The following is a 288,358-nucleotide window of genomic DNA, read 5'->3' as shown; positions in this document are numbered from 1 at the left end:
CTGTATAAGCATCTTGAGTAGACGTCAAGATATTTTCGTGTCCAACCAGCCAGTTAACAGGATAAAAAGCCATAATCTTGTGAAAATGTAACAATTGTGAGGAGGCGTCTATCAGTCCAGTGCAGGAAGATTGTCCTTCCTACTGGAGAATGGCCAACGAGGGAGCTTCCTTGTCCTTCAGTGTAGAGCAAGGGGACTCCAAACTTTATCAACAAGGGGCCAGTTTACTGTCCCTCAGACTTTGGGGGGGCTGGACTGTGGCCACTGGGAGTAGTAAAGGTCCCAACATCAGTAGTGTTGCTCACGAATATTCGCATTGCGAATATTCGACTCGAATATAGCATATTCGAGAAATCGCGCTATATTTCGAATTTCGCGGTGAATATTCGCAATTCCGAATATTCGCATTTTTTCAATTTGATTTTTAAAACAGATCACATCCTATCGACGTCTAAAAGCATTGCTGGTATGATTAGAGACCCTGGGCCGAGTAGCTAAGCTGAGGCGATCCTTTTATGTTGCCAAATTGAAAAAAAAAAAATTGCGATTTTTCGCTATTGCGAATGCGAAAATTATTGCGAATTTTCGATAACTGTGGTAGGAGAACTCTGATTGTCTCTGATGCAAAAGGGGGGGGGCTTTGTGTATGTGTATGTTATGAATATTTGTATGTTTGATATTATTTTTTTTTGTAAGAAGGAAAAAATTGCGCATACCTTAAAAAAAGGGGAGAATACAGCAGCAACTCAAAAATGTTATACAACATAAATTAATACAAGCCAGAAAATGGAGTCGCTCTACAAGAATAAAAAATATGTCTAGTGACAAGACATGTGGGCAAATTATAAAATAAGCAAGCGCAAATAACTTGTGAAATACACAGTGAAAAAAATATATAAAGAAATATAGTCCCAATAATAGAAAAATAATCTTTCATAAAAATGTCTTTGATATGTGAAGTGAAAAAAAGTCCAAAGCATGCAGCATGAACGTGTTCAATCTTCAAGGTGTTTGATTGACAAACGGCTGTGACAGATGGATAGAGTAAAGAATCACCACCAATGCAAAACACTTTTTATTTTCTATTGTAAAATATCAAGAATATTCTGAGCCAATCAGAGTGCTCCTTCCGCATTTCCCGAATATTCGCAATTATTTTGTATTGTAAAATATCAAGAATATTCTGAGCCAATCAGAGTGCTCCTTCCGCATTTGCCGAATATTCGCAATTATTTTGTATTGTAAAATATCAAGAATATTCTGAGCCAATCAGAGTGCTCCTTCCGCATTTGCCGAATATTCGCAATTATTTTGTATTGTAAAATATCAAGAATATTCTGAGCCAATCAGAGTGCTCCTTCTGCATTTGCCGAATATTCGCAATTATTTTGTATTGTAAAATATCACGAATATTCTGAGCCAATCAGAGCGCTCCTACAGCATTTGTCGAAATTGCGCAATAAATATCGCATTCGCATGTTGCGATATTTCGATAAAATATCACGAATATTCTGAGCCAATCAGAGCGCTCCTCCAGCATTTCTCGAAATTGCGCAATAAATATCGCATTCGCATGTTGCGATATTTCGATAAAATATCACGAATATTCTGAGCCAATCAGAGTGCTCCTACCGCAGTTATCAAAAAATCGCAATTATTTTCGCATTCGCAATAGCGAAAAATCGCAATCATTTAATTTCGATAAAATATCACGAATATTCGAATTTAGCGAATATATCTCGAATATTCGAATATATATTCGAGATATATCGCAAAATCGAATATGGCATATTCTGCTCAACACTAAACATCAGTTGAAAAAAAAAAATGCCTCATCGTTGGTGTCAGTAGGCCCAATCGTTGGTGTCCATGGGAGGAATTGTGCCCAATCGTTGGTGTCCATCGGAGGAATTGTGCCCAATCGTTGGTGTCCATCGGAGGAATTGTGCCCAATCGTTGGTGTCCATCGGAGGAATTGTGCCCAATCGTTGGTGTCCATGGGAGGAATTTTGCCTCATCATTGGTGTCAGTTGGGGGAATTGTGCCCTATCGTTGGTGGACCGTGGAAGGACTTGTGCCTCATCGTTGGTGTCAGTAGGCCCAATTGTTGGTGTCCATGGGAGGAATTGTGCCCAATCGTTGGTGTCAGCTGGGAGAATTGGGGGAATTGTGCCCCCAATCCCCCAATCATCGTTGGTGTCAGTTAGGGGAATTGTGCCCAATCGTTGGTGTCCATGGGAGGAATTTTGCCTCATCATCGGTGTCAGTTGGGGGAATTGTGCCCTATCGTTGGTGGACCGTGGAAGGACTTGTGCCTCATCGTTGGCGTCAGTAGGCCCAATTGAGAAGAAGCAATAACGGCTGCAAATGCAATAAAAAAAAAAAACGAAATGTGGCAAAAAAAAAAAATCGGCGAATCGGCAACGTTCTCCAGCTGCCCGTTTGGCCCGCCTCTCCCCATCCCCCGCCCCTTCCATCTTATTGTTTGGTATCTTTTTGGGAGCCGTGTATTTGTGATGTCTTATTTATTGGAAATGTTTACATGTGTTTGTAGTATTCATTTTTTTTGGGGGGGGGGGCGTAAATTTCGGATCGTCTTTTTTTTTTTATTGATTCGCATTAAAGGAACCAATTTCCTTCTTGATTCTTGAGGCGTCGGTTGTTTTCGATGTCTCGGCGCTAATAACGTGATTTTAGAGATCGAGGTTTCACCCGCGTTTTCTTTCTAAGGAGAATATTTTATTTCCCATGGTCCCCCAAACTTGGTATTTCTGTGTTTTATTTTTATTTTTAAAGGTTATCTCCACTATTTTCTAACTTTCAAAACTGCAATCTCTCCCAACCCCCCCAAAAAAGGAGCTTTGGGTCAGTCCCAACCCCCCCCCCACCCAAATATCAAGGTTTGATAGAGTTTTGACCCCATTGGGTCGCCATTAACAGTTAATGTCACCAACACATGTGTGGCAACGCGTTTCATTGACTGTTGGAAAAGTACACAAATCCCCCAACACGCAAAGGTCGTCTGAACCGAGCGTAAATCTGGTCAGAATTCTGGAACTTTCGGGTTTGAAAAAAAATGTCCTCAGTACATTCAAAGAAACGCCAACAGAATCTTAAGGAGGGTACAGTGGAACCTCGGATTGCGAGTAACGCGGTTAACGAGCGTTTCGCAATACGAGCGTTGTATTTTAAAAAAAGAAATCGTGACTCAGTTTGCGTGTGTTGTCTCTAAAAACGAGCACGATTCAGGCCAAAGCGATGTGCAGTACCGCTTTTGGCCTGAGGTGGGGGGGCAGAGCCGAACGTCGCCAACCACAGTGATCGGCGCCATTCGGAAATGCACTGAAGGGCCCGAGGACAGCGCGGCTGAACTCGGCAAATCTCGTGTGTAGGAAGTCCTTTCCGAGGTTTGCCGAGGTCAGCCGAGGTGTCCTCGGGGCCTTTCCGGACGTTTTTAAGGCTCTCCGGCACCGTTCGCAGCTGATTGGCGCCGTTCGGAAATGCACGGAAAGGCCCGAGGACAGCGCGGCTCGGGAAAGGAAGTCTTTCCAAGGTTTGCTGAGGTCAGCCGAAGAGTCCTCGGGCCTTTTCGGCCGTTTCTGAGGCTCTCCAGTGCCCCCCCCTGCCTCTGGCCGTATGCGGTATTGCATCTCATTGAAGTCAATTACTTTAGTTTCCATTGACTTCAATGGGGAAACTCGCTTTGATATGAGAGTGCTTTGGATTACGAGCATTCTCCTGGAACGGATTATCCTCGTAATCCGAGGTTCCGCTGTACTTGAATAGAATTTCCCAATCAAAAACCACATTCACTGATCGAAATTAATTTGTTTGGTTCCCTCAAGTTTTCTCATCACTCTGGTCAGAAATGTTGAACAGACTCCATTAACGATTAGAAAATTGAACGAGCATTTTCCAAAAACAAAAAAAAATTCTGGTCTATGGCCAGTGTTGGTTGTGTTTTTCGGGTGGCCATCTTGGATAATATCTTCCATGAATATTTCCTCAAGGTTTACTTAGCAAACCTACGCAGGAGAAGTCATTTGAGGTTTTAATAAATAACGATGCGCAAATCAATGATGGGTGAGGGTTGTAATGCCAACCGTCCCAGAAATTGCTTTGATATGTTGCCAACTCTGAAATGGGAACACCCAACTTCCAGACAACTAGAACAGCCTCAGATAGCTCAACTGTGAGTCATGTTGGTGTCACCCATAATTAAACATTCTAATCAGGCTGAGCACTTCACTTGGAATGGTACTGTTGTCTGCCTTGGTGGTGGATGAGTTGAGTAAAGAGGGTGAGTCGGGAAGCGATTGAGATGGGGGGGGGGTCATTTGCAAAGTTATCCAATAGTGGACGTATCCTTTAAATTTGCATATTGAACATTTGTCCTTCTGACTGCAGTAAATCTTTCTGAACGGTGGACTCGGAAATCTCAGGTGCCTCATTTTTTAGACTGAAAGTCAAAGTATCAAATAAATTATTATTATTTTTTTTTAATGGTTCCATTGACCATATTTAACACTTGTCCATTTGGACAGACAGACAACTTACGGCTTTCTAGACCCTGTGGAAGATTCAGTCTGTCCCACCCATGCATACAAGGTAAACCCACCCCTGACCACAAAACCCCACCCCTTTTCCCTCCTTTTCCCTAAGCTTCAGTCACACCCATGCATACAAGGTAAACCCACCCCTGACCACAAAACCCCACCCCTTTCCCCTTCTTTTCCCTAAGCTTCAGTCTCAGTCCCACCCATGCATGCAAGGTAGACCCACCCCTGACCACAAAACCCCACCCCTTTTCCCTCCTTTTCCCTATGGCATTGTCACTTTGGATAGACAGACAACTTAAGGCTTTCTAGCCAGAGTGGAAGCTTCAGTCTCAGTCCCACCCATGCATGCTAGGTAGACCCACCCTTGACCACAAAACCCCACCCCTTTCCCCTCCTTTTCCCTATGGCATTGTCACTTTGGACAGACAGCTAACTTAAGGCTTTCTAGCCAGTGTGGAAGATTCAGTCTCGGTCCCACCCATGCATACTAGGTAGACCCACCCCTGACCACTTAAACCTCACCCTTCTCCCTCCTTTTCCCTATGGCATTGTCACTTTGGACAGACAGATTACGTAAGGCTTTCTAGCCACTGTGGGAGCTTCAGTCTGTCCCACCCATGCAAACCAGGTAAGCCCACCCTTGACCACCAAACCCTACCCCTTTTCCCTAATTTCCCCTCCTTTTCCCTATGGCATGGTCACTTTGGACAGACAACGTAATGCTTTCTAGCCCCTGTGGAAGCTTCAGTCTCAGTCACACCCATGCATACTAGGTAACCCCCCACCCCTGACCACCAAACCACACCCCCTTTTCCCTATGGCATTGTCACTTTGGACAGACAGATTACGTAAGGCTTTCTAGCCACTGTGGGAGCTTCAGTCTGTCCCACCCATGCAAACCAGGTAAGCCCACCCTTGACCACCAAACCCTACCCCTTTTCCCTAATTTCCCCTCCTTTTCCCTATGGCATGGTCACTTTGGACAGACAACGTAATGCTTTCTAGCCCCTGTGGATGCTTCAGTCTCAGTCACACCCATGCATACTAGGTAACCCCACCCCTGACCACCAAACCACACCCCCTTTTCCCTATGGCATTGTCACTTTGGACAGACAGATAACTTAAGGCTTTCTAGCCACTGTGGGAGCTTCAGTCTGTCCCACCCATGCATACCAGGTAAGCCCACCCCTGACCATTAAACCCCACCCCTTTCCCCTCCTTTTCCCTATAGGGATGTGGAACAACTAGTCCTTACTACACCTCCATGGTAAAAGGAAATACAATACAGAAGAGCACAGAACTAGACCAAAACACACTAAAACCTTCATTGGAAGAACCAAGTGCAGCGTCTACCTCCCCTCCCCCGCTCAACAGCAATTGTTTTGCTGCTTAAGTGCGCTTTTAAGATTTTGCTGGCAAACTCTCCCGCATTACTCAGTTGTGGGCAGGAATAATTCATTGGGTTGTGGATACTTTTTGTTTCATTTTATTGTATAAAACCTGCCACATTGGTCGATTGGGGCGCAACGTACCTACTGCAGGTCAGTGTGCGCACAGCGGTGCGCAGGGCGGTCACCATGAAGTCCCCGCGCACTCTCTCGGGTTTCTGTATGTACATTTTTCTATCTACAGAGTTCAAGTAAAAATGAACCCCCCATTGTTCACCTTTTGGGAACACATTAATGGGGGGGAGGGTACAAGAGGTGATTGTCGGGTCATTTTGCGCCCCCCCTGACTGGAATAGGGCGGAGACAAAGGGGGGGGGCGTGGCACCAAAAGCCAATTCACAACCTGTTGTATCTTTAAATCAATGGACTGTGTGGGTAATTCACTGCTTTGGTCTTAGCAAATGTTTTTTTTTTCTCTTTTATTTATCTGATGTTTAGAAATAAAAACTGTTGTATTTTGGAAAATAAAGTCTCTGTTGTGTTTTTTTTTTTTTTCATATTTTTACATTTTTATTATTTATAAACCAAATCCGGGTGGCATATAGTGTGCTAAAGCTCCATGGGGTGTTTTAAAAATAACACAATATGTGTCCTGGGAAACGGCATGGAAAAATCGGATGTTATTGGCTATTTTTTTGTATTTCTCCAGGTCGAATATTGCTCATTCCTACAGAATAGAGAAAAATCAGGAAAATACCACATTATGGCCACTAGATGGAGCTGATGATCATATGAAATAAATACTTGTTTACTGTGATCATTGGCTCCATCTAGTGGCCATAATCCAGTATATATCTGATATTAAAAGTAAAACTGTTGTATTCTGGAAAATAAAGTCTCGCTGTTTTTTTTTATTTTTTATCACATTGCCGATGCGTACAGTTCTATTCAGCACAGCAGCATTGCGATGGTTCATGTTGTAGGTCGCTGCATGCATGCTGTGGTGTGAACTGACCCCATTGGAAGGCGGGGCATTTGCTCTTCCTCTGCGATTGGACTGTGCAGGATATGAACTTCTCTTAGGTTCTGTTTACACTTTATTAGGTCCCCCTTGCTAGTAGCGGGTTGGACCCCCTTTATTATGTCCTCCTTGCTAGTAGTGGGTTGGACCCCTTTATTAGGTGCACCTTGCTAGTAGTGGGTTGGACCCCCTTTATTAGGTCCCCCTTGCTAGTAGCGGGTTGGTCCCCCTTTATTAGGTCCCCCTTGATAGTAGCGGGTTGGACCCCCTTTATTAGGTCCCCCTTGCTAGTAGAGGGTTGGACCCCCTTTATTAGGTCCCCCTTACTAGTAGTGGGTTGGACCCCCTTTATTAGGTCCTCCTTGCTAGTAGTGGGTTGGACCCCCTTTATTAGGTCCCCCTTGCTAGTAGAGGGTTGGACCCCCTTTATTAGGTCCCCCTTGCTAGTAGCGGGTTGGACCCCCCTTTATTAGGTCCCCCTTGCTAGTAGCGGGTTGGACCCCCTTTATTAGGTCCCCCTTGCTAGTAGCGGGTTGGACCCCCTTTATTAGGTCCCCCTTGCTAGTAGCGGGTTGGACCCCCTTTATTAGGTCCTCCTTGCTAGTAGTGGGTTGGACCCCCTTTATTAGGTCCTCCTTGCTAGTAGTGGGTTGGACCCCCTTTATTAGGTCCCCCTTGCTAGTAGAGGACCCCCTTTGTTAGGCCCCCTTGCTAGTAGAGGGTTGGACCCCCTTTATTAGGTCCCCCTTGCTAGTAGCGGGTTGGACCCCCTTTATTAGGTCCTCCTTGCTAGTAGTGGGTTGGACCCCCTTTATTAGGTCCCCCTTGCTAGTAGAGGACCCCCTTTATTAGGCCCCCCTTGCTAGTAGTGGGTTGGACCCCTTTATTAGGTCCCCCTTGCTAATAGCAGGTTGGACCCCCGTTATTAGGTCCCCCTTGCTAGTAGTGGGTTGGACCCCCTTTATTAGGTCCACCTTGCTAGTACCGGGTTGGACCCCTTTATTAGGTCCCCCTTGCTAGTAGCGGGTTGGACCCCCTTTATTAGGCCCCCCTTGCTAGTACCGGGTTGGACCCCCTTTATTAGGTCCCCCTTGCTAGTAGCGGGTTGGACCCCTTTGGCCATTGGCTCTAATAGGCACCCACAATGTGAATAGCGGGCGCAGCGCTGTGCGTTCGCTGATTGCTCAGCTGTGCGTTTGATGTGCACAGTGGCTGCGCTTTGATGGGCACAATGGCTGTGTTTTATGGGCATAGTGGCTGCGTTTTGATGGGCACAGTGGCTGCGCTTTGATGGGCACAATGGCTGTGTTTTATGGGCATAGTGGCTGCGTTTTGATGGGCACAGTGGCTGCGTATGATGGGCACAGTGGCTGCGTTTTGATGGGCACAGTGGCAGCGTTTGATGGGCACAGTGGCAGCGCTTGATGTTTCTTTTTTTCAGAATTTTTCAGTTTGTTTGTGCCCCCCAAAAATCTTGAGATCGATGCTCTTCCCCTAATCAATGTTCCCACTACAGACTTCTGAGGGAGCCGCACATCATTTACCATGGGGGGGGGGGGGCCGGGGGTCTCGCTCACCCCCCCCCCGGTGGGGTATACGGAGGGGTGTGGTGACGTGGTGACGCGCTCCCGGGCAGGATTTGTATTGCAGACTCACAGATGAGGCAACAGTTGGACTACAGTGAACTCCCTCACCCCGGAGGATGGGCCCCGGGGGGGGGGGGGTTTCTCCAAAATGACAACACAGGATGTCGGTAAGACCGACCTTCCAGGAAAGGGAGCCGGCGGGCGAGCCGGGGGGGGGGGGGGCACATGAATAGACGAGGGAACAATAATAAAGGTGTGACTCATTGTGATTGTACAATCATCGCTGACAGATGAGGATCAGAGGCGACATGCAGCTAGTCGCCTCTGGAGAACTACAAGTGCCAGGAGACCGAGTCACACCGGGAGGATTGAGGATAAAGCTGCTTATTGGTTAATAATAATATGAGAGTTTTTACCCTTCCTCTGGATCAACTGTGGATGTAGAAATGTAAAAAATAAATAAATCCAATAATAATTCATGTAATAAATAAATTATAATAAATACAATAAAAAAATTTTTTTTGGGTTGAACTAGAAGATGAATTTTCGTTACAATGTAACTATAAAAAAACAAATCAGAGCCCCGCCCCCCCAGAGATAATAAAGATACATTGGGCCATATTCTTGTACATATCCGGCGGCGTAACGTATGTCCTTTACGTTACTCCGCCGCAAGTTTAACGGGCAAGTGCCTGATTCCCAAACCACTTACCTGTAAACTTGCGGCGGCGTCGCGTAAAGTCCACCGGCGCAAGCCCTTCTAATTCAAATGATCCTGGAAGGGGGCGTGGATCATTTAAATTAGGCGCGCTCCCGCGCCGATCGTACTGCGCATGCTCCGTCGGGTAAATTACCCGACGTGCATTGCGCTAAATGACGTCTCACGGACGTCATTTGTTTTGACGGTAACGTAAATGGCGCCCGGCGCCATTCACGGACGACTTACGCAAACGACGTTACATTTTCGAATTTCGACGCGGGAACGACGGCCATACTTAACATTGAGTACGCCACCTAGGGGGCATGTTTATCTTTACGCCGCGTATCGCTTACGGAAACGACGTAAAATCACTACGACGGGCAAGCGTACGTTCGTGAATCGGCGTGACTAGTCATTTGCATATTCTACGCTGACCGCAAAGGAAACGCCACCTAGCGGCCAGCGTAGATATTGCACCCTAAGATACAACGGCGCTGGCCTTCGTATCTTAGGCATGTTTAAGTGTATCTCAGTTTGAGAATACACTTAAACATAGGACGGGCTTAGATTCGGACTTACGTTGGCGGATCTGCTGATACGCCGGCGTAATTCTACGAGAATATGGCCCATTGTACTTACAAACGTATCAGAACATGAAAACGTCTCAATTCACCTTTTTCGACTTTTTTGCGTCACGATTACATAAAACCCGCAGAACCTTCTGTCGTTTCCCGAAAGCAGGAACCCGGGAGAATAAAATAGTGGCGGTTCTAACTTTTTATGCCACTTGATATTAGTGCAAACAGTTTATGAAATTTTTCAGTAAAAAATACAACTAAAGTTCATTTTTGGGGCACACAAAACACAACATATTACCCAGTATTCTGGCAAATTATAAAAGATGAGGATGCACCGAGCAAATAGATACCCAACAAGCCAAACCTGCTTGGTATGTTCCATAGGTGACACCCACCCCACGAAAGTCAGCATCTACACATACTGGAGCTGCTGACATTTAATATAAGGACACTTATCTGTCCTCACTCCCTGACCCTTAGACAGCATCTCCCCACCAACAATGTATCCTGTCCTCACTCTCTGACCCTCATGCGGCATCACCCCACCAACAATGTATCCTGTCCTCACTCTCTGACCCTTAGACAGCATCTCCCCACCAACAATGTATCCTGTCCTCACTCTCTGACCCTCATGCGGCATCTCCCCACCAACAATGTATCCTGTCCTCACTCTCTGACCCTCATGCGGCATCTCCCCACTAACAATGTATCCTGTCCTCACTCTCTGACCCTTAGACAGCATCTCCCCACCAACAATGTATCCTGTCCTCACTCTCTGACCCTCATGTGGCATCTCCCACACCAACAATGTATCCTGTCCTCACTCTCTGACCCTCACTTGGCATCTCCCCACCAATAATGTATCCTGTCCTTACTCTCTGACCCTCAGGTGGCATCTCCCACACCAAGAATGTATCCTGTCCTCACTCTCTGACCCTCATGCAGCATCTCCCCACCAACAATGTATCCTGTCCTCACTCTCTGACCCTCAGGTGGCATCTCCCCACCAACAATGTATCCTGTCCTCACTCTCTGACCCTCACGCGGCATCTCCCCACCAACAATGTATCCTGTCCTCACTCTCTGACCCTCATGCAGCATCTCCCCACCAACAATGTATCCTGTCCTCACTCTCTGACCCTCATGCAGCATCTCCCCACCAACAATGTATCCTGTCCTCACTCTCAGACCCTCATGCAGCATCTCCCCACCAACAATGTATCCTGTCCTCACTCTCTGACCCTCAGGCAGCATCTCCCCACCAACAATGTATCCTGTCCTCACTCTCTGACCCTTATGCGGCATCTCCCCACCAACAATGTATCCTGTCCTCACTCTCTGACCCTTAGACAGCATCTCCCCACCAACAATGTATCCTGTCCTCACTCTCTGACCCTTAGACAGCATCTCCCCACCAACAATGTATCCTGTCCTCACTCTCTGACCCTCAGGCAGCATCTCCCCACCAACAATGTATCCTGTCCTCACTCTCTGACCCTCATGCAGCATCTTCCCACCAACAATGTATCCTGTCCTCACTCTCTGACCCTCATGCGGCATCTCCCCACCAACAATGTATCCTGTCCTCACTCTCTGACCCTCAAGCGGCATCTCCCCACCAACAATGTATCCTGTCCTCACTCTCTGACCCTCACGTGGCATCTCCCCACCAACAATGTATCCTGTCCTCACTCTCTGACCCTCACGTGGCATCTTCCCACCAACAATGTATCCTGTCCTCACTCTCTGACCCTCATGCAGCATCTCCCCCACCAACAATGTATCCTGTCCTCAATCTCTGACCCTCATGCGGCATCTCCCCACCAACAATGTATCCTGTCCTCACTCTCTGACCCTCAAGCGGCATCTCCCCACCAACAATGTATTCTTTCCTCACTCTCTGACCCATATGTGGCATCTCCCCACCAACAATGTATCCTGTCCTCACTCTCTGATCCTCATGCAGCATCTTCCCACCAACAATGTATCCTGTCCTCACTCTCTGACCCTCATGCAGCATCTCCCCCACCAACAATGTATCCTGTCCTCAATCTCTGACCCTCATGTGGCATCTCCCCACCAACAATGTATCCTGTCCTCACTCTCTGACCCTCATGCGGCATCTCCCCCACCAACAATGTATCCTGTCCTCACTCTCTGACCCTCATGCGACATCTCCCCACCAACAATGTATCCTGTCCTCACTCTCTGACCCTCACGTGGCATCTCCCCCACCAACAATGTATCCTGTCCTCACTCTCTGACCCTCACGTGGCATCTCCCCCACCAACAATGTATCCTGTCCTCACTCTCTGACCCTCACGCGGCATCTCCCCCACCAACAATGTATCCTGTCCTCACTCTCTGACCCTCAGGCAGCATCTCCCAACCAACAATGTATCCTGTCCTCACTCTCTGACCCTCATGCAGAATCTCCCCACCAACAATGTATCCTGTCCTCACTCTCTGACCCTCAGGCAGCATCTCCCCCACCAACAATGTATCCTGTCCTCACTCTCTGACCCTCACGTGGCATCTCCCCCACCAACAATGTATCCTGTCCTCACTCTTTGACCCTCACGTGGCATCTCCCCCACCAACAATGTATCCTGTCCTCACTCTCTGACCCTCATGCTGCATCTCCCGACCAACAATGTATCCTGTCCTCACTCTCTGACCCTCATGTGGCATCTCCCCACCAACAATGTATCCTGTCCTCACTCTCTGACCCTCATGCAGCATCTCCCCACCAACAATGTCTCCTGTCCTCACTCTCTGACCCTTGTGCGGCATCTCCCCACCAACAATGTATCCTGTCCTCGCTCTCTGACCCTCATGCTGCATCTCCCCCTCCAACAATGTCTCCTGTCCTCACTCTCTGACCCTTGTGCGGCATCTCCCCATCAACAATGTATCCTGTCCTCACTCTCTGACCCTCACGTGGCATCTCCCCCACCAACAATGTATCCTGTCCTCACTCTCTGACCCTCACGTGGCATCTCCCCCACCAACAATGTATCCTGTCCTCACTCTCTGACCCTCACGCGGCATCTCCCCCACCAACAATGTATCCTGTCCTCACTCTCTGACCCTCATGCAGAATCTCCCCACCAACAATGTATCCTGTCCTCACTCTCTGACCCTCAGGCAGCATCTCCCCCACCAACAATGTATCCTGTCCTCACTCTCTGACCCTCACGTGGCATCTCCCCCACCAACAATGTATCCTGTCCTCACTCTTTGACCCTCACGTGGCATCTCCCCCACCAACAATGTATCCTGTCCTCACTCTCTGACCCTCATGCTGCATCTCCCGACCAACAATGTATCCTGTCCTCACTCTCTGACCCTCATGTGGCATCTCCCCACCAACAATGTATCCTGTCCTCACTCTCTGACCCTCATGCAGCATCTCCCCACCAACAATGTCTCCTGTCCTCACTCTCTGACCCTTGTGCGGCATCTCCCCACCAACAATGTATCCTGTCCTCGCTCTCTGACCCTCAGGCAGCATCTCCCCACCAACAATGTATCATGTCCTCACTCTCTGACCCTCAGGCAGCATCTCCCAACCAACAATGTATCCTGTCCTCACTCTCTGACCCTCACGTGGCATATCCCACACCAACAATGTCTCCTGTCCTCACTCTCTGACCCTCATGCTGCATCTCCCCACCAATAATGTATCCTGTCCTCACTCTCTGACCCTCATGCGGCATCTCCCCACCAACAATGTATCCTGTCCTCACTCTCTGACCCTCATGCAGCATCTTCCCACCAATAATGTATCCTCTCCTCACTCTCTGACCTTCAGGCAGCATCTCCCCACCAACAATGTATCCTGTCCTCACTCTCTGACCCTCAGGTGGCATCTCCCCCACCAACAATGTATCCTGTCCTCACTCTCTGACCCTCAGGTGGCATCTCCCCACCAACAATGTATCCTGTCCTCGCTCTCTGACCCTCATGCTGCATCTCCCCCTCCAACAATGTATCCTGTCCTCACTCTCTGACCCTCACGTGGCAATAAAAAATAAAAGAACAGAATAGAAAATAATAGATTGGAATAGAATAGAAATACCGCGTGACATAACGATCGCCATTTTATTTTCTAGGGTCTCGGATAAAATATATAGAAAATATTTGGGGGTTTTAAGGAATTTTCGAGCAAAAAAATCCGGATTTAAACTTCTTTCTTGCTGGTGACAGAACTTTGTAGCGAGCATGCGCAGCCAGCGATGTCCTCTGCTGCCCTCTACTGCCCTCTGCTGTCCTCTGCTGCCCTCTGCTGTCCTGTGTGTGTATACTGTCCTCTGCTGTCCTGTGTGTGTATACTGCCCTCTGCTGCCCTCTGCTGTCCTGTGTGTGTATACTGCCCTCTGCTGCCCTCTGCTGCCCTCTGCTGCCCGCTGCTGTCCTGTGTGTGTATATACTGCCCTCTGCTGCCCTCTGCTGTCCTGTGTGTGTATATACTGCCCTCTGCTGCCCTCTGCTGTCCTGTGTGTGTATACTGCCCTCTGCTGCCCTCTGCTGTCCTGTGTGTGTATACTGCCCTCTGCTGCCCTCTGCTGTCCTGTGTGTGTATACTGCCCTCTGCTGCCCTCTGCTGCCCTCTGCTGCCCGCTGCTGTCCTGTGTGTGTATACTGCCCTCTGCTGCCCTGTGTGTGTATACTGTCCTCTGCCGTCCTGTGTGTGTATACTGCCCTCTGCTGTCCTGTGTGTGTATACTGCCCTCTGCTGCCCTCTGCTGTCCTGTGTGTGTATACTGCCCTCTGCTGCCCTCTGCTGCCCTCTGCTGCCCGCTGCTGTCCTGTGTGTGTATACTGCCCTCTGCTGCCCTGTGTGTGTATACTGCCCTCTGCTGCCCTGTGTGTGTATACTGCCCTCTGCTGTCCTGTGTGTGTATACTGCCCTCTGCTGTCCTGTGTGTGTATACTGCCCTCTGCTGTCCTGTGTGTGTATACTGTCCTCTGCTGTCCTGTGTGTGTATACCGCCCTCTGCTGTCCTGTGTGTGTATACTGCCCTCTGCTGTCCTGTGTGTGTATACTGCCCTCTGCTGTCCTGTGTGTGTATACTGCCCTCTGCTGTCCTGTGTGTGTATACTGTCCTCTGCTGCCCTCTGCTGTCCTGTGTGTGTATACTGTCCTCTGCTGTCCTGTGTGTGTATACTGCCCTCTGCTGCCCTGTGTGTGTATACTGCCCTCTGCTGTCCTGTGTGTGTATACTGCCCTCTGCTGCCCTCTGCTGCCCGCTGCTGTCCTGTGTGTGTATACCGCCCTCTGCTGTCCTGTGTGTGTATACTGCCCTCTGCTGTCCTGTGTGTGTATACTGCCCTCTGCTGTCCTGTGTGTGTATACTGCCCTCTGCTGTCCTGTGTGTGTATACTGTCCTCTGCTGCCCTCTGCTGTCCTGTGTGTGTATACTGTCCTCTGCTGTCCTGTGTGTGTATACTGCCCTCTGCTGCCCTGTGTGTGTATACTGCCCTCTGCTGCCCTCTGCTGCCCGCTGCTGTCCTGTGTGTGTATACTGTCCTCTGCTGTCCTGTGTGTGTATACTGTCCTCTGCTGTCCTGTGTGTGTATACTGTCCTCTGCTGCCCTCTGCTGTCCTGTGTGTGTATACTGTCCTCTGCCGTCCTGTGTGTGTATACTGCCCTCTGCTGTCCTGTGTGTGTATACTGCCCTCTGCTGCCCTCTGCTGTCCTGTGTGTGTACTGCCCTCTGCTGTCCTGTGTGTGTATACTGCCCTCTGCTGCCCTCTGCTGTCCTGTGTGTGTATACTGCCCTCTGCTGTCCTGTGTGTGTATACTGCCCTCTGCTGTCCTCTGCTGTCCTGTGTGTGTATACTGCCCTCTGCTGCCCTCTGCTGTCCTGTGTGTGTATACTGCCCTCTGCTGCCCTCTGCTGTCCTGTGTGTATACTGCCCTCTGCTGTCCTGTGTGTGTATACTGCCCTCTGCTGTCCTGTGTGTGTATACTGCCCTCTGCTGTCCTGTGTGTATACTGCCCTCTGCTGTCCTGTGTGTGTATACTGCCCTCTGCTGCCCTGTGTGTGTATACTGCCCTCTGCTGCCCTCTGCTGTCCTGTGTGTGTATACTGCCCTCTGCTGTCCTGTGTGTGTATACTGCCCTCTGCTGTCCTGTGTGTGTATACTGCCCTCTGCTGTCCTGTGTGTGTATACTGCCCTCTGCTGCCCTCTGCTGTCCTGTGTGTGTATACTGCCCTCTGCTGTCCTGTGTGTGTATACTGCCCTCTGCTGTCCTGTGTGTGTATACTGCCCTCTGCTGTCCTGTGTGTGTATACTGTCCTCTGCTGCCCTCTGCTGTCCTGTGTGTGTATACTGCCCTCTGCTGCCCTCTGCTGTCCTGTGTGTATACTGCCCTCTGCTGTCCTGTGTGTGTACTGCCCTCTGCTGTCCTGTGTGTGTATACTGCCCTCTGCTGTCCTGTGTGTGTATACTGCCCTCTGCTGCCCTGTGTGTGTATACTGCCCTCTGCTGTCCTGTGTGTGTATACTGCCCTCTGCTGTCCTGTGTGTGTACTGCCCTCTGCTGTCCTGTGTGTGTATACTGCCCTCTGCTGCCCTGTGTGTGTACTGCCCTCTGCTGTCCTGTGTGTGTATACTGCCCTCTGCTGTCCTCTGCTGTCCTGTGTGTGTATACTGCCCTCTGCTGCCCTGTGTGTGTATACTGCCCTCTGCTGTCCTGTGTGTGTATACTGCCCTCTGCTGTCCTGTGTGTGTACTGCCCTCTGCTGTCCTGTGTGTGTATACTGCCCTCTGCTGCCCTGTGTGTGTATACTGCCCTCTGCTGTCCTGTGTGTGTATACTGCCCTCTGCTGTCCTGTGTGTGTACTGCCCTCTGCTGTCCTGTGTGTGTATACTGCCCTCTGCTGTCCTGTGTGTGTATACTGCCCTCTGCTGTCCTGTGTGTGTATACTGCCCTCTGCTGTCCTGTGTGTGTATACTGCCCTCTGCTGTCCTGTGTGTGTATACTGCCCTCTGCTGCCCTCTGCTGTCCTGTGTGTGTATACTGCCCTCTGCTGTCCTGTGTGTGTATACTGCCCTCTGCTGCCCTGTGTGTGTACTGCCCTCTGCTGTCCTGTGTGTGTATACTGCCCTCTGCTGTCCTGTGTGTGTATACTGTCCTCTGCTGTCCTGTGTGTGTATACTGTCCTCTGCTGTCCTGTGTGTGTATACTGCCCTCTGCTGCCCTGTGTGTGTACTGCCCTCTGCTGTCCTGTGTGTGTATACTGCCCTCTGCCGTCCTGTGTGTGTATACTGTCCTCTGCTGTCCTGTGTGTGTATACTGTCCTCTGCTGCCCTGTGTGTGTACTGCCCTCTGCTGTCCTGTGTGTGTATACTGCCCTCTGCTGTCCTGTGTGTGTATACTGTCCTCTGCTGTCCTGTGTGTGTATACTGTCCTCTGCTGTCCTGTGTGTGTATACTGCCCTCTGCTGCCCTGTGTGTGTACTGCCCTCTGCTGTCCTGTGTGTGTATACTGCCCTCTGCCGTCCTGTGTGTGTATACTGTCCTCTGCTGTCCTGTGTGTGTATACTGTCCTCTGCTGTCCTGTGTGTGTATACTGCCCTCTGCTGCCCTGTGTGTGTACTGCCCTCTGCTGTCCTGTGTGTGTATACTGCCCTCTGCCGTCCTGTGTGTGTATACTGTCCTCTGCTGTCCTGTGTGTGTATACTGCCCTCTGCTGTCCTGTGTGTGTATACTGCCCTCTGCTGTCCTGTGTGTGTATACTGCCCTCTGCTGTCCTGTGTGTGTATACTGCCCTCTGCTGTCCTGTGTGTGTATACTGCCCTCTGCTGTCCTGTGTGTGTATACTGCCCTCTGCTGTCCTGTGTGTGTATACTGCCCTCTGCTGTCCTGTGTGTGTATACTGCCCTCTGCTGTCCTGTGTGTGTACTGCCCTCTGCTGTCCTGTGTGTGTATACTGCCCTCTGCTGCCCTCTGCTGTCCTGTGTGTGTATACTGCCCTCTGCTGTCCTGTGTGTGTATACTGCCCTCTGCTGTCCTGTGTGTGTATACCGCCCTCTGCTGTCCTGTGTGTGTATACTGTCCTCTGCTGTCCTGTGTGTGTATACTGCCCTCTGCTGTCCTGTGTGTGTATACTGCCCTCTGCTGTCCTGTGTGTGTATACTGCCCTCTGCTGTCCTGTGTGTGTATACTGCCCTCTGCTGTCCTGTGTGTGTATACCGCCCTCTGCTGTCCTGTGTGTGTATACTGCCCTCTGCTGTCCTGTGTGTGTATACTGTCCTCTGCTGTCCTGTGCGTGTATACTGTCCTCTGCTGTCCTGTGCGTGTATTCTGCCCTCTGCTGTCCTGTGTGTGTATACTGCCCTCTGCTGTCCTGTGTGTGTATACTGCCCTCTGCTGTCCTGTGTGTGTATACTGCCCTCTGCTGTCCTGTGTGTGTATACTGCCCTCTGCTGTCCTGTGTGTGTATACTGCCCTCTGCTGCCCTGTGTGTATACTGTCCTCTGCTGTCCTGTGCGTGTATACTGTCCTCTGCTGTCCTGTGTGTGTATACTGCCCTCTGCTGTCCTGTGTGTGTATACTGCCCTCTGCTGTCCTGTGTGTGTATACTGCCCTCTGCTGCCCTGTGTGTATACTGTCCTCTGCTGTCCTGTGTGTGTATACTGCCCTCTGCTGTCCTGTGTGTGTATACTGTCCTCTGCTGTCCTGTGTGTGTATACTGTCCTCTGCTGTCCTGTGTGTGTATACTGTCCTCTGCTGTCCTGTGTGTGTATACTGCCCTCTGCTGTCCTGTGTGTGTATACTGCCCTCTGCTGTCCTGTGTGTGTATACTGTCCTCTGCTGTCCTGTGTGTGTATACTGCCCTCTGCTGTCCTGTGTGTGTATACTGTCCTCTGCTGTCCTGTGTGTGTATACTGTCCTCTGCTGTCCTGTGTGTGTATACTGTCCTCTGCTGTCCTGTGTGTGTATACTGCCCTCTGCTGTCCTGTGTGTGTATACTGCCCTCTGCTGTCCTGTGTGTGTATACTGCCCTCTGCTGTCCTCTGCTGCCCTCTGCTGTCCATTTGGGGAAATGATATCATTATTGGAATTTCTTTTGATACAAAACGAAGAACAGATAATAGAAAAGTAATAATTCTCCTCCCCATAGCAGAGAAGATCCGCCCCTCAGAGCCTCAGCCAATAGGAATCCGGATCCCCTCCGTTTTCTGCCAATTCTGTCACCATTAGTGAGTATTTTATAACCTGGAGCCCCGTCATCAATAGGCTCTTCATTGCTGGTTGGTGTACAAGAGACACTAAGTCTGACCTCCGGCTCCTCCCCTTCAGTCTTCCACAGGTCTACCGGCTCCTCCCCTTCAGTCTTCCACAGGTCTACCGGCTCCTCCCCTTCAGTCTTACACAGGTCTACCGGCTCCTCCCCTTCAGTATTGCACAGGTGTACCGGCTCCTCCCCTTCAGCCTTGCACAGGTGTACCGGCTCCTCCCCTTCAGCCTTGCACAGGTGTACCGGCTCCTCCCCTTTCAGTCTTGCACAGGTGTACCGGCTCCTCCCCTTCAGCCTTGCACAGGTGTACCGGCTCCTCCCCTTTCAGTCTTGCACAGGTGTACCGGCTCCTCCCCTTCAGTCTTGCACAGGTGTACCGGCTCCTCCCCTCCAGTCTTGCACAGGTGTGCTGGCTCCTCCCCTCCAGTCTTGCACAGGCGTACCGGCTCCTCCCCTTCAGTCTTCCACAGGTCTACCGGCTCCTCCCCTTCAGTCTTGCACAGGTCTACCGGCTCCTCCCCTTCAGTCTTGCACAGGTGTACCGGATCCTCCCCTTCAGTCTTGCACAGGTGTACCGGCTCCTCCCCTCCAGTCTTGCACAGGTGTACCGGCTCCTCCCCTTCAGTCTTGCACAGGCGTACCGGCTCCTCCCCTTCAGTCTTCCACAGGTCTACCGGCTCCTCCCCTTCAGTCTTGCACAGGTGTACCGGCTCCTCCCCTTCAGTCTTGCACAGGTGTACCGGCTCCTCCCAGCAGTACTAAGGCTGGGGATGGGACTTTATCAGGAAGCTATGTACAGCCCCCTGCCGGCTCCTCCCACCAGCCATGGTCTGCCTAGAGAAGCACAGAGACCCAGTGATGATGTCACAACGAGGGGTAAGAAGATATGACATGAAAAATGGGAAGAAATAACAGTAATATGTTGATATGGGGGAGGGGCAGGGGGGGGGTTTGATGGGTAACATATTTTGGGTTTAAAAAAAATAAAATTTAAAGTAAAGGGATATAATAAAAAATAAAGAAGTAGAATATAAAATAAAATAAAAGAATAGAACAGAAAATAATAGAATAGAGCAAAACAGAACAGAATACTAAATAGAAGAATGGAAACGTTTGAAAATAAAGTAAAGGGATAGAATAAAAAATAAAGAAGTGGAGTTCCGTCGGAGATCCGGTGACGTCACGGAAACCGGCGGGGTCCATCTGAGGGGCTCCTTTGCTGTGCCTTCATCTCTGCATGCCGACGGGCTGATGTTAACCATCGGGAATTATGGGGCGAATTGAGAAGCAGGGGGGGGGGTGGGCCCGAATTGGGGGGGGGGGGGGGTTGCCCTGGGGACCTCTGGGCCCCTTACAAAAAAAAAAAGAAATAAAAAAATATATGTATTAAAAAATATATATATAAAAAAAAAGAAAAAAAAAATATATGTATTAAAAAATATATATAAAAAAAAAGAAATAAAAAAAAATTATAAAAAAAAATTAAAACATTTAAAAATTTTTAAAAAAATATTGTATATATATAAAAAAAAAAGGGTGTTGCCATCCGGGGCCCTGGGGACCTCCGGGCCCTTAAGGGCTCTTTCACACGTCCGTTCAGTTTTTCAGACCAATTTTTTTTTTCATCAGTTGATCCGTTTTTCCATCAGTTTTTCGTCAGTTTTTTTTTTTTTTGGGGCTTTTTATATAGAAAAACGGATGTTAGCGGAACGGATGATAAACGGATCATCCGTTAACGGACGTCCAAAAAACGGACGAAGGGAACGGACGTGTGAAAGAGCCCTAAATAAAAACAATTTTTTATTTTTATTCTTTTATATAAAAAAATTAAAAAGGGGTGTTGCCATGCGGGGCCCTGGGGACCTCCGGGCCCCTTACAAAAAAAGAGGGGGGTTGCCATCCGGGCCCTTGGGGACCTCGGGGCCCCTTACAGGTGTACTGCCTGTACCCCCCCTGATGGCGGCCCTGATGTTAACCCCTCCTCATCTGGATTCAGCAGTGGTATCGTTGTACACATTTTTATACCAGTATCACACTTGGCTACATGTTTTTATGACGCTTTTGGTACCGTTTGGTATTACTCGCACCATTTTTACAGTTTATGTAGCTACATCGATTTTATCTCCAGCGCAATATTTATTTGGTTACCTACTTGAAGACTATAAAAGTTTTAATGCTCTTCCCATCGAGCGCGGCCTTTGTGTGTTTTTTGTATCCTGCTCTCCATTTTTCCAGTGGTCGGGAATCGGCCTGCAAGGAGATCAGATAGAAGTAGTTGGACCTGTCTGTGCCTTATAATTAATCGAAATTTGTAGATTAAAAAAACAATCGAACTCTGATAACGGCTCTGATAGGCTTTCCGAGTACAGCCCTCGGGTCCCCGGAAGCTTATTCAGGGAACGTACAGGGGGGTGCGTTCCTTGGATAAGACTGACGGCCGTCTCAGCCAATCAGGTTGGCCGGTTCTGGCTACCGGTAACCTGATTGGCTTGAGCGTCATCGAGGGAGGGAGAAGACATCGAGGGTCGAGGACGTGGATGGCTGACTCCAGTAAAGGTAAGTGCCGGGGAGGGCATTTTACAGGGCACAGCGACATCAATGGGCACAGTGGGGACAATTGGCACAGCGGCATGAATGGGCACAGTGGCGGCAATTAAAGGGCACAGTGGTGACAATTGATGGCACAGTGGTGACAATTGGCACAGCGGCATGAATGGGCACAGTGGCGGCAATTAAAGGGCACAGTGGTGACAATTGATGGCACAGTGGTGACAATTGGCACAGCGGCATGAATGGGCACAGTGGCGGCAATTAAAGGGCACAGTGGTGACAATGGGCACAGTGGGGACAATTGGCACAGCGGCATGAATGGGCACAGTGGCGACAATTAAAGGGCACAGTGGTGACAATGGGCACAGTGGGGACAATTGGCACAGCGGCATGAATGGGCACAGTGGCGACAATTAAAGGGCACAGTGGTGACAATGGGCACAGTGGGGACAATTGGCACAGCGGCATGAATGGGCACAGTGGCCACAATTAAAGGGCACAGTGGTGACAATGGGCACAGCGGCATGAATGGGCACAGTGGCGACAATTAAAGGGCACAGTGGCGACAATTGATGGCACAGTGGCTGCGTTTGAAGGGCACAGTGAGGCTGCAAGTTTTTTTTTCGTTTGCGCCCCCCCCCCAAATATTTTGAGCACCAGCCGCCACCGGATGTGAGGGGAGGTCTTATTGACCCCGCCTCTCTCCATAAAGAGGACCTGTCACACACCATTCCTATTACAGGGGATGTTTACATTCCTTGTAATAGGAATAAAAGTGATCAATTTTTTTTTTCAAAAAAGTGTAAAAATAAGAAACAATTAGGTAAAAAAAAAAAAAAAAATAAGAACATTTTAAAACGCCCCTGTCCCCAGTAGCTCACGCTCAGAAGTGAACACGCACGTAAGTCCCGCCCACATGTGTAAATGCCGTTCAAACCACTCTCGTAGAAGTTTGGGAAGGAGGGCCCGCTGGTCTGCTATGAGAGAAAATAGTAAAAAGGAGAAGTATAGGAAGCGCAGGAGGAAAACTGAAAATGGAGGAGAAGACGACTCCCCCGATCCCAGTGGGAGGAAACCCACATAAATAAAGGCGGAGCATGCACCCTCCATGCAGACAGTGTTCCCGGGGAGAACTGAATCCAGGACTCCAATCCTCTTCCATTATCTCTTTTCTATAACAAGTGTTTCTTGTTGGATGTCAGTTGGGTTGCAGTTCCTGATTTCAGCCTGTAGATGGTGCTGTGTGACCACGAAGATCTCTCTATCAGGACACATTGCGAAACGCATTGGACACAATCATCTGATAACATTTCATCTTCTCATGTTAACCACAAGGTGGCGACTCGGTATCTGTGTTTTGCAAATTCAGAATTCCGCAATGCAAGGAAAGAAAAGATTGCTAGTTCTGCGGATGAGTTATTTGTCTCTTTTCTCTCATCATCGGGGCAGACAGAAGTTTCGGAGTCCCTTAATCAGCTTTAAACCTGAGCCCCCCCCCCACCCCCAGGCCTGACCACCAATATTCCCCTGTCCCACTGGCCGTCCCAATGAATCCGCCCCCTGGCCATCCCACAAAGGCCCATCCCATGTCCGCCTCCTCCTCCAGTCCCATCTCCTCCCACCACATGAGGGGGTGGGATGGGAGAGGGAAGTGGGACAGGTAAAGGGAAACCAGACAGGATGGGGAAATGGAACAGGAGGGGGGCAGTGGGACAGGTAGGGGGCAGCCAGACAGGAGGGGGAAGTGGGACAGGAGGGAAAAGTGGGACAGGAGGGAGCAGCCAGCCAGGAGGGGGAAGTGGGACAGGTGGGGGGCAGCTAGACAGGTAGAGGCAACTGGACAGGAGGGGGCAGCAAGACAGGAGGGGGAAGTGGGACAGGAGGGGGAAGTGGGACAGGTGGGGGGCTGCTAGTCAGGTAGGGGCAGTGGGACAGGAGGGGGGAGAGGGGCAGCCAGACAGGTAGGGGCACCAGGAGAGGAGGGGGAAGCAGGACAGGAAGGGGCAGTGGGACAGGAGGGGGCAGCAGGACAGGAGGGGGCAGTGGGACAGGAGGGGGAAGTGGGGCAGGAGAGGGGCAGCCGGAGAGGAGGCGGCAGCAGGACAGGAGGGGGCAGTGGGACAGGAGGGGGCAGTGGGACAGGTGGGGGACAGCTAGACAGGTAGGGGCAGCTGGACAGGAGGGGGCAGCGGGACAGGAGGGGGAAGTGGGACAGGAGGGGGAAGTGTGGCAGGAGAGGGCAGTGGGACAGGAGGGGGAAGTGGGGCAGGAGAGGGGCAGCCATACAGGTAGGGGCAGCCGGAGAGGAGGGGGCAGCAGGACAGGAGGGGGCAGTGGGACAGGAGGGGGCAGTGGGACAGGAGGGGGAAGTGGGGCAGGAGAGGGGCAGCTAGACAGGTAGGGGCAGCCAGACAGGAGGGGGCAGTGGGACAGGAGGGGGAAGTGGGGCAGGAGAGGGGCAGCTAGACAGGTAGGGGCTGCCGGAGAGGAGGGGGCAGCAGGAAGTGGCACAGGAGAGGCATATAGGACAGTAGGGGGATATGGGACAGAAGCGGGTCAATATGACAGGAGGTGGGCAGAGGGACAGGAGGGGGAGTGTCACAGGAGAAAAGCAGCGGGACAGGAGAGGGGCAGCAGGACATCAAGGTCTTGATAAAAATGCAATATTGATTTATATGCTGATATCTAATATGTGTTTTGTTTTCTGTATTGATTGTTGTTTTTAAATGTTTGTTAAATAAATCATTATACTTTTTACTTGAGGTGCGCTCCTTAAAATTCCCAAGGGAATTTCAGAAGGGAGGAGGCTTCCAAACAGCCCACTGGCCTCCTCCCTTCTGTCCAAGCAATAAAACACTCTGGTTCCCCATCCAGCCATCAGTCAGTTCCAATCCTCACCCAATCCCCATCTAATCCCCAATCAATCCCCACCCAATCCTCAGCCAATCATCACCCAATCCCCACCCAATCTCCACCCAATCCCCACCCAATACCCATCCAATCCCCACCCAATCCCCATCCAATCCCCAATCAATCCCCACCCAATCTCCACCCAATACCCATCCAATCCCCACCCAATACCCATCCAATCCCCACCCAATCCCCACCCAATCCTCAGCCAATCATCACCCAATCCAGGCCTGGAATGAAGCCATTTCTAGTTCCAGGATCGGACGGCTATGGTGTACGTCTAAAGCCCCGTACGCACGGTCGGACTTTTTGCCAACAAACTTCAAAATCTGCAAGTTTTCACATTTGTCCGACCGTGTGTACGGTCCATCGGACCAACTTTTTCGGGTTTCATCGGACAAAAAGTTCGGTCTGCAAACAGACAAACTTTATGTCAAACAAAAGTCCGATGGCGCCCAGTCCGACCGTGTGTGCAGCAAGCCATCGGACTTTTGTACAAAGTACAAACGCGCATGCTCAGAAGCAAAGACCAGCCGGAAGCGCTCTGTCTGGTAGAACTAGCGTTCGTATTTGAAAGAGCACATTCGTGACGCGGCGAGCTCTGAAATCAAGAAAAGCAGCGCACATTCCCTCCTTCTTTATAATGTGATAATAATAAGAGCTGCTCTGCTGGTGATTCTGACGGAGAAAAACAAACGTCTTTACTTTGGATTCGTGTATTTTGGTTTTTAACAAATTTCTATTTATTTTTTTGTGGGTCAAGTTCTCACAACGCCATCGCGCAACATGTCTGCTCGACGAACGGACGCTCAGAAACGAACAAAATCGCACGAAACTGAAAATCGCGAATGCACGCAGACGAAACCTCTACTAACATCCCGATTAGGAGGAGGAGCCCAAAGGGTGACGCCAGAGAATTGAACTTCCCCTTTTTTTCCCGAGTGTCACCAGCGCCCCCCCCCACACCTCTGGCCAAATGCGGTACTGCACACCAAATTAGCACAAGTTCTGCTCGTTTTGTGAGACAGAGGCCCAGATTCAAGGAAGCTATTGCGCCTGCGTAACCATAGTTCAGAGAACTCGTTACGCCGACTGCAGCCTAAAATCTGTGTGGCATAAGGCTCTTATGCCACGCAGATTTTAGGCTGCATTATTGCGTTGACCGCTAGGGGGCGCTCCCATTGTGGTCAGCGTATAGTATGCAAATTGCATACTTACGCCGATTCACAATGTTGCGCGCCCCCTGCGTACGCAAGTTACGTCGGTTGCGTACGGCATCTTTAGCGTAAGGCTGCCCATGCTAAAAGCAGGGGCAGCCAATGCTAAAGGATACCCGGCGTTCCCGCGTCACGACGTTCGAATTTTACGTTGCTTGCGTAAGTGAATCGTGAATGGCGCTGGACGCCATTCACGTTCACTTTGAAGCAAATGACGTCCTTGCGACGTCATTTGCCGCAATGCACGTCGGGAAAGTTTCCCCGACGGAGCATGCGCTGTATGCTCGGCGCGGGAGCGCGCCTAATTTAAATGATTCCCGCCCCCGGCGGGATCATTTACATTACGCGCGCTTACGCCGGGCAATTTGGACGGCGCGCCCTCGCAATTTACGGAGCTACTGCTCCGTGAATCGAGGGCAGCGCAAAATATTTGCGTGAGCGCAGGGCAAAATCGTTGCCCTGTGCCTCCGCAAATAAAGCGCAAGTCCTACCTGAATCCGGGCCAGAGTCAGGATAAAAAAAGAAAAGAAAAGTTACTCGTCTTTCAAAATGCTCATTAACCGCGTTCCTCGTAAACCGAGGTCTCACTGCACTTCGTTTACAGTCCCACTTTTTTTGCTTTTAGTCCATATAATAGGGATGGACGCGGAGGACTACGTCATTGCCTCATATAAAGTCCCATAAACTCCCCTCCCCCCCGGTCGTCTGTTATTACCTTGTTTACACCCTGGTGGGGGGTCAATGTTTAAAGATTTTATCAGCGGATTTATCCCGACAGAAACCTCAACGTTCCTCCGCCATCGATATCAGCGATCGGGAAGGGATAAGGGATTGATAAGGAGGTCAGGTGACGGGATCATCTCTTGCAACATTGTTCAGCAATATCTCTCATGTGATCTGATGATGACTAAGCGGATCTTCCAGTAAATCAATGATATTCCAAACATTCCGGGCCATATTCTCAGAGAAGTTACGATGGAGTATCTCAGGATACTCCATCGTATCTCCCTTTTTTGGCCCGTGTATCTATGCTCCTGATTCTTAGAATCATTTTCGCATAGATACACTTAAGATCCGCCATCTGTAAGTCACTTACACTGGCGGATCTTAAATGTAATGCCGCCGGCCGCCGCTAGATGGCATTTACGTGAAGGAGTCATTTGCGTATGCAAATGATCCTTCTACGCCGATTCCCGAACGAGTTTGCGTCGCGTAACCGTCGCTAACGTCGTTTGCGTAAGCGGAAACTTACTCCTGCTATATGAGGGGTAAGTTTCCGCCAGTCCCACGTACGCCATGTTACGGATGGCGTCGGGTCCGCGTCGTGTTTTTTCGTCGGGTACGTCGTTTCCGTAAGTCGTTCTTGAATACGACTTTACGTCAATGACGCACACGTCGGCGCCATTGACGTTTTCCGCCGAGAACTGGAGCATGCGCACTGGGCTTTTTGAAGCCCGGCGCATGCGCAGTTCATTAGAATCGGGGCCGCGCTTAATTTGAATAGAAGACGCCCCCTTGGAGATCCGCCAGGCTACGCCGGGGCATTTACACTCCGCCGTCCCAACTTACGGAGCAAGTGTTTGGGGAATACAACACCTGCTCCAGTAAGTTGGGACAGCGGAGTGTAAGTGCCTTAAGCGCAGCCCGCGGATTTTTAGAGAGAATATGGGCCTCCATTTCATTGCTTGAACCCGGGGGGGGGGGGGGGGGGGGGGGGGGGGGGGGGGAACCGCTGCTCCACACTGTGAACACACCAGAAGGGATGGAGCCAGACAGCGGGAATGTTGAGGAAAACCTCCCGCTAGAGGCCACAGGACAATATCACTTCTCCCGGAGATCATCTTAGAAATAGAACTCTGATACAATCTCATAAAAGCGACAACCAAACTTCTCTCTATGGCTCTTCCATGTCTCGGCTAAACAGGTCTGTACCTGGAACACACAGTTCTTCTTTTATGATCTCTTTCCCTTCACCAATCAATCTAGAAGCAGCGGCGGTCCGTCCATAGAGGGCGCTGGAGCGCCGCCCCCTCTGGCTCTCGCCCGCCACTGAGTCTAATAACATACATTCATTGCATTGCACGAATCTGTTATTATCGCCGCTGCCGCTGTTCTATTCAGATGGTCGGCGCTCATGTCCGGACATCTGAATAACGGCAGCTGGTTGGCTGATCCGAGTACAGCCCTCGGGTCCCGGAAGCTTATACAAGGAACGCACTAGGGAATGCGCTCCTTGGATACGACTGACAGGCGTCTCAGCCAATCAGGTTGGCCGATTCTGGCTACCGGTAACCTGATTGGCTGAGACGCCTGTCAGTCATCGAGGGCGGAAGAAGACATCGAGGGACGTGGATGGCTGACTCCAGTAAAGGTAAGAGCCGGGCGGGGGGGGAGGGGCACTTTACAGGGCGCAGCGGTGACATCAATGGGCACTGTGGCGACAATAGGCACAGTGGGGACAATGGGCACAGTGGTGACAATTAAAGGGCACAGTGGTGACAATTGATGGCACAGTGGCTGTGTTTGATGGCATGGCACAGTGGTGACAATTGATGGCACAGTGGCTGTGTTTGATGGCATGGCCCTGTGGCTGCAGTGCAAGTGCAATTAAAGGGCAAAGTGACATGCACAGTGGCAACAATGGGCACAGTGGCGACAATTAAAGGGCATAGTGGTGACAATTGGCACAGTGGCAACAATTGACACAGTGGCGACAATTGATGGCACAGTGGCTGCGTTTGATGGCATGGCACAGTGGTGCGAATTGATGGCACAGTGGCCGCTTTAGATGGCATGGCACAGTGGTGACAATTGATAGCACAGTGGCTGCGTTTGATGGCATGGCACAGTGGCTGCGTTTAATAGCATGGCACAGTGGTGCGAATTGATGGCAAAGTGGCTGCGTTTGATGGCATGGCACAGTGGTGACAATTGATGGCACAGTGGCTGCGTTTGATGACATGGCACAGTGGTGCGAATTGATGGCCCAGTAGCTGCGTTTGATGGCATGGCACAGTGGTGATAATTGATGGCACAGTGGCTGCATTTGATGGCATGGAACAGTGGTGACAATTGATGGCACAGTGGCTGCGTTTGATGGCATGGCACAGTGGTGACAATTGATGGCACAGTGGCTGCGTTTGATGGCATGGCACAGTGGTGCGAATTGATGGCACAGTGGCTGCATTTGATGGGCACAGTGAGGCTGCAATTTTTTTTTTCCGTTTGCGCCCCCCCAAAAATGTTGAGCACCAGCCGCCACTGTCTAGAAGATACAATGGAGAACATTTTGCTGGGGATCTGAGAGCAGGGGTGAACTGACAACCCATGGGGCCCCCGGCCGGGCAATAGAAGATTATGGGGCCCCTGAGAGTCATTATCACCACATCCCTTGTATATACATAGTCAATCAAGATGCAAGAAGTTGGAATTTTTGGGGTGCGAAAACACAACAACAATATTTATAAAAGATATCAAAATGTTATTTAAGAAACATTAAAATCATATCCAATCTAACCATACAATACATAAACAGATGATTGAGTCTCTACATGTTTCGCCACACCGATGGCTTTTTCAGGGGAACTTATTATCAGGCACTGTACATATGGTCACCGTATGTTCAATCAATTTATAAAAAATCATCATTTGGTGAAACCATAGAGAGAGGTAGATAATTGCCCCCTAATTGCTTTGGCACAGATCAAGGAGAGGAGGAGAGAGGAAAGCGCTCTGACACTTTGGCGCCCGCCCAGGATTGGCCCTGCGCACGGCGCCACTGTTGTCCATGGTGCCCTGTGCGGCCACACTGCTCGCACACCCCAAAGGCCGGCCCTGGCAGCAGAGAGGGCAACTCCATACGCCATGGGGGGCTACTCCCTATTAGTGGCCATGGGGGGGGGGGGCAACTCTATAGTAATGGCCATTGGAGGTGGGTGGCAACTCACATTTCCATTAATATGGTGTCGCTGCCCTCCTCCAATGACCATTAATTAAATATGGACTTGTCCCCCCCATGACAATTAATATGGAATTGCCCTCCCAATGGGCATTAATATGGAGTTGCTGCCCTCCTCCAATGGCCATTACTATGGAGTTGCCCCCCCCCCCCCCATGGCCACTGATAGTAAGTATCACCCCTAATGTGAGAAAGAAAAAGTGCAGCGCTAAATATTGAGTGAAGGAATTCAAACAATACGGTAGGTAGTACAATTCGGTGAAACAATTCAATTAGAATTGGACCCAGAAGACACTCACCAGATGATATGGTGAAAAAAAAAAATATATATATATAACTGAAACAATGTAATAGTGTGGAAAGCCACTAGGAGGTGGTGTTCCTGTAGGAAATGTGTGCAACACACTAGAGTGGGTGATGTGACACCTGTAGGTGATAACAAATGGGGTGAACCAATCACAAAGTCCAAGCAAAAAATGTATATATATAGCATTCCGATATCGGACCGATATGTACAGTCTTTGAGAGATGGAATTGGTCGGAAATTCTTATGAAGGAAAAACAAAACGGCCCACTCAAAAAGAACTGATGTAAGATTGTCCTCTCTGGTATGCCGATCAGACGATCAGTGTGGATGGTGAAAACCTCAGCAAACGATTCACAGTGATATCCAAAAAGATAAATAAATGGATACTCTTACCAGAATATGTGGACATACACGTCAGCGACGGTATGTCGATCAGGCATGCACGAACTCCTAGGAAAAGGTGGTGTTGATGGGAAACGTTCCAATATGTCAAACTTTAATCCCCGGGAGTCGGTAGAATCCGAGCGGCAGAAAAACAAATCTTGCAGGAGAAGTTCACAAGCATAAATATGCAGTGAGCGAAGCCGTCACGGAATCATGTAAAGAAAAAAGTGACTCACATGGTGCGGTAAATCCTTAAAAAAGCCTTTTATTTAGGCATGGAAGGCAAGCAAATAAAACAGAAAACTGGATACAAAACATATAAAAAATGTTGGTAGATAAAAAATAGTACAAGCCGGATCAAGGGCAAGTACAAGTGATCACGTATTTAAAGATGGCGTCTTGAGCAGGTAGCGTATGGGCTATGTACCCGACATGTTTCGAGCAAAAGAGCTCTTCAACTGGGGCATATGCTACCTGCTCAAGACGCCATCTTTAAATACGTGATCACTTGTACTTGCCCTTGATCCGGCTTGTACTATTTTTTATCTACCAACATTTTTTATATGTTTTGTATCCAGTTTTCTGTTTTATTTGCTTGCCTTCCATGCCTAAATAAAAGGCTTTTTTAAGGATTTACCGCACCATGTGAGTCACTTTTTTCTTTACATGATTCCGTGACGGCTTCGCTCACTGCATATTTATGCTTGTGAACTTCTCCTGCAAGATTTGTTTTTCTGCCGCTCGGATTCTACCGACTCCCGGGGATTAAAGTTTGACATATTGGAACGTTTCCCATCAACACCACCTTTTCCTAGGAGTTCGTGCATGCCTGATCGACATACCGTCGCTGACGTGTATGTCCACATATTCTGGTAAGAGTATCCATTTATTTATCTTTTTGGATATCACTGTGAATCGTTGCTGAGGTTTTCACCATCCACACTGATCGTCTGATCGGCATACCAGAGAGGACAATCTTACATCAGTTCTTTTTGAGTGGGCCGTTTTGTTTTTCCTTCATAAGAATTTCCGACCAATTCCATCTCTCAAAGACTGTACATATCGGTCCGATATCGGAATGCTATATATATACATTTTTTGCTTGGACTTTGTGATTGGTTCACCCCATTTGTTATCACCTACAGGTGTCACATCACCCACTCTAGTGTGTTGCACACATTTCCTACAGGAACACCACCTCCTAGTGGCTTTCCACACTATTACATTGTTTCAGTTATATATATATATATTTTTTTTTCACCATATCATCTGGTGAGTGTCTTCTGGGTCCAATTCTAATTGAATTGTTTCACCGAATTGTACTACCTACCGTATTGTTTGAATTCCTTCACTCAATATTTAGCGCTGCACTTTTTCTTTCTCACCTTCTGTACACAACATTGTTTTTTGTTGGTGCTGGCCGCTACAGGTTTCACATTATTTATGTTTAGCGCAATTTTTCCACCAATTTTAATTATCACCCCTAATGGCCTATGGAGTTGCCCTCTTTGCTGCTATACCATCCTCCACTCCTCTTGGAAGGTTTCCACAAGATATTGGGGGGGTGCCGGGATTTCCCACAAGGCCACCAAGGCCAGGCCTCGGGGTGGCAGGGCACAGAGGGGCGGCAGCGGCATGGAGTCCCCCGACAGCCGGAACATACAATTAAGAGCGGTAAGCTGCTTTCTAGCAGGACTAAATGTAGTGTGTGGGGAATCCGCTCGCTCGTTAACAAGTGATGGTGGCGATGTCGCTGAAATCACTTGTAAAATGTGTGCTGCTGTCCGTCCTCCCCCCCCCCCCACATACCTCTCTCTCCGTTCTCCCCCTAGCCGCCGAGTCTGTCTCCCGTCCCTCCCCCTGATGTACACAGTGAGAGGGGAGAGGTGTGCTCTTCCCATCTCAGCTGTGACAGGAGTTCTAGCACAGTGCTAGGACTCCTGTTTTGGAGGTGACATGGTCAATAAAGAGAACCCGTCACCTCCAATTGCTATCACACAGGGAATTGTTTTCTCCTGTGTGATAGCAATAAAGTTAGGTGAAAAAAAATAAGAAATGATTAAATTAATAGAATTAAAAAGTAATTAAAAAGTAAAGAATAAGAAAAATAATAATAAAAAAAAGAAAAGTATACAAAAAAAAGAAAACGACAAGCTACAAATAAATAAATAAAAAAAAAAAGTAATAAAAAAGTAAAAAAAATAAAACAAAATATTTGAACTAACCGTCCGCCCCTGCCATCCGGTTACCATTCTCAGTTGATTTGGGGGCGGGGGGTGGTTTGGTTGGCAGGGAGGGGGTGCATTGCGGAACCTGGCCTTGGGGCGGCAGGGAGAGAAAATCCGGCCCTGGGGGTGCCTGTGGGAATTGGTGGCCATTTATGAGGTCAGGTACTGATGTTGGATGACAGTCATCATTCAAATTCCAATTCATCCCAAAGGTGTTCAGTGAGGATGAGGTCGGGGCAGTGCTGGGAGAAGGTCATCCAGCGCCCGGGGCAAAGATGGCAAAGTGCTGCAGCACCACGTGGTTTGGTGTGTGTGTGAAAATGTGTGTGGGTAGCGGATGTGTGGGGGTGCCTTTAACTTTCAATGGCAGCACTGCTGTGCATCTACTGAAGGACAGTGTGCTTCTGTGTTTGTCAGGAAAACCGCAATTTTGTGCATGATCCTGACCAGGGCCGCCATCAGGAATTATGGGGCCCCTTACACAGCGTCAGGCATGGGCCCTCCTGGAGCAGAGAACCGGGGGGGGGGGGGGGGTGCCGCCTGAAATTGAGAAGCGGGGGGGCTGTCGCGAATTGAGAAGTGGGGGGGCCCTTTACAAAAAAAAGAAGGAATAAAGAAAAATATATATAAAAAAAGGGGGGTAGCCATCAATGGTAGCTGGGACCTCTGGGCCCTTTAATAAAAAGAAAAAAAGGAAAAAAAAAAATGATATATTTTTTTTAAAAAGGGGGGTTGCCATCTGGGGCCCTGGGGACCTCTGGGCCCTTTAATAAAAAATAAAAAAAAGAAACCTCTGGGCCCTTTGATAAAAAATAAATAAAAAAATATATATAAAATAAATAAATAAAAAAATATATAAAAAATATATTTTTTTTTGCAAAAAAAAGGGGGGGTTGTCACCTGGGGATCTCCGGACCCCCCCGAAAAAAATTGGCCCTTTAATAAAAATAAAATAAAAATATATTAAAAAAATATATTTTTTTTATAAAAAATAAATAAAAAAAGGGGGGGGGGGTTGCCATCCGGACCCCTAAAAAAAAAAAAAAATTGAAAATAAAATAAAAATATATTAAAAAATATATACCGTATTTATTGGAGTATAGCGCGCTCCCGCATATAGCGCGCACCCCTAAAGTTGCCCCGACATTCCTGTGAAAAAAAGATTTTTGTACTTACAGTTTGGTGTCTTGCACGGCGTCCATCGGCGGCCTCGTCGGGTCCGGCGTCCGTCTGTGGCTTCGGGTGTCCTCTTTGTTGGGTCCGGCGTCCTTCTGCGGCGTCCTCCTCGCTCGTTTCCCGCATTCCCGCGCCGAGTTTGAATACTGCGCCGGCATATACCGAGCGCAGTACAATCGCGTATAGTCGGCAATGCTCGCGCTGACGTCCTGGATGTACAGGACGTGAGCGCGAGTGTAGCCGAGACTGCCCGACTATACACGAGTGTACTGCGCTCAGTATATGTCGGCGCAGTATTCAAACTCAGCGCGGGAAAGCGGGTATCGGCGTATATCGCGCACCCACGATTTTGCCCTGATTTTCAGGGCAAAATAGTGCGCGGTATACGCCGATAAATACGGTATATATTTTTTTATAAAAAATTAATTAAAAAAGGGGGGTTGCCATCTGGGGCCCTGTGGGCCTCCTGGGCCCCTTACAGGTGTACTGCCTGTGCCCCCCTGATGGCGGCCCTGATCCTGACATGCAAGCGCGTGAACCTAGCGCAGCCTGGAGCGGGCATTTAATCAATAGAGGGCACTGTTAGACAGAACACCGGACCAGTGAAAGTAACAGGGAAGAAGGAAGGTGAGGGCGGGAGTGCGGCGGCTTGCTGGAGGAGAGAGTGATTATTAGCAGAAGTAATCAGCAGAGATAAGGCCGAGATCGATGAGCGGAGGAGTCCGGTAATTAGTAGATATGCGGTGAATACACAATCACTCCTGTCAGTGGGGCAGGAGCAGCGACCGAAGCTTCCAGTGCGACCCCTCCCCTCAGATTAAGACGCCGCCCATGGCAGTTGTCCCCCCTTCTGCCCAATCGTTTGTACTGGCCCTAGGTCAGGGGCTCTGTCCAGGACCAGGGCTGCTGATAAGCCAGTACAACTGGTCCTGTTGTACCGAGCCCGGCCAGCAGGGGGGCCCGGGTAATCTAGGATAAAAGAATGCAGAAATATAATAATAATACAAATAAATTCACCAACAAGCAATCACAACACCCAGCCACCCCGCGCCCACTCCGCTCCGACTTATCAGCGTTATTTTAAAACGTACTGGTTCCCTCTCTGTGTTTTGTGTGTGGGTGGGACTATTTCTTGTATTTCGAGGCAGGGTCTGGGGAGTGGCCAGGGGGTGTGGCCAGGGGTGGTGCTGAAGAAGGGGCCAGGCGTGGGGCTGAAGGGGGCCCCCGTGATCTCTATTAGCGCCTCTGTGCAGGACAGCGAAGTTCCTTCACACCAAACTGGTCACACCATGTCTTTATGGAGTTGGCTCCACTTTGCATCGACAACATCCTCCACTCTTCTGGGAAGACTTTCCACAGGATTCTGGAGGGTGTCTATGAGAATTAGAGCTCATTTGTGAGGTCAGGTACTGATGTTGGATGAGAAGACCTGGCTTGCTCTGTGCAGGATACTCAGGTTCCTTCACACCAAACTGGTCACACCGTGTCTTTATGGAGGTGGCTTTGTACACGGGGGGGGGGGGGGGGGGGGGGGGGGGCACAGTCATGGTGGAACAGAAAAGGGTCTTCACCAAACTGTTACCACAAGGCTGGAAGAGCCCAATTGTCTATAAAAAAGAGTCTCCAAGGCCTAGGCCAACCAAGGAAACCATTGTAGGACTCGTTCACATATCTCTGAAGGTTCTCAGGACACTTGAGTACCATGGCCCTGATTCAGGTAGAATTGCGCATTATTTACGGAGGCGCAGGGCAACGTTTTTGCCCTGCGCCCCCGCAAATTTGCTCCGCTGCCTTTGATTCACGGAGCAGAAGAGAGCGCGATTTAAATGATCCCGTAGGGGGCGGGAATCATTTAAATTAGGCGCGTTCCCGCGCCGATCGTAGAGAGCGCATGCTCAGTCGGGAAACTTTCCCGACGTGCATTGCGGCAAATGACGTCGCAAGGACGTAATTTGCTTCAAAGTGAACGTGAATGGCGTCCAGCGCCATTCACGATTCACTTACGCAAACTACGTAAAATTCAAATTTCGCGACGCGGGAACGACGGGTATACGTAACATGGGCTGCCCCTGCTAATAGCAGGGGCAGCCTTGCGCGAAAACCGCCGTACGTAAACGACGTAAATTGCGTACGCAGGGCTCGCGCAACGTTGTGAATCGGTGTTAGTATGCAATTTGCATACTATACGCTGAGCACAACGGGAACGCCACCTAGCGGCCAATGCAAGAATGCAGCCTAAGATATGCGGGCATAAGAGCCTTATGCCGCGCAGATCTTAGGCTGCAGTCGGCGTAACGAGGTTCCTGAATCAGGAGCATTCGTTACGCCGGGGCAAGTCAGCAATTGCGCTGTGTAACCTATGGTTACGCAGGCGCAATTGCTTCTTGAATCTACCCCCATGTCTTTATGGAGTTGGCTCCACTTTGGGAATACTTTCCACAGGATTCTGGAGGGTGTCTATGAGAATTAGAGCTCATTTGTGAGGTCAGGTACTGATGTTGGATGTGAAAACCTGGCGTGCTCTGTAGAGGACACGCAAGTTCCTCCACATCAAACTGGTCACATTATGTCTTTATGGAGCTGGCTTTGTACACGGGGGGGGGCAGGGTGGTGGTGGAACAGAAAAGGGTCTTCACCAAACCACAAGGTTGGAAGAGCCCAATTGTCTATAAAAAGAGTCCCCTAGGCCAATGAAGGCCCCATAAAGGCATTGTAGGACTCGTTCATTCACATATCTCTGAAGGTTCTCAGGACGCTCAAGTTTCTCCACACCAAACTGGTCACACCGTGTCTTTATGGAGCTGGCTTTGTACATGGGGGGGGGGGGGGGGGCACAGTCATGGGGAACAGAAAGGGTCTTCACCAAACTGTTACCACAAGGTTGGAAGGGCACAACTGTCTACAATGTCTTTGTATGATGGAGGATCACCCGGACCCCTCACTGGAGACACCTGATCTCTATAATGTGGAGGGGGAGGGGGACCACATACCTTTGGTCATATGGCGGACATACTGTAGGTATTATGAGTTCAGTTCATGTTTGTAACCCACATAGATTAACCCTTTAATGTGTTTATCAGTTTTGCAAGCGCAGCAGCCTTGGGATCAGTCATTCGTATTGATAAGGAACATTCCTGTTATATAATAACTGAATGTATAGATAAAAGTCTCAGATGTTCCCTCTGATCCGCCGCCAGTGATACTGTACAATACACTGTATGTGATGAGTCGGCGCGATCCCCTTCATATGCTGATTCATCAATCTCTCCATTGGAGGAAATGTATTTATAAATAATATTGCATGAAAACCGGGCGCCATACATTATACCATTTACTTTACTAAAAGCAAATAATATGAGGTCAAATCTGAACACTTCCAATCTGTATGCAATCGGGCCGGCCCTTCTACTCAGGGCCGCCATCAGGGGGGTACAGGCAGTACACCTGTAAGGGGTCCAGAGGTTCCCAGGGGCCCGGAAGGCCCACAGGGCCCCAGGTGGCAACCCCCCTTTTTTTATTTATTTTTTATATATATATTTTTATATTTATTTATTTATTTTATTTATTTTGTATATATATGTATATGTATATATATATATATATATATATATATATATATATATATATATATATATATATATATATATATATATATATATCTTTATATATATATATATATATATTACTATTATTATTATTAAAGGGCCCAGAGGTCTTCAGGGCCCCCGGATGGCAACCCCCTTTTTTTTAAAAGAAAATTAAAACAGTTTTTATATTATTTTATTTCTTTTTATTTCATATATATATATATATATATATATATATATATATATATATATATATATATATATATATATATATATATATATATATATATATATGGGCTCAGAGGTCCTCAGGGCCCCATGTGGCAAACCCCCTTTTTTATTTTTTTATAAATGTTTATTTTTTTATTTTTGTTTATATATATATTATTATTAAAGGGCCCAGAGGTCCCCAGGGCCCTGGATGGCAACCCCCCTTTTTTTATTTACTTTTTATTTTTTTAATAAATGTTTATTTTTTATCTTTTCGAAATATTATTTTTATTTATTTTTTATTAAAGGGCCCAGAGGTTTCTTTTTTTTTTTTTATTAAAGGGCCCAGAGGTTCCGGATGGCAACCCCCCTTTTTTTGTAATTTCTTTTTATAAAAAGAAATAATAATTTGTGTATATATATATATACCACCCCCTGCTTCTCAATTTCAGGCGGCAGCACCCCCCCCCCCCCGTTCTCTGTTTCAGGAGGGCCCATGCCTGAAGCTGTGTAAGGGGCCCCATAATACCTGATGGCGGACCTGCTTCTACTACACAGGCGAAGGTAAATGTAAAGGAGATTGAACAAGAAATTGTATAATGTGTGGCCGGCTTAAAGGATGGAGGTGTTTCTGTTTGCCAAAGCAGTCTATAGACGTCCTCGGCTCCTCCGGCCACTGGGGGGGGGCGCGTTACTGCAGTGCTGATGCGCGTGCCTGGTGGTCGCGATGTCCTCCAGGCACCCGCGATTGGCCGTTGCACAGACAAGGACGTGGATCTGTGTGTGTAATGATGGGGTGTAAACACACAGATCCACGTCCTGTCAGGGAGAGAGGAGACTGATGCTGTGTCCCTTGTACATAGGGACACCGATCGGTCACCTCCCCTAGTCAGTCCCCTTCCCCCACAGTTAGAAATACTATGCAGGGCACACATTTAACCCCTTTCCTCGCCCCCTAGTGCTAACCCCTTCCCTGCCAGTCACATTTATACAGTAATCAGTGCATATTTATAGAACTGTTCGCTGTATAAATGTGAATGGTCCCAAAAATGTGTCAAAAGTGTCCGATGTGTCCGCCACAATGTCGCAGTCCCAATAAAAATCGCAGATCGCCTCTGTAACGGAATGGCCCGTGATACCCAGAGACTTTTGAAGGATGTGGGGTACTCCTGTGCCAGCGTCACTAATGACTCTTGGGTCTAGGGTCATCCTGTGTCCGATAGGGGGCATAGGATGACTGAGAAATGATATCTCGGAATACATGAGATGGGACAGTAATGATAATTCATGTATTGCAGGATATCTTGGAATATTACAAGTATTTAATTCTGACTCCAACAGGTCAATAGCAGAGTGACTCATTCATGTGGGGACACACAGACTGTTGAGGTGTTAATTGAGTCTGGCTCCTAAGCAGGGGAGGGAAGGCAGCCTTAGGCCTTGGGGGGCAAGTCCAGTCAAGTGGCCCATAGAGCGTGGAAAAGTGATGGATCGAGGAAAACAGTCTAAAATTTTTCATGATCACAAGAGTCCGCACAGAGGCCCCCCTTACATCAGAGTCCACACAGAGGCCCCCCTTACATCACAGTCCGCACAGAGGCCCCCCTTACATCAGAGTCCGCACAGATGCCCCCCTTACATCAGAGTCCGCACAGAGGCCCCCCCTTACATCAGAGTCCGCACAGAGGCCCCCCCTTACATCAGAGTCCGCACAGAGGCCCCCCTTACATCAGAGTCCGCACAGAGGCCCCCCTTACATCAGAGTCCGCACAGAGGCCCCCCTTACATCAGGAGTCCGCACAGAGGCCCCCCTTACATCAGAGTCCGCACAGAGGCCCCCCTTACATCAGAGTCCGCACAGAGGCCCCCCTTACATCAGAGTTCACACAGAGGCCCCCCTTACATCAGAGGTCCGCACAGAGGCCCCCTTACATCAGAGTCCGCACAGAGGCCCCCCTTACATCAGAGTCCGCACAGAGGCCCCCCTTACATCAGAGTCCGCACAGAGGCCCCCCCCTTACACCAGAGTCCGCACAGAGGCTCCCCTTACATCAGAGTACTCGTGTCTGTGCAGAGAGAGAAGGGGATGTCAGCGCTGGTGTGCGCTGAGGCTGAGCTATGTGTGAGACAAGACATAGCTCAGCTCTGCAGCCATCTACCTCGGAGCTGACACAGGCACGGCTGCACAGTGGGAGGTGAGCAGCAGCCAGCCATGACCTGTGTTAACAGAGCTCCAGCAGGCATATTCCTGCTCTGCAAAAACAGCATTTGGTAGTGGCGGCCGGTGGCTGTGCATAGTGTCACCAACCCGGGGGGAGATTTCCACCCTGCCCCCCCTGCCAGCCCTCCCCTGCTCCTAAGATATTTCATTGTGCTGTGCTAACTAGCCCTGTATTGTGTGAAAGTTCTATTGATGCTAATATGTGTTGTGAGTTAACACACTCTAAAAGTCATGTCTGCCATGTCAGCTATAGTAATTGATTCATGTAGATTCGGTGCCAGGATATCTGTCTGGGATGTGGATTGAGGGGGACTTGTTAAGCACCCATTGTGTGATGTTTTGGGTGGAGTGTTTCATTGTCCCTGTGATTACTGCAGCATGATTTTCTAACTGTATAAAAAGCTGAGAGTTCACCATTAAGCATTCATTTGTTTTGGAACCAGAAACAGAGCTGTGTGTCTCGTTAATGGGGAATGGGAATGGGTCCTGTCTGCTGGATTGTTGGAGTGTCGGATAAGCTGTCTTGGGTTGGTGGAATGAAATAACGTAAACGGTCTTAACCCTGAGTGTTACAGCCTCTCTTACTAGTAAAAAAAAAGTCATAAAAAAAATAATAAAAAAAAAATCATAATTCCTGTCCCCTATTTTGTAGGCGTTATAACTTTTGCGCAAAACCAGTCGCTTATTGCGTTTTTTTTTTTTTTAACCAAAATATGTAGAAGAATACGTATCGGACTAAACTGAGAAAAAAAAATGTTTTTTTTGAAAAAACAAATTGGGATATTTATTATAGCAAAAAGTAAAAAATATTGGCCCGGATTCACGTAGCACTTACGCCGACGTATCTTGAGATACGCCGCATAAGTGCACATATGCGCTGTCGTATCTATGTGCCTGACTCTGAAAGCAAGATACGCCTGAAAATAGGCTTCATCCAACCGACGTAAGTTTCCTACGCCGTCATATCCTGGGCGCATATTTACGCTGGCCGCAAGGGGCGCTCCCATTGATTACGATTCGAATATGCAAATGAGTGAGAGACGCGATTCACGAACGTACTTTGCGCCCGGCGCGTTAATATACGCGGTTTACGTAAGTCGTACGCCCCGACGTAAAGTTTTTCCCCATCTATGAGGCGCAACTCATACAAAGGTATGGACCAGGGAACAGCCGTCGTATTTTACGTCGTTTACGTAGTAGTACGTGATTAGGGCTGGGCGTAGTTACGTTCAAGTCGTAGGCAGTGATTCGACGTAACTTAGGCAGTTGTTTCGACGTGATTCTGAGCATGCGCACTGGGATGCGTCCACGGGACGGCGCATGCGCCGTACATTAATCGTATCTTTATGACGCTCAGTCCACCATTTACATGGGGTCACGCCTCATTAGCATGGCTCACGCCCACTGCCACTTATGACGAGTTACGCCGAGGGAACCCAGTGTAGATTAGGGAGCAAGTGCTTTGTGAATACTGTGCTCGACGCTCTGCGCTACGTCGGCGTAGCGTATATTCAATACGCTACGCCGGGATAACTATGCGCCAAGGTATGTGAATCCGGGCCATTGTGTTTTTTTTTTTTTAATTGACGCTCTTTTTGGTTTATAGCGCAAAAAATAAAAACCGCAGAGGTGATCAAATATCACCAAAAGAAAGCTCTATTTGTGGGAAAAAAAAGGACGCCAATTTTGTTTGAGAGCCACGTCGCACGACCGCGCAATTGTCAGTTAAAGCGACGCAGTGCCGAATCGCAAAAAGTGCTCTGTGGTCAGGAAGGGGGGGGGGGGGGAATTCTTCCGGGGCTGAAGTGGTTAATATAAATGCTTCTTGATTAGGATATTGATGGGAACATTCGGTTTTTTGATGAAAAAATATACATACTGATTTATATTAGTATTTGATTTAGATCAGGGGTCTCAAAGTACCGGCCTGCGGGCCATTTTGCGGCCCGCGGACCGGTTTTAAATGGCCCGCAGGCAGGGCGGGGTGGCGCGGAAGTGTAGATCGAGGTGCATGAAGAGTAGCGCAGGAAGCGTCTGTCATGTGCCCTTATGTGCTCTCATGTGCCCTGATGTGCTTTCATTGTGCCCTGATTGCCCTTGATGTGCTCTCATGTGCCCTGATTGTGCCCTTATGTGCTCTCATGTGCCCTGATGTGCTTTCACGTGCCCTGATTGTGCTCTCATGTGCCCTGATGTGCTCTCATGTGCCCTGATGTGCTCTCATGTGCCCTGATGTGCCCTCATGTGCCCTGATGTGCTCTCATGTGCCCTGATGTGCTCCCATGTGCCCTGATGTGCTCTCATGTGCCCTGATTGTGCCCTCATGTGCTCTCATGTGCCCTGGTGTGCCCTGATGTGCTCTCATGTGCCCTGATTGTGCCCTGATGTGCCCCATGTACCCTCATGTGCCCTATGTACCCTCATGTGCCTCATGTACCCTGATGTGCTGGGCTCTGTACATCAGGGTACCCTGTGCCCTGTACCCTGATGTGCCATGTGCCCTGTCCTGATGTGCTGTGCCCCATGTGCTCTCATGTGCCCCATGTTCCCTGATTGTGCCCTGATGTGCCCCATGTGCCCTGATTGTGCCCTGGTGTGCTTGTATGTGCCCCATGTGCCCTGATATGCCCCATGTGCTCTGATTGTGCCCTGATGTGGCCCATGTACCATGACGTGCCATGGGGCACATGAGAGCACATCAGGGCACAACCAGGGAACATGGGGCACACCAGGGAACATGGGGCACATGAGAGCACATCAGGGCACATGGGGCACAGCACATCAGGACATGGCACATCAGGGTACAGGACATGGCACATCAGGGCACATCACATCAGGACAGGGCACATGGCACATCAGGGTACAGGGCACATGAAACAGCACATCAGGGTACAACGCCCAGCACATCAGGGTACATGGGGTACCCTGATGTGCTGGGCTTTGTACCCTGATGTGCTGTTTCATGTGCCCTGTACCCTGATGTGCCATGTGCCCTGTCCTGATGTGCTGTGCCCTGATGTGCCATGTCCTGTACCCTGATGTGCCATGTGCCCTGTCCTGATGTGCTGTGCCCTGATGTGCTCTCATGTGCCCCATGTGCCCTGGTGTGCTCGTATGTGCTCCATGTGCCCTGATATGCCCCATGTGCCCTGATGTGCTCTGATTGTGCCCCATGTACCCTGATGTGGCCCATATACCCTGATGTGCCATGTGCCCCATGTACCCTGATGTGCCCCATGTACCCTGATGTGCTGGGCTTTGTACCCTGATGTGCTGTTTCATATGCCCTGTACCCTGATGTGCCATGTGCCCTGTCCTGATGTGATGTGCCCTGATGTGCCATGTCCTGATATGCCCTGCCCTAATGTGCCGTGCACCCTGATGTGGCCTGTTGTGCTGTACCCCTATGTGCTGTGCTCTTATGTGCCCTGTACCCTGATGTGCTGGGCTTTGTACCCTGATGTGCTGGGCTTTGTACCCTGATGTGCGCTGTGCACTCATGTGCTGTACCCTGATGGTGAGTGGTCAGTGTGCAGTGTAGTGGTCAGGGTTAATAATGCGTTCGCTGACAACCAACGGCGGATCCAGGGGGGGGGCAACAGGAAATTGCCCCCCCCCCCCCGAGACAATCATGTCACATTGGCTCTCATCACCAGGGATGGACTGGCCCAGCTCGGGAGGCTGCCTGTCCTGAGGCTGCTTTGAGCTGTAGCTGACTGCAGCGCTCTCCCCTCTCTCCTGCGTGTACAAATTTTGCCCCTGTACAAATCATTAGTAAGACCTCATCTGGAATATGCAGTTCAGTTTTGGGCACCAGTTCTCAAAAAGGACATCGGAGAACTGGGAGAAAGTGCAGGAGAGGGCAACCAAATTGATAAGAGGCATGGAGGAGCTCAGCTATGAGGAAAGATTAGAGGAACTAGATTTATTCACTCTTGAGAAGAGGAGAATACGGGGGGATATGATCAACATGTACAAATATATAAGAGGTCCATACAGTGACTTGGTGTTGAGTTATTCACTTTACGGTCAACACTGAGGACAAGGGGGCCACTCTTTACATCTAGAGGAAAAGAGATTTCACCTCCAAATACGGAAAGGTTTTCTTCACAGTAAGAGCTGTGAAAATGTGAACAGACTCCCTCCAGAGGTGGTTCTGGCCAGCTCAGTAGATTGCTTTAAGAAAGGCCTGGATACTTTCCTAAATGTACAGAATATAACTTGAGTATTAAGATTTGTAGGTAAAGTTGATCCGGGGTAAAATCCGATTGCCTCTCGGGGATCAGGAAGGAATTTTTTCCCCTGCTGTAGCAAATTGGATCATGCTCTGCTGGGGTTTTTTGCCTTCCTCTGGATCAACTGTGGGTATGGAGTTGGGTGTATAGGATTTTACTGTGTTTTTTATTTTTGTTTTTTTTATTTTTTGTGGTTGAACTGGATGGACTTGTGTCTTTTTTCAACCTGACTAACTATGTAACTATGTAACTATGTAACTATGTGTATGACACCAGGCATCTCTCGCTGTGTGTGAGAGCTGGGTCTGTGTTCGGCTGTGCTGCCTGTGCTAGACCTGCTCGTGTGATAGTAGATGGAGATGGAACACTGAATCAGTGTTTTGTCTATCACACAAGCCCGTCTAGGGGGGGACCTTGCTAGAGCACACTGCCCTGGCCAAACACAGACCTACAGCTCCTGTTTGTTTCCATGACACACGTCAGGAGAGGAGATACCTGCTGTGTGTGATCGAGGCAATGCCATGGTGAGTGCCATGCACAGTGAGGCTTCATTCATATACAAAAGTGGGGCTGCATTAATATACAAAATGGGGCTGCATTCATATACAAAATGGGGCTGCATTCATATACAAAAGTGGGGCTGCATTTATATACAAAAGTGGGGCTGCATTTATATACAAAAGTGGGGCTGCATTTATATACAAAAGTGGGGCTGCATTTATATACAAAAGTGGGGCTGCATTAATATACAAAAGTGGGACTGCATTCATAGACAAAAGTGGGGCTGCATTAATATACAAAATGGGGCTGCATTCATATACAAAATGGGGCTGCATTCATATACAAAAGTGGGGCTGCATTTATATACAAAAGTGGGGCTGCATTTATATACAAAAGTGGGGCTGCATTTATATACAAAAGTGGGGCTGCATTAATATACAAAAGTGGGACTGCATTCATAGACAAAAGTGGGACTGCATTAATATACAAAAGTGGGGCTGCATTCATATACAAAGTGGGGCTGCATTCATATACAAAGTGGGGCTGCATTCATAAACAAAGTGGGGCTGCATTCATAGAAAAAAAGTGGGACTGCATTCATAGAAAAAAGTGGGGCTGCATTTATAAACAAAAGTGGGGCTGCATTTATAAACAAAAGTGGGGTTGCATTTATATACAAAAGTGGGGCTGCATTCATATACAAAAGTGGGACTGCATTAATATACAAAAGTGGGACTGAATTCATATACAAAAGTGGGACTGCATTCATATACAAAAGTGGGACTGCATTCATATACAAAAGTGGGACTGCATTCATATACAAAAGTGGGACTGCATTCATATACAAAAGTGGGACCGCATTCATATACAAAAGTGGGGCTGTATTTATATATACAGTGGGGCTGCATTTATTTACAAAAGTGGGACTGAATTTATATACAAAAGTGGGACTGCATTTATATACAAAAGTGGGGCTGTATTTATATATACAGTGGGGCTGCATTTATTTACAAAAGTGGGACTGAATTTATATACAAAAGTGGGACTGCATTTATATACAAAAGTGGGACTGCATTTATATACAAAAGTGGGGGCTGCATTAATATACAAAAGTGGGGCTGCATTAATATACAAAAGTGGGGCTGCATGTATATACAAAAGTGGGGCTGCATTTATATACAAAAGTGGGACTGAATTTATATACAAAAGTGGGGCTGCATTAATATACAAAAGTGGGACTGAATTTATATACAAAAGTGGGACTGCATTTATATACAAAAGTGGGGCTGCATTCATATACAAAAGTTGGACTGAATTTATATACAAAAGTGGGGCTGCGTTCATATATACAGTGGGGCTGCATTCATATGTACAGTGAGGTTGCAATGATGGGCACTGATGAGGCTGCATTGATCTCTTGTACCATGTCTTCAGTCTCTGACCATCTCTTGTACCATGTCTCCAGTCCCTGACAATCGTCTACAAACTATGGGATAGATTTATGGCATTTATATTTAAATATTTTTTACTAGTAATGGCGGCGATCATTGATTTTTTTAGCGGTACTGCAACATTGCAGCGGACACACCGGACACCTAATTGAGTTCTGTAAGCAACACCTTATTTTCTGGCAGTGCCCCTCCCGAGACTAGACTCTGGATCCGCCCTTGGCTGACACCAGTACTGTTTTTGAAGTTTGAAAGTTTGCATGCGGCCCCCCATGGGATATGGAAACTTGTCTTGTGGCCCTCAGGTAATTTGAGTTTGAGACCCCTGATTTAGATGTTATATTGTACGGGTTAAATGATTATTATTTCAGCTTATAGCTCACAAGCCCACTCCTTGGGAGTTTTAGAGAGTGATAACCCCCAACCTTGTGAATGATGATGAGCCAACCAGACAATTAATAATAATAATAATAATAATAATAATAATAATAATAATAAAAAATAAAAGAATTAAAACAATATATAAAAAAAAAAGTTTTTTTTTAATAAAAAAGGGGGGTTGTCATCCAGGGCCCTGGGGATCTCCGGGCCCCTGGGGACCTCCGGACCCCTAAAAAAAAAAAAAATTGGCCCTTTAATAAAAAAAAAAAAAAAAATATATTAAAAAAAATATATATATATTTTTTATAAAAAATAAATAAAAAAAGGGGGGTTGCCATCTGGGGCCCCGTGGGCCTCCGGGCCCCTGGGAACCTCCGGACCCCTAAAAAAATTAAATAAAAAAAGGGGGTTGCCATCCGGGCCCCTGGGGACCTCCGGGCCCCCTACAGGTGTATTGCCTGTATCCCCCTGATGGCGGCCCTGTCTGCCGGATGGAAAGAGATACATGTGAAATGAAATCCTCTATCATATGGAGATTATTTTCAAATTCTTTTTTTATTTTTTATTAATTTTTTTTATTAGTTGGAACCAAAAAAGTAAAACAAGAAGATGAAAAGACAATTTTCCCCGTCTTGCAGCTTTAAGACTCCAAACATATTCCTGATGTGTTTATCGGGCAGCTTTGCTCTAATGTAAACCCGGGAGCGATCGATGTTTCAATGTATCGCTTTTATTACTCCGAGATGTTTACTGTATTTTATGACTTCATATTATATAATTACAGTTTACATCTCAAAGGTGGCCGATAAGACGGTTTATAGGTCCGTGTTTTCTCAGGGAGATAAACAGAAGCTTCATAAAATTAACCCCCCCCCCCCCTCCCCCCCTGAACTGTCCGTTTTTGAGTCAATTTATATATATTTTTAGATTTTAAAAAGTTTTAAGATCAATTTTTTGTTTGTTTGTGTAGCGCCCCCTTTCTTTCAGTATGGGCACTGAGCTGAAGTTTGTGGGGGATGGGAGAGATCATTTTTGCTCCCGTTCACAATTTGTTAAATTTTGGGGCGCTGTCATTCCTGAACTGTCCTGTGGGTCAGTCTGCGCTCCGGGGGTGTTGTTTCCACCCCTGGGTGACAGGTGGCGCTAGAGGGGGTTCTGGCAGAGCCGCTTTTCCCCGGCAGCCAATTAGAGGAGTTTTCCCTCGCGGAGCATGCTGGGGGAGGAGTATATCTGTGGCGTTTTCTGAGTCTTTTGCGGGTTCCGTGTGCGGCACCCACCTTTAGGGTGTGCGCATCCAACGGACCCCAGCGATGGCCTACCAGGCCGGGGTCGCATTCTACGCAGAGTTCCGTGTTCCTGAGAGGGGCCCCAGTGACTTACTGGGTTCCCAGTTCTATTGAAAGGATCCCAGGCTGGGTGCCGTTCGACTGGGGGGCCTGCTTGAGGAGAACCCGGAGGCATGTCTGACAGAGCTTGAAAGAACCAATCGGGGATCTGGTGACCGGAATGCTGACAGGTACACTTTGCTGTCATCCGGTGACCTCTACTAAAACCTACTGGGAGGATTCGCTCCATACTCTCTAACTGCACCCCTAGACAACACCAAGATCAATCCCAACAACAAATCAGCGGCTCCTGAGGGGGTAGCGCTACATTTACATAACGTCTTCAAATTAACATTTATTGGACAGCGCCTATTCCCCCCACTGACACCAATGATGGGACACTATTCCCCCCACTGACACCAATGAAGGGACACTATTCCTCCCACTGATACCAATGATGGGACACTATTCCTCCCACTGATACCAATGATGGGACACTATTCCTCCCACTGACACCAATGATGGGACACTATTCCTCCCACTGATACCAATGATGGGACACTATTCCCCCCACTGACACCAATGATGGGACACTATTCTTCCCACTGACACCAATGAAGGGACACTATTCCTCCCACTGACACCAATGATGGGACACTATTCCTCCCACTGACACCAATGATGGGACACTATTCCTCTCACTGATACCAATGATGGGACACTATTCCTCCCACTGACACCAATGATGGGACACTATTCCTCCCACTGACACCAATGATGGGACACTATTCCCCCCACTGACACCAATGATGGGACACTATTCCTCCCACTGACACCAATGATGGGACACTATTCCTCCCACTGACACCAATGATGGGACACTATTCCCCCCACTGACACCAATGATGGGACACTATTCCTCCCACTGACACCAATGATGGGACACTATTCCCCCCACTGATACCAATGATGGGACACTATTCCTCCCACCGACACCAATGATGGGACACTATTCCTCTCACTGATACCAGTGATGGGACACTATTCCTCCCACTGACACCAATGATAGGACACTATTCCTCCCACTGACACCAATGATGGGACACTATTCCTCCCACTGACACCAATGATGGGACACTATTCCTCCCACTGACACCAATGATGGGACACCATTTCCCCCCACTGACACCAATGATGGGACACTATTCCTCCCACTGACACCAATGATGGGACACTATTCCCCCCACTGATACCAATGATGGGACACTATTCCTCCCACCGACACCAATGATGGGACACTATTCCTCTCACTGATACCAATGATGGGACACTATTCCTCCCACTGACACCAATGATGGGGCACTATTCCTCCCACTGACACCAATGATAGGACACTATTCCTCCCACTGACACCAATGATGGGACACTATTCCTCCCACTGATACCAATGATGGGACACTATTCCCCCCACTGACACCAATGATGGGACACTATTCCTCCCACTGACACCAATGATGGGACACTATTCCTCCCACTGACACCAATGATGGGACACTATTCCTCCCACTGATACCAATGATGGGACACTATTCCTCCCACTGACACCAATGATAAGACACTATTCCTCCCACTGACACCAATGATAAGACACTATTCCTCCCACTGACACCAATGATAAGACACTATTCCTCCCACTGACACTGATAATGTATAACCTGTGGATTTATAAGTGTGTGTGTATATTCTGATCTTGAGTTCTGTTTTTTTTTTTTAAAGCTAAAGTCCGCCTAATAATCATGCAAATAGAAACCTATTTTCTATGCAATCCACAGAGGAAAAAAACAAACATTTAATTGTGTCAGTTTTAAAATAACGAATGTTACTGCAAAAAGTATACATTTTTTCAACAATAATAATAAAAGTCTACATTTGTTTTAATAATTTTATTAATAATAATAATAATAATAATAATAATAATAATAATAATAATAATAAAAGTCTACATTTGTTTTATTAATAATAATAATAATTATTATTATTATTATTATTATTATTATTATTATCATTATTATTATTATTATTATTATTATTATTATTATTATAAAAGTCTACAATTGTTTTATTAATTATAATAATAATAATAATAATAATGATAATAATAATAATTATAATAATAAAAGTAAACATTTGTTTTATTAAAAATAATAATAATAATAAAAGTATACATTTGTTTTATTAATAATAATAATAATAATAATAATAATAATAATAATAATAGAAGTATACATTGTGTTCAATAATAATAATAATAATAATAATAATAATAATAATAATAATAAAAGTATACATTTGTTTTAATAATAATAATCATAAAAGTATACATTTTGTTCAATAATAATAATAATAATAATAATAATAATAATAATAATAATAATAATATTAAAAGTATATTTTATTCTGTAATTTGTCCCATTTATGATAACAGTAACATTTATTTTCTATTACAAAGCATGGCAAAGCTATTTATATTTTTTTTATTTTATTTATAATTTTATAAAAAAAAAAGAAATGTGTCACAAAAAAAAAAAATAACTAAATAAAATAAAAAAAATCTAAGTATTACAGGTAATAAATAAAAATAAAAATAAATAAGCAGCAAAATACCAGGAAGGATGTCTGATGAGGGTTACATGGCAAAACTATTTATAATTAAAATTAAATATATATTTTTTTAAATTATTAGGTTAATTAGAAACGCATTTATTGTATTTTTCTTTTTTTGTAACTTGCCGTTAGTGCATTACCTGAGAGCATGTGCAGATCGAAGGTCACTGCTATGAATGAACAATATAAAAATAAAAACGTTGTGAGCGTCAATTTAAACCGGAGCCTAAGAGCCGATTTACACAGCAGATATGATTTGCTAATATTTGCAGCCGGGAAATTGGATCGTAAAAAGAAAAGCGCGTGCAACTGAAATATTTCCACGTTTTTTAAATTGTACGTCCAACCGCACAAAAAAGCCAAACTTGATTGACTGCTTTTCAGAGGTCACTAGTTCTTTCTTTTTTTTTATTATTATGTTTAACCACTTCAGCCCCGGAAGATTTACCCCCTTAACCACTTGCTTACTGGGCACATAAACCCCCTTCGTTCCCAGGCGAAATTTCAGCTTCCAGCACTGCGTCGCTTTAACTGACAATTGCGCGGTCGTGCGACGTGGCTCCCAAACAAAATTGACGTCCTTTTTTCCCCACAAATAGAGCTTTCTTTTGGTGGTATTTGATCACCTCTGCGGTTTTTATTTTTTGCGCTATAAACAAAAAAAGAGCGACAATTTTAAAAATATATATATATTTTTTACTTGTTGCTATAATAAATATCCCAATTTTTTTTTTAAAAAAATATTTTTTTTCTCAGTTAAGGCCGAAACGTATTTTGACGTATTTTTGTAAAAAAAATAAAAAAAATAATCGCAATAAGCGACTGGTTTGCGCAAAAGTTATAGCGCCTACAAAATGGGGAACAGAATTATGATTTTTTTTCATTATTTTTTTTTTACTAGTAATGGCGGCGATCTGCGATTTTTATTGGGACTGCGATATTGCGGCGGACATATCGGACACTTTTGACACAAATTTGGCGCCATTCACATTTATATAGCGATCAGTGCTATAAAAATGCACTAATTACTGTATAAATGTGACTGGCAGGGAAGGGGATAACACTAGGGGTGAGGAAGGGGTTAAATGTGTATCCTGGGAGTGATTCTAACTGTGGGGGGAGGGGGGTGACTGGGGGAGGTGACCGATCTGTGACCCTATGTACAAGAGACACAGATCGGTCTCCCTCTCCTCTGATAGGACGTGGAGCTCTGTGTTTACACCCCATCATCACACACACAGAGCTCCACGTCCTGCTGTTTTACCGACGATCGCGTGTACCCGGCGGACATCGCGGCCGCCAGGTACCAGCATCGGCTCTTCTGCGATGCGCCGGGACAGTGTTTACCCGCTGCGTGCCCCCCAGAGGCGCGCGCGGGTAATGCACTTTAAATGATGTCCAAAGACGTCCACTTGGCACCTGAGAGCCGCACTGTTGACGTCTTTTGTCAATAGCGCGGATCTCAAGTAGTTAATGACCTGGCCAGTTTTTGCAAAATCGGCATTGCGTCGCTTGAACTGACAATTGCGCGGTCGTGCGACGTGGCTCCCAAACAAAATCGGCGTCCTTTTTCCCCCACAAAAAGAGATTTCTTTTGGTGGTATTTGATCACCTCTGCGGTTTTTATTTTTTGCGCTATAAACAGAAATAGAGCGACAATTTTGAAAAAAAATATATATATATTTTTTACTTTTTGCTATAATAAATATCCCCCAATTAAAAATAAAAATATATTTATTTTTTTCCTCCATTTAGGCCGATACGTATTCTTCTACAGATTTTTGGTTAATAAAAAAATTGCAACAATCGTTTATTGTAGACATGCGCACAACAAAAAATGTCGCTTCATTTAGTCTCGTTTCCGTAGATTCGTCATTTCGTAAGACGCGAGTTCTCCTATTCGGACCCGTTCGTATTTTCAGGAACAGTTTTATTTTCGTTGATACTGAATAATTCGGAATTCCGTCTAATTTATTTTCTTCGATTCAAAATTCGTAATTTTTGTTTCTTCGTTACACTGCGCGTAATTTCAGGAATTGTTACTTTTGTGAGATTGCCTTTTCCGTTGATTCTTAACATTGTTTTGTTTTCGTTGATTGGTGTCTACTACCGCGCTTCGAATGGATTTGTACTTTCGTAAATACCGTATTTATCTGCGTATACCGCGAGCCGGCGTCTAACGCGCACCCCAAACTTATAAGGGAAGTTTAAGGAAAAAAAAAAACTTACATTTTTCGGTGTCCATCTGCTGTCTTGCCAGATTTCCTGTGTCCTGTGGGCGGAGCCGAGCGTTGCTGAGCCTAGCCGAGTGAGCAGTACACTCGGCTCGGTCTATGTCGGCTTCTCTCGGCTTCTCTCGTGGTCCTGCGGGCGGAGCCGAGCCTAGCCGAGTGCGCAGTACACTCGGCTCGGTTAGGTCTATGTCGGCTACTCTTGCGGTCCTGCAGGCGGAGCCGAGCGTTGCCGAGCCTAGCCGAGTGAGCAGTACACTCGGCTCGGTCTATGTCGGCTTCTCTCGCGGTCCTGCGGGCGGAGCCGAGCGTGGCCGTGCCTAGCCGAGTGCGCAGTACACTCGGCTCGGCTTGGTCATTGTCGGCTTCTCTCGCGGTCCTGCGGGCGGAGCGTGGCAGAGCCTAGCCGAGTGCGCAGTACACTCGGCTCGGTCTATGTCGGCTTCTCTCGGCTTCTCTCGCGGTCCTGTGGGTGGAGCCGAGCGTGGCCGAGCCTAGCCGAGTGTGCAGTACACTCGGCTCGGTCTATGTCGTCTTCTCTCAGCTTCTCTCGCGGTCCTGCGGGCGGAGCCGAGCGTGGCCGTGCCTAGCCGAGTTTGCGCAGTACACTCGGCTCAGCTCGGTCTATGCCGGATTCTCTCGGCTTCTCTCGCAGTCCTGCAGGCGGAGCCGAGCGTGGCCAAGCCTAGCCGAGTGCGCAGTACACTCGGCTCGGCTTGGTCTATGTCGGCTTCTCTCGTGGTCCTGCGGGCAGAGCCGAGCCGAGCCTAGCCGAGTGCGCAGTACACTCGGCTCGGCATGGTCTATGTCGGCTACTCTTGCGGTCCTGCGGGCGGAGCCGAGCGTGGCCGAGCCTAGCGCGCAGTACACTCGACTCGGTCTATGTCGGCTTCTCTCGCGGTCCTGCGAGCGGAGCCGAGCGTGGCCGAGTGCGCAGTACTCTCGGCTGGGCTCGGTCTATGATGGCTTCTCTCGCGGTCCTGCGGGTGGAGCCGAGCGTGGCCGAGCCTAGCCGAGTGCGCAGTACACTCGGCTCGGTCTATGTCGGCTACTCTTGCGGTCCTGCGGGTGGAGCCAAGCATGGCCGAGCCTAGCCGAGTGCGCAGTACACTCGGCTCGGCTCGGTCTATATCGGCTTCTCTCCAATTCTCTTGCGATCCTGCGGGCGGAGCCGAGCGTGGCCGTGCCTAGCCGAGTTTGCGCAGTACACTCGGCTCAGCTCGGTCTATGCCGGATTCTCTCGGCTTCTCTCGCAGTCCTGCAGGCGGAGCCGAGCGTGGCCAAGCCTAGCCGAGTGCGCAGTACACTCGGCTCGGCTTGGTCTATGTCGGCTTCTCTCGTGGTCCTGCGGGCAGAGCCGAGCCGAGCCTAGCCGAGTGCGCAGTACACTCGGCTCGGTCTATGTCGGCTACTCTTGCGGTCCTGCGGGCGGAGCCGAGCGTGGCCGAGCCTAGCGCGCAGTACACTCGGCTCGGTCTATGTCGGCTACTCTTGCGGTCCTGTGGGTGGAGCCAAGCATGGCCGAGCCTAGCCGAGTGCGCAGTACACTCGGCTCGGTCTATATCGGCTTCTCTCCAATTCTCTTGCGATCCTGCGGGCGGAGCCGAGCGTGGCCGAGCCTAGCCGAGTGGGCAGTACACTCGGCTCGGCTCGGTCATTGTCGGCGGCGCTCAGAGACAGCAGTGATCGGCGTATAACGCGCACCCGCGATTTTCCCCTGATTTTAAGGTGGAAAAAGTGCGCATTATACGCCGATAAATACGGTACATTGCGGTCATTCGTAATGTATTTTAGTTTAGTTTTCAACCCGCGGCAATTGCCTCCGCCCCTGTACGCCATTTTGAGAGGGTGTATCTTGCTTCAGGCTAGGTTCACACTGCTGCGAATTCAAAATCGCAGCGATTTTTGCCAGCGATAATCGTGGCCGCGATTTCAGGGAATGCCGGTCTATGGAGCTGAATTCGCATCACACACGGATCAAACTCGCACAGGGCCCTTTTTTCCCGCCGCTTAGATTCGCACCTCACTGATGTGAACGCCACTAATGGAAAACAATGTCATTTTAATGACTTGCGAATTTGAGAAATCGCGACGGCTCAAATTCGCAATAGAATTTCGCGGCAGTGTGAACCGGGCCTAATTTCTAATAAGTCCTGTACTTACTCCCAGTCCACCCCCTAAGGCGCGGTTCACACTGCTGCGTATCCTTTTGCGAATTTGAGCCGTTGCGATTTCTCAAATTCGCAAGTCATTAAAATGACATTGTTTTCCATGAGTGCCGTTCACATCAGTGAGGTGCGAATCTAAGCGGCGGGAAAAAAGGGCCCTGTGCGAGTTTGATCCGTGTGTGACGCCACTTCAGCTCCATAGACTGGCATTCCCTGAAATCGCAGAAAAATTGCGGCCGCGGTGCATGTTGCTCTTTAGCGTTTTTGTAGTGCTTGCTGCGTTTTTCGACATGCGTTTTTACCGCGAATTTACCGCGATTAGTTTTTTTTTTATACGTTTTTTTTTTTTTTTAGCTGGCAATTTTTATTTTTTTACATTTCCTTTAACAACCAGCTATAAACAGGTTACAAAAAAAAAAAACGCAAATCGCGGCAAAATCGCGGTACTTGCATTTTGGATGCAGGTCCCTGAAATTATATTACCTGCAAAATGCTGCTTTTTGCTGATAAAAAGTCCCCGCCCCTTTCCAAAAACACAGAGGCCCAAAAATGCGTTGATGTGAACGTGTTCCATAGGAACCCATGTTAAAAAATTGCACCAAAAAACGCATGCGTGTGAATCGAGCCGCAGTCACGGGACCTGAGTCTCCTCCTCAACTGAATCTAAAAAGATTCAGGAATGCGTTGTGACTCAGACACAAAAGAGATAAGCTGATTGGCTAAGATATTAACCACTTAAGACCCGGACCTTTAGGCAGCTAAAGGACCCGGCCAGTTTCTGCGATTCGGTACTGCGTTGTTTTAACTGACAATTGCGCAGTTGTGCGGAGTGGCTCCCAAACAAAATTGGCGTCCTTTTTTCCCCACAAATAGAGATTTCTTTTGGTGGTATTTGATCACCTCTGCGGTTTTTATTTTTTGCGCTATAAACAAAAATAGAGCGACAATTTTGAAAAAAAAACAATATTTTTTACTTTTTGCTATAATAAATATCCCCTAAAAAAATATATATATATATAAAAAAAATCATTTTCCTCAGTTTAGGCCGATACGTATTCTTCTACCTATTTCTGGTAAAAAAAAAAATCGCAATAAGCGTTTATCGATTGGTTTGCGCAAAATTTATAGCGTTTATAAAATAGGGGATAATTTTATTGCATTTTTATAAAAAAATATTTTTTTATTACTAATGGCGGCGATCAGCGATTTTTTTCGTGACTGCGACATTATGGCGGACACTTCGGACAATTTTGACACATTTTTGGGACCATTGTCATTTATACAGCGAAAAAAATGCATTAAAAATGCACTGATTACTGTGAAAATGACAATTGCAGTTTAGGAGTTAACCACAAGGGGGCGCTGAAGGGGTTAAGTGTGACCTCATCTGTGTTTCTAACTGTAGGGGGGTGTGGTCGTAGGTGTGACGTCATTGATTGGAATCCTCTTTAAGTGCCCAGCCGTGGGTCGCGGGTCCTCTTAGAGGACGTACCTTTCTGCCGACGTAAATGTGCAGGAGGCGGTCCTTAAGTGGTTAAGTAAGATTCCTCACTCACTACGCTGCCCATTGGAAAGAACGATTCGAGAACGCGAAGAAACAAAATTACGAACACGCAAATGAAAATACGAACACACAAAGTATTGAAAATCCGACATGCGAATCATTCGTTTCGTTTTTCGTTCTTTTACTGTTTCGGTGTTTCGTATTTTCGCATGTTCGTCATTTTTCGTATTTTGGTCCTTTCAGCTATTCGGAGGTTCGAATTGATCCGAATGTACGAATGCTAAAAAATTCGTACGAAAATACATTCGTTACGAACCGAATCGCACAGGTGTAGTTTATTGATCGGTTTGCGCAAAAGTTATCGCGTCTACAAAACAGGGGATAGATTTATGGCATTTTTATTTATATATATTTTTTTCACTAGTAATGGCGGCGATCTGATTTTTATCATGACTGCGACCAGTGGCGGTTCGTCTATAGAGGGCGCTGGAGCGCCGCCCCCTCTGGCTTTCGCCCGCCACTGAGTCTAATAACATAGATTCATGCATTGCATTAATGTATGTTATTATTGCCGCTGGTCTATTCAGGTGGCCGGATGTTGAGCGCACACCCCACCTGAATAACGGCAGCTGGTTGGCTGTGCCGAGGTGCCTATCAGAGCCAGCGGCTTTCCGAGTACAGCCCTCGTCTCCCAGATGCTTATCCTCGGGACGTACGGGGGGTGCGTCCCTTGGATAAGACTGACGGCCGTCTCAGCCAATCAGGTTCACCGGTTCTGGTTATCGGTAACCTGATTGGCTGAAGCGTCACCAAGGCGGGAGAAGACAACGAGGAACGTGGAAGGAGTAAGGTAAGTGCATTTTACAGGGCACAGCGTCAACAATGGGCACAGAGGCGACAAAGGGCACAGTGGCATCAAAGGGCACAGTGGCATCTAAGGGTGCAGTGGTATCGTTGGGCACAGTGGTGACAAAGGGCACAGTGGCAACAATTAAAGGGCACAGTGGTGACAATTGGCACAGTGGCGACAATTGGCACAGTGGCAACAATTGATGGCACAGTGACTGCGTTTGATGGCATGGCACAGTGGTGCGAATTGATGGCACAGTGGCTGCGTTTGATGGCATGGCACAGTGGTGACAATTGATGGCACAGTGGCTGTGTTTAATGGCATGGCACAGTGGCTGCGTTTGATGGCATGGCACAGTGGTGCGAATTGATGGCACAGTGGCTGCGTTTGATGGCATGGCACAGTGGTGCGAATTGATGGCACAGTGGCTGCGTTTGATGGCATGGCACAGTGGCTGCGTTTGATGGCATGGCACAGTGGTGCGAATTGATGGCACAGTGGCTGCGTTTGATGGCATGGCACAGTGGTGACAATTGATGGCACAGTGGCTGCGTTTGATGGCATGGCACAGTGGTGCGAATTGATGGCACAGTGGCTGCATTTGATGGGTACAGTGAGGCTGCAATTTTTTTCTTTTTTTTCGTTTGCGCCCCCCCAAAAATGTTGAGCACCAGCCGCCCCTGACTGCGACATTATGGCGGACGCATCGGACACGTTTGGCACCATTTTGGGACCATTGTCATTTATACAGCGCTATAAAAATAATGTAAATTATAAATATGGCCTCCGCACTCACCAACTCTCATCCAATAGAGCGCTGGGTGTCATTTCTGTCTGCTGCCTTCTTCCTCTGCTATCTGCGTGAGTCGCTTCTGAGTTTTCCTGACACCAAGAGATAAAAAGGTGTCAGAGGACGGAGCTCCAGGTGATGGACGGCCTCAGCTCTGCTCCCGTTTGCTGTGTAAAGGGGAGGGAACGGGGGTGTCCCTTCCCTCCAATCAGCTCTCACTAAGCTCTGTAGAGTGTAACATCAGCTCCCTGCCCCCTGCTTTTTGAAAACTCAGACAAGCTGTATAAATTCTGGACTTCGAGGAGAGATGGTTGCAGATAAAGAGGTACAACTTATGTAGGAGGTTTTGTTTCATCTCTGTGTATCACCTGAGGGCCGGTCACTGCACTGGGGATATGGAGGGATTACAACCACTTTAAGACAAAGGAACAGAAGCTGGAATTTTATTCCTGGGTTGATTGGAAACCAGTGGATGGAGTCATACAATGAACTGGGGGGGGATTTACTAATGGCAAATAGACTTTGCACCAGTGGTGGCAGGTGGTATATTCCCAACCGCCCCCCTCCCCCCCTTGTCGGTCGATGGGGTCACAGGCGTCCCCCCCTTGTCGGTCGATGGGGTCACAGGCGTCCCCCTTGTCGGTCGATGGGGTCACAGGCGTCCCCCCCTTGTCGGTCGATGGGGTCACAGGCGTCCCCCCCTTGTCGGTCGATGGGGTCACAGGCATCCCCCTTGTCGGTCGATGGGGTCACAGGCGTCCCCCTTGTCGGTCGATGGGGTCACAGGCGTCCCCCCCTTGTCGGTCGATGGGGTCACAGGCGTCCCCCCCTTGTCGGTCGATGGGGTCACAGGCATCCCCCTTGTCGGTCGATGGGGTCACAGGCATCCCCCTTGTCGGTCGATGGGGTCACAGGCGTCCCCCCCTTGTCGGTCGATGGGGTCACAGGCATCCCCCCCTTGTCGGTCGATGGGGTCACAGGCATCCCCCTTGTCGGTCGATGGGGTCACAGGCGTCCCCCCCTTGTCGGTCGATGGGGTCACAGGCGTCCCCCCCTTGTCGGTCGATGGGGTCACAGGCGTCCCCCCTTGTCGGTCGATGGGGTCACGGGCATCCCCCCCTTGTTCGTCTGATGGGGTCACAGGCGTCCCTCCCTTGTCGGTCGATGGGGTCACAGGCGTCCCCCTCTTGTCGGTCGATGGGGTCACAGGCGTCCCCCCTTGTCAGTCGATGGGGTCACGGGCATCCCCCCCTTGTTCGTCTGATGGGGTCACAGGCGTCTCCCCCTTGTCGGTCGATGGGGTCACGGGCATCCCCCCCTTGTTCGTCTGATGGGGTCACAGGCGTCCCCCCTTGTCGGTCGATGGGGTCACGGGCATCCCCCCCTTGTTCGTCTGATGGGGTCACAGGCGTCCCCCCCTTGTCGGTCGATGGGGTCACAGGTTTTCTCCCGGTCAGTTGATGGGGTCACGGGCATCCCCCCCTTGTCGGTTGATGGGGGTCACAGGCACCCCCCGTTTGTTCGGTCAGTCGGTCAGCAGCCCCGCTCATACCCCATCTAGGTCGCAGGCAGCGCTTTCTGCGGGCGGCCAATAGGATCAGTTCTCCGCTTGGCATATTGGGTGACGTGACGCAGGAACCGCATCCTGATTGGCTGGGAGGAGAATCAGAAATCGGGAAGACAATTAGAGCCTCCGACTCTAATCACCTGCTTCTAAAAAAGAAAAAGACCCCATTGGAATCCATGCGTCCGGCATGTAGATTAGGGGGGCGGCCCTCCCTGCGCCCCTTATGGGCGGCCGCCCCTCTAGTTACTCCAGAGCTTAGTAAATGAGTTCACTTTACAGAGAATACCCAATCAATGCAAGGGAAATGTAAACAAAATAAAAAATCTAAATTTGTTTTTTCCTGCACATGATTGGATGATGGAAGTCAGCAGAGCTTCCCCTCATTTGCAAAGCTCTGCTGACTTCCATCATCCAATCATGTGCAAGCAAACATGTCAGTCTATTCCCCCCCAACGTGTCTTTATCTCAGTGGTAAAGTACAAACGAAGCGCTGATATCATTTTTACTGACATTTGCTGTTGAATTACATTTGTTGCGATCCGCGTGTTTCCCCCCCGAATGTAGAGAGCGCCTCCCCCAGTGCGTTTCGTCCTAAGACGCAGTGACAGTCCGCCCAGAGGGGGCCGTCACGTCAGATAAGGTTTTACAAGGGTGACACTGAAATGTTTATTGAACCTCCAGCCTGGGACGGCGCTCTCAAAGGTGAAAATGATAACGCGGTTTATGGTCGCCGGGGATATAAAAGAGCCGAGCAGGGAGATACCAAGCGTCTTCTCCGGCAATAGACAGCGACTTCTTCCCGGAGGAACCAACTATGGGGGGGCAATATAGACAGACCCTCCGCCTGCTGACTCTGCTGACTCTACATCTGGCCAGAGGTAAGTCCGAGACCAGTCAGGAACTTTATCATTGGGGACTTCAGCATCCCATTCAGTCCTCTGCACACCGGTATGTAGGTCCTCGGCCCCCACGGTATATTGGTAATCAGCACCCCGGTATGTTTGTCCTCGGCACCCCGGTATGTTGGTCCTCGGCACCCCGGTATGTAGGTCCTCGGCACCCCGGTATGTAGGTCCTCTGCACCCCGGTATATTGTCCTCGGCACCCCAGTATGTTGGTCCTCTGCACCCCGGTATATTGGTCCTCTGCACCCCGGTATGTAGGTCCTCGGCCCCCACGGTATATTGGTAATCAGCACCCCGGTATGTAGGTCCTCGGCACCCCAGTATATTGTCCTCGGCACCCCAGTATATTGTCCTCGGCACCCCGGTATATTGTCCTCGGCACCCCGGTATGTTGGTCCTCTGCACCCCGGTATATTGTCCTCTGCACCCCGGTATGTTGGTCCTCTGCACCCTGGTATGTAGGTCCTCGATACCCCGGTATGTTGGTCCTCGGCATCCCGGTATATTGGTAATCAGCACCCCGGTATGTTGGTCCTCTGCACCCCGGTATAATGGTCCTCAGCACCCCGGTATGTTGGTCCTCGGCACCCCGGTATATTGGTCCTCTGCACCCCGGTATGTTGGTCCTCAGCACCCCAGTATGTTGGTCCTCGGTACCCCGGTATGTTGGTCCTCGGCATCCCGGTATATTGGTAATCAGCACCCCGGTATGTTGGTCCTCTGCACCCTGGTATATTGGTCCTCAGCACCCCAGTATGTTAGTCCTCAGCACCCTGGTATGTTGGTCCTCCGTACCCCGGTATGTTGGTCCTCAGCATCCCGGTATATTGGTAATCAGCACCCCGGTATGTTGGTCCTCGATACCGCGGGATGTTGGTCCTCGGCATCCCGGTATGTTGGTCCTCGGCACCCCGGTATGTAGGTCCTCGGCACCCCGGTATATTGGTCCTCAGCACCCCGGTATGTTGGTCCTCGGCATCCCGGTATGTAGGTCCTCAGCACCCCGGTATGTTAGTCCTCAGCACCCCGGTATGTTGGTCCTCGGCATCAAGGTATATTGGTAATCAGCACCCCGGTATGTTGGTCCTCTGCACCCCGGTATGTTAGTCCTCAGCACCCCAGTATGTTGGTCCTCGGCATCCCGGTATATTGGTCCTCGGCATCCCGGTATATTGGTCCTCTGCACCCCGGTATGTTGTCCTCGGCACCCCGGAATGTTGGTCTTCGGCACCCGCGATGTTGGTCCTCAGCACCCCGGTATGTTGTCCTTGGCACCCCGGTATGTTGGTCTTCGGAACCCGCGATGTTGGTCCTCGGCATCCCGGTATATTGGTCCTCAGCACCCCGGTATGTTGTCCTTGGCACCCCGGTATGTTGGTCTTCGGCACCCCGGTATGTTGGTCCTCTGCACCCAGGTATGTTGGTCCTCTGCACCCCGGTATATTGTCCTCGGCACCCCGGTATGTTGGTCCTCTGCACCCCGGTATATTGTCCTCGGCACCCCGGTATGTTAGTCCTCAGCTCCCCGGTATATTGTCCTCTGCACCCCGGTATGTTGGTCCTCAGCACCCCGGTATGTTGGTCCTCTGCACCCCGGTATATTGTCCTCGGTACCCCGGTATGTTAGTCCTCAGCACCCCGGTATGTTGGTCCTCGATACCCCGGTATGTTGGTCCTCGGCATCCCGGTATATTGGTAATCAGCACCCCGGTATGTTGGTCCTCTGCACCCCGGTATATTGTCCTCGGCACCCCGGTATGTTGGTCCTCTGCACCACGGTATGTTGTCCTCGGCACCCCAGTATATTGTCCTCGGCATCCCGGTATGTTGGTCCTCGGCATCCCGGTATAATGGTCCTCAGCACCCCGGTATGTTGGTCCTCAGCACCCCAGTATGTTGGTCCTCGGTACCCCGGTATGTTGGTCCTCGGCATCCCGGTATATTGGTCCTCAGCACCCCGGTATGTTGGTCCTCGGCATCCCGGTATATTGGTAATCAGCACCCCGGTATGTTGGTCCTCAGCACCCCGGTATGTTGGTCCTCGATACCGTGGGATGTTGGTCCTCGGCATCCCGGTATGTTGGTCCTCGGCATCCCGGTATATTGGTAATCAGCACCCCGGTATGTTGGTCCTCAGCACCCCGGTATGTTAGTCCTCAGCACCCCGGTATGTTGGTCCTCGGTACCCCGGTATGTTGGTTCACGGCATCCCGGTATATTGGTCCTCAGCACCCCGGTATGTTGGTCCTCGGCATCCCGGTATGTAGGTCCTCAGCACCCCGGTATGTAGGTCCTCAGCACCCCGGTATGTTGGTCCTCAGCACCCCGGTATGTTGGTCCTCGGCATCCCGGTATATTGGTAATCAGCACCCCGGTATGTTAGTCCTCAGCACCCCGGTATATTGATAATCAGCACCCCGGTATGTTGGTCCTCGGCATCCCGGTATGTAGGTCCTCAGCACCCCGGTATGTAGGTCCTCAGCACCCCGGTATGTTGGTCCTCAGCACCCCGGTATGTTGGTCCTCGGCATCCCGGTATATTGGTAATCAGCACCCCGGTATGTTAGTCCTCAGCACCCCGGTATGTTGGTCCTCGGCATCACGGTATATTAGTAATCAGCACCCCGGTATGTTGGTCCTCTGCACCCTGGGATATTGGTCCTCAGCACCCCGGTATGTTAGTCCTCAGCACCCCAGTATGTTGGTCCTCGGCATCTCGGTATATTGGTCCTCTGCACCCCGGTATGTTGTCCTCGGCACCCCGGAATGTTGGTCTTCGGCACCCGCGATGTTGGTCCTCGGCACCCCGGTATATTGGTCCTCAGCACCCCGGTATGTTGTCCTTGGCACCCCGGTATGTTGGTCTTCGGCACCCGCGATGTTGGTCCTCGGCATCCCGGTATATTGGTCCTCAGCACCCCGCTATGTTGGTCCTCGGCACCCCGGTATGTTGTCCTCGGCCCTCCCGGTATGTTGGTCCTCGGCACCCCGCTATGTTGGTCCTCGGCACCCCGGTATATTGTCCTCGGCACCCCGCTATGTTGGTCCTCGGCACCCCGGTATATTGTCCTCGACACCCCGCTATGTTGGTCCTCGGCACCCCGGTATGTTGTCCTCGGCACCCCGGTATATTGGTCCTCGGCACCCCGGTATGTTAGTCCTCAGCACCCCGGTATGTTAGTCCTCAGCACCCCGGTATATTGGTCCTCGGCACCCGCTATGTTAGTCCTCAGCACCCCGGTATATTGGTCCTCGGCACCCGCTATGTTGGTCCTCAGCACCCCGGTATGTTGGGTATGTTGATTGTTTATAAACATTGATCAGAGAGGAGATAGAGAAATACAAAGTAACAGTGGGGTAGATTCAGGTAGGGGCGCGCACTGCTACAGCGGCGCAGCGTACCGTTTTTACGCTACGCCTCCGTAAATTACTGGAGCTACGCTTCATTCACGAAGCATTTACTCCGTAATTTGCGGCGGCGTTTCGTAAAAGTGGGCGGCGTAAGCGCGCGTAATTTAAATGATCCAGTAGGGGGCGTGGATCATTTAAATTAGGAGCGTTCCCGCGCCGAACGTACTGCGCATGCTCCGTCGGGAAAATTTCCCGACGTGCATTGCGGTAAATGACGTCGCAAGGACGTCATTTGCTTCGATGTGAACGTAAATGGCGTCCAGCGCCATTCACGATCCACTTACGCAAACGACGTAAATTTCAAAAATCGCGACGCGGGAACAACGTCTATACTTACCATTGGCTGCGCCTCCTAATAGCAGGAGCAGCCTTACGACGAAAGCGACGAACGCAAACGACGTAAAACACGACCGCCGGGCGCGCGTACGTTTGTGAATCGGCGTGAGTATGCAATTTGCATACTCTACGCTGACCACTACGGGAACGCCACCTAGCGGCCAGCGTCAGAATGCAGCCTAAGATACGACGGCGTAAGAGACTTATGCCAGTCGTATCTTAGGCTACAGTCGGCGTATCTTGCTTTCTGAATACAGAAAGTTGATACGCCGGCGCTACTTAGCAATTACGCTGCGTATCTATGGATACGCAGGCGTAATTGCTTGCTGAATCTACCCCATTGTTTATAAACATTGTACAGATGGGACATTTGTCATTTACAGTGTATGCTCAGATTGCCTTCTTTTTAGTGCATTTGTATATCACAAAGATATTGATAAGAGAGAACAATTCCAGAGACGGGTAATAAAAATGGTGAAAGGTTTGGGGAGAGAGACTTCAGGAACGTAATATATATCCCTACGGGATCATTTAAATTACGCATGCTTACGCCGGCCCCTTTTACGAGCAGTTACGGAGCAAATGCTTTGTGAATGAAGCGTAGCTCCAGTAATTTACGGAGGCGTATCGTAAAAACGGTACGCTGCGCCGCCGTAGCAGTGCGCGCCCCTACCTGAATCTACCCCAGTGTGGAGAAAAGAAGGGAAAGGAGAGAGATGATTGAAACGTTTCAATACATGAGGGGGGGGGGTGAATAAGGGGGACGTACTAAACTGCAAACAGTTAATTTAGCAACTGCTTCTTGCAACATTGTATCAGGCGCTGCAGGAAAGAATAAGATATTTTGAGAAACAACAGAGGGCTAGATTCAGGTAGGACTTACGCCGAAATAAGGATGCACCCATCTACCTGAATCTACCCCAGAGTCATTACCATATATATGTGTATACAGTGCACTGCCATCTAGTGAGAGTTCTCAGTATTGCAGCCAATAATCCCATCACCCCAATATGCAGTTAAGTAAAAGAAAAGAAGTTTGGGACTTTGAATGAGATGCGATTTGATGCAAACACTAGTAAAGTAATAAATGTGTAATAACCAGGCTCAAACTTACCACCCAAACAGCAAGCCACCTTCAACTGTCTAACTGTATGTTAAAAACAGAGGATTGGTTGCACGCATTTGCAAATGCATGGATAAGCTACTGGCCTCTTCACGGCTCTCTGCGTTTCTGTAGTCAAATCGCATCAAATCGCATCTCATTCAAAGTCCCAAACTTCTTTTCTTGTTCCAATTTCGGGGATGGAGGCATGTGCTGGTGTGGCAGTCTACATGCCTCATTCAAAGTCCCCAACCATTTCTATGCAATATGCAGTTTAGTACGTCCCGTGAATGAGGTTCAGGAGGGAAGTTTTTTTCATTATGAAACCAAAATGAAGAAGAACACGAGGAGGACCGGACCTCCAACTAACTGGAGGGAAGTTCAAAACAAATCTTAGAAAGTATTATTTTTCTGAAAGGGTGGCTGATGATTGGAATAAACTTCCAGCCGAGGTAGTGAGACAGTCAACAGTAAATGGCTTCAAACAAGCTCGGGACAAACACCGATCTATAGTCAGACACAGTGGTGGCTGGTGCTCAAAATTTATGGGGGGGTGCAAACAAACTGAAATGTTCTGGGAAAAAAACATCAATTGGCGTCACTGTGCCCATCAATTTCAGCCTCTGTGCCCATCAAATGCAGCCACTGTGCCCATAAAAAGAAGCCACTGTGCCCATCAAATGCAGCCACTGTGCCCATCAAATGCAGCCACTGTACTCATCAAATGTAGCCACTGTGTCCATCAAATGCTGCCACTGTACCCATAAAAAGAAGCCACTGTGCCCATCAATTGCAGCCACTGTGTCCATCAAATGTAGCCACCGTGCCCATCAATTGCAGCCACTGTGCCCATCAAATGTAGCCACTGTGCCCATCAAATGCAGCCACTTTGCCCATCAAATGCAGCCACTGTGCCCATCAATTGCAGCCACTGTGCCCATCAATTGCAGCCACTGTGCCCATCAAATGTAGCCACTGTGTCCATCAAATGCTGCCACTGTACCCATAAAAGGAAGCCACTGTGCCCATCAATTGCAGCCACTGTGTCCATCAAATGTAGCCACCGTGCCCATCAATTGCAGCCACTGTGCCCATCAAATGTAGCCACTGTGCCCATCAAATGCAGCCACTGTGCCCATCAAATGCAGCCACTGTGCCCATCAATTGCAGCCACTGTGCCCATCAATTGCAGCCACCGTGCCCATCAATTGCAGCCACTGTGCCCATCAAATGTAGCCACTGTGCCCATCAAATGCAGCCACTGTGCCCATCAATTGCAGCCACTGTGCCCATCAAATGCTGCCACTGTGTCAACAATTGCAGCCACCGTGCCCATAAAATGTAGCCACCGTGCCCATCAATTGCAGCCACTGTGCCCATCAAATGTAGCCACTGTGCCCATCAAATGCAGCCACTTTGCCCATCAAATGCAGCCACTGTGCCCATCAATTGCAGCCACTGTGCCCATCAATTGCAGCCACTGTGCCCATCAAATGTAGCCACTGTGTCCATCAAATGCTGCCACTGTACCCATAAAAGGAAGCCACTGTGCCCATCAATTGCAGCCACTGTGTCCATCAAATGTAGCCACCGTGCCCATCAATTGCAGCCACTGTGCCCATCAAATGTAGCCACTGTGCCCATCAAATGCAGCCACTGTGCCCATCAAATGCAGCCACTGTGCCCATCAATTGCAGCCACTGTGCCCATCAATTGCAGCCACCGTGCCCATCAATTGCAGCCACTGTGCCCATCAAATGTAGCCACTGTGCCCATCAAATGCAGCCACTGTGCCCATCAAATGCAGCCACTGTGCCCATCAATTGCAGCCACTGTGCCCATCAAATGCTGCCACTGTGTCAACAATTGCAGCCACCGTGCCCATAAAATGCAGCCACTGTGCCCATCAATTGCAACCTCTGTGCCCATCAAACACAGCCACTGTGCCCATTGACTTCAATGGGGTTCTAAAGTTCACGCGAACGTTCGGTCCTTTTCGAAGGTTCTGATGCAAACCGAACCGGGGGCGGGGGGATGTTCGGCTCATCCCTACTCTCTAATAACCCCCCACATTCCTCCTGGATGGGAGTCCCTTTCTACTAGAGGTAGGGAAGGGAGTTCCTGTATTTCTAGATAGGGGACCCCTCTTGTCACTCCCTGCATTCGTCCTGGATGGGGGTCCCCTCTTATCACCTCCTGCATTCATCCTGGATGGGGGTCCCCTCTTATCACCTCCTGCATTCGTCCTGGATGGGGGTCCCCTCTTATCACCTCCTGTATTCGTCCTGGATGGGGGTCCCCTCTTATCACCCCCTGCATTCATCCTGGATGGGGGTCCCCTCTTATCACCTCCTGTATTCGTCCTGGATGGCGGTCCCCTCTTATCACCTCCTGTATTCATCCTGGATGGGGGTCCCCTCTTATCACCCCCTGCATTCGTCCTGGATGGGGGACCCCTCTTGTCACCCCCTGCATTCATCCTGGATGGGGGTCCCCTCTTATCACCCCCTGCATTCGTCCTGGATGGGGGTCCCCTCTTATCACCTCCTGCATTCATCCTGGATGGGGGTCCCCTCTTGTCACCTCCTGCATTCATCCTGGATGGGGGTCCCCTCTTGTCACCTCCTGCATTCATCCTGGATGGGGGGTCCCCTCTTATCACCTCCTGCATTCATCCTGGATGGGGGTCCCCTCTTATCACCTCCTGCATTCATCCTGGATGGGGGTCCCCTCTTGTCACCTCCTGCATTCATCCTGGATGGGGGTCCCCTCTTGTCACCTCCTGCATTCATCCTGGATGGGGGTCCCCTCTTATCACCTCCTGCATTCATCCTGGATGGGGGTCCCCTCTTATCACCTCCTGCATTCGTCCTGGATGGGGGTCCCCTCTTATCACCTCCTGCATTCGTCCTGGATGGGGGTCCCCTCTTATCACCTCCTGCATTCGTCCTGGATGGGGGTCCCCTCTTATCACCTCCTGCATTCATCCTGGATGGGGGTCCCCTCTTATCACCCCCTGCATTCATCCTGGATGGGGGTCCCCTCTTATCACCTCTTGCATTCGTCCTGGATGGGGGTCCCCTCTTATCACCTCCTGCATTCGTCCTGGATGGGGGTCCCCTCTTATCACCTCCTGCATTCATCCTGGATGGGGGTCCCCTCTTGTCACCTCCTGCATTCATCCTGGATGGGGGTCCCCTCTTGTCACCTCCTGCATTCATCCTGGATGGGGGTCCCCTCTTGTCACCTCCTGCATTCATCCTGGATGGGGGTCCCCTCTTATCACCTCCTGCATTCGTCCTGGATGGGGGTCCCCTCTTATCACCTCCTGTATTCGTCCTGGATGGGGGTCCCCTCTTATCACCCCCTGCATTCATCCTGGATGGGGGTCCCCTCTTATCACCTCCTGTATTCGTCCTGGATGGCGGTCCCCTCTTATCACCTCCTGTATTCATCCTGGATGGGGGTCCCCTCTTATCACCCCCTGCATTCGTCCTGGATGGGGGACCCCTCTTGTCACCCCCTGCATTCATCCTGGATGGGGGTCCCCTCTTATCACCCCCTGCATTCGTCCTGGATGGGGGTCCCCTCTTATCACCTCCTGCATTCATCCTGGATGGGGGTCCCCTCTTGTCACCTCCTGCATTCATCCTGGATGGGGGTCCCCTCTTGTCACCTCCTGCATTCGTCCTGGATGGGGGTCCCCTCTTGTCACCTCCTGCATTCGTCCTGATTGGGGGTCCCCTCTTATCACCTCCTGCATTCGTCCTGGATGGGGGTCCCCTCTTATCACCTCCTGCATTCGTCCTGGATGGGGGTCCCCTCTTATCACCTCCTGCATTCATCCTGGATGGGGGTCCCCTCTTATCACCTCCTGCATTCGTCCTGGATGGGGGTCCCCTCTTATCACCTCCTGCATTCATCCTGGATGGGGGTCCCCTCTTATCACCTCCTGCATTCGTCCTGGATGGGGGTCCCCTCTTATCACCTCCTGCATTCGTCCTGGATGGGGGTCCCCTCTTATCACCTCCTGCATTCGTCCTGGATGGGGGTCCCCTCTTATCACCTCCTGCATTCATCCTGGATGGGGGTCCCCTCTTATCACCCCCTGCATTCATCCTGGATGGGGGTCCCCTCTTATCACCTCTTGCATTCGTCCTGGATGGGGGTCCCCTCTTATCACCTCCTGCATTCGTCCTGGATGGGGGTCCCCTCTTATCACCTCCTGCATTCATCCTGGATGGGGGTCCCCTCTTGTCACCTCCTGCATTCATCCTGGATGGGGGTCCCCTCTTGTCACCTCCTGCATTCATCCTGGATGGGGGTCCCCTCTTGTCACCTCCTGCATTCGTCCTGGATGGGGGTCCCCTCTTATCACCTCCTGCATTCGTCCTGGATGGGGGTCCCCTCTTATCACCTCCTGCATTCGTCCTGGATGGGGGTCCCCTCTTATCACCTCCTGCATTCATCCTGGATGGGGGTCCCCTCTTATCACCTCCTGCATTCGTCCTGGATGGGGGTCCCCTCTTGTCACCTCCTGCATTCATCCTGGATGGGGGTCCCCTCTTGTCACCTCCTGCATTCATCCTGGATGGGGGTCCCTTTCTGCTGGAGGTGGGGAGGGGGGTTCCTGTATTCCTAGATGGGGGTCCCCTCTAACTACCCCCTGCACTCCTCCTGCATGGGGTCCCTTTCTACTACAGTAGAGGAGGGGGGTTCCTGTATTCCTGGATGGGGGTCCCCTCTAACCACCCCCTGCACTCCTCCTGGATGGGGTCCCTTTCTACTAGAGTTGGGAAGGGGTTCCTAAACTCCTAAATGCGGGTCCCCTCTAACCACCCTCCACACTTCTACTGGATGGGGGTCCCTTTCTATGTGGGGAACCAGATGACCTCGTCCCACCCCTGGTTTTGGGGATCACAAGGTGTGCCGATCTTTTTCTCTTCATCATGTGATCTTTGTTGCACAGCCTCCTTCCTTTGTGTGTACATGGCGGGGCTTCAGTATGATGTCAAGTCAGCGTTGGGGGTCAGTGATGGGGTCAGCCATGGGGGTCAGCGATGGGGTCAGCGATGGGAGTCAGCGATGGGAGTCAGCGATGGGAGTCAGCGATGGGAGTCAGCGATGGGAGTCAGCGTTGGGGGTCAGCCATGGGGTCAGCGTTGGGTGTCAGCGATGGAAGTCAGCGTTGGGTGTCAGTGATGGAAGTCAGCGTTTGGTGTCAGCGATGGGGGTCAGCGTTGGGTGTCAGTGATGGGGGTCAGCCATGGGGGTCAGTGATGGGGGTCAGCGTTGGGTGTCAGTGATGGGGGTCAGCGTTGGGTGTCAGTGATGGGGTCAGCGATGGGGGTCAGCGTTGGGTGTCACCGATGGGGGTCAATGATGGGGGTCAGCGTTGGGGGTCAGTGATGGAAGTCAGCGTTGGGTGTCAGTGATGGGGGTCAGCGTTGGGTGTCAGTGATGGGGTCAGCGATGGGGGTCAGTGATGGGGGTCAGCGATGGGGGTCAGCGATGGGTGTCAGTGATGGGGGTCAGCATTGGGTGTCAGTGATGGGGGTCAGTGATGAGGGTCAGTGATGGAAGTCAGCGTTGGGTGTCAGTGATGGGGGTCAGTGATGGGGGTCAGTGATGGGGGTCAGTGATGAGGGTCAGTGATGGAAGTCAGCGTTGGGTGTCAGCGTTGGGTGTCAGTGATGGGGTCAGCGATGGGGGTCAGTGATGAGGGTCAGCGATGGAAGTCAGCGTTGGGTGTCAGCCATGGGGGTCAGTGATGGGGTCAGCGATGGGGGTCAGTGATGGGTCAGCGATGGGGGTCAGTGATGGGGTCAGCGATGGGGGTCAGTGATGGGGTCAGCGATGGAAGTCAGCGTTGGGTGTCAGCCATGGGGGTCAGTGATGGGGTCAGCGATGGAAGTCAGCGTTGGGTGTCAGCCATGGGGGTCAGTGATGGGGTCAGCGATGGGGGTCAGTGATGGGTCAGCGATGGGGGTCAGTGATGGGGTCAGCGATGGGGGTCAGTGATGGGGTCAGCGATGGGGGTCTTGTATTGGACCCGTGACAGGTCCCCTTTAACTGCTCTGAGGACACGGGGGGTGTATGTACCGGCGGGCCCCGTAGCGCACACGCTCTCAGTTTGCTTCCCCATCATTAGCGATGAACATCACAGAATTTATTTCGGCAAATATTTTATGTCACTGCGGGGCGACCGCCAACAAAGGACCATTAATGTGACATTTGCCGCAATTAACCTCGGGGACTCCCGACTAAAAATCTATAAATATCTCTTCTGGGGCCGAAAACATACATTTCAGGCTTTTAAAAAAAAAAAAAAGTGCTTAAAACTCTAAAAAACTTTCTTTCTTTCTTTCAACACTCATCCTCACCTCTTAATAGATCAATCATTTACAATGAAAGGGGATGCCATCCGGGGTCCTGGGGCCCCCTGGGCCCCTTAGAGGTCAGGGGGGGGGCTTTGGGTGCTGACAAAAAAAATATTAACAAATAAAATAACAAAAATTAACAAAATAAATAAATAAAATAGAAAAAAATATATAAAAAAAGGGGGATGTCACCCGGGCCCCTTAGAGGTCGGGGGGGTTTGGGTGCTAATGAAAAAAAAAATTAAATTTAAAAAGGAAAAACTAAAAAAAAGGGGGGGGGGGGACCGGGCCCCTTACAGGTGTACTGCCTGTACCCCCCTGATGGCGGCCTTGTAGCTATCACTACGTCCCGATCCCACCCTGTTGTGTGACTATAGTGAATGCATTTTCCCTATTTGCACACTAAAGTTCCTCCCCGCCAATCAGGAGGCAGGTTGTGAGAACTGTTTCCCGATTGGCCTAAACTCCTATTGGATGCATAGTGCTTAGGTGGAAGAGGAACAGTACGCTGTAGAAGATGGAGGAGCTAACACCGGAGACGCCACTCCCCACACCTCTGGGCCGCTTCCAGCACCTATGGCCGCCGCTCCCAGCACCTCTGGGCCGCTCCCAGCACCTATGGCCGCCACTCTGCGCACCTCTGGGCCGCTCCCAGCACCTATGGCCGCCGCTCCCAGCACCTATGGCCGCCACTCTGCGCACCTCTGGGCCGCTCCCAGCACCTATGGCCGCCACTCTGCGCACCTCTGGGCCGCTCCCAGCACCTATGGCCGCCGCTCCCCGCACCTCTGGGCCGCTCCCAGCACCTATGGCCGCCGCTCCCAGCACCTCTGGGCCGTGCCCCGCACCTATGGCCGCCGCTCCCAGCACCTCTGGGCAGCTCCCCGCACCTCTGGGCCGCTCCCAGCACCTATGGGCCACTCCTAGCACCTATGGCCGCAACTCCCTGCCGCTCTCCACACCTCCGTGAGAAGGAGGAGAGGAGGTCACAGCCCTGCAGTGTTAATTTTGGCAGCAAATTTAGATTTAGTCTTAGTCTTAGGATTAAAGTGGCATTTTAGTTTTAGTCCAATTTTAGTCTTCTGCAATTGTTTTAGTTTTATATTTCATTTTAGAATATAAATTTCTCTTGCCAATACATACCCCTGAAGAAGGAGGGACGTGTACTCCGAAACGCGTTGGGTGCAAGAGTACCGCATAGTATTATATGTACAAATGGTGATAATGTTACAGATGCATTCCGCATGCTATGTGTTTAATTCTTTTATACAAAATATTTAATAAACAAATATTTTATTGGAATACTTTTATACTCTTCACGTGCCTTAACCCCTTCCATACCGGGGGGCACTTACGCACCTTCCTGCCCAGGCCAATTTTCATCTTTCAGCACTGTCACAATTTGAATGACAATTGCGCGGTCGTGCTACACTGTACCCAAATGAAATTTTTATCATTTTCTCCCCACAAATAGAGATTTCTTTTGGTGGTATTTGATCACCTCTGCGATTTTTATTTTTTGCGCAACAACTAGAAAAAGACTGAAATTTTTGAAAAAAATTAAGTTTTTATATTTTTCTGTTATTTTTTTTGTAAATAAGTAAGTTTTCTTCTTCAATTTTGGGCACCGACGAGGTGGCCCTGATGGGCACCGATGAGATGGCACTGATGGGCACCGATAAGCACTCATAGGCGGGACTGATGGGCACTAATAGGCGGCACTGGGCACTCTTTGGTGGCACTGATGGGCACTCATGGGTGGCACTTATGGGTGGCACTGATGGGTACTTATGGGTGGCACAGATGGGCATTGATAGGTGGGCACTGGACATAGATGGGCACTAAGAGGTGGCACTGATGGACGCTGGGTGGCACTGATGGACACTGAGGGGTGGCACTGATGGCATTGCTGGGCGGCATTCCAGCCAGTGCCCATTTGTGGGCACTGATTGGCATCGATTGTGTTCATTCTTTTTTTATTGGTGTTTTTTTTTTCTTGCTCTATTGAGCACTGGGGGCACTCCCTGGTGGTCCAGTGTTGGAATCCGAGGGGGGGCTGCTCTGATAAATAATCAGCACGAACCCTCCCTGTCAGGAGAGCCGCCGATCGGCTCTCCTCTACTCGTGTCTGTCAGACACGAGTGAGGAAGAGCCATCAACAGCTCTTCCTGTTTACATCGTGATCAGCCGTCATTGGACACGGCTAATCACGTGGTAAAGAGCCTCCGCCGGAGGCTCTTTACCGAGATCGGAGATGCAGGGTGTCAGACTGACACCCCGAATCACCGATCGCCGCGCTGCGCGCCCCCACGGGCGCGCGCCGGCATGAAATCAATAGACGTCCAGTCAGGATAACAGAACCACTTCCCGGACGTCACTTGTCCATTGCCCGGGCGGGAAGTGGTTAAAAGTCCACCACAAGGGGTTTTTGTTCGCTATCGTTGTTTTAGTTTTAGTCGTCTTGAGTCGACAATCTTCAGGACATTTTTGTCGACTAAAAATGCGCGCCCGCAATGCCGCGTTTTAAAGGGGACGTACCTGTTCGCCCGTATGCCCAGCCGTGCCATGGTGCCGACGTGCAGCAGTCGGCAAGCGGTTAATCAAAATTTACAGAGGTCTGACACACCCCTCACAGCGGGAGCTCTCCAATCAGCCGGGAGAGGGGGCGTGATCTTCGCTGATTGCAGAGCTATAGGTCTGACTCAGTGTGTTGGACCTATGCAGAGAGACCGCTGCTTCTCCCACAGGAAGCAAGTGTTCCTTTGCTGCAGCGTGCAGGCGGGGGGACAGGCTTTTCTACTCAGGATGTCGCATCTTTCTAAAGGAAATGTATCTACTTGATTTATTAACCACTTGCCGACCGCCGCACGACGATATACACATCGGCAGAACGGCACGGCTGGGCATAGCAACGTATGGGTACGTTCCCTTTAGGACGCGGCATTGTGGGCATGTGCACCAGCCGCAAGCTCCGTGAGTGTCCCGCAGATTTGATGTGCTCTGGTGTCTCGCGATCGTCTCACGGAGAGGAAGAAGGGAGGAAATGCTGATGTAAACAAGGCATCTCCCCGTTCTGCCTAGTGACAGGACACTGATCATCTGCTCCCTGTGATCGAGAGCAGCGATCACTGTCGTGTCACTTGTAGCCACGCCCCCACACAGTTAGAATCACTTCCTAGCACACACTTAACCCCTTCCTCGCCTCCTAGGTGTTAACCCCTTCCCTGCCAGTGTTATTTACACAGTAATCAGCGCATTTTTATAGCTGTATAAATGACAGTTTCCCAAAATAGCGTCAAAAGTGTCCGATGTGTCCGCCATAATGTCGCAGTCATGATAAAAATCGCAGATCGCCGCCATTACTAGTAAAAAAAAAATTATTAATAAAAAATGCCATAAAACTATCCCCTATTTTGTAGATGCTGTGGCCCAGATTCACAAAGCACTTACGCCGACGTATAACAAGACACGCCGACGTAAGTGCAAATGTGCGCCGTCGTATCTCTGCGCCTGACCCACAAACTAAGATGCGCCTAAAACCAGGCTTCACCCCGCCGACGTAACTTGCTTACGCCGGCGTAGGGTGGGCGCACATTTAGGCTGGACGCATGGTGGCGCTCCCATTGATTAGCCATTCAAATATGCAAATGAGTGAAATACGGCGATTCACGAACATACGTGCGCCCGACGCAGTGCGCGTAAGTTGTACGTCCGGCGTAAAGTTATTCCCCATAAAGGAGGTGTAACTCAGCAGCAGACATGCACAGGTCTGCACCAGGGAACACAAGCCGGCGTATTGTGCGTTGGACGTGTGTCTGGCTGGGCGTAGGTTACGTTCACGCCGTACGCAGTGATCCGGCGTAGTTTAGGCAGTTTTTCCGACGTGGTTGTAAAAATGCGCAGGGGGATGCGTCCACGTCACGGCGCATGCGCAGTTCGTGATACGTATCTGTCTGGCGCTCGGCCCAACATTTGCATGGGGTCACGCCTCATTTGCATGGGTCACGCCCACTTCCACCTTACGCCGGCGTACGCCCTCGAATCCCATGCCACGCTGGCGCAGCGTTGGGAGCACTGGCTTGCTGAATTCCATGCTTGCCTCTCTGCGCTGCGTTGGCGTAGCGTACAGTGGTTATTCTACTGCGGCGTAATTTCCGCCCACACTCTGTGAATCTGGGCAAAGAACTTTTGCGCAAACCGATCACTAAACGCTTATTGCGTTTTTTTTTTTTTTTACCAAAAATATGTAGAAGAATACGTATCGGCCTTTTTTTTACATATATATTTTTGGGGATATTTATTATAGAAAAATGTAAAAAATATTGATTTTTTTCCACAATTGTCGCACTTTTTTTGTTTATAGCGGGAAAATAAAAAAACGCAGAGGTGATCAAATACCACCAAAAGAAATCTCTATTTGTTGGGAAAAAAAGGACATCAATTTTATTTGGGAGGCGCGTCGCACGACCGCGCAATTGTCAGTTAAAGCGACGCAGTGCCGGATCACAAAAAGTGGCCCTGGTCATTGGGCAGCCAAATGGTCCGGGGCTGAAGTGGTTGAAGTAAAAGTTCAGTATGGCTTTAATGACGCCCATCTACACTTTGTTCATTTGCGTTTTCATTCCTTCCCTTTTCTGATTGTAGGGAGCCCTGCTGGGACGGAAAACAACGGAGAAAAACTGAGCAGTGACCCGGTAATTATTCATTTATAATATTGTAACATTTCTGTTTATTAAAAAATCTTACAAACATACAATGTAACAAAAAACATATTTACATCATATATACAGAATAAATAAAAAGATATATTCATTCCGAGTCTTTCCGAGGTTTGCCAAGATCAGCCAAACTGTCCTCGGGCCTTTCTGGCTGTTTCCGAGGCTCTCTGGCGCCCCCCCACTGCCCCTGGCCACATGCGGTATTGCATGCCATTGAAGTCAATGCGGAATGAATTATTTTCGTTTCCATTGACTTCAATGAGGAGACTTGCTTTGATATGCGAGTGTTTTGGATTACAAGCATTCTCCCGGGGCGGATTATCCTCGTCATCCGAGGTCCCACTGTATTTGATTCCCTTCTGATTTTGTACGTTTGCCCACTGACAAAGAAACGATCGGTCTCTATAATTTTATTGGTCGGTTTATTATAACAGGGGGAGAATAACAACAAAAATATCCAGAAAAAAAACATTTTGAAAAAAAGTTATAAATAGATTTTTGCATTTTAATGAGTGAAATAAGTATGTGCACCCCTCACAGAACATGACTTGTGATTGGTGGAGAAACCCTTGTTGGCGATCACAGAGGTCAGACGTTTCTTGGAGTTGGCCTCCAGGTTCTCAAACATCTCAGGAGGGATTTTGTCCTCTTTGCAGATCCTCTCCAAGTCATTAAAGGGTCGCTAAAGGAATTTTTTTTTTTAGCTAAACAGCTTCCTTTACCTTACTGCAGTCCTGGTTTCATGTCCTCATTGTTCGTTTTTGCTTTGATGTTGCTGTAATTCCTCTCTGTTCTGGACACTTCCTGGTTGTCTGTTTCCTGATCACCACAGTACTGGGAGATTTCTCACTGTGGTCACTAATCAAGGAGGTGTGATTACTGTGTGTCAACACCAATCCAGTTTCGTTTTGCAAAACCATCACTGCCCTCTATTGGCTCTTTGTCTCTGTACATCAGAGAACCAGGAAACAACAGCAAAAACAAAACTAAACTGCAGGCACATTATATGATTGTTTTTTTTATCTATTTGCAATAATTTTTAAAAGGAATCAGTTAACTATTATGTCTCTATACCCTGTAAACAGTCATTTCAGCAAAAATTTTTTTTTCCTTTAGTGACCCTTTACTGTTTCCAGGCTGTTTGGTAACTCGAACCTTCAGCTCCCTCCACATATTTTCTATGGGATTAAGGTCTGGAGACTGGCTAGGCCACTCCAGGACCTTCATGTGCTTCTTCTTGAGCCCCTCCTTTGTTGCCTTGGCAATATCCCCACCTATTTGGGGACCAAAGAATTCAAGTGGGGGGAGAATGTAGCCATAAAGTACACAGGTTCTGAGGTTGATTAAGGTGGAGATAAAACGCACTTGGTGCCTCATCTGCATTAAATCCTCAGAACCTGTGTACTTCATGGCTACATTCTCCCCCCACTTGAATTCTTTGGTCCCCAAAGAGGTGGAGATATTGAACTAACCAAACATTAATGAAGATAACAAAGTGTTTGGGTTTAAAGGAATGAGATGGCAAATCTAAGACCGAGGGAGAGTTACCGTTATTTTGTGTTTCTTCCATTTGTGAATAATCCCCCCAACTGTTGTCTCCTCCCACCAAGCTGCTTGACGAGGGTCTTGTAGCCCATTCCAGCCTTGTGTAGATCTCCAATCTAATCCCCGACATCCTAGGACAGATCTTTGGTCTTGGCCATGGGGGAGAGATTGGAATCTGATTGATTGCTTCTGTGGACAGGTGTCTTTTATACAGGTAACAAGCTGAGATTAGGAGAGTGCTCCCTTTAAGAAGAGTGCTCCTAATCTCAGCTCGTTACGTTACCTGTATAGAAGACACCTGGGAGCCAGAAATCCAGCCCGGAAACCTTAATTCTTCCCTCAGCCAGGGCATTGAAGATGGGTCGTTGATGGGTTTCTCCACCAACTACTAAGGGGATCAAATACTTATTTTACTCATTAAAATGCAAATCAATTTATAACTTTTTTTTTTAAATGTGTTTTCCTGGATATTTTTATTGTTATTTTTTTTTCTCTCACTGCTATAATAAATCGACCAATAAAATTGCAGACCGATCGTTTCTTTGTCACAAAATCAGCCGCCGATCGAATACTTTTTCTCCTCGCTGAAGGAGACGTATTCCTAAGATGACTTTCCGATGGCCCTTTTTTTTTTTTCGAAGTCCGGATCCACTCTCAGTCAATGAAAGTGAATATTGATCAGCGGGGTGGGTGAGCGGGGGAAGGGTACAAAGGCTGACGCGTTTCTTTTGTAGTTCATTAAACTCTTGTTATCTTCCGCAGAGATATCTGTTCCCGTGTAATACGAACATTCGATCCGGAGCGCAGCCAACGTCAGGTGAGTGACTCTCCTCTCCCCCTCCTCCATTCACGGATACATTGAGCCAGATCCACATAGAAATGGATAGGCGCAGCGTATCAGAGATACACTACGCCGCCGTATCTTACCTGGCTTTAAGTCGAATCCAGGAAGATTTTTGCTCCGTAAGTTACGGCGGCGTAGTGTATTTCTGGCGGCGGAATTTAAATCGGCGGGGAGGGGGCGTGATTCATTTAAATGAAGCGCGTCCCCGCGCCGATTGAACTGCGCATGCTCCGTTTCGAAATTTCCCGCCGTGCTTTGCGCGAAATGACGTCGCAACGACGTAATTTTTTGAACTTAGACGTGAGTTACGTCCATCTCTATTCACGGACGACTTATGCAAAAAAAAAAAAAAAAAATTCAAATTTCGAAGCGGGAACGACGGCCATACTTAACATGGCAAGTCTATCTATACGCCGCAAAATAGCAGCTTTAACTATACGCCGGAAAAAGCCGACTAGAGACGACGTAAGAGAATGCGACGGGCACGCGTACGTTCGTGGATCGTCGGAAAAAGCTTATTTGCATACCTGACGCGGAAAACGACGCAAACTCCACCCAGCAGACGCCGAAATATTGCATCTACGATCCGAAGACGTACACCTGTCGGATCGAACCCAGAAGCCGTCGTATCTTGGTTTGAGGATTCAAACTAAAGATACGACGCGGGAAATTTCAAAGTACGCCGGCGTATCAGTAGATATCAGTAGACACACCGGCGTACTCGCTCTCTGGATCTGGCCCGTTGTATCCAGACACTCACAAGAACTTTTTCAAAGGATTCTTTTTTTTTTTTCTTTTATGAAACTTTTATGTGTTTAACCCCTTCCATACCGAGCCAATTCTGGCACTTCTCTCCTACATTTGTTTTTGCTAGAAAATTACTCAGAACCCCCAAATATTACATTTTTTTTTTTTTAGCAGACACCCTAGGGAATAAAATGACGGTGATTGCAGCTTTTAGGGTTATTAAGCTTTTAGCTAATTAACAAAACAGTAAAGTTTGCCCAATTTTTTTGTATAATGTGAAAGATGATGTTACGCCGAGTAAATAGATACCAAACATGTCATGCTTTAAAGTTGCGCACACTCATGGAATGGCGCCAAACTTCGGTACTTAAAAATCTCCATAGGCGACGCTTTAATTTGTTTTTACAGGTTACGGGCCAGATCCACGTAGATCGTGTAATTTTAAATGGGCGTAGCTAATCGTAGTAACGCTACGCCACCGCAACTTTGAGAGGCAAGTGCTGTATTCACACAGCACTTGCCTCTAAAGTTACGGCGGCGTAGCGTAAATCTGCCGGCGTAAGCGTGCCTAAATCAAATGAGGAACAGGGGGGGGCGTGTTTTATATAAACTAAGCATGACCCTGTGTAAATGACGCTTTTTTCGTACGGCGCATGCGCGCACATGCTCAGTATCACGTCGAATTTTCAAATTAAATTACGCCCGCTCAATGCCTAGACGACGTGACCGTAATTTACGCAAAGCCCTATTCGCGAACGTTTTACGCAAACAACGGAAAATTTGACGCTGGCCCGACGTCGATACCTAACATTGTGTACACCTCATAGAGGCAGGGGTAGCGTTACGCCGAAAAAAGCCTTACGTAAACGACGTAAAAAAATGCGCCGGGTGGTCGTACGTTTGAGAATTGGCGTATCTAGCTAATTTGCATACTCTACGCGGAAATCAACGGAAGCGCCACCTAGCAGCCAGCGTAAATATGCACCTAGGATCCGACGGCGTACTAAGACGTACGTCAGTCGGATCTAGCCCACATTCAGTCGTATCTTTGTTTTGTGGATACAAAACAAAGATACGCCGGAGCAACCTAGAAGTTACGTGGCGTATCAATAGATACGCCGGGGTAAGTTCTTTGTGGATCTGGCCCTACCAGTTTAGAGTTGCAGAGGAGGTCTAAGGATAGAACTGTTCCTCGCGCTCTAACGCACGTGGCGATACCTCACATGTATGTGTGGTTTGAACGGCGTTTACGTATGTGGGCGGGACTTACATGTGTGTTCGCTTCTGAGCGCGAGCTATCCAGGACTTTTTACACTTTCTTTTACATTTAATTTTTTTTGATCACTTTTATTCCTATTACAAGGAATGTAAACATCCCTTGTATTAGGAATCACTGTGACAGGTCCTCTTTATGGAGAGAGGCGGGGTCAATAAAACCTCCCCCTCCCCCCACATCTCTCCTCCCGGCCCACACACGATGGGGCCCACACACGATCGGTTCGTCCGATGGATCGTGTGTACAGGGCATTCGATTTTATGAGAATTCACCAAAATTCATGCGTTTCATTTATCTGTAAAATCTTCCTTATTGTAGACATTCAAAAGCCCAGAGACTGCCGCTGGGTGCCGCCATCTTGGATGTAATATCCAACAGATTCAGAGCTGTCACTCAAATGACACTCTACAGCCGGGGTATTGAGGTCCAGTCACTAACATTTTCTTCCAGGAGAAAAAAGATTGTATCCGTGTATGTCTATCAAAAAATGTACAATTTCCATAGCATTTCAACAAATATCAGGTGTCCCCATAGAGCAGGTATCCCCATCAGAGTGACCTCATAAGAGAGCAGGTGTCCCCATAAGAGAGCAGGTGTCCCCATAAGAGAGCCGGTGTCCCCATAAGAGAGCCGGTGTCCCCATAAGAGAGCCGGTGTCCCCATAAGAAAGCAGGTGTCCCCAAAAGAAAGCAGGTGTCCCCATAAGAAAGCAGGTGTCCCCATAAGAAAGCAGGTGTCCCCATCAGAAAGCAGGTGTCCCCATAAGAAAGCAGGTGTCCCCATAAGAGATCAGGTGTCCCCTTAAGAAAGCAGGTGTCCCCTTAAGAAAGCAGGTGTCCCCATAAGAAAGCAGGTGTCCCCATAAGAGAGCAGGTGTCCCCATCAGAGTGCCCCCATAGAGCAGGTATCCCCATCAGAGTGACCTCATAAGAGAGCAGGTGTCCCCATAAGAAAGCCGGTGTCCCCATAAGAGAGCAGGTATCCCCATAAGAGAGCAGGTGTCCCCATAAGAAAGCAGGTGTCCCCAAAAGAAAGCAGGTGTCCCCATAAGAAAGCAGGTGTCCCCATCAGAAAGCAGGTGTCCCCATAAGAAAGCAGGTGTCCCCATAAGAGATCAGGTGTCCCCTTAAGAAAGCAGGTGTCCCCATAGGAGAGCAGGTGTCCCCTTAAGAAAGCAGGTGTCCCCATAAGAAAGCAGGTGTCCCCATAAGAGAGCAGGTGTCCCCATCAGAGTGCCCCCATAGAGCAGGTATCCCCATCAGAGTGACCTCATAAGAGAGCAGGTGTCCCCATAAGAAAGCCGGTGTCCCCATAAGAGAGCAGGTATCCCCATAAGAGAGCAGGTGTCCCCATAAGAAAGCAGGTGTCCCCAAAAGAAAGCAGGTGTCCCCATAAGAAAGCCGGTGTCCCCATAAGAGAGCAGGTATCCCCATAAGAGAGCAGGTGTCCCCATAAGAAAGCAGGTGTCCCCAAAAGAAAGCAGGTGTCCCCATCAGAAAGCAGGTGTCCCCATAGGAGAGCAGGTGTCCCCATAAGAAAGCAGGTGTCTTCATAAGAAAGCAGGTGTCCCCATCAGAAAGCAGGTGTCTCCTTAAGAAAGCAGGTGTCCCCTTAAGAAAGCAGGTGTCTCCTTAAGAAAGCAGGTGTCCCCATCAGAAAGCAGGTGTCCCCTTAAGAAAGCAGGTGTCTCCTTAAGAAAGCAGGTGTCCCCATCAGAAAGCAGGTGTCCCCATAAGAAAGCAGGTGTCCCCATCAGAGAGCAGGTGTCCCCATCAGAGAGCAGGTGTCTCCATCAGAGAGCAGGTATCCCCATCAGAGTGACCTCATAAGAGAGCAGGTGTCCCCATCAGAGAGCAGGTGTCTCCATCAGAGAGCAGGTGTCCCCATCAGAGAGCAGGTGTCCCCATCAGAGAGCAGGTGTCCCCATCAGAGAGCAGGTGTCTCCATCAGAGAGCAGGTGTCCCCATCAGAGAGCAGGTGTCCCCATCAGAGAGCAGGTGTCCCCATCAGAGAGCAGGTGTCCCCATCAGAGAGCAGGTGACCCCATCAGAGAGCAGGTGTCCCCATCAGAGAGCAGGTGACCCCATCAGAGAGCAGGTGTCCCCATCAGAGAGCAGGTGTCCCCATAAGAAAGCAGGTGTCCCCATCAGCGTGCCCTTCCTCAAATTTCAGTTGTGAACCCTCACAGTGCCCCTGTAAATTGGTAGCGTCCATCTAAGTCAGGAATCGGTCCCTCTGGGGAGGGGCTTGAAGAAGAAGCGTTCTGCAGGGGGGAGGAGCTGGGCGGAGAAACTCGCTGAGGAGCGCGCACAAGTGACATAATTGGTTGCTATGATGTTTTGACGCCAGTGGGTCCTAGCAACCAATGACGGTAGCGGTAGGCAGGGATCAGCGTCGCCTGGAGTAACGATAACCTGTGTTCTTCTTTTCTTTCTCTTCCAGTCCATTCTCTGAGTCCTTCCAACATTAAAGTCGTCTCTACCCTCCGAAGCTTAAATATTGTAAGTACCTAGAGGAGGGGCTTATTGTGAGGACAACGGGGGGGGGGGGGCTTCCTTAGGGGACCAACAAGGGGACACCAGAGGGAGATATTTGTCATTGACTATGACATCATGTGTGTGACGTATCGCTCCTTTATTTACAATCTTGTACCAGAGGCGTTGCTACGGGGGTGCGGGGGGTGCGGTCCGCACCGGGTGACACCCGCTAGAGGGGTGACACCATCCCGTTTTTTTTTTGTTTGTTTGTTTGTTTTTGTTTTTTTAGCTGACATGCCCAGCCTGCCCTGTGCACTGTGCAATCCCAGCCTGCCCTGTACCACCCCAGCCTGCTCTGTGCCACCCCAGCCTGCCCTGTATCACCCCAGCCTGCCCTGTATCACCCCAGCCTGCCATGTACCACCCTAAACAGCCCTATACCACCCCAGCCTGCCCTGTACCACCCCCAACAGCCCTATACCACCCCAGCCTGCCCTGTACCCCCCAAACAGCCCTGTACCACCCCAGCCTGCCCTGTACCACCCCAGCCTGCCCTGTACCACCCCTGCCTTCCCTGTACCACCCCAAACTTTCCCATGCCACCCCAACTTGCCCTGTGCCACCCTAACTTACCCTATACCACCCCAATCTGCCCTATGCCACCCTAACTTGCCCTATACCACCCCAACCTGCCCAATGCCACCCTAACTTGCCCTGTACCACCCCAACCTTTCCCATGCCATCCCAACTTGCCCTATGCCACCCTAACTTGCACTATACCACCCCAACCTGCCCTGTACCACCCTAACTTGCCCTATACCACCCCAAACTACCCTATATCACCCCAACATGCCCTATACCACCTTAACCTGTCCTATACCACCCCACTACACCAACCTGCCACTATACCACCCTAACCTGCCACTATACTGCCCTATACTATCATTTACAGGGGCTGGTTTGGGGTGCGCCCTGTGCCCGTGCGCTGCCTGCTTGGTGCTGGGCAGCCTAGACAGAGGGGGGGTGACACCATGTTTTACCGCACCGGGTGACACCAACCCTAGTGACGCCACTGCTTGTATCTTTGTGTTCCACAGAAGTCGGGTGACGGCCTTAACAAGAGCAAGTATGCGAGGTAAGCTGGGGGGGCGGAGTCCTATGACACGCGTGATCCTATCATATGATTGGTGTCAGATTCGGAGGAATTGTGGGGGGGTGATCGGAATGAATGGGTTCCTTATCGGTGCTTTCTTCTATTATTATCACCAGGTTGGAAGAGACCCTCCTACGAGCCAGCCAGCTCACCGAGTCATGTGAGTAGAGTTCTGCTGCGTTGCTTCGTATCTCAGGCCGCTAGAGGAAAGTAGCCCCTCCCCCCCATGCTATGTCTCCCTGACGATTGCAGAACTCGTGCTATGGGGTGTGTCAGACCTCTGCAGAGAGGACGCTGCTTCCTCATTTCGAAGCTAGGAACCGACCCCCTTCCCCTGCAGCTGCTCAATGCCTGCAGGAGGAAGAGGAGGAGAAGCGGATATTCAGGGGCTGTGGGGGGGGGATTGGCTGCCGCGAATTGAGAAGCGGAGGGGGGGGGGGGCCTTTACAAAAAAAAAGGAGAAATAAAGGAAAATATATATAAAAAAAGGGGGTAGCAATCCGGGGCTCTGGGGACCTCTGGACCCTTTAATAAAAAAAAAAATATATATATATATATATATATATATATATATATATATATAAAAATAAAATAAACATTAATAAAAAAAGGGGGGGGGGTTTGCCACATGGGGCCCTGGGGGCCTCTGAGCCCTTTAATAAAATATATACATATATATATGTAAAAAAATAAATAAAAAATAAATAAAATAATATAAAAAAAATTAAAACATTATATAAAAAAAGGGGGGTTGCCATCCGGGGCCCTGGGGATCTCCGGGCCTGAAATTGAGAAGCGCGCGGGGGGGGGGGGGGGGGGCCTGCCGTGAATTGAGAAGCGGGGGGGGCCTTTACAAAAAAAAAAAGGAGAAATAAAGAATAATATATATATAAAAAGGGGGTAGCAATCCGGGGCCCTGGGGGCCTCTGAGCCCTTTAATAAAATATATATATATGTAACAAAAAATAAAAAATAAATAAAGAAATAAAATAATATAAAAAAAAAAAAAAAATGTTATAAAAAAAAGGGGTGTTTTCATCCGGGGCCCTGGGGATCTCCGGGCCCCTGGGGACCCCCGTACCCCTAAAAAAAAATTGGCCCTTTAATAAAAAATAAAATTAAAATATATTAGAATTTTTTTATTTTTTTTAATAAAAAATAAATAAAAAAAGGGGGGGGGGTTGTCATTCAGGGCCTTGGGGACCTACAGACCAAAAAAAAAAAAAAAAAAAAAAAGTCCCTTTAATAAAAAATAAAATAAAAATATATTTAAAAAATAGTTGCCATCTGGGGCCCTGTGGGCCTCCGGACCCCTTACAGGTGTACTGCCTGTACCCCCCTGATGGCGGCCCTGCCACCACCCCTCCTATCCAAGTGTTCAGGGGGCCACACAGGAGCATGGTGCTGGCTTGCAATTGCAACCCCTGCGACCCTTACAGGGACGCCCCCCGGTGAGATCTCCTAATGTTGATCTTGGTGACATAGGCGTGCGCACAGGGTGTGCCAGGTGTGCCCAGGCACACCCTAATCACCCCCTGCAGTGAAGATTCCCCCTGCTGCCCGGTGCCCCCTCCAACAGTATGTCTGGCTTCCCTCCTCTCCCATAGGCTACTGCAGTGGGCACACACACACATGATATTTCAGGATGAGTGGGGGAAGGGGTAATGTCATTTACCGGTCCCTTCCCTTTCCGAATGAACACAGTGAGAGATCGGTACGGTGTTTTTGAGCTTTCAGGTGCACACCCTAATGCTACAGGCTGCGCACACCTATGCTCGGTGAAATATCATTTGCCAGGATCGGCTTCTTTCCTTTTTATCAACTATAAAATGACTCAATGTAAAAGTTAGTACACCCCGGAGGAACCTCAATGTGTAAGCATCTGGCCAATGGCGGCATTTATTGTATGAAAATGTTCATTGTGTTCCTCTTTGGCAGACGTCGGACAAAAATTGTATAACTCGGTCTCCAACGTGTCGCCGGTGTCACAGAAGTGAGTATTCAGACAGGAACGCGCGTTCTTAGAGCGCATCGATCTGCCGGATCTCGTAAACCTTCTAAAAACGTCTTTGTGTTTGTGGGTTGCAGGAACCTGGTGGACGAGGCCAAGGACTTGGTGCAAACTCTCAGGCAGGAGCCGGTAAGTGTGATGGGCGGGGCGATTTTGGATTAGCTTATCTTGTTAATTTATTGAAAAAATTTAAAATTGTTGCATGTTTGATACGGCGACCAACCCGCAAACAGAACTTTGTCCGCCGTCAATGCTTCCTGTCCAGAACCACTCACTGGCACCAAAGGCTGGCCGGTACCGTGCCTCCAAAATGGACCGTTTAACATGGGAGTCTATGGGGAAACACGGTCAGCTTGAGACGCGATATCTCCACGGCCATCGGTCCGCTGGACCCCAAACATGGCTTGCTCGGTTCAGGACATATGGGGCTACAGTGTGGCGAAGAAAGTAAGTCGCATGATGCGCCCCAAGTTTGAAGTCGGTAGCACGTTCCGTTCAAAAGTTATAGCCCAAAAACCGATGGGGTCTACCAAAACTGATTTATGCCACATCCAGGCTGAAGTCCCAAAACACCCAACTTTGGACGGCCAGTTCTCCCGAACCGTAACTGGTAGCGACTTATTTTTCGATATCGGTTTTTGGGCTATAACTTTCGAACGGAACGTGCTATCGACTTCAAACTTGGGGAGCATCTTCCTGAATAGTGTTGCTCACGAATATTCGTATTGCGAATATTCGGCTCGAATATGGCATATTCGAGTATTCGCGAATATCTCGAATTTCGCGGTCAATATTCGCTATTCCGAATATTCGGATTTTTTCAATTTTATTTTTAGAACAGATCACATCCTAGAGATCTCCATCGACGTCTAAAAGCATTGCTGGTATGATTAGAGACACTGGGCCGAGTAGCTGAAGCGATCATTTTATATTGCCGAAAAATCGCAATGCGATTATTCGGCAATAGGAATATTGCGCGAATATTTTATCTGCCCTTCTTTTGCATCAGAGCCAATCAGAGTGCTCCTACCGCAGTTGTCGAAATTCCGCAATAAATATCGCATTCGTATTTTGCGAAATTTCGATAAAATATCAGGAATATTCGATTTCATAATGAGCCAATCAGAGTGCTCCTACCGCAGTTGTCGAAATTCCGCAATAAATATCGCATTCGTATTTTGCGAAATTTCGATAAAATATCAGGAATATTCGATTTCATAATGAGCCAATCAGAGGGCTCCTACCGCAGTTGTCGAAATTCCGCAATCAATTTCGCATTCGCATTTTGCGAAATTTCGATAAAATATCACAAATATTCTGAGCCAATCAGAGTGCTCCTACCGCAGTTGTCGAAATTTCGCAATTATTTTCGCATTCGCAATAGCGAAATTTCGCAAACATTTCATTTCGATAAAATATCACGAATATTCGAATTTAGCGAATATATCTCGAATATTCGGCTATATATTCGTGATATATCGCGAAATCGAATATGGCGTATTCTGCTCAACACTATTCCTGAATAGCAACCGGAGCGTATCGAGAATTTGGAGTTTCTGGGACCTTTTACCGGGAAGTTACCGGTCACGCTAGGTACACTCCGGCCTTTGGTGCTAGGACCTCCAAACTACCCACATTTGAAGGGGAGACTCTCGGCTACATGTCTACCAAAGGTGGGGTCACTGTTACCAGCACCGTCCAAGACTCTTTAGCCCCCCCCCCAATCACCACACAACACCAGTCTTGGAGCACATCAGGAAAAGGCTCTTTATTTGAGATCTCACACAAATATATACACAAGGGGCCAGATTCACGTAGAGATACTCCGGTGTATTATCTCCTGATATCTCCTGATCCCCCATCGTATCTCTGACTTACACTGGTCCTATCTATGCGCCTGGTTCATAGAATCAGATACGCATAGATAGGGCTAAGATGTGACAGTGTTACACTGTGTTACACTGTCGGATCTATTTTTAAATTTAAAAATGGCGCCGGGGGCGTTCCCGCTGATTTATGATAAATAATATGTAAATCAGCGAGATACGCAAATTTACGAACGTACGCGGACCCGACGCAGTCTTCTTACGACGTTTCCGTAGCGGCGTACCCGTCGTATACTTACCCTTTCTTTTATCAGGCGCAGCCAATGTTAAGTATAGCCGGCGTTCCCGCGTCGAATTTGAATTTTTTAACGTCGTTTGAGTAAGTCGTTCTCGAATACGGACGGACGTCGTTTACGTAAGCGTCAAAACCACTGACGTCCTAGCGACGTCAGTGGGAGCAATGCACGCCGGGAAATTTCGCGGACGGCGCCTGCGCATTTAAATCGGCGCGGGAACGCGCCTGATTTAAATATGACACTCCCCCTAGCCGCGGAATTTGAATTCCGACGGGGGATTTAGGATCCGCCGCCGCAAGTTTGGAGGTAAGTGGTTTGTGAATTAGCCACTTGCCTCTTAAACTTGCGGGAGCGGATCTTAATTCACGTAGATCGAGCGGATCTATAGATCCGCTGAGCTACGTGAATCTGGCCCAAGGAGGACAATACAAACTGTAACCAGAAACCTAATTAACATGAGCTAATTATCTAATCCTTACACAGCCTAGGTGACTCAGGCCCTGTACACACGATCAGTCCATCCGATGAAAACGGACTGAAGTCTGATGGTCTGATGGTCTGATGATCTGATGTGCCTACACACCTTGGCCCGGATTCAGATACATTGGAGTATCTCTCGGCAGGCGTAACGTAGCTCAGATACGTTACGCCGCCGTAAATTAGGGCGCAAATTCCGTATTCAGAAAGAACTTGCGCCCTAAGTTACGGCGGCGTAACGTATGTGGTCCGGCGTATGCCCGCCTAATTCAAATGTGGATGATGTGGGCGTGTTCAGGGGCGGACTGACAGTTCATGGGGCCCCCGGGCAAAAGGAGATCATGGGGCCCCCTGTGTCTCCGCCCATGTGTCCCCACCCACATTCATTCTTCTCACTGATCACCAATGTAAGGGACATTCTTCTCACTGATCACCAATGTAAGGAACATTCTTCTCACTGATCACCAATGTAAGGGACATTCTTCCCACTGATCACCAATGTAAGGAACATTCTTCTCACTGATCACCAATGTAAGGGACATTCTTCTCACTGATCACCAATGTAAGGAACATTCTTCTCACTGATCACCAATGTAAGGACATTCTTCTCACTGATCACCAATGTAAGGACATTCTTCTCACTGATCACCAATGTAAGGAACATTCTTCTCACTGATCACCAATGTAAGGACATTCTTCTCACTGATCACCAATGTAAGGACATTCTTCTCACTGATCACCAATGTAAGGGACATTCTTCTCACTGATCACCAATGTAAGGGACATTCTTCCCACTGACCTCCAATGTAAGGAACATTCTTCCCACTGATCACCAATGTAAGGGACATTCTTCTCACTGATCACCAATGTAAGGGACATTCTTCCCACTGATCACCAATGTAAGGGACATTCTTCCCACCGATCACCAATGTAAGGGACATTCTTCTCACCGATCACCAATGTAAGGGACATTCTTCTCACTGATCACCAATGTAAGGGACATTCTTCCCACTGATCACCAATGTAAGGGACATTCTTCCCACTGATCACCAATGTAAGGGACATTCTTCCCACTGATCACCAATGTAAGGGACATTCTTCTCACCGATCACCAATGTAAGGAACATTCTTCTCACTGATCACCAATGTAAGGAACATTCTTTTCACTGATCACCAATGTAAGGGACATTCTTCTCACTGATCACCAATGTAAGGGGCATTCTTCCCACTGATCACCAATGTAAGGGACATTCTTCCCACTGATCACCAATGTAAGGGACATTCTTCCCACTGATCACCAATGTAAGGGACATTCTTCCCACTGATCACCAATGTAAGGGACATTCTTCCCACTGATCACCAATGTAAGGGACATTCTTCCCACTGATCACCAATGTAAGGGACATTCTTCTCACCGATCACCAATGTAAGGGACATTCTTCTCACTGATCACCAATGTAAGGGACATTCTTCCCACTGATCACCAATGTAAGGAACATTCTTCCCACTGATCACCAATGTAAGGGACATTCTTCTCACTGATCACCAATGTAAGGGACATTCTTCCCACTGATCACCAATGTAAGGGACATTCTTCTCACTGATCACCAATGTAAGGGACATTCTTCTCACTGATCACCAATGTAAGGAACATTCTTCCCACTGATCACCAATGTAAGGGACATTCTTCTCACTGATCACCAATGTAAGGGACATTCTTCCCACTGATCACCAATGTAAGGGACATTCTTCCCACTGATCACCAATGTAAGGGACATTCTTCTCACCGATCACCAATGTAAGGAACATTCTTCCCACTGATCACCAATGTAAGGAACATTCTTCCCAATTTTGTTTATTAAAAGTCTTGCAAACAAAAAGCATAAAATCACTATAAGATATACATAAATATACACATATTTACATAAAGGAAAATAAATATAGCAAATCTGCTCTCAAACAAAAGACTTTACAGCAAAGCAAAAATCATGTAATCACCAGGAAAATAAATCTTAATACAACTCACACCACTACACCAGACAAACCTGCAAGGTCAAGAAACAAACCCGCACCCATTATGCATGCAGCCCTTCTAAGAAACGTCCAACACCACACATCCACCTATTTCTACCTCAATTACCCGCCGGCACGTTACCATATCGGTTTCAAAAAGTACCGCAACTCCGCTGCAGGGCTCAGCCGCAAGAGACCAAAAGGAGGGACCGCATCTCCACTCCCTTTTTGCCAGATGGACATCGGCCAAAGTATGGAGCCAGGTCTCTTGCAAAAATAAAATCTCAGCATCAAACTCGCTGAGCAAAAATAAGGCCATATCACGAGCTCTTGCAGATTTAATGCTGGCGACATTAATGGTCGCCACCTTTATCGGAGGGGGAACTGCCATCAGGATGATTGGGGTAGTCGTTTCTTGACCTTCACCACACTCTCATCACCAGAAACCGCTCTCTTCAAACTACGTGACTCCCCCTCATCCATAGATGAAAAAGAGGAAGACAAAGACATCTTGTCACCCGACAACACAGAAAAGGTGTTACCAAGGGGAACCCCACTTGGATCCGACTCTGAGGAAGAGACGACCGGTTTTCTTGTCTTTCTCTTCATTTTTTTCTTCCTTCTAATCTTCTCCCACCCCTCCTCATCCGAATCCCCATCAACGGAATGTGAGACATGGGGTATGGACACCCTTCCATCAGCCCCACCCCCATCCAGCACCCCCACATTCCCCTGACCACGTTTGCGCTGCCGAGGGACAGGGACTGGAGGCTGAGTGGGAAGATCCGCTAAACCTGCCCCCCCAGCAGCCTCCGCCAGTCTGGAGGATCTACGAATAGATGGATTAGGGACAAGAGGGACAGATTTAGGGACCACATCTCTAGGGGGAACAGAAACAGATGTCACAGACACAGAAGGGACAGACTCAGGGACCACATCACTAAGGGGAACAGAAACAGATGTCACAGACACAGGAGGGACAGACTCAGGGACCACATCACTAGGGGGAACAGAAACAGATGTCACAGACACAGGAGGGACAACAAGAGTTTCAGTGGCCTCATCCTCCTTATCCAGCCTCTGCAGCTCAGCCTCCAACCCTGGCAGGTTATGTAATGCCTCCGGGCATTGACTGTACGGGTGACCAAGTTTTTGGCACAAATTGCACCGAATGTCAGTACAGTCTTTAGCCAAATGGCCAAGCTCCTGGCACAAAGAACATTTCTTGCGGGTGCAGGTGGAGGCAAAATGGCCCTTGTCACCACATTTATTGCACACCTTAGGCTGACCCTGGTAAAAAATGGTCAGCCTGTCCCTCCCCAGAAAGGCTGAACAGGGCAGATGTTGAACAACATTTCCCTGCACCCCCAATTTTAGTGACACTGTCCAGGCCCCTGTCCATATCCCATGCTGATCAAGGACCTTCCGCAGTGGAGCGAGGACTTCACCATAGCGGCGTAACCATACTAACAAATCAGCCTCTGGGATGGATTCGTTACGCACGAGGATCGTCACTGATTTTATTAGAGGCTGCCTGGAAACCACCTTTGGCATCCAACCATTCCACTGCGGAAGGTCCCTGCGCCCCCTAAAACGTTCCCAAAATAAATCCAGACCCTCAGGCTTTACAAAGGACAAATCAAATTCCCAACTCCCAACGGGACAAATCAAAGCAAAAATGTCTGCGACTTTGAACCCCATTTCCAGGATCAACTCTGCCACCCTCCCCCTTACTGGTGGGGTCCCCTCCCCCTCCCACTTCAACTGGACCACATTTCTCCGCTTATACCCACCAACCATCCCCCCACTAAAACCCCCCAAATTGTGACCACCAACATTTGCACCATTCCCCCCACTCTCCTTGGTGCGACTCCCCAAAACCGACGCGTAACTCCCAGCAGATAAACCATTGGTTTGTTTTGAACCATCTGACACATTTGCAGCAGATATCGATTGCACAGATTTGGTCTGAACAATCGGTGAGTCTTTCCTCTGCTGAGCAGGGGGAGGAATGTCATTTTTATTTTTCCCAGCAGTATTAACCCCTTCACCACCCACCACATCCATTGTTTTATCATTACTGTCATTCTTAGTACTTGCTGGAATATTCACAGTTCCTGCAGTCTTCCTAGCAGTGTCAGTTCCCACTGCTGTGCTTGTAGAAGCTTCAGCTGGTCGGTTCTCTTCTGTCAGGACAGGGTTGTCATCAGGGGATAGTGCAGGCTGGTCTGATACTGCAGCAGGTGAAACCTCCATTGCTTCTTCCACTGCACATGGTGCAATATGCTGATCCCCTCCCCCACCACAGGGAGGCTCAGGTGAGGCAATCTCATTGCTGGTAACAGGCATACCTTGTACAGAGGAACTACAGGTCCCAGCAGAAACTCCAGGCAGCACTCTGCACAAGGCCTTCCCTTTCTGCTCCTCAGTCAGGACACCGTCCACCACAGCAGGTTGGGCAGACATGTTGGAAGACAGTGAGGTGTGCTGACATTTCTCCACCTGTACTGGCTTGGCTTCAGGGACTTCTGTATTAGCAGGCTTGTTTGCTCTCAGGGGTGACTCCATCTCCTGGATACATTTCAGGGTGCCATGCTCACTCTCAACCCCCTGGCTGGTTGCCATCGGCGATTCCAAGCCCTGACATGGAGGAAGAGGTGCAGAGGCAGATGGACCCGCGTCATCCATTATCTGAGGCTCTCGCTGGTCCCTGGAACTTGCTGTCTGGCTGGCAAATCTCCTCTCATTATCAAACTTTTCTCCACTTTTATCTTTCAGCTTTTCCAATAATAAAGATTGTTCCTTTACCTTTTCCTCCAATTCCTGCAACTCAGGCTTCATGGCCAAACGATTTTTACTCCAGGCCTGGAAATACTTGATTTTAAAAGATTTGTGTTCAGCCTTCAAAACTTTAAGTTTTTCTTCAGCTCTTCCAATCGCCCTAAAACGATCAATGCTCTTCTGACTGAAGACATTTGCATCCACAGCAGGGCCTGGATCTACAGACAGATCCTCCACCTCCTCCTCACTAGGCCCCGTATCATCAGGGGGATCCGTCCCGGGGCCTCCCCCAGGATCAGGCATTATTCCTGGGCCAAGCTAGCAGGCAAGGCCCAGGCTTGAAAAAGGTTGGATCTCTCAGAGAGCTCCTTGGGTGTGTCCTCCTCCTTCTTCCCACTGATCACCAATGTAAGGGACATTCTTCTCACTGATCACCAATGTAAGGGACATTCTTCTCACTGATCACCAATGTAAGGGACATTCTTCCCACTGATCACCAATGTAAGGAACATTCTTCCCACTGATCACCAATGTAAGGAACATTCTTCCCACTGATCACCAATGTAAGGGACATTCTTCCCACTGATCACCAATGTAAGGGACATTCTTCTCACTGATCACCAATGTAAGGGACATTCTTCTCACTGATCACCAATGTAAGGGACATTCTTCCCACTGATCACCAATGTAAGGAACATTCTTCCCACTGATCACCAATGTAAGGGACATTCTTCCCACTGATCACCAATGTAAGGAACATTCTTCTCACCGATCACCAATGTAAGGAACATTCTTCTCACCGATCACCAATGTAAGGAACATTCTTCCCACTGATCACCAATGTAAGGACATTCTTCTCACTGATCACCAATGTAAGGGACATTCTTCCCCCTGATCACCAATGTAAGGGACATTCTTCTCACCGATCACCAATGTAAGGGACATTCTTCCCACTGATCACCAATGTAAGGGACATTCTTCTCACTGATCACCAATGTAAGGAACTAGGGGTGTAACGGATCGTCACCGATCCGTGATCCGAACGGGCCACCCCGTTCGGATCGGCACACCCCGCGATCCGCGGAGCGCTCCGGAGCCTAGGCCTAGGAAAGTCCCCGGCTTCGGCCTAGCTCCGGAGCGGCGGCCAGTCTGCTTGCCAGAGCCCAGCGTGACACGCCTCCCCGGGGAGGCGTGTCACGCTGTGCACTGGGCTCTAGCAAGCTCAATGGGAATGTTAGCAGTGAAGCACTGGTGTGAGAGGAGGGGGGGGAAAGGGGGAAAAAAGAGCACAATAGCAATTCACAGGGGGGTGGATTAAAGAGGAAGCAGGTGAGGCTGTTTGGGACTTAAAGTACAATCTTGATGTTTTTACAGCAATATATATATATATATATATATATAATATATATATATATATATATATATATATATATATATATATATATATTGCTGTAAAAACATCAAGATTGTACTTTAAGTCCCAAACAGCCTCACCTGCTTCCTCTTTAATCCACCCCCCTGTGAATTGCTATTGTGCTCTTTTTTCGGATCAGCAAAAAAAAAAAAAAAGGTTCCTTTTTTTAATTGGTCCAAAAAAAAATATATTTTATTATATATATATATATATATATATATATATATATATATATATATATATATATATATATATATATATATATATATATATATATATATATATAATTTTTTTTTTTTTTTTTTTTTTTTGGACCAATGAAAAAACTGACCCTTTTTTTTTTTTTTTTGCTGATCCGAAAATGATCCGATCCGTGACTCCTGATCCGAGGATCGATCCGATCCGTGAGTTTTTTGATCCGTTGCACCCCTATAAGGAACATTCTTCCCACTGATCACCAATGTAAGGGACATTCTTCCCACTGATCACCAATGTAAGGGACATTCTTCTCACTGATCACCAATGTAAGGAACATTCTTCTCACTGATCACCAATGTAAGGAGCATTCTTCCCACTGATCACCAATGTAAGGAACATTCTTCCCACTGATCACCAATGTAAGGAACATTCTTCTCACTGATCACCAATGTAAGGAACATTCTTCCCACTGATCACCAATGTAAGGAACATTCTTCCCACTGATCACCAATGTAAGGAACATTCTTCTCACCGATCACCAATGTAAGGAACATTCTTCTCACCGATCACCAATGTAAGGAACATTCTTCCCACTGATCACCAATGTAAGGAACATTCTTCTCACCGATCACCAATGTAAGGAACATTCTTCCCACTGATCACCAATGTAAGGAACATTCTTCTCACCGATCACCAATGTAAGGAACATTCTTCTCACCGATCACCAATGTAAGGAACATTCTTCCCACTGATCAGCAATGTAAGGGACATTCTTCCCACTGATCACCAATGTAAGGGACATTCTTCTCACTGACCACCAATGTAAGGGACATTCTTCTCACTGATCACCAATGTAAGGGACATTCTTCCCACTGATCACCAATGTAAGGAACATTCTTCCCACTGATCACCAATGTAAGGAACATTCTTCTCACCGATCACCAATGTAAGGAACATTCTTCTCACCGATCACCAATGTAAGGAACATTCTTCCCACTGATCACCAATGTAAGGGACATTCTTCCCCCTGATCACCAATGTAAGGGACATTCTTCTCACCGATCACCAATGTAAGGAACATTCTTCTCACTGATCACCAATGTAAGGAGCATTCTTCTCACTGATCACCAATGTAAGGGACATTCTTCCCACTGATCACCAATGTAAGGGACATTCTTCTCACTGATCACCAATGTAAGGGACATTCTTCCCACTGATCACCAATGTAAGGGACATTCTTCTCACTGATCACCAATGTAAGGAGCATTCTTTCCACTGATCACCAATGTAAGGAACATTCTTCCCACTGATCACCAATGTAAGGAACATTCTTCTCACTGATCACCAATGTAAGGGACATTCTTCTCACTGATCACCAATGTAAGGGACATTCTTCTCACTGATCACCAATGTAAGGAACATTCTTCCCACTGATCACCAATGTAAGGAACATTCTTCTCACTGATCACCAATGTAAGGGACATTCTTCTCACTGATCACCAATGTAAGGGACATTCTTCCCACTGATCACCAATGTAAGGAACATTCTTCCCACTGATCACCAATGTAAGGAACATTCTTCTCACTGATCACCAATGTAAGGAACATTCTTCTCACTGATCACCAATGTAAGGGACATTCTTCTCACTGATCACCAATGTAAGGGACATTCTTCTCACTGATCACCAATGTAAGGAACATTCTTCTCACTGATCACCAATGTAAGGGACATTCTTCCCACTGATCACCAATGTAAGTGTAGCGCTTACCCCCGAAGGAGCGGCTAATTGTTTTGGGCCTGCACTCTGCTTTATTACCCCCCCAGTATTCTGGGTCTCACTCCCCTGGTCACAGCTGTGGTGCAAACTGACACAATAGTTTATGAGCGACAAAGGAACCGTTTAGACACAAGTTAAACTTAAATAATCATTGACTTTACTAAAACAGTTGTTGTAATACACAATCGGAACATAAGTGGTGCACATTCAGTATTGCGAAAGGCTGTGCGCAACAATTTCTTTACACCCCCCCTACGGCCGCAGGTATTTTGGTGTCTCCAAGTGGGACTAGCGCGCAGGCCTTACTTCAAGCTGCGCGCCTTCCCACTTCCAGTACACAACCACACAGTATGCGCCACGCAACACCCAACAGAATAAAACACAACCATAACGGGTAATCCCTCAGTAACTTCCCTATGACAGTATCTGTCTAACAGTAACAGCGCTGCAAGGCCTTGCCAATAAAATGTAGTAGTATTAGTCCTTGATCTTCTTTCTTCGCTAGCAATGTGAACTCAATTTGTAATCCACAGGTATTTTAATAGTAGTTTGATGCAAACAGGGACTGCGGATTAAACGTGGAGGGTGACTGCGCACTCTTTCCTGGTTAATACACAATATTCAATGGCCGGCCATCAAGCAGTTGATTAAGGCTTTCAGGTCCTGGCACATGTGGCTTAGGGAAACACACTGGCAGCGTGGAACTAACGGTCCCAGCAGCACTCCCCGGCAGTCTAAGTGTGTGTGTGTGTAAACAGTACAAAGCTTTGGGCCCGAGCCCTCTCACCACACGAGGCCCAGATGACTGGATGCTCTCACCACACACGGCCTCCACCTGGTCTCTGCACTCGTCTGGTTGTCCAGTTCCCACTTTCAGAGACGATCGGGAACCCTCCAACACTTGCCTGGATACCGATGGCTTGCTTCCGCACGAGGTAGGCCAGAACTCCACCAAACACACTGTGAAAGGATTCCTCCAGGATGTGGGTCCCGAGGCCGAGAGAGCTAAAAATGGCCACACAAGGTCTTTTATATCTTCCCAGCATGCCTTGCAGCCCTGAGTGTTTCTGGGTAATTATTCATATCCCTTCTGGATGTTCTGAAAAAAACAAACCTTGAACACGCCGTTCCATTTCTTCGCCAGTAGATGGCATCAGACGCTTATTTACATTATAAGACTATCAATTCTACCACTTCAGATCTGAGCATTCTTAATAGCAAAAATTGCCCCCGCTACATACTCCCCCCACTTTGAATCTTTGGTCCCCAAAGACATTTTTAACTCTACTGCACATTTTTGCCTCTATGCGGCTGCTCAATACAGACAGAGGAGCCTCCCACCACTTTTCATAAGATGGGAGGCTGTTCTGTGCACTCTCAGGTGACACCGCAGTGTCTGGTACAGATGTGTCCAGGGGTGAGTTGGGGTTCTCTCCTTCTAGGTTTACAGTAAGGAGACCAGGCATATCAGGAATTCTTTTGGGGGCAAGCCAGGCCTGTTCAGAACATTCGCCCAGAATATCATAAGTCAGTTTCTTAGGCGCATGAACTTCCCTCTTGACTCTTTGTCTTTTAGGAGTAGGCGCTGTCTCTTCTTCTGCCTCACACTCTTGCACCTCAGTGTCAGCGGGTGAGTGATCCTCAGAATGCCCACTTTGCGGCACAAATTCCGGGGCCTCAGGTCTCAAAGTCACAGTGTCTGTCTCCTGCTCATGAGGTAAGCAATTAGTATCAGTTTCCGGCATCTCAGGCGACCACAACCAGCTTATCTCCATCCCATCCTCTTTCTCACTACCTTCTGTGGCCAGGGATCCTGACTGAGACCTAGTTACAGGTCGAGGCTCAGCCATAGGCGATAGTTCCCGTCGTGGAGTTTTCCTGACTGCTTCTGTTAAGGGCAGAAGGTGATTCCGATGCCATACCTTCAGTGGTCCAGTACTCCCTTCTGGTCTGATTTCGTATACCGGTAATCCCGGGAGGCGCCTGCATATGATGAATGGCTGTGACTTCCAGCGATCAGCCAACTTGTGTTTTCCTGGTACACCCAGATTTCTCAATAGCACTCGGTCTCCAGGTTGCAGGTCTTGGATCCGCACTCTGAGGTCAAAGTTCCTCTTATTCCTGCGTCCCCTCGCATCTGAGGTGGCCCGAACTTTCTCATATGCGGCCTTCAAACTCTTCCGTAATCTGCCCACATATCCTCGATGAGAGGCCTCCGAAGTGTGGTCTAAAGAAGTACCAAACGCCAGATCCACCGGCAAACGAGCTTCCCGACCAAACATTAGGCGATAGGGTGAATATCCTGTGGCATCACTCACGGTGCTGTTATAAGCATGTACCATGGCTGCAATGTGTTTACTCCACTGTTGTTTCTGCTCCGAGGCCAGTGTTCCTAACATGTTGAGGAGAGTTCTATTGAATCTTTCGGGTTGTGGATCCCCTTGTGGGTGATAGGGGGTAGTCCTAGATTTTTTTATATCCAGCAAGTCCAGTAGCTGCCTAATGAGGGTGCTCTCAAAATCCCTTCCTTGATCTGAATGGATCCGCTGAGGCAGGCCGTAATGGATGAAGAATTTCTCCACCAAGATCTTTGCCACAGTAGGCGCTTGTTGATCCCTGGCTGGAAAGGCCTGAGCATATCTGGTGAAATGGTCCGTGACTACCAAAATATTTCCTTGCCCACTGAGATCGGATTCCACACACAAGAAGTCTATACATACTAGATCCATGGGTCCGTGGCTTTCCATATGGCCCATTGGGGCGGCTCTCTGAGGTAAAGACTTCCTTTGTATGCACCTGAGACAAGAGCGACAGTAATTCTCCACTTCAGATCGCATGTATGGCCAGTAAAACCTGTCTCTCACTAATTGAAGGGTCCTTTCCGATCCCAAGTGGCCATGGTGGTCATGCAGAGCAATCAGAACTCTTTCCCTATGTTTCTCCGGCAGGAACAACTGCCACTTCTCCTCCAGATCTTCAGAGGGGGCCCTCCTGTACACCACTCCTTGTTTCAGCTGTAACCGACTCCACTCCTTGCATAACAGGCGAGCTTCCTTCTTGGCGCTCTGTAGGAGTAGATCAGAATGTTGAGTCTCCAAGGCCTCCGACACAAGGCTACAGAGGGGATCTTCTTGCTGATCTCTTCGGAGGTCCTTCCTGGACAGTTTAGGCAAACCCTCATCCACCACTTGAGTGACATTACAGTAGCCCCTAGGCACTCCCACAGCGGACACTCCTACCTCCTCAGCCCTGGCTCCACCCTTCGCTGGTTGTTCTGCTCCTTCACAAAGAGCCCTCACACCTTCAGGGGTAAGTTGGGTCCAACCTTCCGGCGAGTTCCAATCGTAGTGGGGCCTTCTGGATAATGCATCAGCGTCCCGATTTCCGACCCCTGGACGGTATTTTAGACTGAAGGTGAATCCAGAGAGTGCAGCCAGCCACCTATGCCCTGTAGCATCTAATTTTGCTGTGGTGAGTAGGTAGGTGAGAGGATTGTTATCTGTCTTGATCACAAATTCTGCGCCATATAGGTAGTCTCTCAGTTTGTCCACTACTGCCCACTTCAAAGCCAGGAACTCAAGTTTGTGAGTTGGGTAATTCCTTTCAGCGGGTGTCAAACTTCGGCTCACATAGGCAATGGGTCGTAGGTGCCCGTCATACTCCTGGTAGAGTACTCCACCCAGTCCATCTCGACTGGCGTCCACATGCAGTTCATAAGGCCTGGCAGGGTCTGCGTAGGCCAAAACGGGGGCAGTAGTGAGGCTCCGCTTCAACTGTACAAAGGCCTCTTCACACTGAGTGGTCCATTGGTCTTCAATCGACTCTTTCTTCTTCCTGGGACCCTCCTTAGGCTTCCCAGGTCCATCAGGGTCCGACCCAGCCCCCTCTTGGTTCTTTAATAGTTCAGTGAGTGGGTGAGCTATCTTGGCGAACCCTTCAACAAATCTGCGATAGTAGGAGCAGAATCCCAGAAAAGACCTGAGTTCAGTCACATTTGTTGGCCGGGGCCATGAGGTGACAGCATCCAGCTTCTGCGGGTCCGTGGCCACTCCTTCCGCGGACACTATGTGACCCAGATAACTCACTGATGACTGGTAAAATTTGCACTTTTCCATCGAAAGCTTCAGGCCCTCTTCATGGAGTCTACTCAAGACTTTCTCCAGGCGCTCTTCGTGCTCTTCCAGTGTTCTGCCGAACACTATCACATCATCCAGGTATACCAGCACTTCAATTAAATTCATATCACCTACAGTCTTCTCCATCAACCTCTGGAAGGTGGCCGGGGCCCCCGACAAGCCTTGTGGCATGCGGTTAAATTCAAAAAACCCCACCGGGGTAATGAAAGCTGTCTTCTCCCTATCTTCAGGGTGCATGGGAATCTGGTAGTACCCACTCTTCAGGTCCAGCACACTGAACCACTTCGCCCCCGACAAGCTCTGTAAGGCATCTTCTATTCTGGGGGTGGTGTATTGGTCGGGAATGGTCCTCCGATTCAGTGTCCTGTAGTCAATGCACAGCCGTAACGACCCATTCTTCTTTCTCACTACCACTATCGGGGAGGCATAGGGGCTCCGAGACTCCCGGATGATGCCTGTTCTCTTCAGCTCAGCCAGTTGCTCTCGCAAATCTTCCAGGTCTCCCAGTGGAATCCGCCTGACCCTTTCCCGGAAAGGTTTGTCCTCTTCCAGCCGGATCTTGTGTTCAGCACTTTTGGCCAGCCCCACATCGAACTCGTTTTTTGAGAAAGCCATCCTCCATTTTAGTAGCTGGGTCTTTGCTCTCTCCATCCATTCGGGTGACAGGGGGGTGTTTTTTGGGAAGAATTCTCCCAGAGGGATCTCCTCTCCTTGTTCTTTCAGCATTTCATACGGAGGAACTGGGGTTGCTGGCTGCACTTCCCCTAACAACACTCTAGCCGGCATCTTCACTGGGGATGTTGTGGTGTTCCGGACGCTGACGGAGACTTTCCCTCTTTTTCTCTTCAGTAATTTAGTTGGTAGCAATTCGGGGACTATCTCCAACTCGTTGTTCCCCTGTTTCCTGTCCGTCTCAAGGACGATGAAAGGTCCTGGTTGTTCCCAAGTGAGCTTGACAGAAGCTCGCAGGCAGACCACCTCACCAGGCTGTATCACCTTTTCTCGTCTATCCAAACGCCAGACTCTTCCCACTCCTTCGGCTGGGGCCCTCTGCTCATGCAGTAAGTTCTGATACACCTGGGTCAGTATGGGGTGTATTTTTATGGCTGAAGTGTCCTGCTTCTGCATAAGTGGTGTCAAGAGTCTCCGGACTAGGTTGGTGTTGGTCCCAATAATGATGGAACTCTTGTCCGCCCCTGGTGGGCGGGGGCATACTACTGCCAGAGCATCGAAGACTTCAGCCTCCCCGGCCACGCTTGGGTCGAAGGTGAGCTTAATAGGCAGGAAACCGTCATATGGGAAATTCTGAGTTCCTAGACCCCATATCTCCAGTTCCTCCAGCTTCTGGAGAGGCAGGTGCCTGAGGTGCTTCTCATAGAAGTCCCTGTAAAGGAGAGTTACTTGAGCTCCAGTATCCAGCAGGGCTTTGGTATAGATTCCTTCCACTTGGATAGGGACAATGGGAGAGGGCCCCACTAATTCAGGGGGGAATCCACGTGGGGTGGCAAGGTTAGTCTGTTTGGTGGTTCGTACCTTTACACCCTTCTTCCGGGGGTGTTTTTCCAACTTCGACCCCCGGGGGTCACTAGGGACCGGGACGGCGTATGGTTGTTTGGAGTTTACTATTGTGACCGGGCGCCCAGCTGACTCCTTCACTGGGGCCCTCTGGAGTTTTCCGCCGGCTTCTGGGCCCTTGCTTCTGTCTTCGGCGGGCTTGGACACACTTGGCGGTAATGTCCCACTCCTCCACAGTTGAAACAGGTCTTTGACCTCACCGGTCTCTCAATTTGAGTGACTGCGGGGTCCGGTGGGGCCTTCTGCCTCTGTGGGCCCTCTGGCCTAGCGGTCAACAAAGTCATCATCTCCAGTATTTCCTTCTGCACTTGAAATAGCTTTCCTAGTTCAGAACGGGGCATATCATCAGCGGTTGCTGTCAAAACACTAGTCTCCGGGGAGCTCTGTGAGACATCAGCGTTATGCCATCTGATCCTTGCGGTGATACTGGACTGAGCTTTCCCTTGCTTCTTCTCTCCCTCTGTTTCCATCCGGGCCGCCTCATTGGTCTCTTCAATGAGCACCTCATCTGAGGTGGAAGGATCATCCAGGTACTGTCGCAACTGGAATTTAACATAGTCACTCCTCAGTCCTGTAGCCACAGACCTCAAGAACTTCTTCTGGATTACTTCTGGCCCAAGATGTCCATCCGAGTCTTCTTCTCGGGAGGCGGACAACAAGCGATCCTTCAGAGCGATGGCCCTGAACAGGAAATTCTGCGGGGTCTCCTGGGTGTCTTGTGCCATATTTATTAGTTGATAATACAATTCCGCAGCATCTTCCTCCTTATAGTAACTTTTTAATATCCTCCTGAGCTGTGTCAGAGTTAACCCATTCTTCATCTCCAACATCCTTCTGATGCTCAGATCCGGGCTAATGGCGTTGACTACGGCCTCTGTGATCTCAGATTCATGATAGCCCTTCTGAAGTCCCAGCTCCACCTGATGTAAGAGATTTGTATAGGACAGGCTTCCCCCTTGGTCTTTTTCCCCTATCCGTCCTTCGATTTTAAAATCCTTCCGGATCGTCACTTCAGGTAGGCGATTTTTGGTACGTCTCGAGGGAACTGAGGCAGACCTCGAGCTTAGCTTACTGTTATTTGAATCTTTGCACGAGACACTTAGCTCTTCAATGTGTCCTGCGATCACACCAGAGGCCTCCTTGAACCTTTCCTGTATGGTGCGGCACTGCCGTTTCAGGTCAGATAGCTGCTGCTCTGACTGAGAACCTCCCCTGTACTTTCCATATACAGGTTTTACCTTCCCTTGAGGGGGTCTTGAACTGGTATGGGCTGGGGTTGTTTTCTGATCAAATCCCAGCGCCGTTGGCTTTACAAGGCTAGAGTTGGCAGTGCTCTGACCAGACCCTTCTGGATGTGTCAGGTATAACTTGGTTCCTCCAGCTAGCTGTACACTCGGACCCCTGAAGTTCTCCGGAACTTCCGTCCTCCACTCCAATAGGGCATAGGTGTGGGAGGTTTCACAGTCTGGTCTGATGGCGATCACCCAGGCCTTTCTATTTGGGGACAGTGCCTTCACAACCTTTTTGATCTGCTCACTATCCCAGGTTTCTCCCGGGAGGGCGATGACTACGCTCGCTTCGGAACGGGCGCCTTCAGTTCCACACCACCGAGCCACTGTAATAGGATCCATGCTGATACCAGGGATGGGTTTTATTTGCAGAGGTACAGGATCCCGGACGAGCCCCCACGTGTAGCGCTTACCCCCGAAGGAGCGGCTAATTGTTTTGGGCCTGCACTCTGCTTTATTACCCCCCCAGTATTCTGGGTCTCACTCCCCTGGTCACAGCTGTGGTGCAAACTGACACAATAGTTTATGAGCGACAAAGGAACCGTTTAGACACAAGTTAAACTTAAATAATCATTGACTTTACTAAAACAGTTGTTGTAATACACAATCGGAACATAAGTGGTGCACATTCAGTATTGCGAAAGGCTGTGCGCAACAATTTCTTTACACCCCCCCTACGGCCGCAGGTATTTTGGTGTCTCCAAGTGGGACTAGCGCGCAGGCCTTACTTCAAGCTGCGCGCCTTCCCACTTCCAGTACACAACCACACAGTATGCGCCACGCAACACCCAACAGAATAAAACACAACCATAACGGGTAATCCCTCAGTAACTTCCCTATGACAGTATCTGTCTAACAGTAACAGCGCTGCAAGGCCTTGCCAATAAAATGTAGTAGTATTAGTCCTTGATCTTCTTTCTTCGCTAGCAATGTGAACTCAATTTGTAATCCACAGGTATTTTAATAGTAGTTTGATGCAAACAGGGACTGCGGATTAAACGTGGAGGGTGACTGCGCACTCTTTCCTGGTTAATACACAATATTCAATGGCCGGCCATCAAGCAGTTGATTAAGGCTTTCAGGTCCTGGCACATGTGGCTTAGGGAAACACACTGGCAGCGTGGAACTAACGGTCCCAGCAGCACTCCCCGGCAGTCTAAGTGTGTGTGTGTGTAAACAGTACAAAGCTTTGGGCCCGAGCCCTCTCACCACACGAGGCCCAGATGACTGGATGCTCTCACCACACACGGCCTCCACCTGGTCTCTGCACTCGTCTGGTTGTCCAGTTCCCACTTTCAGAGACGATCGGGAACCCTCCAACACTTGCCTGGATACCGATGGCTTGCTTCCGCACGAGGTAGGCCAGAACTCCACCAAACACACTGTGAAAGGATTCCTCCAGGATGTGGGTCCCGAGGCCGAGAGAGCTAAAAATGGCCACACAAGGTCTTTTATATCTTCCCAGCATGCCTTGCAGCCCTGAGTGTTTCTGGGTAATTATTCATATCCCTTCTGGATGTTCTGAAAAAAACAAACCTTGAACACGCCGTTCCATTTCTTCGCCAGTAGATGGCATCAGACGCTTATTTACATTATAAGACTATCAATTCTACCACTTCAGATCTGAGCATTCTTAATAGCAAAAATTGCCCCCGCTACATAAGGAATATATATAGGGAATAACACTCACTTAGGCTGGATTCACACCTATGGCATTTTTAGTGCTTTTTGCATTTTGCAGATTTGCACTACAGAACGTGTTCCATAGGAAACCATGTTAAATGGATTGTTGTGCAAATCTGCAAAATGCACAAAAAATGCCATAGGTGTGAATCAGCTTTAGTCCAGGTTCGCACTGACAGCGGGAATGAAATTGTGCGAGACAGTTCAGCTAAACTCGCATGATTTCATACCCGCATATCAGTGCGAATTTGGCGGGTGATTTCAGAGACATCTGTGAGGGTTGCTGCACAGATGTCTATGGAAATTGCACCAAGAAGTCGCCAAAAGTTGTACAGAAACTACTTTTGGGAATCGGCGCCACAAATGGGGCATCGCACCGATTTGGTTAGTGCCATTGCCATGCGATTTGACATGTCAAATCGCATGGTAAATTGCTTCAATGTGAACCAGGTCTAAGTGCTATTCCCTATATATAACACTGATATCTACACACTGAGTGGCATTCAGTGTACCAGATATCAGTGTGCAGGGGCGGATTGACCAGTCAGTCGGTAACTGCCCGAGGGCACCGTGGTGGCAGGGCCCGGGCCGGCTCAGTCCGCCACTGGAGGTGCCCGCAACAGTGGCAGCTTATCATACACAATAAAAAAAAACTGAGTCTGTACCCCCGAGAAAGCAGTGCCTTGAACCATTAAATCCCATTAGCTAGGTTGATGTGGCTGTTGTATATGAGGGGGTCGGGAGGTATGAGCTGGCCGGTGTCCTGACGATATGGTTCCTCTATCTGATAGTTTCCGACCTCAACTGTGCATGCTCAGTCAGAGTCTACGGAAATCTCCGAGGCTGAATAGCTGTTTGTCCGCTGTAAATGGAGCATGCGCAATGCGCTCGCTCCCGACCCGATGCTTGGGGCTGGTTATACACGGCTCCTCCACTCGATGGCCAGTGCTTTTGTCAAAGGGGTGGATGTCATATTGAGAATATCAACAAACTGGGGGCGTGTGTAACCAGCACCAAGCATTGGGTCGGGAGCGAGCGCAGTGTTCATTGCATATGCTCTGTTTACAGCTAACAAACAGCTCTTCGGGCTTGGAGATTTTGGTAGCCTCCGACTGCGCAAGTGCAGCGCCTGCGCAGTCGAGGTCGGAACCTATCCGATAGGGGAACTATCTCAACAAGACACTGGGATGGATGGCTCAACATGTGCACTAGTGAATAGCCCCTGACATGACCTGCTACCTGGTAAATAAGCACAGACACAGCACAGGACAAGAAGGTAAAGAAACAATCAGCATAGGCATGGCTCTTATAACACAGATTAGACACTGTCACTGCAATCACAGGGCTTTCATTATTTATCACACTGACCTGCTAATCTGCACACAACACAAGGCAGGTCATTGTGAATGCCATTCGTTCCTGTGTCTGTGCAATTCAGTGTGCTCTGCCTCTCCAGTCCAGCAGCAGCAGCTCCTTCACATGCAGTCCTCCGAGGCAGTGACTTATGGCCCCGCCCCCTCAGCTGAAGCACAGGGGAGAGAGGTGGCCGGAGCGCCTGTCACTGTACATCCCCACACGCACGGCTCACGGCTCTGATGAGCCATCCATCCTGGGAAGCTCATAACTCCCGAGCGAGCCTCTTATACAAGGCATCTCGGGGGTACAGAGTACAGACTCCGTTTTTTTAATTGTGTAGAAGCTGACGCTGCTGCGGGCACCTCCAGGGACGGACTGAGCCAGCCCGGGCCCCCCCCCACCACGGGGCCCTCGGGCAATGACCGAATGACCGAATGGTCAGTCCGCCCCTGGGCGTGTTTTATCTAAATTAATTGTGACCCCACGTATTTGACGTTTTTTACTAACGGCGCATGCGCCGTTCGTGAACGAATCCCAGTGCGCATGCTCAAAATTACTCCGCAAATCGTCAATGCTTTAGACGTGAACGTAACTTACGTACAGCCCTATTCGAGAACGACTTACGCAAACGACGTAAAATTTTCACAATTCGACGCGGGAACGACGTCCATACTTAACATAGGATACCCCTCATATAGCAGGAGTAACTTTACGCCGGAAAAAGCCAAACGCAAACGACGTAAAAAAATGCGCCGGGCGGACGTACGTTTCTGAATCGGCGTATCTACCTAATTTGCATATTCCTCGCGTAAATCGACGGAAGCGCCACCTAGCGGCCAGCATAAATATGCAACTAAGATACGACGGTGTAAGAGACTTACGCCGGTCGGATCTTAGGGAAATCTATGCGTAACTGATTCTATGAATCAGGCGCATAGATACGACGCCGCAACTCAGAGATACGACGGCGTAACTGCTATCTGAATCCGGGCCAAGGTTTTCTGTGTTTCTATCTATGATAATATTGATTGTGTCTTCTGAGCTAAAAGACGGCAAGTCTGGCCTAAAAGGTCATGCCTCTGAGGCCCTGTACACACGATCAGTCCAAACTGATGAAAACGGACTGAAGTTCAGTTTCATCAGTCCAAACCTACCGTGTGTATGCCCCATCGGACTTTTGTCCTTCAGACCAAAGTTTTAGAACTTGCTTTTAAATCGGACTGATGGACGGCCGACCGATCGGTCCAAACTGATGGTTAGTACGCAAAAGCATCGGTTCCAAACCCGCGCATGCTCAGAATCAAGTCGACTTGACACCGGCGCCCAGACACAGTGGACATAAGGGGCCAGATTCAGGTAGAATCGCCTATCTTTAGGCGGACATAGCGTATCTCAGATACACTACGCCGCCGTAAGTTTGAGCAGCAAGTTGTGTATTCACATAGAACTTGCGCTTAAACTTACGGCATCGCAGTGTAACTGGGCCGCCGTAAGCCCGCCTAATTCAAAATAGGCTGGTTGGGGGCGTGTACTATGTAAAATAGTAGTGACCCCACGTTTTTAACGTTTTTAAAGAACGGCGCATGCGCCGTCCGTGGACATATCCCAGTGCGCATGCTCCAAATGACGTCGGCAAATCGTCATGCTTTCGACGTGAACGTAAATTACGTCCAGCCCTATTCGCGAACGACTTACGCAAACGACGTAAAAAATTCACATTTCGTCACGGGAACAACGGCCATACTTAACATTGGCTGCGCCTCATAGACCCAGGGGTAACTTTACGCCGGAAAAAGCCTAACGTAAACGACGTAAAAAATGCGCCGGGCGGACGTACGTTTGTGAATCGGCGTATCTACCTAATTTGCATTTTCCTCGCTGAAATCGACGGAAGCGCCACCTAGCGGCCAGCGTAAATATGCAGCCTAAGATACGACGGTGTAAGAGACTTACGCCGGTCGGATCTTAGGGAAATCTATGCGTAACTGATTCTAAGAATCAGGCGCATAGATACGACGGCGCACAATCGGACTTACGACGGTTGGAAGCCGAAGATTTAAAAATAATAAAAATTTTCTTGAAATTACATGTTATAAGAGAATTCAGTCAGAGGGCCAGATTCTCGTATATACTGGCGCAAAACTATGCGGGCGTAACGTTACTCGTTTACGCTACGCGGCCTCAAGTTTTACGGGCAAAAGCTTGATTCACAAAGCACTTGCCTGTAAAGTTGCGGTGGCGTAGCGTAAATCCTCCGGCGCAAGCCCGCCTAATTCAAATGATCCAGGTAGGGGGCGTTGATCATTTAAATTAGGCGCGTTCCCGTGCCGATCGTACTGCGCATGCGCTGTCCCTAAAATTTCCCGACGTGCATTGCGCTAAATGACGTCGCAAGGACGTCATTGGTTTCGACGTTAACGTAAATGGCGTCCAGCGCCATTCACGGACGACTTACGCAAACGGCGTACATTTTTAAATTTCGATGCGGGAACAACGGCCATACTTAACATTGGTTGCCCCTCATATAGCAGGGGCAACTTTACGCGTCGCAAATGCTACGGAAACGTCGTAAAATCACTGCTACGACCGCGCGTACGTTCGGGAATCTCGCGTAAATAGCTAATTTGCATAGACGACGGGGAAAACGACGAGGCGACACCTAGCGGCGGGAAAAAAAAATTGCATCTAAGATCTGACAGCGTAAGAGCCTTACGCCTGTCAGATCTAATGGATATCTATGCGTAACTGATTCTAAGAATCAGGCGCATAGATACGACGGGCCAGATTAGGACTTACGACGGCGTACATTGCGTTGCGCCGTCGTAAGCCTTTTGAGAATCTGGCCCATTGAGTTTACATCTAATATAAACTTTCCACAGTTCCTAAAAGGTAAAACGTTGGATTGTGATGGGTACACGAGGAGGCTGACGCCCCACTGGGAGCCAAAAGTGATCGGCGCGGCTCGGCGCGGCTCGGCGCGGCTCAACCTTCTGTAAAGCTTTGTGGAAAAAGAAGTCTAAAATAAAAAAAGTAACCGTCTCTCCTGCTCCTAGGTCGTGTCTTTTGCGGACGATTGGAAGATGGTCCTGATCTTTGTGACAGCGGAAGATCCGTGTAACTTCTGTGTTCAGGTAAAGATAGAATAAGATATTATAAGAAGAGCCTTATAATGTCTGCTCCCCTACATAGATACCCTGTTTCCCCGAAAATAAGCCCTACCCCGAAAATAAGACCTAGCGTTATTTTTGGGGATGGCTGCAATATAAGCCCTACCCCGAAAATAAACCCTAGTTAGTCGTAAAAACGTAATCTGTTTTGTAAAAAGATTATATAATGTGCAGCGTGTCTCCTTTTTGTAACTTTGTTTTGGAAAATACCTTACTTACAGTGCCGCTGGGCGCTCACGTGACCGGCCGGAGATCTTCTCCTCTCCAGCGTCAGTGGTCCCTTCCTCTGCAGTGCTTAGAGTGGAGAAGAGCTACGGCGGGTCACTGTGCTGGCTATCATGCTTTAAAGGATCAAGATATATATTTTTTCTTTTTGGGGTTACAACCACTCTAAGATCGTCATGATGACATGACTGTATTTGAATAAATGTAGATTATTGTACATACCGTAAAGAAATAAGACATCCCCTGAAAATAAGCCCTAGTGTGATTTTTGTAGCCAAAATTAATATAAGACCCAGTCTTATTTTCGGGGAAACACGGTAGAAGTAGGTGGACCACAAGTGAGATGTCCGTCTGCAGTACTCTTCATGACCACCAGGAGGCATCTGGTTCCCAACTACCATAGAGAACACGGCTTGCTGTAGGAGGTCACGGTCATAAAGGAGTCAAGGGGCACTCACAGGGCTGCTGTTAGAAATCATGGGGCCCTGTACAGCCTACCTGGCAGGGCCCCCCTCAAATATATATATATAAAAATGTTCACAATAAATATACTAAAATCATTCTTAGCGGACACATAGATAACAGAGAAGCGGCGTGAATTAGCCCTTTTTTTTATATAGTTTTCAAAATTTTTGAACAAAAACATTTTGGCCCGGATTCAGGTACGACTTGCGCATTATTTGCGGAGGCACAGGGCAACGATTTTGCCCCGCGCCCCCGCAAATAATTTGCGCTGCCCTCGATTCACGGAGCAGTAGCTCCGTGAATTGCGAGGGCGCGCCGCCAAAATTGCCCGGCGTAAGCGCGCGCAATGTAAATGATCCCGCCGGGGGCGGGAATCATTTAAATTAGGCGCGCTCCCGCGCCGAGCGTACACGTCGGGAAACTTTCTCGACGTGCATTGCGGCAAATGACGTCGCAAGGACGTCATTTGCTTCAAAGTGAACGTGAATGGCGTCCAGCGCCATTCACGATTCACTTACGCAAACGACGTAAAATTTGAATGTCGCGACGCGGGAACGCCGGGTATCCTATAGCATTGGCTGCGCCTGCTATTAGGATGTGTAACCTTGCGCGAAACCCGACGTACGCAAACTACGTAATTTGCGTACGCAGGGCTCGCGCAACGTTGTGAATCGGTGTTAGTATGCAATTTGCATACTATACGCTGACCACAATGGGAGCGCCCCCTAGCGGTCATCGCCTTATGCCACGCAGATTTTAGGCTGCAGTCGGCGTAACGAGTTCTCTGAATCAGGAGAACTCGTTACGCCGGCGCAAGTCAGCAATTGCGCTGCGTAACTATGGTTACGCAGGCGCAATTGCTACCTGAATCTGGGCCTTTATATATTTTTTTTAAATACGTTTATTTTATTTTACAATTTTTACAAATTATTTTTATACAATTTTCTATTTTTTTTTTTACAATGGATTAAAACAATACAGGTTTTTTTTTTTTTTTTTTAACAGAACAAGGAAGCCAACAGTTGTGTCTGTGTCTCTCCCTGCAACAGCTAAAAGTCAGCGGGAGGGTTTTCAGCTGCTGCCGAGAGCCACACAGGGCATCCTGTAATTGCCCCTCCTTCCCTCTGGTGTTTGGGCCCCCCTGTGTCCCCGGGCCCCCTACAGGAGGACTGGTGGTCCCCCCCCCTATCAGCGGCCCTGGGCACTCAGGTCTTGTTGTAGGATAAGAACTGTTTGCTCATTCCAGAAAAAAAAAAAACACGTGCCACTTAAAGCACAGCTTCAGGCAAAACATGGGTTCTTTAACCACTTTAGCCCCCGGACCATTATGCAGCTTAAAGACCGGGGACCCTTTTTTGCGATTCGGCACCGCGTCGCTTTAACTGACAATTGCGCGGTCGTGAGACGTGGCTCCCAAACAAAATTGGCGTCCTTTTTTTCCCCACAAATAGAGATTTCTTTTGGTGGTATTTGATCACCTCTGCGGTTTTTATTTTTTGCGCTATAAACAAAAATAGAGCGACAATTTTGAAAAAAAATCAATATTTTTTACTTTTTGCTATAATAAATATCCCCCAAAAACATATAAAAAAACTTTTTTTTTCCTCAGTTTAGGCCGATACGTATTCTTCTACCTATTTTTGGTAAAAAAAAAAAACGCAATAAGCGTTTATCGGTTTGCGCAAAATTTATAGCATCTACCAAATAGGGGATAGTTTTATGGCATTTTTATTAATATTTTTTTTTTACTACTAATGGCGGCGATCAGCGATTTTTATCGTGACTGCGACATTACGGCGGACACTTCGGACACTTTTGACACCATTTTGGGACCATTGTCATTTATACAGCGACCGGTGCTATAAAAATGCACTGATTACTGTGTAAATGTCACTGGCAGTAAAGGGGTTAACCAGGAGGGGGCGCTGTAGGGGTTAAGTGTGCCCTATTGTGTGATTCTTACTGTGGGTGGGGGGCGTGGCTTGAGTGCTATAAAAATGCACTGATTACTGTGTAAATGTCACTGGCAGTGAAGGGGGTTAACCAGGAGGGGGCGCTGTAGGGGTTAAGTGTGACCTATTGTGGGATTCTTACTGTGGGGGGGAGGTGGCGTGGCTTGGCGTGTGACGTCACTGAGCGTCGTTCCCTATGACAGGCTCACTAGGAAGCACGGGGAGAGGTTTGTTTACACTCCCCTCTCCCCGTTCTTTATCTCTGTGACCCGATCGAAGGACACCGGCGGCGATCGGGTCCGCTGTTCCCGCGGGGACGGTCACAGGAAAGAGGACACGCCAGCGGCGCGCTCCCGACCCACGGCTGGGATCTTAAAGGGGACGTATATGTACGCCCGTGTGCCATTTTGTTGACATGTATCGTCGTGCGGCGGTCCTCAATCGGTTAATGTAGAGGGCAGCTTTGGCTGCATTACTCACCTTCAATACAAAGTTGACCCCGTAGTTCCTCTTCCTCACCACTGGATGTCCTCGGGCTCCTCAGGAAGGCTCAGGGATGACTATGAGTGCGGGGCGTCATCTCCTCACCCTCAGAAACATGGCACCCCCCGCAGTTCCAGTTCACGCAGAGAGCAACCATGATGTCGTGACGTCTTCCTTGCTCTCTGCATCATCCCGGACTATCCACCATAGGCCTGCGCACAGGGTGTGCTGGGTGTGCCTGGGCACACCCTAATCGCCCCGTGTGCATTAGCATTATCCAGGGGTGGCACCAGGTGGGTGGTTGGGGTGCCAGTGTAAATGCCCCCATTATGTTAAAGGCTAGGTTCAACCATAGGAACACATTATATAATTAGGAGCCTCCTCCCTGTGACAGCAGGGGGCGCTCATGTGCGTTTGAGCTTTGGGGTGCACACACTAATGCAATAGGCTCAGGGGCGGATCCAGAGTCCAGTCTCGGGAGGGGCACTACCAGAAAATATGTTTTTTGGGGGCAATTTATCGGGGAAATGGCTGGTGTTGGCGCTTCAATGATCACGGCGCCATAGTTGTTATGGTGTCAGGATAATTGAAGTACATTGTTTCTATTATTACTTTGTAAAATAAAATGAAATGGTTCAACTCACCATGATGTAGAATCAGTGGGAGCCCCGAGTGTGTCGCCTGCCACGCGTTGCGGAATGTCACGTGCTAAGGTGGTGTTTTGCTTGTCAGAGTCAGGCAGCAGAGAGATGATGTCATCTCTCTGCTGCCTGCACAGTGACTGCGGTGATGCAAAGCGGGCGCGGGCGGTGAGGGATGATGTCATCTCTCTGCTCCCCCGGGCTTGTTCATTGGCCAGCCCCCTGCACGCCCACAGAGCCGACCAGCTGACCGCCCACTCTCTGACTCTCACTCGCTGCAGAGCCGCCCGCTCAGACTCTCCGGCGCCCGCGAATTTCCGCAACTAAAACAAATTTCTCGGGGGTGGCAATTGCCCTGTTGCCCCCCCCCCCCTGGATCTGCCCCTGAATAGGCTGAGCACACCTATGTATCCACCATTGGGAGAGGACCAAAGAGCAAGAAGAGGGTTGATTTACTGGAGAGTGCAAAATCGTGACCAACCAGAAAAAAAAATAGGAATAGTGTCCCATCATTGGTGTCAGTGGGAGGAATAGTGTCCCATCATTGGTGTCAGTGGGGGGAATAGTGTCCCATCATTGGTGTCAGTGGGAGGAATAGTGTCCCATCATTGGTGTCAGTGGGAGGAATAGTGTCCCATCATTGGTGTCAGTGGGAGGAATAGTGCCCCATCATTGGTGTCACTGGGAGGAATAGTGTCCCATCATTGGTGTCAGTGGGAGGAATAGTGTCCCATCATTGGTGTCAGTGGGAGGAATAGTGTCCCATCATTGGTGTCAGTGGGGGGAATAGTGTCCCATCATTGGTGTCAGTGGGAGGAATAGTGTCCCATCATTGGTGTCAGTGGGGGGAATAGTGTCCCATCATTGGTGTCAGTGGGAGGAATAGTGTCCCATCATTGGTGTCAGTGGGGGGAATAGTGTCCCATCATTGGTGTCAGTGGGAGGAATAGTGTCCCATCATTGGTGTCAGTGGGAGGAATAGTGTCCCATCATTGGTGTCAGTGGGAGGAATAGTGCCCCATCATTGGTGTCAGTGGGAGGAATAGTGTCCCATCATTGGTGTCAGTGGGGGGAATAGTGTCCCATCATTGGTGTCAGTGGGAGGAATAGTGTCCCATCATTGGTGTCAGTGGGAGGAATAGTGTCCCATCATTGGTGTCAGTGGGAGGAATAGTGTCCCATCATTGGTGTCAGTGGGAGGAATAGTGTCCCCATCACTGGAGTCAGTGGGGGGAATAGTGTCCCATCATTGGTGTCAGTGGGAGGAATAGTGTCCCATCATTGGTGTCAGTGGGAGGAATAGTGTCCCATCATTGGTGTCAGTGGGAGGAATAGTGTCCCATCATTGGTGTCAGTGGGAGGAATAGTGTCCCCATCACTGGAGTCAGTGGGGGGAATAGTGTCCCATCATTGGTGTCAGTGGGAGGAATAGTGTCCCATCATTGGTGTCAGTGGGGGGAATAGTGTCCCATCATTGGTGTCAGTGGGAGGAATAGTGTCCCATCATTGGTGTCAGTGGGAGGAATAGTGTCCCATCATTGGTGTCAGTGGGAGGAATAGTGCCCCATCATTGGTGTCAGTGGGAGGAATAGTGTCCCATCATTGGTGTCAGTGGGGGGAATAGTGTCCCATCATTGGTGTCAGTGGGAGGAATAGTGTCCCATCATTGGTGTCAGTGGGAGGAATAGTGTCCCATCATTGGTGTCAGTGGGAGGAATAGTGTCCCATCATTGGTGTCAGTGGGAGGAATAGTGTCCCATCATTGGTGTCAGTGGGAGGAATAGTGTCCCATCATTGGTGTCAGTGGGGGGAATAGTGTCCCATCATTGGTGTCAGTGGGGGGAATAGTGTCCCATCATTGGTGTCAGGTTATATTCGATGTGTTTTTATCATAAAGAAATAAATGAAAGCCCTCGTATTTGGCGTGATTCCCGGTCGGGTGATTCAGCGCGGAGCGTCCTGCCAGCAGATGGGGTTTTGTTCCCATTAAAGCGGTAATTGTCGGGAGATAAGGTAAGGCGGCCCGAGGTCAGAGATCGGCAGATACCGATCGATCTATTGATATGTCCCAAGGACAGGCGGATCCCATCGCCGTGTAATCACCGGGCCGGCAGGAATTATCTCGGTGATAAGAGATGTGGAAATAATGAGACTGGAATTGGAGATTTCCAGGGAAGGATCGGCGCTCGTTGTTTCTTCATTCCGATCGCAGTCACTCCTTCCGATCCCCTCAGTCAGACTCAGTGGCGGGCGAGAGCCAGAGGGGGCGGCGCTCCAGCGCCCTCTATGGTCAGAGTGCCGAAGTCCCAGAGAGACCCGGAAATGTTCTGGAAGCCCCACCATGAGATCTCCTCCTATAAGAAGAGCCGATATTGTGTCATTGTAACATTTCAGAGATCGCAGGGATCCCCCCGACAATGCCCTCATCTCCAGAAAGATGACACCATCTTTGTTCAGCCATCATCCAGGGCGTAGGGGTGGGCACCCCCGAAGCTTCAACACACGTCACACCTTTCTCTGCAGCCTCAGGGAATGAATGGGAAGTGCTCTGTGCTGAGCGGCATCCTTCTCATTCACAAACTGAAGCATAGTAAACACAGTGGGTCGGATTCAGAGAGAATTTACGCCGGCGTATCCATAGATACGCCGCGTAAATTCAAATCTGCGCCGGCGTATCTACTTTCTGTATTCAGAAAGCTAGATACGCCGACATTAGCCTAAGATACGACTGGCGTAATTCTATTACGCCGTCGTATCTTAGGGTGCATTCTCACGCTGGCCGCTAGGTGGCGCCCCCGTCGTTTTCGGCGGAGAGTATGCAAATTACCTAGATACGCCGATTCACAAACGTACGTGCGCCCGGCGTTTGTTTTTTACGTCGTTTGCGTAAGGCTTTTTCGGCGTAACGTTGCTCCTGCTTCTATGAGGCGCACTCAATGTTAAATATGGACGTCGTTCCGGCTTCGATTTTTGAATTTTTTACGTTGTTTGCGTAAGTCGTTCGCGAATAGGGCTGGACGTAATTTACGTTCACGTCGAAACTAATACGTCGTTGCGGCGTACTTGAGAGCAATGCACACTGGGAGGGCGCATGTGCCGTTCGTAAAAAACATCAATCACGTCATCACACATTAGCATAAAACACGCCCCCTTCCACATTTGAATTACGCGGCCTTACGCCGGCCCCATTTACGCTACGCCGCCGCAACTTACGGAGCAAGTGCTTTGGGAATACTGCACTTGCTTCTGTAAGTTGCGTCGGCGTAGCATAAATACAATACGCTGCGCCGCCGTAACTAGGCGCGCAGCTACGTGAATTTACCCCAGAGAGTGACATCTTTAGAAGAGGCTTCCTTCTGGAGACCAATTTGATGCAGTGTGCGGCTTTTGGTCTGAGCACTGACAGGCTGACCCCTCCCCCCACCCCTTTCACCCTCTGAAGCAATGCTGGCAGCACTCATACGTCTATTTCCCAAAGACAACCTCTGGATATGACGCTGAGCACGTGACCTCAACCTCTTTGGGGGACCATGGCGAGGCGGGGGAGGGGAACCCGTCCTGTTATACCGCTGGATGGTCTTGGCCACCTCAGTTTCGGGGTCTTGCCAATCTTCTTATAGCCTAGACCAGTGATGGTGAACCTCGGCACCCCAGATGTTTGGGAACTACATTTGCCATGATGCTCAGCTACACTGAAGAGTGCCTGAGCATGCTGGGAAATGTAGTTCCAAAACATCCGGGGTGCCGAGGTTCTCCATCACCGGCCTAGGCCATCTTTATGTAGAGACACAATTCTTTATATCAGATCCTCAGAGAGTTCTTTGCCATGAGGGGCCATGTTGTCCTTCCAGTGACCAGTATGAGAGAGTGAGAGCGATAACACCAAATTTATCACACCTGCTCCCCATTCACACCTGAGACCTTGTAACACTAACGAGTCACATGACACTGGGGGAGGGGAAAAATGGCTAATTGGGCCCCAATTTGGAGATTTTCACTTAGTTGACCAGTTTCCGCGGACATGTTCGGTCGTCTGAACGTCCGACCGGACAATTTTCCGGCGGATCGGACAGGTTTCCAGCGGACAGATGTTTCTTAGCATGCTACGAAACATGTCCGCTGGAAGCCTGTCCGTCGGACATGTTCAGTCGTCTGTACAGACTCACCGGACATGTCCGCTCGGCCGAAAGCCCTCGCATGCGTGGAAGCATTGACCTTCCAGGGCCGCGCACGTCGCGGCGACGGCGCGGCCACGTCACCGCGTATCGTGTCCGCGCGGTTTTCTGTCTGATGGTGTGTACAACCATCAGACAGAAATCTCCGAGCGGACATGTCCGCTGAAAACAGTCCGTCCGTGTGTACGAAGCCTTAGGGGTGTCCTGACTTTTGTTGCCAGCGGTTTAGACATGAATGGCTGTGTGTTGAGTTATTTGTTATACAAGCTGTACACTTCTCCCCCCCCTGTACACTCACTACACAACATTGGAGATACAAAGTGTCATTTCTTCAGTGTTGTACACATGAAAAGATACAAGAAATGTGACTGAGGGGTGTACTTACTTTTGTGAGGCGCTGTATATAGAAGTGGTAGAACGAATGATTCAATATATGAATATATATCTATTCCGGGTTGAATAAAATAAAATCTATTTGGTTGCTGAATGTCGAGTTCGTTGAACCCGGGAAAGAAAAAAAGCCGGATGGAGAATTTGCATTAAGAAACTTTACAAGAGATCAGTTGGGTGGAGCTTATCAATTCTGGCGCAAATTCTGATTTTCCGGTTCAGGTTTTAATCAAAGAAAGTTCCTTTTGGCAACCGTCCCAAATAATATTCCATAATCATTGTAATTATTACTCAGCGTGATTTCCGCCTAAACCTGAATTATACTCTTTTCTTGTAGGTGTCCAATGTATTCTAATGCAACGTAGCATGTGTGTCGTGTATTATTATTATTATTATTTTATTATTATTTTTATTATTTTATTATTTTTATTACTATTATTATTATTATTATTTTATTACAATTTTTTTTTTACTATTATTATTATTATTATTATTATTATTTTATTACAATTTTTTTTTACTATTATTATTATTATTTTATTACTATTATTATTTTATTACTATTATTATTATTATTTTTTTTGTTATTATTATTTTATTACTATTATTATTTTACTATTATTATTATTATTATTATTATTATTATTATTATTATTATTATTATTTTTATTACTATTATTGTTATTATTATTTTTATTATTTTATTACTATTATTATTATTATTATTATTATTATTATTATTATTATTATTATTATTATTTTATTATTATTATTTTTATTATTTTGCTATTATTCCTATTATTTTTATTACTATTATTATTATTATTTTATTATTTTACTATTATTATTATTATTATTATTATTATTATTATTATTATTTTATTACTATTATTGTTATTATTATTTTTATTATTTTATTACTATTATTATTATTATTATTATTATTATTATTATTAATATTATTATTTTATTATTATTATTTTTATTATTTTATTATTATTCCTATTATTTTTATTACTATTATTATTATTATTATTATTATTTTATTATTTTACTATTATTATTTTTATTACTATTATTATTATTATTATTATTATTATTATTATTTATTACTATTATTATTTAATTTCCTTTGGGATTAAATAAGTGTTTTGAATCTGAATAATAATAATAATAATAATAATAATAATAATAATAATAAAGGCGCACATACAGGAAGTTACTTTCACCCGCTGGAATGTAATTAATACAAAAAGAGGGTTCAGTGGCCTTTATTGATCAGGATTATTGTTTTATAATAAGTGTCTGTATTATGTGTCTACAATCATTGTTTTATGTAAAGCGCTGCGCAAACTGTTAGCGCGATAGAAATCCTGTATAATAATAATAATAATAATAATAATATTTTTACTTTTCTGATTTGAACAGGAAGACCACACAGAACACAAAATGAAGGAACTGAGCCAGGCGCTGGACTACCTGCAGCAAGAGGTAAGTGAGGGTCGCACATTAACCTCTTCCCGCTGCAGCCTCACTAGTGCCCATCGGTGCCGCCTCACCAGTGCCCATCAGTGCAGCCTATCAGTGCCCATCGGTGCAGCCTCATCATTGCCCATCAGTGTAGCCTATCAGTGCCCATCGGTGCAGCCTCATCATTGCCCATCATTGCAGCCTCACCAGTGCCTATCAGTGCAGCCTATCAGTGCCCATCAGTGCAGCCTCACCAGTGCCCATCAGTGCCCATCAGTGCAGCCTCATTAGTGCTGCCTCATCAGTGCCCATCAGTGCAGCCTCATTAGTACCCATCAATGCCGCCTCATCAGTTTACATAAAGATATCATAAATATCGGAATCTGTCCTGACATGAGCTGACTGTAATTCACTGCACCGCACCACTGATAGAGGGAGGGGCAACAATCTCAACCTATCAGAGCAGCACTGATAGAGGGAGGGGCAGCATTCTCAACCTATCAGAGCAGCACTGATAGAGGGAGGGGCAGCAATCTCAACCTATCAGAGCAGCACTGATAGAGGGAGGGGCAGCAATCTCAACCTATCAGAGCAGCACTGATAGAGGGAGGGGCAGAAATCTCAACCTATCAGAGCAGCACTGATAGAGGGAGGGGCAGCAATCTCAACCTATCAGAGCAGCACTGATAGAGGGAGGGGCAGCATTCTCAACCTATCAGAGCACCACTGATAGAGGGAGGGGCAGCATTCTCATCCTATCAGAGCAGCACTGATAGAGGGAGGGGCAGCATTCTCAACCTATCAGAGCACCACTGATAGAGGGAGGGGCAGCATTCTCATCCTATCAGAGCAGCACTGATAGAGGGAGGGACAGCAATCTCAACCTATCAGAGCAGCACTGATAGAGGGAGGGGCAGCATTCTCAACCTATCAGAGCAGCACTGATAGAGGGAGGGGCAGCATTCTCATCCTATCAGAGCAGCACTGATAGAGGGAGGGACAGCAATCTCAACCTATCAGAGCACCACTGATAGAGGGAGGGGCAGCATTCTCATCCTATCAGAGCAGCACTGATAGAGGGAGGGGCAGAAATCTCAACCTATCAGAGCAGCACTGATAGAGGGAGGGGCAGCATTCTCAACCTATCAGAGCAGCACTGATAGAGGGAGGGGCAGAAATCTCAACCTATCAGAGCAGCACTGATAGAGGGAGGGGCAGAAATCTCAACCTATCAGAGCAGCACTGATAGAGGGAGGGGCCGAAACTGAAAACCGATCAGAACTTTATTGCTTCGTACAGTACTGTCATTGAAGTGTATGACTATGATCAAAGAAGGCCGTCCTGATTGGCTGCAGGTTTAGGGTTTGTTGTGTCTTCCATTGGACTGAGTTGGCCGGGGGGGTTGAACTTGACAGACATTTATTCCACGATGTGATTTGGTTCTTACAATTCTTTCCAGAAATAAAACATAAAAATCATATAAAATTTTGGCCTTTTTTTTTTACAGATGCCAAAAACGTTGGTGAGTTTGGTGGACCTGACCTTGCTGAGCGCGCTCTACCTGTCCAACGCCGGGGACTCCGATATCAGGTGAGAGGGTCTTCATTGCAGGAGACATTTTATCCTTATAGAGAGTAATGGCGGCCGCCGGCCATACACGCTTCCAATTTCGTACGAAAATCCTATCTAAGAATTATCGTACGAGTTTCGCACCACTAGTGGCGGCAGCAGCCGATTTTCGTGCGGCAATTCAAATTTGAGGAATCGGACATGTTGGAAATCTTTGGAAAACAAATGATTTTCGAATCCATGATGGGAGAATCGCGCGAGAAATGTGACAGAAAAAAGAAATGCGCATGCGCAAGAAAATTAAATTTCCGAAAAGAAAAGAAGATTCCCGGCCACAAAAATTCACAAGTAATCAGGGCCGCCATCTGGGGGGGTAGAGGCAGTACACCTGTAAGGGGCCCAGAGGTCCCCAGGGGCCCGGATAACTACCCCCTTTTTATTGTAAAGCTCCCGGAGGCCCCTTATTTATTTGTATTTTTTTTATTAATGGTCCCCAGCGCCCCGGATAACAACCCCCCCCCCTTTTTTTAATATATATTTATTTTTATTATTTTATTTTTTTTATTATTTACTCTCCTTGTCGGTGTCCAGAGGCCAGTATCATGTCTGCAGTCTCTGATCATCTCCTGTACTATGTCTGCAGTCTCTGACCATCTCCTGTACTATGTCTGCAGTCTCTGATCATCTCCTGTACTGTGTCTGCAGTCTCTGACCGTCTCCTGTACTATGTCTGCAGTCTCTGATCATCTCCTGTACTATGTCTGCAGTCTCTGATCACCTCCTGTACTATGTCTGCAGTCTCTGATCATCTCCTGTATTATGTCTGCAGTCTCTGATCATCTCCTGTACTATGTCTGCAGTCTCTGACCATCTCCTGTACTATGTCTGCAGTCTCTGATCATCTCCTGTATTATGTCTGCAGTCTCTGATAATCTCCTGTACTATGTCTGCAGTCTCTGACCCTCTCCTGTACTATGTTTTCAGTCTCTGACCATCTCCTGTACTATGTCTGCAGTCTCTGATCATCTCCTGTATCATGTCTGCAGTCTCTGATCATCTCCTGTACTATGTCTGCAGTCTCTGATCATCTCCTGTATCATGTCTGCAGTCTCTGATCATCTCCTGTAGTATGTCTCCAGTCTCTGACCCTCTCCTGTACTATGTCTGCAGTCTCTGATCATCTCCTGTACTATGTCTGCAGTCTCTGATCATCTCCTGTACTATGTCTGCAGTCTCTGATCATCTCCTGTACTATGTCTGCAGTCTCTGACCATCTCCTGTACTATGTCTGCAGTCTCTGATCATCTCCTGTACTATGTCTGCAGTCTCTGACCATCTCCTGTACTATGTCTGCAGTCTCTGACCATCTCCTGTAGTATGTCTGCAGTCTCTGACCATCTCCTGTACTATGTCTGCAGTCTCTGACAGTCTCTCTAACAGAAGCCCTCTCTGTGTGCATCAGAGAGACTCCCCCCCAGGTCTCATTAGTGTACGCTCTTCCTGTGTGTTCATGGGAGGATCCCAGGGTAACGAAGACTTCTTAGGGGAGCATCTCCCCCCTTTAGGTGTGTGTGGGGGGGGGGGGGCTAAAAAAGGAGGAGTGACTGAAGTTCCTCTTGAAATGAGATGATTGGTTGTAATGTCGGGTCGGATCTGATAGGTGGCGCTAACCTTGTGTGTTTTTATTTCCTCTCAGGGAATCCTGTGAGTGTTTCAAGAAGCCGTCTGTCTATTATAAAGCCATGCTCCGCTTCTCCTTCCAGGTGAGCCAATCACAGGACCCCATCCAATCAATGGGGTAGATTCAGGTAGGGGGCGCGCAATCTAACGGCGGCGCAGCGTATCGTATTTAGGCTACGCCGCCGCAACTTACAGAAGAAAGTGCAGTATTCACAAAGCACTTGCTCCGTAAGTTGTGGCGGCGTAGCGTAAATGGGGCCGGCGTAAGCGCGCGTAATTCAAATGTGTAAGGGGGGGGGCGTGTTTTATTTAAATTATGGTGACCCTGCGTTTTTTACGTTTTTAACGAACGGCGCATGCTCTAAATTCCGACGCAAATCGTCATTGCTTTCGACGTAAACGTAAATTACGTCCAGCCCTATTCGCGAACGACTTACGCAAACGACGTAAAAAATTCAAATTTCAAGGCGGGAACGACGTCCATACTTAACATTGGCTGCGCCACCTAATAGCAGGAGCAACGTTACGCGGAAAAGCCTTACGCAAATGACGTAAAAAAACTACCGCCGGGCGCACGTACGTTTGTGAATCGGCGTAACTAGGTAATTTGCATACTCAACGCCAAAAACAACGGAAGCGCCACCTAGCGGCCAGCGTCAGAATGCACCCTAAGGTACGACGGCGTAATAGAATTACGCCAGTCGTATCTTAGGCTACAGTCGGCGTATCTAGCTTTCTGAATACAGAAAGAAGATACGCCGGCGCAACTTTGAATTTATGTGGCGTATCTATGGATACGCCGGCGTAAATCGCTCATGAATCTACCCCAATCTATGAATGGGTCTATTACACGGGGACCAGACCGGGATTGTCAGCACTGTGCCGGGTTTATTTGCTTCTCTTGTGGTTACAAATGGGGTTTTCATTTCTGCTCCGGCCCCAAAAACTGTACGCGAGGTGTCACCGACAGCTCAGGGTCACGTACAGAGAAGTAAGAGGCGGCGGGACAGGCGCAGCGGGACGGTGTCAACCAGAACCATAACCAAAACCCTTCAGGGCCCTGGTGAAAAAAAATAAAATCAAGCCCCCACCCACTGCGGCGGAACACCAGGACTGGGTCGCAAGTGAGACCTTTGCGACCCTGGGAGTTCCGCCTCTGGTGTTACTAGTTTTTTTATTTTTGTTATTTTTTTTTAACATTTTATTTTATTTTTATTTTGAATTTTTTAGGGAGCCCCGTTGGTGGGCTTTGGTGAGATATCGGGGGTCTAAACAGACCTCCGGGGTTTCACCTTTGAGACAGAGAAAGGAGACTGAGGACACAGCCCTCCAATTCTCCATCTCCGCAGCCTCAGCTGCACACAATGAATGGGCAGGAGGAGCTCCGTACAGAGGCTTCCTGTTCATTCACAAACTGAAACATAGGAAACACAGGTATGAACGAACACAGTTTACTATGCTTCAGTTATGAATGGACAGAGCCAGTGATCGGTACGGATCACTGACTCTATTTATTAAGACAAGGAAGGAGCCAGTGAATGACACATTTTCTAGCCCCTTCCCTGCTCGCCATCCTAAAAATCATCCTCTGCAACAGCCAGCGGGAGAGGGCAGGGGGGGGACCGAGCAGCCACCGGGAGAGGGGAGGGGCCCAGCCAGCAGGAGAAGAGAGGGGGGACCCAGCAGCCAGCGGGAGAGGGGAGGGTGGACCCAGCAGCCAGTGGAAGAGGGGAGGACCCAGCAGCCAGCGGGAGAGGGAAGGGGAGGACCCAGCAGCCAGCGGGAGAGGGAAGGGTGGACCCAGCAGCCAGCGGGAGAGGGGAGGGGAGGACCCAGCAGCCAGCGGGAGAGGGAAGGGTGGACCCAGCAGCCAGTGGGAGAGGGGAGGACCCAGCAGCCAGCGGGAGAGGGAAGGGGAGGACCGAGCAGCAAGTGGGAGAGGGAAGGGGAGGACCCAACAGCCAGTGGGAGAGGGAAGGGGAGGACCCAGCAGCCAGCGGGAGAGGGAAGGGGAGGACCCAGCAGCTAGCGGGAGAGGGGAGGGGGGACCCAGCAGCCATCGGGAGAGGGAAGGGGAGGACCCAGCAGCCAGCGGGAGAGGGGAGGGGAGGACCCAGCTTCCAGTGGGAGAGGGGAGGTGGGACCCAGCAGCCAGCGGGAGAAGGGAGGGGAGGACCCAGCAGCCAGGGGGAGAGGGAAGGGGAGGACCCAGCAGCTAGCGGGAGAGGGGAGGGGGGACCCAGCAGCCAGTGGGAGAGGGGAGGACCCAGCAGCCAGCGGGAGAGGGGAGGGGAGGACCCAGCTGCCAATGGGAGAGGGGAGGTGGGACCCAGCAGCCAGCGGGAGAGGGGAGGGGGGACCCAGCAGCCAGCGGGAGAGGGGAGGGGGACCCAGCAGCCAGCGGGAGAGGGGAGGGGGGACCCAGCAGCCAGCGGGAGAGGGGAGGGGGGACCCAGCAGCCAGCGGGAGAGGGGAGACCCAGCAGCCAGTAGGAGAGGAGAGGGGGGACCCAGCAGCCAGTAGGAGAAGGGTGGGGGGACCCAGCAGCACTGTGGGGGGATGGGGGGGCAGGAAAGCACACAGGAGCCCGATCACAGCAGGAGGTGGATCGGAGGGGCAGTGGGTGGCATGTAGAGCAATAGATCCCCTCTGTTTTCACCTGGTGATATGGCCACAAACACACCTCCTGTATTAGAGTGCCCCCCCCACTCTGGATGAAGGAGCACAGGGGGCCCCTTTGGACAGTAGCATTGTCAGTCTGGGGGGAGGGGAGATTGGACTAGCAGATTTAGATACACTAACAAATCAAATCCAGACTCCAGCTCACACTTTATAATTAGTTGCAGCAAATAGTTTTGTTCCTTGTGGGATAAAAGAAGATCATTGTGCACCCCCGTCAGTGGCAAATGGTTTGTCTCCTCCCAAGAGGAAAACAAAAGACTTACTGGCAGGATCACCAGATACAAATTAGGGGTAAAAAAAGCCTAAAGAAGAAAACGAATCACATGTAATGAATTGGTAGGCTGCAATGTAATACATTTTTGATTCTGAGTGTAAACTCCGCTTTAAATAAAAGATTCTGGGCCATATTCTCAAAGAATTACGCCGGCGTATCAACAGATACGCCGACGTAAGTCCGAATCTAAGGCCGTCCTATGTTTAAGTGTATTCTCAAACTGAGATACGCTTAAACATGCCTAAGATACGACGGCCAGCGCCGTTGTATCTTAGGCTGCAATATCTACGCTGACCGCTAAGTGGCGTTTCCTTTGCGGTCAGCGTAGAATATGCAAATGACTAGTCACGCCGATTCACGAACGTACGCTTGCCCGTCGTAGTGTTTTTACGTCGTTTCCGTAAGCGATACGCGGCGTAAAGATAAACATGCCCCCTAGGTGGCGTACTCAATGTTAAGTATGGCCGTCGTTCCCGCGTCGCAATTGGAAAATTTAACGTCGTTTGCGTAAGTCGTCCGTGAATGGCGCTGGACGCCATTTACGTTACCGTCAAAACAAATGACGTCCGTGCGATGTCATTTAGCGCAATGCACGTCGGGTAATTTACCCGATGGAGCATGCGCAGTATGATCGGCGTGGGAGCGCGCCTAATTTAAATGATCCACGCCCCCTACCAGGATCATTTGAATTAGGAGTGCTTGCGCGGGTGGACTTTACGCTACGCCGCCGCAAGTTTACAGGTAAGTGGTTTGGGAATCAGGCACTTGCCCGTTAAACTTGCGGCGGAGTAACGTAAAGGAGATACGTTACGCCGCCGGATATCTACGAGAATCTGGCCCTCTGAACCCTCAGCGGCGGCATTGAGATGACAGAAAGACGTTTTCCGCATTGTATCGGTCGGAGATTGTATCTTGTGTGGAACATTGGAAATTGTATCGATCACACTCCCTCAGGCTTTGGGTGTCACCGATGCCAAGGTCTGACACTTCACACTCTGACCCAATGTGATAATCAGCCAACACACCCTTGTATCTGATCCCCATCTCCGCAGATAAGGATTATCAGAGTCCCGGGAACTCCGCAGATCATTATTATCATTTATCTGGAAATCTCAAAGTTCAGTGTCCTCTTCTGGTGGAGCCTCCGTGTCACTCAGTAACGAGGAGATACAAAGGAATCATTTATTTCATGAACTCACCTCAACCTTCTGCGTTATAAATCAGAGGTGCCGCCCGCCGGGTTCTCATGAGGAAGATCCATAAGAACCGATTCCCTTCATATCCCCGCCCCCGAGAACAACGGGGTCCAAAACAAACAAGGAAAAGACCCGACATTCTGGACACTTGGGGGCCCAAGTGTCAGGGTGTCAGTGTTCTGGGACCCCCAAGTGTCAGGGTGTCATTGTTCTGGGACCCCCAAGTGTCAGGGTGTCATTGTTCTGGACCCCCAAGTGTCAGTGTGTCATTGTTCTGGGACTCCCAAGTGTCAGGGTGTCATTGTTCTACACCCCCAAGTGTCAGGGTGTCATTGTTCTGGACCCCCCAAGTGTCAGGGTGTCATTGTTCTGGATCCCCAAGTGTCAGGGTGTCATTGTTCTGGATCCCCAAGTGTCAGGGTGTCATTGTTCTGGATCCCCAAGTGTCAGGGTGTCATTGTTCTGGACCCCCAAGTGTCAGGGTGTCATTGTTCTGGACCCCCAAGTGTCAGGGTGTCATTGTTCTGGGACCCTCAAGTGTCAGGATGTTATTGTTCTGGGACCCCCAAGTGTCAGGGTGTCATTGTTCTGGACCCCCAAGTGTCAGGGTGTCATTGTTCTGGACCCCCAAGTGTCAGTGAGTCATTGTTCTGGGACCCCCAAGTGTCAGGGTGTCATTTTTCTGGGACCCTCAAGTGTCAGGGTGTCATTGTTCTGGGACTCTCAAGTGTCAGGGTGTCATTGTTCTGGACCCCCAAGTGTCAGTGTGTCATTGTTCTGGGACTCTCAAGTGTCAGGGTGTCATTGTTCTGGGACCCCCAAGTGTCAGGGTGTCATTGTTCTGGGACCCCCAAGTGTCAGGGTGTCATTGTTCTGGGACCCCCAAGTGTCAGGGTGTCATTGTTCTGGGACCCCCAAGTGTCAGGGTGTCATTGTTCTGGGACCCCCAAGTGTCTAGAATGCTGGGACTTTTCCTCCATTGTTCTGGATCTCATTGTGTCAGGGTCAAGGATATAAAGGGAATTAGTTCTTATGGAAATATAATATTCCACTCACTTTTAGAAATAAACCTTCACTACTGGGGTCTGTAGACACACAACCTTTGGCGCCCTCCGATATGATCGACTCTTCTACTGGGAACATTCACTTTCCTATCTGGTCTTTGTCTATAATATGGTGATAATGAATGAAATGAATGAATAAACTTATTTAGTATTATTGGATGTCTTCTCCCAACAACTCTGCGGAGAATATCGGTGGATTGGATTGTCCTGTTGGCTCGGCTGGCTGTGCCAATGGAAGATCCTCCAAGCCTTCTTGGGGTGAAGAATATGTGGACAATGCCGATCTCCTGACCCTAAACCCATCTGTTTTCTCTGTTTTCTTCTCAGTCCGCACTGGAGAGGATAATAAGCCCGGGAAGATACGACACCAGAGAAGACTTCACGGTGGTCCTCCATCCCGTCCTTCGCATGGTGAGTATCATTTGTCTCTGCCACGGGTTCCACCTACTCGTTATCTGCTCCACCTACTCGTTATCTGCTCCACCATCTGCTCCACCTACTCGTTATCTGCTCCACCTACTCGTTATCTGCTCCACCCTCTCATTATCTGCTCCACCTACTTGTTATCTGCTCAACCTTCTCATTATCTGCTCCACCTACTCGTTATCTGCTCCACCTTCTCATTATCTGCTCCACCTACTCGTTATCTGCTCCACCTACTCGTTATCTGCTCCATCCTCTCATTATCTGCTCCACCTACTCGTTATCCGCTCCACCCTCTCATTATCTGCTCCACCTACTCGTTATCTGCTCCACCCTCTCATTATCTGCTCCACCTACTTGTTATCTGCTCAACCTTCTCATTATCTGCTCCACCTACTCGTTATCTGCTCCACCTACTCGTTATCTGCTCCACCTACTCGTTATCTGCTCCACCTACTCGTTATCTGTTCCACATACTTGTTATATGCTCCACCTTCCCATCTGCTCCACCTATTCATTATCTGCTCCACCTACTTTTTTTATCTGCTCCACCTACTTTTTTTATCTGCTCCACCTACTCGTTATCTGCTCCACCTACTCGTTATCTGCTCCACCTACTCGTTATCTGCTCCATCTACTTTTTTATCTGCTCCACCTTCTCATTATCTGCTCCACCTACTTTTTTATCTGCTCCACCTACTTTTTTTATCTGCTCCACCTACTCATTATCTGCTCTACCTACTCATTATCTGCTCCACCTACTTTTTTATCTGCTCCACCTTCTCATTATCTGCTCCACCTACGTTTTTATCTGCTCCACCTACTTTTTTTATCTGCTCCACCTACTTTTTTTATCTGTTCCACCTACTCGTTATCTGCTCCACCTACTCGTTATCTGCTCCATCTACTTTTTTATCTGCTCCACCTTCTCATTATCTGCTCCATCTACTTTTTTATCTGCTCCACCTTCTCATTACCTGCTCCACCTACTCATTATCTGCTCCACCTACTCGTTATCTGCTCCACCTACTCATTATCTGCTCCACCTTCTCATTATCTGTTCCACCTACTCATTATCTGCTCCACCTACTCGTTATCTGCTCCACCTACTCATTATCTGCTCCACCTACTCATTATCTGCTCCACCTACTCGTTATCTGTTCCACCTACTTGTTATCTGCTCCACCTACTCATTATCTGCTCCACCTACTTTTTTATCTGCTCCACCTACTTTTTTTATTTGCTCCACCTACTTTTTTTATCTGTTCCACCTACTCGTTATCTGCTCCACCTACTCATTATCTGCTCCACCTACTCGATATCTGCTCCACCTACTCATTATCTGCTCCACCTACTCATTATCTGCTCCACCTACTCATTATCTGCTCCACCTTCTCATTATCTCCTCCACCTTCTCATTACCTGCTCCACCTTCTCATTATCTGCTCCACCTACTCATTATCTGCTCCACCTACTCATTATCTGCTCCACCTTCTCATTATCTCCTCCACCTTCTCATTATCTGCTCCACCTTCTCATTATCTCCTCCACCTACTCATTATCTCCTCCACCTACTCATTATCTGCTCCACCTTCTCGTTATATGCTCCACCTACTCATCTGCTCCACCTACTCATTATCTGCTCCACCCACTTGTTATCTGCTCCACCTACTCATTATCTGCTCCACCCACTTGTTATCTGCTCCACCCACTTGTTATCTGCTCCACCTACTCATTATCTGCTCCACCCACTCGTTATCTGCTCCACCTTCTCGTAATGATTGACCTCCCGTCATATGACTGCCACCATTATATTCAGTATATTGGTCGCTCTCTGACTTTATGCCATCAGGGGGGTACAGGCAGTACACCTGTAAGGAGCCCGGAGATCCCCAGGGCCCCGGATGGCAATCCCCCCCATTTATAAAAAAAAACATTTTTAATTTTTTGTATATACTTTTTTTCTTTTCTCTTTTTATTAAAGGGCCCAGAGGTCCAGGATGGCAACCCCCCTCCCCCTTGTTTTTATTACAAAAAACTGTTTTAATTTTTTTATATATATATTTTTTTATTTATTTTTATTAAAGGGCCCAGAGGTCCCCAGGGACCCGGATGGCTACACCCCCTTTTTTATAAAATTGTTTTACATCACCACGCCAGACAGCGCTTCCCACTTCTCCCCTGCAGCTGTCACTGGGGATCATGTGACCAGACAGGGGACTGGACCAGAGAGAGGAGGACGTGCTGACAATTGCTGGGACATTGAAGCATGTGGGTGGCGTCATTGCTCAAGGCTTTGCCAGCCATTGCTGAGTGCTTCCTCTTCTCCCTGGCTGCTGGGACATGGGAGCCTATGGGTGACATCACTGTTCCAGGTATTACCAGCCATTGTTGTGCGCTCCCCTGTGCCAGTCAGTGGTGGCTGCATGGGAGAGGAGGGAGCACTGGCAATGGCTGGGACATGGGAGCCTATGAGTGACATCACCAGGCCAGGCATTACCAGACATTGTTGAGTGCTCTCTTCTCCCCTGCAGCTGCCGCTGGCTGACACCAGGGGGTGACATGACCGGACCAGACGCGGCTGGAAATAGGTAAGTATATACATTTTTCTTACACCGGTTAGTCAGCATAGATGTTAGGAGGGGGGAGGGGGCATTTTTAAGACTTTAGGAGAAATAAATTGACAATTTATCAATAAAATTGAAGATATTTCCAGTATTTATATCATAAAAGACGTCTCCTTATTTTTAAGGTGGATTCTGAGAAAAAAAACATTAACAACTATGGAGAGGTGTATGAAGTCCAGTGCTCTGAACAGGTAGGTTCCCGGAAATCATTTCATTTTAAAAGTAAATACATTTTTAAAAAAGTAACTAAAAAAATAATAATTGTGCACAGCTGTTTATATTTATATTCATTAATTTATATTAATAAATGTATTTATACTTATATTTATATTAATTTATTTATATTAATATATTTATTTATATTTATAATAAATATATTTATATTAATAAATGTATTTATATTTATATTAATTAATTTATTTATATTAATACATTTATTTATATTTATAATAAATCTATTTATATTAATAAATGTATTTATATTTATATTAATTAATTTATTTATATTAATATATTTATTTATATTTATAATACATCTATTTATATTAATAAATGTATTTATATTAATACATTTATTTATATTTATATTTATAATCTATTTATATTAATAAATGTATTTATATTAATACATTTATTTATATTTATATTTATAATAAATCTATTTATATTAATAAATGTATTTATATTTATATTAATTTATTTATATTAATACATTTGTTTATATTTATAATAAATGTATTTATATTAATAATTGTATTTATATTTATATTAATTTATTTATATTAATACATTTATTTATATTTATAATAAATGTATTTATATTAATAAATGTATTTATATTTATATTAATTTATTTATATTAATATATTTATTTATATTTATAATACATCTATTTATATTAATAAATGTATTTATATTAATACATTTATTTATATTTATATTTATAATAAATGTATTTATATTAATAAATGTATTTATATTTATATTAATTTATTTATATTAATACATTTATTTATATTTATAATAAATCTATTTATATTAATAAATGTATTTATTTATATTAATTTATTTATATTAATATATTTATTTATTTATAATAAATCTATTTATATTAATAAATGTATTTATATTTATATTAATTTATTTATATTAATACATTTATTTATATTTATAATAAATCTATTTATATTAATAAATGTATTTATATGTATATTAATTTATTTATATTAATATATTTATTTATATTTATAATACATCTATTTATATTAATAAATGTATTTATATTAATACATTTATTTATATTTATATTTATAATAAATCTATTTATATTAATAAATGTATTTATATTTATATTAATTTATTTATATTAATACATTTATTTATATTTATAACAAATCTATTTATATTAATAAATGTATTTATATTTATATTAATTTATTTATATTAATACATTTATTTATATTTATAATAAATCTATTGATATTAATAAATCCCCATAATGTTTCTTATATGTGTATTTCCTATGATGGTCATCAGCGCCATCTAGTGGCCATATTGTAGAATTTCCCTAATTGTGGTATTTGGCGGAAAATACCAAATCCTGGCCACTAGATGGAGCCGACAATCACAGGAAATACACATATTAGACGCAATACAAGAATTATTCGCAAAGACTGTGAATGCTTAAAAAAAAAAAAAAAAAATCGCGCAGCAAATTATTATTTTCTGAATTCCTATTAAAATGTAACTTATAGAGAACTTATGATCTTTTTTTTTTTTTACATGCGTTTTTTCAGTTTGTAATATTTTCGGGATTAACGCCTAAGAGCCAAATTTGTATTTATTTTTTATTTAAAAATAAAATGTTAAATTTTGGATGCAGATATTAAAAAAAATTCGGACAGGCAGGTAAAGGACATTATATATAAAAGGAAGATTTCCTCTAATGGACGGATGACATCATCTTTGTCAGCGCAGTAGAACGTATTGATAAAGTTTGATGAATATGGTTGTAATGATGTCATGTTTGGCTCCACCTACAGGCGACGCCCTTCCTGAACACGCACAGGAACAGTCCCTACTTGTTGCTTAAGGACATGATGGGAGTGGAGAAGAGCGGACCTAAGGTAAGAAATAAAGAGGACCTGTCACCAGTCCATTCATCTCATCAATAATCTAAAAAGATTACAATGGGGTAGATTCAGGTACCGCTGCGCACTTCTTACGGAGGCGCAGCGTACCGTTTTTACCCTGCGCCTACGCAAATTATCTGCGCTACGCTTCATTTATGAAGCAGTAGCTAAGTAATTTGCGTGTGCGCTCCTTAAAACTGCCCGGCGTAAGGGCGCGTAATTTAAATGATCCCGTAGGGGGCGTGGATCATTTAAATTAGCCGCGTTCCCGCACCGAACGTAGTGCGCATGCTCCGTCGGGAAACTTTCCCGACGTGCATTGCGGCAAATGACGTCGCAAGGACGTCATTTGCTTCAAAGTGAACGTAAATGGCGTCCAGCGCCATTCACGATTCACTTCTGCAAACGATGTTAAATTTTAAATTCGCGACGCGAGAACGACGGGTATACGTAGCATTGGCTGCCCCTGCTAATAGCAGGAGCAGCCTTACGCGGAACCCGACGAACGCAAACGACGTAAAATGCGTACGTAGGGCGCGCGTAGGGTTGTGAATCGGCGTTAGTATGCAATTTGCATACTCTACGCTGACCACAACGGGAACGCCACCTAGCGGCCAGCGTAAGAATGCAGCCTACGATACGACGGCATAAGAGCCTTATGCCAGTCATATCTTAGGCTGCAGTTGGCGTAACGAGGTTCCTGAATCAGGAGCAGTCGATACGCCGGCGCAACTAAGCAATTGCGCTGTGTAACTATGGTTACGCAGACGCAATTGCTTTCTGAATCTACCCCAATGTATTTTATTTATCTGTAAAATTGTACAGAAATGCGAAAGCTCCCCGGGACTGCTGCTGGGTGCCGCCATCTTGGATGTGAGGTCATCTGCCCCAGCAGACTCAGAGCTGTCACTAAGTTACAGTGCCTTGAAAAAGTTTTCATACCCCTCTATATAGAGTGCATTGAATAAGTATTCATACCCCTTGAATAGTTGCCTGTTGGTCTGTTTTAATTAGGGGGTATCAGAGTAAAGGAGGAGGCGCCATACAAATGCCCCTCCCCCCCACATGTTTCACATATTTATTTGTATCATTAATCATTTTCCTTCCACTTCACAATTATGTGACACTCAGGCCCAGATTCTGAAAGGACTTATGACGGCGCAGCGCAATGTACGCCGTCGTAAGTCCTAATCTGGCCCGTCGTATCTATGCCACTGACTCTTAGAATCAGTTACGCATAGATATCCATTAGATCCGACAGGCGTAAGTCTCTTACGCCGTCGGATCTAAACTGCAAATTTTTTTTTTGCCCGCTAGGTGGCGCTTCCCTCGATTTCCGCGTCGAGTATGCAAATTAGCTAGATACACAAATTCCCGAAACGTACGCGTGGCCGACGCAGTAAAGTTACGACGTTTAAGTTAGGCTTTTCCCGGCATATAGTTGCCCCTGCTATATGAGGCGCAGTCAATGTTAAGTATGGCCGTCGTTCCCGTGTCAAAATTTTAAAAAGTTGCGTCGTTTGCGTAAGTCGTCCGTGAATGGGGCTGGACGCCATTTACGTTCACGTCGAAACCAATACGTCCTTGCGGCGTCATTTGGAGCAATGCACACTGGGATATTTTACGGACGGCGCATGCGCAGTTCGTTCGGCGCAGGGACGCGCTTCATTTAAATGATACACACCCCCGGGTGATTTACGCTACGCCGCCGCAACTTTACAGGCAAGTGCTTTGTGAATAAAGCACTTGCCTGAAAAACTTGCGGCGGCGTAGGGTAAATCGAATACGTTACGCCGTCGCAGAGATACGCCCAATGTACCTGAATCTGGCCCTTTGTGTTGTTCTCTCACATAAAATCTTAATTAAATACATTTATGTTTTTGGTTGTCACATGACAAAGTGTGGGGATGAATACTTTTTCAAGGCACTGTATATGACGCTCTATAGTATAGCTTTTTCCCCCGGCAGCTGCATTAAAAGTTATGTAGGGAGGTGAAGGGAGGGGCAGAGGAGCTGGGCCAGCACAGGTAGTATTCAGACACTCCCAGAAGAGGAAGAGGGTTCAGATATTTCTGCAGCCTTAAAAAAAAGGCCCTTACAAAAGGCCAGGTACACACGGACGGACAGTCCGCTGAAAACGGTCCGCCGGACCGTTTTCAGCGTACATGTCCGCCCGGAGATTTCTGTCTGATGGTTGTACACACCATCAGACAGAAATCCGCGCGTAAACAATACGCGGGGACGTGGCCGCGCCGATGACGCGGCGACATGGGCGGCCTTGAAGTTCAAAGCTTCCACGCATGCGTCGAATCCGTACAACGCATGCGAGGGATGGCGGTCGGTCGGACATGTCCGGTGAGTCTGTACAGACGACCAAACACGTCCGACGGACAGGTTTCCAGCGGACATGTTTCTTAGCATGCTAGGAAATTTTAGTCCGCTAGAAAAAGTCCGCTCGGCCGGGAATCCGGTCCGGTCGGCTGTACACACGACCGGATCTGTCCACTGAAACTGTCCGTCGAACAAATATCAGCGGACAGATCCGGTCGTGTGTACAGGGCCTTTGGGTGACAGGTCCTCTTGTGGAATACAAGGCAGATTGTTGGTAAAAGGTCTCACCGGGCAAGTTGTCTCTAGAAACTGCTGCCTCGTGCTTCTCATTGTGTATTTTGGGGCGACCTTCTCTAAAGTCACATCTTCTGTTTTCAGGAGAGGAAAGTGGGTTCGGACTTCACCTGCACCGACCTGAGCCCGTCCGTCCCCGTCCCGACCTCCGGTATGTGGGCCCCCCCCCCGGTGGAGGATTTGCCCCCCCCCCCCCCCGGTGGAGGATTCCGCTTTGTGTTGATCAGAGATAATGAGTAACGAATGAACTTTTATTTCTATTTAGTTCACAATCTGAAGCCGGCCGACTTCAAGGTCATCGGCGCCCTGGGAGACTCGATCACTGTAAGTACCGCCCACTGCGCATAGTTTACTTCATATACATTGTAGCAAAGTTCAGAATTAATTTATCATTTATTAAAGGCTTACAGGGAGGATTAGTGTTGGGGTTACAGGGAGGGTTAGTGTTGGGGTTACAGGGGGGATTAGTGTTGGGGTTACAGGGGGGATTAGTGTTGGGGTTACAGGGAGGGTTAGTGTTGGGGTTACAGGGAGGGTTAGTGTTGGGGTTACAGGGGGGATTAGTGTTGGGATTACAGGGAGGATTAGTGTTGGGATTACAGGGAGGGTTAGTGTTGGAATTACAGGGGGTTAGTGTTGGGGTTACAGGGAGGGTTAGTGTTGGGGTTACAGGGAGGGTTAGTGTTGGAATTACAGGGGGTTAGTGTTGGGATTACAGGGAGGGTTAGTGTTGAGGTTACAGGGAGGGTTAGTGTTGGGGTTACAGGGAGGATTAGTGTTGGGGTTACAGGGAGGGTTAGTGTTGGAGTTACAGGGAGGGTTAGTGTCGGGATTACAGGGAGGATTAGTGTTGGGGTTACAGGGAGGGTTAGTGTTGGGATTACAGGGAGGGTTAGTGTTGGGATTACAGGGAGGGTTAGTGTTGAGGTTACAGGGAGGGTTAGTGTTGGGGTTACAGGGAGGATTAGTGTTGGGGTTACAGGGAGGGTTAGTGTTGGAGTTACAGGGAGGATTAGTGTTGGGATTACAGGGAGGGTTAGTGTCGGGATTACAGGGAGGGTTAGTGTTGGGATTACAGGGGGGGTTGGTGTTGGGGTTACAGGGAGGGTTAGTGTTGGGGTTACAGGGAGGGTTAGTGTTGGGGTTACAGGGAGGGTTAGTGTTGGGGTTACAGGGAGGGTTAGTGTTGGGATTACAGGGAGGATTAGTGTTGGGATTACAGGGAGGGTTAGTGTTGGGATTACAGGGAGGGTTAGTGTTGGGGTTACAGGGAGGATTAGTGTTGGGGTTACAGGGAGGATTAGTGTTGAGGTTACAGGGAGGGTTAGTGTTGGGATTACAGGGAGGGTTAGTGTTGGGATTACAGGGAAGGTTAGTGTTGGGGTTACAGGGAGGATTAGTGTTGGGGTTACAGGGAGGATTAGTGTTGGGGTTACAGGGAGGGTTAGTGTTGGGATTACAGGGAGGATTAGTGTTGGGGTTACAGGGAGGATTAGTGTTGGGGTTACAGGGAGGATTAGTGTTGGGGTTACAGGGAGGGTTAGTGTTGGGGTTACAGGGTGGGTTAGTGTTTGGATTACAGGGAGGGTTGGTGTTGGGGTTACAGGGGGGATTAGTGTTGGGAATACAGGGGGGATTAGTGTTGGGATTACAGGGAGGGTTGGTGTTAGGGTTATCGGAAATGTTGGGTTTGGAGTTACAGGGAGGGTTAGTGTTGGGATTACAGGGAGGATTAGTGTTGGGGTTACAGGGAGGATTAGTGTTGGGATTACAGGGAGTGTTGGTGTTGGGAATACAGGGAAGGTTAGTGTTGGGGTTACAGGGAGGGTTAGTGTTAGGGTTACAGGGAGGGTTAGTGTTGGGATTACAGGGAGGGTTAGTGTTGGGATTACAGGGGGGATTAGTGTTGGGATTACAGGGAGGGTTAGTGTTGGGGTTACAGGGAGGGTTAGTGTTGGGATTACAGGGAGGGTTAGTGTTGGGATTACAGGGAGGATTAGTGTTGGGATTACAGGGAGGGTTAGTGTTGGGGTTACAGGGAGGATTAGTGTTGGGATTACAGGGAGGGTTAGTGTTGGGGTTACAGGGAAGGTTGGTGTTGGTGTTACAGGGAAGGTTAGTGTTGGGATTACAGGGAGGGTTAGTGTTGGGGTTACAGGGAGGATTAGTGTTGGGGTTACAGGGGGGGTTAGTGTTGGGGTTACAGGGAGGGTTAGTGTTGGGGTTACAGGGAGGATTAGTGTTGGGGTTACAGGGGGATTAGTGTTGGGGTTACAGGGAGGGTTGGTGTGAGGATTACAGGGAGGGTTAGTGTTGGGATTACAGGGAGGGTTAGTGTTGGGGTTACAGGGAGGGTTAGTGTTGGGAATACAGGGAGGGTTAGTGTTGGGATTACAGGGAGGGTTAGTGTTGGGGTTACAGGGAGGGTTAGTGTTGGGGTTACAGGGAGGATTAGTGTTGGGATTACAGGGAGGGTTAGTGTTGGGATTACAGGGAGGGTTAGTGTTGGGATTACAGGGGGGGTTAGTGTTGGGGTTACAGGGAGGGTTAGTGTTGGGGTTACAGGGAGGGTTAGTGTTGGGATTACAGGGGGGGTTAGTGTTGGGATTACAGGGGGGATTAGTGTTGGGATTACAGGGAGGATTAGTGTTGGGGTTACAGGGAGGGTTAGTGTTGGGGTTACAGGGGGGATTAGTGTTGGGGTTACAGGGAGGATTAGTGTTGGGGTTACAGGGAGGGTTAGTGTTGGGATTACAGGGAGGATTAGTGTCAGGGTTACAGGGAGGGTTAGTGTTGGGGTTACAGGGAGGGTTAGTGTTGGGGTTACAGGGAGGGTTAGTGTTGGGGTTACAGGGGGGTTAGTGTTGGGGTTACAGGGTAGGTTAGTGTTGGGGTTACAGGGAGGATTAGTGTTGGGAATACAGGGAGGGTTAGTGTTGGGGTTACAGGGAGGGTTAGTGTTGGGGTTACAGGGAGGATTAGTGTTAGGGTTACAGGGGGGATTAGTGTTGGGGTTACAGGGAAGGTTAGTGTTGGGGTTACAGGGAGGGTTAGTGTTGGGGTTACAGGGGGGATTAGTGTTGAGGTTACAGGGAGGGTTAGTGTTGGGATTACAGGGAGGGTTAGTGTTGGGGTTACAGGGAGGATTAGTGTTGGGATTACAGGGAGGATTAGTGTTGGGGTTACAGGGGGGATTAGTGTTGGGATTACAGGGAGGGTTAGTGTTGGGGTTACAGGGAAGGTCAGTGTTGGGATTACAGGGAGGGTTAGTGTTGGGATTACAGGGAGGGTTAGTGTTGGGATTACAGGGAGGATTAGTGTTGGGGTTACAGGGAGGATTAGTGTTGGGATTACAGGGAGGATTAGTGTTGGGATTACAGGGAGGGTTGGTGTTGGGGTTACAGGGAGGGTTAGTGTTGGGGTTACAGGGAGGGTTGGTGTTGGGGTTACAGGGAGGGTTAGTGTTGGGATTACAGGGAGGGTCAGTGTTGGGATTACAGGGAGGGTTAGTGTTGGGATTACAGGGAGGGTTAGTGTTGGGATTACAGGGAGGGTTAGTGTTGGGATTACAGGGGGGTTAGTGTTGGGGTTACAGGGAGGGTTAGTGTTGGGATTACAGGGGGGTTAGTGTTGGGATTACAGGGAGGGTTAGTGTTGGGATTACAGGGAGGGTTAGTGTTGGGGTTACAGGGAGGGTTAGTGTTGGGATTACAGGGGGGTTAGTGTTGGGGTTACAGGGAGGGTTAGTGTTGGGATTACAGGGAGGGTTAGTGTTGGGATTACAGGGGGGTTAGTGTTGGGATTACAGGGAGGGTTAGTGTTGGGATTACAGGGAGGGTTAGTGTTGGGGTTACAGGGAGGGTTAGTGTTGGGGTTACAGGGAGGATTAGTGTTGGGGTTACAGGGAGGATTAGTGTTGGGATTACAGGGAGGATTAGTGTTGGGGTTACAGGGGGGGTTAGTGTTGGGGTTACAGGGAGGGTTGGTGTTGGGGTTACAGGGAGGATTAGTGTTGGGGTTACAGGGGGGGTTAGTGTTGGGGTTACAGGGAGGGTTGGTGTTGGGGTTACAGGGAGGATTAGTGTTGGGGTTACAGGGGGGGTTAGTGTTGGGATTACAGGGAGGATTAGTGTTGGGATTACAGGGAGGGTTAGTGTTGGGGTTACAGGGAGGATTAGTGTTGGGGTTACAGGGGGGGTTAGTGTTGGGATTACAGGGAGGGTTAGTGTTGGGATTACAGGGAGGATTAGTGTTGGGGTTACAGGGAGGGTTAGTGTTGGGATTACAGGGAGGGTTAGTGTTGGGATTACAGGGAGGGTTAGTGTTGGGGTTACAGGGAGGGTTGGTGTTGGGGTTACAGGGGGGATTAGTGTTGGGATTACAGGGGGGGTTAGTGTTGGGATTACAGGGGGGGTTAGTGTTGGGGTTACAGGGAGGGTTAGTGTTGGGGTTACAGGGAAGGTTAGTGTTGGGGTTACAGGGAGGGTTAGTGTTGGGATTACAGGGAGGGTTAGTGTTGGGATTACAGGGAGGGTTAGTGTTGGGATTACAGGGAGGGTTAGTGTTGGGATTACAGGGGGATTAGTGTTGGGAATACAGGGAGGGTTGGTGTTGGGATTACAGGGAGGATTAGTGTTGGGATTACAGGGAGGGTTAGTGTTGGGGTTACAGGGAGGGTTAGTGTTGGGATTACAGGGAGGGTTAGTGTTGGGGTTACAGGGAGGGTTAGTGTTGGGGTTACAGGGAGGGTTAGTGTTGGGGTTACAGGGGGGTTAGTGTTGGGGTTACAGGGAGGATTAGTGTTGGGATTACAGGGAGGGTTAGTGTTGGGATTACAGGGAGGATTAGTGTTGGGGTTACAGGGAGGGTTGGTGTTGGGATTACAGGGAGGATTAGTGTTGGGGTTACAGGGAGGGTTAGTGTTGGGATTACAGGGAGGGTTAGTGTTGGGATTACAGGGAGGGTTAGTGTTGGGATTACAGGGAGGATTAGTGTTGGGATTACAGGGAGGGTTAGTGTTGGGGTTACAGGGAGGGTTAGTGTTGGGGTTACAGGGGGGTTAGTGTTGGGGTTACAGGGAGGATTAGTGTTGGGATTACAGGGAGGATTAGTGTTGGGATTACAGGGAGGGTTAGTGTTGGGGTTACAGGGAGGGTTAGTGTTGGGATTACAGGGAGGGTTAGTGTTGGGGTTACAGGGAGGGTTAGTGTTGGGGTTACAGGGAGGGTTAGTGTTGGGGTTACAGGGGGGTTAGTGTTGGGGTTACAGGGAGGATTAGTGTTGGGATTACAGGGAGGGTTAGTGTTGGGGTTACAGGGGGGATTAGTGTTGAGGTTACAGGGAGGGTTAGTGTTGGGATTACAGGGAGGGTTAGTGTTGGGGTTACAGGGAGGATTAGTGTTGGGGTTACAGGGGGGATTAGTGTTGGGATTACAGGGAGGGTTAGTGTTGGGGTTACAGGGAAGGTCAGTGTTGGGATTACAGGGAGGGTTAGTGTTGGGATTACAGGGAGGGTTAGTGTTGGGATTACAGGGAGGATTAGTGTTGGGGTTACAGGGAGGATTAGTGTTGGGATTACAGGGAGGATTAGTGTTGGGATTACAGGGAGGGTTGGTGTTGGGGTTACAGGGAGGGTTAGTGTTGGGGTTACAGGGAGGGTTGGTGTTGGGGTTACAGGGAGGGTTAGTGTTGGGATTACAGGGAGGGTCAGTGTTGGGATTACAGGGAGGGTTAGTGTTGGGATTACAGGGAGGGTTAGTGTTGGGATTACAGGGAGGGTTAGTGTTGGGATTACAGGGGGGTTAGTGTTGGGGTTACAGGGAGGGTTAGTGTTGGGATTACAGGGGGGTTAGTGTTGGGATTACAGGGAGGGTTAGTGTTGGGATTACAGGGAGGGTTAGTGTTGGGGTTACAGGGAGGGTTAGTGTTGGGATTACAGGGGGGTTAGTGTTGGGGTTACAGGGAGGGTTAGTGTTGGGATTACAGGGAGGGTTAGTGTTGGGATTACAGGGGGGTTAGTGTTGGGATTACAGGGAGGGTTAGTGTTGGGATTACAGGGAGGGTTAGTGTTGGGGTTACAGGGAGGGTTAGTGTTGGGGTTACAGGGAGGATTAGTGTTGGGGTTACAGGGAGGATTAGTGTTGGGATTACAGGGAGGATTAGTGTTGGGGTTACAGGGGGGGTTAGTGTTGGGGTTACAGGGAGGGTTGGTGTTGGGGTTACAGGGAGGATTAGTGTTGGGGTTACAGGGGGGGTTAGTGTTGGGGTTACAGGGAGGGTTGGTGTTGGGGTTACAGGGAGGATTAGTGTTGGGGTTACAGGGGGGGTTAGTGTTGGGATTACAGGGAGGATTAGTGTTGGGATTACAGGGAGGGTTAGTGTTGGGGTTACAGGGAGGATTAGTGTTGGGGTTACAGGGGGGGTTAGTGTTGGGATTACAGGGAGGGTTAGTGTTGGGATTACAGGGAGGATTAGTGTTGGGGTTACAGGGAGGGTTAGTGTTGGGATTACAGGGAGGGTTAGTGTTGGGATTACAGGGAGGGTTAGTGTTGGGGTTACAGGGAGGGTTGGTGTTGGGGTTACAGGGGGGATTAGTGTTGGGATTACAGGGGGGGTTAGTGTTGGGATTACAGGGGGGGTTAGTGTTGGGGTTACAGGGAGGGTTAGTGTTGGGGTTACAGGGAAGGTTAGTGTTGGGGTTACAGGGAGGGTTAGTGTTGGGATTACAGGGAGGGTTAGTGTTGGGATTACAGGGAGGGTTAGTGTTGGGATTACAGGGAGGGTTAGTGTTGGGATTACAGGGGGATTAGTGTTGGGAATACAGGGAGGGTTGGTGTTGGGATTACAGGGAGGATTAGTGTTGGGATTACAGGGAGGGTTAGTGTTGGGGTTACAGGGAGGGTTAGTGTTGGGATTACAGGGAGGGTTAGTGTTGGGGTTACAGGGAGGGTTAGTGTTGGGGTTACAGGGAGGGTTAGTGTTGGGGTTACAGGGGGGTTAGTGTTGGGGTTACAGGGAGGATTAGTGTTGGGATTACAGGGAGGGTTAGTGTTGGGATTACAGGGAGGATTAGTGTTGGGGTTACAGGGAGGGTTGGTGTTGGGATTACAGGGAGGATTAGTGTTGGGGTTACAGGGAGGGTTAGTGTTGGGATTACAGGGAGGGTTAGTGTTGGGATTACAGGGAGGGTTAGTGTTGGGATTACAGGGAGGATTAGTGTTGGGATTACAGGGAGGGTTAGTGTTGGGGTTACAGGGAGGGTTAGTGTTGGGGTTACAGGGGGGTTAGTGTTGGGGTTACAGGGAGGATTAGTGTTGGGATTACAGGGAGGATTAGTGTTGGGATTACAGGGAGGGTTAGTGTTGGGGTTACAGGGAGGGTTAGTGTTGGGATTACAGGGAGGGTTAGTGTTGGGGTTACAGGGAGGGTTAGTGTTGGGGTTACAGGGAGGGTTAGTGTTGGGGTTACAGGGGGGTTAGTGTTGGGGTTACAGGGAGGATTAGTGTTGGGATTACAGGGAGGGTTAGTGTTGGGATTACAGGGAGGATTAGTGTTGGGGTTACAGGGAGGGTTGGTGTTGGGATTACAGGGAGGATTAGTGTTGGGGTTACAGGGAGGGTTAGTGTTGGGATTACAGGGAGGGTTAGTGTTGGGATTACAGGGAGGGTTAGTGTTGGGATTACAGGGAGGATTAGTGTTGGGATTACAGGGAGGGTTAGTGTTGGGGTTACAGGGAGGGTTAGTGTTGGGGTTACAGGGGGGTTAGTGTTGGGGTTACAGGGAGGATTAGTGTTGGGATTACAGGGAGGGTTAGTGTTGGGATTACAGGGAGGATTAGTGTTGGGATTACAGGGAGGGTTAGTGTTGGGAATACAGGGAGGGTTAGTGTTGGGGTTACAGGGAGGGTTAGTGTTGGGATTACAGGGAGGGTTAGTGTTGGGAATACAGGGAGGATTAGTGTTGGGGTTACAGGGAGGGTTAGTGTTGGGGTTACAGGGAGGGTTGGTGTTGGGATTACAGGGAGGGTTAGTGTTGGGATTACAGGGAGGGTTAGTGTTGGGGTTACAGGGAGGGTTAGTGTTGGGGTTACAGGGAAGGATTAGTGTTGGGATTACAGGGAGGGTTAGTGTTGGGGTTACAGGGAAGGATTAGTGTTGGGATTACAGGGAGGGTTAGTGTTGGGATTACAGGGAGGGTTAGTGTTGGGGTTACAGGGAGGGTTAGTGTTGGGGTTACAGGGAAGGATTAGTGTTGGGGTTACAGGGGGGGGGTTAGTGTTGGGATTACAGGGGGATTAGTGTTGGGGTTACAGGAGCTACACTTGTGATGCCGGGTCACATTCAGGTACTAATATAAATGTAACGATATATTAATGATGAAAGTTTTATATCTTCCCGGATTCTCTTTGGTGTTTCAGGCAGGAAATGGCGCCGGCGCGTTTGTCATGGACATTTTGGACGTGGTGTCGGAATACCGGGGGTTGTCCTGGAGGTGAGTGGTGTGAATTTTGGGTCAGACGCTGTGATATTCGTTTTCTAGTAATATGAATTTTCAGGCGCCATTCACACTCCGCGTATCCGCAACTCGCGTTCGTCTGTCAAGCGTCGGGCGGCCCATTAACTTCGATGAGCTGCCCTATTGCGCGTTTGCCACCCATAAGAAGCTCCTCCTCTTTTTTGGGAGACGCCCTTCACGCGGTTTTTTTATGGCACATGTTTCTGCTTTTTACATTGGTGAATTGGTGACCTGTACAAAATCGCGGCAAAATTGCGTGACTTTCTGCCTGAAAACGATACGGTGTGAACGCCGCCTCAATGATTGCGGTCAGCTTTACTTCACTTTGATTTATAAATTGATATTTTATATCTTTTATTTTTCCTTAGAAATGTATATTTAGGGAACAAACATTGATCACAGGAGGCGTCCATGACACTCCGTTTGTAAAGCCTCCTGAGTTCCCCAATCTGACAGATCAATGCTCACAGCAGCCACCCTCCCCCCGCCTTGTAGAGTGTAAGCTCTCAGGATCAGAGCCCTCTGACCCCTCCTGTACTGTATGGCAACTGTACTGTCTCTCCTCAAACTGTTGGCACAATATAAATCCTGTATAGTAATAATGAATGAATGAATGAATGAATGAAAAACTTATAAAGCGCGGCGCATGCGAACTGAATCGCTTCTGGGCGCTAGTTGTTCGTGTCTCATGACATCAAAAGAGCAGAGTTTTGATTCGTCTTCTGAAAGTCAGGTGGTTTTCCTCCAAACGAATGCTGGTTGGTAAAGCGTTCCATAGTCTAGGACCCTGGAAAGCAAACCTTCTTTCTCCTTTGGACTTGTATTTGGTTTTTGGCACCCTGACCAGATTTTGGTCGGTGGATCGCAGAACGCGATTCGAATTGTGAGGTTCTATCTTGTCGCAAAGATATTGCGGCGCCTTCCCATGGATGCACTTATGTGTCAGGCAGAGTGCTTTAAATGCAATTCTGTCTTTTACTGGCAGCCAGTGAAGGGATCTCAGCGAAGGGATCTCAGTGAAGGGATCTCAGTGAAGGCTTCTCAGCGAAGGGATCTCAGCGAAGGGATCTCAGCGAAGGGATCTCAGTGAAGGGATCTCAGTGAAGGGATCTCAGTGAAGGGATCTCAGTGAAGGGATCTCAGTGAAGGGATCTCAGTGAAGGGATCTCAGTGAAAGGATCTCAGTGAAGGGATCTCAGTGAAGGGATCTCAGTGAAAGGATCTCAGCGAAGGGATCTCAGCGAAGGGATCTCAGTGAAGGGTTCTCAGTGAAGGGTTCTCAGTGAAGGGTTCTCAGTGAAGGGATCTCAGTGAAGGGATCTCAGTGAAGGGATCTCAGCGAAGGTGAGATTGATTCCCATGTCCTTTTCCCAGTCACCAGTCTTGCGGCCGTATTCTGAACGACTTGCAGACGGGAGATTTGGTACTTTGGGAGTCCGAGGTAAAGGGCGTTAGCATAGTCCAGTCTGGAATTCACGATTGTTCCCACCATGACTGCTACGTCTTCTTTGGGGATAAATGGAATAAGTCTGCGTAGTAGGCGCAACAGATGGTGCGCTCCGCTGACTACTGACCCTATTTGTGCGTCCATTGTCATGAAGGTGTCGAAGATGACCCCGAGACTTTTGACTTTGGAGCTAGGGGTGATGATTTGCCCCAGAATGGGCGGGGGTGTCCAGGTTGTTGCCAGTTGACTCTTTCGGCTGGCGTGAAACATAAGAAGTTCTGTTTTGGAACTATTGAGTTTAAGATAACTCTTAGTCATCCAGTTTTCTATCAAAGAGAGACATTTCTCTAAACTGGGATGATGATCCTTTTTGTGGCAGATGCGAAAATACAGTTGCGTATCGTCTGCATAAGAGTGATAGAGTAGTTCTTGGCTACTGATAATATCAAAGAGAGGGCGAAGATAGATGTTGAAAAGCACCGGTGACAGGGGGGATCCTTGGGGGACTCCACATGACACCGTGCGCTTTTCCGACGTGAAACAACCCAATTTAACTGTTTGTGATCGGTTTTCAAGAAAGGAAGAAAACCATGGTAAATCACCTTCTGCGACTTCTGCTACCTTGGCTAGTCGCATCAGTAACAGTTTGTGGTCTACCGTGTCAAAGGCTGCGCTTAGGTCCAGCAGAACCAGGAGACAAGATTCTCCTTCGTCTGCGGCCTCGAGGGCATCGTCCCATATTTTAAGTAAGGCCGTTTCTGTCCCGTGTCCGGGACGGAAGCCTGATTGTAATGGATCCAGTAGATTGTGGGTATCTAGATGCTGTTGCAGCTGTTGTACCACTACTTTCTCCATTATCTTGGAGAGAACATTTAGGCCTGTTATGGGACGGCGGTGAGTTGGGTCCTTGGGATCCAGGTTAGGTTTTTTCAAGATGGGCTGGATTGTGCCCTCTTTCAGCAGGGATGGCACTGTGCCTTCCTTAAATGACTGGTTTATAATAATAATAATATTAATAATAATAATACTAATAGATGTAATGTATTTCATTGATTAATCCTGTATAATAATAATAATAGTATTATTAATGATATTAATAATAATAATATTATTATTATTATTATTATTATTATTATTATTATTAATAATATCATTAATATTATTATTATTATTACTATTATTATTATTATTATTATTATTATTATTATTATTATACAGGATTAATCAAAGAGATGCATCACATCTATTATTATTATTATTATTATTATTATTATTATTATTATTATTAATAATAATAATATTGATATTAATAATAATAATAATATTATTGATATTAATAATTATGTATTATTATTAATATCATTAATATTATTATCATTATTAATATCATTAATATTATTATTAATATTAATATCATTATTATTATTATTATTATTATTAATATCATTATTATTATTATTAGTATTATTATTATTATACAGGATTAATCAAAGAGATGCATCACATCTATTATTATTATTATTATTATTATTATTAATAATAATAATAATAATAATAATAATAATATTAATGATATTAATATTAATAATAATATTAATGATATTAATAATAATTATGTATTTTTATTAATATCATTAATATTATTATCATTATTAATATCATTAATATTATTATTAATATTATTATCATTATTATTATTATTATTATTATTATTATTATTATTATTATTAATAATATCATTAATATTATTATTATTATTATTATTATTATTATTATAATTATTAATAGATGTGATGTATCTCTTTGATTAATCCTGTATAATAATATTAATGATATTAATAATAATAATAATAATAATAATAATAATATTAATATTATTAATAATAATTATGTATTATTATTATTATTATTATTATTTTTATTAATAATATCATTAATAATATTATTATTATAATTTTTATTATTATTATTATTATTATTATTATTATTATTAATAATAGATGTGATGTATCTCTTTGATCCGGTTTCTCTTCCTCTATGTAGTATCGGTGGAGATGAAGACCTCAGCAACGTAACCACATTGGCAAGTAAGTTCCATAGGAAAGTTTTTCTATTGACAGGTCCACTTTAAAGCCTGTGTCCACCCTATCAGCATGCTTCTTGTGCTGCAGCACAACTGATTGGCTCCTTGTGCTGCTTCCCCCTCCCCCAGTATGAGCTCTGCTGTACAGGTACTGGCTGATGCCAGGGTCACATTCACGAATGATGTATTCATAAATACAGTGCTGTGTATTTTACAGAGCCTTGGAAAAAGTATTCATACCCCATTGAAATTCCCCACATGTTGTCATGTGACACCCAAAAAACATAAATGTATTTTATTGGGATTTTATGTGATGGACCCACACAAGGCCCTCTCAGGAACGGCCTTATTTGTCATTTATGTGTTTTTTCTAACAATTCTTATGTCTCTTTTTCAATAAATTTATATTTTTTCCATTAACCCGCCTATAAAGCCCGTCATCTGCTATATATCGTTTTTTATTACCCATTTGATTTATCGGGACGTGGCACTGTGTATTTTTTATTTTCATATCCACAGCCCCACTCTGTGATGATCTGATTTTTTTCTATTCTAGACCAACACAAAGTGTCACATAATTGTGAAGTGGAAGGAAAAGGATACAAATAAATATGTCAGAAGTGTGGAGGGGGAGGGGAATTTGTATTCCGCCCCCTTTATTCTGATAACTAAAATCTAGAGGAACCAATTACCTTCAGAAGTCCCCTAATTAGTAAATAGAGTCCCACCTGTGTGTCATGTAATCTCAGTATAAATACAGCTGTTCTGTGAAGCCCTCAGAGGTTTGTTAGAGAACCTTAGTGAACAAAACAGCATCATGAAGGCCGAGGAACACACCAGACGGGTCAGGGATAAATTTGTGGAGAAGTATAAAGCAGGGTTGGGTTATAAGAAAATCTCCCAAGCTTTGAAGATCTCACGGAGCTTCTGTTCAATCCATCATCGGAAAATGGAAAGAGTATGGCACAACCGCAAACCTACCAAGACACGGCCGTCCACCTAAACTGACCGGGCCGGGCAAGGAGAGCATTCATCAGAGAAGCAGCCAAGAGGCCCCTGGTAACTCTGGAGGAGCTGCACAGCTCAGGGGGGAGAATGAATACTTTTTCCAGGCTCTGTATATAGAGGGGTATGAATACTTTTCCCAGGCTCTGTATATAGAGGGGTATGAATACTTTTCCCAGGCGCTGTCTATAGAGGGGTATGAATACTTTTTCCAGGCCCTGTATATAGAGGGGGTATGAATACTTTTTCCTGTCTCTGTGTATAGAGGGGTATGAATACTTTTTCCATGCTCTGTATATAGAGGGGGTATGAATACTTTTTCCTGTCTCTGTGTATAGAGGGGTATGAATACTTTTTCCTGTCTCTGTGTATAGAGGGGTATGAATACTTTTTCCTGTCTCTGTGTATAGAGGGGTGTGAATACTTTTTCCAGGCTCTGTATATAGAGGGGGTATGAATACTTTTTCCAGGCCCTGTATATAGAGGGGGTATGAATACTTTTTCCTGTCTCTGTGTATAGAGGGGTATGAATACTTTTTCCTGTCTCTGTGTATAGAGGGGTATGAATACTTTTTCCAGGCTGCTGTGTATAGAGGGGTATGAATACTTTTTCCAGGCTGCTGTGTATAGAGGGGTATGAATACTTTTTCCTGGCTGCTGTGTATAGAGGGGTATGAATACTTTTTCCAGGCCCTGTATATAGAGGGGGTATGAATACTTTTTCCAGGCCCTGTATATAGAGGGGTATGAATACTTTTTCCTGTCTCTGTGTATATAGAGGGGGTATGAATACTTTTTCCAGGCCCTGTATATAGAGGGGGTATGAATACTTTTTCCTGTCTCTGTGTATAGAGGGGTATGAATACTTTTTCCTGTCTCTGTGTATAGAGGGGTATGAATACTTTTTCCAGGCTGCTGTGTATAGAGGGGTATGAATACTTTTTCCAGGCTCTGTGTATAGAGGGGTATGAATACTTTTTCCTGGCTGCTGTGTATAGAGGGGTATGAATACTTTTTCCAGGCCCTGTATATAGAGGGGGTATGAATACTTTTTCCAGGCCCTGTATATAGAGGGGTATGAATACTTTTTCCTGTCTCTGTGTATAGAGAGGGGGTATGAATACTTTTTCCAGGCTCTGTATATAGAGGGGTATGAATACTTTTTCCAGGCTGCTGTGTACCTACCTGACTGTACCTCCCTCTTCCCCTCTGCAGACATTCTCCGGAGGTTTAATCCCGACATACAAGGATACTCCCAAGGGAACGGATTTTATTTCCTCCCCCGATCTCAGCTGAACCGAGCCGTTCCGGGAGCCAAAGCCGAGTAAGAAATATCAAAACTAGAAAATGTTTAAATCCGTATTTGTTGCTAGAAAATGACTTCTAACCCTCAAATATTATATATATATTTTAGCAGAGACCCTGGAGAATTACACCTAAAAAAAAAAAAAATTTCCGAAATTTCGTATTTCCGAATTTTCGAAATTCCGAATTTCAGAAATTCAGAAATTCGAAAATTCGGAATTAACAAATTTCTCAAAATTAATTAAAAAAATTGTGAGGATGCAAATGGGCACAGTAAGGGCATAAATGGGCACAGTGAGGATGCAAATGGCACAGTAAGGGCGCAAATGGGCACAGTAAGGGCGCAAATGGGCACAGTAAGGCCGCAAATGGGCACAGTGAGGGCTGCAAATGGGCACAGCGAGGCTGCAAATGGGCACAGCGAGGCTGCAAATGGGCACAGTAAGGGCGCAAATGGGCAAAGTGAGGGCTGCAAATGGGCACAGCGAGGCTGCAAATGGGCACAGCGAGGCTGCAAATGGGCACAGTGAGGGCTGCAAATGGGCACAGCGAGGCTGCAAATGGGCACAGCGAGGCTGCAAATGGGCACAGTAAGGGCGCAAATGGGCACAGTGAGGGCTGCAAATGGGCACAGCGAGGCTGCAAATGGGCACAGCGAGGCTGCAAATGGGCACAGTGAGGGCGCAAATGGGCACAGTAAGTGCGCAAATGGGCACAGTAAGGGCTGCAAATAGGTACAGTGAGGGCTGCAAATGGGCACAGTGAGGGCTGCAAATAGGTACAGTGAGGGCACAGTGAGGATGCAAATGGGCATAGAGAGGGCTGCAAATGGGCACAGTGAGGATGCAAATAAGCACAGTAAGGGCATAAATGGGTACAGTGAGGCTGCAAATGGGCAGAGCGAGGCTGCAAATGGGCATTGTTGACCCTCTTTTCCACTTAAAGTAGCTGCTGCATTTCTCACCCTAGGCTTATACTCGAGTCAATACATTTCCCAGTTTCTTGTGGTAAGATTCGGTGCCTCTGCTTATATTCGGGTATACACGGTAAGCAGTAAATGATTTGGGTAGACAAGTCCTGTAGTTGTTGTCGGGCTGACGGCCCCACACTGACCTCTGGGGGGAATTTGGTGGGATCTTCATTGTCCTCGGGTCACATGGCAGATAATCGGGGGTCGGTATTCCTGTATTTGGGGCGGTCTTCAATGTCCTCGGGTCACATGGCAGATAATCGGGGGTCGGTATTCCTGTATTTGGTGGGATCTTCAATGTCCTCGGGTCACACAAGGGTTAATGTCGGGGGTCGGTATTCCTGTATTTGGGGCGGTCTTCAATGTCCTCGGGTCACATGACAGATAATCGGGGGTCGGTATTCCTGTATTTGGTGGGATCTTCAATGTCCTCGGGTCACATGACAGATAATCGGGGGTCGGTATTCCTGTATTTGGTGGGATCTTCAATGTCCTCGGGTCACATGGCAGATAATCGGGGGTCGGTATTCCTGTATTTGGGGGGGTCTTCAATGTCCTCGGGTCACATGACAGATAATCGGGGGTTGGTATTCCTGTATTTGGGGCGGTCTTCAATGTCCTCGGGTCACATGACAGATAATCGGGGGTCGGTATTCCTGTATTTGGGGCGGTCTTCAATGTCCTCGGGTCACATGACAGATAATCGGGGGTTGGTATTCCTGTATTTGGGGCGGTCTTCAATGTCCTCGGGTCACACGACAGATAATCGGGGGTCGGTATTCCTGTATTTGGTGGGATCTTCAATGTCCTCGGGTCACATGACAGATAATCGGGGTCGGTATTCCTGTATTTGGCGGGATCTTCAATGTCCTCGGGTCACATGACAGATAATCGGGGGTCGGTATTCCTGTATTTGGGGCGGTCTTCAATGTCCTCGGGTCACATGACAGATAATCGGGGGTCGGTATTCCTGTATTTGGCGGGATCTTCAATGTCCTCGGGTCACATGACAGATAATCGGGGGTCGGTATTCCTGTATTTGGCGGGATCTTCAATGTCCTCGGGTCACATGACAGATAATCGGGGTCGGTATTCCTGTATTTGGGGCGGTCTTCAATGTCCTCGGGTCACATGGCAGATAATCGGGGGTCGGTATTCCTGTATTTGGTGGGATCTTCAATGTCCTCGGGTCACATGGCAGATAATCGGGGGTCGGTATTCCTGTATTTGGTGGGATCTTCAATGTCCTCGGGTCACATGACAGATAATCGGGGGTCGGTATTCCTGTATTTGGTGGGATCTTCAATGTCCTCGGGTCACATGGCAGATAATCGGGGTCGGTATTCCTGTATTTGGCGGGATCTTCAATGTCCTCGGGTCACATGGCAGATAATCGGGGGTCGGTATTCCTGTATTTGGCGGGATCTTCAATGTCCTCGGGTCACATGGCAGATAATCGGGGGTCAGTATTCCTGTATTTGGCGGGATCTTCAATGTCCTCGGGTCACACGACAGATAATCGGGGGTCGGTATTCCTGTATTTGGTGGGATCTTCAATGTCCTCGGGTCACATGGCAGATAATCGGGGTCGGTATTCCTGTATTTGGCGGGATCTTCAATGTCCTCGGGTCACATGACAGATAATCGGGGGTCCGTATTCCTGTATTTGGTGGGATCTTCAATGTCCTCGGGTCACATGGCAGATAATCGGGGTCGGTATTCCTGTATTTGGCGGGATCTTCAATGTCCTCGGGTCACATGGCAGATAATCGGGGTCGGTATTCCTGTATTTGGCGGGATCTTCAATGTCCTCGGGTCACATGGCAGATAATCGGGGGTCCGTATTCCTGTATTTGGCGGGATCTTCAATGTCCTCGGGTCACATGACAGATAATCGGGGGTTGGTATTCCTGTATTTGGGGCGGTCTTCAATGTCCTCGGGTCACATGACAGATAATCGGGGGTCGGTATTCCTGTATTTGGTGGGATCTTCAATGTCCTCGGGTCACATGACAGATAATCGGGGGTCGGTATTCCTGTATTTGGTGGGATCTTCAATGTCCTCGGGTCACATGGCAGATAATCGGGGTCGGTATTCCTGTATTTGGTGGGATCTTCAATGTCCTCGGGTCACATGGCAGATAATCGGGGTCGGTATTCCTGTATTTGGCGGGATCTTCAATGTCCTCGGGTCACATGGCAGATAATCGGGGTCGGTATTCCTGTATTTGGCGGGATCTTCAATGTCCTCGGGTCACATGGCAGATAATCGGGGGTCGGTATTCCTGTATTTGGTGGGATCTTCAATGTCCTCGGGTCACATGGCAGATAATCGGGGGTCGGTATTCCTGTATTTGGTGGGATCTTCAATGTCCTCGGGTCACATGGCAGATAATCGGGGTCGGTATTCCTGTATTTGGTGGGATCTTCAATGTCCTCGGGTCACATGGCAGATAATCGGGGTCGGTATTCCTGTATTTGGCGGGATCTTCAATGTCCTCGGGTCACATGGCAGATAATCGGGGTCGGTATTCCTGTATTTGGCGGGATCTTCAATGTCCTCGGGTCACATGGCAGATAATCGGGGGTCCGTATTCCTGTATTTGGCGGGATCTTCAATGTCCTCGGGTCACATGACAGATAATCGGGGGTCGGTATTCCTGTATTTGGCGGGATCTTCAATGTCCTCGGGTCACATGGCAGATAATCGGGGGTCAGTATTCCTGTATTTGGCGGGATCTTCAATGTCCTCGGGTCACATGGCAGATAATCGGGGGTCGGTATTCCTGTATTTGGTGGGATCTTCAATGTCCTCGGGTCACATGACAGATAATCGGGGGTCGGTATTCCTGTATTTGGTGGGATCTTCAATGTCCTCGGGTCACACGACAGATAATCGGGGGTCGGTATTCCTGTATTTGGTGGGATCTTCAATGTCCTCGGGTCACATGACAGATAATCGGGGGTCGGTATTCCTGTATTTGGCGGGATCTTCAATGTCCTCGGGTCACATGACAGATAATCGGGGGTCCGTATTCCTGTATTTGGCGGGATCTTCAATGTCCTCGGGTCACATGGCAGATAATCGGGGTCGGTATTCCTGTATTTGGGGCGGTCTTCAATGTCCTCGGGTCACATGGCAGATAATCGGGGGTCGGTATTCCTGTATTTGGTGGGATCTTCAATGTCCTCGGGTCACATGACAGATAATCGGGGGTCCGTATTCCTGTATTTGGGGCGGTCTTCAATGTCCTCGGGTCACATGGCAGATAATCGGGGGTCGGTATTCCTGTATTTGGTGGGATCTTCAATGTCCTCGGGTCACATGACAGATAATCGGGGTCGGTATTCCTGTATTTGGGGCGGTCTTCAATGTCCTCGGGTCACATGACAGATAATCGGGGGTCGGTATTCCTGTATTTGGTGGGATCTTCAATGTCCTCGGGTCACATGACAGATAATCGGGGGTCGGTATTCCTGTATTTGGTGGGATCTTCAATGTCCTCGGGTCACATGACAGATAATCGGGGGTCGGTATTCCTGTATTTGGGGCGGTCTTCAATGTCCTCGGGTCACATGACAGATAATCGGGGGTCCGTATTCCTGTATTTGGTGGGATCTTCAATGTCCTCGGGTCACATGACAGATAATCGGGGGTCGGTATTCCTGTATTTGGTGGGATCTTCAATGTCCTCGGGTCACATGGCAGATAATCGGGGGTCCGTATTCCTGTATTTGGCGGGATCTTCAATGTCCTCGGGTCACATGGCAGATAATCGGGGGTCGGTATTCCTGTATTTGGGGGGGTCTTCAATGTCCTCGGGTCACATGACAGATAATCGGGGGTTGGTATTCCTGTATTTGGGGCGGTCTTCAATGTCCTCGGGTCACATGACAGATAATCGGGGGTCGGTATTCCTGTGCTGGGATCTTCAATGTCCTCGGGTCACATGACAGATAATCGGGGGTCGGTATTCCTGTATTTGGCGGGATCTTCAATGTCCTCGGGTCACATGACAGATAATCGGGGGTCGGTATTCCTGTATTTGGCGGGATCTTCAATGTCCTCGGGTCACATGACAGATAATCGGGGGTCGGTATTCCTGTATTTGGTGGGATCTTCAATGTCCTCGGGTCACATGGCAGATAATCGGGGTCGGTATTCCTGTATTTGGCGGGATCTTCAATGTCCTCGGGTCACATGGCAGATAATCGGGGTCGGTATTCCTGTATTTGGCGGGATCTTCAATGTCCTCGGGTCACATGGCAGATAATCGGGGGTCGGTATTCCTGTATTTGGGGCGGTCTTCAATGTCCTCGGGTCACATGACAGATAATCGGGGGTCGGTATTCCTGTGCTGGGATCTTCAATGTCCTCGGGTCACATGACAGATAATCGGGGGTCGGTATTCCTGTATTTGGCGGGATCTTCAATGTCCTCGGGTCACATGGCAGATAATCGGGGTCGGTATTCCTGTATTTGGCGGGATCTTCAATGTCCTCGGGTCACATGGCAGATAATCGGGGGTCGGTATTCCTGTATTTGGGGCGGTCTTCAATGTCCTCGGGTCACATGACAGATAATCGGGGGTCGGTATTCCTGTATTTGGTGGGATCTTCAATGTCCTCGGGTCACATGACAGATAATCGGGGGTCGGTATTCCTGTATTTGGCGGGATCTTCAATGTCCTCGGGTCACATGACAGATAATCGGGGGTCGGTATTCCTGTATTTGGTGGGATCTTCAATGTCCTCGGGTCACATGACAGATAATCGGGGGTCGGTATTCCTGTATTTGGGGCGGTCTTCAATGTCCTCGGGTCACATGACAGATAATCGGGGGTCGGTATTCCTGTATTTGGTGGGATCTTCAATGTCCTCGGGTCACATGACAGATAATCGGGGGTCGGTATTCCTGTATTTGGGGCGGTCTTCAATGTCCTCGGGTCACATGACAGATAATCGGGGGTCGGTATTCCTGTATTTGGCGGGATCTTCAATGTCCTCGGGTCACATGACAGATAATCGGGGGTCGGTATTCCTGTATTTGGTGGGATCTTCAATGTCCTCGGGTCACATGACAGATAATCGGGGGTCGGTATTCCTGTATTTGGTGGGATCTTCAATGTCCTCGGGTCACATGGCAGATAATCGGGGTCGGTATTCCTGTATTTGGGGCGGTCTTCAATGTCCTCGGGTCACATGACAGATAATCGGGGGTCGGTATTCCTGTATTTGGTGGGATCTTCAATGTCCTCGGGTCACATGACAGATAATCGGGGGTCGGTATTCCTGTATTTGGTGGGATCTTCAATGTCCTCGGGTCACATGGCAGATAATCGGGGTCGGTATTCCTGTATTTGGCGGGATCTTCAATGTCCTCGGGTCACATGACAGATAATCGGGGGTCGGTATTCCTGTATTTGGGGCGGTCTTCAATGTCCTCGGGTCACATGACAGATAATCGGGGGTCGGTATTCCTGTATTTGGTGGGATCTTCAATGTCCTCGGGTCACATGACAGATAATCGGGGGTCGGTATTCCTGTATTTGGCGGGATCTTCAATGTCCTCGGGTCACATGACAGATAATCGGGGGTCGGTATTCCTGTATTTGGTGGGATCTTCAATGTCCTCGGGTCACATGACAGATAATCGGGGGTCGGTATTCCTGTATTTGGGGCGGTCTTCAATGTCCTCGGGTCACATGACAGATAATCGGGGGTCGGTATTCCTGTATTTGGGGCGGTCTTCAATGTCCTCGGGTCACACGACAGATAATCGGGGGTCGGTATTCCTGTATTTGGTGGGATCTTCAATGTCCTCGGGTCACATGACAGATAATCGGGGGTCGGTATTCCTGTATTTGGTGGGATCTTCAATGTCCTCGGGTCACATGGCAGATAATCGGGGTCGGTATTCCTGTATTTGGTGGGATCTTCAATGTCCTCGGGTCACATGACAGATAATCGGGGGTCCGTATTCCTGTATTTGGTGGGATCTTCAATGTCCTCGGGTCACATGACAGATAATCGGGGGTCGGTATTCCTGTATTTGGTGGGATCTTCAATGTCCTCGGGTCACACGACAGATAATCGGGGGTCGGTATTCCTGTATTTGGTGGGATCTTCAATGTCCTCGGGTCACATGACAGATAATCGGGGGTCCGTATTCCTGTATTTGGCGGGATCTTCAATGTCCTCGGATCACATGACAGATAATCGGGGGTCCGTATTCCTGTATTTGGTGGGATGATCTGTTGATGGTTCTGACCCGGTTGTGTTCCTTGCAGTGATATGCTGGAGCAGTCGGAATATTTGGTGACGGGAATGAAGAGGATGAATTCTTCCGGGGTGAGTAAAGTTTCTAAGGAGTTCAGATTCCATCAAAGTCTTCAGCCGGAAGGTCTTCTCAGTCTTGGATGCGGTAGAGAAGGCCGTGGCGGCTGGTGGTATATTATTTTTGGGGGGGCGGCAAACAATGCAATATTAATTCGCTATTGTCACACAAGTGGGTGTGGTCCTCCCCAAGCCCACCCTTTTTTTTAAACCAATTAGAGCCTCAGGCTCTAATCACGTGCTTAAAAACAAACAAACAATTGGAACCCATGTGTCCGGCGCCCCTAATGGGGCCAGAGGCATGGATTGAAGGGCCGCCGCTGAGAGAAGGGTCAAAACTGAAGCACAACCCCTTCCGCTGGCTGCCTCCTGGCCCTTTAATTCAGGGAGGCGGGCCTTTCCAGTCATGTGGCCACTGTAATTGGCTGTCACAGCATTTACATGTAAACATGTGCTCTGCCGAAAAATTTGATTGTTTTTGTTCCATTTTTTTTTTTTGTTTTGTTTTTTTGGGTCATGATCGAAATTCGTTATTTCGAATACATTCGTAACTTTGTTATGTTCCATTAGCTTAGATGTTAGTTTTCGTAAATTCTAAAATTCGTAGATTAGAAAATTATCAAAATTCGGTAATTTGAAATTCCAAAAATTCAGAAATTCAAAAATCGGAAATAATAATAATTATTATTATTACAAATGTGTTACGTTCCATTTGTTAGACGCAGTATTCGTCAATCCGTGAATTTGCGAATTTGCAAATTCGCAAATTCTAAAATCCGAAAATTTGGAAATTCTAAATAATAACTAACTAATAATAACTACTGTAACTATTAAATTATAGGTATTGGAATTTCCTTTTAAATTTGGCTGTTTATGAACATAACGGGGCAGATCCACAGAGAGAGTACGCCGGCGTACTTTCAAATTTCCCGCGTCGTATCTTTAGTTTGAATCCTCAAAACAAGATACGACCGCATCTGGGTTCGATCCGACAGGCGTACGTACGCATTTCGGATCGTAGATGCAATACTTTGGCGTCCGCTGGGTGGAGTTCACGTTGTTTTCCACGTCAGGTATGCAAAATAGCTATTTCCGACGATCCACGAACGTACGCGCGGCCGTCGCATTCCTTTACGTCGTCTGTAGTCGGCTTTTTCCGGCGTATAGTTAAAGCTGCTTTTTTGCGGCGTATAGTTAGATTTGCCATGTTGAGTATAGCCGTCGTTCCCGCGTCGAAATTTGAATTTTTTCTTTTTTTACGTAAGTTGTCCGTGAATAGGGATGGACGCAAGTCACATCTAAGTTAAAAAAATGACGTTGTTGCGATGTCATTTTGCGCAAAGCACGGCGGGAAATTTAGAAACGGAGCATGCGCAGTTCATTCAGCGCGGGGACGCGCTTCATTTAAATGAAGCACGCCCCCTAATCGCCGATTTGAATTCCGCCGCCAGAGATACACTACGCCGCCGTAACTTACGGCGCAAATTCGTTGTGGATTTGAAACAAAGCCAAGTACGTTACGGCGGCGTAGCGTAGCTTAGATACACTGCGCCAGTGCCGATCTATGTGGATCTGGCCCTGTATTCGTAAATCCGGAAATTTGCAAATTCGAAAATTCTAAAATCCGAAAATTCAGGAAATTCTAAATAATAACTAACTATTAGGCCCCGTACACACGACCAGTTTCCTCGGCAGAATTCAGCTTCCGACCGAGTTTCTGGCTGAATTCTGCCGAGAAACCCGGCCGTGTGTACACTTTTGGCCGAGGAAGCCGACGAGGAGCTCGGCGAGGAAATAGAGAACATGTTCTCTATTTCCTCGTTGTTCTATGGGAGCTCTCGGCCCGCCGAGCTCCTCGGCGGCTTCAGTGCTGAACTGGCCGAGGAACTCGATGTGTTTGGCACGTCGAGTTCCTCGGCCGTGTGTACGAGGCCTCAAATTATAGGTATTGGAATTTCCTTTTAAATTTGTCTGTTTATGAACATAACAAATACACATTTATTCCAGAGATACTAATTATCCGAAAAAAGAAATCGTAACTTTGGAAACATTTTAATTTGTTATGTTCTATGTTCTATTCGTTAAAATGCGGTTTTTGTAAATTCAAAAATTCATAGATTAGAAAACTAGCAAATTCGGAAATGTGAAATTCCAAATATTCAGAAATTCGGAAATCCAAATATTTCAGAATCAAATATAATCATTTTTATTACTATTTATTATTATGAATTTGTTACGTCCCATTCGTTTAGATGCAGTATTCATAATTTCGTAAATTCGTAATTTAAAAAATTTGCAAATTCGGAAATTTAAAAATCCAAAAACTCTAAAAAATCGAAAATAATTATTATTATTATTATTATTATTATTATTATTTATTATTATGATTTTGTTGCATTCCATTTGTTTAGCTGCGGTATTCGTAAATTTGTATATTTGCAAATTAGAGAATTCGGGAATTAAAATATCCAAAAATTCTAAAAATCCAAAATAATAATTATTATTATTGTTTATTATTATGATTTTTTTACGTCCCATTCGTTTAGATGCGGTATTCGTAATTTCGTAAATTCGTTATTTGAAAATTTGAAAATTCGGAAATTTAAAAATCCAAAAAATCAAAAATCGGAAATAATTATTATTATTATTTATTATTATGTTGCATAATTATTATGTATTATTTTATATAATTCGTTGCATTCCATTTGTTTAGCTGCGGTATTCGTAAATTTGTATATTTGCAAATTTGCAAATTAGAGAATTTGGAAATTAAAAAATTAAAAAATTAAAAAAAATCTAAAATCGGAACTAATAATTATTATTATTATTATTATTATTATTATTTATTATTATGATTTTTTTTACATTCCATTTGTTTAGATGCGGCATTCGTAAATTTTCAAATTTAGAAATTCGAAATTTCTGAATAATAACTAACTAATAATAACTAACTATTAAATTATAGGTATTGGAATTTCATTTTAAATGTGTCTGTTTATGAACATAACGAATACGAATTTATTCCAAAGATACTAATTATCCGAAAAAAGAAAACGTAACTTTGGAAAAATTTGAATTTGTTATGTTCTATGTTCTATTTGTTTAGATGCGGTTTTCGTAAATTCAAAAATTCATACATTAGAAAAATAGCAAATTCGAAAATGTGAAATTCCAAATATTCAGAAATTCGGAAATCCAAAAATTTCAGAATCAAAAATAATTATTTTTATTATTATGAATTTGTTACGTCCCATTCGTTTAGATGCAGTGGGGCAGATTCAGGTACCTGCGCGCCAAGTTACGGCGGCGCAGCGTATTGTATTTACGCTACGCCGACCCAACTTACAGGAGCAAGTGCAGTATTCACAAAGCACTTGCTCCTTAAGTTGCGGCGACGTAGCGTAAATGGGGCCGGCGTAAGCGCGCGTAATTCAAATGTGGAAGGGGGGCTTGTTTTATGCTAATGTGTGATTACCTGACGTGATTGACGTGTTTTACGAACGGCGCAGGCGCCGTCCGTGTACATATCCCAGTGTGCATTGCTCTCAAGTACGCCGCAACGACGTATTGGTTTCGACGTGAACGTAAATTACGTCCAGCCCTATTCGCGAACGACTTACGCAAACGACGTAAAAAATTCAAATTTCGAAGCGGGAACGACGTCCATACTTAACATTGGCTGCGCCTCCTAATAGCAGGAGCAACGTTACGCCGAAAAAGCCTTATACAAACGACGTAAAAAACTACCGCCGGGCACACGTCCGTTCGTGAATCGACGTAACTAGGTAATTTGCATATTCTACGCCGAAAACAACGGAAGCGCCCCTAGCGGTCAACGTAATATTGCACACAATTATATGCCGCCGCATTCAAGTTACGTCGGCGGAGGAAGCCTATTTTTTAAGCGTATCTGCCTTTGAGAATCGGCGTAACGATAGGCCGGCGCAGATTTCAAATTACGGCGGCGTATCTGGAGAGACGCCGCCGTAAAAGCTACCTGAATCTGCCCCAGTATTCGTAATTTCGTAAATTTGTAATTTGACAATTTGCAAATACGGAAATTTCAAAATCCCAAAATTCTAAAATTCAAAAATCGGAAATAATTATTATTATTATTTATTATTATGTTGCATAATTATTTTGTATTATTTTATATAATTCATTGCATTCCATTTGTTTAGCTGCGGTATTCATAAATTCGTATATTTGCAAATTAGAAAATTCGGAAATTTAAAAAATCCGAAAATTTAAAAAATCTAAAATCGTAAATAATTATTATTGTTTATTATTATGATTATTTTATGTTCCATTTGTTTAGATGCGGTATTCATACATTTTCAAATTTAGAAATTCTAAAATTCTAAATAATAACTAACTAATAATAACTAACTATTAAATTATAGGTATTGGAATTTCCTTTTAAATTTGGCTGTTTATGAACATAACGAATACAAATTTATTCCAAAGATACTAATTATCCGAAGAAAGAAATCGTAACTTTGGAAACATTTGAATTTGTTATGTTCTATTTGTTTAGATGCGGTTTTCGTAAATTCAAAAATTCATAGATTAGAAAACTAGCAAATTCGGAAATGTGAAATTCCAAATATTCAGAAATTCGAAATCCAAAAATGTTAGAATCAAAAATATTTTTTTTTATTATTATTTATTATTATGAATTTGATACGTCCCATTCGTTTAGATGCAGTATTCGTAATTTCGTAAATTCGTAATTTGAAAATTTGCAAATTCGGAAATTTAAAAATCCCAAAACTCTAAAATTAAAAAATCGGAAATAATTATTATTATTATTTATTATTATGAATTTGTTGCATTCCATTTGTTTAGCTGTGGTATTCGTAAATTCGTATATTTTCAAACTAGAGAATTCGTAAATTAAAAAATTTGAAAATTCTAATAGCTGGATTCAGGTAGGGCAGCGCATCTTTCAGGCGGCGTAGCGTATCGCATTTACGCTACGCCGCCGTAAGTCAGAGAGACAAGTGCTGTATTCACAAAGCATTTGCCTCCTAAGTTACGGCGGCGTAGCGTAAATGGGGCCGGTGTAAGCGCGCCTAATTCAAATGAGGATGAGGGGGGCGTGTTTTATGTAAATGATTGGTGACCCGACATGATTGACGTTTTTTACGAACGGCGCATGCGCCGTCCGTGGACATATCCCAGTGTGCATTGCTCCAAAGTACGCCGCAAGGACTTATTGGTTTCGACGTCCAGCCCCATTCATGGACGACTTACGCAAACAATGTAAAATTTTCAAATTTTGACGCGGCCATACTTAACATTGGCTAGGCCAGCTATTTGTTGGAATAACTTTACGCCGGAAAACGCCATACGTAAACGGCGTATCTTTACTGCGACGGGCGCACGTACGTTCGTGAATCGGCGTATCTAGTCATTTGCATGTTCTACGCCGAACTCAAAGGAAGCGCCACCTAGCGACCAGCGTATATATGCACCCTAAGATACGACGGCGTAGGAGACTTACGCCGCTCGTATCTTAGCCTAATTTAAGTGTATCTGGTTTCCAGAATACGCTTAAATTTACGACGGCGCACATTCAGAGTTTCAACAGCGTATCTACTGATACCCCGGCGTAAACGTCATTGAATCTGGCTATAAAAATGTAAAATCGGAAATAATTATTATTATTATTGTTTATTATTATGAATTTTTTACGTTCCATTTGTTTAGATGCGGTATTCGTAAATTTTCAAATTTTCTAATTTAGAAATTCTAAAAATAACTATTAAATGATAGGTATTGGAATTTCCTTTCCAATTTGGCTGTTTATAAACATAATGAATACGATTTTTTTTCCAAAGATACAAATTATCAGAAATAACGAATGTCATCGTTGTTCTTGATATTAGTAGGAATATAACCCCTGATATAAAAATCCTTTATTTTATTTTTTTAATGGTTTCAGTTTAAATGTATAAAGCATAGTGGGCCAGATTCACGTAGAATCGCGGCGGCGTAACGTATCGTAGATACGTTACACCGCCGCAAGTTTTCATCGCAAGTGTCTGATTCACCAAGCACTTGCGTGAAAACGTACGCCGACGTAAGCCCGCGTAATTCAAAGGGGCGTGTGCCATTTAAATTAGGCGCGCTCCCGCGCCGGACCTACTGCGCATGCTCCGTTTTGAAATTCCCGCCGTGCTTTGCGCGAAGTGACGTCATTTTTTCGAACGGCGACGTGCGTAGCGTACTTTCGTATTCCCGGACGTCTTAAGCAAGAAAACATTTTTTGGAAATTCGACGCGGGAACGACGGCCATACTTTAACATGGGCTGTGTAAAGTTAGGGCAGCTAAAACGACGACTAACTTTGCGACGGGAAACTAGACTAGCAACGACGTAACGAACGCGAAAAACCGTTGTGGATCGCCGTAAAACCTAATTTGCATACCCGACGCTGGAATACGACGCAAACTCCACCCAGCGGCAGCGGCGGCCGCGGTATTGCATCCTAAGGTCCGACGGTGTAAGACAATTACACCTGTCGGATCTTAGGGATATCTATGCGTAATTCTATGAATCCGCCGCATAGATACTCTGAGAGAAACGCCGTCGTATCTCTTCTGTGAATCTGGCCCAATGCTTCTATGTAATTGTATGCATCCATTTTTTATGTATTTATTTATTTATTTTGAACAGAAAATTAATTATGCGGAAGACTGGAAACTGCTCACTATCTTCATTGGAGGAAATGATCTGTGTGCGATCTGCAACAACCCAGTAAGTGACGATGACACCTAAATGACTCTAAGGGGCACGGAGGAGCTAAGGGGGGATATGATCTCCATGTATAAATACATAAGGGGGATAAGCACCGATCCCTTGGTTCTACCCCCTACCCACCTCCAAGCACCGATCCCTTGGTTCTACCCCCTACCCACCTCCAAGCACCGACCCTTGGTTCCATTACCTACCCACCTCCAAGCACCGACCCTTGGTTCTACCCCCTACCCACCTCCAAGCACCGACCCTTGGTTCCATTACCTACCCACCTCCAAGCACCGACCCTTGGTTCCATTACCTACCCACCTCCAAGCACCGACCCTTGGTTCCATTACCTACCCACCTCCAAGCACCGACCCTTGGTTCCATTACCTACCCACCTCCAAGCACCGACCCTTGGTTCTACCCCCTACCCACCTCCAAGCACCGATCCCTTGGTTCTACCCCCTACCCACCTCCAAGCACCGATCCCTTGGTTCTACCCCCTACCCACCTCCAAGCACCGATCCCTTGGTTCTACCCCCTACCCACCTCCAAGCACCGACCCTTGGTTCCCTTACCTACCCACCTCCAAGCACCGACCCTTGGTTCCATTACCTACCCACCTCCAAGCACCGACCCTTGGTTCCCTTACCTACCCACCTCCAAGCACCGACCCTTGGTTCCATTACCTACCCACCTCCAAGCACCGACCCTTGGTTCCATTACCTACCCACCTCCAAGCACCGACCCTTGGTTCCATTACCTACCCACCTCCAAGCACCGACCCTTGGTTCCATTACCTACCCACCTCCAAGCACCGACCCTTGGTTCCATTACCTACCCACCTCCAAGCACTGACCCTTGGTTCCATTACCTACCCACCTCCAAGCACCGACCCTTGGTTCCATTACCTACCCACCTCCAAGCACCGACCCTTGGTTCCATTACCTACCCACCTCCAAGCACTGACCCTTGGTTCCATTACCTACCCACCTCCAAGCACCGACCCTTGGTTCCATTACCTACCCACCTCCAAGCACCGACCCTTGGTTCCATTACTTACCCACCTCCAAGCACCGACCCTTGGTTCCATTACCTACCCACCTCCAAGCACCGACCCTTGGTTCCATTACCTACCCACCTCCAAGCACCGACCCTTGGTTCTACCCCCTACCCACCTCCAAGCACCGACCCTTGGTTCCATTACCTACCCACCTCCAAGCACCGACCCTTGGTTCCATTACCTACCCACCTCCAAGCACCGACCCTTGGTTCCATTACCTACCCACCTCCAAGCACCGACCCTTGGTTCTACCCCCTACCCACCTCCAAGCACCGACCCTTGGTTCCATTACCTACCCACCTCCAAGCACTGACCCTTGGTTCCATTACCTACCCACCTCCAAGCACCGACCCTTGGTTCCATTACCTACCCACCTCCAAGCACCGACCCTTGGTTCCATTACTTACCCACCTCCAAGCACCGACCCTTGGTTCCATTACCTACCCACCTCCAAGCACCGACCCTTGGTTCCATTACCTACCCACCTCCAAGCACCGACCCTTGGTTCCATTACCTACCCACCTCCAAGCACCGACCCTTGGTTCTACCCCCTACCCACCTCCAAGCACCGACCCTTGGTTCCATTACCTACCCACCTCCAAGCACCGACCCTTTGTTCCATTACCTACCCACCTCCAAGCACCGACCCTTGGTTCCATTACCTACCCACCTCCAAGCACCGACCCTTGGTTCCACCCACCTCCCAGTACAACCCCTTTTAGACAATACAGGGACAAGTATCAGTTTGCAGTGTTTGGGACTTGGAAATAATAACAAGAAAAACAAGAAAACAGGTCCCCCACAGTCAGCAGCAATACACCCCCCCCTCAGCAACAATAGAACTGCACAGCAAAATACCACTCCAGCAACAATAAGCCCCCAGCAGCAACAGCAGATCTCCCAGCAGCTAACACACATAGACTCTCCAGCAGCCAGCAACAACAGACCCCTTAATCAACAGTAGATCTCTTCCAGCAACAAATGACCCCCCCCCCCCAGGAATAAAACATCCCCTTAGCATTAACAATAAACCGTCACACAAAAATAGATCCCCTCCAGCAAAAAGAAAATCCCCCAGTAGCCGGCATCTATAGCCCCCCCATCACACCCCAACACCCATTTCCAATTGCACACATGAGTGCTGGAGGTGGCGGAACGGCGTTCCCCCTCGTTCCCTGGCTGTCCCTAACTCTAGATGTTCTCATTGGACCAAAGGGGGTCCGGGATCTCGGCTACACAAGTAAAATCTAATCTGCCTTCCTATCTATTTACTAAGGTTAGCAGCCTAAGGATTAAAAATCCGATCGTTGACTGAGAGCGTTCCGCTCCAAACTCAAATGTGATCGGGGGATGAATGCTGCAAGTTGATTTATAATATCGCTCATAAATTTGTTTTATTGGTTTTCATCAGATCTATCATTCCCCGGAACAATTTGTCTACCGAATCAAACAGGCCCTGGACTACCTGAAGCAAGAGGTACCGATCTCCTCCTGTCTACGATCTCCTCCTGTCTACGATCTCCTCCTGTCTACGATCTCCTCCTGTCTACGATCTCCTCCTGTCTACGATCACCTCCTGTCTACGATCTCCTCCTGTCTACGATCACCTCCTGTCTACGATCACCTCCTGTCTACGATCTCCTCCTGTCTACGATCTCCTCCTGTCTACGTATCTCCTCCTGTCTACGATCTCCTCCTGTCTACGTATCTCCTCCTGTCTACGTATCTCCTCCTGTCTACGATCTCCTCCTGTCTACGATCACCTCCTGTCTACGATCTCCTCCTGTCTACGATCACCTCCTGTCTACGTATCACCTCCTGTCTACGTATCACCTCCTGTCTACGTATCTCCTCCTGTCTACGATCTCCTCCTGTCTACGATCTCCTCCTGTCTACGATCTCCTCTTGTCTACGTATCACCTCCTGTCTACGTATCACCTCCTGTCTACGTATCACCTCCTGTCTACGATCTCCTCCTGTCTACGATCTCCTCCTGTCTACGATCACCTCCTGTCTACGTATCTCCTCCTGTCTACGATCACCTCCTGTCTACGATCTCCTCTTGTCTACGTATCACCTCCTGTCTACGATCTCCTCCTGTCTATGATCTCCTCCTGTCTACGATTCCCACCTGTCTACGTATCTCCTCCTGTCTACGATCTCCTCCTGTCTACGATCTCCTCTTGTCTACGATCACCTCCTGTCTACGATCTCCTCTTGTCTACGTATCACCTCCTGTCTACGTATCACCTCCTGTCTACGATCTCCTCCTGTCTACGTATCACCTCCTGTCTACGTATCACCTCCTGTCTACGTATCTCCTCCTGTCTACGATCACCTCCTGTCTACGATCACCTCCTGTCTACGTATCTCCTCCTGTCTACGATCTCCTCCTGTCTACGTATCTCCTCCTGTCTACGTATCTCCTCCTGTCTACGATCTCCTCCTGTCTACGATCTCCTCTTGTCTACGATCACCTCCTGTCTACGATCTCCTCTTGTCTACGTATCCCCTCCTGTCTACGTATCACCTCCTGTCTACGTATCACCTCCTGTCTACGTATCTCCTCCTGTCTACGATCACCTCCTGTCTACGATCACCTCCTGTCTACGATCTCCTCCTGTCTACGTATCACCTCCTGTCTACGATCTCCTCCTGTCTACGTATCACCTCCTGTCTACGTATCACCTCCTGTCTACGTTCTCCTCCTGTCTACGTATCACCTCCTGTCTACGTATCTCCTCCTGTCTACGTATCACCTCCTGTCTACGTATCTCCTCCTGTCTACGATCTCCTCCTGTCTACGTATCACCTCCTGTCTACGATCTCCTCCTGTCTACGATCTCCTCCTGTCTACGTATCACCTCCTGTCTACGTATCACCTCCTGTCTACGTATCTCCTCCTGTCTACGTATCACCTCCTGTCTACGATCTCCTCCTGTCTACGATCTCCTCCTGTCTACGTATCTCCTCCTGTCTACGTATCTCCTCCTGTCTACGATCTCCTCCTGTCTACGATCTCCTCCTGTCTACGTATCACCTCCTGTCTACGATCTCCTCCTGTCTACGATCTCCTCCTGTCTACGTATCACCTCCTGTCTACGATCTCCTCCTGTCTACGTATGACCTCCTGTCTACGATCTCCTCCTGTCTACGATCTCCTCCTGTCTACGTATCACCTCCTGTCTACGATCTCCTCCTGTCTACGATCTCCTCCTGTCTACGATCTCCTCCTGTCTACGTATCACCTCCTGTCTACGATCTCCTCCTGTCTACGATCTCCTCCTGTCTACGATCTCCTCCTGTCTACGTATCACCTCCTGTCTACGATCACCTCCTGTCTACGATCACCTCCTGTCTACGTATCACCTCCTGTCTACGATCTCCTCCTGTCTACGTATCACCTCCTGTCTACGATCTCCTCCTGTCTACGATCTCCTCCTGTCTACGATCTCCTCCTGTCTACGTATCACCTCCTGTCTACGATCTCCTCCTGTCTACGATCTCCTCCTGTCTACGTATCACCTCCTGTCTACGATCTCCTCCTGTCTACGATCTCCTCCTGTCTACGATCTCCTCCTGTCTACGTATCACCTCCTGTCTACGATCTCCTCCTGTCTACGATCTCCTCCTGTCTACGTATCACCTCCTGTCTACGATCTCCTCCTGTCTACGTATCACCTCCTGTCTACGATCTCCTCTTGTCTACGATCTCCTCCTGTCTACGATCTCCTCCTGTCTACGTATCTCCTCCTGTCTACGATCTCCTCCTGTCTACGATCTCCTCCTGTCTACGTATCTCCTCCTGTCTACGATCTCCTCCTGTCTACGTATCACCTCCTGTCTACGTATCACCTCCTGTCTACGATCTCCTCCTGTCTACGATCACCTCCTGTCTCCGATCACCTCCTGTCTACGATCTCCTCCTGTCTACGATCTCCTCCTGTCTACGATCTCCTCCTGTCTACGATCACCTCCTGTCTACGTATCTCCTCCTGTCTACGATCTCCTCCTGTCTACGTATCACCTCCTGTCTACGATCTCCTCCTGTCTACGATCACCTCCTGTCTACGTATCTCCTCCTGTCTACGTATCACCTCCTGTCTACGATCTCCTCCTGTCTACGATCTCCTCCTGTCTACGATCTCCTCCTGTCTACGATCTCCTCCTGTCTACGTATCTCCTCCTGTCTACGATCTCCTCCTGTCTACGTATCACCTCCTGTCTACGTATCACCTCCTGTCTACGATCTCCTCCTGTCTACGATCACCTCCTGTCTCCGATCACCTCCTGTCTACGATCTCCTCCTGTCTACGATCTCCTCCTGTCTACGATCTCCTCCTGTCTACGATCACCTCCTGTCTACGTATCTCCTCCTGTCTACGATCTCCTCCTGTCTACGTATCACCTCCTGTCTACGATCTCCTCCTGTCTACGATCACCTCCTGTCTACGATCACCTCCTGTCTACGTATCACCTCCTGTCTACGTATCACCTCCTGTCTACGATCACCTCCTGTCTACGATCTCCTCCTGTCTACGATCTCCTCTTGTCTACGATCTCCTCCTGTCTACGTATCTCCTCCTGTCTACGTATCTCCTCCTGTCTACGATCTCCTCCTGTCTACGATCACCTCCTGTCTACGATCACCTCCTGTCTACGATCTCCTCCTGTCTACGATCACCTCCTGTCTACGATCTCCTCCTGTCTACGATCTCCTCCTGTCTACGATCTCCTCCTGTCTACGATCTCCTCCTGTCTACGATTCCCACCTGTCTACGATCACCTCCTGTCTACGATCACCTCCTGTCTACGATCACCTCCTGTCTACGATCTCCTCCTGTCTACGTATCTCCTCCTGTCTACGATCTCCTCCTGTCTACGATCACCTCCTGTCTACGTATCTCCTCCTGTCTACGATCTCCTCCTGTCTACGATCACCTCCTGTCTACGTATCTCCTCCTGTCTACGATCTCCTCCTGTCTACGTATCACCTCCTGTCTACGATCTCCTCCTGTCTACGATCACCTCCTGTCTACGATCTCCTCCTGTCTACGATCACCTCCTGTCTCTGATCTCCTCCTGTCTACGATCACCTCCTGTCTATGATCACCCCCTGTCTACGATCTCCTCCTGTCTACGATCACCTCCTGTCTACGATCTCCTCCTGTCTACGTATCACCTCCTGTCTACGTATCACTTCCTGTCTACGATCTCCTCCTGTCTACGATCTCCTCCTGTCTACGATCTCGTCTTGTCTACGATCTCCTCCTGTCTACGTATCTCCTCCTGTCTACGTATCTCCTCCTGTCTACGATCTCCTCCTGTCTACGATCTCCTCCTGTCTACGATCTCGTCTTGTCTACGATCTCCTCCTGTCTACGTATCTCCTCCTGTCTACGATCTCCTCCTGTCTACGATCACCCCCTGTCTACGATCTCCTCCTGTCTACGATCTCCTCCTGTCTACGATCTCCTCCTGTCTACAATCACCTCCTGTCTACGATCTCCTCCTGTCTACGATCTCCTCCTGTCTACGATCTCCTCCTGTCTACGATCACCTCCTGTCTACGATCTCCTCCTGTCTACGATCACCGTTCTACGATCACCTCCTGTCTACGATCTCCTCCTGTCTACGATCTCCTCCTGTCTACGATCACCTCCTGTCTACGATCTCCTCCTGTCTACGATCTCCTCCTGTCTACGATCTCCTCCTGTCTACGATCTCCTCCTGTCTACGTATCTCCTCCTGTCTACGATCTCCTCCTGTCTACGATCGCCTCCTGTCTACGATCTCCTCCTGTCTACGATCTCCTCCTGTCTACGATTCCCACCTGTCTACGATCACCTCCTGTCTACGATCACCTCCTGTCTACGTATCACCTCCTGTCTACGATCTCCTCCTGTCTACGTATCACCTCCTGTCTACGTATCACCTCCTGTCTACGATCTCCTCCTGTCTACGATCTCCTCCTGTCTACGATCTCCTCCTGTCTACGATCTCCTCCTGTCTACGATCTCCTCCCGTAAGAGAATGCGACGAACGCACGTACCTTCGTGGATCGCCGTAAACAGTTAATTTGCATACCCGACGCGGAAAACGACGCAAACTCCACCCAGCGGTCGCCAAAGTATTGCATCCTAAGATCCGAATTTCTTCATCAAATTTAAGTCCATATATATTGCGCTACATGGGCCAGATTCACAAAAAAAGTACGCCGGAATATCTGCTGATACTCCGGCGTATTTTCAAATTTGCCGCGTCGTATCTTTATTTGTAATTCACAAACAAGATACGACGGCTTTTGGCTAAGATCCGACAGGCGTACGCCTGACGGCTTTACGCTACGCCGCCGCAAGTGCTTTGTGAATCAAGCACTTACAACGAAAACTTGCGGCGGAGTAACGTAAAGGGGATACGTTACGCCGCCGTAATTGTTCGTGAATCTGGCCCCATATTTTTTGTAAAAAAAATAAATAAAAATCCCAATAAGCGTTTATTGATTAGACAAAAAAAATAATTGTTTTGTTTCATTCTTTAACATAAATTTGTTTAATTCCTCGGAATTTGACGTCCTTTTTCCCCACAAATAGAGATTTCTTTTTGGTGGTATTTGATCACCTCTGCGTTTTTTATTTTTGGCGCTATAAACAAAAATAGAGCGACAATTTTGAAAAAAATAATCAATTTTTTTTGCTATTATAAATATTCCCCAAAAATATATAAAAAAAATAAAAATTTCCCTCAGATACGTATTCTTCTACATATTTTTGGTAAAAAAAAACACGCAATAAGCGTTTATTGATTGGTTTTGCGCAAACGTTATATATAGCGTCTACAAAATAGGGGATAGTTTTATGGCATTTTAATTATTCATTTTTTTTACTAGTAATGGCGGCGATCAGCGATTTTTATCGTGACTGCGACATTGCGGCGGACACATCTTTTGACACATTTTTGGGACCGTTCACATTTATACAGCGATCAGCGCTATAGATATGCACTGATTACTGTAAAAATGACACTGGCAGTGAATGGGGGTTAACCAGTAGGGGGGCGCTGAAGGGGTTAAGTGTGTCTTAGGGAGTGATTCTAACGGTTAGGGGGCGTGGTTACGAGTGACACGTCACGGATCGCTGCTCCCGATGACAGGGAACAGACGATCAGTGACATGTCAGGGGAAGGGCGGGTTGTTGTTGTGTTTACACTGACACCTCCCCGTTCTTCAGCCCTGTGACACAATGGCGGGACCCCGGCGGACATCGAGTCTGCGGGTCCCGTGGGCACGGAGCTCACGCCGGGGTCGTGTGCAGTGATCCGTGCACGACCACGCTGCGGCAAATTAAACGCCGATTTGCCCAGCCGTGCCATTCTGCCGACGTATAAGGACGTGCGGCGGTCGGCAAGCGGTTAAAAGGCACGTCACACAAGTCAGTGGCCCAGATTCAGGTAGCCTTGCGCAATTTTTACGTAGGCGCAGGGCACCGTTTTTGCCCTGCGCCCCCGCAAATTTTCTGCGCTACCCGCGATTCACGGAGCAGTAGCTCCGTAAATTGCGTGGGCGCTCCGGCAAAATGCCCGGCGTAAGCGCGCGCAATTTAAATGATCCCGTAGGGGGCGGGAATCATTTAAATTAGGCGCGTTCCGGCGCCGAGCGTAGGGCGCATGCTCCGTCGGGAAAGTTTCCCGACGTGCATTGCGGCAAATGACGTCGCAAGGACGTCATTTGCTTCAAAGTGAACGTGAATGGCGTCCAGCGCCATTCACGATTCACTTACGCAAACAACGTAAAATTTAAACCTCGCGACGCGGGAACGACGGGTATCCTTAGCATTGGCTGCCCCTGCTTTTAGAATGTGCAGCCTTACGCGAAATCCGACGTACGCAAACTACGTAAACTGCGTACGCAGGGCTCGCGTAACGTTGTGAATCGGCGTTAGTATGCAATTTGCATACTATACGCTGACCACAACGGGAACGCCACCTAGCAGCCATCGCAAGAATGCAGCCTAAGATATGAGGGCATAAGAGCCTTATGCCACGCAGATCTTAGGCTGCAGTCGGCGTAACGAGGTTCCTGAATCAGGAGAAGTCATTACGCCGGCGCAAGTAAGCAATTGCGCTGCGTAACTATGGTTACACAGGCGCAATTTCTACCTGAATCTACCCCAGTGTGTTTATATTATCTGGAGTAAGCAATGTGGTACAGGGGAACCTTGGTTTAAGAGTAACTTGGTTTGAGAGCGTTTTGATTTGCGAGCAACTTTTTTTTTTCATTCTGACTCGGGTTGCGAGTGTCGACTCTCCCTCGCTGCATTAGTTTTACTCGTCTACTTTTCTCTCTTCAGGTTCCAAGACTGTTTGTGAATTTGGTGACTATTCTGGATATTATACCATTGAAGGGCCTGTATGACGATGAGAGAACTCACTGTCCCCGGAGAATGATGAGGTGAGGAAACCTCAGTACCCGTGTGACCCCCTGACACTTGGGGGTCCCAGAACAATGACACCCTGACACTTGGGGTCCCAGAACAATGACACCCTGACACTTGGGGGTCCCAGAACAATGACACACTGACACTTGGGGGTCCCAGAACAATGACACCCTGACACTTGGGGGTCCAGAACAATGACACCCTGACACTTGGGGGTCCCAGAACAATGACACACTGACACTTGGGGGTCCCAGAACAATGACACCCTGACACTTGGGGGCCACAGAACAATGACACCCTGACACTTGGGGGTCCCAGAACAATGACACCCTGACACTTGGGGTCCCAGAACAATGACACCCTGACACTTGGGGGTCCCAGAACAATGACACACTGACACTTGGGGGTCCCAGAACAATGACACCCTGACACTTGGGGGTCCAGAACAATGACACCCTGACACTTGGGGGTCCCAGAACAATGACCCCCTGATACTTGGGGGTCCCAGAACAATGACACCCTGACACTTGGGGGTCCCAGAACAATGACACCCTGACACTTGGGGGTCCCAGAACAATGACACCCTGACACTTGGGGGTCCCAGAACAATGACACCCTGACACTTGGGGATCCAGAACAATGACACCCTGACACTTGGGGGTCCCAGAACAATGACACCCTGACACTTGGGAGTCCCAGAACAATGACACCCTGACACTTGGGGGCCCCAGAACAATGACACCCTGACACTTGGGGGTCCAGAACAATGACACACTGACACTTGGGGATCCCAGAACAATGACACCCTGACACTTGGGGATCCCAGAACAATGACACCCTGACACTTGGGGGTCCCAGAACAATGACACCCTGACACTTGGGGGTCCCAGAACAATGACACCCTGACACTTGAGAGTCCCAGAACAATGACACCCTGACACTTGGGGGTCCAGAACAATGACACCCTGACACTTGGGGGGCCAGAACAATGACACCCTGACACTTGGGGGTCCCAGAACAATGACACACTGACACTTGGGGATCCAGAACAATGACACCCTGACACTTGGGGGTCCCAGAACAATGACACCCTGACACTTGGGGATCCAGAACAATGACACCCTGACACTTGGGGGTCCCAGAACAATGACACCCTGACACTTGGGAGTCCCAGAACAATGACACCCTGACACTTGGGGGTCCCAGAACAATGACACCCCGACACTTGGGGGTCCCAGAACAATGACACCCTGACACTTGGGGGTCCAGAACAATGACACCCTGACACTTGGGGGTCCAGAACAATGACACCCTGACACTTGGGGGTCCCAGAACAATGACACCCTGACACTTGGGGGCCCCAGAACAATGACACCCTGACACTTGGGGGCCCCAGAACAATGACACCCTGACACTTGGGGGTCCCAGAACAATGACACCCTGACACTTGGGGATCCAGAACAATGACACCCTGACACTTGGGGGTCCCAGAACAATGACACCCTGACACTTGGGGGTCCCAGAACAATGACACCCTGACACTTGGGGGTCCCAGAACAATGACACACTGACACTTGGGGGTCCCAGAACAATGACACACTGACACTTGGAGGTCCCAGAACAATGACACCCTGACACTTGGGGTCCCAGAACAATGACACCCTGACACTTGGGGGTCCAGAACAATGACACCCTGACACTTGGGGGTCCCAGAACAATGACACCCTGACACTTGGGATCCCAGAACAATGACACCCTGACACTTGGGGGTCCCAGAACAATGACACACTGACACTTGGGGGTCCCAGAACAATGACACACTGACACTTGGGGGTCCCAGAACAATGACACCCTGACACTTGGGGGCCCCAGAACAATGACACCCTGACACTTGGGGGGCCAGAACAATGACACCCTGACACTTGGGGGTCCCAGAACAATGACACACTGACACTTGGGGGTCCAGAACAATGACACACTGACACTTGGGGATCCATAACAATGACACCCTGACACTTGGGGGTCCATAACAATGACACCCTGACACTTGGGGGTCCAGAACAATGACACACTGACACTTGGGGGTCCAGAACAATGACACCCTGACACTTGGGGATCCCCAGAACAATGACACCCTGACACTTGGGGGTCCAGAACAATGACACACTGACACTTGGGGGTCCAGAACAATGACACCCTGACACTTGGGGGTCCCAGAACAATGACACCCTGACACTTGGGGTCCCAGAACAATGACACCCTGACACTTGGGGGTCCCAGAACAATGACACACTGACACGTAGGGATCCAGAACAATGACACCCTGACACTTGGGGGGTCCCAGAACAATGACACACTGACACTTGGGGTCCCAGAACAATGACACACTGACACTTGGGGGTCCAGAACAATGACACACTGACACTCGGGGTCCAGAACAATGACACCCTGACACTTGGGGTCCCAGAACAATGACACCCTGACACTTGGGGGCCCCAGAACAATGACACCCTGACACTTGGGGGTCCAGAACAATGACACACTGACACTTGGGGATCCCAGAACAATGACACCCTGACACTTGGGGGTCCCAGAACAATGACACCCTGACACTTGGGGGTCCCAGAACAATGACACCCTGACACTTGGGGTCCCAGAACAATGACACCCTGACACTTGGGGTCCCAGAACAATGACACCCTGACACTTGAGGATCCAGAACAATGACACCCTGACACTTGGGGGTCCAGAACAATGACACACTGACACTTGGGGGTCCAGAACAATGACACCCTGACACTTGGGGGTCCAGAACAATGACACACTGACACTTGGGGGTCCAGAACAATGACACCCTGACACTTGGGGGTCCAGAACAATGACACCCTGACACTTGGGGTCCCAGAACAATGACACCCTGACACTTGGGGGTCCAGAACAATGACACCCTGACACTTGGGGGTCCCAGAACAATGACACTGACACTTGGGGGTCCCAGAACAATGACACCCTGACACTTGGGGGTCCCAGAACAATGACACCCTGACACTTGGGGGTCCCAGAACAATGACACCCTGACACTTGGGGGTCCCAGAACAATGACACCCTGACACTTGGGGGTCCCAGAACAATGACACCCTGACACTTGGGGGTCCCAGAACAATGACACACTGACACTTGGGGGTCCCAGAACAATGACACCCTGACACTTGGGGGTCCAGAACAATGACACCCTGACACTTGGGGGTCCAGAACAATGACACCCTGACACTTGGGGGTCCAGAACAATGACATCCTGACACTTGGGGGTCCAGAACAATGACACCCTGACACTTGGGGGCCCCAGAACAATGACACCCTGACACTTGGGGGTCCCAGAACAATGACACCCTGACACTTGGGGGTCCCAGAACAATGACACCCTGACACTTGGGGGGTTCAGAACAATGACACCCTGACACTTGGGGGTCCCAGAACAATGACACCCTGACACTTGGGGGTCCCAGAACAATGACACCCTGACACTTGGGGGTCTAGAACAATGACACCCTGACACTTGGGGGTCCCAGAACAATGACACCCTGACACTTGGGGGCCCAGAACAATGACACCCTGACACTTGGGGATCCAGAACAATGACACCCTGACACTTGGGGGTCCCAGAACAATGACACCCTGACACTTGGGGGTCCAGAACAATGACACCCTGACACTTGGGGGTCCAGAACAATGACACCCTGACACTTGGGGGGGTTCAGAACAATGGCACCCTGACACTTGGGGGTCCCAGAACAATGACACCCTGACACTTGGGGGCCCAGAACAATGACACCCTGACACTTGGGGGATCCAGAACAATGACACCCTGACACTTGGGGGGGTTCAGAACAATGGCACCCTGACACTTGGGGGTCCCAGAACAATGACACCCTGACACTTGGGGGTCCCAGAACAATGACACCCTGACACTTGGGGGTCCCAGAACAATGACACACTGACACTTGGGGGTCCCAGAACAATGACACCCTGACACTTGGGGGTCCAGAACAATGACACCCTGACACTTGGGGGTCCAGAACAATGACACCCTGACACTTGGGGGTCCAGAACAATGACATCCTGACACTTGGGGGTCCAGAACAATGACACCCTGACACTTGGGGGCCCCAGAACAATGACACCCTGACACTTGGGGGTCCCAGAACAATGACACCCTGACACTTGGGGGTCCCAGAACAATGACACCCTGACACTTGGGGGGCCCAGAACAATGACACCCTGACACTTGGGGGTCCCAGAACAATGACACCCTGACACTTGGGGGTCCCAGAACAATGACACCCTGACACTTGGGGGTCTAGAACAATGACACCCTGACACTTGGGGGTCCCAGAACAATGACACCCTGACACTTGGGGGCCCAGAACAATGACACCCTGACACTTGGGGATCCAGAACAATGACACCCTGACACTTGGGGGTCCCAGAACAATGACACCCTGACACTTGGGGGTCCAGAACAATGACACCCTGACACTTGGGGGTCCAGAACAATGACACCCTGACACTTGGGGGGGTTCAGAACAATGGCACCCTGACACTTGGGGGTCCCAGAACAATGACACCCTGACACTTGGGGGCCCAGAACAATGACACCCTGACACTTGGGGGATCCAGAACAATGACACCCTGACACTTGGGGGGGTTCAGAACAATGGCACCCTGACACTTGGGGGCCCCAGAACAATGACACCCTGACACTTGGGGGCCCAGAACAATGACACCCTGACACTTGGGGGCCCAGAACAATGACACCCTGACACTTGGGGGATCCAGAACAATGACACCCTGACACTTGGGGGATCCAGAACAATGACACCCTGACAGATTTTAGGGCCTTTCATTGAAGGAAAGATCGAATGTTCTGAGGAACGATCTTTCTATGAATGTTCCGATCTTCTGGCCGTCTGTGAAGAAGTAATATTGTGTCTCTTGGCAGTGCGCTGTGTGACTGTGTGGTGGATTATCCGGAAGGCTCAACGGAAATCGAAGTTCTCAGAAGTTTCAATAAGCAGTACAAGGTAAGCGTGCGAAACAAATCCCAACATTCGCCCTTCATTAGAGGGAAAGTCCCATGTGTTTCCAAGATCCGGAGGAGACTTTCATATGTTTGCTGTTCCATATTCTTCTTCTTGTATTCTGTACTTATTACTTACTATTGGATCTTTCTGCCGCCTTTGACACAGTTGACCACCCGCTCCTCCTCCAAAATATTCCACCCGCTCCTCCTCCAAAATATTCCTCCCGGTCCTCCTCCTCAACATGTTCCACCCGCTCCTCCTCCTCAACATGTTCCACCTGCTCCTCCTCCAAAATATTCCTCCCGGTCCTCCTCCTCAACATGTTCCACCCGCTCCTCCTCCTCAACATGTTCCACCCGCTCCTCCTCCTCAACATGTTCCACCCGCTCCTCCTCCAAAATATTCCACCCGCTCCTCCTCCTCAACATGTTCCACCCGCTCCTCCTCCAACATATTCCACCCGCTCCTCCTCCAAAATATTCCACCCGCTCCTCCTCCTCAACATGTTCCACCCGCTCCTCCTCCAAAATATTCCACCCGCTCCTCCTCCAAAATACTCCACCCGCTCCTCCTCCAAAATACTCCACCTGCTCCTCCTCCTCAACATGTTCCACCCGCTCCTCCTCCTCAACATGTTCCACCCGCTCCTCCTCCTCAACATGTTCCACCCACTCCTCCTCCTCAACATGTTCCACCCACTCCTCCTCCTCAACATGTTCCACCCACTCCTCCTCCTCAACATGTTCCACCCGCTCCTCCTCCTCAACATGTTCCACCCGCTCCTCCTCCTCAACATGTTCCACCCACTCCTCCTCCTCAACATGTTCCACCCACTCCTCCTCCTCAACATGTTCCACCCGCTCCTCCTCCTCAACATGTTCCACCCGCTCCTCTTCCTCAACATGTTCCACCCGTTCCTCCTCCTCAACATGTTCCACCCGCTCCTCTTCCTCAACATGCCACAAATGCCACCAGTGTGCTGCCAGTTTGCCCCATAAATTGCCACCAGTGTTCTGCCAGAGTGTGCCCATCGATTGCTGCCAGTGTGCTGCCAGTTTGCCCCATCAAATGCCACCAGTGTGCTGCCAGTTTGCCCCATCAAATGCCACCAGTGTGCTGCCAGTTTGCCCAATAAAATGCCGCCAGTGTGCTGCCAGCTTGCCCCATCAAATGCCACCAGTGTGCTGCCAGTTTGCCCCATTAATTGCCACCAGTGTTCTGCCAGAGTGTGCCCATCGATTGCTGCCAGTGTGCTGCCAGTTTGCCCCATCAAATGCCACCAGTGTGCTGCCAGTTTCCCCCATCAAATGCCACTTGAGTGTTGGCAGTTTGCCCAATCAAATGCCACCAGTGAAAAGCCCCCCCACCCCCGCCGGCACTTTCCTATCTCGGGTCAGCGCTGTCCTTCGAGTCCTCCATGTGTTCTCCCTTCTCTCGTCCTCTTCCGTCTTCTGCTAGGACACAGTGATGCTGTGGCGCTGTGATTGGACACCTGCTAGGCGTCCAATCACATCGTATGTCGCTTCAGCCAATCAGGTGACGGGTATCACAGACCCGGTGCATCTGATTGGCTGAGAGGCGGGTCTGTGTTAGGTAAACGATGTATTCGCTTCCTTAACCCAGCACTGTGTAAGCAGTGAACACACAGCAGTGCGCCCGCTGCTTACCATTTTGGAAGCCTATTAGAGCCTCTGGCTCTAATCAGGCGCTTCCAAAACACACCCGCTGCTGTAATTCATATTCCCAGCGCCCGACAAGGGGCCGGACACCTGAACAGGGGGCGGCAGCGGCGACAATGGATAGATTCATGCAATGCCTGAATCTATCTATTGTGGATTGAGGGGTGCAGGAGAGAGGGGGGCGGAGCTCCTGCGCCCTCTATAGATGCACTGCCACTGCTACCTAATCATGGGCCACTTGATAGCCTTGCATGGCTTCCAATACCACCTCCATGCTGACGACCCGCAAATCTCTGTCTACTTCTCCCCTTCAGTCTTCTCGTGATTCACTCATTTCTCACTATGGATGAGTGTATAGACCACCTATGTACTGAAATGTATGGCTACAAATTGGGATAAAAGTCCGACTCTTAGTAGTTCTCTATTGTCTGTATGGGGACGCCAGACAAGTTTCGTCCCTGTGCGTACCTCTTGAGGTTTGGGGGGGTCTCTCTATTTTCCTCCTTTTTGCTCCATATCATTTTCTTCAGCACTAGAGGAGAAATGAAGGTTAAATGTCACAATGTCCTTTCAGGAAATGACCCACCAGTTGGTGGGCACCGGATTGTACGACACCGCCGAGGATTTCACCGTCGTCATTCAGCCGTTTTTGGAAAATCTGGAGATTCCTGTAACTCCGGTAAGTAACTCTGACGTGATAGGAGGAGGCGGCTGAATCCCTCCAAATGTCAGACACTTTTCTATAGATTGTATCCAATGGCAGATCTCTCATCTCTAGGACACTACTTATATAAGTTATAGGGGGGATTCTGTTTTATTGTTTAAACCAAGGGGTCTCCTAATTATGGCCCGGGGGCTACATCTGGGCCACCACAATATTTTACCCGGCCCACAGCAATAATGATGTGTTGGGGGGGCTTCTTGAGCAAAAGAGTGACTGAGATGGAAGGGGAGCTTTGATGTCATGGGGCCTTCTCGTGTGAGGAAGAAGAGTGTGTGTGTGGGGGGGGGGGGGTGTGAAGGAAGGACCTCTCATGTAAAGAGGGGACCATTTTGAAAAGGGAGGATCTATGATGAAAAGGTGGAACTCTGATGTAAAGGGGGGAGGACCTCTGATGTAAAGGGGACCTCTGATGTAATGGGTGGAGGACCCCTAATGTGAAGGGAGGACCTCTGATGTAAAGGGGACCTCTGATGTAAGGGGTGGAGGACCTCTGATGTAAGGGGGACCTCTGATGTAAAGGGTGGAGGACCCCTAATGTGAAGGGAGGACCTCTGATGTAAAGGGGACCTCTGATGTAAGGGGTGGAGGATCTCTGATGTAAAGGGGACCTCTGATGTAAGGGGTGGAGGACCTCTGATTTAAGGGGGACCTCTGATGTAAGGGGGACCTCTGATGTAAGGGTTGGAGGACCTCTGATGTAAAGGGTGGAGGACCTCTGATGTGAAGGGTGGAGGACCTCTGATGTAAAGGGTGGAGGACCTCTGATGTAAGGGGTGGAGGACCCCTAATGTGAAGGGAGGACCTCTGATGTAAAGGGGACCTCTGATGTAAGGGGTGGAGGACCTCTGATGTAAAGGGGACCTCTGATGTAAGGGGTGGAGGACCTCTGATGTAAGGGGGACCTCTGATGTAAGGGGGACCTCTGATGTAAGGGTTGGAGGACCTCTGATGTAAAGGGTGGAGGACCTCTGATGTGAAGGGTGGAGGACCTCTGATGTAAAGGGTGGAGGACCTCTGATGTAAAGGGTGGAGGACCTCTGATGTGAAGGGTGGAGGACCTCTGATGTAAAGGGTGGAGGACCTCTGGTGTAAGGGGTGGAGGACCCCTAATGTGAAGGGAGGACCTCTGATGTGAAGGGTGGAGGACCTCTGATGTGAAGGGTGGAGGACCTCTGATGTGAAGGGTGGAGGACCTCTGATGTGAAGGGTGGAGGACCTCTGATGTGAAGGGTGGAGGACCTCTGATGTGAAGGGTGGAGGACCTCTGATGTGAAGGGTGGAGGACCTCTGATGTAAGAGGTGGAGGACCTCTGATGTAAAGGGGAACTCTGATGTAAAGGGTGGAGGACCCCTAATGTGATGGGAGGACCTCTGATGTAAAGGGTGGAGGACCTCTGATGTGAAGGGAGGGCCTCTGATTTAAAGGGTGGAGGACCCCTAATGTGATGGGAGGACCTCTGATGTAAAGGGTGGAGGACCTCTGATGTAAAGGAGGAGGACCTCTAATGTAAAGGGGGAGGACCTCTGGTCTTTGGGGCACTACAGTATTCCACCAATTGATACCAATGATGGAGCACCGTTCCCTACTGGCACCATCAGTGGGGCACTTTTCTACTTTTTGATACCAACAATGGGGCACTATTGCACCCATTAAACCCAATGATGGGGCACTGATGCCGGAGCATTTTCTACTCCCAGCGGACACAATCCGGTCCCCCTAAAGCCTGAAAGACAGTAATTTGCTTGGAGAGTTTGGAGATCCCCGTCCTAGACTACAGAATTCTCTTTCTTAGATGGAATGTGAGTGTGGCGGTGAAAACCGCATAGAAATGACTTTCAGGTAAAATAGATAATAACATAAAACTAATAAAAATACACCAAAGTCCCATCGATTCCCTCCAGCGGGTGACAGAGGGGTGGTACGGATGGAAGGCGAGAGCCTTATATCTACATAATGGAGCTTAATAGCCGTTTTATCACATCTTGTTATCTATTGTGATTAGTGAAGGACGGAGAGATACAAAGTACACAAATCTATAGAATAGAAGATCCCGAAGATATTCCAAGGCGTGGGGTGAGCACCGCCGATCTGTGCAATTCTAACCGCTTAAGGGCCGCCGCACGCAGATTTACATCGACAGAATGGCGCGGCTGGGCAAATAGGCGTATATATATATATATATATATATATACACGTCCCCTTTAATTTCCTGCCCGAGCTCCGTGCCCGCGGACTCGATGTCCGCCGGTGCTTCCCGCGATCGGATCACAGAGCTGAAGAACACAACATCTCCCCGTCCTTCCCCCTGACATGTCACTGATCGAATGTTCCCCTGTCATCTGGAGCAGCGATCAGTGACGTGTCATGGCAAGCCACGCCCCCTAACAGTTTTTTATAGCACTGATCGCTGTATAAATGACAATGGTCCCAAAATGGCGTCAAAAGTGGCCCATGTGTCCGCCATAATGTCGCAGTCACCATAAAAATCGCTGATCGCCGCCATTACTAGTAAAAAATAATAATAATAAAAATGCCATAAAACTATCCCCTATTTTGTAGACGCTATAACTTTTGCACAAACCGATCGATAAACGCTTATTGCGATTTTTTTTTTACGAAAAATATGTAGAAGAATACGTATCGCCCTAAACTGAGGGGAAAAAAACTATATCTTTTTTGGGATATTTATTATAGGAAAAAGTTAAAAATATATATATATATATATATTTTTTTTAAATTGTCGCTCTATTTTTTGACACTGGCAGGGAAGGGGTTAATCCCTAGGGGGCGGGGAAGGGGTTAAGTGTGTCCTAGGGAGTGATTCTAACTGTTAGGGGGCGTGGCTACGAGTGACACGTCACTGATCGCTGTTCCCGATGACAGGGAACAGGCGATCAGAGTTGTGTCACTAGGCAGAACGGGGAGATGTTGTGTTTACACTGACACCTCCCCGTTTTGCGGCTCTGTGACCCGATCGCGGGACACCAGCGGTCAATCGAGTCCGCGGGTCCCGTGGGCACGGTCACACAGCTCACGGCAAGGGGGTTCCTTCCCCCCCTGGCACGGCGGGCTTTTCAAAGTGACGTAAATATACATTAATCTGCCCAGCCGCACCATTTTGCCGACTTAAATCTCCAGGAGGCGGTCCTTAACCGGTTAAAGCGGAGGTCCGCCATCTTTATTTTTTTTAAGTCAGGAGCTACAAACACTGCAGCTGCTGACCTTTAAAATAAGGAAACTTACCCGTCCAGGGCGCCCGCGATGTCGCCACCCGAAGCCGATCTCTCCTGCCGCTGCCATCTTCTGTAACAGGACCTTGAGGCTTCACTTCCTGGTTCCCTACTGCTTATGCGCGACTCTCGCTGCGCTATGCTAACTGGTCTTCGGGGACCTGTGTGTCTCCCAGAAGACAGCGGGAGGGACAGAGAAGGCGCCCAGAAGTGGCGTAGATACCCGTGGGTGGCTCGGGTATCTATGCCCGGAAGTTGGAGCAAATACCTGTATTAGACAGGTAACTGCCCCCCCCCTCCGCCCTGAAAGGTGCCAAATGTGACACCGGAGGGGGGGAGGGTCCGAAAAGCGGAAGTTCCTTTTTTTGGGTGGAGCTCCGCTTTATTTTTTGCAGAATGTCACGGATACCCGCGGTGACGCTGATTCTGCGAAATAGGCGGAGCTTCCTGCTCAGGACGCGGTCCCTCCATTCTATATTCTGGATCATCCCTTGTAGTGTCTCTAATAGAGCAATGTGATTGGCCGTCTCCCTTCCAATCAGATTGTGTCTCTGACATAACGTGAGACTTCTGAGGAGCATGCTCTCTCTCTCTATTGGACGGAATATGCAGGTTACTGATCGTTACATTCGATCATTTATGTTTGGAGTCGCCGCTGACACTGATTTTCTGTTTTACATGCAGGAGGGAGTTCCTGACCGATCGTTCATGGCGCCCGACTGCTTCCATTTCGGCCCAAAGGCTCACGCTCAGAGCGCCCTCGGCTTATGGAAAAACATGGTGAGATCATTTACCGTTCTGTCACGTCCTGGTCTGTTTATCCTTCTGTTCCTGGAAATGAGATACAAAGAAACATTGTTTATAAACATTGATCAGACAGGAGATAGAGATACAAAGTAACATTGTTTATAAACATTGATCAGACGGAGATAGAGAGATACAAAGTAACATTGTTTATAAACATTGATCAGACGGGAGATAGAGAGATACAAAGTAACATTGTTTATAAACATTGATCAGACGGGAGATAGAGAGATACAAAGTAACATTGTTTATAAACATTGATCAGACGGGAGATAGAGATACAAAGTAACATTGTTTATAAACATTGATCAGACAGGAGATAGAGAGATACAAAGTAACATTGTTTATAAACATTGATCAGACGGGAGATAGAGAGATACAAAGTAACATTGTTTATAAACATTGATCAGACGGGAGATAGAGAGATACAAAGAAACATTGTTTATAAACATTGATCAGACAGGAGATAGAGAGATACAAAGTAACATTGTTTATAAACATTGATCAGACAGGAGATAGAGAGATACAAAGTAACATTGTTTATAAACATTGATCAGACGGGAGATAGAGAGATACAAAGTAACATTGTTTATAAACATTGATCAGACGAGAGAGAGAGAGATACAAAGTAACATTGTTTATAAACATTGATCAGACGGGAGATAGAGATACAAAGTAACATTGTTTATAAACATTGATCAGACGGGAGATAGAGAGATACAAAGTAACATTGTTTATAAACATTGATCAGACGGGAGATAGAGAGATACAAAGTAACATTGTTTATAAACATTGATCAGACAGGAGATAGAGAGATACAAAGTAACATTGTTTATAAACATTGATCAGACGGGAGATAGAGATACAAAGTAACATTGTTTATAAACATTGATCAGACGGGAGATAGAGAGATACAAAGTAACATTGTTTATAAACATTGATCAGACAGGAGATAGAGAGATACAAAGTAACATTGTTTATAAACATTGATCAGACAGGAGATAGAGATACAAAGTAACATTGTTTATAAACATTGATCAGACGGGAGATAGAGAGATACAAAGTAACATTGTTTATAAACATTGATCAGACAGGAGATAGAGAGATACAAAGTAACATTGTTTATAAACATTGATCAGACAGGAGATAGAGAGATACAAAGTAACATTGTTTATAAACATTGATCAGGCGGGAGATAGAGAGATACAAAGTAACATTGTTTATAAACATTGATCAGACGGGAGATAGAGAGATACAAAGTAACATTGTTTATAAACATTGATCAGACAGGAGATAGAGAGATACAAAGTAACATTGTTTATAAACATTGATCAGACGGGAGATAGAGATACAAAGTAACATTGTTTATAAACATTGATCAGACGGGAGATAGAGAGATACAAAGTAACATTGTTTATAAACATTGATCAGACAGGAGATAGAGAGATACAAAGTAACATTGTTTATAAACATTGATCAGGCGGGAGATAGAGAGATACAAAGTAACATTGTTTATAAACATTGATCAGACAGGAGATAGAGAGATACAAAGTAACATTGTTTATAAACATTGATCAGACAGGAGATAGAGAGATACAAAGTAACATTGTTTATAAACATTGATCAGACGGGAGATAGAGAGATACAAAGTAACATTGTTTATAAACATTGATCAGACAGGAGATAGAGATACAAAGTAACATTGTTTATAAACATTGATCAGACAGGAGATAGAGAGATACAAAGTAACATTGTTTATAAACATTGATCAGACAGGAGATAGAGATACAAAGTAACATTGTTTATAAACATTGATCAGACGGGAGATAGAGAGATACAAAGTAACATTGTTTATAAACATTGATCAGGCGGGAGATAGAGAGATACAAAGTAACATTGTTTATAAACATTGATCAGACGGGAGATAGAGAGATACAAAGTAACATTGTTTATATACATTGATCAGACGGGAGATAGAGAGATACAAAGTAACATTGTTTATAAACATTGATCAGACGGGAGATAGAGAGATACAAAGTAACATTGTTTATAAACATTGATCAGACGGGAGATGGAGAGAGATACAAAGTAACATTGTTTATAAACATTGATCAGACGGGAGATAGAGAGATACAAAGTAACATTGTTTATAAACATTTATCAGACGGGAGATAGAGAGATACAAAGTAACATTGTTTATAAACATTGATCAGACGGGAGATGGAGAGAGATACAAAGTAACATTGTTTATAAACATTGATCAGACAGGAGATAGAGATACAAAGTAACATTGTTTATAAACATTGATCAGACAGGAGATAGAGATACAAAGTAACATTGTTTATAAACATTGATCAGACGGGAGATAGAGAGATACAAAGTAACATTGTTTATAAACATTGATCAGACAGGAGATGGAGAGATACAAAGTAACATTGTTTATAAACATTGATCAGACGGAAGATAGAGAGATACAAAGTAACATTGTTTATAAACATTGATCAGACGGGAGATAGAGAGATACAAAGTAACATTGTTTATAAACATTGATCAGACAGGAGATAGAGAGATACAAAGTAACATTGTTTATAAACATTGATCAGACGGGAGATAGAGAGATACAAAGTAACATTGTTTATAAACATTGATCAGACGGGAGATAGAGAGATACAAAGTAACATTGTTTATATACATTGATCAGACGGGAGATAGAGAGATACAAAGTAACATTGTTTATAAACATTGATCAGACGGGAGATAGAGAGATACAAAGTAACATTGTTTATAAACATTGATCAGACAGGAGAGAGAGATACAAAGTAACATTGTTTATAAACATTGATCAGACGGGAGATAGAGAGATACAAAGTAACATTGTTTATAAACATTGATCAGACAGGAGATAGAGAGATACAAAGTAACATTGTTTATAAACATTGATCAGACGGGAGATAGAGAGATACAAAGTAACATTGTTTATAAACATTGATCAGACAGGAGATGGAGAGATACAAAGTAACATTGTTTATAAACATTGATCAGACGGGAGATAGAGAGATACAAAGTAACATTGTTTATAAACATTGATCAGACGGGAGAGAGAGAGATACAAAGTAACATTGTTTATAAACATTGATCAGACAGGAGATGGAGAGATACAAAGTAACATTGTTTATAAACATTGATCAGACAGGACAGTACGAAAAACAGTAAGGATGTGGAATTCCCTTCCACAGGCGGTGGTCTCAGCGGGGGAGGGGCATCGATGGTTTCAAGAAACTATCAGATAATCACATGAACCACCACAACATACAGAGATATACAATGTAACACTGACATCTCATCACACACAGGGGAGAGGGGCTTGTGTCTTTTTTCATCCTCACCTTCTATGTAACTTTGTAACATTTTCTCTTCTGCAGTCTGAATGCTCTTCTTCTTCTAATATATTTATTTTCTTCTCCCAGTTTGAGGCGGTCGGCCAGAAGACCAACAAGCCGCAACTTAATGAAAGCATCGATGTGTTCTGCCCCCCGCAGGTAGGAAACAGAATTGCTGACGTTTGTAAAATGTAGAATAGATAATTCCCGGTTCATACATTGTGTCTTCTCCTCTAGAGTGACCCCTATGTGAAGACCGCAAAGAACAGCAACTACGTCTATCCGACCATCACTCCCGATCCGGTGAGTACTCCACTAATGATTATTATTTTACATCGTCCAATGGGAAGCACTTCCCCATCCCCCGTAAGAGAAGAACGCAGAATTATCATTCCACCTTTCTAAATACATTTTCAGGAATCAAGTATACAATGTATGGGAAGTGTTTTGTGCTTCCAGGTTCATCAAAAGAAAGGATTTCGATTTGTGCAACGGCATGCTATAGAGCAGTGGCGGCTGCGCCATTAGGGGAGCGGGGGCGCCGCCCCCTTATCCATGCGCACGACCCCTAAAAACAGGGGTAAAAAAAAGATTTTCCCCATGGCTTCTCTAGTTTCCTCCTCCCAGTGGCGGACAATATTGCAGGGCGCACTGGGCGCCACCCCCCTATACGTACGTTCGGCCCTCTAATCTATATGCAGGGCACCGGGCGCATGGATTCTAATGGGGGTTTGAGGCTCTAATTGGCTTAAAAAAAGGGTGGGCTCTGGGCGCAAAGCACTACGCCCCGAGCCCGTCCAGTTTTGTGACATTAGCAAATGTTTTCCTGATTCTCCTCCCGGCCAATCAGGAAGCGGGTCTTGAGACCCCATTGGCCGCGAGTCCTAAGAGGGGAAGCGGCCGCCAGGACTCGGGAGGGGACGCAAGGGGGATGCTGCCCGAAGCCATGACCTTGATGGGGTAAGTGCAGGGCTGGCGGGGGGGCCTGGCAGGCGATAGATGAGCGATGCGGCGATCAATCTACAGGAGGGGAGCGGCGATTGATTGAGCAAGCGCTGGCGGGGTATTTGGTTGGCTGGGGGGACTACCCACTGCTATAGAGCCGGAGTGTGCGACCTTTTCACCTTCCTGGACCACATTGGAAGAAAAGGAATGGTCATGGGCCGCACATAAAATACACTACAAAATAAGATACACTAGCAGTAAGTAAAGTCTCAGTAGGGTAGGTACCGGCTTCGGGCAAGGAAAGTCTCAGAGGGTAGGTGCCGGCTTCGGGAAATTAAAGTCTCAGAGGGTAGGTTCCGGCTTTGGGCAAGGAAAGTCTCAAAGGGTAGGTTCCGGCTTCGGGCAAGGAAAGTCTCAGAGGGTAGGTTCCGGCTTCGGGCAAGGAAAGTCTCAGAGGGTAGGTGTCGGCTTCGGGAAGGAAAGTCTCAGAGGGTAGGTGCCGGCTTCGGGCAAGGAAAGTCTCAGAGGGCAGGTTACGGCTTCGGGCAAGGAAAGTCTCAGAGGGTAGGTGTCGGCTTCGGGCAAGGAAAGTCTCAGAGGGTAGGTGCCGGCTTCGGGCAAGGAAAGTCTCAGAGGGTAGGTGCCGGCTTCGGGCAAGGAAAGTCTCAGAGGGTAGGTGCCGGCTTCGGGAAATTAAAGTCTCAGAGGGTAGGTTCCGGCTTTGGGCAAGGAAAGTCTCAGAGGGTAGGTTTCCGGCTTCGGGCAAGGAAAGTCTCAAAGGGTAGGTTCCGGCTTCGGGCAAGGAAAGTCTCAGAGGGTAGGTGCCGGCTTCGGGCAAGGAAAGTCTCAGAGGGTAGGTTCCGGCTTCGGGCAAGGAAAGTCTCAGAGGGTAGGTTCCGGCTTCGGGCAAGGAAAGTCTCAGAGGGTAGGTGCCGGCTTCGGGCAAGGAAAGTCTCAGAGGGTAGGTGCCGGCTTCGGGCAAGGAAAGTCTCAGAGGGTAGGTTCCGGCTTCGGGCAAGGAAAGTCTCAGAGGGTAGGTGCCATCTTCAGGCAAGGAAAGTCTCAGAGGGTAGGTTCCGGCTTCGGGCAAGGAAAGTCTCAGAGGGTAGGTGCTGGCTTTGGGCAAGGAAAGTCTCAGAGGGTAGGTGCCAGCTTCGGGCAAGGAAAGTCTCAGAGGGCAGGTTACGGCTTCGGGCAAGGAAAGTCTCAGAGGGTAGGTGCCGGCTTCGGGCAAGGAAAGTCTCAGAGGGTAGGTTCCGGCTTCGGGCAAGGAAAGTCTCAGAGGGTAGGTTCCGGCTTCTGGCAAGGAAAGTCTCAGAGGGTAGGTGCCGGCTTCGGGCAAGGAAAGTCTCAGAGGGTAGGTCCCGGCTTCGGGCAAGGAAAGTCTCAGAGGGTAGGTTCCGGCTTCGGGCAAGGAAAGTCTCAGAGGGTAGGTGTCGGCTTCGGGCAAGGAAAGTCTCAGAGGGTAGGTTCCGGCTATGGGCAAGGAAAGTCTCAGAGGGTAGGTGCCGGCTTCGGGCAAGGAAAGTCTCAGAGGGTAGGTGTCGGCTTCGGGAAGGAAAGTCTCAGAGGGTAGGTGCCGGCTTCGGGCAAGGAAAGTCTCAGAGGGCAGGTTACGGCTTCGGGCAAGGAAAGTCTCAGAGGGTAGGTGCCGGCTTCGGGCAAGGAAAGTCTCAGAGGGTAGGTGCCGGCTTCGGGCAAGGAAAGTCTCAGAGGGTAGGTACCGGCTTACGGCCCGTTCACTGGAATAACAGGTCACTGATGGCTGTAGCTATTCACAGCTCTCAATGTAGCCAACATAGGCATGCACACAAGGTGTGCCGGATGTGCCTAGGCACACCCTAATCTCCCTGTGTGCTTTAACATTAGAGCCTAATGTAAAAAACAATCACAGTCGGCTTACACTGATAACACACAAAGAATTTAATGTTACCATGTTTTTATTGAACACACCGAGGCCCAGATTCAGGTAGCTTTGCCCCTTTTTTACGAAGGCGCAGCGCACAGTTTTGCCGCTGAGCCTCCGTAAATTTCCTGCGCCACGCACGATTCACGGAGCAATAGCTTCGTAAATTGCGTGTGCGCACCGGAAAACTGCCCGGCGTTAGCGCGCGCAATTTAAATGATCCCATAGGGGGCGTGGATCATTTAAATTAGGCGCGTTCCCGCGCCGAGCGTAGTGCGCATGCTCCGTCGGGAAACTTTACCGACGTGCATTGCGGTAAATGACGTCGCAAGGACATCATTTGCTTCAAAGTGAACGTGAATGGCGTCCAGCGCCATTCACGATTCACTTACGCATCGCGACATGGGAACGACGGGTATACTTAGCATTGGCTGCCCCTGCTTTTAGCATGTGCAGCCTTACGCGAAACCCGACGTACGCAAACGACGTAAACTGCGTACGCAGGGCTCGCGTAGGGTTGTGAATCGGTGTTAGTATGCAATTTGCATACTATACGCTGACCACAACGGGAATGCACCCTAGCGGCCAACGTAAGAATGCAGCCTACGATGCGACTTATGCCAGTCATTTCTTAGGCTGCCGTCGGCGTAACGAGGTTCCTGAATCAGGAGCATTCGTAACGCCGGCGCAAGTAAGCAATTGCGCTGCGTAACTATGGTTACGCAGACGCAATTGCTTCTTGAATCTAGGCCCATGTAAACATTCACAGTGCAGGTGGAAAAAGTATGTGAACCCTTAGACTAATGACATCTCCAAGAGCTAATTGGAGTGAGGTGTCAGCCAACTGGAGTCCAATCGATGAGATGAGATTGGAGGTGTTGGTTACAGCTGCCCTATAAAAAACACACACCAGTTCTGGGTTTGCTTTTCACAAGAAGCATTGCCTGATGTGAATGATGCCTCGCACAAAAGAGCTCTCAGAAGACCTCTGGTTAAGAATTGTTGACTTGCTTAAAGCTGGAAAGGGTTATAAAAGTATCTCCAAAACCCTTGCTGATCATCAGTCCACGGTGAGACAAATTGGCCCGGATTCTTAAAGCACTTACGCCGACGTGTCTACTGATACACCGCGTAAGTGCACGGATGCGCCGTCGTATCTATGCGCCTGATTCTTAATACAAGATACGCCTGAAATTTGGCTTCATCCGACCGACGTAAGTTTCCTACGCCGTCGAAACCTGGGCGCATATTTACGCTGGCCGCAAGGGGCGCTTCCATTGATTTACGCGTTGAATATGCAAATAACCGAGATACGCCGATTCAAGAACGTACGCTTGCCCGTCGCAGTAAAGATACGCCGTTTACATAAGGCGTTTTCAGGCGTAAAGATAAACCACCAAAAAGATGGCGCAGCCAATGTTAAGTATGGACGTCGGAACCGCGTCGAATTTTTAAATGTTTACGTCGTTTGCGTAAGTCGTCCGTGAATGGGGCTGGGCGTAATTTACGTACACGTCGAAAGCAATGAGTCTTTGTGGCGTAATTTGGAGCATGCGCACTGGGATACGTCCACGGACGGCGCATGCGCCGTTCGTTAAAAACGTCATTTATGTTGGGTCATGTTTTTTTTACATAAAACACGCCCACCTCTTCACAATTTGAATTAGGCGCGCTTACGCCGGCACATTTACGCTACGCCGCCGCAACTTACGGAGCAAGTGCTTTGTGAATACTGCACTTGCCTCTTTAACTTGCGGCGGCGTAACGTAAATGACGCTGCGCCCGCACAAAGTTACGCCGGCGTACGTGAATCCGGCTATTTATTTTTTAGGCTTTGCACACCTTCTGTGATGATGGACATGGAATGTGTTGATTGGATGATAATTTCAGGGATGTATTTTTCTTTCTAGGTGTTCGGCAGCCAGGTGCAATGTACAGACCGATCCAAATCTCCAGTGGACCCCGCCTCCGGTAATACTTCATTGTCACAACTACTCAGGGCCACCATCAGGGGGGTACAGGCAGTACACCTGTAAGGGGCCCGGATGGCAACCCCCTTTAAAAAAAAAATTTTTTTTTTGGTTCCGGAGGTCCCCAGGGGCCCGGATAGCAACCCCCTTTAAAAAAAAATTTTTTTTTTTGGTTCCGGAGGTTTCCAGGGGCCTGGAGGCCCACAGTGCCCCAGATGGCAACCCCCCTTTTTTTTTTTATTCATTTTTTATATATTTTTTTTTATTTTTTGAATTTATTTTATTTATATATATATATATATATATATATATATATATATATATATATTTATTATTATTATTATTATTAAGGGGCCCAGAGGTCCCCAGGGCCCCCGGATGGCAACCCCCCTTTTTTTATAATAAAAAATATATATTTTTTTATATTATTTTATTTCTTTTTTTTTCTTTTTTTATACATATATTTTTTTTTATTAAATGGCTCAGAGGTCCCCATGTGGCAAACCCCCCCCTTTTTTTTTTATATATGTTTTATATATATATATGTTATATATATATATTAGTGCTGTCAAGCGATTAAAATTTCTAATCGCGATTAATCGCATTAATGTCATAGTTAACTCACGATTAATCGCGCGATTAAGGAGGTTCACCCTTTAAAACATTTTTTTTTTTGTTTTCTTATTTTTTTTTTTTATAATATTAAATTGTGTTTTTTTTTTTTTTTTACATTCTGATCACTTTTATTGCTGTCACAAGGAATGTAAACATCCCTTGTGACAGCAATAGGTGGTGACAGGTACTCTTTATGGAGGGATCGGGGTCCAATCCCTCCTTTGCACTTCAAAGGAAAACGGCGATTCTGAATACTGTGTACTTTTTTAAATCCGGCGCCATTGGCAGCCGAGAAAACCGGAAGTGACGTCATGACGCCGCTTCCGTGGTTTCAATGCGGAGACTGAATCAAAGCCGTTTACGGCTTAGTGTCAGTCTCCAACCTGGACACAGAAGGCGGCGGATGGAGGATCGGGTCTCCTGGTGGGACGGGAGGCCCGGTCAGAGCGGCGAAAGGCGGCGGGAGGGGGGGGGGATGTCCCCTCCCGCTCCTCCGGCATAACAACCGAGCGGCTTTTAGCCTCATCGGTTGTTGTGTTTGGATAGCCGATCGCCCGCTCTAAACAACGGTACCGGGATGATGCCTGCGGCTGCGTATCATCATCCCGGTATAACCCCCGAACGCCGAGGACGCATATATGCGTCCCGTCGGCGTGAAAGGGTTAAGAGGTACGTGCTGACAAAAAAAAAATGTTTTAAAGGGTGAACCTCGTTAATCGCGCGATAAAAAAATTGACGGCGTTAAAATGGGTTTGTGTTAACGCCGTTAATAACGCGTTTAACTGACAGCACTAATTATATATATATATATATATTTTTTTATTATTATTATTAAAGGGCCCAGAGGTCCCCAGGGCCCTGGATGGCAACCCCCTTTTTTTTATTTTATTTTTATTTTTTATAAATGTTTATTTATTTATTTATTTTTTATATATATTTTTTTATTTTTTTTTATTAAAGGGCCCAGAGGTTTATTTTTTTTATTAAAGGGCCCAGAGGTCCCGGATGGCAACCCCCCTTTTTTGTCATTTCTTTTTATTAAAAAAAAATAATAATTTGTGTATATATATATATATATATATATACATATTTTTTTTTTTTTATTATTAAAGGGCCCAGAGGTCTCCAGGGCCCCAGATGGAAACCCCCCCCCTTTTTTATGTATATTTTTCTTTATTTCTTCGTAAAGGCCCCCCCCCCGCTTCTCAATTTGCGGAAGCACAACCCCCCCCCCCCCCCCAGTTCTCTGCTCCAGGAGGGCCCATGCCTGAAGCTGGTTAAGGGGCCCCACTCGGGGGTTCCTGACCCTTTCCTGTAACGGATATAATGTATCCATCATCCATCTCTTCTGACACTTCAGTCTGAGAGTCGGGGGTCAGAGGTCAGAGGCCTCTTTTCTCATCTCCACCTCAGGTTACATACAGAGGGCAACATTTATCTGTAACCCCCTGAAAACCCTCCTCAACCTTCAGATTAAGTTCTACAAGTAGAAACACCTGATCCTGCCAACATGCTTGCACTCTGTGTGGAAGCAGTGGTCTCTCTGCAGAGGTCTGAGCAGTGGTAGCTGGTGTTTTTTTTGGGGGGGGAGCAGACAACCACCCCCAATCCCCCCAGCAGCACCTCAACCACCCCCCCCCTCCCCAGTCTGGCACTTACCCCATGTGGGTGGTGTGCATTCGTGCAGCAGGCATTTGGGCAGCATGCGTTCAGGCAGCAGGCATCCGGGCAGTGGGCATCCATGCAGTGGGCATCCTTGCAGCGGGCATTCAGGCAGCGTGCATTTGGGCAATTTGGGCATCCGGGCAGGGGGCATTCGGGCAGCGAGCATCGATGCAGCAGGCATTCAGGCAGCATGCGTTCATGCAGCAGGCATTCGGGTAGTGGGCATTCAGGCAGTGGGCACTGGGCAGCGTGCGTCCAGGCAGCGGGCATCCAGGCAGGGGGCATCCGGGCAGGGGGCATCCATGCAGTGGACATACGGGCAGCGTGCGTTCGTGCAGCAGGCATTCAGGCAGCAGGCATTCAGGCAGCGGGCATCCGTGCAGCAGGCATTAGGGCAGCGGGCATTCATGCATTCAGGCAGCATGCGTTCATGCAGCAGGCATTCGGGTAGTGGGCATTCAGGCAGTGGGCACTGGGCAGCGTGCGTCCAGGCAGCGGGCATCCAGGCAGGGGGCATCCATGCAGTGGACATTCGGGCAGCGTGCGTTCGTGCAGCAGGCATTCAGGCAGCGGGCATCCGTGCAGCAGGCATTGGGGCAGCGGGCATTCATGCATTCAGGCAGTGTGCATCCGTGCAGCAGGCATTCGTGCAACGTACATTTGTGCAGCGGGCATCCGGGCAGGGTGCATCCACACAGTGGACATTCAGGCAGCGTGCATTTGGGCAGCGGGCATTCGTGCGTTCAGGCAACGGGCATCTGGGCAGGGGGCATCCATGCAGCGGGCATCCGTGCATTTGGCCTACGGGCAGGGGGCATCCACGCGGTGGACATTCAGGCAGCGTGCGTTCGTGCAGCAGACATTCGGGCAGCAGGCAGCATACATTCGTGCAGCAGTCATTCTGGCAACATGCGTTCAGGCAGCGGGCATCCAGGCAGGGGGCATCCATGCAGTGGACATTTGGGCAGCGTGCGTTCGTGCATCAGGCATTCGGGTACTGGGCATTCGTGCATCTTTGCATTTGGGCAGTGGGCATCCACGCAGTGGACATTCGGGTAGTGGGCATTGGCTCCTGTGTCCTCTTCTTCTTCTCCTCCCCTCCTCCTAGGCATCCAATAAGATTGCCTGTCCTTTCAGCCAATCAGGTGGAAGCCTGTCCCTGGGTCTGATACACTCCATATTGAGTCAGACTCATAGCTTTACAGAGAGACCACTGCTTCCACACAGAAAACAAAAAGGTTCATGTCTGCAGCACACTGGCAGAGGACGGGCTTTTTACTCGGGCTGACGCTGCTGCTTTATAAATGTAGTCAGCTGTAATAAAGTGAGGCTTTTGTTTTGCTGAAACTAAAATGTATTTCGGTGACGTAAACTAAAAGTTAAATTGGGGCTCAGTAGGTGATCCCACCCATACTCCCTGCTGTCTGAAGAGCTGAGTCTGACTCCGTGTGCTGGACCTCTGCAGAGAGACCACTGATTTGCTTGCGTAGCGCTACCCCCTAGCTACACATGAATCTATCTATTGGTAATAGAGGGGTGTAACAGTCACCACCGTTTACGACCTTCCATCCCAGTCACGACAGCTTATCGACACTCCAACCGACAGGACCTGATCCATAAGAATTCCCCCCAGACACGAGACACACAGCTCTGTGCTTCTGGTTTCAAATGTAAAGATACTTTAATGGTTTCTTCTCAGCTTTTTATACAGTACAAGGCATTAAAGCAACAATAAGAAATCTCCACCCCCCTAATCACACACTAAGGCTAATTACTAGATATTCCTTAATTAACAGCATAACAAACAAAACACCTTCACACACTGAGTTCCCTAGGCAGACGTTTCGTCTCCGCATACAGCTTGACACCTATTCACACCTCTGAGCATCACTAGGCTTTAGACAGTGTTATCACACATAAACAGTATTTAGCATGTATAATTAGAGTTCTGGGAGCAGACCTGGGTTAACACCTTTACACAAGGACAATGGAATGTCTTCCAGGCCCTGACTCAATTAGCATGTCACTAGTCAGGGCTAATCATAGAATGAGTCACTATTGACTGGTTGGGCCAACATCCTGCAGTATCTCAAAATCCTGCAATACGAACTACCAGTGATGTCCTATCTCATTTAATACATGAATTATGATTCACTTGCCACCCCATGCCCAAAGGGCACAGGGTGGACTCAGACCCAAGAGTTATCAGTGACACTGACACAGGAGTATCCCCCATCCTCACAAAGTCTCTGGGTGTCCCGGGTCATTCCATTACAAGGGGTGACAGGAGAGAGGGGGCGCCCTTTATGGACGCATCGCCACTGATGAACAGCACGGAATACGCCATTTATTCATTGTTTTTTATGATGGGGGGGGGGGATTAGTGACACTTTCAGGGGGTCTCCAAACTGCGGCCCGCCAGTCGTTCAGGAACTACAATTCCCATCATGCCTGTGAATGTCAGAGTTTCACAACGCCTCCTGGGACTTGTAGTTCCACAACAGCTGGAGGGGCCGTAGTTTGGAGACCCCGACTGACAGACGAAATAATCCCCTCCGCCCGCTGTCACCGTCCTCGGATTCCAAGATTCTGATTTATATTCTATATGAGAAAGTAATAAACTCAAATCTTTCCTTTCAGTTCACGCGCTGCGGCCGGCAGACATCACTGTGGTTGCAGCACTCGGCGATTCGCTGACGGTAAGAATTAATAATCATTTGAAATGGGCAGGTGGGCCAATGAGCTGCTCTGTAGAAGGAAGATCTTCTTCTTTTTTTTTGATCCCTTTATACCTGTTGATCCTGCCAAAAATCTAATGGGCTGGTCATTTCCTGTACTAACTCTTATAAGTTCTCATTGTTCTCTCTGAGGACTACAACCCCCCCCCCCCCCATGTTATGGAAAAGAGGAAAGTAAAAGATGTTCTGTAGCCCCGCCCTTGGGTGTTGATGCTCCTCCTCTACTGATACAGTTTCGGGAGTAAGCGTTGCCACTTTTTTGAGACCGAGTACAAGTACCGATACTTTCTTTCAAGTATTTTTTTTTTCCTTACACAATTTATTTTTTTTACTATTTTTTTTCTTTTTTTAGAGGGGGGGGGGGTAGTGGATTGTCAGTGTGTTTTTTTTATTTTTTATTATTATTATTATTGTTATTATTATTATTATTATTATTATTATTTACATTTTATTTTTTTAATTATTTATTGCAAAAACAATTTTTTTTTCTAATTAGCCCTGTTGGGGGGGGGGGGCTTTGGTGAGATATCAGGGGTCTTGACAGACCCCTGAAATCTCCCCTTTAAGACAGAGAAAGGAACTAAGGACACAGATTCCCCAGTCCCTTTCTCTGCAGCCTCAGCGGAAATGAATAGAGATGCTTCTCTCCATTCATAAACTGAAGCATCGTAATCACAGGTTACGATGTTTCAGTCATATGAATGGACAGAGTCAGTGATCACCGACTCTGTCCATTTGGAAAAGGTAGGAGCCGGGTTTAGCGGCTCCTACCTCCGCCCTCCATCCTGACATATTGAAGGGGGGAGAGCGGCACGGAGGGGGAGCGGCATGGAGGGGGAGAAGACGGCACGGAGGGGGAGAACACATCACGGGGGAGAGTGGCACGGAGGGGGAGCGGCATGGAGGGGGAGAAGACGGCACGGAGGGGGGGAACACATCACGGGGGACAGCGGCACGGGCGGGGAGAAGACATCACGGGGGAGAGCGGCACGGACGGGGAGAAGACAGGGGGTGAGAGCGGCACGGACGGTGAGAAGACATCAGGGGGGAGAGCGGCACGGACAGGGAGAAGACATCAGGGGGGGAGAGCGGCACGGACGGGGAGAAGACAGGGGGTGAGAGCGGCACGGACAGGGAGAAGACATCACGGGGGAGAGCGGCACGGACGGTGAGAAGACATCAGGGGGGGAGAGCGGCACGGACGGGGAGAAGACAGGGGGTGAGAGCGGCACGGACCGGGAGAAGACATCAGGGGGGAGAGCGGCACGGACAGGGAGAAGACATCACGGGGGAGAGCGGCACAGACAGGGAGAAGACATCACGGGGGGAGAGCGGCACGGACGGGGAGAAGACAGGGGGTGAGAGCGGCACGGACGGGGAGAAGACAGGGGGTGAGAGCGGCACGGACGGGGAGAAGACATCAGGGGGAGAGCGGCACAGACAGGGAGAAGACATCACGGGGGGAGAGCCGCACGGACGGGGAGAAGACAGGGGGTGAGAGCGGCACGGACGGGAGAAGACATCAGGGGGGGAGAGCGGCACGGACGGGGAGAAGACAGGGGGTGAGAGCGGCACGGACGGGGAGAAGACATCAGGGGGAGAGCGGCACAGACAGGGAGAAGACATCACGGGGGGAGAGCGGCACGGACGGGGAGAAGACAGGGGGTGAGAGCGGCACGGACGGGGAGAAGACATCAGGGGGAGAGCGGCACAGACAGGGAGAAGACATCACGGGGGGAGAGCCGCACGGACGGGGAGAAGACAGGGGGTGAGAGCGGCACGGACGGGGAGAAGACATCACGGGGGGAGAGCGGCACGGACGGGGAGAAGACAGGGGGTGAGAGCGGCACGGACGGGGAGAAGACATCAGGGGGAGAGCGGCACAGACAGGGAGAAGACATCACGGGGGGAGAGCCGCACGGACGGGGAGAAGACAGGGGGGTGAGAGCGGCACGGACGGGGAGAAGACATCACGGGGGGAGAGCGGCACGGACGGGGAGAAGACAGGGGGTGAGAGCGGCACGGACGGGGAGAAGACATCAGGGGGAGAGCGGCACAGACAGGGAGAAGACATCACGGGGGGAGAGCCGCACGGACGGGGAGAAGACAGGGGGTGAGAGCGGCACGGACGGGGAGAAGACATCACGGGGGGAGAGCGGCACGGACGGGGAGAAGACAGGGGGTGAGAGCGGCACGGACGGGGAGAAGACATCACGGGGGGAGAGCGGCACGAACGGGGAGAAGACATCAGGGGGGAACAAGACGGCACGGGGAGAAGACATCAGGGGGGGGGAGACTTGTAACTCCCCCCACCACCCGATACCTGACTGCCCAGGTATCGGGTGAAGCATCGGAGCATTTCCCCAAGTACAAGTACTCGGGAAATGCTTGGTATGGGTACCGATACTAGTATCGGTATCGGGACATCCCTAGTTGCCACCCTGTGCAATGCTTGGGGCTGGATCTCTGACTTACAGTGTCAGGTTTTTTGTTTTTTTAATAGTGCAGGGAAGGTTTAAAACCCCCGTCAGGTTATTTTTGTTGTCTGCCTGCGTCCTGATAGGGAGATCTCCCTTCACTTCCTGTCCAAAAGATGGAACAGGAAATGACAGGTAATTCCTCCAAAGGTAAAATTTCAAAGAGAGTTGTCATAGCAATGAGTGTCCCCGTCAAGGGAATTTGCTTCAACCCTTGCTCCAGGGGCGTAGGTGCAGGGGTCACAGGGGTTGCCACTGCGACCCGTCCTCCTACTCCAGGGGGGCCCATGCCGCCCTCCTGTACACCTGGATTCGGGGGATGGGGCATGTAGAGGAACAGATCCCTCCATGTAGTCGCTGAATTCCCACTTCTCCTCCTTCTCTCCCTCCCACAGATATTCAGCGGCTGTAGGAAGGAAATTGAGGGCATTGGTTCCTCCACATGCCACTCCCACCACCTTCCTGTCCTGCTGCCTCGTGCTCCTGCCCCCTCCCCCCCACCCTGGAGATCTGTCAGGATGGAGAGCAGGGGATGGAGCCAGGAAACGTGTGATTCATCGGCCCCTTCATTGTCTTCATGAATAAAGTCAGCGATCCTTACCGATCACTGACTTTGCCTGAGGCATAGTAAACTGTATTTACTATGCCTCAGTTTATGAATGAACAGGAAACCTATGTACAGAGCTATTCCTGTTCATCCATCCTGTGCAGCTGAGATGAATCTGTCCTCAATCCCTTTCTCTGTCTCAAAAGTGAGACATCACGGGTCTGGTTAGACCTCTGATATTCCTCCAAAGCCCCCCAGCGGAAAAATAATAAGAAAATACAATTATAACAATAAATAAATAAATAAATAAAATGGTTAAAAAAAAAAAATAAAAAAAACGACTGACGCCAGTGGTGGAGTTTCAAAGTTCGCACTTGCGGCTGGGGCTTAGGCTTTCCCCCACTGTAGGAGGGACCCAAGACGGCAGGACGGTGACCCCCTGCGGGACTGTAATAAAGGATCCTAAGATGGGATTAAAGGCCCCCGGGATCAGTGGGAGGGGCCCCGAAGGTTCTAGTTACGCCTCTGCCTTGCTCTGATGGCGACTCACAATGTTTGGATTCTCCAGTCTTAGTGACTGTGGTCACCGGGGCAAATAAAGGGGAGAATCTCCCCAATGGGGACACAGACAGTGATAAAAACCTGACAGAGCATCTGAGCCTTCCCTACTGCAAACATGTGATGATCAGATCCTGAACAGATCTCCAGTTGTCGGGTGTTGTTTATTTAAAGGTCATTTGCAATGACCCTGGAGAAAAGGGACTATAGATCCAATTTCTTGACATGGTAGCAGTGAAACCACAGGATGGTGTTCGGAGGTAGGTAGGGGGTGGAACCACAGGATGTGTTCGGATGTAGGTAGGGGGTGGAACCACAGGATGTGTTCGGAGGTGGGTAGTGGTTGGAGCCACGGGATGGTGTTTGGAGGTTGGTAGTGGTTGGAACCACGGGATGTGTTCGGAGGTGGTTAGGGGGTGGAACCACAGGATGGTGTTCGGAGGTGGGTAGGGGGTAGAACCATGTGATGGTGTTCGGAGGTGGGTAGGGGGTGGAACCACAGGATGTGTTCGGAGGTGGATAGGGGGTGGAACCACGGGATGTGTTCGGAAGTGGTTAGGGGGTGGAACCACGGAATGGTGTTCGGGGATGGGTGGGTAGGGGGTAGAACCATGTGATGGTGTTTGGAGGTGGATAGGGGGTGGAACCACAGGATGGTGTTCGGAGGTGGGTAGGGGGTCGAACTACGGGATGGTGTTCGGGGATGGGTGGGTAGGGGGTGGAACCATGTGATGGTGTTCAGAGGTGGGTAGGGGGTGGAACCACGGGATGGTGTTCGGGGATGGGTGGGTAGGGGGTGGAACCATGTGATGGTGTTTGGAGGTGGATAGGGGGTGTAAACACAGGATGTGTTCGGAGGTGGATAGGGGGTGGAACCATAGGATGTGTTCGGAGGTGGATAGGGGGTGGAACCACAGGATGTGTTCGGAGGTGGAACCATGGGATGTGTTTAGAGGTGGGTAGTGGGTGGAACCACAGGATGTGTTCGGAGGTGGATAGGGGGTGGAACCACAGGATGTGTTCGGAGGTGGGTAGGGGGTGGAACCATGGGATGGTGTTCGGAGGTGGATAGGGGGTGGAACCACAGGATGTGTTCGGAGGTGGAACCATGGGATGTGTTTAGAGGTGGGTAGTGGGTGGAACCACAGGATGTGTTCGGAGGTGGATAGGGGGTGGAACCACAGGATGTGTTCGGAGGTGGGTAGGGGGTGGAACCACAGGATGGTGATCGGAGGTGGGTAGGGGGTGGAACCACAGGATGGTGTTCGGACGTGGGTAGGGGGTGGAACCACAGGATGGTGTTCGGAGGTGGATAGGGGGTGGAACCACAGGATGTGTTCGGAGGTGGATAGGGGGTGGAGCCACGGGATGGTGTTTAGAGGTGGGTAGGGGGTGGAACCACAGGATGGTGTTTGGAGGTGGGTGAGGGTAGAACCATGGGATGGTGTTTAGGGATGGGTGGGTAGGGGGTGGAAACACGGGATGGTGTTTGGAGGTGGGTGGGGGGGAACCACGGGATGGTGTTCGGAGGTGGGTAGTGGTTGGAACCACGGGATGGTGTTTGGAGGTGGGTAGGGGGTGGAACCACGGGATGTTTTTTTCGGAGGTGGATAGGGGGTGGAGCCACGGGATGTGTTCGGAGGTGGAACCACGGGATGGTGTTCGGAGGTGGGTAGGGGGTGGAACCACAGGATGGTGTTCGGAGGTGGGTAGGGGGTGGAACCACAGGATGGTGTTCGGACGTGGGCAGGGGGTGGAACCACAGGATGGTGTTCGGAGGTGGATAGGGGGTGGAACCACAGGATGTGTTCGGAGGTGGATAGGGGGTGGAGCCACGGGATGGTGTTTAGAGGTGGGTAGGGGGTGGAACCACGGGATGGTGTTCGGAGGTGGGTAGTGGTTGGAACCACGGGATGGTGTTTGAAGGTGGGTAGGGGGTGGAACCACGGGATGTTTTTTTCGGAGGTGGATAGGGGGTGGAGCCACGGGATGTGTTCGGAGGTGGAACCACGGGATGGTGTTCGGAGGTGGGTAGGGGGTGGAGCCACGGGATGTGTTCGGAGGTGGATAGGGGGTGGAACCAAGGGATGTGTTCGGAGGTTGATAGGGGTGGAACCACAGGTTGGTGTTCGGAGGTGGAATGGGGGGGGTGGAACCAAGGGATGTGTTAGGAGGTGGATAGGGGGTGGAGCCACGGGATGTGTTCGGAGGTGGTTAGGGGGTGGAACCACCGGATGGTGTTTGGGGATGGGTGGGTAGGGGGTGGAACAATGGGATGGTGTTTGGAGGTTGGTTTCGGGGGGAACCACGGGATGGTGTTCGGAGGTGGGTAGTGGTTGGAACCACGGGATGGCGTTTGGAGGTGGGTAGGGGGTGGAACCACAGGATGGTGTTCGGAGGTGGATAGGGGTGGAGCCACGTGATGGTGTTCGGAGGTGGATAGGGGTGGAGCCACGGGATGGTGTTCGAAGGTGGGTAGGGGGTGGAGCCACAGGATGTGTTCGGAGGTTGATAGGGGGTGGAACCAAGGGATGTGTTCGGAGGTTGATAGGGGGTGGAACCACAGGATGGTGTTCGGAGGTGGGTAGGGGGTCGAACTACGGGATGGTGTTCGGGGATGGGTGGGTAGGGGGTGGAACCATGTGATGGTGTTCGGAGGTGGATAGGGGGTGTAAACACAGGATGTGTTCGGAGGTGGATAGGGGGTGGAACCACAGGATGTGTTCGGAGGTGGAACCATGGGATGTGTTTAGAGGTGGGTAGTGGGTGGAACCACAGGATGTGTTCGGAGGTGGATAGGGGGTGGAACCACAGGATGTGTTCGGAGGTGGGTAGGGGGTGGAACCACGGGATGGTGTTCGGAGGTGGATAGGGGGTGGAACCACAGGATGTGTTCGGAGGTGGAACCATGGGATGTGTTTAGAGGTGGGTAGTGGGTGGAACCACAGGATGTGTTCGGAGGTGGATAGGGGGTGGAACCACAGGATGTGTTCGGAGGTGGATAGGGGGTGGAGCCACGGGATGGTGTTTAGAGGTGGGTAGGGGGTGGAACCACAGGATGGTGTTTGGAGGTGGGTAGGGGGTAGAACCATGGGATGGTGTTTAGGGATGGGTGGGTAGGGGGTGGAAACACGGGATGGTGTTTGGAGGTGGGTGGGGGGGAACCACGGGATGGTGTTCGGAGGTGGGTAGTGGTTGGAACCACGGGATGGTGTTTGGAGGTGGGTAGGGGGTGGAACCACGGGATGTTTTTTTCGGAGGTGGATAGGGGGTGGAGCCACGGGATGTGTTCGGAGGTGGAACCACGGGATGGTGTTCGGAGGTGGGTAGGGGGTGGAACCACAGGATGGTGTTCGGAGGTGGGTAGGGGGTGGAACCACAGGATGGTGTTCGGACGTGGGTAGGGGGTGGAACCACAGGATGGTGTTCGGAGGTGGATAGGGGGTGGAACCACAGGATGTGTTCGGAGGTGGATAGGGGGTGGAGCCACGGGATGGTGTTTAGAGGTGGGTAGGGGGTGGAACCACAGGATGGTGTTTGGAGGTGGGTAGGGGGTAGAACCATGGGATGGTGTTTAGGGATGGGTGGGTAGGGGGTGGAAACACGGGATGGTGTTTGGAGGTGGGTGGGGGGGAACCACGGGATGGTGTTCGGAGGTGGGTAGTGGTTGGAACCACGGGATGGTGTTTGAAGGTGGGTAGGGGGTGGAACCACGGGATGTTTTTTTCGGAGGTGGATAGGGGGTGGAGCCACGGGATGTGTTCGGAGGTGGAACCACGGGATGGTGTTCGGAGGTGGGTAGGGGGTGGAGCCACGGGATGTGTTCGGAGGTGGATAGGGGGTGGAACCAAGGGATGTGTTCGGAGGTTGATAGGGGTGGAACCACAGGTTGGTGTTCGGAGGTGGAATGGGGGGGGTGGAACCAAGGGATGTGTTAGGAGGTGGATAGGGGGTGGAGCCACGGGATGTGTTCGGAGGTGGTTAGGGGGTGGAACCACGGGATGGTGTTTGGGGATGGGTGGGTAGGGGGTGGAACAATGGGATGGTGTTTGGAGGTTGGTTTCGGGGGGAACCACGGGATGGTGTTCGGAGGTGGGTAGTGGTTGGAACCACGGGATGGCGTTTGGAGGTGGGTAGGGGGTGGAACCACAGGATGGTGTTCGGAGGTGGATAGGGGTGGAGCCACGTGATGGTGTTCGGAGGTGGATAGGGGTGGAGCCACGGGATGGTGTTCGAAGGTGGGTAGGGGGTGGAGCCACAGGATGTGTTCGGAGGTTGATAGGGGGTGGAACCAAGGGATGTGTTCGGAGGTTGATAGGGGGTGGAACCACAGGTTGGTGTTCGAAGGTGGAATGGGGGGGTGGAACCAAGGGATGTGTTAGGAGGTGGATAGGGGGTGGAGCCACGGGATGTGTTTGGAGGTGGGTAGGCGGTGGAGCCATGGGATGTGTTCGGAGGTGGTTAGGGGGTGGAACCACGGGATGGCGTTCGGGGATGGGTGGGTAGGGGGTGGAACCACGGGATGGTGTTTGGGGATGGGTGGGAAGGGGGTGGAACAATGGGATGGTGTTTGGAGGTTGGTTCGGGGGGAACCACGGGATGGTGTTCGGAGGTGGGTAGTGGTTGGAACCACGGGATGGTGTTCGGAGGTGGATAGGTGGTGGAGCCACAGGATGTGTTGGGAGGTGGATATGGGGAGGAACCACAAGATGGTGTTCGGGGGTGGGTAGGGGGTGGATCCACGGGATGGTAATCAGCGGTGGGTGGAACCACATTCATTGTGCTCTACATATTATCTATTATTCTGTATTCCACGACCTTCTGCCATTTTTTTTTTTTTATCTCATTTCAGGCCGGGAACGGCGTCGGCTCCGACCCAGGAGACGTTCTCGATGTTCTCAGTCAGTACCGCGGATTATCCTGGAGGTGAGCAGAACACAATGCAGACATTACAATGGGACATCCTCTGTATATACTATGGGTCAGCCTTGAGGCTTCTTCAGGGGGATCGCGGCAAAATGCCTAAAAATTTATGAAAATTTTTATAACAAGCCAGCAGGTGGACCAAACCTGCCCTTTAGTTACACAAAGCCACGGGTTTTCATTCTGCACCATTATAACTAGACACCGGCATCCTAACAACCAATGACGTCATCAGATGATGAGGAGGATGTTTGACCCTTCTCTACCCCTCAGTACTGGGGTGACATTAGCTGACTGAGGGAGAAGAGAAACATAGGAATACTAGTCGGTATCCGTGTGAAAAAGTGCATTTTCTTTGGAAGAATAAATCCCCTCCAACGTTGGGTGTCCTACGTGTGGGCGTGGCCGCGTTATGTAAAGCTATTCGAAGAGTTTTTTACATTTTAGAATGGGGCGCCTTGAGACTGACCATAATTGTAACCACTTAACCACTTAAGGACCGGACCAATATGTTGCTACATGACCCAAGGGGTTTTTACAATTCGGCACTGCGTCGCTTTAACAGACAATTGCGCGGTCGTGCGACGTGGCTCCCAAACAAAATTGGCGTCTTTTTTTCCCCACAAATAGAGATTTCTTTTGGTGGTATTTGATCACCTCTGCGGTTTTTATTTTTTGTGCTATAAACAAAAATAGAGCCACAATTTTGAAAAAAATGCAATATTTTTTACTTTTTGCTATAATAAATATCCCCCAAAAACATATATACATTTTTTTTCTCCTCAGTTTAGGCCGATACGTATTCTTCTACATATTTTTGGTAAAAAAAATCGCAATAATCGTTTATCGGTTGGTTTGCGCAAAATTTATAGCGTTTACAAAATAGGGGATAGTTTTTTTTTATTTATTTATTTCTTTTTTTTACTACTAATGGCGGCGATCAGCGATTTTTTTCGTGACTGCGACATTATGGCGGACACTTCGGACAATTTTGACACATTTTTGGGACCATTGTCATTTTCACAGCAAAAATGCATTTAAATTGCATTGTTTATTGTGAAAATGACAGTTGCAGTTTGGGAGTTAACCACAGGGGGCGCTGTAACATTTAGGGATCACCTAGTGTGTGTTTACAACTGTAGGGGGGTGTGGCTGTAGGACTGACGTCATCGATCGAGTCTCCCTATAAAGGGGATGACTCGATCGCTGCAGCGCCACAGTGAAGCACGGGGAAGCCGTGTTTACATACGGCTCTCCCCGTTCTTCAGCTCCGGGCAGGGCTGTCTTTTCCATTGGGCACGCTGGGAAGTTGCCCGGGGGCCCCACTTGCCTGGGGGGGCCCCAATTGGCTGCCCAGCGACCCCAGTAAAAAATGGTGGAGAGCAGCGGGTCAGAACTGTAGGCTCTGGGGGACTCCTGCAGACTCTGATGTAAGAGGAAACTCTGAGCAGGCTGGGTTATAGTAACCTAACCTTCATGTCAATGAAGAAATTTGTAAAACTGTAATTGTAGGTACTTTTTTTGCAGTGCCAGTAAAAAAAATGTGGTTCTGCCAGTAAATTTCATGATTTTTGTCAGTAAATTCTCATGCACGATTGTGTAGACAGGGCCCCAGTGCACTGTATTGCCCGGGGGCCTATAATGCTCTTAAGATGCCACTGGCTCCGGGGAGCGATCGCGACGGAGCGGCTATAAACAAATAGCCGTGCCGTCGTCCCGGATCGCTCCCCGAGTGGACCCGACCTCCGCATGTACCGGGGGGGGTCCCGATCGGACCCCCCACCCACGTCTAGGCAGGGACGTACAGGTACGTGATTGTGCCTGTCCGTGCCATTCTGCCGACGTAAATGTACATGAGGAGGTCGGGAAGTGGTTAAAGGGGAGTTCCACCCAAAAGTGGAACTTCCACTCATTTGTCTTCTTCCCCCCTCCGGTGCCACATTTGGCATCTTTCGGGGGGGGGGGGGGACGGATACCTGTCTTTGATAGGTATCTTTTCCCCACTTCTGGGAGTCACGGCTGCAATGCATTACATCAGCGCTTGGCTTCCTCCTTCCTTCGTCCCCGTCCCCCCGCCGCCAGGCCAGTAGGAGAGCGCAGCAGGTGCCTCACGCATACGCAGTAGGGACCCGGCGTGAAGCCGTAATACTTCACTACCGGGGTCCCTTACTGGTAATGGCGGCGGCGGCACCCGAGAGCCGATCAGCTGGAGTGCCGACCCCGCTGGACTCCAGGACAGGTAAGTGTCCGATTATTAAAAGTCATCAGCTGCAGTATTTGCCTCACCAGCTCAAATCAAGCTGATAAAAGTGTTACGTTGTAGCGCTGGTTATTATTTTCTACTAATGGTTACATTGATGATCTTTATTACGGATGTGATTACAGAAAAATGATTGAAAAATGGAAAGTGTGTGGAACGCGGTTGGCAATGTTCAGGCTCTGTTGGGTTTATGGCCACATTCACACCTGAGCGTAGCGTTTTCGGTCGTTTTTTCCGCCGTTTTGTCACACATTTTGGCACACGTATTCGCGCGTTTGCATACAGCGTTGTCCGACGTTTTTGAACTTTGTCGTTTTTTTTTTAGCCAATAGGAAAAATGATCATCTCTTTCATCATTTGTTGCTATGTTTGTAGATTTTTTTTATCTTCTTCCTGGGTGAATATTCTATTTCACAGAACACATTAAAGCGACAAAACGCCCGTAGAAACGCTTGTTGTCGCGCTAGATGCTTGAATTGAGCGTTTCTATGGGAATGCAAACGTTCAAAAACGCCCAAATCAGCCCGATTCGCGCTGGCGTTTTGGAGTGAAGATGTGAACCATCTCCATAGAGAATAATGGCCCAGATTCAGGTACATTTGTGCGATATTTGCGGGGGAGCAGGGCAACGATTTTGCCCTGCGCCCCCGCAAATATTTTGCGCTACCCTCGATTCACGGAGCAGTAGCTCCGTAAATTGCGAGGGCGCGCCGGCAAAATTGCCCGGCGTAAGAGCGCGCAATGTAAATGATCCCGCCGGGGGCGGAAATCATTTAAATTAGGCGCACTCCCGCGCCGAGCGTACAGCGCATGCTCCGTCGGAAAACTTTCCCGACGTGCATTGCTGCAAATGACGTCGCAAGGACGTCATTTGCTTTGAAGTGAACGTGAATGGCGTCCAGCGGCATTCACGAATCACTTACGCAAACGACGTGAAATTCAAATTTCACGTCGCGGGAGCGGCGGCTATACTTTAGCATTGGCTGCCCCTACTATTAGAAGGGGCAGCTAAAGTTGCTCCGTACCTGGGTTGCGCAGGGCCCGCGCAAGTTTGTGAATCAGTGGTAGTATGCAATTTGCATACTACACGCTGATCACAATGGGAGCGCCCCCTAGCGGTCCCCGCAAGAATGCAGCCTAAAATCTGCGTGGCAAAAGAGCCTTATGCAGCGCAGATTTTAGGCTGCAGTCGGTGTAACGAGGTTCCTGAATCAGGAGCATTCGCAACGCCGGAGCAAGTAAGCAATTGGTAAAGTATGGTTACACGGGCGCAATTGCTTCTTGAATCTGGGCCAATGTATTTTTTCCCCTCTAGCGTTTTGTTGCTTCAGGCTACAAAACGCTCAGGTGTGAATGCAGCCTTAGGCCCCTGAACGGCCGCTCCATGCATCCCTATGGAGCGTCGGATGTCAGCGGAGACATGTCCGCTGACATCCGACCCGATCCGATCCGCCAAAATCAGACGTATGGTGATACGTCCATGCAACGGTCACCACCGTTTACGACCTTCCATCCCATCCACGACAGCTCATCTGACACTCCAACCGTCCAACAGACATCAGACATCCCAGAATAACGAGACTTGCTCCATTACTGGTTTCAAAATGAAGACAACTTTAATGGTTTCTTCTCAGCTTATATACAGTACAAGGCATGGAAGTATTCAAAGGGACAATGAAATCTCCACCCCCCTAATCACACACTACGGCTAATTACTAAACATTCCTTCATTAACGGCATAACAAACAAAACACCATCACACAATGATCTCCTTCCAATCCCCATCCCCAGACAGACGCTCTGTCTCCGACAAGTACATTCCACACATAAACAGTATTTAGCATACATAATTAGAGGTCTGGGAGCAGACCTGGATTAACACCTTTACACAAGGACAATGGAATGTCTTCCAGGCCCTGACTCAATTAGCATGTCACTAGTCAGGGTCTAATCATAGAAATGAGTCATAGAATATTCTTTGCAGGCATTAAAGAATATACTGTAAATCACTGTCCACGCCAAAACAATCCAACATGTGTACCCCATCTCCTGGCTCAATCTGTGCCCAAAAGTGACTCCTGTTACAGTCCATATCCATCCATGGCGGATCGGATCGGGTGAGATCTGATGAAAACAGACATGCTGTCCGTTTTCATCAGATCGCTCCATAGGAATCAGCGGCGCTGCACAAGCCCCTCCCCGCTCAGTGAGCAGAGAAGAGCTTTGTCATCTGCCAGCTCAGCGGAGATCTGCGGACTGATCTCCCGCTGAGCTGGCGGGAGCAGGCGGACGCCGTAGCGACAGAGTCCGCCTCGTGTGAATGGGGCCTTAGGCCCAGATTCTCATACATTCGCGCTGCTCCTGGGCAGCGTAATATATGAGCTCTACGTTACACCGCCGCAGGTCTACAGGTTTACATCCTGATTCTCAGAACACTTACCTGTAAACTTGCGGCGGTGTAGCGTTAGATTGCTCGGCGCAAGCCCGCCCAATTCAAATGGGGCGGGCACCATTTAAATTAGGCGCGCTCCCGCGCCGAGCGTACTGCGCATGCTCCGTCGGGTAAATTACCCGACGTGCATTGCGCTAAATGACGTCGCCCCGACGTCATTTGCCTAGATGTATACGTAAATGGCGTCCAGCGCCATTCACGGACGTCTTACGCAAACGACGTAATTTTTATTCAATTGGACGCGGGAACGACGGCCATAGTTAACATTGGTTGCGCCTGCTAATTAGCAGGGGCAACCTTACGCGTCGGGTACGCTACGCAAACGACGTTAATTCGCTGCGTCGACCTCGCGTATGTTCAGGAATCGCCGTACTTACCTCATTTGCATAGACGACGGGGAAAAGCGACGATGCGACACCTAGCGGCGGGAAAAAAAATTACTTTTAAGATCTGACAGCGTAACAGCCTTACGCTTGTCAGATCTAATGGGTACCTATGCGAAACTGATTCTGAGAATCAGTCGCATAGATACCCGGGGCCAGATGAGGTGTTACGACGGCGCTAATGGTGTTGCGCCGTCGTAACGCCTTTGAGAATCTGGCCCCAAGTGTTTAGCAGCAATTCAAATTGGATGGGTCACCGTACGATGAAGAATTCACGCCATAACGTTCAGAAGATCCAACATCTCAGTTCCAAGCTTGGACCTCCCACCTACCAAGCCTTCCTGGTGGCCATTTGAAGTAATTGATGGTGAAATTGACCACCAGTGAGATACAGAAGGTGGCCGGGATCCAACCGGTGTTAAAAAAAAAATTCTTCTTGTATTTTCTTTTATAACTGTTCAGGTGTTTACAGGTCCACTCTCTAAAATACGGAATCTATGTAGTAGGGGGGTAGACAGAAAATAAATGATAAGCATTATAAAGACCCCAAAACGCTTTGTTTCGTTTATTTGATTGGCGTTGGCTTGACAACAGTACTAATAAAGATATTGATGATTGTACATATTTCAGCATTGGAGGGGATGGGACATTGGATCACGTCACAACGCTTCCAAGTAAGTATTAAAAAAAACACATAATATTGTTTCAGAGCTTAATTATTTTTCTTTCTGGTGCCTATTAACCACTTAAGACCCGGACCAAAATGCAGCTAAAGGACCCCGGCCAGGTTTTGCGATTCGGCACTGCGTCGCTTTAACTGAAAATTGCGCGGTCGTGCGACGTGGCTCCCAAACAAAATTGGTGTCCTTTTTTTCCCCACAAATAGAGATTTCTTTTGGTGGTATTTACTTTAAATAGGCAACTGGGCGCCAGAATCTGTCACAAATTACACATTAATCTTCAAAGCCACTCGTGGCCGTTTGCAGGGGCACTTGCATTGGCCAATCTGCAATTTAGTTGGGCATTAGCAGATGTGCCAGTTCTTCTGCAAAGCATTCTCTGACAACTTTCCACAAGATACTAGAGAGTGTCTGTGGGAATCTGTGCCCATTTGTGAGGTTAGATGCTGAGGTTGGATGGCATTCCAATTCACCCCAAAGGAGATCAGTAGGGTTGAGGTCAGGGCTCTGTGCAGGACACTTTAGTTCCTCCACACCAAACTGGTCACTCCATGGCTGTATGGAGCTGGGTCCTCTCTACTGGGAGGGATTCCCACAGACTTTTGGAGTGTATCTGTTGGGATTTTTGCCCATAAAGCCAAAAGAGCATTAGGGAGGTCAGGAATCGATGTTCAACCCAAAGGTGATCAGTAGGATTGAGGTTGGGGATCTTGAATTCCTCCACTCTTCTCGAAAGGCTTTTGTTTACATTTGTGAGATGTTGGATGAGAAGACCTGGCTCACGAAGGTGTTCAGTAGGGTTGAGGTCAGGGCTCTATGCAGGACACTCGGGTTCCTCCACTCAAATGGTCAAACCATTTTGTTATGAAGCTGGCTTTGTACACAAGGGGGGCACAGTCATGGTGGAACAGAAAAGGGTCTTCACCAAACTTCTACCTCAAGGTTGGAAGAGCCCAATTGCCCACAATGGCCCAGATTCACATAGAGGGCGCTTCTTTTGGCCGGCGTAGCGCATCTCATATGCGATACGCCGACGTAACATAGAGAGGCAAGGCCAGTATTCACAAAGCACTTGCTCTGTAAGTTACGGCGGCGTAGCATAAATGGGCCGGCGTAAGCCCGCCAAATTCAAAGTAGGCAGGTAGTGGGCGTGTTGTATTAAAATGAATCGTGACCCCATGTAAATGAAGCGCCGAACGAACGGCGCATGCGCGCGCATGCTCAGAATCACGTCAAATTTACTCCCTAAGATACGCCGGCTCAATTCATAAGACGTGAACGTAACCTACGCCCAGCCCCATTCACGTACGACTTACGCAAACGACGTAAAATCCGACGGCAGTTCTGACGTCCATACCCTACATGACTTAGACCAGCTATTTGGTGGTTTATCTTTACGCCGGACGTACGCCTTACGTAAACGGCGTACCTTACTGCGACGGGCGGAAGTACGTTCGTGAATCGGTGTATCTAGGTCATTTACATATTCGACACATAAATCAATGGAAGCGCCCCTAGCGGCCAGCGTAAATATGCGCCCAAGATACGACGGCGTAGGAGACTTACGCCGGTCGGATGGAGCCGAAATTCAGGCGTATCTCCTTTGCAGAATCAAGTGCAAAGATACGACGGCGCATCCGTGGACTTACGCGGCGTATCAATAGGTACGTCGGCGTAAGTCTTTGTGAATCCGGGCCATAGTTTTTTGTATGTTCTATATTCATAATATGGCGAATGTTACATTTGTATTTGTTACTTTCCTTTTACATGGCACATTATGGAATTTATTATTGATTCCCCATTAAAGTATCCCCCCCCATCCCCGACGACTGATGTAACTTCCCATAGACAGTGAACCTAATGCCTAAATACAGGATCAGAAATTCTGACAAAAAAATTCCGTCTGTGTGTAGGCTCCATCTGACTTTTGCTGTCGGAATTTCCGCCAGCAAAAGATTGAGAGCCAGTTCTCTATTTTTCCGACGGAAAAAGTTCTTGTCGGAAAATTCCTTTTGTCTGTAAGCAATTCCGACGTGCAAAAAATTCTGACGCATGCTCGGAAACAATTTGACGCATGCTCGGAAGCATTGAACTTAATTTTTCTCGGCTCGTCGTAGTGTATTACCTCACCGCTTTCTTTGCGGTCGAAAGTTCAGAGAATTTTTGTGTGACCGTGGGTATGCAAGCCAAGCTAGAGCAGAATTCCATTGGAAAACCCAACCAAGGTTCCGATCGTGTGTACGCGGCATCAGTGGATAGAGAAAAATATTTTACAAGGAAAACGTAAAAGGATTGTTACAAATCGAATTTTATTATTGTCATACTAGAGGTGCTCATTGGAAGTCTATTAAACATATATACAGCGCACGTCTATCAGATCCTCGCCGATAATGGCAGGCATGGTCTGCGGTTCCGGAAATCATTACAGAATGTTCTTTTTTCTACAGATATTCTTCTTGAGTTCAATCCATTTGTCACGGGATATTCTACAGATACCGGCAAGAACACGGATCCCCTTTCCTTCCTCAATGAAGCCGTTCCTGGGGCCAAATCCTTGTAAGACTTTATTCCTAAAAATGACTGATGTAAAGGAAAGGTTCATTCTTCTCCGCTTCTTACATGTGCCTGGGAAAGGGAAGAGTATTATGTGAAGTTCAGGAAGGATCGCAGGCTCCTCCCATGTACATAAGTATCGCAGGCTCCTCCCATGTACATAAGTATCACAGGCTCCTCCCATGTACATAAGTATCACAGACTCCTCCCATGTACATAAGTATCGCAGGCTCCTCCCATGTACATAAGTATCACAGGCTCCTCCCATGTACATAAGTATCGCAGGCTCCTCCCATGTACATAAGTATCACAGACTCCTCCCATGTACATAAGTATCACAGGCTCCTCCCATGTACATAAGTATTACAGGCTCCTCCCATGTCCATAAGTATCACAGGCTCCTCCCATGTACATAAGTATCACAGGCTCCTCCCATGTACATAAGTATCACAGGCTCCTCCTATGTACATAAGTATCACAGGCTCCTCCCATGTACATAAGTATCACAGGCTCCTCCCATGTACATAAGTATCACAGGCTCCTCCCGTGTACATAAGTATCACAGGCTCCTCCCATGTACATAAGTATCACAGACTCCTCCCATGTACATAAGTATCACAGGCTCCTCCCATGTACATAAGTATTACAGGCTCCTCCCATGTCCATAAGTATCACAGGCTCCTCCCATGTACATAAATATCACAGACTCCTCCCATGTACACAAGTATCACAGGCTCCTCCCATTTACATACATTTCACAGGCTCCTCCCATTTACATACATTTCACAGGCTCCTCCCATTTACACACATTTCACAGGCTCCTCCCATGTACATACATTTCACAGGCTCCTCCCATGTACATAAGTATCACAGACTCCTCCCATGTACATAAGTATCACAGGCCCCTCCCATGTACATAAGTATCACAGGCTCCTCCCATGTACATAAGTATCACAGACTCCTCCCATGTACATAAGTATCACAGGCTCCTCCCATGTACATAAGTATCACAGGCTCCTCCCATGTACATAAGTATCACAGACTCCTCCCATGTACACAAGTATCACTGGCTCCTCCCATGTACATAAGTATCACAGGCTCCTCCCATGTACACAAGTATCACTGGCTCCTCCCATGTACATAAGTATCACAGACTCCCCCCATGTGCATAAGTATCACAGGCTCCTCCCATGTACATAAGTATCACAGGCTCCTCCCATGCACCTTCTGCACCATCGACCCAACAATACAATCACACAAATATAAATACAAAATCAATACAATATAATGAATGTCAACCCTATTGCATATACAATACATAAAAATCAATAGTAAACAAAGTTGTTTACAATCCGTTAGAAAATTTAAAAAAATAAAATCAACAATTACCTCATAGTATTTAAATTTGTTTTAAAACATAATTGTATTACATGAGGATTGGGGCCATTTATTTACTACCTCAATCACTAAATAACAAATAATTACTGATAAAACAATCTGGCCCGGATTCACAAAGCACATATCTACAGATACGCCGCGTAAGTGTAAATATGCGCCGTCGTATCTGTGCGCCGGACTCTGAAACCAAGATACGCCTGAAAATAGGCTTCATCCGACCGACGTAACTTTCCTACGCCGGCGTATCTTGGGCGCATATTTACGCTGGCCGCAAGTGGCGCTCCCATCGATTTTCTATTCACATATGCAAATGAGGGAGATACGCCGATTCACGAACGTACTTGCGCCCGGCGCATATTATACGCGGTTTGCGTAAGTCGTATGTCCGACATAAAGTTATTCCCCGTATAGGAGGCGCAACTCATGCAAAGGTATGGACCAGGGAACAGCCGTCGTATTTTACGTCGTTTACGTAGTACGTGAATAGGGCTGGGCGTAGGTTACGTTCACGTCGTAGGCAGTGATACGTCATATCTTAGGGAGTAGTTCCGATGTGATTCTGAGCATGCGCACTGGGTTGCGTCCACGGGACGGCGCATGCGCCATTCATTATACGTATCTGTCTGAGACTCGGCCCATCATTTGCATGGGGTCACGCCTCATTAGCATGGCTCACACCCACTTCCACTTACGACGGCTTACGCCGAGGGAACCCAGCGCAGATTTGGCAGCGCTGGCTTTGTGAATCCAGTGCTTGCCTCTCTGCGCTACATCGGCATAGCGTTCTGCTCTCCCCCTCCGTGCCGCTGCTGTCCTCCATTCTGCTCTCCACCCTTCATGCTCCGTGTCCCCCCTCCGTGCCTCTGCCGTTCTGCTCTCCCCCTCCGTGCCGCTGTGCTCTGTTCTGCTCTCCCTCTCTGTGCTGCCGCTGTGCTCTGTTCTGCTCTCCCCCTCCATGCTCCGTGTCCCCCCTCCGTGCCTCTGCCGTTCTGCTCTCCCCCTCCGTGCCTCTGCCGTTCTGCTCTCCCTCTGTGCCGCCGCTGTGCTCTGTCCTGCTCTCCCCCTCCATGCTCCGTGTCCCCCCTCCGTGCTGCTGCTTCCCCCATCCGTGCTCTGTGTCCCCCTCCATGTCCTCCTCCGCCCCCTCTGTGTCCCCCTCCATGTCCTCCTCCGCCCCCTCTCTGTCCCCCTCCATGTCCTCCTCCGCCCCCTCTGTGTCCCCCTCCATGTCCTCCTCCGCCCCCTCTGTGTCCCCTCCATGTCCTCCTCCGCCCCCTCTGTGTCCCCCTTCATGTCCTCCTCCGCCCCCTCTGTGTCCCCCTCCATGTCCTCCTCCGCCCCCTCTGTGTCCCCCTCCATGTCCTCCTCCGCCCCCTCTGTGTCCCCCTCCATGTCCTCCTCCGCCCCCTCTGTGTCCCCCTCCATGTCCTCCTCCGCCCCCTCTGTGTCCCCCTCCATGTCCTCCTCCGCCCCCTCTGTGTCCCCCTCCATGTCCTCCTCCGCCCTCTCTGTGTCCCCCTCCGCCCCCTCTGTGTCCCCCTCCATGTCCCCCTCCGCCCCCTCTGTGTCCCCCTCCGCCCCCTCTGTGTCCCCCTCCGCCCCCTCTGTGTCCCCCTCCATGTCCTCCTCCGCCCCCTCTGTGTCCCCCTCCGCCCCCTCTGTGTCCCCCTCCGCCCCCTCTGTGTCCCCCTCCATGTCCTCCTCCGCCCCCTCTGTGTCCCCCTCCATGTCCTCCTCCGCCCCCTCTGTGTCCCCCTCCATGTCCTCCTCCGCCCCCCTCTGTGTCCCCCTCCATGTCCTCCTCCGCCCCCTCTGTGTCCCCCTCCATGTCCTCCTCCGCCCCCTCTGTGTCCCCCTCCATGTCCTCCTCCGTCCCCTCTGTGTCCCCCTCCATGTCCTCCTCCGCCCTCTCTGTGTCCCCCTCCGCCCCCTCTGTGTCCCCCTCCATGTCCCCCTCCGCCCCCTCTGTGTCCCCCTCCATGTCCCCCTCCACCCCCTCTGTGTCCCCCTCCGCCCCCCTCTGTGTCCCCCTCCATGTCCTCCTCCGCGTCCCCCTCCGCCCCCTCTGTGTCCCCCTCCATGTCCTCCTCCGCCCCCTCTGTGTCCCCCTCCATGTCCTCCTCCGCCCCCTCTGTGTCCCCCTCCATGTCCTCCTCCGCCCCCTCTGTGTCCCCCTCCATGTCCTCCTCCGCCCCCTCTGTGTCCCCCTCCATGTCCTCCTCCGCCCCCTCTGTGTCCCCCTCCATGTCCTCCTCCGCCCCCTCTGTGTCCCCCTCCATGTCCTCCTCCGCCCCCTCTGTGTCCCCCTCCATGTCCTCCTCCGCCCTCTCTGTGTCCCCCTCCGCCCCCTCTGTGTCCCCCTCCATGTCCCCCTCCGCCCCCTCTGTGTCCCCCTCCCGCCCCCTCTGTGTCCCCCTCCGCCCCCTCTGTGTCCCCCTCCATGTCCTCCTCCGCCCCCTCTGTGTCCCCCTCCGCCCCCTCTGTGTCCCCCTCCGCCCCCTCCATGTCCTCCTCCGCCCCCTCTGTGTCCCCCTCCATGTCCTCCTCCGCCCCCTCTGTGTCCCCCTCCATGTCCTCCTCCGCCCCCTCTGTGTCCCCCTTCATGTCCTCCTCCGCCCCCTCTGTGTCCCCCTCCATGTCCTCCTCCGCCCCCTCTGTGTCCCCCTCCATGTCCTCCTCCGCCCCCTCTGTGTCCCCCTCCATGTCCTCCTCCGCCCCCTCTGTGTCCCCCTCCATGTCCTCCTCCGCCCCCTCTGTGTCCCCCTCCATGTCCTCCTCCGCCCCCTCTGTGTCCCCCTCCATGTCCTCCTCCGCCCTCTCTGTGTCCCCCTCCGCCCCCTCTGTGTCCCCCTCCATGTCCCCCTCCGCCCCCTCTGTGTCCCCCTCCGCCCCCTCTGTGTCCCCCTCCGCCCCCTCTGTGTCCCCCTCCGCCCCCTCTGTGTCCCCCTCCATGTCCTCCTCCGCCCCCTCTGTGTCCCCCTCCGCCCCCTCTGTGTCCCCCTCCATGTCCTCCTCCGCCCCCTCTGTGTCCCCCTCCATGTCCTCCTCCGCCCCCTCTGTGTCCCCCTCCATGTCCTCCTCCGCCCCCTCTGTGTCCCCCTCCATGTCCTCCTCCGCCCCCTCTGTGTCCCCCTCCATGTCCTCCTCCGCCCCCTCTGTGTCCTCCTCCGCCCCCTCTGTGTCCCCCTCCATGTCCTCCTCCGCCCCCTCTGTGTCCCCCTCCATGTCCTCCTCCGCCCCCTCTGTGTCCCCCTCCATGTCCTCCTCCGCCCTCTCTGTGTCCCCCTCCGCCCCCTCTGTGTCCCCCTCCATGTCCCCCTCCGCCCCCTCTGTGTCCCCCTCCGCCCCCTCTGTGTCCCCCTCCGCCCCCTCTGTGTCCCCCTCCGCCCCCTCTGTGTCCCCCTCCATGTCCTCCTCCGCCCCCTCTGTGTCCCCCTCCATGTCCTCCTCCGCCCCCTCTGTGTCCCCCTCCATGTCCTCCTCCGCCCCCTCTGTGTCCCCCTCCATGTCCTCCTCCGCCCCCTCTGTGTCCCCCTCCATGTCCTCCTCCGCCCCCTCTGTGTCCCCCTCCATGTCCTCCTCCGCCCCCTCTGTGTCCCCCTCCATGTCCTCCTCCGCCCCCTCTGTGTCCCCCTCCATGTCCTCCTCCGCCCTCTCTGTGTCCCCCTCCGCCCCCTCTGTGTCCCCCTCCATGTCCCCCTCCGCCCCCTCTGTGTCCCCCTCCGCCCCCTCTGTGTCCCCCTCCGCCCCCTCTGTGTCCCCCTCCGCCCCCTCTGTGTCCCCCTCCATGTCCTCCTCCGCCCCCTCTGTGTCCCCCTCCATGTCCTCCTCCGCCCCCTCTGTGTCCCCCTCCATGTCCTCCTCCGCCCCCTCTGTGTCCCCCTCCATGTCCTCCTCCGCCCCCTCTGTGTCCCCCTCCATGTCCTCCTCCGCCCCCTCTGTGTCCCCCTCCATGTCCTCCTCCGCCCCCTCTGTGTCCCCCTCCATGTCCTCCTCCGCCCTCTCTGTGTCCCCCTCCGCCCCCTCTGTGTCCCCCTCCATGTCCTCCTCCGCCCCCTCTGTCAGGATGGAGAGCGGCGGTAGGAGCCGCTAAACCCGGCTCCTACCTTTTCCAAATGAACAAAGTCAGTGATCACTGACTCTGTCCATTCATATGACTGAAACATTGTAACCTGTGTTTACAACGTTTCAGTTTATGAATGGAGAGGAGCCGCTGTCTCCTGTCCATTCATTTCCAGTGCAGCTGAGAAAGGGACGGGGGAATCTGTGTCCTTAGTCCCTTTCTCTGTCTCAAAGGTGAGATATCAGGGGTCTGTTAATTGTAAAAAATAATACATATTAAAATAAAAAACACACTGACACATCCATCCCCCCCCCCCCCCAAGAAAGCATTGTAAAAAAACAACAAAAAATTGTGAAAAATTTAAATTGTAAAATAAAAATAAAAAACTGACACATGACATAAAAAAAAAAAAAGTATCGGTACTTGTACTCGGTCTTAAAAAAGTGGTATCGGGACATCCCTAGTTAGTATAGTGGTGAGGTAGGTCGTTGTAGGAATCAGGTTGGTCAGTACTAGTGTTGAGCGGAATACGCCATATTCGATTTCGCGATATATCACGAATATATAGCCGAATATTCGTGAAATATTCGCTAAAATCGAATATTCGTGATATTTTATAAAAAAAAAAAAAAAATTGCGAAATTTCGCTAATGCGAATTTATTGCGAACATTTTGCAAATTTTTTTTTTTTTTAAATTGGCTCTGATGCAAAAGAAGGGCGGAGAAAGTATTTGCGAATATTCGGAAATCGAATATTCGCGAATACTTTCTCCACCCTTTTTTTGCATCAGAGCCAATCAGAGTTGTCAAAATCTCGCAATCAATTTCGCATTCGCATTAGCGAAATTTCGATAAAATATCACCAATATTCGATTTCCGAATATTCGCGAATACTTTCTCTGCCCTTCTTTTGCATCAGAGCCAATCAGAGTTCTCCTACCACAGTTGTCAAAATATTTCACAACATTTTTTTTTTTATAAAATATTCCGAATATTCGATTTCCGAATATTCGAGAATACTTTCTCCGCCCTTCTTTTGCATCAGAGCCAATCAAAAAAAAAATAAAAAATTCGCAAAATGTTCGCAATAAATTCGGATTAGCGAAATTTCGCAATTTTTTTTTTATATTCGGAATAGCGAATATTGGCTGCGAAATTCGAGATATTCGCGAATACTCGAATATGCCATATTCGAGCCGAATATTCGCAATACGAATATTCGTGAGCAACACTAGTCAGTACTACTGTACTAGCAGATGGGACTCAGAGAGTGCTAAAAATCTGCGGGTTAAGGGGCGCAAATCTCTTGCCCTGCCCCGGGGGGTAACAACCCATGCTACGCCATGTAAGCCGAAGAGCTAACACCTAGGCAGACTTCCTGACACCAACACTGGGGTTGTGTACCCAGGACAGGACCGCGTCCCAACTTTCACACCTCCCATCCTGTTCTTGGACAATCAACATCTACCCCTTCCATGGTGAAGCCTGCGGGGGAAGGGTATGTACTATACGACGGGGGTTTGGAATGTTCCGATGGCGGGGTACTAGCGGGGGGCTTTCATTTTGGACGGGATTCTACCTTCAGAGCGCAAACATTTATTTTTCTTTACTACAAAGCTGAATTTAGTAAAATGTTTCCGATCCTCTCACCGCCTTGTTGTTGTATTTTCCAGCGATATGCCCACACAGGCCCGAGCTCTGATAGACCAGATGAAAAGCGACAAGGTAACCCGCTGACCTCTGAAGGGTCACCTTTTTTTTTTTTAAGTTTATCTAAAACCAAAACATTTTTTTTTAACCCCTTCCATACCGGGGGGGGGGGGGGCACTTGCGCACCTTCCTGCCCAAGCCAATTTTCAGCTTTCAGCGCTGTCGCACTTTGAATGACAATTGCGCGGTCGTGCTACACTGTACCCAAACAAATCTTTTATCATTTCGTTCCCACAAATAGAGATTTATTTTGGTGGTATTTGATCACCTCTGCGATTTTTTATTTTTTGCGCAACAACTAAAAAAATACAGAAAAATTTGAAAAAAAATAAAGTTTTTATTTTTTTTCTGTTCATTTTTTTGGTAAATAAGTATGTTTTCTTCTTCAGTTACGGGCACTGATATGGCGGCACTGAAGGGCACCGATGGGCACTGATATGGCGGCACTCTTGAGCACCGATGAGGTGGCACTGATGGGCACTGATAGGCGACACTGATGGACACTGATAGGCGGCACTGGTATGCGCCACTGATAGGCACTCATAGGCGGCACTGATGGGCACTCATAGGCAGCACTTATGGGTGGCACTGATGGGTACTTATGGGTGGCACAGATGGGCACTGATAGGTGGGCACTGGGCATAGATGGGCACTGAGGGGTGGCACTGATGGACACTGAGGGGTGGCACTTGTTGATCCCATATTGTGCCAGTCAGTGCCCATCTGTGGGCACTGATTGACATCTATTCTCATTTTTTTTTTATTATTATTGCCCCCTTCCCTGGTGGTCCAGTGTTGGCATCCGAGGGGGGCTGCGCTGATAAACAATCAGCGCGAACCCCCCCTGTCAGGAGAGCCGCCGATCGTCTCTCCTCTACTCGCGTCTGCCAACGATCAACGGCTCTTCCTGTTTACATCGTGATCAGCCGTGATTGGACATGGCTGATCACGTGGTAAAGAGCCTCCGCCGGAGGCTCTTTACCGAGATCGGAGATCAGACTGACACCCCGCATCACCGATCGCTGCGCGCCCCCACGGGCGCGCGCCGGCATGTTATCCTGCAGGACGTCAATAGACGTCCAGTCAGGATTTCAGAACCACTTCCCGGACGTCAATTGACTATTGACTGGGCGGGAAGTGGTTAAAGTTTCGGATAGAGTAGGGAAGGGTTAAAAAGCATCAGTTTGTTCTTGAGATGTTGGGGGTCCCTTTGGGGAGACTTCTATGGGTGTTTATCACATTCAACAAGTGTCCCCCGTGGAAGATTTCCCCTCTAGTCTTGTTTTCAAATTAATGTTTTTTTTCCCCCCCACATTTTTACGAATCGCGATCGTAGCGAATGACCCGCAAAAAAAAAATCGAATGAAACGAAAACAAACACATTTTTCGGCAGTGCAGATGTCTACTTATATTGAATGATAATATTTATCTTGCTGCAGTTCTTCTTTAACCACTTAAGGACCGCCTAACGCCGATATACGTCGGCAGAAGGGCACGGCTGGGCACAATCACGTACAGGTACCTCGCCTTTAAGAGCCCAGCCGTGGCGCGCGCGACCCGGGCCAAAGCTCCGTAATGGGATCTGTGGACCCGATCGCCACCGGTGTCCCGCGATCAGTCACAGGAGCTGAAGAACGAGGAGAGCTGTGTGTAAACAAACCTTCCCCGTTCTTCATTGTGGCGCCGTCATTGATCATGTGTTCCCTGATATAGGGAAAGACGATCAGTGACGTCACACGCCAAGCCACGCCCCCTACAGTTAGAAACACATATGAGGTCACACTTAACCCATACAGCGCCCCCTAGTGGTTAACTCCTAAACTGCAATTGTCATTTTCACAGTTATCAGTGCATTTTTATAGCACTTTTCGCTGTATAAATGACAATGGTCCCAAAAATGTGTCAAAAGTGTCCGATGTGTCCGCCATAATGTCGCAGTCACGAAAAAAAACGCTGATCGCCGACATTAGTAGTAAAAAAAATTATTAATAAAAAATGCCATAAAACTATCTCCTATTTTGTAAACGCTATAAATTTTGCGCAAACCAATCGATAAACGCTTATTGCGATTTTTTTTAACCAAAAATAGGTAGAAGAATACGTATCGGCCTAAACTGAGGAAAATAATTTTTTTTTATATATTTTTGGGGGATATTTATTATAGCAAAAAGTAAAAAATATTGAATTTTTTTCAAAATTGTCGCTCTATTTTTGTTTATAGCGCAAAAAATAAAAACCGCAGAGGTGATCGAATACCACCAAAAGAAAGCTCTATTTGTGGGGAAAAAAGGACCCCAATTTTGTTTGGGAGCCACGTCGCACGACCGCGCAATTGTCAGTTAAAGCGACGCAGTGCCGAATCGCAAAAACTGGCCTGGTCCTTTACCTGCATAATGGTCCGGGGCTGAAGTGGTTAAAGCCCCTCCCATTTATTTAACTTTTCTCCTTCGCACATTTCTGATTTTTTTTTCTTTTGTTTGCAGAGAATTCGTTTTACTACAGACTGGAAGATCATCACCGTGTTTATTGGCGCCAATGACCTCTGTGCCGCCTGTACAGACAGTGTAAGTCTCTCTCTCTCTCTCTCTCTCTCTCTCTCTCTCTATATATATATATATATATATATATATATATATATATATATATATATATATATATATAAATATCGGAGTGTAACCTTTTATTCCAGCTCCTTGTGACATCATCCCTTACATTTAGCTACATTGTACACAGCCATGACCACTAGATGGAGCTGATGATCATAAGAAATAAACATTTTAGACACTACAGAAAATAAATTGGAATGGCCAGAGGCGTAATTGGAACCTTCAGGTCCTTGGTGGCAGAAACCATGAAGGGCCCCCCCCCCCTCCCCTCCTCCGACCTCCAGGATCCTTTAAACCACTTCCTGCCCAGTATATAGCAAACTGACAGCACGGCGGGACTTTCATCATTGTAAGTGGACGTCATATGACGTTCTCCCAGAAGGCGAGGCTCCCGCAGCAGCACGATCTGTCACCGGCTCATGACTGGTCACTATACTGGCCCGCTGCAGTACCATGTGATCACTGTGACCAATCACATGACAATTGCAAACAATGAATGGCTTCCTTTCATGCCATTCATTATATACAATTGCGTTGCTAGCTGTGATTGGTCACAGTGATCACATGGTACACACAGGGCCAATCACAGCTAATCACAACAAAAGACACTGAATTAATCAGTTTCATTCAGTAAAAATGGCTGCTTATACCAATGAAATTCACTTGTATAAGCAATCATAATGTGTACTGACACTCAGCCCGACACTCCGCGCCAACACCTCGCCCCACACTCCGCCCCACACTCTGCCCGACACTCAGGAGGAGCGTTGGGCAGAGTGTGGGGGCAGAGTGTGGGGGCAGAGTGTCGGGCGGAGCGTCGGGCTGACGCTCTGCCCCGACACTCTGCCTGACACTTTGGCCGACCCTCAGTCCCCACACTCAGCCCCCACACTCCTCCTGACACCAAGGCCGATACCTCGCCCCACACTCAGCCCCCACACTCGGCCCCCCACACTCAGCCCAACGCTCCTCCTGACACTTAGGCTGACCCTCATCCCCCACACTCAGCCCCCACACTCCTCCTGACACCAAGGCCGATACCTCGCCCCACACTCAGCCCCCCCACACTCAGCCCCCACATTCGGCCCCCCACACTCAGCCCAACGCTCCTCCTGACACTTAGGCTGACCCTCATCCCCCACACTCAGCCCCCCACACTCAGCCCAATGCTCCTCCTGACACTTAGGCCGACCCTCATCCTCCACACTCAGCCTCCACACTCAGCCCCCACACTCCTCCTGACACTTAGGCCGACCCTCATCCTCCACACTCAGCCTCCACACTCAGCCCCCACACTCCTCCTGACACTTAGGCCGACACCTCGCCCCACACTCAGCCCCCCACACTCGGCCCCCCACACTCGGCCATCCATGTATTAGTATTAAGATACAAGGGTGAAGATTCTGATTATTACACACGTCCGTTACTGATCCGCTGTAGAAACATTATTTGCATCTATATTGTCCACATTTCCATTAAACTGTATTGAATGTTGAATCACATTTCCTTTTTTTACTATTTTTTAGAATTACTTCTCAGCTACGAATTACATCAGTCGCATCAGAGAGGCCTTGGACCTGCTGCATCAGGAGGTTGGTTCAACATTTCTAAAACTTTATTCACGGTGGGGGCGGACGAATGGCTCAAAAATACTTAAATTTAGCCGATCCGTGTATTATTACATTAACCCTTCGGTTGCATGTGTTTGCTAGTTCTCTAGAACTGTTACATTGTATCTCCTGTTACAAAGAGGTGTGTGTGTCCTGTGCTCGTTACCTCCATCTAGAGGACATAATGAGATATATCACTACTGCCCATAATAAGGGACATTCATTCAGACCAGAAAATAGCCTAAAGATCATTTGTTTTTGCCCAATTTGCACAGAACATACACACAGGATGAAATGCAATCTGGTTGTGTTCATAGAGATCCATCAGTGATTCTACAAATCATTTTATGACTGTAAACAAAATGAACACAAAGCAATCTGTATATCATGTCCTCTATCTATTGTGAAAGAGACATATTCATTCTGTCTCTCTCTCCCCCTCCCCCGTTCCTCTCTCTCCTCTCCCCTCCGCCTTCCCTCTCTTTCATTCTCTTCTTTCTCCCCCTCCCTCCCACACTTTCATTTTCTTCTCTCCCCCTTCCTCTCTCTCACCCTTCTCTCTTCTCTTTAATTCTCTCTCTCTCCTCCCCCTTTCCCTCTCTCCTCCCCCTTCCTCTCTCTCCTCCCCCTTCCCCTCTCTCTCCCTCTCCTCCCCATTTTCCCTTTTTTATCCTCTCTTTTCTCCCCTTCTCCTCCCCCTCCCTCCTCCCCTTTCTCTCTCTATTTCCCTCTCTCTCTCCCCTCCTCCTTTCCCTCCTCTTTCTCTCTCTCTTCCTCTCTCTCCTCCCCCTTCCTCTGCCCCTCCCCATTCTTTCTCCTCTCTCAACCCATCCCCTCTTTTATTCTCTTCTCTTTCCAACTATCTCCTCCACCCTCCCTCCCTCTATCTCCTCCCCTCTCTTTCATTCTATTCTCTCTCCCCCTTCCTCCCCGCACTTTAATTTTCTTCGCTCTCCTCCCCCTTCCCTCTCTTTAATTCTATTCTCTCTCCCCCTTCCTCCCCGCACTTTAATTTTCTTCTCTCTCCTCCCCCTTCCTTTCTCTCCCTCTCCCCCCTCTCTCTTTCTTTTCCTCGATCTCTTCCCCCCTTCCTTTGTCCCCCCCCCCCTTCTCTATCCTCTTCCCCTTCCCTCTCTTTCATTCTCTCTCTCTCCCCCTCTCACTCTCTCTCTCCTCCCCGCTTTCCCTTTTTATCCTCTCTTCTCTCTCTTTTCTTCCTTTCTCCTCCCCTTCCTCTTTCTCTGTCCATTCCTCTCCCTCCTCCTCTCCCTCCTCTCTCTATCTCTTTTCCTCTCTCTCTTCCCACTTCCTCTGCCTCCCCATTCTCTCTTCTCTTTCCCCCATCCCCTCTTTTTCATTCTATTCTCTTTCCTCTATGCTCCCTCTCTCTCTCTCTCTTTCCTCCCCCACACTCTCTCTCACCTTTTTTTCCTCCCCCTCTTTTCTCTCTATTCTCCCCTCTCTCTATTCCCTCTCTCTCCTCCCCACTTTGCCTTTTTATCCTCTCTTCTTCCTTTCTCCTCCCCTTCCTCTCTCTCTGTCCATTCCTCTCTCCCCCTCCTCCTCTCCCTATCTCTTTTCCTCTCATTCCTCCCCCTTCCTCTGCCCCCCCATTATCTCTCCTTTTTCCCATCCCCTCTCTTTCATTCTCTTCTCTATCCTCCACCCTCCCTCTATCTTTCCTCCTCCGCACTTTCTCTCTCTGGCCTCTTCCCCCCCCCTCCTTTCTCTCTCTTCCCCCCTCTCTATTCCCTCTCTCTCCTTCCCATTTTACCTTTTTATCCTCTTCTCCTCTCCCCCTTTCCTCTCTCTTTCTTCTCCTGTCTTCTCCTCCCCCCGCCCTCCCCTCTCTCTCTTGTCCCCCCTTTTCCTCTCCTCTCCTTTCTCTCTCTCTCTCTCTCTCTCTCTCTCTTCACCTCTCCACCCCCCTCCTCTCTCTCTCTTGCCCCCCTCTTTTCCTCTCTCTTTCTTCTCCTCTCCCCCCCTCTTCTCTTCTCTCCTCTCTCTTATCTCTCTCTTACCCCCCTCTTTTCCTCTCCTCTCCTTTCTCTCTCTTTCTCTTCTCCTCTCCCTCCTCTTCTCTCTCTCCTCTCCTTCATCTCTCTCTCCTATATCTCTCTCTTGCCCCCTCCTCTTTTCCTCTACTCTCCTCTCCTCTCCTTTCTCACTCTTTCGTTCTCACTCTTCCAGGTCCCCCGGGCATTTGTCAATCTGGTGGAGGTCATGGACATCTTCCCGCTGAGAGATGGAGTGTTGGACAGTCGTGTGGAATGTCCCACTTTCCTTGCAAAGTAAGCAGTATTATAGCACATTGCACATACTCATCTAGATTTGCCATGAGGATCAAAGAGAGGAAGTTGCAAATTAGAACTTACACAGAGCAGAACACTAACATGTAATAAGTTACATAAAATAAATCTTGACGGATAATAATAAAATACAATTTTCACATGTTTTATGCCAGTCACATAACCAGTTTCTCAGTGAGAAAGCTAGGCACCCAAAAAGTCCAAGCGACTGAGAAAGTCTGGAGGTCTCAGAGGAGTGACAGAGCCCGGGGTGCCAGAAGATCCCCTACTGAGAGCCCAGGGAGTATGGAGGCGCCTGGGGTGCCAGGAGATCCCCTACTGAGAGCCCAGGGAGCATGGAGGTGCCCCGGTGCCAGGAGATCCCCTACTGAGAGGCCAGGGACTATGGAGGCGCCTGGGGTGCCAGGAGATCCCCTACTGAGAGGCCAGGGATTATGGGGGCGCCTGGGGTGCCAGGAGATCCCCTACTGCAAAACCAGGGAGCATAGAGGTGCCCCAGTGTGCCAGTAGACCCTCTACTGAGAGGCCAGGGAGCATGGAGGTGCCCAGGTGCCAGGAGATCCCCTACTGCGAAGCCAGGGAGCATGAGGGTGCCAGGAGATCCCCTACTGAAAAGCCAGGGAGCATGGAGGTGCCCAGGTGCCAGGAGATCCCCTATTGTGAAACCAGGGAGCATGGAGGGGCACAGGGTGCCAGGAGACCCTCTACTGAGAGGCCAGGGACCATGGAGGTGCCCAGGGTGACAGGAGGTCCCCTACTGAGAGGCCAGGGAGCATGGAGGTGCCCAGGGTGCCAGGAGATCCCCTACTGAGAGGCCAGGGAGTATGGAGGCGCCCAAGTGCCAGGAGATCCCCTACTGAGAGGCCAGGGAGTATGGAGGCACCCGGGTGCCAGGAGATCCCCTACTGAGAGGCCAGGGAGCATGGAGGTCCCCAGGGTGCCAGGAGATCCCCTACTGAGAGGCCAGGGAGTATGGAGGTGCCTGGGTGCCAGGAGATCCCCTACTGGGAGGCCAGGGAGCATGGAGGCGCCTGGGGTGCCAGGAGATCCCCTACTGAGAGGCCAGGGAGCATGGAGGCGCCTGGGGGGCCAGGAGATCCCCTACTGAGAGGCCAAGGAGTATGGAGGCGCCTGGGTGCCAGGAGATCCCCTACTAAGAGGCCAGGGAGCATGGAGGCGCCCGGGGTGCCAGGAGATCCCCTACTGAGAGGCCAGGGAGCATGGAGATCCCCGGGTGCCAGGAGATTCCCTACTGAGAGGCCAGGGAGCATGGAGGTGCCCAGTTGCCAGGAGATCCCCTACTGAGAAATCAGGGAGTGAGCCCAGGCAGCAGGAGGCTGCGACTAAAACGGTGGGAAAGCCAAGAGAGCTCAGAGAACCAGGAAAGCTGGGGGTGTGGTCTGAGGAGCCAATAGATCGTTATTGTTGGATGTATAGGCATTCGATCTATCTCTGTATATATGTTATTGTGTCATGATTGTGTCATTTCACCTGTACAGGCTGCTGTGCCCATGTGTTCTGAGCTACCCTATGGATTCCTATGAGACGCAGATGGTAAAGGACACCAACCTTGGTTATCAGGTGCAGTACTGTGTTATATCCTTTACCCCAATATTACACAGAGCAGCAAAATTAACTGCAAATGGCTTATTGGTGCCATTTCTCATCATTTTTACATGTTCGCCATATAACCCTGGTGGAAAAAAAATCTATTTTTAATTTTCTGGATTATAATAATAGTTATTAAAAGGAGTATGATCTTAGTTTTCTGTCTGTCGCCGTTACTCTGAGAAGGCCCATGGCCCATATTTGGCCTTGATATCTTTGTAGATCCAGTGATTGGAACCCACACCCAGGCAAGCTGCACCATATGGCTAAATGAATGTGGACACCTGACCATCACATCTACTTTATGGCCCAAAACATGGAATGTCCTGCACAGAGTCCTGAAATCAACCCTACTGAGCACCTTCATAAGCCAGATCTTCTCATCCAACATCAGAACTCACAAATACATACAAATCCCCACAGACACAGTGCAAAATCTTGTAGAAAGCCTTTTCAGAAGAGTGGAGGAATTCAAGAGCCCTGACCTCAACCCTACTGAACACCTTTGGTAGGAACTGGAATCTCTGACTGCAAACCAGGTCTTTTTTTTGGTGCCCCATGAAGGGCCTGATACTGGGCCTGATGGCCAACGTGGGACCCGACACACAAGTGAGGTCTTTTCGTTGGTGTCCAATGTGGGGCATGACACACAAGCATGTGGCTTGACACACAAGCAAGGACTTTTTGTTGGTGCCCAATGTGGGGCCTAACGCACAAGCCAGGTATTTTTGTTGGTGCCCAACGTAGGGCATGACACACAAGCAAGGTCTTTTTGTTGGTGCCCCATGAAGGGCTTGATACTAAAGCCAGGTGTATTATTTGTTGGCCAACGTGGGACCTGACATACAAGTGAGGTATTTTTGTTGGTGCCCAATGTAAGGCCTGCCACAAAAGCCAGTTCTTTTTTTTGGTGCCCAACGTGAGGCCTGCCACAAAAGCCAGTTCTTTTTTTTGGTGCCCAACGTTAGGCCTGACACACAAGCTAGGTCTTTTTTTTTGCTGCCCGATGTGAGGCCTGACACACAAGCTAGGTCATTTTTTTTTTGCTCCCCAATGTTGGCCTGACACACAAGCCAGGTATTTTTGTTGGTGCCCAACGTAGGACATGACACACAAGCAAGGTCTTTTTGTTGGTGCCCCATGAAGGGCTTGATACTAAAGCCAGGTGTATTATTTGTTGGCCAACGTGGGACCTGACATACAAGTGAGGTCTTTTTGTTGGTGCCCAATGTGAGGCCTGCCACAAAAGCCAGTTCTTTTTTTTGGTTCCCAATGTGAGGCCTGACACACAAGCTAGGTCGTTTTTTTTTTGCTCCCCAATGTGTGGCCTGACACACAAGCAAGGTCTTTTTGTTGGTGACCAACGTGGGGCATGACACACAAGCCAGATCTGTTTGGTGGTGCCCAACGTGGGGCCTGACACACAAGCCAGATCTTTTTTTGGAGCCCAACTTGGGACCTGCCACAAAAGCCAAGTGTTTTTTTGGTGCCCAACGTGAAGCCTGGCACACAAGCCAGGTCTTTTTTTTTGGGTGCCCAATGTAAGGCCTGACTCACAAGCTAGGTCTTTCTTTTGGTACCCAACTTGGGGACCCGACATCACAAATGTGTACAAATTTCCACAGAAATCTTGTGGAAAGCCTTTTCCAGAAGAGTGGAGCCCTGACCTCAACCCTACTGAACATCGACACCTGACCTCCCCAATGCTCTTTTGGCTGAATGGGCACAAATCCCAACTGATACACTTCAAAAGTTTGTGGAAAGCCTTCCCAGAAGAGTGGAGCCAGCTCCATAAAGACACGGTGTGACCAGTTTGGTGGTGGAGGAACTCAACCTGCACATAGCCCTGACCTCAACCCTACTGAAGGAACTCATGTCCTGCACAGAGCCCTGACCTCAACCCTACTGAAGGAACTCTAGTGTCCTGCACAAAGCCTTGACCTAAACCCTACTGAAGGAACTCTAGTGTCCTGCACAAAGCCCTTACCTAAACCCTACTGAAGGAACTCTAGTGTCCTGCACAAAGCCCTGACCTAAACCCTACTGAAGGAACTCTAGTGTCCTGCACAAAGCCCTTACCTAAACCCTACTGAAGGAACTCTAGTGTCCTGCACAAAGCCCTGACCTAAACCCTACCGAAGGAACTCTAGTGTCCTGCACAAAGCCCTGACCTCAACCCTACTGAAGGAACTCTAGTGTCCTGCACAAAGCCCTGACCTAAACCCTACTGCTGAAGGAACTCTAGTGTCCTGCACAGAGCCCTGACCTCAACCCTACTGAACCTCTTTGGGATGAATTGAAACCTCAAATGCAAGCCAGTTTTGTTTTTTTATAGTGTCCAATGTGGGACCTGACATGCAAGCTGGGTCTTCCTCTCCAACATCAGTACCTGACCTCACAAATAGAAACAAATTCCCACAGACACCCTCCAAAATCTTGTGGAAATCCTTCTCACAAGAATGGAGGAGGTGAAAGCCACAAAGGAGTGGAGACTCTATATAGATGGTCAGGTGTCCACAAGCTTTTAGCCATATGGTGCAAAATACAAGGGCTGGTATGCAAATACTGAATCCTGCCAATTCCCACCCTTCCTATGCCCAGAACTGGCACACATGGACTAAAAATAACAACAAGTTCTTCTGTTTCTTTTCCTATAACAGTCCAGTCTGAAGCAACTGGTGGATTCTGGAAGATATGACACAGGAGAGGACTTCACGGTGGTTCTGCAGCCATTTTTCCGCAATACAAAGATTCCATATCAGTCGGTAATTGTATTTAAAAAAAAAATATTCAAATAAGAATCTGCTCCATGGCCTATTATATATAAGAGTGCTGTTGATGCTCAGTGTGTTTTCTCTTCTCTATCTAGAATGGGGCACCAGATGTCTCGTACCTCGCCCCAGACTGTTTCCACCTCAGTCAGAAGTCTCACTCCCAGCTGGCCAGGATGCTCTGGAACAACATGGTAATGTATAAATTCTGGGCTGTGGGAGCCAATGGCAGGGGGGGGGAGGGGCAAATGCACAAATGTTAAATGTTATTTAGCCAAGACTAAACCAGTGGCTTGTGAGCCACATTATGTCCTCAAGTTATATATGGCCTTATCTGCCTCTCCCGAGTGACTAGACAATGTAAGCATACAATGTAGCCACAACTTATCTGCATACGACAGAGCATGGAATGAAACATATAATGTGTCACATGGGACACATTTTCCTTTGCAAAACTGAGCAGTTGGATTTGCTGATGGTGACTATGTGAGATGCGCGGGGCCATCTTTAAGGCAGGGCAAAAGGGGCAGCTGCCCAGGGCCCTGTCGTTGTTGTGGGGCCCAAAGCAGCTGCCTCATACTTGCCAACTAGAATAGTTTAAATTCCCTTGTCCCTTGAAGTTTTAGTCCCGTGCTGTGTCCTGATATCTCAGTGTGAAGTGCTGCTACTAATGCTGTCCAGCTCTGCTCTATTGTTTACAGATGACTCACTTGCAGACCTTGTGTTTACATATAAATAACAGGATCATTCATATGTAAATAACAGGATCATTCATATGTATATCATGCCCCTCTGCAGTGAAGAGATGATGTGCTGTAACCCTCTAGCAACCAATCAGGGAGCAGTATTACTGTACAGTAATCTCTAGCCACCAATCAATGAGAAGAAATCATGTGCTGTAACCTCTAGCAACCAGTCAGTAAATGGTAATGATATGCTGTCACCACCGCCATCCAATCACAATCGCTGCCTGATCTGATACAGTAAACTGATTTTAGGCCCCTTTCACACGGACGGACCGTTCGTCCGTTCATTACAAGTCCGTTAACGGACTTGTAATGAATCCCTATGGGAACGCGTCCGTTAGCGGATGGAGCATCCGCTAGCGTCCGCGTCAGTCGGGTTCCGCTTTTCCGAACGGAAGAAACCCTATTTTTCTTCCGTTCGGCGGAACTGACCGGATGCAGACGGACAGACAGACCGTCTGCATCCGGTCCCCCATAGGGGAGAGCGGAGCAGAGACAGGGCGGTCCCTGCACTGTGTGCGGGGACCGCCCTATCCGCCGACAGCTCAGCGGGGATCCCCGCTGAGCTTCGGCGGACACATGGAGCGGACCCGGAAACGGTCCGCTCCGTGTGAAAGAGCCCTTAAGTCTAGCTCAGGGTTTGACAAATTTGCTTGGAATCTAGGAGCCAGCTAAAAAAGTTAGGAGCCAGAAAACGCGCCCCGTCCCGACGAGCTCGCACGCAGAAGCGAACACATACGTGAGCAGCGCCCGCATATGTAAACGGTATTCAAACCACACATGTGAGGTATCGCCGCGATCGTTATAGAGCGAGAGCAATAATTCTAGCCCTAGACCTCCTCTGTAACTCAAAACATGCAACCTGTAGAATTTTTTAAACGTCGCCTATTTCACGAGCGGACGCAATTTTGAAGCGTGACATGTTGGGTATCAATTTACTCAGCGTAACATTATCTTTCACAATATAAAAAAAAATTGGAATAACTTTACTGTTGTCTTATTTTTTAATTAATTTTTTATTTTTTTTCCCCAAAAAGTGCGCTTGTAGGACCGCTGCGCAAATACGGCGTGACAGAAAGTATTGCAATGATCGCCATTTTATTCTCTAGGGTGTTAGAATAAAAAAATATATACTATGTTTGGGGGTTCTAATTAGAGGGAAGGAGATGACAGTGAAAACACATTAGAACTGCTGTTTTACTTGTAATGCCAACGGCCACCACCAGATGGCGCGAGGTCACAGAAGTAAGCTTAGGCCTTCACAAGTCTGCAAAGTCCCGTCCTCAGTTGCCGGCCGTCGTGGGCCCGCCGCGATCGTGCGGCGGGGGAGGTGGGGGCGCACGGAGACACAGAATCCTGTGCCTCCGTGCGCCCCCACCTCCCCCGCCGCGCGATCGCGACGGCTGGTAATTGAATCCGCGGCTTTGCGGCCTCGTAGGCCGCAAAACCGCAGCCTCAATTACCGGCGGGCGCGGGCGCCAGGTCACAATTTCTTGTTGCAATTGCGATCGGGCGCCCGGATATTGTCGAACCCTGGTCTAGCTGATATTTATTGTATGTCTCAGAGCAGGTGGAGAGCAAAATTGCATGGGGGGGGGGGGGGGCATAAAGAAAATGTTTGCCCATGGACCAATCAACATTAAAGACGGCCCTGGAGATGCTTAATGGAAGTCTGCACCACATGAAGCATAGAAGGTGGTCACATGACACCACTGGGTCATCATTTTGAGGGTTGGACTGGCGGAAGTTGAGCAGGTTAGATGGTTAGTGGAAGTCTGCGCCACATGACCCGTATAGTGTGGTCACATGACACCAGGTGACCGGCTCATCCTTCTCGGAATATTCTGTATCTACAGGTTTTCGGATGGCTGATGGTGACCAGCATAGGCGTGTGCCAGGTGTGCCTGGGCACACCCTAATCACCCTGTGTGGTGCAGATTGCATAAAAATAAACTGCGTTAAACATGCAGTAACGCACAGAAAAATACAGCATTAAATGGCACATAACACACCGAAATATACAACGTTAAACGTGCCCTAATGCACAGAAATATGCTGCATTAAACGTGCAGTAACACACTGGAATATACTGCTTTAAACATGCAGTAACGCACAGAAATATACTGCGTTAAGTGTGCAGTAACACACTGGAATATACTGCTTTAAACATGCAGTAACGCACAGAAATATACTGCGTTAAGTGTGCAGTAACACACTGGAATATACTGCTTTAAACATGCAGTAACACACAGAAATAGACCCCTGATATTTCACCAAAGCTCCCTAATGGGGCTCCTAAAATAAGTATATAATAAAAATAAAAAACTACTAACACTGTCCACTGCCCTACTGACACCGTCCACCGCTCTGCTGACCACATCAGTATACTGTATATACACATGCAAATATGTTTGAGCTTTGGGGTGCACACCCTAATCCAATAGGCTGCGCACACCTATGGTGACCAGGTGAGGTGGTTGGTGGAAGTCCGCACCTCTCCCCTGTCTCCAGCCCACAGCTTGTACTTACAGAATATGGGATGACCCGGCGGTGTCATGTGACCACCTTTTGGGGTTCATGTGGTGCAGACGACTTCCATGAAGCATCTCACCTGGTCACCCGCCAGCAAATCCAACTGTCCTCAATTTTGCCAACCTAAAGGTGTCCCATACCTGCATGGAGAGTTCTGTGTTGCTCATTCTGGTAAAGCAAACAGCAGAGGGCACCAACTAAGTGCAGTATATAGGAAAATACTTGATTAAAAAATATATATATTTTCCTATATACTGCACTTAGTTGGCGCCCTCTGCCATCTCCTTTTATATATTGCAGAGATTACTTCAGTCTTATTGAGGAGCCACAAATATCTTGGGACTTTTTAGTAGAATCCCCCGCAGCACATTTATTCATATGCTTATGTTATAGCTAAGCTGTATCCATACCTGAGCCATTCCCAATAATTCCATTCCGGTGAAGCTCCGGTTTTATACTATTATGCTGACTAAGGAGCTGGAAGGTCGGTGGGTTGGATTTACTAAAGGCAAATAGACTGTGTACTCTGTAAGCGCTCTCATTTTCCCCAGAACTTGGTGAATGCAGTGAAGCTTCACTTTGTAAAGAATACCCAATCAGGTGCCAGGTTCGGCCTGCGCTGGACTGACTGGATCAATCACTAGTTGTAGGTAGGTGGCTTTGTGGGCAGGGAAGAAGAAATCGCTTCCAGTGGGTTGTGACCAACAGTGGACGGTGGTGGTGGACCCACTTGGGGGCTTGGGCTGCTACCCAGTGGCGGTGCGTCCATGAAGGGCGCAGGAACACTGCCCCCATTCTCTTGTCACCGCTGTAATCCCCATAGATAGATATATATGCATTGCATGAGGTCAGGGGGGCACAATACTGGGATCAGGAGGGCACAGTCCAGGGAGGTCAGGAGGGCACAGTCCAGGGAGGTCAGGAGGGCACAGTACAGGGAGGTCAGGAGGGCACAATACTAAGATCAGGAGGGCACAATACTGGGATCAGGAGGGCACAGTACAGGGAGGTCAGGAGGGCACAATACTGGGATCAGGAGGGCACAGTACAGGGAGGTCAGGAGGGCACAGTACAGGGAGGTCAGGAGGGCACAGTACAGGGATCAGGAGGGCACAGTACGGGGAGGTCAGGAGGGCACAGTACAGGGAGGTCGGGAGGGCACAATACTGGGATCAGGAGGGCACAATACAGGGAGGCCAGGAGGGCAGAATACTGGGATCAGGGGGGTACAATACTAAGATCAGGAGGGCACAATACTAAGATCAGGAGGGCACAATACTGGGATCAGGAGGGCACAGTACAGGGAGGTCGGGAGGGCACAGTACAGGGAGGTCGGGAGGGCACAATACTGGGATCAGGAGGGCACAGTACAGGGAGGTCGGGAGGGTACAATACTGGGATCAGGAGGGCACAGTACAGGGAGGTCGGGAGGGCAGAATACTGGGATCAGGAGGGCACAGTACAGGGAAGCCAGGAGGGCACAATACTGGGATCAGGAGGGCACAGCCATCCTAGGACAGCTTGGTAAAAGGCGTGACTGGCCCGGCAAATCTGGGACAGTTGGCAAGTATGGTGTAATGCAAGACAATCATGGGGCCCCCCATGCACCTCGGGCCCCTGGGCAAGGTTGCCCACGCATTAAGACAGCCGAGGCTTCACCACCTTCACTAAGCTCTGAGGAAAACAAGTGCAGCTGCAGGGTCTACTTACCTTTAATAAATCACCCTCATTGTGTCCCGGGACCGACCTTCCCACATCACAGGAAGATGGACGTTCTCCGAAACGATGATCAGCGGAAAAAGTGTCTTTACGAAACTCACAGAGAAGCCAGAACCTTCCCATCTTCTGTTATTGGCACAGGCGGAGTTTATAACGTGTGACAGGATATTATAATCCTTCTCACATTCCGCTCCATGGTAACAGGGCTGGGACAAGGGGTGGGCAGAAGGGTGCGGCTGTCCTGGGCGCCATGTGTATTGTAGGGGGGGCTGCAAGTTCCTTCTGCTTTAGGGCCCACAGGAGTAGTGACAGTGGCATCACTACATCTGTCAGCACAGTGCTGGAAGCAGCAAAGGGAAGAGGAGAAAGCTGGGAGGAGGTGCAGGCTGTGCTCTCTTTCCCGCTCCACCTCATAAGCTCACACATAATGAAGGGGGGGGGGGGGGCAATTTGCCATCTTTTCCCTGGGTACTGGATGATCTTGTCCCGACACTGCATGGTTGGCTTTATTCCACATCTCCCCATTCCCCACATGTGGGGTCTTTTCATATTTATTTTTTTATTCTTCAGCTTGAACCCGTCGGGGAGAAAACGGACACTCTGGACTTGGCAGCCAACCTGCCACTCAAGTGCCCAACTGAGGTAAGGAAACCAAAAGCTGAACTCCAGGGATGTAAATCTATTCCTCCAGAGCCGCAAAGGACATAAATCCACTTTGTGTGCACCACCATGCCACCTGGCAAACCCAGATATTACCTTGTAAAAAGTATCAGTGACATCATCACTGTGTTGTATCTAACCTGTGCAGAGAGCTGTGGGAGGGGCCCAGCAGGCTCCACCCACTACAGAAAACTTCAGGAGTGGGGGCGGAGACAAGACCAGGCTCCCGGAGAAAGAGCTGTGGGAGGGGCCCAGCAGGCTCCACCCACTACAGAAAACTTCAGGAGTGGGGGCGGAGACAAGACCAGGCACCCGAAGAAAGAGCTGTGGGAGGGGGCCAGCAGGCTCCACCCACTACAGAAAACTTCAGGAGTGGGGGTGGAGACAAGACCAGGCTCCCGGAGAAAGAGCTGTGGGAGGGGCCCAGCAGGCTCCACCCACTACAGAAAACTTCAGGAGTGGGGGTGGAGACAAGACCAGGCTCCCGGAGAAAGAGCTGTGGGAGGGGCCCAGCAGGCTCCACCCACTACAGAAAGCTACAGGAGAGGGTGGAGACAAGAGCAGTCAACCGTACACAAGAAGAGAGTGCAGAGCTGTGGGAGGGGCCCCAGCAGGCTCCACCCACTACAGAAAACTTCAGGAGTGGGGGCGGAGACAAGACCAGGCACCCGGAGAAAGAGCTGTGGGAGGGGCCCAGCAGGCTCCACCCACTACAGAAAGCTACAGGAGAGGGTGGAGACAAGAGCAGTCAACCGTACACAAGAAGAGAGTGCAGAGCTGTGGGAGGGGCCCCAGCAGGCTCCACCCACTGAAGAAAAGTAAAGGGGGGAGGAGACAAGACCAGCCCCCCTGCATAATGTTATACCACAAGAGAAAGGGGGCCCCCCAAGGTCTAGACTGCTTAGGGGTCTCCACAGAGTTTAATCCAGTGGTCTCCAAACTGCGGCCCGGGGGCCGAATGTGGCCCTTTGCTTGCCTTTATCTGGCCCTTTGTATAGAAAGTTTGAAGACCTCCCCATGTCCCAGCTGACATGTATGAGGTGAGGCTTCCTGGCCAAATATGAGAAAATCTGGTCTGAATGGATAGATTGCGCTTGAACAACCCCCTCAAATCCCCCCCCCTCCTGATCTTCCCAAAGGAACATAACAGGGGCTCTAACCCTCAGCCACTCTAAAGTAACCTTTCAGCTAGTAAATCCTGAGCTCTCCTCTCCCACCCCCCGTATAACTTCATAATATTGTTACATCGGACTAGTGGTGAAGGTCGGGGTACCGGCAATGAAGATGAAAGAAAGTAACAATTTTCCGTCTCCTTCATAAAAATGTATTTCTATTGTATTCCAGGCTCAGCCGTTCCTGAGGACCTATAAGAACAGCAACTACAACTATCCCCCTGTGACTACTCCACCGCCAATCACGGTAGGGATTATAAGGGGGGCGTGGTGTTCTTTTGCATTGTTTCTATTTGTGTGGGATGTCCTTTTATAACTAAAAAAAGACCGACATCCACTGGGAAAGCATTTTCATTGTGATAAATGGGGGTGACCCAGAATCATTGGGGCTCCAAGACCCGCCTCCCATTGCTGTCATTGCTGCTGTTGGTGAAGGTCCACCCACAGAACTGTCACTCCCCCGAGGAGCGCTGTTGATTGGAGCAGTGTTCGGGGGACGTGTCAGACTGCTGGAGGGTGGAGCCTCTGCTTTATGTGAGAGAGACGAGGCCTGACCCTCCTATGTGCTGGCAGCACAGGGTAATTCCATGGTGGACCGTGCCTGGGCAATTCTGTCAGTATGGCTTTTTGTAATCACCGTGACGAAAGTGTGTCCCGGAAGCAGTGTGCCCATCAAACACAGCCACTGTGCCCATCAAACGCAGCCACTGTGCCCATCAAATGCAGCCACTGTGCCCATCAAACACAGCCACTGTGCCCATCAAACGCAGCCACTGTGCCCATTAAATGCAGCCACTGTGCCCATCAAACACAGCCACTGTGCCCATCAAACGCAGCCACTGTGCCCATCAAATGCAGCCACTGTGCCCATCAAATGCAGCCACTGTGCCCATCAAATGCAGCCACTGTGCCCATCAAATGCAGCCACTGTGCCCATCAAATTCAGCCACTGTGCCCATCAAATTCAGCCACTGTGCCCATCAAATGCAGCCACTGTGCCCATCAAATACAGCCACTGTGCCCATCAAATACAGCCACTGTGCCCATCAAGCGCAGCCACTGTGCAAATGCAGCGCTGCCACTGTGCCCATCAAGCGCTGCCACTGTGCCCATCAAACGCAGCCACTGTGCCATCAAACGCAGCCACTGTGCCATGAAAGGCTGCCACTGTGCCACCAAACACAGCCACTGTGCCCATTAAAATGCAGCCACTGTGCCCATCAAACGCTGCCACTGTGCCCATCAAAGGCTGCCACTGTGCCCATCAAAGGCTGCCACTGTGCCCATCAAATGCAGCCACTGTGCCCATCAAACGCTGCCACTGTGCTCATCAAACGCAGCCACTGTGCTCATCAAACACTGCCACTGTGCCCATCAAATGCTGTCACTGTGCCCATTAAATGCTGCCACTGTGCCCATTAAATGCTGCAACTGTGCCCATCATATGCTGCCATCCTGCCCAGTAAATGCTGCCAAGTGCCCCCTGCTCGCTCGCCGTCTGCCCAGTACTTACCGTGCATCTGTGGGGCCCTGGAGAGCAGACAGCTGGGCAGGAAGGAGAGTGATGATTACTTACAAGCTCCGCTCGGGCCGAGCGTTCCACGGAACTTCTCACATCACTTCCGGTTTACCGCTGGCACAGGGAAACCGGAAGTGGCGTCTTAACTCGGAGAACAAAGCACCTCTGAATGAAGTTGTCCTGCGCGATGGACTGCGCCACAAAGCCAACTCAAAAGCCTGCAAGCGAAGCGTCTCGTCTGCAAGCGTCTGGTGATTGCATCGATATGGCGCTTTCCATAGTGCATTGTGTCCGGCGCCCGAACATAGCGCACATAATGGACATTTTTTTTTCCTTTTTTTTTTTAAAGGGCCTTTTTTAACCTCTTGACCACCGCCCCATGTCAAAAAGACGTCCTCCTTTTTAAAGTTGAATATCTCGATAACGGCAGCAGCTGCTGCCACAACCGAGATATTCATCTTTTCAGGGGGCGGTGGTGTACACGATAACGGCGGTCTCCGCGGCGGATTCGCCGCGAGATCGCCGTTATCGGTGGCGGGAGAGGGGCCCCCCCCTCCCGCCGCTCTCCCGCGCCCTCCGCCGCTTACCGGAGCCGTCGGTAGCGGCGGAGGGGATCGGATGTGTCCGGCAGCTGAGCGGGGACGGGACTGAAGGAGAAATCTCCTTCACCCGTCCTCCTAGCTCTGCTGGGCGGAAGTGACGTCAAAACGTCAGTCCCGCCCAGCCTCTTAAAGAAACATTTTTTTTTTTTGTCATTTGAAAAAATGACTTTTTTTTTTTTTTATTTTTTTTTTTGCATTTAAGTCTAATTATGAGATCTGAGGTCTTTTTGACCCCAGATCTCATATTTAAGAGGACCTGTCATGCTTTTTTTCTATTACAAGGGATGTTTACATTCCTTGTAATAGGAATAAAAGTGATCAATTTTTTTTTTTTTTTTTCAGTGTAAAAAAATTATAAAAATAAATAAGAAAACCAAAAAAAAATTTTTTAAAGCGCCCCGTCCCGACGAGCTCGCGCGCAGAAGCAAACGCATACGCGAGTAGCGCCCGCATATGAAAACGGTATTCAAACCACACAAGTGAGGTATCGCCGCGATCGTTAGAGTGAGAGCAATAATTCTAGCCCTAGACCTACTCTGCAACTCAAAAAATGCAACCTGTAGAATTTTTTAAACGTCGCCTATCGAGATTTTTAAGGGTAAAAGTTTGACGCCATGCCACGAGCGGGCGCAATTTTTAAGCGTGACATGTTGGGTATCATTTTACTCGGCGTAACATTATCTTTCACAATATATAAAAAAAAAAATTGGGCAAAATGCATTGTTGTCTTATTTTTTAATTCAAAAAAGTGATTTTTATCCAAAAAAAGTGCGCTTGTAAGACCGCTGCGCAAATACGGTGTGACAAAAAGTATTGCAATGACTGCCATTTTATTCCCTAGAATGTCTGCTAAAAAAAAATATATAATGTTTGGGGGTTCTGATTAATTTTCTAGCAAAAAAATTGTGATTTTCACATGAAGGAGAGAAGTGCCAGAATTTACCTGGTGGGCAAGTGGTTAATTTGTTACTGCTGGGGGGGGGGGGGGGGGGATGTGCACATCAATGGAGACCCACCCTTGGTAAGATGAATGACAGCTTAGTCGGATCCTCATGATTAAGCTCCGAGCGGCGGAGTGAAACACGTTGGAGGCGTGGCCTGATGGGATGCCATTCATCTTGCCAAGAGTAGGTCTGCATTGATGTGCGGCTTCCGGGACAGTCAAGCTCCTCCCCTGGCCGACACCCACAGCGGTGTGCACCACATACACTGCATCTATCATTTGAGGAAAATTATAAAATATTTTACCATTTGCCAATTAAAAATAATAATAATATGTCCGCGGATTGCGTTTGGTCACCTGATCCTATGACTGTGTATTGTGATGTCATATTTCTTATGTGATGCAGAACTGGGGCAGTGACATGGAATGCCGAGACTATGCCGCCGTCTCCGACACCGTGCCGACATCAGGTGAGGAACCACCGAGGATCTTCTTCTTTCCCTGTTTGCACCCTTCAATGGAAACTTTTATTCTGTGATTGTGTGACCCTGAAAGGCGCAACCGACTCTGTCTGTGCGATTTCTGCCATCTCTACACCATGTGGGCCCAGAAATACGGGTCAGCAAATCGGCTGGACATTTGGCTGCAGTGACTGAACATATTTTGTGATACCAATTGAGTTCTCTCCTTGTGTCTTCCAATGTCTCCATCTTTCTTTCAGTTAGTAAGCTGCGTCCCGGCGACATTCGAGTGGTGGCGGCGCTGGGCGATTCGCTGACGGTGGGTGAACATTTATTTATTACAAATAAAAAGTGACTTCTTTCCACCCCAAGGAAAGAAATCAGGAGGTGCTCACCAATCACCATCTCAATATGTAATCATAATGACTATGATGTCACCATTAGTGACGCCGTCCTTCAACAACCCCCCCCCCAATATTGCTTCCCCTCCCCCCAATCTACCCTCCAACAAATCCCCCAATATTGCTTCCCCTCCCCCCCAATCTACCCTCCAACAAACCTCCCTACCCCCCCAAATATTGCTTACCCTCCCCCAATCTACCCTCCAGCAAACCTCCCTACTCCCCAATATTGCTTACCCCCCCCCCCCAATATTGCTTACCTTCCACCCAATCTACCTTCCAACAAACCTCCCTACTCCCCCAATATTGCTTACCTTCCCCCCAATCTACCCTTCAACAAACCCCCCCCCCCCAATATTGCTTCCCCTCCCCCAATCTACCTTCCAACAAACCCCCCTACCCCCCAATCTGCCCTCCAACAAACCCCCCTACCCCACAATATTGCTTATCTTTCCCCCAATCTACCCTCCAACAAACCCCCTACCCCCCACTATTGATTACCCCCCCAATCTGCCCTCCAACAAACCCCCCAATATTGCTTACCTTCCCCCCAATCTACCCTCCAACAAACCCCAATATTGCTAACCTTCCCCCCAATCTACCCTCCAACAAACCCCCCTACCCCCCAATATTGCTTACCTTCCCCACAATCTACCCTCCAACAAACCCCCCTACCCCCCCAATATTGCTTACCTCCCCCCCCCCCCAATCTGCCCTCCAACAAACCCCCCCTACCCCCCAATATTGCTTACCTTCCCCCCAATCTACCCTCCAACAAACCCCCCTACCCCCCAATATTGCTTACCTTCCCCCCAATCTGCCCTCCAACAAACCCCCCTACCCCCCAATATTGCTAACCTCCCCCCCCAATCTACCCTCCAACACACACCCCCTACCCCCCCAATATTGCTTACCTTCCCCCCAATCTACCTTCCAACAAACCTCCCTACTCCCCCAATATTGCTTACCTTCCCCCCAATCTACCCTCCAACAAACCCCCCCCCCCCCCAATATTGCTTCCCCTCCCCCCAATCTACCTTCCAACAAACCCCCCTACCCCCCAATCTGCCCTCCAACAAACCCCCCTACCCCACAATATTGCTTATCTTCCCCCCAATCTACCCTCCAACAAACCCCCTACCCCCCCAATATTGCTTACCCCCCCAATCTGCCCTCCAACAAACCCCCCAATATTGCTTACCCCCCCAATCTGCCCTCCAACAAACCCCCCAATATTGCTTACCTTCCCCCCAATCTACCCTCCAACAAACCCCCCTACCCCCCAATATTCCAATATTGCTAACCTTCCCCCCACTCTATTCTCCAACAAACCCCCCCTACCCCCCAATATTGCTTACCTTCCCCCCAATCTGCCCTCCAACAAACCCCCCTCCCCCCCAATATTGCTTACCTTCCCCCCAATCTGCCCTCCAACAAACCCCCCAATATTGCTTACCTTCCCCCCAATCTACCCTCCAACAAACCCCCCTACCCCCCAATATTGCTTACCTTCCCCACAATCTACCCTCCAACAAACCCCCCTACCCCCCAATATTGCTAACCTTCCCCCCACTCTATTCTCCAACAAACCCCCCCTACCCCCCAATATTGCTTACCTTCCCCCCAATCTGCCCTCCAACAAACCCCCCTCCCCCCAATATTGCTAACCTTCCCCCCACTCTACTCTCCAACACACCCCCTACCCCCCCAATATTGCTTACCTTCCCCCCAATCTACCCTCCAACAAACCCCCCCCTACCCCCCAATATTCCAATATTGCTAACCTTCCCCCCACTCTATTCTCCAACAAACCACCCTACCCCCCAATATTGATTACCCCCCCCCAATCTGCCCTTCAACAAACCCCCCTACCCCCCAATATTGCTTACCTTCCCCCCCAATCTACTCTCCAACAAACCCCCCCCAAATATTGTCTACCTTCCCCCCAATCTGCCCTCCAACAACCCACCCCCCAATATTGCTAACATTCCCCCCAATCTGCCCTCCAACAAACCCCCCTACCGCCCAATATTTCTTACCTTCCCCCCCAATCTACCCTCCAACAAACCCCCCTGCCCCCCAATATTCCTAACCTTCCCCCCACTCTATACTCCAAAAAAAAACCTACCCCCCAATATTGCTTACCCCCCTCCAATCTGCCCTTCAACAAACCCCCCCCACCCCCCAATATTGCTAACCTTCCCCCCAATCTACCCTCCAACAAACCCCCCTACACCCCAATATTGCTAACCTTCCCCCCACTCTACTCTCCAACAAACCCCCCAATTTTGCTTACCTTCCCCCCACTCTACTCTCCAACAAACCCCCCTACCCCCCTCCAATATTGCTTACCTTCCCCCCACTCTACTCCCTCGGGTGAGTAGAGTGGGGGTGAGATTGGTTCTTCCGCGGTGGACTGAGGAGGGTGGATTCCGGGGGCCCCAAGGAGGGCCAAGAGTAGTGTGGTGGCCCCCGCAGTGCTGAGCCTCACCCTGCAGGCCATGAACTCCAGGTGCGAGCAGTGGAGAACGCTGTGAGGGAGCCCATCGTCACCAAGACTTGGAAGAACGATAGTGACAGGGGACTACAACTGCCAGCATGGCCTGAGTGACAAGGAACTGGTGGCAAGTGACACGCTGAATCTAGTGACAGGGGACGGGTGGCAAGTGACACGCTGAATCTGGTGACAGGGGACGGGTGGCAAGTGACATGCTGAATCTGGTGACAGGGGACGGGTGGCAAGTGACATGCTGAATCTAGTGACAGGGGACGGGTGGCAAGTGACACGCTGAATCTGGTGACAGGGGACGGGTGGCAAGTGACACGCTGAATCTGGTGACAGGGGACAGGTGGCAAGTGACACGCTGAATCTGGTGACAGGGGACGGGTGGCAAGTGACGCGCTGAATCTGGTGACAGGGGACGGGTGGCAAGTGACACGCTGAATCTGGTGACAGGGGACGGGTGGCAAGTGACATGCTGAATCTGGTGACAGGGGACGGGTGGCAAGTGACATGCTGAATCTGGTGACAGGGGACGGGTGGCAAGTGACATGCTGAATCTGGTGACAGGGGACGGGTGGCAAGTGACACGCTGAATCTGGTGACAGGGGACGGGTGGCAAGTGACACGCTGAATCTGGTGACAGGGGACGGGTGGCAAGTGACACGCTGAATCTGGTGACGGGACGGGTGGCAAGTGACACGCTGAATCTGGTGACAGGGGACGGGTGGCAAGTGACACGCTGAATCTGGTGACAGGGGACGGGTGGCAAGTGACACGCTGAATCTAGTGACAGGGGACGGGTGGCAAGTGACACGCTGAATCTGGTGACAGGGGACGTGTGGCAAGTGACATGCTGAATCTGGTGACAGGGGACGGGTGGCAAGTGACATGCTGAATGTGGTGACAGGGGACGGGTGGCAAGTGACACGCTGAATCTGGTGACAGGGGACGGGTGGCAAGTGACACGCTGAATCTGGTGACGGGACGGGTGGCAAGTGACACGCTGAATCTGGTGACAGGGGACGGGTGGCAAGTGACACGCTGAATCTAGTGACAGGGGACGGGTGGCAAGTGACACGCTGAATCTGGTGACAGGGGACGTGTGGCAAGTGACATGCTGAATCTGGTGACAGGGGACGGGTGGCAAGTGACACGCTGAATCTGGTGACGGGACGGGTGGCAAGTAACACGCTGAATCTAGTGACAGGGGACGGGTGGCAAGTGACATGCTGAATGTGGTGACAGGGGACGGGTGGCAAGTGACACGCTGAATCTGGTGACAGGGGACGGGTGGCAAGTGACACGCTGAATCTGGTGACGGGACGGGTGGCAAGTGACATGCTGAATCTGGTGACAGGGGACGGGTGGCAAGTGACATGCTGAATCTGATGACAGGGGACGGGTGGCAAGTGACACGCTGAATCTGGTGACAGGGGACGGGTGGCAAGTGACACGCTGAATCTGATGACAGGGGACGGGTGGCAAGTGACATGCTGAATCTGATGACAGGGGACGGGTGGCAAGTGACACGCTGAATCTGGTGACAGGGGACGGGTGGCAAGTGACACGCTGAATCTGATGACAGGGGACGGGTGGCACGTGACACGTTGAATCTGGTGACAGGGGACGGGTGGCAAGTGACATGCTGAATCTGGTGACAGGGGACGGGTGGCAAGTGACACGCTGAATCTGGTGACAGGGGACGGGTGGCAAGTGACACGCTGAATCTAATGACAGGGGACGGGTGGCAAGTGACACGCTGAATCTGATGACAGGGGACGGGTGGCAAGTGATATGCTGAATCTGGTGACAGGGGACGGGTGGCAAGTGACATGCTGAATCTGGTGACAGGGGACGGGTGGCAAGTGACATGCTGAATCTGGTGACAGGGGACGGGTGGCAAGTGATATGCTGAATCTGGTGACAGGGGACAGGTGGCAAGTGACACGCTGAATCTGGTGACAGGGGACGGGTGGCAAGTGACACACTGAATCTGGTGACAGGGGACGGGTGGCAAGTGACACGCTGAATCTAATGACAGGGGACGGGTGGCAAGTGACACGCTGAATCTGGTGACAGGGGACGAGTGGCAAGTGACACGCTGAATCTGGTGACAGGGGACGGGTGGCAAGTGACACGCTGAATCTGGTGACAGGGGACGGGTGGCAAGTGACACGCTGAATCTAGTGACAGAGGACGGGTGGCAAGTGACACGCTGAATCTGGTGACAGGGGACGGGTGGCAAGTGACACGCTGAATCTGGTGACAGGGGACGGGTGGCAAGTGACACGCTGAATCTGGTGACAGGGGACGGGTGGCAAGTGACACGCTGAATCTGGTGACAGGGGACGGGTGGCAAGTGACATGCTGAATCTGGTGACAGGGGACGGGTGGCAAGTGACACGCTGAATCTAGTGACAGGGGACGGGTGGCAAGTGACACGCTGAATCTGGTGACAGGGGACGGGTGGCAAGTGACATGCTGAATCTGGTGACAGGGGACGGGTGGCAAGTGACACGCTGAATCTGGTGACAGGGGACGGGTGGCAAGTGACACGCTGAATCTGGTGACAGGGGACGGGTGGCAAGTGACACGCTGAATCTGGTGACAGGGAACGGGTGGCAAGTGACACTCTGAATCTGGTGACAGGGGACGGGTGGCAAGTGACACGCTGAATCTGGTGGCAGGGGACGGGTGGCAAGTGACACGCTGAATCTAGTGACAGGGGACGGGTGGCAAGTGACACGCTGAATCTAGTGACAGGGGACGGGTGGCAAGTGACATGCTGAATCTGGTGACGGGTGGCAAGTGACACGCTGAATCTGGTGACAGGGGACGGGTGGCAAGTGACACGCTGAATCTGGTGACAGGGGACGGGTGGCAAGTGACACGCTGAATCTGGTGACAGGGGACGGGTGGCACGTGACACGCTGAATCTGGTGACAGGGGACGGGTGGCAAGTGACACGCTGAATCTGGTGGCAGGGGACAGGTGGCAAGTGACACGCTGAATCTGGTGGCAGGGGACAGGTGGCAAGTGACATGCTGAATCTAGTGACAGGGGACGGGTGGCAAGTGACATGCTGAATCTGGTGACGGGTGGCAAGTGACATGCTGAATCTGGTGACAGGGGACGGGTGGCAAGTGACACGCTGAATCTGGTGACAGGGGACGGGTGGCAAGTGACACGCTGAATCTGGTGACAGGGGACGGGTGGCAAGTGACACGCTGAATCTGGTGACAGGGGACGGGTGGCACGTGACACGCTGAATCTGGTGACAGGGGACGGGTGGCAAGTGACACGCTGAATCTGGTGACAGGGGACAGGTGGCAAGTGACACGCTGAATCTGGTGACAGGGGACGGGTGGCAAGTGACACGCTGAATCTGGTGACAGGGGACAGGTGGCAAGTGACATGCTGAATCTAGTGACAGGGGACGGGTGGCAAGTGACACGCTGAATCTGGCGACAGGGGACGGGTGGCAAGTGACACGCTGAATCTGGTGACAGGGGACAGGTGGCAAGTGACATGCTGAATCTGGTGGCAGGGGACGGGTGGCAAGTGACACGCTGAATCTGGTGACAGGGGACGGGTGGCAAGTGACACGCTGAATCTAGTGACAGGGGACGGGTGGCACGTGACACGCTGAATCTGGTGACAGGGGACGGGTGGCAAGTGACACGCTGAATCTGGTGACAGGGGACGGGTGGCAAGTGACACGCTGAATCTGGTGACAGGGGACGGGTGGCAAGTGACATGCTGAATCTGGTGACAGGGGACAGGTGGCAAGTGACATGCTGAATCTGGTGACAGGGGACGGGTGGCAAGTGACACGCTGAATCTGGTGACAGGGGACGGGTGGCAAGTGACATGCTGAATCTGGTGACAGGGGACGGGTGGCAAGTGACACGCTGAATCTAGTGACAGGGGACAGGTGGCAAGTGACATGCTGAATCTGGTGACAGGGGACGGGTGGCAAGTGACACGCTGAATCTGGTGACAGGGGACGGGTGGCAAGTGACACGCTGAATCTGGTGACAGGGGACAGGATGGTCCTGCTGAACTAATTGTAATGTCTTTGTAGGCTGGGTTCGGTGCCAGAGCAACTTCGATCCTGAATGTAGCCACGGAGTGGAGGGGGATCTCCTGGAGGTGAGGGCTTCTTATTCTAGGAGGTCACAATAAATGGTGGAAATTGGACAGTGTGTAACTTTACCAAAGATGGGGGGCCAGATTCACGTAGATCAGCGCTCGATCTACCTGATTTAAGATCCGCTCCCGCAAGTTTGCGAGGCAAGTGGGTAATTCACAAACCACTTACCTCCAAACTTGCGGCGGCGGATCGTAAATCCCCCGGCGGGGGGAGTGTACTATTTAAATCAGGCGCGTTCCCGCGCCGATTTAAATGAGCATGCGCCGTCCGCAGAATTTCCCGGCGTGCATTGCTCACACTGATGTCACTAGGACGTCAGTGGTTTCGACGTGAGCGTAACTTGCGACGCGCGTGTTTCTGAATCGGCGTACGCAAACGACGTAAAAAAATGTAAAAGCGACGCGGGAACGACGGCTATACTTAACATTGGCTGCGCCTCATAGAAGCAGGGGTAAGTATACGCCGGGAAAGCCGCTACGGAAACGACGTAAGAACACTGCGTCGGGTCCGCGTACATTCGTGAATTCGCGTATCTCGCTGATTTACATATTATTCAACGTAAATCAGCGGGAACGCCCCCGGCGCCATTTTCAAATTGAAAATAAGATCCGACGGTGTAACACATTGTAACAGTGTCAGATCTTAGCCATATCTAAGCTCCTCTGGGGCGGGACTAACATGAAAATTTCAATGTGTCCTATAAATTATTTGCATTCTCTATACTGAGGATGATTGGAACAGCTGGAATCTGATTGGCTACAACAGGGACAGTTTGTGAAATAATTGTGGGTGTTATTTAATTGCGTTCTTATCTTTCAGTATTGGAGGAGATGACACTTTGGACACAGTCACAACAATTCCAAGTAAGTCCTCTACCGATCCCCACAGAAAAGGGATCGATCAAAGTTATAGGTGGAGTCTGGCGGCAGTGGCGGCTGGTGCTCAAAATGTTTGGGGGGGCGCAAACAAAACATCAATTGCCGCCACTGTGCCCATCAATTGCCACCACTGTGCCCATCAATTGCCACCACTGTGCCCATCAATTGCCACCACTGTGCCCATCAATTGCCGCCACTGTGCCCATCAATTGCCGCCACTGTGCCCATCAAGTGCAGCCACTGTGCCATCAAACGTATCCACTGTGCCCATCAAGTGCCGCCACTGTGCCCATCAAGTGCCGCCACTGTGCCCATCAAGTGCCGCCACTGTGCCCATCAACTGCCCCCACTGTGCCCATCAAGTGCAGCCACTGTGCCCATCAAACGTATCCACTGTGCCCATCAATTGCCACCACTGTGCCCATCAATTGCCGCCACTGTGCCCATCAATTGCCGCCACTGTGCCCATCAAGTGCAGCCACTGTGCCATCAAACGTATCCACTGTGCCCATCAAGTGCCGCCACTGTGCCCATCAAGTGCCGCCACTGTGCCCATCAAGTGCCGCCACTGTGCCCATCAACTGCCCCCACTGTGCCCATCAAGTGCAGCCACTGTGCCCATCAAACGTATCCACTGTGCCCATCAATTGCCACCACTGTGCCCATCAATTGCCGCCACTGTGCCAGTCAATTGCAGCCACTGTGCCCATCAATTGCCACCACTGTGCCAGTCAAATGCAGCCACTGTGCCCATCAAGCGCAGCCACTGTGCCCATCAAGCGCAGTCACTGTGCCATCAAGCGCAGCCGGAGAACAGATCTCTCCAGCACAGCCCCCGATGTGTAAAATCGGTTTTCAGATCGCGGACCCTCGAACTAGGCTCCACATTTTCCCTCCAGACCACCATCTCCTCCCCCGAAGGTTCCCCGCAGTTTTTTTTTTCAATGTTTCTTTTAATACTAACTGATGGGATGAGATCAGCATCGCTCTCTACATCAGTATCAGTGTGAAGGGTGCTCTGGTGATGGCTCCTCAGGGGAGGGACCAAGACACTGTGCACTCACAGTACAATCCTCGGTCTTCTGGTTTGAGAAACAATGTGTGGTATTCAACCTGGGAAGACTGAGGACATTTTGTGGCCTAAAAAAAAGGTACTTGCCAAAAAAAAATTTTTTCGTTTGTTATTTTCGTTTTTTTGTTTTTTTTCGTAAATTCTGGAAATTCTGAATTCCTAATTTTCAGATTTCCGAAAAAGCAAAAATGAATAAAAACGGGAAGAAAATAATTTTTCTAATTTCCGAAAAAAAAGAATGAAAAACAAAAAAAAATTTTTTTTTGGAAATTCAAAAAATTTGGAAATTTCCCATTTTCAAATTTCGAAATTTCAAATTTTTTCATTTTCGAATTTCTTAAATTCCGAATTTTGAAAAATCGAAAATGAAAACATTTTTTAATTTTCGGATTATTCATTTTCGAAATTTCGAATTTTTCAATTTTCGAAATTTCGAATTTTTCAATTTTCGAAATTTCGAATTCTTAGATTTTCGAATTTTCAAATTTTTTAAAATTCGAAAATTGAAAAAATCTGGAATTTCGAAAATTCGAATTTTCGGAAATACGAAAATTCGGAAATAAAAAATTCGAATTAACGAATTTCCGAATTTTCATTAAAAAACTAATTAGAAACTAAAGGGCAGATTTGCGCAGATGGGCGTAAATTTGGGCGGGATTTACGTTACGCCGCCGCAAGTTTTTCAGGCAAGTGCTTTATTCACAAAGCACTTGCGTGTAAAGATGCGGCGGCGTAACGTAAATCACACCGGCGGAATTCAAATTCGGCGGGTAGGGGGCGTGTATCATTTAAATGAAGCGTGTCCCCACGCCGAACGAACTGCGCATGGTGCAACTGCGCAGTCCCTAAAATATCCCGGTGTGCATTGCTCTAAATGACATCGCAAGGACGTCATTGGTTTCGACGTGGATGTAAATTACGTCCAGCACCATTCACGGACGACTTACGCAAACGACGTACCTTTTTAAAATTTCGACGCGGGAACGACAGCCACACTTAACATTGGCTGCGCCTCATAGACCCAGGGGCAACTTTACGCTGGGAAAAGCCTAACGTAAACGTCGTAACTTTACTGCATCGGACGCGCGTACGTTCGTGAATTCGCGTATCTAGCTAATTTGCATACTCAACGCGGATTTCGACGGAAGCGCCACCTAGCGGGCAAAAAAAAAACAATGCAGTTAAGATCCGACGGCATAAGAGACTTAGGCCTGTCGGATCTAATGCCCCGTACACACCATCACTTTATGTGATAAAAAAAAAACGACATTTTCTGTGAAGTAAAAAATGACGTTTTTGAAACTTCAATTTTCAAAGACGAAGTTGCCTACACACCATCGTTTTTCTCACAATGCTCTAGCAAAGCGAGGTTACGTTCACCACGTTTTTTCCATTGAAGCTCACTTCATAACTAGCTTCTGGGCATGCGCGGGTTCAAAAACGTTGTTTGAAACGTCGTTTTTTGCTACACACGGTCAATTTCTGTGAAGTAAAAAACGACGTTTTGAAAAACGACACATAAAATTGAAGCATGCTTCAATTTTTTTTGGTCGTTTTTCAGAAGACATAAAACGACGTTTTCTCCCACACACGATCAATTAAATTGACGTTTTTAAAAACGTCGTTTTTTTACATCGCATAAAACGACCGTGTGTACGCGGCATGAGATTTTCAAATTTTACATTTTTTAAAATTCGAAAATTGAAAAAATCTGGAATTTCGAAAATTCGAATTTTCGTAAATACGAAAATTCGTAAATAAAAAATTCGGAAAATACGAAAACTCGGAATTAACGAATTTCCGAATTTTCGTTAAAAAACAAATTAGAAACTAAAGGGCAGATTCACGTAGATGGGCGTAAATTTGGGCGTGCGTAACGTATCTGATTTACGTTACGCCGCCGCAAGTTTTTCAGGCAAGTGCTTTATTCACAAAGCACTTGCGTGTAAAGTTGCGGCGGCGTAACGTAAATCACCCGGCGGAATTAAAATCCGGTGGGTACGGGGCGTGTATCATTTAAATGAAGCGCGTCCCCGCGCCGAACGAACTGCGCATGCGCCGTCCCTAAAATATCCCAGCGTGCATTGCTCCAAATGACGTCGCAAGGACGTCATTGGTTTCGACGTAGACGTAAATTACGTCCAGCACCATTCACGGACGACTTGCGCAAACAACGTAACTTTTTAAAATTTTGACGCGGGAACGACGGCCATACTTAACATTGGCTGCGCCTCATAGACCCAGGGGCAACTTTACGCCGGGAAAAGCCTAACGCAAACGTCGTAACTTTACTGCGTCAGACGCGCGTACGTTCGTGAATTCGCGTATCTAGCTAATTTGCATACTCGACGCGGATTTCGACGGAAGCGCCACCTAGCGGGCCAAAAAAAAAATGCAGTTAAGATCCGACGGCGTAAGAGACTTAGGCCTGTCGGAATTTAATGGATATCTATGCGTAACTGATTCTAAGAATCAGGCGCATAGATACGCCGGCACAACGCACAATTGGTAAGTATTATCTCTCTTCTTTTATGGGGGGGGGCGGGGCTCTAATGATATAACGGAACTCTTTGTATCATTTCTGAATGATTTTTCATTGTTTTTTTTTTATTACTTCTCTTTAAGACATATTGAAGAAGTTCAATCCGAACATAAAGGGATTTTCAACTGGGACCGGCCGGCTAAATGAAATGTTCAATGTTGCTGTTAGTGGAGCCAAGGCAGAGTAAGTGAAAGTGTATACAATAAGTATATATAGAGCCCCGTGCACCCCGGGGGGGGGGGGGGGGGTAAAGTCCCAGTGTGCATGGGGCCTAGCTCAGCATCTCTCTTCCCCTTCCCAGCAGTGACTTTGTTCTCTCAACAGCTCATCTCCCCCTGATCCAGCAAAGACTTCAGCAGCATTTCCTTAGCACCTCGGCCCCCCTGCTCCCCCCTACCAGCAGTGACTTTGCAGCTGATTTCATCCTGTTCCCCTCCCCCCAGAAGTGGCTCAATGACTGAAGTGCAAGAAAAATACTCGCTGATCTGCCAGAATTGCACTCGGCTCCTAATTTCCTATCGTTGGCCCGACAATGCACAGCATTTATTTGGTGTCAGCCCTGCCCGTTGTCTTTTGTTAAACTTTCCAACCACTCCAACTGTTTTGTATCCACAGCATAGTAACTAAGTGACTTGTAGTCCAAAAATTAAAAACTGGTGGAGGTGGTAAACATTCTCTATGAAGTGTTAACAGGGCACAGGACATTGGATTTTTGGCAGGATCAACCGGTATTTTTTTTTTTTTTTTGCACTTGTCAAGCAGATATAACAAAAGGCTTCCAGTGGTGTATTTTATTTATTTACAAATTAATTTATTTACAAATATTTATTTACAAATGTATTTATTTACAAATGTGTTTATTTATAAATATTTATTTACAAATTTATTTATTTACAAATATTTATTTATTTACACATATTTATTTATTTACAAATATTTATTTACTTATAAATATTTATTTATTTACAAATATTTATTTATAAATATTTATTTGTTTACAAATATGTATTTAAGTTACAAATATTTATTTACAAATGTATTTATTTACAAATATTTATTTATTTACAAATGTATTTATTTACAAATATTTATTTACAAATGTATTTATTTACAAATATTTATTTATTTACAAATATTTATTTACAAATATTTATTTACTTATAAATATTTATTTATTTACAAATATTTATTTATAAATATTTATTTATTTACAAATATTTATTTAATTTTCAAATATTTATTTACAAATGTATTTATTTACAAATATTTATTTATTTACAAATATTTATTTACAAATATTTATTTATTTACAAATATTTATTTACAAATGTATTTATTTACAAATATTTATTTATTTACAAATGTATTTATTTACAAATATTTATTTACAAATGTATTTATTTACAAATAATTATTTACAAATATTTATTCATTTACAAATATTTATTTACACATATTTATTTATTTACAAATGTATTTATTTACAAATATTTATTTATTTACAAATATTTATTTACAAATATTTATTTACTTATAAATATTTATTTATTTACAAATATTTATTTATAAATATTTATTTATTTACAAATATTTATTTATTTAATTTACAAATATTTATTTACAAATGTATTTATTTACAAATATTTATTTATTTACAAATGTATTTATTTACAAATATTTATTTACAAATATTTATTTACAAATATTTATTTATTTACAAATATTTATTTATTTACACTTATTTATTTACAAATGTATTTATTTACAAATATTTATTTATTTACAAATGTATTTATTTACAAATATTTATTTATTTATTTACAAATATTTATTTACAAATATTTATTTATTTACAAATATTTATTTATTTACACTTATTTATTTACAAATGTATTTATTTACAAATATTTATTTATTTACAAATATTTATTTATAAATATTTATTTATTTACAAATATTTATTTATAAATATTTATTTATTTACAAATATTTATTTATTTAATTTACAAATATTTATTTACAAATGTATTTATTTACAAATATTTATTTATTTACAAATGTATTTATTTACAAATATTTATTTATTTACAAATATTTATTTACAAATATTTATTTATTTACAAATATTTATTTATTTACACTTATTTATTTACAAATGTATTTATTTACAAATATTTATTTACAAATATTTATTCATAAATATTTATTTATTTACAAATATTTATTTATAAATATTTATTTATTTACAAATATTTATTTATTTAATTTACAAATATTTATTTACAAATGTATTTATTTACAAATATTTATTTATTTACAAATATTTATTTATAAATATTTATTTATTTACAAATATTTATTTATAAATATTTATTTATTTACAAATATTTATTTATTTAATTTACAAATATTTATTTACAAATGTATTTATTTACAAATATTTATTTATTTACAAATATTTATTTACTTATAAATATTTATTTATTTACAAATATTTATTTATAAATATTTATTTATTTACAAATATTTATTTATTTAATTTACAAATATTTATTTACAAATATTTATTTATTTATAAATAGGGAGGGAATTAGAAAAGTTCACAGTTAGAGATAACAAATCCTGGTTCTAGTTTCTCTTTAATAATAAGACGTTGTCCTTTGTCAGGAACATGACAACCCAGGCGAGGACATTGGTGAATAAGATGAAGGAGAGCGCGGTGAGTAGAGCCGACGTGTCCACACAAAGGGCAATTGTTGCTCAATTTGATTGTCATTTGTTTCCTAGTTTCATACAGAGTGGGGGGAAGGGTGAGAACCTCTGCTGGGTTTGTCTAAGACCCTTTGCTGGTTTGATGAGGACCTCTCCCGGGTTTTATAAGAACCTGTCCCAGATTTTATGAGAACCTCTCCCGGGTTTTATGAGAACCTCTCCCGGGTTTTATGAGAACCTCTCCCGGGTTTTATAAGAACCTCTCCCAGATTTTATGAGAACCTCTCCCGGGTTTTATGAGAACCTCTCCCGGGTTTTATGAGAACCTCTCCCGGGTTTTATAAGAACCTCTCCCAGATTTTATGAGAACCTCTCCCGGGTTTTATAAGAACCTCTCCCGGGTTTTATAAGAACCTCTCCCAGATTTTATGAGAACCTCTCCTGGGTTTTAATGAGAAAATCTCCTGGGTTTTACAAGAACCTCTGCTGGGTTTGTCTAAGGCCCTTTGCTGGGTTTGATGAGAAGCTCAACTCCCGGGTTTGATGAGAACCTCAACTCCCAGGTTTGATGAGAACCTCAACTCCCGGGTTTGATGAGAACCTCAACTCCCAGGTTTGATGAGAACCTCAACTCCCGGGTTTGATGAGAACCTCAACTCCCAGGTTTGATGAGAACCTCAACTCCCGGGTTTGATGAGAACCTCAACTCCCAGGTTTGATGAGAACCTCAACTCCCGGGTTTGATGAGAACCTCAACTCCCGGGTTTGATGAGAACCTCAACTCCCAGGTTTGATGAGAACCTCAACTCCCGGGTTTGATGAGAACCTCAACTCCCGGGTTTGATGAGAACCTCAACTCCCGGGTTTGATGAGAACCTCAACTCCCGGGTTTGATGAGAACCTCAACTCCCGGGTTTGATGAGAACCTCAACTCCCGGGTTTGATGAGAACCTCAACTCCCGGGTTTGATGAGAACCTCAACTCCCGGGTTTGATGAGAACCTCAACTCCCGGGTTTGATGAGAACCTCAACTCCCGGGTTTGATGAGAACCTCAACTCCCGGGTTTTATGAGAACCTCTCCCGGGTTTTATAAGAACCTCTCCCAGATTTTATGAGAACCTCTCCTGGGTTTTAATGAGAAAAACTCCTGGGTTTTACAAGAACCTCTCCTGGGTTTGTCTAAGGCCCTTTGCTGGGTTTGATGAGAACCCCTCCTTGGGTTTTACAAGAACCTCTGCTAGGTTTTAATGAGAACCTCAACTTCTGGGTTTGATGAGAACCTCTGTGAGGCCCCGTACACACGACAGAGAAACTCGACGTGCCAAGCACGTCGAGTTCCTCGTCGAGTTCTGGGATGAAGCCGCCGAGGAGCTCGGCGGGCCGCCTTCTCCCATAGAACAATGAGAAAATAGAGAACATGTTCTCTATTTTCTCGTCGAGCTCCTCGGCGGCTCCATCGAGCCAAAACTGTACAGACGACAGAGTTTCTCGGCAGAATCCGGGTTTTAACCGAGTTTCTCGGTGAATTCTGCCGAGAAACTCTGTCGTGTGTACGGGGCCTCAGATTTGATAAGGAACTCTCCTGGGTTTTATAGGAACCTTTCCTGGGTTTGATGAGGACCTCTGCCGGGTTTTATGAGAACCTCAACTCCTGGGTTTGATCATTTTAGCGTAAGGAAATACAATATAACACCTAGGTTTTGGGTTAAAAGGGTTAAAAAATTAAATTGGTATATGTTTACTTGACACAACCTAACATGTCAATCAAACCTTAAAACTGCATCTGTTTGTGAAATCTCAACAAAAAAAAATCGAAACTTTTATTTATTTTTTCTGCAATATGATGCGTTGGCGGCCCATTGAGAATGGATGGTCAAATCTTTTTAAAGTGTGAAATGTATGGGGGGGGGGGGGGGTGGGGGGGTAACAGAGCGTGACACAACAGAGAAAACACACAAGCAACCTTCAGCCATTGAGGATCTACAAGTCCCATAATGACCCTTCGAACCCCAGGAACCCCTCCCCCTCTCATATTAATATATATATATATATCTTTTTTTGCCTTACAGGTTATTAATTTTGAAAATGACTGGAAGTTAATCACCATTTTTATTGGTGGCAACGACCTCTGCCAGTACTGTAATAACAGAGTGAGTAGAACGCGACCGAGGGAATTACAGGTTTTGTTTTCCTAGAATAGCAAATCGTTCATTAAGATTATTTTAGATACAGTGGCCCGGATTCAGTAACAATTGCGCTTTTTTTACGGAGGCGCAGGGCAACGTTTTTGCCCTGCGCCCCCGCAATTTTTTTGCGCTGCCCTCGATTCACGGAGCAGAAGCTCCATAAATTGTGCGGGCTCGGCGGCAAAATGCCCGGCATACGCACGCAATTTAAATGATCCCGTAGGGGGCCGGAATCATTTAAATTAGGCGCGTTCCCGCGCCGAACGTAGTGCGCATGCTGTGTCGGGAAACTTTCCCGACGTGCATTAGGGCAAATGACGTCGCAAGGACGTCATTTGCTTCAAAGTGAACGTGAATGGCGTCCAGCGCCATTCACGATTCACTTACGCAAACTACGTAAATTTCAAATTTCGCGACGCGGGCACGACGGGTATACGTAACATTGGCTGCCCCTGCTAATAGCAGGGGCAGCCTTACGCTAAAACCGCCGTACGGAAACAACGTAAACTGCGTACGCAGGGCTCGCGCAACGTTGTGAATCGGTGTTAGTATGCAATTTGTATACTATACGCTGAGCACAATGGGAGCGCCACCTAGCGGCCATCGCAAGAATGCAGCCTAAGATATGCGGGCATAAGAGCCTTATGCCGCGCAGATCTTAGGCTGCAGTCGGTGTAACGAGGTTCCTGAATCAGGAGCATTCGTTACGCCGGGGCAAGTAAGCAATTGCGCTGTGTAACCTATGGTTACACAGGCGCAATTGCTTCTTGAATCCAGGCCATTGTTTTCTAGATGTTGTTTTTCATTATTGTTCAGGACTAAAAATGATACATTTTATTTGTTTTTACATTTCTTTCTACTGAAGTAAATATCCCATACGACTATATCTAATATATTATTTTCAGGCAGCTATGCCATCCTCCAAAACTTTACTACTGTGCTGTGAATAGGATGCAGTACATTGCCTTGAAAAAGTATTCATACCCCTTGAAATTTCCCACATCTTGTCATGTTACAGCCAAAAAACGTAAATGTATTTTATTGGGATTTTATGTGAGGGACACAACACAAAGGGGGTTATTTACGAAAAAGGCAAATCCACTTTGCACTACAAACGCACTTTCAAGTGCAGTCGCTGTAAGAGCCCATTCACACCTAGGCGTTTTGTTGCCTGTAGCGCGACGCTCACAAACGCCAGAGGGACCAAAATACATTAAAGTCTATGGAGACTGTTCACATCTGAACGCTGATGCGCCTGACGCCCATCGCCTGTAGCCAAAAAAAGTTCCGGACCCTTTTTTGTCGCGCGTATCGGGCGGTTTGGGCGTATTTGAGCGTTTCCATTTCCCATAGAAAGTAATGGAAACGCTCGATTCAAGCGACTTGCGCGACAACGAGCGTTTGCTACCGGCGTTTCGTCGCTTTAATCAATAGAACTTGTCGCCCATGCAGAAGATTAAAAACATCTACCAACATAGCAACAAGTGATGAAAAGATGATAGTTTTTCCTATTGGCTAAAATAAAAAACGTCAAAGTACAAAAACGTCGGACGACGCTGTATGCAAACGCGCAAATAAGCATGAATACGTGCGACAAAACGCCAGAATAAAAAAACCCCGAAAAAAACGCCGAACGACCGACGCTCAGGTGTGAACGCAGCCTTAAACTGAGGAGGACAGGCAAGGAAAATAAAAGGCAGCATTTTTGCTTGCACGTGATTGGATGATCAAATCAGCAGAGCTTCCCCTAATTTTAGAGGATCCCCTCATCTCTACAGCAACTGCACTTGCGTGGATTTGCCTTTCGTAAATAACCCCCAAAGTGTCACATAATTGTGAGGTGGAAGGAAAATGATAAAATAAATAAATGATAATAAATAAATCTGTGAAAAGTGTGTGGGGGGGGGAGGGGCTTTTGTATGGCGCCCCCTTTACTCTGATAACTAGAATCTGGAGCAGGGGTCTCTAAACTTTTCAAAGAAAGGGCCAGTTTATAGCCCTTCAGACCTTAGGGGGGGGGGCAAATTGTGGCCAGTAGGGGCAGAAAATGTCCCGGGCCCGGCATCAGTGAGAATCAATATGGCCTCAGGGTTGGTGGTCCATAGGAGTTGTGCCCCTATTAGTGGAAGGAATAGTATCCAATCAAGGTTATCGGTGGAAGTAATGGTGCCCCATTGTTTGCGTCAGTGGGAGGAATAGTTCCTCATATCAGTGAGAGTAATAGTGCCCCAAGGGCCAGATAAAGGCTAGCAAAGGGCCACATCTGGCCCTCGGGCCGCAGTTCGGAGACCCCCTGATCTAGAGGAACCAATTGCCTTCAGGAGTCACCCAATTGGTAAATAGAGTCCACCTGTGTGTCATTTAATCTCAGCAATTTAATACAGCTGTTCTGTGAAGCCCTCAGAGGTTTGTTAGACCCCTTTCACACTGAGGAGTTTTTCAGGCGGTACAGCGCTAAAAATAGTGCTGCTATAGCGCCTGAAAATCTCCTGCCCAGAAACCTCGATGTGAAAGCCGGAGGGGCTGTCACACTGAGGCGATGCGCTGGCGGGAGAGAAAAAATCTCCTGCCAGCAGCATCTTTGGAGCGGTGAGAGGAGCGGCGTGTGTACCACTCCTCTCACCCCTCCTTCCCATTTAAAACAATGGGAACCGCGGAAATACCGCCCGCAATGCGCCTCTGCAGAGGCGCATTGCGGGCGGTATTAACCCTTTATCGGACGCTAGCGGGGGTTAATACCGCCCGCTAGCGGCCGAATCCCGTGGCAAATACAACGGTATAGCGCCGCTATACCGCCACCGTGGCTCCCGTCCCAGTCTGAAAGGGGCCTTAGAGAACCTTAGTGAACAAACAGCATCATCAAAGTATTGACTCCGGGGGGCGCCATACAAATACCCCCCCCCCCCCCCCCACACACACACACACACACACTTTTCACATGTTTATTTGTATCATTTATCATTTTCCTTCCACTTCACAATTATGTGACACTTTTAGGTAGATTCACAAAGAGTTAGGTCGGCTTATCAGTAGATAAGCCGACCAAACTCTGAATCTACGCCGGCGCTTGTTTAAGTGTATTCTCAAACAGAGATACGCTTAAACAAAGCTAAGATAGGCCGGCTTGCGCCGTTCTATCTTAGCTTGCAATGTTTCTTTTGTCCGCTAGATGGCGCTTCCATTGCGGCCGGCGTAGATTATGTAAATGAGGGGATACGCTGATTCACGAATGTACGCCAGGCCTACACCGTCGCATTACGTCGTTTCCGTAAGGGATAGGCCGCCTAAAGTTATTCCACCTATGAGGTGGAATAACAATGTTAAGTATGGCCGCCGTTCCCGCCGCGAGGTTCGAATTTTTTACGTCGTTTGCGCAAGTCGTCCGCGAATCGGGATTTACGTCGTTTACGTACACGTCGAAATCAATAGGCCCGTACGGCCTACTTAGCCGCAATGCGCACTGGGAAATGTAGTCGCCCGGCGCATGCGCAGTGTCAAAAAACGTCAAAAAACGTGAGGTCAAGCCTCATTTCCATACAACACACCCCCCTCCAAGTCATTTGAATTAGGCGCCCTTAAGCCCGCTCGTTTTAGGCTACACCGCCGTAGATTAGCAGGTAAGTGGTTTGTGAATCACTACTAGCCTAACTAATTTACGGCGGTGTAGCCTAAAAATGCTAGACTAGGCCGCCCTAAAGTTAGGCGCCCCTACGTGAATCTACCTATGAGTGTTGGTCCATCACATAAAATCCCAATAAAATACATTTACATTTTTGGTTGTAACCTGAGAAAAATGGGTTTTATAGCGGAAAATGCCCCAACCACACCTCCTGATATACAGATAACCAATAGAGGGCGCTATTACCGCTATGCAGAATATATCAATTAAAAAAATGTTCAGTATGCAAAGTATAAAATGTGAAAGTCTTGTGAAAAAAAATCGCTTTTTTAGTTGCACTTTGCAGTAATATCTCAAAATGCGCTAATGCTGAACATATATTGTCATGTGACTCGCGTTCGCCGTGTAAGATGCGGTGCAATACATGAAGAATGACGGTATCGTGGTAAATTGTCAGAAATAAAAGGGAATTAGAAGGTAATGTCGTCTAATATATCTTCCAACTAAATATTGCTCTATATAAATGTAGTTAAGATTTATAATTAGTTTTATTAATATTTTTAGATTTATTAAAGTTGAGTACAATTGATATTTCCTTTTTTTTTTTTTCTCAGACACGATATTCTCTGGAGAATCACATGAAACATCTTCAGACGGCTCTGGACATCTTCTATGACGAGGTATACAGTGCGGTCACACGCAGGGTCTATAGTTATGTATAGAGTATGTGTCACCCTCTAACCTGATCAATAATATCGGCCATGGGCGCAGTGGCGTTGCTAGGCGGGTGCGAGGGGTGCGGGACGCACCCGGGTGACACCCGCTAGAGGGGTGACACCAACACCGCCCGCTGCCCTGTGCCTCGCGCCGCGGCTGTGTCCCTCAGAGGAGCGGGAACAAAGCCGCCTCCCCCTCCTCTGTTTACATCCACAAAGGAGGAGGAGTTAGTGCTCGAGGAATACACACCGCTGTGTGTATCTGCTGTTCTGAGGTCTGTAAGGGGGGCGTCTATACTGATGGGGGATCTGCACTGATGGAGGGGGTCTGCACTGATGGGGGGGTCTGCACTGATGTAGTGGGGATGTCTGTACTGATGGAGGGGTCTGCACTGAGGTGGGGGTGTCTGTACTGATGGAGGGGGGTGTCTGTACTGATGGAGAGGGGTCTGCACTGAGGTGGGGGGGGTCTGTACTGATGGAGGGGGGTCTGCACTAAGGAGGGGGTCTGCACTGAGGAGGGGGGTCTGTACTGATGGTGGGGTCTGCACTTAGGGGGCAAACAAAAGTCACTGCCCCTACCTATGACTGGTCTACAATGAGGAGCGCTGGAAAAGGCGCATCTACATACAAAAACATGGAATATCCAGGCTCAAACTTACCGACCAATCGGCAACCAACCAAATTCACCTGTCTAACAGTGTGCGGTAAAAACAGGGGATTAGTTGCACACATTTGCAAAATGCATGTGTAAGCTGCAGGTCCCGTCAAGGCTCTCTGTATACTGCAGTCCTCTGTTTTTACCGCACACTGTTAGACAGGTGAATTTGGTTGGTTGGTGATTGGTCGGTAAGTTTGAGCCTGGATATTCCATGTTTTTGTCTGCACTTAGGGGGTGTCTGTACTGAGGGGCAAGGTTTATACTGAGGGAGGGGGGTCTGTACTGATGGAGGGGGGTCTGTACTGATGGAGAGGGTGTCTGCACTGAGGTGGGGGTGTCTGCACTGATGGAGGGGGGTCTGCACTGATGGAGGGGGGGTCTGCACTGATGGAGGGGAGGGGTCTGCACTGATGGAGGGGAGGGGTCTGCACTGAGGTGGGGATGTCTGTACTGATGGCGGGGTCTGTACTTAGGGGGTGTCTGTACTGAGGGTGAAGGTTTATACTGAGGGAGGGGGGTCTGTACTGATGGAGGGGGTGTCTGCACTGAGGTGGGGGTGTCTGCACTGATGGAGGGGAGGTCTGCACTGATGGAGGGGGGGGTCTGCACTGATGGAGGGGAGGGGTCTGCACTGAGGTGGGGGTGTCTGCACTGATGGAGGGGGGTCTGCACTGATGGAGGGGGGTCTGCACTGATGGAGGGGGGTCTGTACTGATGGAGGGGGTGTCTGCACTGAGGTGGGGGTGTCTGCACTGATGGAGGGGGGGTCTGCACTGATGGAGGGGGGTCTGCACTGATGGAGGGGAGGGGTCTGCACTGATGGAGGGGAGGGGTCTGCACTGAGGTGGGGATGTCTGTACTGATGGCGGGGTCTGCACTTAGGGGGTGTCTGTACTGAGGGTGAAGGTTTATGTATCTTATCCTCACCTATAGGGATTCATTGATTACATCTGTTTACCAATCAATCACTAATCATAATAATAATAAAATAGTGATAGTAGTCATGTGACATCCCCCGACGCTCCATCCTCAGGTGTAGATTATTTTGGGGCTCTTTCAGTAATGCTTGCCACCATCCGAAGAGATTTATCAAAGTGTGGCATAGCAGCGGCTGCCAGGCGTTCAGGATTCGCCTCCCGGTGCCCGTTTTTTGGGTTAAGGTCAGTTTTTTTATTAATTTTTTCTTAATTGTGGGACCATGCTGCAAATGCAAGCCAAGCCGTCTAGTGCGGCTCCAAAATCTTGGCTGCCGTACTTTTTGCAAACTTCAGCCGCGTTGGGCATTGAAATTTTTTGGGCTGCTGAAAACATGCCATGCGGGTACATGCAAAATACAGCAGACGCATGCAAGTGGTGTGAACAAGCCCCCGACTAGCATGTTCTGCCTACTTTATGGGATATTACAATCGGGTCTCCCCCCCCCCCCCCCACATCTATACATTCTGGGACCGATTTGGTCAGAAGACAATTATTCTTCTAAACCAGCGGTCTCCAAACTGCGGCCCTTTGCTTGCTTTTATGTGGCCCTTGGGGCACTATTCCATCCCCCGACACCACCCAGTAGTGTATTTAGGTTTTGTGCTGCCCTAGGCCTGACTAAACTCATGCACACCCCCCCCCCCCCCTAGTTTAAATATGACCCACCCCTTCTTGTCAAGGCCACACCCCTTTCTGTTTAAGACCCGCCCTGAAATTTTCGAGTGGGGACACTACTTCTGAGGGCCTGGGGGAGGGCGATGGAGTCCCTTAATTTGCATTGATCTCACTTCCTGTTTGGCTATGGGGCAGGAAGTGAAGGAAAATCTCTGCAATGGGACAGGGATGGTAACAAAAAAAAAAAAAAAACTGTCTGGGGCTCTAACCCTCCCCCCCCCCCTTATTCTATCCAAAATAAAAATAAAGTGTTGCCTATAGTTCTACTTTAACCGATTCAGCCCTGGAGCATTTTGTTGCCAAAGACCGGGCCCCCTTTTTGAGATTCGGCACTGCGCCGCTTTGACTGACATTTGCGCGGTCGTGCGACGTGGCTCCCAAACAAAATTGGCGTCCTTTTTTTCCCACAAATAGAGCTTTCTTTTGGTGGTATTCGATCACCTCTGCGGTTTTTATTTTTTGCGCTATAAACAAAAATAGAGCGACAATTTTGAAAAAAAAAAAAAAAGCTACATTTTTTACTTTTTGCTATAATAAATATCCCCCAAAAATATATAAAAAAACATTTTTTTTTCCCTCAGTTTAGTCCGATACGTATTCTTCTACATATTTTTGGTAAAAAAAAAAAAAAATCGCAATAAGCGTTTATTGATCGGTTTGCGCAAAAGTTATAGCGTTTACAAAATAGGGGATCGTTTTATGGCATTTTTATTAATATTTTTTTTTTACTAGTAATGGCGGCGATCTGCGATTTTTATCGTGACTGCGACATTATGGCGGACACATCGGACACTTTTGATGCCATTTTGGGATCATTGTCATTTATACAGCAATCAGTGCTATAAAAATGCACTGATTACTGTGAAAATGACACTGGCAGTGAAGGGGTTAACCCGTAGGGCGCTGAAGGGGTTATTCTTGCTGTGTGGGGGCGTGGCTTGGCGTGTGATGTCACTGATCGTCGTTCCCTACGATAGGCTCACTAGGAAGAACGGGGGAAGGTTTGTTTACACTCACATCTCCCCGTTCTTCAGCTCTGTGACCCGATCGCGGGACACTGGCGGCGAAAGGGTCCCGCGGTCACTGAGCTCAGGACCAGGTCGTGAGCGCTTTGTCGACGTATATCGGCGTCAGGCGGTTAATCACGCAATTGTGATACTTTTATGGAGAGGACAAAAAGGATATAACCATGGCAATGGTGCAGCAGAAAACAGAGCACAGTGAGGAAGGTTTGTGGTCCAGGATGATAGGACAGTCAGGGGGGGCGCTAGACTAATTTTCCTCTCAGCCCAGTCCACCCCATAAGACTGGTACCACACTAACAGTGCAGCGCAAGCCGGCGGGGACTCTTTTCATGCTGCCCCCCTGCAAAGTGCTGCCCTAGGCCAGGATACAGCGATGACCAGTGGCGGTTCGTCCATAGAAGGCGCTGGAGCGCCGCCCCCTCTGGCTCTCACCACCACTGAGTCTAATAACATAGATTCATGCATTGCACGAATCTATGTTATTGTCGCCGCTGCGCTGTTGTATTCAGATGGCCGGACATGAGGCGCCGACCATCTAAATAGCGGCAGCTGGTTGGCTGTACGGAAGTGCCTATCAGAGCCAGCGGCCCTGATAGGCTTTCCGAGTACAGCCCTCGGGTCCCCGGAAGCTTATTGTCGGAACGTTAGGTTGACTGGTTTTGGCTACCGGTAACCTGGTTGGCTGAAGCGTCATCGAGGGCGGGAGAAGACGTCGAGGACGTGGATGGCTGACTCCAGTAAAGGTAAGTGCCGGGCGGGGGAAAGGGGCATCACAAAGTTACAATAACAGTCACCCGCACAATAGGGCAACTATCTCACATCTGTATAGCTGGCTGTTGTGATTCTAATGCCACTGTGCCATGCCAAACGCAGCCACTGTGCCATGCCATGGTCGCCACTGTGCCCATCAATTGTCGCCACTGTGCCATGCCATTGTTGCCCCTATGCCCATCAATTGAAATCTGGTGGCATTTTAGGGGCAAACTGGCAGCAATTGATGGGCATATGGGCAACAATGGCATGGCACAGTGGCGACAATTGATGGGCACAGTGGCGACCATGGTATGGCACAGTGGCGACCATGGCATGGCACAGTGGCGACAATGGCATGGCACAGTGGCGACAATGGTATGGCACAGTGGCTGCGTTTGGCATGGCACAGTGGCGACAATTGATGGGCACAGTGGCTGCGTTTGATGGGCACAGTGAGGCTGCAATTGACATTTTTTTTTTTTTCGTTTGTTTGCGCCCCCCAAAAATTTTGAGTACCAGCCGCCACTGGTGCTGACACCACCAATAGGGGCGTAATGCCTGTCGCTGACACCAACGATGGCGCACTATTCCTTTCATCGATAACAATGGGACACTATGCCTCCCACTGACACCAACGATGGGGCACTATGCCTCCCACTGACACCAATACACGATAAGTCCCACTGGACACCAAGACATTTTCCACTCCCACTGGCTCTAGTCTGCCCCCCCTCCCCCCTAAAACTGCCCCTTTGTTTAGAATGTTTGGAAACCCCCCTGATCTAAACATAGGAAGAGGGGGGGGGGGCACCCAGACACAACCTTCACAAACAAGGTGAAGAACATAAAACCCGTAATGTTGGTGACGGAACCTGAACCCGAGACCTCAGTGCTGCAATATATCACTGATATTTAGAGATGAAATAAGTATTACAATCCGTCCGGCACGCCTTCCTATCCGTTGGGGTATCTCACCTCTCTGTGTGTGTGAGGTGCTAGTCGGCAGGGGAGGGATGGCAGCCTTAGGCCTGGGGGGCAAGTCCAGTCAAGTGGCCCATTGAACCCCTGAATGAGCTCACCATCCATGGCCCACCTGTTTTTTTAATGCAGCCTCACCAGTGCCCATCAGTGCAGCCAACTCCAGTGCCCATCAATGCAGCCTGTTTACTGGGGCAGGTAACATGGGGTGTATGGGGGGTCAGCTAAGCGTGTCAGGGTCTCTCACCTTAGTGATCTCAGCTCAGAAGGTCCTTGCATGCCACGGCCTCCTGGGGGGGGGGTAATGGTCCTGGGGTCAAGTTGCAGCCAGCGCCCAGCCTTGCAGCCCGACTCCCTGGCACACACTTCCTCTGCCTGCTTCCAAGAATCCAGTGCCAGGGAGTTGTAGTTTCCTCTGTGCTTCTCTACAACTCCCGGAATGCAACAGCTAGTGGTCAGCCACTGTGGTCGTGCCCCTAACCCAGTGCCGATCCTGACCTCCCTGGGGCCCTAAGCTAAATGTCATGTCACATTAAAGTGAAAAGTGGGGGGTGCCAACTTCTTACCTCTTCTCCCATGCAGCCAGCGAGTTGAGAAGCGGGGTGAGGGGCCGAAAATGACTCACCAGGCGGGGCCTCTAGTAATTTGGGGGGCCCTCCGCAGCTTTGTGGGGCCCTAAGCGGCTTGCATAGTGAGCCTATAGGGCGGATCGGCCCTGCCCCAACCCGTCTTCCTAGTGCAGAATAAAAATGAAAATGGTAGAGGGCAGCGGCTGCCGGCCAATTTTAACATAAGTTAGAGCGGCCTGGGAGGCAATTGCCACACTGCCCCCCGGCCCGGCCCTCCCCTGGTAGTCGGGTTCCTAAGGCTCCTCACCAGCATGGTATGGGTTCCCCGAGGAGCTCACCCCAGAAAGGCCCCCTGACCTCCTTGTGGTGCATTTGCAGATTTCATAAGATGATGGCGGTCAGTAAGAATAAAGTTTGTTGAGGAATCCCCCATGATGCTTAGCAAGTCTCGGTATCCATTCATCAGCTTCTGATTGGTTTCTCCTCAGGTTCCTCGCGCTTTCATCAACCTGGTGGAGATCATGGAGATAGAAGGACTGCGCTCGGTGACCGCAGACACCATTGGCTGCAGCCTCTTAAAACCGTAAGTGTTGACTCTGCTTTACTAGCAAGCTTGTTGTAACGGAACGTCCCACACTCCGCTTGAGTGCTTCCGTCATATACCGCTTCCTATCAGTCTGGATATAGATATCAGATATTCCAGCTGCTCTCAACACACAACGAGACGAGACTTGTTTGTCTGCTGAACACGGAGTGTTTATTAGAACCCAGAATACAACCTTATATACAGTTAAAGAGGAGGTAACAGAACATAAATTAACATGAGCTAATTAACTAATCATTTACCCAGACGAGGTGACTCCGAGATATGACCTTTCAGAGTAGACGTCACGTCTCCGCTCACCTGCTATACAATATACATTATCATAAGTGTAAACACAGGACATCTTCACACTGTAGAAGGGTCAATTAGCACAGAGAACAGACAGATGGCTGGAGGTGAGGACATTAGCATCTAACAGTATGTGTCCCAACAATATGAATGAGTCACTCTTACAATTAACCCGTTGAGTTCAGAATCAACAACCAGCAAATAGTTCTCTAGAGATATCCTGGAATATATTGTGGATAATAATTACATAATAATCCCATCTCCGGTAGTCCAAGATATCATTTCTCAGTCATCCTATGCCCCTAGTGGACATAGGATGATTTTAGACATAAGAGAGTCCGGGGATGTCGTCCCGGGTGAGTCTGTCACACTTGTGATGTCTTCCAACAACGTGGCTTACACCGGCCTTGTGACGCCGGATTGGCTGAGACCATAAAGAGAACCTGTGAGGACAGAAATCTGACAGAGATCACCACTAATATGTTTGATAGATACAGTCTGCAGTCTCTCTCATCCTGACTTGGAGCAAGCCTAGGAAGTATATGCCTGCAAATTGAAGCTGAAGCTATTGAGCTCTGTAAACCTTTTGTAGGGATAATAGAATGGTGGTGCGCACTGATTTGGCTGGTTCAGTGTTCTGATGAACAATTTGGCACCATATGACCGAAAATCTAGAAAAACCTTCAGTGACAGTAGAAACACTCATTAACCACTTCCGGACCGAGGCACGCCGATATACGTCGGCTGTTCGAAGAGAGATATCCTCAGATTTCCTCGTCTTCAGGCGGCGGTCCAGTTTCCGATAATGGTGGTCTCTGCGGCAGATTCACCTTGAGATCAACGTTATCAGCGGTGGAAGAGGGGCCTCCCGCCCCTCTCCTGTGCCCTCGACCGCTTACCGGAGGTGTCGGTACTAGCGGCGGAGGCGATTGGGTCCTCTCTCATGCTGGGTATGGAGACAAGTGAGGGGAAGATGGCCGCCAACCGTCTCCATACCATAGCAGGGCGGACGCAACGTAAAAATCTCACTTCCACCCATACGTCTTAAAGGGCCATTTTTTTGTTGTCATTTTTTTCAAATGACAATTTTTTTTTTATTATTGTTGCATTTAAGTCCAAATATGAGATGTGACGTCTTTTTGACCCCCAGATCTCATATTAAAGAGGACCTGTCATGCCTTTTTCTATTACAAGGGATGTTTACATTTCTTGTAATAGGAATAAAAGTGACCCAATTTTTTTGGATAAAAAAAAAAAAATGTAAAAAAATAAAAGCTAAAAAAATCAATGTGCCCCGTCCCGCCATTCCACGAGTGGGCGCAATTTAGAAGCGTGACATGTTGGGTATCAGTTTACTCGGCGTAAAATTACCTTTCACGATAAAAAAATTGGGCTAACTTTACTGTTGTCTTAAAAAGTGAATTTTTTCCCCCAAAAAAAGTGCGCTTGTAAGACCGCTGCGCAAATACGGTGTGACATAAAGTATTGCAACGACCGCCATTTTATTCTCTGGGGTGTTAGAAAAAAATGTACAATGTTTGGGGGTTCTAAGTAATTTTCTAGCAAAAAAAAAATAGTTTTTAACTTGTAAACAACGTATCTTAAAAAGAGTCTCGGTCCTTAAGTGGTTAATTCACATCTGTAATACCTTATAACACATTTTTTTTTCTTTCAATTCAGCGAACGTCATCACTAAAATCAACTGAAAGTTGAAAGCAGTCTTGCAGTAGGAGTGTCTATGAGATCGGGGGGAAGGTCCTTGGGAACAGGGGAGACAGAACTCACAGAGTGCCTCTAGTGTGGTGATAGGTAGTGGGCGGGGCAGTGGAACAGAGTCCATACAAGGACCGCCCTCATTATGCAATGCAGCTGTCTAGGGCAGTAACCTCGGCACCCCCAGATGTTTAGGAACTACATTTCCCATGATGCTCCCCTACACTGCAGAGTGCCTGAGCATCATGGGAAATGTAGTTCCGAAACATCTGGGGGTGCCAAGGTTCTCCATCACTGGCCTAGGGCAGTGTTGCCAACCTACCTGATTGAAATTTACTGGCAAAGCCACGTTTTTACTGGCATTTCACAAAAGCTAAATTACATTTTTAGGTGCCAATTTCAGTATTTAGGCCACAAACAAGTACACTAGGCAAATAGCAATGTGATATTAAGGTAAAAAAACATATTTTTGTTATTTTCGATATAATAAGGGCAAATTATTTAGTCACATCACCCCCTGCCTCCATCCCCCTCTGCCACCAACACCCCCCTCTGCCACCAACACCCCCCCCCCTCTGCCACCAACACCCCCTGCCTTCACCCCCCTCTGCCACCAACACCCCCCCTCTGCCACCAACACCCCCTGCCTGCACCCTCCTCTGCCACCAACACCCCCCCTCTGCCACCAACACCCCCTGCCTGCACCCTCCTCTGCCACCAACACCCCCCCTCTGCCACCAACACCCCCTGCCTGCACCCTCCTCTGCCACCAACACCCCCTGCTTTCACCCCCTCTGCGGTGCCACAATCTCCCTCTGCCTCCAATCACCCCCTGCCTCCAATCTCCCCCAGTCCCCCTGCCTCCATCGTCCCCTGCCTCCACCCCGCTCTGCGGTGCCACCAACAACCCCTGTCACCATCCCCACCCTCTGCGATGCCACCATCCGCCTCTGCAGTGTCACCAACACACCCTGCCTCCAATCTCCCCCTGCCTCCATCCCCCTCTGCCACCAACACCCCCTGCCTTCACCCCCTCTGCGGTGCCACAATCTCCCCCAGGGTCCCTGCCTCCATCGTCCCCTGCGGTGCCACCAACAACCCCTGTCACCATCCCCACCCTCTGCGATGCCACCATCCGCCTCTGCAGTGTCACCAACACACCCTGCCTCCAATCTCCCTCTGCCTCTATCCCTCTCTGCCACCAACACCCCCTGCCTTCACCCCCTCTGCCACCAACACCCCCTGCCTTCACCCCCTCTGCGGTGCCACAATCTCCCTCCAATCTCCCCCTGCCTCCAATCTCCTCTGTGGTGCCACCGCAGCCACCATCACCCCCTGCCTCCAATCACCATGCGCAGTTCCAAGCCGAACCGATCTCGGCTTTTTTTACTGGCACATTCCCGCAACCACGGACATTTACGAACGGGGGGAAAAAAGTGCCCGTTTTTACGGACGGTTGGCAACACTGGCCTAGGGCCACACCTTACACACTGCCCGGAAGGCAAAGCGGTCCTCTGTACATCCTGCGCTTCTTGTGTATTCCAATGAACTGCTCTTGTAATACAAATAAAATCCATTTTGTCCCCCCGCAGTAACGCTTGTCCGTGCTTTATAAACCCGCGAGATGGATCTCCAGAGCTGAACCAGATCAAGAAATTCAACAGAGATCTGCAGGTGAGGATGTGACCAGGGGGGGCGCTCTTCTACAGCAGAGTGACTTGTGTCCCCGGACTGAGCTCTGAGGTCATTACTCCAGGCTTCCAGAGAGAAACACAAGAAGCCGTTTACATTTAAAAGTCAATTTAGGCCGCTAAAGCAGGAGCCGTCAACCCCCCCGGTCCGCGGCGCACTACTGGGCCGAAACCCTTCTGCAGCCGGGCCGCGGGTGCGAGCAGGCGGCATGAGACTTTTCTTCCTCCTGCCGTCACTCTGTAATCCTCACAGAGCCGACAGCGGGAGGCAGAACAATTCTGGGTGGAGGGCGGAGCTGCCCGAGGTTATCACACAGGTGATTGGCTGCTAGGACTGTCCTTCATCCTAGTAGCCAATCACCTGTTTGTTACCTCGGCCCTCCATCCAGAAGTGTCCCGCCTCCCTCCCTGCAACGCCTCTCCTGTCCCTATCCAGACATGCTGTGCACAGTCCTCTCCACTGCCTACATCGGCACCGCCTCCTTCGCCACAATCAGGGACTAGTGTGACTGTGATCTCTCTCAAGTGTCTCCTCTCCAACCACTTCCTTCTCTGGCACCCGCGGCCCGCCACGCGGCGGCATGGAGAGGGTGTGACAGCAGCAGGGACATGGTCATCTGTGTACCTGCTGGATCGGATCAACGTGCCCGACTACTCCTCCTCCCACCCATGGCCCGACTCACTGAGAGACCATACACCAGAGGGTGTGAAAGGTAAAGAAATAAGTCACACAGATGGACACTGATGAAGGTGACAAGTGAAGTTACTGAGGGGAAGGTTACACGGGGGAACATGGGTGGCAAGTGACATGGCTGCAGGTGGCAGGCTGTGGGTGACAGGCTGTGGTGGAAAGTGACATGGTGGCAGGTGGCAAGTGACATGGTGGCAGGTTGTGGTGGCAAGTGACATGGTGGCAGGTTGTGGTGGCAAGTGACATGGCTGCAGGTGGCAAGTGACATGGTGGCAAGTGACATGGTGGCAGGTGGCAAGTGACATGGCTGCAGGTGGCAAGTGCATGGTGGCAAGTGACATGGTGGCAAGTGACATGGCGGCAAGTGGCAGGCTGTGGTGGAAAGTGACATGGCGGCAAGTGGCAGGCTGTGGGTGGCAAGTGACATGACTGTAGGTGGCAAGTGACATGGTGGCAGGGGCAGGCTGTGGGTGGCAAGTGACATGGCTGCAGGTGACAGGCTGTGGTGGAAAGTGACATGGTGGCAGGTGGCAAGTGACATGGTGGCAGGTTGTGGTGGCAAGTGACATGGTGGCAGGTTGTGGTGGCAAGTGACATGGCTGCAGGTGGCAAGTGACATGGTGGCAAGTGACATGGTGGCAAGTGACATGGCTGCAGGTGGCATGTGCATGGTGGCAAGTGACATGGCTGCAGGTGGCAAGTGACATGGCTGCAGGTGGCAAGTGCATGGTGGCAAGTGACATGGTGGCAAGTGACATGGCGGCAAGTGGCAGGCTGTGGGTGGCAAGTGACATGGCGGCAAGTGGCAGGCTATGGGTGGCAAGTGACATGACTGTAGGTGGCAAGTGACATGGTGGCAGGGGCAGGCTGTGGGTGGCAAGTGACATGGCTGCAGGTGACAGGCTGTGGTGACAGGCTGTAGGCGGCAAGTGACATGGTGGCAGGTAGCAGTTGACATGGCTGTAGGTGGCAGGCCTGGAGTGTGGGGGGGGGGGAGGACTGTAATGTGGGGGGGCCTGAAGAAGTTAAATTGGGGTGACCAAGAACTGTCATGTGAGGGGGGCTGAGGATATTAAAGTGGAGGTTGGGAATGTAATGTGGGGGGTAGGCTGCCACTGATTCTGCATTATGGTGGGTTTAACCATTTAATTTATTACTACAATGTAATAGAAATAATGCGCTGACAAATTGCCCGCGAAAAATCGCTTACCCCCCACATGCCATCCCCAACCTCCCCCCAACCGGGCCTTGGCAAAATTTTCTTTCACGAAGCCGGTCCCCGGTGCCAAAAAGGTTGGGGACCACTGAGCTAAAGGACCTTGCCCCTTTTTGCGATTCGGCACTGCGTCGCTTTAACTGACAATTGCGCGGGCGTGCGACGCGGCTCCCAAACAAAATTTTGCGCTATAAACAAAAATAGAGCGACAATATTGAAAAAAATGCAATATTTTTTACTTTTTGCATTAAAAAATATCCCCCAAAAATATATAAAAAAAAAGAAGTTTTTTCCCTCAGTTTGATGGAAATAACTAATGCCGCGTTCACACGACCGTTTTTCGGGTTGTAAAAAATAAGTTTTTTTTTTTAATGTCATTAAAAACGACGGTGTGTGGGCTCCGGAGCATTTTTCACGATGTAAAATAATGGGCATTAAAAATTTCGAACATGCGCTCATTTTTCACGTCGTAAAAAACGATCGTGTGTAGGCTTTAACGACGTGAAAAAAACCGCACATGCTCAGAAGCAAGTTATGAGACGGGAGCGCTCGTTCTGGTAAAACTAGCGTTCGTAATTGAGATCGCACATTCATCACGCTGTAACAGACAGAAAAGCGCGAATCGTCTTTTACTAACACGGAATCAGCCAAAGCAGCCCCAAGGGCGGCGCCATCCGCATGGAACCTCCCCTTTATAGCGCCGTCGTACGTGTTGTACGTTGCCGCGCTTTTCTAAAGCATTTTTTTTTTCACGATCGTGTATAGGCAAGGCTGTTTTAACGATCGGGTTGAAAAAAACGTCGTTTTTTCTAGACCATTAAAAACTTCGTTTTTTACAACCCGAAAAACGGTCGTGTGTACGCGGCATTAGGGCCCTTTCATCCGTGATGATCCGCCCCGTGAACCTCCGCTTGCTCAGTGGGGATCGCTCCGCTGATCCGGGGGATGACAGGGTGGTCCCCGCACACTGTGGAGGGACCGCCCTGTCAGATCTCCGCTCTCCTCTATGGGGGGATGGGATGAACACGGACCGCCTGTCCCTGCTCACCCGATCCGCAGACGGATGGGAAAAATTGGGTTTTCCTCTGTCTGCAGAATCAGATTTATTGTGAATTTATAATACTGTAACATTTGATTCTTTGATTCTTTCTGTTCAGACTCACTTGGCTCGATTGCCAGAGAAGTACCGAGGCCGGGAGGACTTCGCTGCGGTGGCGCAGCCCTTCTTCAGGAACACAGTTGTGCCCGTTGACAACGTAAGTCTCACATTTCTCATGAATATCATTCATCAGTAATCGCACCTCCCTGAATTCTTCCTCTGAATATAAATTGTCAGTAACGGGTGTTTATAAAGAAATTTGCATCGGTGCCCCGCCCACTGAAACTGCATTTTTATTCGCTCCTTTCGGATTGGTGCAATTCTGAATGTTCTTGGGGGATTTCAAATGTGTAAATGAGGGAAATACCACATTATGGCCACTAGAGGGCTCTGACTTTCACAGGAACAAAGTATGATCCTCAGTGCCATCTAGTGGCCATAATGTGGTATTTTCTACACATTCAAATTGCGGAGACGATAGCCTGAGAACATTCGATTTAGCTCTATACACACAGAGCGAATTTACATACCGTTCTGATGAATAAACAGCTATGCATTTTTTATTTTTATAATTGCACCCCTAAGTGTAAAGCCTGTACACACGGCCCGGATTCTCCGCAGAACGTAGTTTTTCCTGACGAGATTCCAGGCAAGATTCTCTTACCGGTGTCAGGCTGGGAGCAGATAACAGTTCAGGTGTGCTAACTATGTAAACAGTTCAAGAACAAGAGCACTTACCATGAGCAGGTCTGAGATGAGCAGGTCAGCTGGTGCTTGTAGTTCACCACTGCAGATAGGTGTACCGGCTCCTCCCCTTCAGTCTTGCACAGGTGTAGCGGCTCCTCCCCTTCAGCCTTGCACAGGATTACTGGCTCCTCCCCTTCAGTCTTGCACAGGTGTACCGGCTCCTCCCCTTCAGTCTTGCACAGGTGTGCCAGCTCCTCCCCTTCAGTCTTGCACAGGTGTACCGGCTCCTCCCCTTCAGTCTTGCACAGGATTACTGACTTCTCCCCTTCAGTGTTGCACAGGATAACTGGCCCCTCCCCCTTCAGTTTTGCACAGGATTGCTGGCTCCTCCCCCTTCAGTCTTGCACAGGTGTACCGGCTCCTCCCCTTCAGTCTTGCACAGGTATACCGGCTCCTCCCCTTCAGTCTTGCACAGGTGTACCGGCTCCTCCCCTTAAGTCTTGCACAGGTGTACCGGCTCCTCCCCTTAAGTCTTGCACAGGTGTACCGGCTCCTCCCCTTAAGTCTTGCACAGGTGTACCGGCTCCTCCCCTTCAGTCTTGCACAGGTGCACCGGCTCCTCCCCTTCAGTCTTGCACAGTTGTACTGGCTCCTCCCCTTCAGCTTCTCACAATGTGCATTAGAAGCAGCAGCTAGTCAGATAGAGCCCCGCCCCATTTCCTAGCTGGAGGAGGTCCAGCATTAGCCTGCCTGTCTCTGGCCCCGCCCCCTTTCACTCATTGGACTTTAGGTCTTTCAATCCAGGAGGGTCAGCATCACATGTGGGCGTCGCCTATGCAAATATAGCCGATTTAGGAACTCCCATGCCTCCAGAATGACACCCACCCTTCAAGGCATGTTAATATTTGCATAACCCCTCCCACTGCATGAGACCCGGTGATGACATCACACTGAGTGTGAAATGAGATCGGTACATTTTATGTTTTAATTCGATGCATTCCAATCTTTTCTCAGCTGGGACAGCCGGACGTGAACTACTTCTCCAAAGACTGCTTCCACTTCCACGAACGCGGACACGCAGAGATGGCGAAGGCGCTGTGGAATAACATGGTACGTTGGGTCACTCAGCCGACACTAGGGGGCACTGGGCCACATTCTGTGATAAAGTACAAACAGACTTACACTGGACGACATTCAAGGGACTGTAAAAAAAACACATCATACTTACCGGCTCTGTAAGGGTTTTGCACAGAGCGGCCCCGATCCTCCTCTTCTGGGGGCTCTACAGGCTCCTCCCCTCCTTCAGGGGCCCCATTGGAAAGCTGCTCCCCCTGGGGGCACCTGTGCGTCCATTGACACAGACAACAGGACTCGGCCCCGCCCCCCCTGCCACTGGATTTGATTGACAGCAGCGGGAGCCAATGGCTGCACTGCTATCAATCTGTCCAATGAGGACCCGAGACAGCGGCTGGAACTGCTGGGCGGGCCCTCGAAGCTTGAACAATCAGGGTTCGGGTAAGAAAAAGGGGGAGTGCCCGGTCATGAAGTGGTTAATCATGTGTCCAAAAACGGCTCTGGCAGCAGAAGGGTTAAAGTGCATGGGGGAGGACTGTATGGGGCCCCAAGATTGGCGATGGTGGCCCCTGACCCAACTTGTTGTTTCTCTTTATCTTACAATACATTTGTTTTGCATTCTCAGCTGGAGCCAGTTGGACAGAAAACCGACTACAACAACTACACCTACGACCGGAGCCGACTGAAGTGTCCCACCAATGTAAGTAAGCCCGCCCCCGAGGAGGTGAAGAGCGCCCTCTGATTCAGGTGGCATTTTCTATGCCTTTGGAGGATCACCTGATGCCCTGGTGTGGCCAGCCAAAGTGCTAATGGCTCCACCTTCCCTGGTCAGCTCCTCCCACCAGATGTGAAGGGTGCTCTTCTCTCCATTCCTGGACAGGCAGCTAGCCTGGGGGAAAACATGGTAGCAGGGGGGGGGGTAGGTAGTTGGGGTAGATGGGTGGGGTAGGTAGGTGGCTCCTACTGGAGCAATAAGGGGTTCTAAGATGTGGCCTGGTTGGGAAGCCGTCTGTCAGTTTAAGAGCCCCGCCTCATTTCCTAGCTGGAGGAGGTCCATTAGCCTGCCTGTCTCTGGCCCCGCACCCTTTCACTCATTGGACTTTAGATCTTTCAATCCAGGAGGGTCAGCATCACATGTGGGCGTCGCCTATGCAAATATAGCCAATTTAGGAACTCCCATGCCTCCAGAATGACACCCGCCCTTCAAGGCATGTTAATATTTGCATAACCCCTCCCACTGCATGGGGACATCATCTGGGGATGGGGGGGGGGTTGTTTGTGGAGACGTGATCTGGGGATGTGGGGGGAGTTGTTTGTGGAGACATGATGTGGGGGGGGGCTGTTTGTGGAGATGTGATCTGGGGGGGAGTTGTTTGTGGAGACGTGATCTGGGGGGGGGGGGGTTGTTTGTGGAGACGTGATCTGGGGATGGGGGGGGGGAGTTGTTTGTGGAGACGTGATCTGGGGGGGGGGGGGTTGTTTGTGGAGACGTGATCTGGGGGGGAGTTGTTTGTGGAGATGTGATCTGAGGATGGGGGGGAGTTGTTTGTGGAGACGTGATCTGGGGGGGGGGAGTTGTTTGTGGAGACGTGATCTGGGGGGGGAGTTGTTTGTGGAGATGTGATCTGGGGATGGGAGGGGGAGTTTGTGGAGACGTGATCTGGGGATGGGGGGGGGAGTTGTTTGTGGAGACGTGATCTGGGGATGGGGGGGGAGTTTGTGGAGACGTGATCTGGGGATGGGGGGGGGAGTTGTTTGTGGAGACGTGATCTGGGGGGGGAGTTGTTTGTGGAGACGTGATCTGGGGATGGGGGGGAGTTGTTTGTGGAGACATGATCTGGGGGGGGTGTTGTTTGTGGAGACGTGATCTGGGGATGGGGGGGAGTTGTTTGTGGAGACGTGATCTGGGGGGGGTGTTGTTTGTGGAGACGTGATCTGGGGATGGGGGGGAGTTGTTTGTGGAGACGTGATGTGGGGGGGGTTGTTTGTGGAGACGTGATCTGGGGGGGGAGTTTGTGGAGACGTGATGTGGGGGGGGATGTTTGTGGAGACGTGATCTGGGGGGGGGGATGTTTGTGGAGACGTGATCTGGGGGGGAGTTTGTGGAGACGTGATCTGGGGGGGGAGTTGTTTGTGGAGACGTGATCTGGGGGGGGAGTTGTTTGTGGAGACGTGATCTGGGGATGTGGGGGGAGTTTGTGGAGACGTGATCTGGGGGGGGGGGGTTGTTTGTGGAGACGTGATCTGGGGATGTGGGGGGAGTTTGTGGAGACGTGATCTGGGGGGGGGGGGGTGTTTGTGGAGACGTGATCTGGGGGGGGGGGGCTGGAGTTGTCAAATTTGGGCAACAACCTGGACTTGCCCTTTAAGTTGTCTGGAGGGGGCGGGGGGAAGAAGCCGCACCTCCTATCATGAAACTGGAAATGAATCTGGGCGAATGGAATGGACTTTTGAAGTAAATATTGTAGAAAATCTATAAATATATTTATTCATAAAAAAGGGGAATTTATACGAAGAAGAAAAAAGATGATATACAGAATTTGGTGAACAAGACAGGACAGTATCAGCAAATTATCACAGCACATCAATTAGGAAAGGTCACATAAAAGCGTATACTCATGCACATAAAACGAGACCATACAGCACCAGAAGGTATATAGAAACTTTTACATCCTTAGGACTGGATTGGATATGCGGAGTGATAGATGTCGCTTTTACTCAACATGTTTCGCGTTCAAAGCGCTTCATCAGGAGCATAACGATAGGTAAAGTAGGTCTCCGCAGCAATGTGTGGAACAGACCGTGGGTGGTCAATAGGGCTGCAACGGATCACAGGTGATCCGAACGGGTCACCCCCTTTGGATCGGCACACACTGCGATCCGCGGATTGCCGCGGCTCCGGAGCTAGGCCGAAGCCGCGGCCTTTCCTAACGTTATGTCCACGGCTCCGGAGCTAGGCCGAAGGCGCGGCCTTTCCTAACGTTATGTCCGCGGCTCCGGAGCTAGGCCGAAGGCGCGGCCTTTCCTAACGTTATGTCCGCGGCTCCGGAGCTAGGCCGAAGCAGCGGCCTTTCCTAACGTTATGTCCGCGGCTCCGGAGCTAGGCCGAAGGCGCGGCCTTTCCTAACGTTATGTCCGCGGCTCCGGAGCTAGGCCGAAGGCGCGGCCTTTCCTAACGTTATGTCCGCGGCTCCGGAGCTAGGCCGAAGCCGCGGCCTTTCCTAACGTTATGTCCGCGGCTCCGGAGCTAGGTCGAAGCCGCGGCCTTTCCTAACGTTATGGCCGCGGCTTCGGCCTACCTCCGGAGCCGCGGACATAACGTTAGGAAAGGCCGCGGCTTACACCCACAGAGGAGGAGGAGCCCGCACTCGGACACAGCGCTGGAAGTGACTCTGTACTACCTGAGGGGGGGGGTTGTCTTGCCTGAGGGGGGGGGGGCTGTCTTGCCTAAGGGGGGGGGCTGTCTTGCCTGAGGGTATGTGGATATTACAGTGGGGGGATGTGGATATTATAGTGGGGGGGGGGATTTTTTTGCCGATCCGAAAAATAATCCGATCTGTGACTCCTGATCCGAGGAACGATCCGAACCGTGAGTCTCTCCCATGGCGGCCGGACAACTCCCGCACCCCCCCCCTCCCAGGCCACCCAAGCCCCCTCTCCCCCTTCACTAGCCGTTCTACTTTATTAGAGTAGAACGGCGGGTACTGGTACTCTTATAGGCAGTACCAGTGGGGAAGCTAGACATTATTTTACCCGGGGGGCAAATAATCCCCCCCCTTATGGGACAAGATGAGGCAGAAGGGAGAAACTCCCAGGCCATAGCTGTTGAGTCAGCTGTCTGTCCCCTCCCCCCCTGCTCATCTGGTCCTCCCCCTGCTTCTCTGTTCCCCCCAGGTGAGCGCTGTGGGCAGGGAGAGACAGAGGAGCGGAGGGGGGCAGCAGTCCGCTCTCACTGAAGCCGGCCCACTGAGCCATCGGCCCACCGGGAAACTCCCTGTAGTCCCAATGTCCAGTCCATCCCTGCTACTAAGCCTACAAGCTTTCCAGCTATCTGAGCCATAACTGAATCTGGGACCCGATTCAGGGACCTCAGTCGGAGTGTCCGTTGTCGTTCGCCAATCATTACCTCTACAAACCGTGCATAAGCCAGAAGTTTTTTACCTCCATATACTGTTATATATGGTGTTTTAACCACTTAAGCCCCGGACCAATATGCTGCCTAAAGACCCAAGGGGTTTTTACAGTTCGGGACTGCGTCGCTTTAACAGACAATTGCGCGGTCGTGCGACGTGGCTCCCAAACAAAATTGGCGTCCTTTTTTCCCCCACAAATAGAGCTTTCTTTTGGTGGTATTTGATCACCTCTGCGGTTTTTATTTTTTGCGCTATAAACAAAAATAGAGCGACAATTTTGAAAAAAATGCAATATTTTTTACTTTTTGCTATAATAAATATCCCCCAAAAACATATATAAAAAATCTTTTTTTTGCTCAGTTTAGGCCGATACGTATTCTTCTACCTATTTTTGGTAAAAAAAAAATCGCAATAATCGTTTATCGATTGGTTTGCGCAAAATTTATAGCGTTTACAAAATAGGGGATAGTTTTATTGCATTTTTATTTTTTTTACTACTAATGGCGGCGATCAGCGATTTTTTTCGTGACTGCGACATTACGGCAGACACATCGGACAATTTTGACACATTTTTGGCACCATTGTCATTTTCACAGCAAAAAATGCATTTAAATTGCATTGTTTATTGTGAAAATGACAGTTGCAGTTTGGGAGTTAACCACAGGGGGCGTTAGGGTTCGGTGTGTGTGTGTTTACAACTGTAGGGGGGTGTGGCTGTAGGACTGACGTCATCGATCGAGTCTCCCTAATAAAAGGGATGACTCGATCGATGCGCCGCCACAGTGAAGCACGGGGAAGCCGTGTTTACATACGCCTCTCCCTGTTCTTCAGCTCCGGGGAGCGATCGCGACGGAGCGGCTATAAACGAATAGCCGCGCCGTCGTCCCGGATCGCTCCCCGAGGCTTGCCGACCGCCGCATGTACCGGGGGGGGGTCCCGATCGGACCCCCCACCCGCGTCAAGCAGAGGACAGACAGGTACGTTGATGTGCCTGTCCTTGCCATTCTGCCGACGTATATCTACATGAGGAGGTCGGCAAGTGGTTAAATAGCCTATCATATGCCTACTTGGCTGGTTAGGTAACAGCTTTGTATATGTTATATACTGACCACCCACGGTCTGTTCCACACATTGCTGCGGAGACCTACTTTACCTATCGTTATGCTCCTGATGAAGCGTTTTGAACGCGAAACATGTTGAGTAAAAGCGACATCCATCACTCCGCATATCCAATCCAGTCCTAAGGATGTAAACGTTTCTGTATACCTTCTGGTGCTGTATGGTCTCGTTTTAATGAGCATAATGGGGTCGATTCAGGTAGGGAGCGCGTATTTCTGTGCGGGCGTAACGTATCCTATTTACGCTACGCCTCCGCAACTTTGCCAGGCAAGTGCCGTATTCACAAAGCAAAGTTGCGGCGGCGTAGCGTATGAGGTCCGGCGTAAGCCCGCCTAATTCAAATGTGGAAGATGTGGGCGTGTTTTATGTTAATTTATTGTGACCCCGCGTAAATGACGCTTTTTACGAACGGGGCTTGCGCCGTCCGTGAAAGTATCCCAGTGCGCATGCTCCAAATTAACCCGCAAAAAGCCAATGCTCTCGACGTGAACGTAAATTACGCCCAGGGCTATTCGCGAATGACTTACGCAAACGACGTAATCGACGGAAAATTTGACGCTGGCCCGACGTCCATACTTAACATTGGCTGCGCCTCATAGAGCAGGGGTAACTTTACGCCGGAAAAAGCCGAACGTAAACGGCGTATCTGTACTGCGACGGCCGGGCGTACGTTCGTGAATAGGCGTATCTAGCTGATTTACATATTCTAGGCGTAAATCAGCGTACACGCCCCTAGCGGCCAGCGTAAATATGCAGTTAAGATACGACGGCGTAGGAAGACTTACTTACAGTCGTATCTTAGCAACATTTAAGCGTATCTCAGTTTGAGCATACGCTTAAAGTTGCGACGGCGCGGATTCGGACTTACGCCGGCGTATCTACTGACAGCTCTGAGTCGCCCTGTGGTTTATGTACTTTTTCTCTAGCAAGACTCGTTTTAAAAAAAAATCACCTCCTATCATGTTTCGTCTTTCCAGGACCACCCGTACCTCTTCACCCTGAAGAACAGCGGTCTTCCTCAGGACGTCGTCGTTGAACCTGAGAAAGTAGAAGATAAAGGAGACCAGGTGCCGATGTGGTCGGTGATCGTGGCCTCCATCGGGGGCGTGGCCCTGGGGTGTCTGGTCGTGGGCGTCGCCATGCACGTGTCATTTAAGAAGAAACTCAGCAAACAGAAGGGCCGCGCCTTTTAAAGGGCCGACGCACGCCGTGTCCTTCAGAAGCACCTCCCTGAATTCTCTTCGTTTGAATATAAATTGTCAGTAACGGGTGTTTATAGAGAAATTTGCATAGATGCCCCGCCCATCGAAACTGCATTTAAATCCGCTCCTTTCGGATTGGTGCAATATTGAATGTTCTTGGGGGATTTCAAATGTGTAAATGGGGGAAATACCACAATATGGCCACTAGAGGGCTCTGACTTTCACAGGAACAAAGTATGATCCTCAGTGCCACCTAGTGGCCATAATGTGGTATTTTCTAACATTTACACCTTCGAATTGCAGAGACTATAGCCTGAGAACATTCGATTTTGCTCTATTCACACAGAGCAAATTTACACACAGCTTTGATGAATAAACAGCTTTGAATTTTTTTATTTTTTTTATTATAAATACGCCCCTAAGTGTAAAGGGGAGGGGTCATTTTTTTTCCTCTCCAAGTTTCCTGTAAATAATGTACATCCTGATCCTGCACTGATGGGGGAAAATGTTTAATACCAGCGAATATCTGAAATACTTCTATAAAAAAAAAGACGGATTAATAAAGAGAAAAAAATAAATCTAAAATACTTCTATTAAAAGAAAAAAAAAAAAAAAGACGGATTAATAAAAAGAAAAATAATATATCTAAAATACTTCTATAAAAAAATAAAATGAGAAAAAAAGACGGATTAATAATGTTTTGTAAAGTGAAGAGCTGTATACATGATCACTGGAAAAATAAATAAGAGCAATAAAAATACTTTTTTTTATTGAGTTTGGTTTTAATGTTTTCTTAATGGGTCAAAAAAAAAAAAACAGGTCAGAACCCACACTGACAGCAAGAGGGCGGGATGGATGGAAGGGAATGAGCCTGGCAAAGGGGGAGGGGCCTGGCTGGGTTGGGTGTGTAGCTAACCGAACTAACTGCGGGTGGTTGACCAGTCGTGAACACGAGTCCTTTGGGATTCCAGGTACCGGCACAACCCGGGGCTGACTGGCAGCTTTTGGCCCAGGGGGCAAGTACAACCAAGAGCCCCGTGGTGCAGCGATTTGGCCCCCCTCTTGCTCTCCCTCTTCCCTGCCTCCTCCGGACCCCCATCCTGGGCAGAAGCTTCGCTCTAGGTACTCTCTGCTCACCGGGCAGGTCGAGCTGGACTGCGCCTGCCGCACCGAGTCCGGGTTCCCAAACTGCCCAGCAGGGGGTAACCGTGGAAGCTCGGTTGGGGCTGGCCAGGGGAGGATGGTGCCGGCCTCTGCTCATACACCATCTATGTCTGGGGGGTGTGGCCTGCGCTCTGCCCTCCTCCCACACCGGCGGGGACTTTGTACTCCTCTTCACCAGAAAGCCTTTAGGCATGACCACGTCGGAAGTGGGGCAGTCTTTTTTACAGGGCATCAGAGCAGCCTAGGGGGCAATTGCCCCCCCCCCCCCTGCCCCCAGTGCGCCCCTGGGCACAACCTTGTCAGTTAAATCCATAGAACTACATTCCTGCCGGTCTTTGCGGAGATCGGAGATGGACTCGCTCCTGAAGATCGGGAGAATTCACTACAAATTCCATCGAGGCCCCCCAATTACAAGGAGCCGGCCGTGTGGTCTGAGGGATTTACCCCCGCCGACCTCTTCCGGGGGGGGGGGGCTTCAATTAATGACTCGGCTCGGTGTGACATCTTGATTGGTTTTGCCTCCGGCCTTCACAATAACCTGAGCTGACTGCCGATAAAATGGCCTCACGAAATGACCGGTTATATTTCAGAGGTGTCCAGAGGCCGGTGTCACCGGATTGGCCCGCCCTGAAGAAACGTTTCCTCCAATGTCTTTAACCCTTATCAGTGTCCTCCGGTCCAAAGCGGAAAGTAATCTCCGTTATGGATAGAGAAAGCGCGGCCCGTGTGCCGAGAGGTTTGGATTTCCTCCACACAATGGACAAGGGGGACCCTCTTTGCACCAGGAGGACAAGAGGTATAACCTCCACATATGCAAAGAGGCTTCTCCGAGAGCCAGTTCTAGACACACTATATCACCAAAAGTATTGGGACGCCGGCCTTTACAC

The 288,358-nt window shown here is 48.7% G+C and overlaps 1 protein-coding gene across 1 annotated transcript; it reads left to right on the top strand.

Annotated features, from left to right (window-relative positions):
- Positions 1–84,466: 84,466 nt before the first annotated feature.
- PLB1 (phospholipase B1) lies at positions 84,467–286,916 on the top strand. The gene is made up of 52 exons (XM_040347863.1): positions 84,467–84,551; positions 86,330–86,384; positions 86,480–86,531; positions 110,278–110,355; positions 120,151–120,213; positions 121,700–121,782; positions 123,458–123,524; positions 128,985–129,068; positions 131,833–131,898; positions 133,750–133,833; positions 136,549–136,615; positions 136,730–136,788; positions 144,881–144,954; positions 148,469–148,512; positions 150,729–150,837; positions 158,079–158,139; positions 164,805–164,885; positions 167,345–167,410; positions 174,282–174,382; positions 179,368–179,449; positions 181,703–181,807; positions 185,768–185,863; positions 189,355–189,426; positions 189,505–189,570; positions 194,029–194,089; positions 199,009–199,067; positions 207,541–207,614; positions 213,337–213,380; positions 215,834–215,942; positions 223,074–223,125; positions 225,594–225,674; positions 227,243–227,308; positions 229,517–229,617; positions 231,135–231,216; positions 233,904–234,008; positions 234,113–234,208; positions 239,582–239,653; positions 241,016–241,090; positions 244,314–244,377; positions 244,629–244,687; positions 251,357–251,424; positions 252,245–252,288; positions 256,001–256,100; positions 258,585–258,636; positions 260,700–260,780; positions 265,050–265,115; positions 271,279–271,373; positions 274,988–275,069; positions 278,151–278,249; positions 279,794–279,889; positions 280,479–280,553; positions 286,083–286,916. Exons 1-52 carry the CDS (start codon positions 84,467–84,469, stop codon positions 286,296–286,298), a joined length of 4,074 nt encoding a protein of 1,357 aa, XP_040203797.1. The 3' UTR covers positions 286,299–286,916.
- The last annotated feature ends 1,442 nt before the right edge of the window (positions 286,917–288,358 follow it).

This window comes from Rana temporaria, chromosome 4 (assembly GCF_905171775.1).
Source record: "Rana temporaria chromosome 4, aRanTem1.1, whole genome shotgun sequence".
NCBI classification, from domain to species: Eukaryota; Metazoa; Chordata; class Amphibia; order Anura; family Ranidae; genus Rana; species Rana temporaria.
This window is presented reverse-complemented; position numbering and strand designations above follow the sequence as displayed.

What these genes read in the sequence shown, in the direction of transcription:
- PLB1 (XM_040347863.1), top strand. Translation starts at nt 84,467, where the DNA reads ATGGGTTCCTTATCGGTGCTTTCTTCTATTATTATCACCAGGTTGGAA. An exon ending in CAGCCAGCTCACCGAGTCAT is followed by an intron (nt 84,552 to 86,329) that starts GTGAGTAGAGTT and finishes CCTCTTTGGCAG; the next exon opens with ACGTCGGACAAAAATTGTAT. An exon ending in AGAGGATGAATTCTTCCGGG is followed by an intron (nt 158,140 to 164,804) that starts GTGAGTAAAGTT and finishes TATTTTGAACAG; the next exon opens with AAAATTAATTATGCGGAAGA.